The sequence below is a fragment of the Chiloscyllium punctatum genome, chromosome 11, assembly GCF_047496795.1.
Source record: "Chiloscyllium punctatum isolate Juve2018m chromosome 11, sChiPun1.3, whole genome shotgun sequence".
Taxonomy (NCBI): Eukaryota; Metazoa; Chordata; class Chondrichthyes; order Orectolobiformes; family Hemiscylliidae; genus Chiloscyllium; species Chiloscyllium punctatum.
In genome coordinates, this window is record NC_092749.1 from 81,601,730 (window position 1) to 81,890,087 (window position 288,358).

A 288,358-nucleotide genomic window follows, 5' to 3' on the forward strand; every position below is an offset into this window, starting at 1 on the left:
CGAAATCTGCAATGTTGGCAAATTATTTCTAAATAAAGTGATCTTGCGGGATGCAAGTTTTCTGGAAAACTGAATTGTTAAGTCATGATTTGGAGATGCCAGTGTTGGACTGGGATATACAAAGTTAAAAATCAAACAACACCAGGTTATAGTCCAACAGGTTTAATTGGAAGCACTAGCTTTTGGAGCGCTGTTCCTTCATCAGGTGGTTGTCGACACATTCTTGTTAACATGAGCAGTAAATGGAAAAAGTTCCAAAATTTAGAATGGAGGAAATATGTACTATTGACTTTTTAAAATTATAGGTATTATACTGGCACTGAGCTAGATACATTTAATTCGTTTTAGTCAACCTGCAGTAAAATATTCCAGATGTAAACCTTGCTAAGGAGTGATGAATCTCATCCTGTATGGCTTAGATAACATAGCAATTGCAGAATGGGATAAAACTCTGCCTCCTTTCAATTCCTTGAGTTCAATTTTAACCATGCAAAGAAACATCAAATTAAAACATGAATTTGTTGGCATTTCAAGTTTGGACCATTAGATAAATTCAATGCGACAATGGAGGACAATATTAAAAATATTTTTAAACAGATTTATTTTGTGTTTTATATTAATTTAATAAAACAAAAGCATTTTCAAATTGACATCTAATTTTATATTCTAGTCATCTAAATGCCAATTCAAGTTAATACCGTATTGCAGTATTTACAATAATACTGTATTCAAATCTATAAATGAGGACAACTATACAGACTGGTATACAAAAGAAAGGAATGTTTCCTCACAATTACAGGCTGTTTTATAATACAAAAGAAATTGTTTTTCCCGATACCATATTGTATGCTTTCAATAATCCTTTGGCAAGGTGCATTACACAGTCGTACACGTCAAGGTGGTCCTGTGGTTTGATGAAATGGTCTGTATGCTGTAATACTGTGCTGGTTGTCAATGAAAACCAAGGTGACCAACTAAACAATATTAATTCACACTGCCTCAAAAACAAGTTATTGGAAAGAGTCAGCGGATCTGGCAAGCGTAAAGAGAAATCAGAGTTAATGTTTCGGATCAAGTTCTGAGGAAGGGTCACTCGACCCAAAACGCTAACTGATTTCTCTCCACATATGCTGCCAGACCTGTTGAGCTTTTCCAGCAATTTGTTTTTGTTTCTGATTTACAGTATTTGCAGTTCTTTTAGCTTTTATTAAGTCACACTGGCCAGATTAATACTTTGAATTGCTACCAATGATTATTCAGACACTGAATATTGGCGGGTAAGTTCAGAAGCAAAACAATTAACTTCAAATGTACACACTTCATTTAACAAAGCTCTTGAGCAATAAGACTATATATAATTATACACAGATATATACACACACAGTAGCACTCAGATGATCAACTGTTCAGATCCCATTGCTTAAACATCTGAGCTTTATAACTGAATTACTTATCTTTTTCTTATAACAGTTGTCAGTATATAAATAAACGGACATCTATTCTTCAGTGTTGACTTTACACAAAAAACATTATAGCCTAAGCTTTAATGGTCAGGTATTTTTAAGAGTGCCTTTAAACATTTGAAACCGCGTAGTACTAACTGCACAATTGAGAGACACAGTACTAACATGATCTTTCATTCCATTATAGGGAAAGTAACACTTGGGGGAAACATCTCTAAATTGGAATTTATTGAAAAGTGATGCTTTCTTCGACAGATGCTTCTTGAAGGCCAATAACCTGGTTACAATAGACCACTGGTTTTGCTAGAATTTGTTCTCAAAACTCTCACTGCGAGTTACTTGAGAGAGTATCCCACAGATTACACACAATGAATTATTTGCAAACATTACATATTTCTTCCTCCTTGCTCCAAAAACAAATATGACTTCAAATATCATTTATGCAGTTGTACCAAAAATGGTAGCAAACATTTGCATAATTTATTGAAATAAATAAAAACTATTTGGATCTTTGCAAGTTTTTTTTATTATACCTATGCCCAACATTGTGTTTATGGGATTAGAAAGGATTTGTAGCAAACGGGTGACAATCTCAAATATATAGATAATGACAATTCAAGCTTTTGCCAGCGTGCTTCAGCAATGCTGATCTACAAAGTCACTAACAGAATGTACAGACCTCCATAACAGTCAATCAAGATAACACTTCCTCCTCCTTATAAAACTGTCTGACATCAGTTTATGACTTTTGTTTTACATAAACAGAGCAACTGTTCTGTGCTACAATTTTGTCCCATAGGGATTTTGTAGAATATAATGGACATGGCTATTGCCATGTTAGTTTGTGTTTATTTAAAAAAAAACTTAAAAAAGCTGAACACTTATAAACATGCTTTTGTTAAAATTTACAAGGCATCCTTTTGGTTTGATTACTAGCAAGGACCAAATGAAAGCAAATTACAGCTTCTAAATTACCCTTACTTCAATATATAGTGGATGTTACAGAATTATGTACTTTTTACAGCCATTCTTTCTTTTACACTTTTAACCTGGGCCAGCATATTAAAGTCTACTTTTACTCGGCTAAGCACTACTGTAGGTTGCATACGTTGGAGTTGCTTCTCAGCAAGCTCAACACAATCTGAGTTTGAATTGTCCATTATTATTTTTATGTTCTTAAGTATGTGGAGAGACAATGGAGATTCAAAATTGGTAGTTCCCATCCGTAATCTATCTGCATCTGACTGTTTGGTGCGGTCAACAGGAACCCTTGAATTTCTGTCATCCTTTACAGGATAGCTTGCTGATGAATTACTCTCATCACTTAACATTACACTCGATGAGACTAAACCATGATCGGCCATTTTCTCAGTGTTAAGAGTACAAGTGTGAGATAGACTTTTATCAGATACAGCACTTTTCTTTTGTTTCAGAGCAGATTCTTCAAGGAATTTTAGGAATGAAAATTCAAATCCCATGGGTTTGAACGTACTGAAGTCAAAAGGTTTGTGGCGGTGAGCCTTGTGAATACATGGGATGTGCTTTGAAGGTGAAGCATCTTTCTCATCGAAAATTTGGATTGTATCTTCCAACAGATTCTCAGAATTGTCCATTATTGCATTCTTTTTCTTTGTATTCTCAATGTGCTCTTCTGTGTCTGAAAGAGTCAGGTGACTGTTTGATCGTTTTTTACAAGACTGATGTTTATTTACATTAGTCACTTTACTCTCAGCAATCATCTCTACAGTTTCCTCCTGTTCAGTTTTAATGCAAGCAGAGGTATTCGCAATCAGTTTAGCATCAAACAATGGTGAAATTTCATTAGCTGTCTTAAAAGAGTTATCATTCTCTAGTTGCTTATTTAAAATTTCAGTTTCACTTAGCTTGGCTTGTGGTTGAATCATCACTCTACTGACAGCATTTTCTACCAGGCCTCCTTCATGGTTGGTTATATATTTAGATGCTTCTTTGCCTTGGATGCTAGCATGCTTCCTGCAAGTTACCAGATGCTTGTGATATTGACTAACAAATGTATTAGAAATTTTGTGATGAATCTTATAATGTTTTACTAGACTGCGTTCACTGGTGACAACTGACGAACAATTCTTAAACATACACGGATATTGTTCTCTCACAGACTTGTTGTTACATATATCCAAAGCTTGGGCCTTACTTTTAAAAGTATATTTAGCAACTTTTCTAGAGCTGCAAGACTTATTACAATCAACTTCGCCGCTTTTCATACTTCTGCTATCTGTAGCAAAACATTCCCTTGATATGGGTTTAGATTTACCATGATTCGTGATGTCTTCATTTTCTTCAGGGGCAAAATAACTTTTTTCATCAGGGAGCTCATCCTGATTGGCTGTTCTTGGAATGTTTTCTTGATCGGTCATGATTCTTCTTGGTCTCATTAAATGAGACCGATGAAGCTCTCTGTGCTTTGTAAAGATGTGCCTTAAAAGATTAGATCTAGTGGCGTAAGTCCGATCACAGCCTTCACAGTCACATTTAAAACAGGTCATGTCCATATCGCTTTGCTGACTTTCCACATCTATGCCATGAGCTACCATAAGGTGTTTAATAAAACTCCAGAAAACAGTGAAAGAAGAAACACAATCAGCTTGGTCACACCGAAACAATTTTCCTTCACTGACAGAGGATACTATTTTTCCCATTTCATCTAAAGTGAGATTGTGAATGTCTGAATAGTGTTTAATTAGGTTTGTGATTCCTTGGAAAATTCTACAACAATCGTTAAGCTGACAATGAAATTCTTTCATTTGGACAGCAGCGTTTTTGGTGGTTTCTTGTTTGATCTGTAAGTGAAGATGCTGTTGGTCAGACTGGTGCACAGCTTGATAGTGGAGTATTAAGTTTTGCTGAATAGTGAAAGCTGCAGAACAATCTTTGTGGACACATTTGTACGGTTTGTGAAATCGATTACTGTTACATTCTGTTCTTATTTTAGGAATTGATTTCTTGCACTTCTTTTCTCCTGCTGACATCTTCATAAACTTCACTGTACTTCCAGCTTTTTTAGCTTGCTTCAAACGTCCCATACATTTTCTTCTTTGTACTGACCTATCTGGTGGATGCAGCAAGATATCTTTTGGCCTTTCATAGTCTAGGAAGGAATCTTTTGTTCTGACTTCACATACCGAGTCTTCTTGTGATTCACCAGCCGGCAACATACCCTGTAGCCCTGCTGGCACTGGTGAGGCACCCTGTGGCCCAGCTGGCAATAATGAATTATCTGCTGAATCAGATGCTGGTTGAGAGAGACCTTGTGGTTCTAACGGTAGAATTGGGACATCCTGGAGCCCTGCTGATAGTAATGAGATATTTGCTGGTCCTGATACTAGTTGTGTTATACCTTGTACCTCTGGAAGCAAGGCTGTTTGTGGTATTGCTGGAAGTGGTGAAACACATTCCTCCACTGTTGGCAGTAAGGACACATCCTGCAGCCCCTCTGATACTGGTGAGACATTTTGGGGATCCACTGATTGCAGCAAGACATCCTGTGGCCATGCCAGAAGTGGTGCAACAGCCGGTAGCCCTGCTGTTGGTGCAAGGCTACTGTGTGATTCAACTGTCAACACAGAGGCATCTTGAGGATCTGCCAGTAACATTGGGGTATCCTGAGACCCTGCTGCTGGCACTAAGGCATCCTGCTGCACTACTGATTGAGTCAAATCATTTTGAAGTTGTGCTGGTATTGCTGAGCAATCCTGAAGATCTGCTAACAGCATTGAGCTATTCTGTGACATGGTATGGTTATAAAGAACAGTTTTTGCATTCGGAGAATTATGTAAATGGAGATTAATTTCTGAATTAATCTCATTATGTCCAGTTACTGGTTCCAATTTATGCAGTTCACTGGATTCATTTTCCTGCAACCCATCACTTCTGGGTTGAGAAATGATTTCCTGTGATGATGGTACATTATCTACTGCTTTATGAGGGCCATCTGATTTCCTACAGTATGCTCTTTTAATTCTCAGTTTTACTAGCTGCTCCCGTGTTACCTGATGCATCGATTGGTAGTGGGCTCGGAGATTAGAATTTCTTGTAAATGTTTTCTGGCAGTTAGGAACATGGCATCGAAATGGAGCAAATCTGGTCTGATACATCTTCATTTCCATTATCTGTTCCTTGGAGTACTGATGCACTTTAACATAATGGTTGGTCAAAGCATCTTTAGTCATTGCACTATAGATACAGCCACCTTCCTGACAGATAAATGGCTTAATGAGATTCACTTTCAGCTCTTTGCCATTTTCAGCAGCTGGCATTGATGTACTTGTTTGTGTGTCTGTCAAACACTTATTGATTGTGTTTGGAGTATTGACACAACTACTAATTGATGGGTGTGTCATGATGTTCATGGAAGAAATCGGTGTCCCTGAACTTGAGGTAGGGCAAGATGGATCATTCTTGTAAAGTTTGTCATATTCCAAATTTAGATTTTGCAAGGCCAACAGCAGTTCAGCAATGCATATATCTGATGTCTTAGAGTGTTCAGGGAGAGAGGAGTTATGATTGCTATTAATGCTAGGGAGGGTGCCATTAGTGAAAAAGATAGTTGGCTCACAACTGCTTTCCAAATTTTGAGGGGCAATCTCATTGTCAACAAAAGTTGCTCCTGAACAAAAACTGGATTCGAGGGCCTGCTGTAAGGGCTCACAAGGTGAATAGGGCCTTGAGCCTTTAGTTGAATCTATCATTGATGGGACTTCAGTGCTGAGTGATAAGTCTTCACCAGCCACAAATGAACCTGGGCTACAGATAGTTGTTAGTGCTTGTGGCATACTGATATTGACTGGGCTGCCCTCCAAAGTCCTCATTTCAAAATTAGGTTGAAACGTTTGTTGAATTACTGCAGTCTCAAATGTTCCAGGAAGACCAGGGACCTGGGGACTCTTGTTTGGCCCAAATGCAGAACTGTAGCTGTTCTGCTGTGTTGGTTGAAAAAGTTCATGGGTAGCAAATGGAGCTGTATGGTCCGCCATTTCCAATGATTGAAGAAATGTTTCCCCTGACAAGAATGTATCTGTGACACAGGGAGGTTCAGGTTCCTGACAGACAAACGCATCTGGTGAAATAACCTTTTCCGTTTTGTATAAAGCCTGTCCACTCTTCTGTTCCACAACTGAAGAACTTTCTTTTCTGTCATAAGGTTTACAAATAGCTCGGCGTGACAAATGACCACCAAGAGATTTAGGATTTGTAAATTCTCTGTAGCACCTGCTACAGATAAATTTGTCACCTTTGATTATTGCAGGCCATTTTGCACGCTTATTGTGTGTGTGCTTTTTTTTCCTGGATTGGGATACATGATCGCTTTCAACTGTTAAAACATTGGTAATAGGTTGATACATAGCACATACTGTGTTCAAGGTGCTTTCATGTGTTATATCTAAACGTTCCTCAGTTGAAAAACACAATGAGCTTGGAGGGCTTTCCTGATTTTGACATTTTGAGGGATTTCTAATTTGTTGGATTTTTGATAGGTCCTGTTGTTTCTTCAGTGTTTCATAGTACTCCGGGTGCGTAGCCTTAATATGTTTACTGACACTGCGTGATGAAGCATAGCTTCGACTACAGCCATCAACTTTACAGCTGAACATTTGAACCGATTTTGTTACTTCACCAGATTCCGTTTCTTCAGATAATGGAGAAATAAGGGTGCCCTCCCCTTTAAACATTGCTTTTGGCAAAACACGATGCGTTTGATCCATGTTGATCTCTTCATTCTTCACAGTCAGACCAGTGTATGTGGCTTTTGGAAGATGGCACTGTTCTCTGCTGGATGGCAAAGCATTTAGTTTTTCTGACATGGAAGATTTGGATTCAACAATTTCACCTGCAACACAATCAGTAGCAAAACCATTCTGGTAGGTGTCAGGCTGATTGCATGGCTCATCTTTCATCTTCAATAGCTGGTCTATCTGGTCAGCTCTATTTGGAGCAAGCTGTTTTGTTTCAAAAGGTGAACCACTTCCAGCTTCAATTTTCACACAAGCCTGCGTGACATGACCAACTTCATGCTTCTGCAATTCACTCTGGGAGTAGTAAATGTTTCCACAGTTTGAGAATTTGCAAGTATATGAGGAATTATGGTAATGCTGTGCTTCGTGATCATACAACAAATAAGACTCAGTAAAAACTCTTCCACAATTCTGAAACATGCATTTAGCTTTGAACAATGCATGCACTTTCCTGTGTCCTACCAATTCAGAATATGTACCAAAGCTTGCATTACATTCCAGCTGTATACAGACATAAGGTTTAGGGCCACAATGAATTTGCAAATGTTCATTAAGGTGAGAAACACTGACAAAACGTCTCCTACAATACTGACATACAACTTTATTACTCTGCATTTTAAGAAATTGTTTTGCTTCTTCTTCATTACCATGACCTTTCACATGTGCAATTAAATTTTTAAAATATTTAAATGTTTTTGTACAGGTAGTTACAGGGCAGTTATAATCTTCAGTGCAGTCCACTTTTTGTGTAATCATGATTGCAGGTTTGTATGATTTGTCTTTGCCCTCATCATCAGAGCCATCACTATCACTGAAGACGACAAAATCCTCACTATATATGCTGTTCCTTTTTATTGGACGATGGTCCTGCTTGTCTATCTCCAATATCTTTTTACTTGGAACACTAATATCGGTCAAGTTCTTAGGAGGTCTTCCAACTCTTCTTTTTGGTTTAATAGAAGCCAGTCGTTCTTTACAAGATTGCTTAATATGAAATGTAACATGTGGAACAAAAATCTCCTTTTTCTTAAAACTTTTGGCACATATGGGGCAATAATAGTTTCCCTCTTTTATATGCGTTTGAGCATGACGGATAATTCGATGTCCCAGAAACTCTCTGTCACATAATACACAATACTGCATGTAGGCCTGCCAATTTTTAAACCTGGCAGACACCATACCTTTCTCAATTTTATCTTTTTCCTTAATTTCGATTTCTTCAGATGAAGTATTTTGTACTTTTATCACATCGCTGTAAAATTTAGGAAGTCCATTCAGCGAATGCTCTTTTGGAGCAACTTCAAGATGGCTATCATTGTTTTCAAAGAGGTCACTGTCATTAAGTTCATCTATGGAAGACACAATGGATGCTTCCTCGCCCATCAATGCAAGACAATGGCGCTTCAGAGTTTTCCAATCCCAAAATTCAGGATCAAATGGCCAATGTGTTTTTAAAACCAGTAAGAGTTCACATCTCAGTGAGTTAGGAATTGGACCATTTTCGTCGTCATATTTCTGATCTGGCTGGTTGTATAAAGTCTCAACTGCATAATACGCTTCCACCGTAGGTTCTAACAGGAATTCGGTAAGCTGGCATGCACGTCTGACCTCTAAATAATCAGGTAACAAGCATGATACTGTCTTGCAAATTGACGTTTTCACTGTGGGACTTTCATTTGATTCCATGCGTAGTGCTCTCACACAGAGCTCAATACAAGCTGATAGTCCAGCTTCTCCTGCCTGTGAAGAAAAACAGAGTCTTATATAAAAGTTACTGCTCAGATTTGATAAAACGTTATGCTGTATGTACTTGTGGATAAAAATAAATGAAGGTTTTAACTTTTATCTTAACTCATTATAGATTGTAGCTATCAGCTGCTTAGAATAGTCAAAACCTTCAGTCCAAATCACAATACAACTGATATAACAGACATTTACATACTTAAAGCATGTAATAGATAGCACTGGTGTGGCACCCTTGTTGTTAGCAGAATTCATTAATAGAAAACTTGACCTCCTCTATGGCTGTAGTAATAGAGTTGGAGATCAAATGTTGTGTATATTTGCCAGAAAATGAGTTCAGTTAGCTGTGGATGTGCTTTAGCACAGCTTATAGAATATAGCAGAGACATACAGCCTGTTAACTGCAATACACGTATTCTAACAGAATCATACCACAGACAGATCTATCCAGTTGGTTCGTCTATCCCTGTAAATTCTGCAAAATTTTCCTTTTCTTGATTTTTTACCAGAATCATTTATTGCAGCATCTACATATTAATTATCAGTTGATAAACTTCCTACTTGGCCAAAAACACCTGTGTCAGCCATATACATTAAGTACCGGTAATTCCCAGGTTAATAACTTTAACTAATGGGAACAAGGTTTAGGATTCATGGAAACTTTATAACAGCCCATCAGGACATCTGATTAATCAGCAGCTTGTAGAAGGACTGCTGCTACTGTGCATCAGTGGTATAGGGAGTTAACTTCGAAGGTTTTAGATGAGATGTCAATCAAAAGGGGTGACTTTGTTCTGGATTTGTGTGTTGCTGGAGATGCAGTCATGTAGGTCAGGCAGCATCCAAGCAGCAGGTGGGTTGCCATTTTGAGCACAAGCTCTTCATCAGGAATTGGAAGGGGGGCAAAGGGGTTGAGAGATGAATGGGAGGGAGCTGGGGGAAGGTAGCTAGGAACGCAATAGGTAGATGAAGGTGGGGATGAAGATGATAGGTTGGAGAGGAGGGGGAGCAGATAGATGGGAAGGAAGATGAACAGGTCCTCCAGTCCAAACAAACCTTACCATCAAACAAAGGGGGTGGGCGCAGTGGTAGTTTGATGCACCAACCTCCACACCCCTCGTCAGGTGCCAACTCATGGACTCCTCCTCCTACTGCCCCCTTGACCACAAACTCACTTCCCATTACCAAACCATCATCTCCCAGATCATCCACAATCTCATCACCTCAGGTGATCTCCTACCAATAGCCTCCAACCTCAGTCCGGGAACGCCACATCACCTGATTCTACCTCCTACCAAAATTCACAAACCTGACTGCCCTGGTCAACCCACTGGTGGGGCAGCAGCAGGCCGAGACAAACTTATCTCTGCCTACCTTGACACTGTCCTGCTCCCCTTGGTCTAGGAACTCCCCACATAGATTCAGGACACCATCAATGCCCTCCACCTCCTGCATGAAATTGCTTTCTCCAGCCCCCAACACCTCATCTTCACAATGGACATCCAGTCCCTGCACACATCCATCGCCATGACAAAGACATCCAAGCCTCGCATTTCTTCTTTTCCTGCTAACCCAACTAGTACCCTTCCACTGACTTATTCGATTGGCTGAACTGGTCCTCACTCTCAACAATTTCTCCTTCGAATCCTGCCACTTCTCCCAGACTAAAGGGATAGCCACGAGCACCCACATGGGCCCCCAGCCTTGCCTGCCTCTTTACGTGGAACAGTCCATCTTCCATAGCTACATTGGTATCATTCACCACCTTATACTCGGCTACATTGATGACTGTATCGACACCACCTCACGCTCCCACGAGGAGGCTGAACAATTCATCAACTTTACAAACACCTTCCACCCTGATCTCAAGCTCACTTGGAGCATCGCAGCCACCTCCGCCTCCTTCCTGGACCTCTAATCCATTTCTGGCAACTGACTTAACACTGACATCTACTACAAACCCACTGACTGCCACAGCTACCTGGACTACACTGCCTCCCACCCTGCGTCCTGTTAAAATGCTATCCCTCATTCCCAATTTCCCTCTCTGCCACGTCTGCTCCAAATTCCACCATAGAACATCCCAGATAGCCTCCTTCTTCAAAAACCACAAGTTCCCCTCACACGTAGTCGATGATGCCCACCAACGCATTTCCTCCAATTCTTGCACCTCTGTCCTTGAACCCCACCCCTCCAACCGCAAGGACAGAACCCACCCCAGTCCTTGTATCTGGATCATCCTCCTCCATTTCTGCCACCTACAAACAGACCTCACCACCAAGGACATATTTTCCTCCCCACCCGTGTTCTGGACAGACCATTCCCTCGCGACTCCCTTGTGAGGTCCATGCCCCCCACCATCACACCCTCCACTCCCGACACCTCCCCCTGCCACTGCAATAAGTGCGAAACCCTGCACCCACACTTCTCCTCACCTCTGTCCAAGGCCCCCAAAGATCCTTCCACATTTGACAGAGATTCACCTGTACTTCCACACTTGTCATCTACTGAGTCATTGCTGAACACTAACTCCCCCTCCCACTCCATCAAGGAGATGCAAGTCCTGGGCTGCCTCCTCTGCCAAACTCTAGCCACCTGATGCCTTGAGACCCTCCAACTACATGAGATCAATGTGGATTTCAGCAGTTTCCTCATTTCCCCTCCCCCTCACCTTACCCCAGATCCAACCTCCCAACTCGGCACCACCCTCTTGAACTGTCCTTCCCACCTACCCGCTCCACCCTCCTCGCCAACCTATTGCCTTCACCCATTGATCACATTTCCAGTTATTTTCACCCCCAGCCCTATCCCCTTCCATTTATCTGTTAGCCCTTTTGGGCCATCCCTTCATTCCTGAAGAGCTTATGCTCAAAATGTCAACCCTCTTGCTCCTCGGATGCTGCCTGACTCTGGTTTCCAGCATCTGGAGTCATTATTTTTACCTGGCTGTGCTTTTCCAGCACCACGCTCTTCGACTCTGATCTCTAGCATCTGCAGTTCTCACTTTCTCCATGCAGTCATCTAGGCAAATAAGCAACATTCCATCAAAGTCCTGATTTGTGTCTTGTAGATTGTGGATTGGCTTTGCTGGATCAGCAGTTGACTTACATACCAAAGAATTCCTAGCTTCTGACCTGCTCCTGTAATATAGTATTTATATGGCTAACTCAGTTCAGTTTCTGGTCAACTGTAACACCCAAAGAGTTGATAGTCGGTGATTCATCAACGGGCTGCTGATTAGATTCTCTTTTCATGGAGATGGAAATAGCTGACACCTACACGGCACACGTGTTGTCCAGACCTCACTACATTTGGGTATGGCAAAAGTGAGGACGGCAGATGCTGGAAACCAGAGTTTAGTTCAGAGTGGTGCTGGAAAAGCATAGCAGGTCTGGCAGCATCCAAGGAACAGGAAAATTGACGTTTCGGGCAAAGGCCCTTCATCAGGAATAGAGGCAGGAAGCCTCCAGGGTGGAGCTGCTGAAGTATCGGAGGATTGAGCATGTTACTTAACATTGCAATGAACTCAAGTTAGAGGGAAGATTATTGATAAAGCACTGACTATGACTGAGCCTAGCACACTACCCTGAGAAACTAATGGCTCTTCTGACAATAGTAATGTCCCTATGTCTGGACTAGGAGAGCCAGGTTCAAGTCCCACCTGCTCCAGAAGTGTGTAACGACATCTCTGAACAAGCTGATTAGAGAATACCCACCTTCAGGAAATAATTAGGGCACTGTGGCACAATAATAGTGTTTCTATATCTGATCAGAGGGCCTGGGTTCAAACCTCACCTGCTCTCAAGATACGTCACAATATATCTGAACAAGCTGATTAAAAGTACATACCCTGAGAAACTGATTTCTTGAGGCACAATGGTGGTGTCCCTACCTCTGAGCAAGGCAGCCTGTGTTCAATTTACACATGCTCCAGTTATAAGTAATAATGTCTGAACAGGCGGTTTGCAAATATCTACCCCCAAAGAACTCCGACAGATATATCCTATTACTGTGATCATTGATGTCAAACAACCACTGCCATCTTCCTCTGCACTACATTTGACTAACATTTATTCTTTTTCCCCCCCAAAAGTCTCCACATAGCATGATTAAAGATTTAGTACTAACAAGGTATATATGGTACAACTTTCAGGATGCTAGTTCTTTCAAGTATACCATGCATTACTTCAATGTGTGCCTTCCCATACAGTCAGTACCCAGAATTCATTTTCACTCAAGAACAATATTATGCATTTGCTACTTGGATAGCACATTGGTTAGCCATCACTGCCTCAGAGCACCAAGGTTTGATTCCAATTTGATTGGGTGATGGTATGTGGAGCTTACACATTCTCCTCTTGTCTGCATAGGTTTCCTCCCGATGCTCTGGTTTCCTCTCATGGAAAGAGACTGGCCATGCTAAAATTGTCCTGAAGTGTCCACGGATGTGCAGGCAAGGTGGATTAGCATGGTAAATGCAGGCTTACGGGGTTGAGGTGAGAGACGGGTCTGGTTGGGAAGCTTTTCAGAGGGTTGTTGCCCAAAGGGCAAAATGGGGTCTACCTGCATTATCATATTCTATTATTCTACTCAGGAAATTACCTCCTCACAAAATATACATTTTAAAGACCAGTTGAACAGTATGGTTGATTTCACTGAGCACAAGATAAATTTAATATCAGACATACATTAATACAAAAACCCTTCATTCCGCAATTTTCTTTCACATGGAATATGGAAAAAAAAGTTGTGACAACAATCCAATCACTCAGATTACTACTATTACTTTGAATTACATTCTTCTCCTTCATACAGGGGGAAAACATCACACACTGGGTGGCATATTTCCTGAATAACTTTATTACTAATGAAAGAAGTAAAGATAGAAATAACAAAAGTATTGTCTCAATCTTTTAATTTTCATTGATTGAAGGAGTAGTGCCAGAGGACTGGAGTGGTGCCAATGTTATACTAATATTCAGGAAAAGGGAGCAGATTGAACTAGGACACTGTAGTCCAATTAGTCCATTGACAGTACCAATAGATGAGAAACATTTTCGATCAGGAAAAGACACAAATTAGTCAAGTATTACTAAAGTTAATTCATTAAAAGGTAAACCATATCTGGCTGACTTGAATGTATTCCTTAATGAAATAATAGGTGGTTATTCAAGGTAGATTTGAATACATGGACATTTGGAAGTAATTCAGTAAAGGCATAAAGCATGTTAATTAGGAATAAATGCAGCAGTACCCAAAACTGGACGAGTGGTCGAGGAGACAGAGTGGCAGTAGAAGGCTGTGTGACTGGAGGCCGGTGTCCAGTGATGTACCATATGGACGAGTGCTGGGCCTTTTTTTTAAAAACTTACTTACAGTGTGGAAATAGGCCCTTCAGCCCAACAAGTCCACACCGACCCTCTTGTGTTAATGATTAGAGGCACTGAATATTAAAACAATGGTAATGAGCCAAAATATAAATCTGACAATTCTAGACAACATATTTCAGCAACGACGCAGAGAGTTTGGAAATGCTACGAAGGAGATTTACCAGAATGACAGGAATAAGGGACTTCCATTATGGGCAGAATTGGAAAAATTAGGACTCTGCTCCTCTGAACAGATTATACAAAACTATCCCCTTTGTCAAATGAATCAATAATTAGAGGTTATAGATTTAAAATCACTAGCAAAAGATCTAAAGGGAGGATGAGAAAAAATATTCTGAAGGTTGGAAACGATAACTCTGCTTTCACTCCAGATGCTGCCAGACCTATTGAGTTTCATCAGCAATTTTGTTTTTTGTTGCAGATTTCCTGCATCTGCAAACCTTTTTGTTAAAAAAGGAAAACTTTGAGTGTGCTCAGGACCTGGATCAGTTTACCTGAAAAAAATTGGGAAGCTGATTCCATTAATATTTATAGAAAGGCAGTTGAATAGAACTTCACAAATTACTCAGCATTCTATTTAAGACAAAAAGCAGAGATGAGGCCTAAGCAAAGTTTCATTTCAAAGAGGTGCTAAATGTTCTCCTTTTACGCTGCAAGTTTCTCTAAATACACAATTTTGATAAGAATTTGCAGGACAGGACTATAGATGTTATATACCATACAAGACGCCTTCTACTTTACCTACTTCATTTTATCTCATCAACTTTCTCCCTTAAAAGGTCCACTGCATATCACATTAACATGTGACAACCAATGCATTTGACCATTCATTGAATAACCAGCTGCATGGAAGATTTTCCTTCTTTCTGAAATATCAAGTCCAAGAACCAAGACTTAGGTGTCAATGACAATCTGAATATTACCAAATTTCCTTACAGAACCAGATGACTGATCAACAAAAAAAATGACGGGAATGTCACTAAGTTATGAAAAGTATTTGGGTCAGTTGGATTAGGCACTCTAAAATAAGGCTGACTTTATGAAAGCTTCCTCCAAGGACTCAGCAGAATTCTCAGTTTTCACCTTTGTGGTAGAAAGTGATAAAACAAAATTTTCACTTCAGGCTTTTCAGAGTTAATTTAAAGTTTGATATTTTATGGTACAATTATGAAGACTTCATAAATGCAGTGAATTGCTCAAAGATCATAGCATGTCTATACATTAAATGATATCAATACCATCTTATTCTTGGGATTTGACTTAATCCAAACTGTCACACCAAAGTTAAAAATCACAACACCAAGTTCTGGTCCAACAGGTTTATTTGAAAGTACTAGCTTTCAGAGTGCTGCTCCTTCATCAGCTACTTTAAGAAGGAGCAGCGCTTTGAAAGCAAGTACTTCCAAGTAAACCTGTTGGGAATACAACCTGGTGTTGAGATTTTTTTAACTTTATCCACCCCAGTCCAAGACCAGCACCTCCAATTCATGGACACTAATGAAGTTGATGTTAACCCATTAAAAATATTGCAACACAGAAGGATACACGTCTTGGCTAATACCTAACCAACAAACCAAAACCACTGAAAAAAAGTTTTTTGGGTCGGTTGGGGGTGAGGGGCACTCCTGTGAGATAACTGGCTGTTTGTTTTTCAAAAGTCTAACATGATTAATTTGTTGCCATGAACTCCACTATGTCCTAAGAATATGAATGATACTATCCAAAAATCGCATTTAGTTTTGCAATGTATTCAGTGTATAAAATAAAAGTTGGAAAAATTAATATATTTTAAAAATATACTGAACATTTATTACCTTTCTAAGCCTTTCGAATGTAGAAACTGTGACTGAATAGTAATGTCACTAGTCTAATTATTCAGATGTCCAAGATAATATACTATGGTAGCTGATGGAAGTTAAATTCAACTAATAATATTTGGAATTGAAACTTAGTAATAGTGACCATGAAACTATTACTATAAAATTCCATTTGGTTTACTAATGTCCTTTGTGAAAGAAAACCTGCCAACTTTACCTGGTCTGGCCTATACGTGGATCAGTAATGTGGTTCACTCTTAACTGGCCTCTGAAATGGCTTAGCAAGCCATATGGCAATTGGGGGATGGACAATGCTCTTATTGCTCATCAGTGACGCTCACTTCCCAAGTATAAAGAAAATACATTTAGCTGATCTAGTTAGGAACAACATGAGAAAGCAAAATTTGTTTCCAAGGTAATAGGAAATGTAGTTGACAAAGCAGTCAATTTTAAAGCAGTATAACGAAAACAGGAAATTCTAAAAATACATAGCAGATCCAAAAACATCTTGAGAAAAAAAAGATTGTGTGTGTATGCACGTGCACTCTTCAAATGGCTCTGAATAATAAATGGCTCTTCAAATAATCCGAAAAACCAAAAGAACTGTGTATGCTGTGAATCCGAAACACACACAAATTGCTGGAAAAGCTCAGCAGGTCTGGGGCAGCATCTGGGAAGAGAAATTAAAGTTAACGTTTCTGGTCCAGTGACCCTTTCTAATAAATAATCTCTCTCAAATAGTCTACTTGTAACACACACTATTTTCACTTCAGATTTCCAATAATGCATTTTCCTTCTTTTTGTTTAATTCCAAGGTACTTCCTTGGTCAAAGTATCCATACAATAAGTTATCATTTTCTAAACCAAACTGGTAAATTTATAATTTGAACATTCAAATCACAGCATGTGTGGCAATGGCTGTCACATTAGCTAACCATTGCCAAGGATACAAAAATGAACAGAAAATGATTTGAGGAGGGTTATTGACTTCAATAAAGTTAAGTAGAATGTTACAAAACTGTTCCTACTTAATGTTACATCTATTTGACGACTGTCTTGGGGGCAAAATCAATTTCGTTATCCATCTTTTAATATTAGCCTTGGTAGTACTCTAGCCTGAGTCAAAGACTGTGGATTCAAACCAACATAATCAGGATTTTTCCGCACAACCTAAGCTAATACTTCAATGTAGTACTCAGATCTACAATGCCAAACTGCCAAATTTTGGAAAAATACCAAAAATGTCAGTTTATTTACCCTCCAACTGTTTATGAAAGATTCATTTGGGCCTTTTGAAGAGGGGGCAGTTAAATTTTCTAGACCTATAACCTTATTGACTAAATTACCTAAAAGCCAAGCTGGCAGTTATTTAATATGCTGTAGTGGTATCTTGTTCTGCACATATACTTACTTACAAAACAATTATGATTATACTTCAAAAGAAATGGTTTGGAATGTTCTTAGAAATCCTGAGAATGTGAAAGTGCAATTTCTTTACTCTTACTGTAATTATCTTTGTACAATCTGCAGAAGCTAGGTTCTCTAGGTGTTTAATTGCTGATAACATGGGCCAGTTTACAACAGTTTGCTCTTTGCCCTCATAACCAAACGTTTTCCCTAATATATGTTCAAAGCAAAAATGACTGACAAATAGTTCTCAAACATAGCATGCAATGGAACTTTGCACAATAGATTATTCATACCTCTGATTGTATGACCTTAATAAGAAAGAATATATGATAAACTGTTTTGGACAACATAGAGAATTGCTGACAGCATTCCAGAAAGGTCTGTGTGGAAGACTCCACCCGCTGCTGCAGTTTGCTCCAGAAGAGTGTCAGTTCCCTGAAATCAAAAGTATTTAGTTGTTACTGATTTCAAAATACCAGAGCATATGGTGTCAAGGGATAATGAGGAGCATGGATTGCTAGATGGCTACAAAACAGAAAAAACAAGAGTAGCTACTCTGCATAGCAGTTGGTGGATAACGATGCTCCACGTGCACTGACACTGGAATCACAGCTGTTCACAATCTATAAACAATTTGAATTGTTTGAATATAGGAATCAGAAGAACAGTTTCAAAATCTGTGAATGATTCTAAATTGAAGGGTGAACTTTAACACTGAAGAAAATATGATAAAATAAAGAATTATTACTAACAAAAACACTAAATAGGTAAGCATTTGGTGAATACATTTAAAAAGAAAAGGGGGAAGTGAGAGATGGCACATTTGAAGAATAAAAAGGTCACACACTTCTTGGATGAGAGTCTAAATGGGGTAGAGGAACAGACATATGAATCACGACAAGTAGCAACAGCAAGGACAAAGCAGACCAAGCACTGGAATTAATTACCAGGGAAACTTATTTATAAGCTGCTTTTAGACTATGATTGGAAGTATTGTGCACAGCTCAGGTTATTTGGGAGGATCAAATTTAGGTGCAAATTATACTGTAAATGGCAGAACCCTTAGGAACATTAAAATACAGATGGATCTGGGCTTGCAGGTCCACAGTTCCCTAAAAATAGCAACACAGGTGGGTAAGATTATTGAGAAGGCATATGGCATGCTTGCCTTCATTGGCCTGTATATGGAGTACAAAAGTTGGCAAACCATGTTCCAGCTATATAAAACCTTTGTTAGGTTGCATTTGGAATACTGTGGGCAGTTTTGCTTGCCACACTACCAGAAGGACATAAAAGCTTTGGAGTGTATGCAGAGAAGATTCACCAGGATGTTGCCTAGTCTCGAGGGGTTAAAAAGACTGGGAATATTTTCACTGGAAAGATGGTAGCTGAAAGGAGACCTGATTGAAGTCTATAAAATTATGAGAGGCATAGATAGGGTGGATAGTCAGAAGCTTTGTCCTATGGTTAAAGTTTCAATTACAAGGGGACACAGGTGCAGGGTGAGGGAGGTTTTCCAGAATGGCAGGAGCCTGGAAAACACTGCAAGAGGTGGTGGAAACAGGCACGTTGGCAGCCTTTAAGAGGCACCTGGACGGTTACATGACAAGGGAGGGATATGGACAGAATAAAGATGATTGGCACAGGCTTGGAAGGCTAAGGGCCGGTTCCTGTGCTGTATTTCTCTTTTGTTCTTCTATTATACTACATAAGGCATAGATAAATTCTGAATAAAGCCCAAAAGTAGACTCCAGGATATTGGTGAGGCCACTGTTGGAATACTGTGAACAATTCTGGTCTCCTTCCTATCGGAAGGATGTTGTGAAACCGGAAAGGCTTCAGACAAGATTTACAAGGATGTTGCCAGGGTTGGAGAACAGGGAGAGGTTGAATAAGCTGGGTCTGTTTCCCTGGAGTTTTGGAGGCTGAGGGATGACATGGTAGAGGTTGATAAAATTATGAGGGGCATGGATAGGATAAACAGACAAAGTATTTTCCCTGGGGTGGGGGAGTCCAGAACTAGAGGGCATAGATTTAGGGCGAGAGGGAAAAGGTATAAAAGAGGCCTAAAAGGCAACTTTTCATGCAGAGGGTGGTACGTGTATGGAATGAGCTGCCAGAGGAAGAGGTACAATTGCAACATTTAAAAGGCATCTGGATGGGTATATGAACAGGAAGGGTTGGGAGGGATATGGACTGGGTGCTGGCAAGTGGGACTATATTGGTTTGGGATATCTGACCAGCAGAAACGAAGGGTGTGTTTCCATGCTGTACATCTCTATGACTCTTTACTAGCACTAAAATTATATCCTTGACTTGCAAGTTAGAACTCTTTTCCAGAGGGAGTAGTAGTTGTGGTTGATCTACTAGAGATCTTTAAGGTTATGGAAGGATTTGATAGGACGTAATTAGAAAAATGCTTCCATTGCATGCTCATTAGATGTCATCGTAAATAAAATTGTTAGTATGTATTTCAAAAGAAGTTTTGTTAATCAAAGCTGAGATAATATACAATGAGGAAGCATTTCTTCCTATTTGAAATTTTAATTATAAATCTATTCGCTAATCTAATGTAAAGATGTAGAAATAAGTATTGCGTGGACAAACCAAGTTGAGAAGGGTGGACATGAGAATGATGGACATGAGAACGGTGAGACAAAGTATAGTTGAGCTGAATAGTTTTATTAGCTCAAGATTAGCTTTATTAAAATGTGGTCAAGATCACAAATATTGATAATGGAGTAATTACAGAGAAACTGTTTCTAATCGTACTTTTAAGTGGACTGTCAAATAGACTAGACTATATGCAATATAAGGAACTTGTCTTTTTAAGAATGAATTTTGGTGATCAATGATTTGATGAGAGAGTAGCAGAAATTGATTCATTAGAAATGTTCAAAAGAAAATTATTAGAAGGAAAGAAACTACTGAAATGAAGAGGAGCAAGGAATTCATCATCTAGCTCCAAACAGCACAAGCACAATAGGTCAGATGACCTATTTCTGTACTGTATCTATAATTTAAAGATGCATTTAGATATTAAGGGGAAAGGAACAGAAGTACATGTAGATAGGGTTAGATGAAGGGGGAATGGAAGGAAGCTTGTGTGGAGCATAAACAATGGCGTGGACATGTAAGATTAAATAGTCAGGTCTGGGGTGCAGTTGTAAGAAAGAACATAAGAAATGAAGAGCAGAAGATCATTCAGTCCTTTGAACCTTAGCCACAGTTGATAGTAACAGTTGATCTTATTGTGATATTAACTCCACATTTCCACCTGATCTCATAATTTCTTGACATCCTTGTTGAGCAAACATCAACTTCAACCTTGAATGTAATCAATAACCAGTTCTCTGGGAAAGATAATTCTAAACACTACTATCTGAGAAAATAAATTCCTCCTTATCCACATCAATATAGCAAGAGTTAATGCTGCTGTCTAGGGTTAATTGATTATATTTATTCAGTTTTTAATTAAACAGGGAAACAGGGGGTATTGGGTGATTGAACAGTCAAACTCAAGACATAGGGCCCTCTTGTGGTGCACTAGTAGTGTACCTATCCCTGGATCAGGAGACCCAGGTTCAAGTCTCATCTGCTCCAGTGGTGTCTAACATCATCTCTGAACAGGTTGCTTACAAAAATAGGTTAAAACATTTTAAAAAATATAAATTCAAGACACCCCTTTCAGCTCCATTTTGATTTAGCACCCTTCCTCTCTTCCTCACTCCCCCTCATCTTTGATGGTTTGCATTACCCTTAATTGGCTTTGCACATAAATTATACAATTGGAAACATGGGTCACTTATTGGTGGTGATTACTAGATAGAAAAAATGCACAGATGATTTGGTGATAGGAATGGATGCCCACTAGTGAGCAACATTGTCTGGCAGAGCTAGGGAAAGATTTCATCAATTATACAAAAATAAAAATAAACAGGGTTAGTTGGACAGGGTGGGGGGCTTGCATTTTGGTTGATCGGTAACTCTGTCTACGGTTCTTATGATACAGTAATTATGGCCCTACTTCTGGATGAGGCGGCCCATGTTCAAGTCCCACATACACCACAAGACATGCAATAACACGTCTGGACAGGTTGATTAGAAAGCATCTAAACTGTCAATACCTTTTCCTTGTGGATAAAGTTCTATTTTACCAACAGGTTTAGGTCCAAGTTGACAATCAGTGTCTTAAATGGGAAAAAAACTTTAGATTAGGTTATTTAGTGTGGAAACAGTCCCTTCGGCCCAACAAGTCCACATCGATCCGCCGAAGCGCAACCCACCCATACTCCTACATTTACCCCTTTATCTAACTCTACAGACAATTTAGCATGGCCAATTCACCTGACCTGCACATCTTGGGAGGAAACCGGAGCACCCGGAAGAAACCCACGCAGATACGGGGAGAATGTGCAAACTCCACACAGTAAGTCGCCTGAGGGGGAATTGAACCCGGGTCTTTGGCACTGTGAGGCAGCAGTGCTAACCACTGTGCCACCGTCCTGCCCAAAATTTTAAAACTATGTTAACTAGCTCTCAATTTGTCCAGGAGAGAATATATCCTCTCAGCATCTACCTTGTCAAGGCCCCTTAGATTCCTCTGATTAAGATCATCTGATTATTCCACGGGTATAAGCCAAACCTGCTTGACCTGTCCTCATGTGAAAAAACATTCAGCCCAGGAAACAGCCCACTGAACCTTCTCTGAATTTCCAATGCAAGTATGTCAATTTGCCTTCTTAATTATTTGCATACTTCCTCTGCTACTTCAATTCCCAGTCTTGTCTGGTCTACCTGGATCATATAAAGTCACTGTGGTAGAGGGTGACTTTCTCCTACTTGTGCTATTTTGTGTCAGACATTGGGAACACAGGTCTCTATGCGGGAACATAGAGCAGTGAGCAAGTCAAACAACACCATGACTTTATCTGTTAATACAACACAGTGAAACATTACCACATCACTTCCATTATTACAAACATTAGTCCTTTGAAACTAGTAACCCTTTACTGTATGCAGATACACAAAGACCAATAACATTTGCTTTTCTAATATTTAAGATGAAGTTTGGGAACAAAGTAAACACAAACAAAATTATTTCTATAAAAAATTAGCTCTAAAGGAAATTTCTGTGTGTTAGCAGAGAAAACAATTATAATTTCTTTTAAAAAAAGCAATATAGTTGATATAAAGCAAAAAGAAAGTCTCAATTTAACTCATTGTAGGTTAGTGTACTCATTATTCAAGTTGTTTGACTCCTGAAGAACTATGATTCTAATGCCAATTGCACAGATCCTTTTACTCAATTTAATCAGCTAACATACATGGAAATTTGGGGATACAGTAGGTTAGTATGCAATTATTTTCTTCTGGCTCAACACTACTCGGTGGAGCTTGGATATAGTCTCAACTCATTCTGGGTGGGTTTGTGGGAGCTCATTTGGCGGTAACGTTGATCTGCAATGTGGAACTATACACTAAAGACTGCAAGATCACTGAGGTCATAAGATTAAAGCAAATGCAAGAATTTACAGTGACGGATTAGGATTACTTTTATAAGGTTATCTAAAAGCACATTTATATGGTTGACTATAGAGGACTTCATATCTGCGTGTGCAATTCTTGCTTGAAAGTGCTTGATGCTGATTTTGAACACCTAAAATGAAAAAAAAAATTCCTTTGTTTAGCACTCTTAAAGTTCAGAGAAAAAAGTGCCAACACAACACACTTAAATCAGGCTATACAGACATGGCCAAAACACCAATTGAAAGGAGACCGGATCTCTGCATTGTTAAACAGTTTTGAGAAGATCAGCCATCTGGAAATGATGAATCTGCTTTCATAGAGCTGGTGAAACTTGAGAACCATCTATTAAGGTGAGTCTTCACACAATCAGATAAACTAGTAGTTCCTGTAATATCATGTAATTCACCTCCACAGAAGGCAAGTGACTCACCATGCACAGTATACATCGCCCTGCTGAAGCTGCCGTGTGAGGAAAGCTGTGCACAAGATGAGGGCCAGGTTGTCTTCTCCATCAGACTCCAAGTTACATATCATCTCCAATGCATCCTTGCAGTCAACTGCTGAGATCTTAAATAGAAACACAAATGAGTATTTGTGGATTCCAGTTAAAACACTTTTTAGCACAACTAAACAATAACTCAAATCTCTGGAACAGAAGCTGGGAAAAATGGCAACTGAAGATCAAACAAGTCGGTTTAGAGGCGATCTGAGAAGGTACACAGTAAAGTTGGATAAATTTAGGAAATAAGTGCCAAATTTGTTAGACCATGATAGCTGAAGGCATTTTGGTGGATTGGGGGTGAAGACAGTCAAGAGCAGATAATTGTAAGAGGTTATAGAGTTAAGGTAGATTTGAATCTGCCAATAAATCCACTTTTCCTGTGATTCAATGTTTCAAGCCCAGTGAGCCTTCTGTAGAACTGACTGTAGCTAGGAAATAGTTGGTATATGCATTGAAGGTGGTGGTGGGGAGGTGTTATGAAGTCAAAAGCATGTATGCTCCCTTGAAGGGTGCTTTTCAGAGTTGAGATTTTAACAGCATGTGCTTCTGAGAGTTGACAGAGTCACAGAGAGTACTGAGAATTGAAAGTAACAACTGGCAATAGGGTTATTAACATTAGCTTGGGTTGGGTTTTTTAAAAACATTAAGGCAACTGCTTTTGAATATAACCAATTGTTTAAAATATGCCCAGTAAACCAAAAACCAATTGAATTTAAATTAGATTGCATTAACAATAATCGGACCAATGAGATGGCAGGAGTAATGAGTGTTATAAACCTCAAAAGAAATCTCTCAGAATGCACCATCTATTTAAGAGGCATTTGTTAGCTAAAAATACTCAGTAGAAAGTAAGAAGACCATCCAAGAGAAGACAGCAGATTCAGGGAAAAAACAAAAAGAGGAAGGCTGACTGAATTATTTATTAATGACTTGGAAGAGGGAGTTGAAGGGTGGGTCAGTAAATTTGCAGATGATATGAAGATTGGTGGAGTTGTGAATAGTAAGGAGGGCTGTTGTCAGCTGCAAAGAGACTTAGATATGATGCAGAGCTGGGCTGAGGAGTGGCAGATGGAGTTCAACCCTGTCAAGTGTGAGGTTGTCCACTTTGGAAGGACAAATAAGAATGCGGAATACAGGGTTAACAGTAGGGTTCTTAGTAAGGTAGAGGAGCAGAGGGGTCTTGGGGTCTATGTTCATAGATCTTTGAAAGTTGCCACACAGGTGGATAGAGCTTGTAAGAAGGCCTATGGTGTATTAGCGTGCATTAGCAGAGGGATTGAATTCAAGAGTCGTGAAGTGATGTTGCAGCTGTACAGGACTTTGGTTAGGCCACATTTGGAGTACTTTGTGCAGTTCTGGTCGCCCCACTTTAGGAAAGATGTGGAAGCTTTGGAGAGGGTGCAGAGAAGATTTACCAGGATGTTGCCTGGAATGGAGAATAGGTCGTACTAGGATAGGTTGAGTGTGCTAGGCCTTTTCTCATTGGAATGGCGAAGGATGAGGGGTGACTTGATAGAGGTTTATAAGATGATCAGAGGAATAGATAGAGTAGACAGTCAGAAACTTTTTCCCCGGGTACAACAGAGTGTTACAAGGGGACATAAATTTAAGGTGAAGGGTGGAAGGTATAGGGGGGGATGTCAGGGGTAGGTTCTTTACCCAGAGGGGGGTATGGAATGCGCTGCCTGTGGGAGTGGCAGAGTCAGCATCATTGGTGACCTTTAAGCGGCAATTGGATAGGTACATGGATAGGTGCTTAATCTAGGTTAGAAGTTCGGCACAACATCGTGGGCCGAAGGGCCTGTTCTGTGCTGTATTGTTCTATGTTCTATGTTCTAAGAAAGAAGACCATCTGTGTGGACTTTAAGAGACTAAATGCTAATTTACCATTACTGTCTCTTTGGAACATATTAATAAAATTGTGGTCAAGGGATAGTTTTGTTAGTGTTCACTTGTGTTTTATTTATATAGTGGAAATCAGGGATCTTCTTTCAATCATACGTTTTTAACAGATTATGAGGCAAAGCAATCTTCTCTGGATGTTTTTAGTTTAATTAGCAGAGAGGTTCGATCTCAATGTTGTAATAGACTGGGGGCTCATCGTCTTGCATTTGAACAGATTGGGAGTTCAGGTCCCAAATTTAAACAAGTAGGGGCTCGACTGGTTCGTGAACAGCACTTGACTGGATCTGAACAGATTTGGACAGATTCAAACAGATTTGGGGGTTAGTGTCCTAGCTCTTTAAAGAAAACTTAGAAATTTAAACAGATTTTTTCACCTATTATTTGTGGTTGGTTAGATTAAAATTGAGAGAAATGCCACGCTCAGTTACTAAATGCTTTCTGGTGGTGAAAGAAGTGACTTTGGGGGTTTTACAAAAGGTGAGCAAGAAGTTGCTGGAATTGGCAGGCAAGCTGGAGTTGGGGTTGCCAATATGAAGAAAGTAGCAATTACAGAAATAACTTGACATTTAAAGGCACTGGAAAAGTAATCAGAATCTTTGGAAATGGCTAAAATTCAATTGAAAATGAAGCAGCTTGACTTAGAGGCAAAAGAAAAAAGAGCAAACAAAACTGTTTGAATTATGGTTACAAGAACAGGATAAATAAAAGTATTAAGATAGAGAAAATTCTTAGCTCCGCAAAAAGAGCGAGAGTTTGAACTTCAGAAGTTGCAAAATAGATTAGATTAGATTCCCTACAGTATGGAAGAAAGTCAATTTAAAAGGATGGAGATGAAGGGAGAGATAAGGATATATACAAATATGTTAAAACACGATGACATGTTGATAAAAAAGATGTTGAAGCCTTATTTCATTTGAAGAATTGGCTCAGCAGATGGATTGGCCAAAGAAGTTGTGGGTAATGTTAATTCAGACTAAGCTGTTAGGCAGGGTTGGTGAGTTGTTTGCAGCACTGTCAGATGAGGGGGTCAAGAAATTATGCAGATGTCAGAGTCAGAGAGATATATAGCCTGGAAACAGACCCTTCGGTCAAACTTGTCTATGCCAACCAGATATTCTAACCTAACTTGCCAGCACTTGGCCCATATCCCTCTAAACCCTTCCTGACAGGCAGGTTTGCCACTGCAACACAGCTGCATTTAAACTAAATGTGGGGGGGGGGGGGGAAACGACAAACTGGAAGTTTAAGGAGGAAATTGAAGGGAAAATTAGAACAAGTCAAGAAAGACAACAATGGAGCAGAAAACTCAAAAAAGGGATCATGCCATAAGGTTGAGTGAAATAGGGATTGATAGGAAGGGTGAGGGCAGTAACAAATTAAAAATATTATATATGAATGCACGAAGCATTAGAAAGAAGATGGATGAGCTTGAGACTCATTTGGAAATTGGCAGTTATAATGTTGTGGGGATAACGGAAACGTGGCTTCAAGTGGACAGGGCCTGGGAAATGAATATTCAAGGCTATACGTGCTCTCGTAAGGACAGACTGACAGGCAGAGGGGGTGGGGTGGCCCTGTTTGTAAGGAATGATATTCAGTCCATAGCACGGGAGGACCTAGAATCAGGGGATGTAGAATCAGTATGGATAGAGCTGAGAAATTCTAAGAGTAGAAAAGACCCTCCTGGGAGTTATCTACAGGCCCCCAAACAGTAGTCGGGATGTAGGGTGTGAGTTGAATAAGGAGCTGAAATTGGCCTGTCGCAAAGATATTACTACAGTTGTTATGGAGGATTTCAACATGCAGGTAGACTGGGAGAATCAGGATGGTACTGGACCCCAAGAAAGGGAGTTTATGGAGTGCCTCCAAGATGGATTCTTAGAACAGCTGGTGCTGGAGCCTACCAGGGAGAAGAGAATTCTGGATTTGGTGTTGTGCAACGAACCAGATTTGATCAGGGACCTTGAAGTGAAGGAGCCATGAGGAGGTAGTGACCATTATACAATAAGCTTTAATCTGCAATTTGAAAGGGAGAGGGTACAATCAGAAGTGACAATATTTCAGTTGAATAAAGGAAACTATGGAGCTATGAGGGAGGAGCTGGCCAAAGTTCAATAGTGCAATAACCTAGCAGGGATGGCAGTGGAGCAACAATGGCAGGTATTTCTGGGTATAATGCAGAAGGTGCAGGATCAGTTCATTCCAAAAAGGAAGAAAGATCCTAAGAGGAGGCAGGGGTGGCCGTGGCTGACAAGGGAAGTTTAGAAAAATATAAAGCCAAAAGAGAAAAAGTATAGCATAGCAAAGAGGAGTGGGAAAACGGAGGACTGGGAAGCTTTTCAAGAACAAAGGATAACTAAGAAGGAAATATGCAGAGAAAAAAATGAGGTACGAAGGTAAACTGGCCAAAAATATAGAGAAGGATAGTAAAAGCTTTTTTAGGTATGTGAAAGGAAGAAAAATGGTCAAGACTAATATTGGCCCCTTGAAGACAGAAACGGGTCAATATATTACGGGGAACAAAAATGGCAGAAAAGTTGAATTGGTACTTCAGATCTGTGCTCACTGAGGAAGACACAAGCAATCTCCCAGAGGTAACAGTGGCTGAAGGACCTGAACAGTTGTTGCGAGTGATGCATAAATGTGTTCCGAGACAGGCAAGAAGGGGTAAGATAAAAGGAACCTTGGAATGACGAGAGTGGAGGAGCTTCTTGTCAAAAGAAAGAAGGTAGCTTACGTAAGGTGTAGGAAGCAAGGGTCTTGCTCAGCTCTAGAGGATTACAGGCAGTCGAGGAAGGAGCTCAAAAATGGTCTGAGGAAAGCCAGGAGGGGGCACGAAAAAGACTTGGCAGGAAGGATTAGGGAGAATCCAAAGGCATTTTACACGTATGTGAGGAATAAGAGAATGAGCAAAGAGTAGGGCTGATCAGGGATAGCATAGGGAATTGGTGTATAGAGTCTGAGGTGGTAGGGGAAGCCCTAAATCAGTTTTTCGCTTCTGTCTTTACCAAACAAAAGGACCTTGTAGTGAATGAAACCATTGAGGAGCAGGTAAGCATGCTGCAATGGATAGAGATTGAGGAAGCTGATGTGCTGAAAATTTTGACAAACATTAAGATTGACAAGTCGCCAGGGCCAGACCAGATTTGTCCTCTGCTGCTTTGGGAAGCGAGAAATGTGACTGCTTCGCCGCTTGCGAAGATCTTTGCATCCTCGCTCACCACCGGAGTCGTACCTAAGGACTGAAGGGAGGCAAATTCCTCTCTTCAAGAAAGGAAATAGGGGAAACCCCCGGCAATTACAGTCAGTCTCACGTCTGTTGTCTGTAAGGTGTTAGTCATAAATCCTATCCCTCAGAATCCTTTCTATCTGGAAGAGCATGGCTTGATTAAATGCAGTCAGCACAGCTTTGAGAGGGGCAGATCATGCCTCACAAATCTTACTGAATTCTTTTGAGGATGTGACTAGACAAGTTGATGAGGGTCAAGCTGTGGATGTGGTGTATATGGACTTCAGCAAGGTATTTGATAAGGGTCCCCATGGTAGGCTCATTCAGAAGGCCAGGAGGAATGGGATACAGGGAAATTTAGCTGTCTGGATACATAATTGGCTGGTTGACAGAACACCGAGTGGTAGTGGAAGGAAAGTATTCTGCCTGGAAGTCAGTGGTGAGTGGTGTTCCACAGGGCTCTGTTCTTGGGCCTCTACTGTTTGTAATTTTTATTAGTGACTTGGATGAGGAGATTGAAGGATAGGTTAGCAAGTTTGCAGACGACACAAAGGTTGAAGGTGTCGTTGACAGTATAGAGGACTGTTGTAGGCTGCAGCGTGATATTGACAGGATGCAGAGATGGGCTGAGAGGTGGCAGAAGGAGTTCAATCTGGATAAATGTGAAGTGATGCATTTTGGAAGGTCGAACTTGAAAGTTGAGTACAGGATTAAAGACAGGATTCTTGGCAGTGTGGAGGAACAGCAGGATCTTGATGTGCAGGTACATAGATCCCTTAAAATGGCCACCCAAGTGGACAGGGTTGTTTAGAAAGCATATGGTGTTTTGGCTTTCATCAACAGGGGGATTGAGTTTAAGAGTTGCAAGATTTTGTTGCAGCTCTATAAAACTTTGGTTAGAGTGTACTGTGTCCAGTTCTGGTCGCCCTATTATAGGAAAGAGGTGGATGCTTTGGAGAGGGTTCAGAGGTCGTCTACCAGGACGCTGCCTGAAATGGAGGGCTTATCTTACGAAGAGAGGTTGAGTGAGCTCAGACTTTTTTCATTGGGAAAAAAAAAAGAAAGAGAGGGGACCTAATGGTTTACAAGATAATAAGAGGTATAGATAGAGTTGATAGCCAGAGACTTTTTCCCAGAAATTGTTAACATGGGGGGGGTTTTAAGCTGTTTGGTGGAAAGTATAGAGGGGATGTCAGAGGCAGGTTCTTTACGCAGAGTGTTGAGAGAGCATGGAATGTGTTGCCAGCAGCAGTTGTGGAAGTGAGGTCATTGCGGATATTTAAGAGACTGCTGGACATGCATATGGTCACAGAAATGTAAGGTAAATGGTCAGCACAACATTGTGGGCTGAAGGGCATTGTCTGTGCTGTACTGTTCTATGTTCTATAGATACAGACTACCAACAGAAATACAATCAGATCAAGACTCAAATTTTACATGAAACTTGTTCAGGGAAGTTAATTATAGCTTAGGAATAAAACAATTCAAATCCACTGCATACCTCAGGAATCATAGAGTGTTATAAAGTGGCAGCAAACCTTAAAGACAATGTTAAGGGCTTATAATCAAGACTATCCAGATGATTAGGATAAAGGAATACCATTTAAACTTTTTGCCATTAGGGACGCACCAAATGAATCGGCCAAATTCAGTCCATTTGAATTAGTTTTGGGCATGAAATGAGATGACTACTGAAGTTAATTAAGAAAGAAGTAGTGCCTCTGAATTCAGAGACCACATACTTGGACTGTGTGTCAAATTTTAGGGTAAGGTTAAATAGAGCAGGGGAGTTGGTGAGACAGCTTTTAAAAATACCAGTGTTTGATGAAACAGGAAGTAGACAAGAAATTAAAGACTCTCAATTTTGCTCATTGAGATATAACACTGCTGCTGTTATCAGTGAAAGGAGATCCCTTCCAAGTGAGGTGTAGTCATCCTTATCATATTGAGAAAAAGTTGAGTCAGTTGAATTATCTGGTAAAAATGTCATCTAGGAAAAAACAGCTGAGGGTATGTCATGTTAATATGTTTAAACCATACTATGACAGCGACAGGGAACCAGAGAAACAGGCATTAATTACTGAGCCTAACAGTGAGGAATCAGAAACTGAATCATTTGATTTTGATGTACCTCACAATAAGTTAAATAAAGAGGAAGTCCTTAAATGGAATAGAATAGTGAGCTGTCTCAAGGGCAAAGAAACAAGTTACAAGTTTTTTTGCAGCAGAATGAGGACTTATGAAGGAATAGAATGGGGAAGGCTAATACTATTGTGCATGAGGTCAAAGTAGGAAATGCTGCTCTGATAAAACAACACTCTTCTAGGTTTAATCCTCTTAAAGTTGCACAGAGTCAAAGTGAGTGGAGTTTGCAGATTGTATTGGTTCAAAAGCCTGATGGTTGTCAAAAGGTTCTCAACAGTTCTGTGTGGATTATTGGAAGGTCATAACGAAATCAGACTGATACCAAAGTCCAAGGTTGGAGGTCTGTGTAGAAAATGCTGGACAAGCTGCTTATATGACAAAGTTGAACTTACTGCGTGGTCATTGGCGGTACCTTTATCGGAGAAAGCAAAAGAAGTTTCTGTGTTTAAAACCCCACTTGAGCCAAATCAACTCAAATTAATGCCCTTTCAAATGAAGAACCCATCAGCCACATTTCAAAAACTAATGAACAGAGTTGTAACAGGATTGACTAATTGTGCCGTCTGCATGGATGATTTAGTGCTCTCTTTAACCATTTGTGGAAAGATCACAATGCACTTGGCAGAGCTCGGTGAAAGATTACAGATGACAAAAATTATGTTTTTGCTCAATTTAAAACAGTTATGTAGGCAGAGGTGACGTTCCTGGGACATAATATCGGACCTGGAAGAATGACCCTGAGGAATGTGAAGACAAAGGCCATCAAGAAATTTCCATGGCCATCCTCAAAGAAAGATTTGCTTCGATTTTTGGCACTGAGCAGATTCGACTGAAAGTAGCATGGTGGCACCGCTAACGGATTTGTTAAAGAAGAACGTGAAATTTTGGTGGACAGAACACTGGCAGGAGGCATCTGAAAATCTAAAAGCCATTGATCACTGCACCAGTTTTTAAAAAATATATATTTTTATTGAAAAAAAAAGAGATTTTTAAATATTACAACAATTACAAAACAATACAATTCAAAACAGTACAAAAAACATAAAATGAAAAACCCAACCCGCCCTCATGTACAAATGTATAAACATATATTGGAAAATATAGAATAAAAAACCAAACCAGCTATTTAACTTACTAAATAATAACCAACAAACTAATAAACAGTAGTAACTCAGCTCAGCCAAACAAGACACTCTCACTTTCACAGTTCCTCCTGGATAATGGACAGTTAAAACACAAATGTTACGGCTATATAAGAGCCCTCGTTAGCATGGCAGAGAAATCTGTGTCTAAGTATTCCAAGAAGGGCTGCCATATCTTATAAAAATTCTCAGTTTTGTGGTCTACCATACTTGCGAGATAGTCCAAAGGGATATGCTCCATAATCTTCCACCAACCCAACAGGTCTGGGGGATTTTCAGATACCCAACCTAGCAAGATATTCTTTCTTGCACAGAAAGTAAGGATATTAAAAAGTTTTTAAAAAATATGTGCATCTGCAAGGAACACACTGGGCTGGCCCAGAAGAGGAGGAATCGGGTCCTTCTTCACCCTTACTACCAAAATCCTCTCCATTGCACCTGCCACAGCATTCCAAATGTTTGGAGCCTACCAAAAGACAATGGTTAAGAGTGCCTGCACAGACTTTGCACTTAGAACAAGAAGAGAACACATTTAAATTTTGACAAAATGGTCCGGAGCCATAAGAGTCACAGATATGTACAGCATGGAAACAGACCCTTCGGTCCAATCCATCCATGCTGACCAGATATCCCAACCCAATCAACTCTCACCTGTCAGCACCCAACCCATATCCCTCCAAACCCTTCCTATTCATATACCCATCCAAATGCCTCTTAAATGTTGCAATCGTACCAGCCTCTACCACTTCCTCTAGCAGCTCATTCCATACACGTACCACCTTCTGCGTGAAAACGTTGCCCCTTTTGTGTCTTTTATATCTTTCCCCTCTCACCCTAACCTATGCCCTCTAGTTCTAGACTCCCCGACCCCAGGGAAAAGACTTTGTCTATTTATCCTATCCATGCCCCTCAATTTTGTAAACCTCTATAAGGTCACCCCTCAGCCTCCGACGCTTCAGGGTAAACAGCCCCAGCCTGTTCAGCCTCTCCCTACAGCTCGAATCCTCCAACCTGGCAAAATCCTTGTAAATCTTTTCTGAACCCTTTCAAGTTTCACAACATCTTTTCGATAGGAAAGAGACCAGAATTGCACACAATATTCCAACAGTGGCCTAACCAATGTCCTGTACAGCTGCAACATGACCTCCCAACTCCTGTACTCAATACTCTGACCTCAATAAAGGGAAGCATACCAAACACCTTTTTCACTATCCTATCTACCTGCGACTCCGCTTTCAAGGAGCTATGAACCTGCACTCCAAGGTCGCTTTGTTCAGCAAAACTCTCTAGGACCTTAATAGTAAGTGTAAAAGTCCTGCTAAGATTTGTTTTCCCAAAATGCAGCACTTCGCATTTACCCGAAGTAACTCCACCTGCCACTTCTCAGCCCATTGGCCCATCAGATCAAGATCCTGTTGTAATCTGAGGTAACCTTCGTCGCTGTCCACCACATCTCCAATTTTGTTGCCATCTGCAAACTTACTAACCACACCTCTTATGCTTACATCCAAATCATTTATATAAATGACAAAAAGTAGAGAATCCAACACTGATCCTTGTGGCACTCCACTGGCCACAGGCCTCCAGTCTGAAAAACAACCCTCCACCACTATCCTCTGCCTTCTACCTTCAAGCCACATGGTTAGTTCTCCTGTATTCTGAGATCTAACCTTGCTAACCAGTCTCCCATGGGGAACCTTGTCTAACACCTTACTGAAGTCCACATAGATCACATCTACCACTCTGCCCTCATCAATCCTCAGTTTTTCTGAAGAAATAACAATCAAATTTGTGATATATGATTTCCACGCAGAAACCCATGTTGACTCTCCCTATTCAGTATTTGCCTTTCCAAATACATGTACATCCTGTCCCTCAGGATTCCGTCCAACAACTTGCCCAAGTGGACCCTGTGGAGAATCTTCAACTGTAAGGCATGGGTCACAATACAAATTAGTATCTTTCTCAAGTTTTCCCAAATATCTTCCCTTGCCTCTGAGGGAACTTCAACACCTAGCTCTCTTTCCCACATCCTGTAGAGTCAATCAAACTCATCTGAGGGGGCACCCCCCCCAATTGATGATATAAAGTACTGACAAAGTATAATCTTAGCACTGAGCACCCCCTTTTCTATGTTGAATTTGTAGGGGTCAAATGTGGTCTTTTTTGAATAAAATCCCTAACTTGGGGGGAAAAAAAAAAAGAGAAAGAGGTCCCTATTAGATAGCTCTTCCTAACCAATATAGCCACTCCCCTACTTCTGGTGTTCAATTCTGTTGTAACTTCAAATGCTCCATCATCCAAGTGTGTCTCCTCTAACAAAGCAATATCCACCTTCTCATTTCTAAGGCTGAAGAGAACCCTCGTCCTCTTAATTGGGGAGTGACTTTCCTTGATATTCCAGGTGCACCATTTAATCAAGTCATTAGCCATAACCTTCTGTAATAACATTTAAATTCCAGAGAAGAGGAACCTGAACCACAAATTGCTGAGTCTTAGTGTCACATGAACATAAAAAACTAAATAAACTAAGACCACAACACTTAGCAAGCCTATAAAACCATTAAAAACAGCAAAATTCAAAAAACAAACTAGCATATAAAGTGCCAATGGTGCTGAATAAGGGAATGCATTCTTTGGCCAGAGGAAGCAAGTACCCATCCCAAACTGCCCATAAGTAGGCATCTAACCATCTCACCCACCTTCACTTCTCCTAGCTAGAGCCGCACCATGAATACAAGCAGAAAAGAAAGTAAACACTCCATAGTATAGCAATAAGAAGTTTTAAAGAAAAAAAAAGGGTAAATATCCTACTTATCCTTTGGCATATCTTAACTTAGAAATGGAAAATACATATCTCAACCGCTGCCAAACATATAGTTTAAACAAAATCATCAATAGGAAAAAAAAAGAAAGCTCCAACCAGACTTCCTCTGTTTCTTTTACAAAACGATAAGGACAAACCCAAACAACACTATTATTTATATGGACGAAATTGTTCAGATTAGGTTAATTTGTCCACAAAGTGTCTTGCCTTCTCGGATGTGACAAAGAGACATATGGATCCATGTAAGGTCATTCAAAGCAGTGCCGGATACTTCAGAGCACTGAATCCCAAGCTCCCTCAGTCTCCTCTTGACACTGACATAAGATTTTCTTTTCTGGATCACCTCTGCTGAGAAGTCCTGGAAGAACATTATTTTAGAGCCCTCGTAAATTTGGGCCTTTGGATCCTTCCCCTAGATTCTGGAAGCTTCCATGATTCTCTCCTTATCCCTATAGTGATGGAATTGTACCAGGAGAGGACGAAGACATTGACCCAAACCCAACCTCCGTACCGTGAACCCGGTGGGCCCTCTCAATCTTCAATCCTCTCATGCCAGCCTCCAAGTTAAGGAATTTCAGCAGCCAGTCCTCAATAAATTCCACAGGCTGCTCTCCTTCCTTACCCTCAGGTAGACCAATGATCCAAATGTTTTTCTCCTACTCCTGTTATTCAGATCATCCACTTGGTCTCGCAAATTATGGATCAGCGTCTCCAGGGCTTGGATCCTATCCTTGGATAAACTGGCATCAGCTTCCACCATGGTGGCCCTGTGCTCAATCTCATCCATCCTCTTCTCCAAGTTTTCCAGTTGCTGCCCAAGCTCCTGCAGCATGATAGAAGAGAAGCTGGCTCCAATCTCCATCTGTATTCCCAATATCTCGCTAGATTTTGTGAGCTTGTTCACCAGGGCCTGGAAAGTAATTGAGTCAGAGGATCCGGCAGGCTGGGCCTTGGACGCTCCTCCTCCCTTTTTCGGCATCTCTGGACGGCTGGAAATGAAGGCAAGTTAACTTTTAGAAGTTTCTTGGGACTCCATGATCTTTCTGGAGTCCCAGGATGTCACATTGGTCTAGGTTGGGCAGGTTGAAAGTTAGTCACGCTTGCGCTGCAATGCGGAGCTCTGCAATGCCATCTTCCTAGATCACCACGATCTTGGATCCCCCCACTGCACCAGTTTAGCCACAAACTTCTTATAACCTTTTAAAGTTCCTATCGATGCCAGTTATACAAGAGTTGGAGCTCTGTTGATGCAGGAGGATAATGACAGAATTGGAAGGCCAATTGGTTATTATTCAAAGAAACTCAATAGCCCTCAGAGAAGATATTCTAACATTGAAAAAAAGTTATTGAGTTAAGTACTGGTCTTACATCATTCTGCTAGGTGTATAACTAACATTTGGGAGATGGTTGCGTATACTGACCACAAGCCTTTCACTTTTTTGGAAAGATTTAAGGACAAAAATAGGAGAATATTTTGTTGCAGTCTTATGTTCAATTTACAAATTTTACATGTAGCAGGTCAGAAAATTGTTCCTGCAGATGCAATAAAAGAACATGTATAGATAAAACTGGTATATTCCAAATGCTGAATCAGGAAGAAATGTGTAACTTTAGATTACAAACTACATCTGCCAGTAATAATGAAGTTAAGATCTAGAGGGGGGGAAAAATGAAGCCACCTTTTCATTATAATGGTTCATTAAGGGGGGAGGTATAATGAAGTCGAAAGCGTATACCTCCCTTTGAGAGAGAAAGAGCTCTTTTCTGAGTTTAAAGATTTTGACAGCACGTGCGTCTGAGTAGTTGACGGTCCAGAAAGTACTGAGAATTGAAAGTATGTAACAATTGGCAATAGGGTTATTAACATTAAAAAAACCAACCCAAACTGAAGTGGAGACAACCAGATTTGAATATAACCAATCTGAAAATATGCCTAGGAAACCAAAAAACTAACTGAATTTAAATTTGATTGCATTGACATCGGACCAACGAGATGGAGGAAGTAATGAAGGTTATAAACTAGGGCATTTTGAAAATTGCTCAGAGTTAGCTGCCCATTTATCATGAAAAGCTCTCAAAGAAATTTCCAAGAAGCCACTAAAAGTCAAAACAACAGCAGTTTAAAAGGGAGAAGAGCAGACAAAGGAAGCACATGGTGAGGACAGTGCAAGAGAGAGAGAACCTGCACAGTTACTGCCTTTGCTGTTTGAATTAGTGTATCGCTGGACATCGGAATACATCTAGGAAAATTAACAAACAGTGAAATTCACAACTAATCTTGGAGGAACTGTTGTGCGCAGTTCATTGCACAGAATTAGGTAAGTTAATTGTTGCTTTAAGACTGCCCAAGAGAAAGGCTGCAGTAGTGAGTATCGTGGATTCTTTCTTGATTATTTGTTTTTGGAGAAGAGTCTCTTGGTTAAACTTAAAATATAAGCCATAGCTATTAATATAACCTGGGGCAGTGTTTGTAGAAGAATAAGATGGTGTTACTTTCTGGGTCTGAGATTGTGAAGGAGCAAAAATGGCCTTTGCAGTGACATGTACTTCTTGTCAGATGTGGGAGTTTAAAGAGAGTTTAAGGGTTACTGCGGATTATATCTGCCATAAATGCTGCTGGATGCGAATCTCATCAGATCGAGTGGATCAGTTAGAGAGACAGATAGAAAGCGATAAGGAATTTGCAACAGCAACAGTATGTGATGGATCACAGTTATAGGAAGGGGGGAAAGTCTCAGATACAGTCACATAGATGGGTTAACTCCAGGAAGGGTAAAAAAGGTAGGCAGCTAGTGCAGGAGTCTTTTGTGGATATATGCATTTCAAACAGATATGCTGTTCTGGAAAATTTAGGGGGTGGTGGATTCTCAGGGGAATGTAGCACGAACAGCCAAGATTCTGGTATTGAGACTGGCTCTAATGCAACGAGGGGGACGTCAGCTTCCAAGAGATCAGTTGTGTTAGGGGATTCTGTAGTCAGAGATACAGACAGACGTTTCAGTGGCCAGCAGAGAAAAAGCAGAATGGTGTGTTGTTTCCCTGGTGCCAGGATCAAGGATGTCTCAGAGGGTACAGAATGTTCTCATGGGGGAGAGGGGCCAGCAGGAGGTCATTGTCCACATTTTCCCCTCCAATGTCATTGGTACCAAAGATTGAGACTCTGAAGAGAGATTGCAGAGAGTTAGGCAGAAATTTAAAAAGGAAGTCCTCAAGGGTAGTAATATCTGGATTACGAGTGAGTGAGGGCAGAAATAGGAGGATAGAGCAGATGAATGCATGGCTGAGGAGCTGGTATATGGGAGAAGGATTCATATTTTTGAATCATTGGAATCTCTTTTGGGGTAGAAGTGACCTGTACAAGAAGGAACGGATTGCACCTAAATTGGAAGGGGACTAATATACTGGCAGGGAAATTTGCTCGAACTGCTTGGGAAGATTTAAACTAGTAAGGCAGAGGTGGTGTGACCCAGGGAGATAGTGAGGAAAGAGATCAGTCTGAGACGGGTACAGCTGAGAACACAAGTGAGTCAAATAGTCAGGGCAGGCAGGGACAAGGTAGGACTAATAATTTAAACTGCATTTATTTCAATGCAAGGGGCCTAACAGGGAAGGCAGATGAACTCAGGGCATGGTCAGGGACATGGGACTGGGATATCATAGCAATTACGGAAACACGGTTCAGGGATGGGCAGGACTGGCAGCTTAATGTTCCAGGATACAAATGCTACAGGAAGGATAGAAAGGGAGGCAAGAGAGGAGGGGGAGTGGCGTTTTTGATAAGGGATAGCACTACAGCTGTGCTGAGGGAGGATATTCCCAGAAATACATCCAGGGAAGTTATTTGGGTGGAACTGAGAAATAAGAAAGAGACGATCACCTTAATGGGATTGTATTATAGACCCCCTAATAGTCAGAGGGAAATTGAGAAACAAACTTGTAAGGAGATCTCAGCTATCTGTAAGAATAATAGGGTAGTTATGGTAGGGGATTTTAACTTTCCAAACATCGACTGGGAGTGCCATAGTGTTAAAGGTTTAGATGGAGAGGAATTTCTTAAGTACGTACAAGACAATTTTCTGATTCAGTACGTGGATGTACCTACTAGAGAAGGTGCAAAACTTGACCTATTCTTGGGAAATAAGGCAGGGCAGGTGACTGAGGTGTCAGTGGGGGAGCACTTTGGGGCTAGTGACCATAATTCTATTCGTTTTAAAAAAGTAATGGAAAAGGATAGACCAGATCTAAAAGCTGAAGTTCTAAATTGGAGAAAGGCCAATTTTGACAGTATTAGGCAAGAACTTTTGAAAGCCGATTGGAGGCAGATATTTGCAGGTAAGGGGACGGCTGGAAAATGGGAAGCCTTCAGGAATGCGATAACAAGAATCCAGAGAAAGTATATTCCTGTCAGGGTGAAAGGAAATGCTGGTAGGTATAGGGAATGCTGGATGACTAAAGAAATTGAGGGTTTGGTTAAGAAAAAGAAGGAAACATACGTCAGGTATAGACAGGATAGATCGAGTGAATCCTTAGAGTATAAAGAAAGTAGGAGTATACTTAAAAGAGAAATCAGGATGGCAAAACGGGGATATGAGATAGCTTTGGCAAATAGAATTAAGAAGAATCCAAAGAGTTTTTACAAATATATTAAGGACAAAAGGGTAACTAGGGAGAGAGAATAGGGCCCCTCAAAGATCAGCAAGGCGACCTTTGTGTGGAGCCACAGAAAATGGGGGAGATACTAAATGAATATTTTGCATCAGTATTTACTGTAGAAAAAGATATGGAAGATATAGACTGTCAGGAAATAGATGGTGACCTCTTGCAGATTACAGAGGAGGAATTGCTGGATGTCTTGAAACGGTTAAAGATCCCCAGGACCTGATCAGGTGTACCAGAGAACTCTGTGGGAAGCTAGAGAAGTGATTGCTGGGCCTCTTGCTGAGATATTTGTATCATCGATAGTCACAGGTGAGGTGCCGGAAGACTGGAGGTTGGTAAACGTGGTGCCACTGTTTAAAGTAGGGCGGTAAAGCCAAGCCAGGGAACTACAGACCAGTGAGTCTGATCTTGGTGGTGGGCAAGTTGTTGGAGGGAATCATGAGGGATGTATTTGGGAAGGCAAGGACTGATTCGGGATAGTCAACATGGCTTTGTGCATGGGAAATCATGTCTCACAAAGTTGATTGAGTTCTTTGAAGAAGTAACAAAGAAGATTGATGAGGGCAGAGCAGTAGATGTGATCTATATGGACTTCAGTAAGGCGTTCGACAAGGTTCCCCATGGGAGACTGATTAGCAAGGTTAGATCTCATGGAATACAGGGAGAACTAGCCATTTGGATACAGAACTGGCTCAAAGGTAGAAGACAGAGGGTGGTGGTGGAGGGTTGTTTTTCAGACTGGAGGCCTGTGACCAGTGGAGTGCCACAAGGACCTGTGCTGGGCCCTCTACTTTTTGTCAGTTACATAAATGATTTGGATGCGAGCATAAGAGGTACAGTTAGTAAGTTTGCAGATGACACCAAAATTGGAGGTGTGGTGGACAGCGAAGAGGATTACCTCAGATTACAACAGGATCTGGACCAGATGAGCCAATGGGCTGAGAAGTGGCAGATGGAGTTTAATTCAGATAAATGCGAGGTGCTGCATTTTGGGAAAGCAAATCTTAGCAGGACTTGTACACTTAATGGTAAGGTCCTAGGGAGTGTTGCTGAACAAAGAGACCTTGGAGTGCAGGCTCATAGCTCCTTGAAAGTGGAATCGCATGTAGATAGGATAGTGAAGGCGGTGTTTGGTATGCTTTCCTTTATTGGTCAGAGTGTTGAGTACAGGAGTTGGGAGGTCATGTTGGAGCTGTACAGGACATTGGTTAGGCCACTGTTGGAATATTGCGTGCAATGCTGGTCTCCTTCCTATCGGAAAGACTGTGTGAAACTTGAAAGGGTTCAGAAAAGATTCACAAGGATATTGCCAAGGTTGGAGGATCTGAGCTACAGGGAGAGGCTGAACAGGCTGAAGCTGTTTTCCCTGGAGCGGAGGCTGAGGGGAGACTTTAGAGGTTTACAAAATTATGAGGGGCATGGATAGGATAAATAGACAGTGTTTTTCCTGGGGTCGGGGAGTCCAGAACTAGAGGGCATAGGTTTAGGGTGAGAGGGGAAAGATATAAAAGAGTCTTACGGGGCAACTTTTTCACACAGGGGGTGGTACGTGAATGGAATGAGCTGCCAGAGGATGTGGTGGAGGCTGGTATAATTGCAACAGTTAAGACGCATTTGGCTGGGTATATGAATAGGAAGGGTTTGGAGGGATATGGGCCGGGTGCTGGCAGGTGGGACTAGATTGGGTTGGGATATCTGGTAAGCATGGTAGGGTTGGACTGAAGGGTCTGTTTCCATGCTGTACATTTCTAGGACTCTATTTAAAAGGTACCAAGGCATTTGATAACTAAAAATACTCAGTAGAAAGTAAGAGGAGCATCTAGGAGAGGACAGCAGAATCAGGAAAAAAAGAGGAAGGAAGATTGAAGAGAAGACCATCTGTGTGGACTTTAAGAGATGAAGTGCTAATTTAGTATTAATTATGTTATTAAACAGCATATTAATGGAACTATGGTCAGCTCAGGAACAGTAGTTAGTTAGGGGGAAGTGTGTTCGGTTTGTTAGTAGTTTTGTTAGTCTTCACTGTTAGGAAGAAATAAATAGTTACTTTCTATTTTTACAGTAGAAATCAGAGATCTTCTTTCATTCACCAAAAAGCTCCAAAATCCGGAGGTTTTTTTGTGAGGTTTTTAATCTAGTTAAAAAAGGTTGTTTGGCCTGCAAACAGTTAACCCAACTCCACACCCACTTGATGCATGTCACTCAAATACGATGTGGGGGGTGAGTGGCCCAGCACTGAGAGGCCTCAATTCTGTCTCAGGGCCCATTACTCACAAGGAGTCTGCTGTTTGGTAAGATTCTTACAAAATTTCACTGTTTCACTTATTCTGAATTCTGAAAACCTGTCGGTCCCGAGCGTTTTGGATAAAGGATTGTGTATCTGAACTAGACGGTACTGAACATAGAACATTACAGCCCCTTCGATCCTCTATGTTGCGCCAACCTGTGGAACCAATCTGAAGCCTATCTACCCTACACTATTCCACTTTCATCCATATGTTTATCCAATGACCATCTAAAATGTCCTTAAGGTGAGAGTGTTTACCACCATTGCAGGCAGTGCATTCCATACCCCTACTACTTTGTATGAAGAAACTACCTCTTATCACCCCTAAATTTAAAGCTATGTTCCCTTGTGCTAACGATCACCAGAGGAAAGCGGCTCTCACTGTCCACCCTATCTAATCCTCAGATTATATTGTTTTTTAAAAAAATCACAACACCAGGTTATAGTCCAACACATGGAAGCACACATCAGATCTGCAAATCAGATTATCTTATATGTCTCAATTAAGTCATCTCTCAATCTCTTTCTAACAAAAACAGCCTCAAGTCTCTCAGCCTTTCCTCGTAAGATCTTCCCTCCATACCAGGCAACACGCTAGTAAATCTCCTCTGAACCCTTTCCAACACTTCCACACGTTCCAATCATGCGGTGACCAGATTGTACGCAATGCTCCAAGTGCAGCTGCACCAGAGGTTTGTACAACTGCAGCATAGGTTATGATGACAGGGATAAAATTTAAAGAGAGATGTTCAAAGCAGAGGGTAGTAGGCCTGGAACATGCTGCCAGTGGGGTTGATAGAAGCAGATACGTCAGCAATGTGTAAGAGGTACTGGGACAGACATGAACAGGCAGGGAATAGAGGGATACAGACCACATGCAGGCAGATCGGATTAGGTTAGAATGGCATCATGCTAGGCACAGACATAGTGGGCCACCTGTTTTATGTTCTTGTACATGGCCCTCTACAACATTTACTCATCTTGGAACTTGGATAAATTCAAGGCAATCAAGCAGAGTCAATGTGGTCTTGATAAATATAAATCGTGCTTAACTAATTTATTGGAGTTCTCTGAACAAGTAATTTGTGCAGTAAACAAAGGGACTACATCGTATTTGTATTTCCAGAAGGTACCCGATGCGGTGCCTCAGAGGTTATTATAGAAAATAAAAGCTCATGGTGTAGGAGATAATATGCAGCAGACACGAGGAATAAAAAGCCTTTTTCAGGCTGGCAAAATGTTATGTGTGGTGTACCACAGAGGTTAGTGTTGGGCCCTCAAATCTTCACAATTTATATAAATGATTTGGATGAAGGGACCAAAGGAACAGTACCTAAATTTGTTGATGACAGATAGGTAGAAAAGAGAGTTATCAAGATGATACAAGGATCTACAAAAGGATAGATAGGTTGAGAGTGGACAGATAGTTGACAAATGGAGTACAATGTGGGAAAGTATGAAATTATTCATTATGGCAGAAAGAATAAAATAGAAGAAAGTTATCAAAAACGGTGACAAAGCTCAGATAGAGAGATCTGGCTGTCCTGGTGCATTAATTTGCAGGTAGTGGAATGTCATTTCTAAATAAATGAACAGCTCTTTTGGGACATTAAAAGCAACACTGGCCAACTGAATGGCATGCTGGAAATTGGATCAGACAGATCATGCAAACCAGTTATCTTGATCGTTTATAGTGATTATTAATGAGGCAGTAGAACTGAGATATTAAGCCAGGAAACCTGTAGTATTCACTGTCGAACTGGATCAAGTCAGACAAATATGGAAGCCATTCACCTTGATTTACTAGTAAATAGGTGTTTTTTGCAACAATGCTGCAAGGTTTTGGGTGGAACAATAGATCTGAGTTTCAGTAGAACTGTTTGAGACAGCCTGGTTCCGAGGGTTGGTTCAATCAACAAATTACATTATCCAATACAGCGTTTTCTAACACCCTTCCTAGGACAGAAACACAATTTACTGAATAATGCTAATTACATTGTCATATCAAACTGCAGTTAAGCAATGTACTTGGCAATGACACAGATAACTAGTTAAGTGAGGCCACTCAAATCAGGGGGATCTCTCTCTCACTCCACAGACAATATCAGCACCAAAAAGCAGGAACCTTAGGAGCAGAAGAACACCATCAACTTCAGTTCAACCAGTTGTAATCAGGATAGCATAAACATTTTTACCATCTTTTGCTCACAAAAGGAATCTTAAATTAGTGCGAAGGCATAGACATTTAAAACTCTAAGATCATTCAGGAAATTAGAAGAAAGACCAGCTTTGTAGAATTGCATATATTATATTTCAACGATAACAAATTACATCTCACGGTAAACAATGTCTCATTATTAATGTAAAACAAGTCCCACTAAGAAAGCAAATAGATGTCTCACACGATAATGCGCTTAAAAATCTCAGCATACAGGTGCAGCAAGTAAATCAGGTAAGCTGATGGAATGTTGAATTTTGTTGTGGAGGGAATGGAATGCAAGTTCAGGAAATTAAGCTTTGGTTTTATAGAGCATTAGTAGGAATGCACCTGGAGTACTTTGTTAAGTACTGTAAATGTTAATGCATTAGAGGCAGTTGAGAGAAGGCTTACTAGATAAACAGGAATAAGCAGATTGCTTTATGAGGAAAGGCAGGTGAGGCTAGATCTACACCCTCTGGTATTTAGAAAAAGTGTGACGGGTGACATAATTGAAATGCACAACATGGAAAGGACTTGACCAGGTGGATGTCAAAAGGATATTTCCTCCTGTGGAGGACCTTGCACTAGAGATCATAGCTTAAAATAAGTAGTTGCCTATTTTAGACAGATGAGCAAACATTCTTTATTCTCAGAGGGCTGTGGGTCTGTCACTGGAAGCTTTCCTTACCCATGTTTGACCTAATACTGTAAGACTGCATGGGTTCTAGAGACAACGTCGGTGACTCCGGGATAACTCATTCTTGGCTTTATACCGTTTTTCTGCCACCTCGATTGATATTCAGGAGGGTGGGGGCTATCTGGGACACTGTCTGTTGGGTATGATTCTGAGAGTATGACTACATGAGGCTGTTGCTTGACTTGTTTGAGAGACCACTCTTCCAATTCTGGCACTTGGCCCCAAATAATTGCAAGGAGGACTTGTAAGAATCAACAACTTGCTGTCAATGTCAGACAATTCATCTGGTCTAATTCCTTTTTTAAGCTTCGTAGAAATTTGATATAACTGAGTGGCTCGCCAGGCTACTTCAGAGGACAGTCAGGATTAACAACATTGCTGTGGCTCTGAACTCACACGGAGTCTAAATCGAGGAAAAATGCTAAACGTCTTTGCTAAACAGGACACTAACAACCAGATGGACATTTATTTCAATAGCAAATTTTCATGGGTTTTTTTTGGCATTGCTGGAATTTGAACATTCATCCCAGATCATTAGCCATGCTACTGGATTACTAGGTCAATGACAATGCCACGACACCAATGTCTCCCCAGTTTATTGCAGAGGAAGGAAATAGGTTGAGAAGGTGCATGATTTATTGGTCTCTGTTCTCTCAGGGTCTACTTCTCAACAGTTAAATTCTGGCTACAGAAACTTTATTACTAAAAAGAAATGTTAATTCTTGTTTGCAGATGAAATTATTCTTTTGGAAATAATACTGTTGATGGAAAAATCCTTGAAAGTACATATGTTCAATTATTAAAGTGACTTTTCACAAAATTACTAGACTTTAGAAAAACCATAAAAGTTTAATAACTTGGTCAAGCTTACCTCTTCCATCAAAATATCACTGGATGATGCTGTACAGAGACAGGTAAGGTAGATTTGTTTAAAAATACTCTTTTTGCCGATTTCTGAATGTTCTGCACAAACTTTTGCCAACTTTGTAGCCTGATCAATTTGCTTCCCTTTCAAGAGGTGTCGGATTCTCATTTCAAGAAGGGCAGGACCTTCCTGCATTAGAAATTCACTCACTGTAAAGACAAAAATCCATCAATATTCTCAATTTTTGCTTATTTTTACTTCAAAATTTTATTGACTATAAAGTTTCTGAAATTATCACCTCAGTTCTACCCAATCGCAATACACTATGTCTGAGTCAATACAACTAGACAGTTTACATGCAAAATCTGGGATCCAGGACAACTGTCGACTTATCTAAATTCCTGGTTCTATCCATAGCCCTTCAACTTTTCTCCCCCAGTTCCTTTTAGAAACTTACTAGTTAGTTTGCTTTCACTTCAGTTTCAGAAAGTGCATTTCAGATCATAACTCACTGCATGAATAGCTTGTGTCACGTCTGGTTGTTTTACTAATCACCACTGATGTCTGTCCTCTGGTATAGACCTTTGAGTCATTAAATGACAAAATGAAGAATTTAGTCCATTGTGTCTACACTAGCTTTCAGCAGAACAATCCATCAGCTAGATTTCCTCAACCTATCAGTGTTATCCTGCACGTTTATTTCACTCAGCTGCTCATCCAATTTCCTTTTGAAATGGTGAATTGTATGTGCTCCCACCATCCTTGTACCAGGTCATTACCACTCAATGCTTAAAACCTTTCCCTCCCCTACTTTGCATCTTCTGGCCAAACTTTGTATCCATAGTCATTTCACCATGAAGTAATGTGAACATTTTTTCTATGTTAAAAACTTAACAGGTCAAACCTTGTTCACCTACAGCAGTGTTTTCAGTAAAACTGAACAATATTCAGTAGTGGTGCAACCAGAGTTTTCTAAAATTTCAGCAAACTTCCTTGCCTTTGCATGCAATGTCACAAGTTCTGAAACCCAAAGATCCTTTTTCTTTGCAGCGACTTCTGCCACCGTTCAAAAGGTCTTGCACACAGACCCCAAGATCTTCCACGTTCTGCACATCTTCAGACCTACTTGGATGCTGCCTGAACTGCTGTGCTCTTCCAGCACCACTAATCCAGAATCTGGTTTCCAGCATCTGCAATCATTGTTTTTACCTCACATCTTCAGAACTGTTCCACAAAGTCTACACTGCTTCTCCCTACCCCTTCTGACAGCTGTGCACTAAATTCTATATGTATGGCTAATTTGTCAGGCTAGCCATGACCTCTTGCATTTAATTAGTATTATGTCATTTGTTACCTCCCCAAGTTTTATATCAGCAGCATCTTGTTAGTGTTTTATTCAATACCCCAGTATACGAGTCAGAGTCATACAGTATGGAAATAGAAACTACTCATATACTTGTCCAGATGCCTTTTAAATGTTCTAATTGTAACCACCTCCACCACTTCCTCTGGCAGCAATACAAGCACTACATTAGCCCTCAGGTCCTCTTCAAAACCATTGCCCTCACACCCTAAATCTATACCCTGTGGTTTTGGACTTGCCACCAAAGGAAAAAGACATTGGTTATTCACCTTAGCCGTGCCCCTCATGATTATATAAACTTTTATAAAAGGTCATCCCTCAGCCTCCTATGCCCTGCCATATTCAACTTTGCCCCACAACTCAAACCCTCCAGTCCCAGCAGTATCCTTGTCAAACTTCTCTACACCCTCTCACTTTTAACAACATCTTTCCGAAAGAAGGGAGACCAGAATTGTATGCAGTATTCTAAAAGTTGCCTCACCAATATCCTGTAAAGCTGCAACATGACATACCTATATGTAATGTTTTGATCAATGAAGGCAAGGGGGCCAAATGCCTTCTTCACCACCCTGTATACTTGCAATTTCACTTTCAAGGAACTATACACCTGTGCTCTTTTGATGAATACTCCCAGGGTCTTCCCATTAAATGTATAACATCTGCTCTAGTTTGCCTTTCCAAAATGCAACCTCATGATCTGCCCGACCTGTCAATCTTCCTTCCCACCTCTCTGCTCCACCCTCCTCTCTGACCTATCACCTTTACGCCTTCCTCCATCCACCTATTGCACACTCGACTACCTTCTTCCCAGCCCCAACCCCTCCCACTTATCTCTCCACTCCCAGAGGCTTCCAGCCTCATTCCTGATGAAGGGTTCCTGCCCGAAACATCGATTTTCCTGCTCCTCAGATGCTGCCTGACCTGCTGTGCTTTTCCAGCACGACTCTAATCTTGACTCTAATCTCCAGCATCTGCAGTCCTCATTTTCGCCTGACTTTTGGAACACTCCACTGTCCACTATCTTCCATATTTATTATAACTCACTGTTTTCAGTTCTTAACTTGTTTTATTGAAACTGACACTGACTCTCCTGCAGTGCTCAATTTTGTTAACCAGCATTTTATACTGTACTTGAAAAAGGTTTTCTTAAAATTTAAAACAGACAACATCCACTCCATTCCTTTCAAGCTTCATTCACTTACCAAAATCTTCAACTGGAAATGATTTTTGTCTTATTCCCTCTATCAAAAGCTTCATAATAAAACCATGAGAAATGAGAACAGGAATAAGCCATTTGGTCCCTCAAGCCTACTGACATTCAATAGGATCATGGCTAATCTGACACGCCTCACACCCACTTTCCTGCTCTTTGCCTGTAACTCTAAATTCCCCCACGGATCAAAAATCCATCGCAGCCTTAAATCTACACATGGACTCTGCCTCCATAGCACTATGTGGAAAGGAGCTCCAAAGACACTGAACTCTCAGAAGATATTCCTCCTTAAGTTGGCACCTCTTTATTCTGAGAACATGCCTTCTGGGTGCTAGACTCTCTCAATGGGAAACATTTTCTCAGCACTTACCTTATCAAGCCCTTAAGGATCCTATATGTTTCATAAGACCATAAGACATAGGGGTCCACTCCAGAACCACAACAAGGAGTCCACTCTGCCACTTAACCATGGCTGATGGGCATTTCAACTTTTATCCACACTTGCCCCATAGCCCTTAAATTCTTGATCTTGCAAGAACTTATCAATCTCTTCCTTGAAGACATTTAACATCCCGGCTTCCAGTGAACTCCATGGCAACGAATTCCACAGGCCTACCACACTCTGGCTGAAGAAATGTCTCTTCATTTCCATTCTAAGTTGACCCCCTCTATTTCTAAGGCTGTGCCAACGGATCCTAGTCTCCCCAACAGAAACAACTTCTAGTGTCTATCCTTTCTAAGCCATGCATTATTTTGTAAATTTTTATTAGTTCATCCCTCAGCCTTCTAAACTGTAATGAATACAATCCCATGATCCTCAGCCATTCATCGGATGTTAGGCCTACCATTCCAGGGATCATCCATGTGGCTCTCTGCTGGACACACTAGTGCCAGTATGTCCTTCCTGAAGTGTGGGGGCCAAAATTGCACAGTATTCTAAATGGGACCTAATAGACAATAGGTGCAGGAGTAGGCTATTCTGCCCTTCGAGCCTGCACCATCATTCAATATGATCATGGCTGATCATCCTTAATCAGTATCCTGTTCCTGCCTTATCTCCATAACCCTTGATTCCACTATCTTTGAGAGCTCTATCCAACTCTTTCTTAAATGAATCCAGAGACTGGCCTCCACTGCCCTCTGGGGCAGAGCATTCCACACAGCTACCAATCTCTGGGTGAAGAAGTTTCTCCTCATCTCTGTCCCAAATGGTCTACCCCGCATTTTTAAGCTGTGTCCTCTGGTTCGACACTCACCCATCAGCGGAAACATGTTTCCTGCCTCCAGAGTGTCCAATCCTTTAATAATCTTATGTCTCAATAAGATCCCCTCTCAGTCTTCTAAACTCAAGGATATACAAGTCCAGTCGCTCCAGTCTTTCAGCGTAAGGTAGTCCCGCCATTCCAGAAATTGACCTCGTGAACCTACGCTGCACTCCCTCAATAGCCAGAATATCTTTCCTCAAATTTGGAGACCAGAACTGCACACAATACTCCAGGTGTGGTCTCACCAGGGCCCTGTACAGCTGCAGAAGAACCTCTTTCCTTTATAAAGTTACAATAAGATCAAAGTTTTTAAGCCTCTAACAAATGTCATCTTAACCCATCTAAGGAGAATGCTAACTTCTCCAGATAGCCATGTACCATTCTAGTAAATTTTTCTTGCATCCTTTTTAAAACTTTGATATCCTTGTAGTGTTGTGTTTTGAATATCATACTCAAAATGAGACCTAGTGAATGTTTTATAAAGAACTGGATAACGTCTTTTACACTATTGATAAAACTAAGCGACCCTCCTGCTTACCTCGTCTCTCCAAAATAGTGAGTTCTAAAGATTTCTACAAATACACCCCAAAATCTCTTTTGCTGTATTTTCCTCAAAATTGTACATGTAAACTATTTCTTTTCTTTAACATTAGAACAAATGTGTTAGGGTATTTTTCTTTTTAGCAAGTTTCAACTGCCATGCATCTGTTCATTTCACCAGCGTGTCAGTGTGTCAATGTTCTTCTGAAACCTTAGGTATAAAGATGGTGGATGCACCTCTTCACAGGACTTCTGACCTAGTCTTGACAGTTGGCATAAAGTGTTCAACAATACTAAGGACAAAACTATGATAGTATCATGCTTTTTAAGAGAGATATGTTCTGTTCAGTTTCTCTTGCGGTGAAATGTTGCCACAGTATGCCGGAATGTTTTCTTCACACAAACAGTGGTAAACAGCCACTGAATTTGCCCTGGGTGCTTTTTTTTTTAAAAACGAGGCAATAGAATAATGAGTGGGTAGGATCAGGGCTCACACAGACCCAAGGCGGCTTTTAGTCTGGCTTTCAGCTACTTGAAGGTCTACTTGCTGCTGAGCTAAAAGTTTGAGATCAAGTTTGCTAGAGTGAAGTCTTAGACTAGAGGCTTCCTCTTAGAAATAAAAGAGGTAGACTTAATTTTTCAGTATTTGTGTTGGTTGGAATGGAGAAAGACAGCATGCAAGGAATGCTAAATTGCCTTGCCAAGAGCGAGCTGATAAAATACTGCCTATTTACTTCCCACTAACTAGGGAAAGTGACCAAAATCAAAGACCCCTCCCACCCAGAAATACTCTTTCACCAGGTAGAAGACATAAAAGTTTGAATGGACTTATGAATAGATTCAAGAACAGCTTCATCCCCAGTGTTATCAGACTTTTGAACTGACCATTCAAATGTTAATTCTGATCTCTGCACGTTCTCTCCAGCTGTAACATTATGCTGCACTTCGTTCTGCTACCCTGATGCACTTTGTATGATTCGATCTGCCCATATACACGCAAAACACCTTTCACTGAATTGTAGTACAACAATAAATTGAACAATATTAGAAAAGTACATGAGTGGCCTTAAATAGTACATTTTCTTGTTAAGTATTTCAATAGCGTTACAATTATGCGATTTCGTACTTCAGTTTATATTTTCACTGTATTGCAAGAATAAAGTGTGTTTGCTTAAATCCTAGTGGTGGACAATAAAATTGCATGTGGAATATAGTATTTTACACTCGCCTTTAAATAAACACAAGAGGACTGATGAAAGCAAGAGTAGTGGACGTGATCAATAAGAACCTCAAAATGTTCAACAAAGTTCTGCATGACAGACCAGTAAGGTTAGTTCTCACGGAATACAGTGAGAACTAGCCATTTGCATACAGCACTGGCTTGAAGGTAGAAGACCGAACGGATGGTAGAGGATTATTTTCCAGAGTGCAGGCCGGGGACCATAGTATGCCACAAAAATTGGTGCTGGGGGCACTGCGTTTTGTCCTTTATATAAATGACTTGGATATGAACATTGGAGATATGCTTAATAAGTTTGCAGATGACACCAAAATTGATGGTGTAGTGGACAGCAGAGGAGGATTACTTCACAGTACAATGGGACCTTGATCAGATGGGTAAATGGGCTGAGTGGCAGATGGAGTCTAATTTAAGTAAATGCAAGGTGCTGCATTTTAGAAGGGCAAATCAGTGCAGGACATACACACTTCCAGGGGAGTGCTGCTGAACAAGCAGGCTCATAGTTTCTTGAAAGTAGAGTTGTAGGTAGCTAGGATAGTGAAGAAAGCGTTTGGTATGCTTGCTCTTATTGGCCAGAGTATTTGGGAGGTCATGTTTCAGCTGCACAGGACATTGGTTAGGCCACCGTTGGAATATTGCAATCAATTCTGGTCTCCTCGCTATAGGAGAGACTTTGTGAAACTTGAAAGGGTTCAGAAAAGATTTACAAGTCTATTGCCAGGGCTGGAGGGTTTCAGCTATAGGGGGCAGCTGACTAGGCTGGGGCTATTTTCCCTGGAGCTGAGGCTAAGGGGTGACATTACAGAAGTTTATAAAATCATGAGGGGCCTGGATAGAGTGAATAGCCAAGGGTCTTTTCTCCAGAGTAGAGTGTCCAAAACTAGAGGGCATAGGTTTAAGGTGAGATGGGAAAGATTTAAAAGGGATCCAAGGGGCAATTTTTTCATGTGGAGGGTGGTATGTGTATGGAAAGAGCTCCAGGAGACAGTGGTGGAGGCTCATACAATTAAAACATTTCAAAGGTTCCTGGATGGATATATGAAGGGGAAGGGTTTGGAGTGGTATGGGCCAAATGCTGGCAAATGGGACTAGATTAATTGGTTTAATCTAGTCAGCATGGCCAAATTGGACTTAAGCGTCTATGTCCATGCTATACAACTCTATGACGTCCCTGGACATCTCCGTTTTAAATACGAGTCCCCTTATTCTGCAACCATTTCCCAAGTTGGAGATTTCCCCACAGTGATGGCATCTTCTCAACATCCACCCCTTCAAGTCCCCTCAGAAACTTGTACGTTTCAATAAGATCACCAAGTACAATTTAAAACATAGTAATTATTATTTCCAGCTTGCAGTGTACACAACTCCCTATTTAACACCATCCTCTTTAACACTGATATTAAATTAAGCCAGCAGCACCTGTGTATTCTTGTTTCATATTATGAAATTTATTTTGATGTCATTTCTAGCTGTTTGGATGCAGGGCAGTGTGCTAAACGGAATGGCCTTTGTCCCTGAATTTTGCTGTTGACCCTGCACTTCTGGTCTCCCTGTTTCTTAACTTGAAAGCAGCTTCCCTTCTGCAATAGCTTCCTTCTTCTAAACCCTTGCTGTGAGTGAGGAGTTTGGAGGTGCATTGCTGAAGGCAGGAGCAGCAACTTTCCCTGGCAGGTGGCAAGTTGTGTTCAAGCAGGTCTAGGTTATGCTCGATTCCTTTTTAATTAGAAATCTCTTTAATCAAGAATCTGTTACCATGAAACAATTTATTCTGCAACGGATTTATTAAAGTCAGTCAACAGGCCTTTTGTCCCAGCATGTCTATGCTGACCAACAATCACAAAACTACACTAATCCCACTTACCTGCACTTGGGCCATAGCCTACTATGTTCTGGTATTTTAAGTGCTCATTCAGATGTTTCTTCAATGTTGAGTACCTGACTCCACTACCTAAGGCAGTTCTTTCCATATTTCTATCACCATTTGGATGAAAAAAAAATCTCCAGATTTCCACTGAACCACTGACTCTTCATCTTATAAGTTATGCTCTCTGGTTTATCCTAGGGAAAATCTACTGTCAACACCTCCCGTAATTTTGTATATCTTAAATGGTATTCCCCCTCAGCCTCCTCTGTTCCCAGGAAAACCACCCACTCCATCCAGTCTCTCCTCATATCAGAGACTTTTCACCCTGGTGACTCCACTGCAATCACGTTCTTCTGATGTAGTGTGGTGACCACACTGCACACAGCTTAACTCAACTTTTATACAAGTTGTAACAAGATCTACTTGCTCCTTTATTCCATTCCCTGGCTAATGAAAGCAAGCATTCTGTATGCCTTCACCACCAGAGTCTACTTTTGCTGACACCCTCAGGGATCTATGGACCTGTACAGCAAGTACTCCCTAGGTACACACCATTCATTATTTAAATCCTATCTTTAGTAGGCCTCCAATGTTGGAAACACCAGGCCAGGACAGGACAGGAATCTTCTCCTCCAAGTAAAACCAGCAAGGCTGCAGCATTGCTTACACCACCTAAATCCCAACATTAATTTGGAAGCTGCTCCCAGCAGCTTTACAATTGAAGCAAGTGTGAAAAGGAAAAATTCTGCTCAAATAGGTGAAACCAACCATAAGTCCACTTGAAGAGTCAAAGCAGATCCTCTTACCTTTTGCAGAGGGGGTTCAGTAGAAAGAAATGAGATGGTGGTTTGGAGAGAGGGTGACTGGGGACATTGGAAGGGTGGTAGTAAAAGGATAAATTGGGGAGCTCAAATCTGAAGGTTGGTGAGGTGGCAACTTGGAGACTGAGAAAGACTACTGTCCAGAGGCTCAGAAAGGCGAAGACCTACAATGGCCAGGTAGGTCAAAGAACAGAGTTTGAAGTAAAAAAGGATTGGCAGCAAGTGGGAAGTACTTTAAATAGCAAATTACTATATTTTTGTTTAATTACATAACAATATGTAATGAAATAATGATAAGTAAAGTTTGCAGATGATACAAAAATTGGTCGGGTGGTTAAGTAATAGGGGATTATCTTTAGATTACCAGAAGGTGAGAAAGAGGGGGGAGTGGCATTGCTAATCAAGGATGGTATCCCAGCCACAGAAGTGGAGGCTGTTGAGGAGGGTCTACAGAGTCAGTACGAATGGAAGTCAGAAACAAGAAAAGAGCACTCTCTTTATTGGAAGGTTTCTATTGACCCCCCAATCGCAACAAAGACAGAGAAGCAGATTTGGAGGAAGATTTTGGAAAAGTGCAGAAGCAACAAGGTTGTCGTTATGGGTGGTTTTAAGCTTCCCTAATATCGATTGGAACCTCCTTAGTTCAAATAGTTTGGATGGAGTAGTTTTTGTCAAGCGTGTCCTGGAATGATTCTTGACTCTATATGTAGATAGGCAACTGAAGGGGAGGCCATACTAGATTTGATGCTTGGCAATGAACCAGGCCAATCCAGTGTACACCTCAACAACCATATCAATTTGGGTAGTAACTTCTATTCCTCCACATTGCCAAGAATCTTGCCTTTAACTCTGTATTCTGCATTCAAATTTGATTTTCCAAAATGAATCGCTTCATACTTTTTTCCAGGTTGAACTCCATCTGCTACTTATCAGCTCACTTCTGCATCCTGTTAATATCCTGTTGCAACCAACAACCTACAACCTCTCGGTGGGAGAGCATTTCGGTGATAGTTATCACAACTCCCTGACCTTTACTATATTTATGGAGGGGGATAAAAGCAGACTTATGGGAAAGTATTTATTGGTGTGGGGGGTGGAATTACAATGCTATTCAACAGGAACTGGGGTGCGTAAATTGGGAACAGATATTCTCAGGGAAATGCATGTCAGAAATGTGGAGGTAGTTTAGGAATCACTTGCTGATAGTATTGGAGAGGTTTATCCCACTCAGGCAAGGAAGGGATGGTAGGGTGAAGGAATCTTGGGTGTCAAGGGATGTTGAACATCTAGGCAAGAGGAAGAAGGAAGCTTACTTAAGGTTCAGGACGCAAGGATCAGACAAGGCTATACAGGGTTGCAAGATAGCCAGGAAGGAACTGAAGAATTGACTTGGGAGAGCAAGAAGGGGGCATGAAAAAGCTTTAACAGGTAGGATTAAGAGAAATCCTAAGGCATTCTACACTTCTGTGAGGAACAAGAGGATGGCCAGAGGGAGGGTAGGGTCGGGAGTGTAGTGCTGGTAAAGCACAGGTCAGGTAGCATCTGAGGAGCTGGAAGAATCGTCATTTCAGGCATAAGCCCTTCATCAGGGTTGTCATTTCTCCTGCTTCTTGAGTGCTGCCTGACCCACTGTGCTTTTCCAGCACTACACTCTCGACTGAGCTCCAGCATCTGCAGTCCTCATTTTTTCCTAGAGTGCGGGTAGGGCCAATGAGGGACAGTGTAGGGAACCTGTGCCTGCAGTTGGAGGTGGTAGGGGAGGTCCTTAATAAATACTTTGCTTCAGTTTTTACTACTGAGAGAGGGACATTGACATTTGGGAGAACAACATTAAACAGGCTTTTATGCTCGAACAGGTTGATGTTAAAGAAGGTGGATGCGCTGAAAATTTTGGAAAACCGAAGTCCCCGGGCCAGACGGGATATACCCAAGGTTACTACAAGCAGCTAGGGAAGAGATTGCTGCTCCTTTGGCAATGATCTTTGTGTCCTCACTGTCCACTGAGTACTGCCAGATGTCTGGAGGGTGGAAAATGTTATTCCCTGTTCAAGAAAGGGAATAGGGATAATCCTGGGAATAACAGACCAGGCAGTCTTATGTCTGTGGTGGGCAAATTATTGGGAGATGATTCTGAGAGGCAGGATTTATGATTACTTGTCAAACAATAGTTTGATTAGAGATAGTCAGCATGGCTTTGTGAGGGACAGGTTATGCCTTACAAATCTTATCGAATTCTTTGAAAATGTAACAAAACACATTGATAATGAAGTACAGCCATAGGTGTGGTGGACATATGGTGTAGATGGAAAGTATTCAGCCTGGAGCTCAGTGACCAGTGATGCTCTGCACGGATCTGTTCTGGGACCTTTGTTCATTGATTTTTCTGAATGACCTGGGTGAGGACGTGGCTGGGTGGGTTAGTAAGTTTGCTGATGGCACAAACGCTGGTGGAGATGTGGATAGTGTAGAGGGGGGTTGTAGGTTGCAACAGGATATTAACAGGATGCAGAACTGAGCTGATAAGTAGCAGATGGAGTTCAACCTGGAAAAAAGTATGAAGCAATTCATTTTGGAAAATCAAATTTGAATGCAGAATACAGAGTTAAAGGCAAGATTCTTGGCAATGTGGAGGAATAGAAGTTACTACCCAAATTGATATGGTTGTTGAGGTGTACACTGGATTGGCTTTCATGAGCGGGGGACAGAGTTTAAGAGCCAAGAGGTTATGCTGCAGCTCTACTGAGCACTGGTTAGACCAGGAGAAAGTGAGGACTGCAGATGCCGGAGATCAGAAATGTGTTGCTGGAAAAGCGCAGGTCAGGCAGCATCCAAGGAGCAGGAGAATAGACATTTCAGGCATAAGTCCTTCTTTAGGAATGAGGAAGGTGTGTCAAGCAGGCTAAGATAAAAGATAGGCAGGAGGGGCGTTGGGAATGCGATAGGTGGAAGGAGGTTAAGGTGAGGGTGATAGGCCAGAGAGGGGGTGGGGGCGGAGAGGTCGGGAAGAAGATTGCAGGTCAAGAAGGCGGTGCTGTCCAAGGGTTGGGACGGAGATTGGGGGCGGGCGGAGGGAAATAAGGAAGCTGGAGAAATCTGCATTCATCCCTTGTGGTTGGAGGTGGTCTTCCTCCAGGCGTTGTGTTGCCATGGTCTGGCGATGGAGGCGGCCAAGGACTTGCATGTCCTTGGCGGAGTGGGAGGGGGAGTTAAAGTGTTCAACCACGGGGCGGTTGGGTTGGTTGGTGCGGGTGTCCCAGATGTGTTCTCTGAAATGTTCCGCAAGTAGGCGGCCTGTCTCCCCAATGTAGAGGAGGCCACATAGGGTGCAGCGGATGCAGTAAATGGTGTGTGGAGGTGCAGGTGAATTTGTGACGGATATGGAAGGATACCTTGGGGCCTTGGAGGGAAGTGAGGGGGGAGGTGTGGGCACAAGTTTTGCATTTCTTGCGGTTGCAGGGGAAGGTGCCGGGAGTGGAGGTTGGGTTGGTGGAGAGTGGAGAGTGGAGAATGTGGATCTGACGAGGGAGTCACAGAGGGAGTGGTCTTTCCGGAACACTGATAGGGGAGGGGAGGGAAATATATCCTTGGTGGTGGAGTCTGTTTGGAGGTGGCGGAAATGATGAAGGATGATACGATGTATCTGGAGGTTGTGGGGTGGTAGGTGAGGACCAGTGGGGTTCTGTCCCGGTGGCGATTGGAGGGGTGGGATTCGAGGGCGGAGGAGCAAGAAGTGAAGATGCTGTGGAGAGCATCGTCAACCACGTCTGAGGGGAAATTGTGGTATTTGAAGGAGGAGGCCATCTGGGTTGTTCGGTATTGGAATTGGTCCTCCTGGGAGCAGATGCGGCAGAGGCGGAAGAATTGGGAATATGGGATGGTGTTTTTAACAGGGGGCAGGGTGGGAGGAGGTGTAACCTAGGTCCGTGTTGAGTCACTTGCCAGAGATAGAAATGGAGAGGTCTAGGAAGGGGAGGGAGGGGTCTGAGATGGTCTAGGTAAATTGGAGGTCGGGGTGGAAGGTGTTAGCAAAGTGGATGAACTGTTCAACCTCCTTGTGGGAGCACGAGGTAGCGCCAATACAGTCATCGATGTAGCGGAGGAAAAGGTGGGGGGTGGTGCCAGTGTAGTTGCAGAAGATGGACTGTTCCACATATCCGACCAAGAGGCAGACATAACCGGGGCCCATGCGGGTGCCCATGGCTACTCCTTTGGTTTGGAGGAAGTGGGAGGATTGGAAAGAGAAGTTGTTCAGAGTGAGGACCAGTTCAAATCAGTCGAAGGAGGGTGTCAGTGGAAGGGTACTGGTTGGGTCAGCGGGAAAGGAAGAAGCGGAGGGCTTTGAGGCCTTCGTGATGGGGGATGGAGGTGTATAGGGACTGGATGTCTATGGTAAAGATAAGGCGTTGGGGGCTGGGAAAGCAAAAATTATGGAGGTGGTGGAGGGCGTGGGTGGTGTCTCGAAAGTAGGTGGGGAGTTCTTGGACTAAGGGGGACAGGACAGTGTCGAGGTATGCAGAGGGGAGTTCGGTGGGACAGGAGCAGGCTGAGACAATGGGTCGGCCGGGGCAGTCAGGTTTGTGGATTTTGGGCAGGAGATAGAAACGGGCGGTGCGGGGTTGTGGGACTATGAGGTTGGAGGCGGTGGATGGGAGATCCCCTGAGGTGATGAGTTTATGGATGGTCTGGGAGATTATGTTTTGGTGGTGGGAGGTGGGGTCATGGTCAAGGGGGTGTCCGCGAGCTGGCGTTTGGCCTCAGCAATGTCAAGATCGGTGCGCCAAACTACCACCGCGCCTCCCTTGTCTGCCAGTTTGATAGTGAGGTTGGGGTTGGAGCAGAGGGAGTGGAGGGCGGGACGTTGCTAGGGTGAGAGGTTGGAATGGGTAAGAGGGGTGGACAGGTTGAGGTGGTTAATGTCGTGGCGGCAGTTGACTATGAAGACAGAGGGCGGGTAAGAGGCCCGCACGGGGTGTCCAGGTGGATGGGGTGTGTAGGAGGCAGGAGAAGGGGTCGTCAGAGGGTGGGCGAGAATCCTGGTTGACGAAGTAGGCGCTGAGGCGAAGGCAGCAGAAGAATTGTTCGATATCTCGCTGCGTGTTGAACTCGTTAATCCAGGAGCATAGGGGGAAGAAGGCGAGGCCTCTGCTGAGGACTGATCTTTCATCCTCAGAGAAAGGAAGGTCTGGAGGAATGGTGAAAATACAGCAGGGCAGGGAACTAGGACCTGGTGTGGGGGCGGTGGCTGGGCTGGGCTGGGCACGGCGCGGCGTGGTTGTTGTGCAGGTGAGTGACGTCACTGGGGGCGGAAGTAGATGCGGCGACGGCAACTCCGGGGGCGGAAGTGGTTGCGGCAACGGCGGAAACTGTGTTGTTCCCGTGGCTGTGGACCCCGCAGAGGCCGCGAATATGTCAGTGATGGTCTTTATTCAGTTCTGGTCACCTCATTATAGAAAGGATGTTGAAGCTTTAGAGAGGGTCAGAGGAGATTTACCAGGATGCTGCCTGGATTGGAGGGCATGTCTACTGAAGAAAGGTTGAGGCAGTTAGGGATGTTCTCATTGGAATGAAGGAGGATGAGAAGTGACTTGATAGAGATGTACAAGACGATGAGAGGTATAGACTGAGTGAACAGTCAGAGATGTTTTTCCAAGGAGAATAATTTTAAGGTGATTGGAAGAATGTTTAGGGGCGATGTTAGAGGTCAATTCTATACACAGAGTGGTGGGTGTGTGGAATGGTAGTTGAGTCAGATACATTAGGGACATTTAGGGACTCTTGGATAGGCACATGGATGACAGTAAAATGAAGGGTTTGTAGGTTATTTTAATCTTAGACTAGGATAAAACGGACAGCACAACACTGAAGGCGGTACTGTTCTATGTTCTATAGACAGACTGGTCAGATGGACTGATCAATAGAAGACAGAATTCAATCCATATAAGTGACAGGTAATGCATTAAGAACAAACAAGGAGGGGGAAGATATCATGAATACCTCGATATCATGAAGATATCATGGGAAACACTGAGGATCAGAAAGACCACAATATGAATACAGTAGGACTGCCAATGAGCACCTTAGCACTTGTTCAGAGTAAGAGTATGACTTCTATTATTATGCTTCTTAATTTAGGCAATATATTAATTGACTGAAGCAACTGATCTCTGGGCCTACAATACTCAAGCCACTCAGTAGTCTGGGATATTGTCTGTAAGGTATAATTCTATGAATATGACTATGCTTGATTGTTGCATGAGTAATGGCTTTTTATTTTATACATCTCGCTCAACAATCAATTACTTTAACTAATCTTTCCAAAATATCAGAATCTTCCATACTTCAAAAAAAAAAGGCTGTACAGCTCTTTGAAATTGCCTGAGACATGAAGCTGCTAAATGGAACGAACATGCATTCTAGAAAAAGTTTATCAAGATTAGTTATTTGTGAAAAGGTATATATACTTGGCTTATTTGTTCATGCTTTCCTCCTTTATCTCAGTTGCTCACAACATTCCTCTTCATAAAGCTTTGTTAATTTTTTCCCAAGTGATATAGCATTGTCAAGGGAAATATTTTCCATTGTCTAGTCAACAATGGAACAAATGGTTCCTCATCAGGACTCAGACTATTTTGTTGACCCCAATGTTACAGGAAAACATATTACCACCTCGTGATGCATGCAGTGTAAACATCAGTGATTGATAGCAATATAAAAGAAAATTACTTGTTTACTAAAACAATATTAGGGGAGGCAATGGTCTAATGACATCACTAGACTATTAATCCAGAAACTCAGCTAAAATGTTCAGGACTCAGGACTAGTCAAGCAGCAGATGGTGGAATGTGAATTCACTAAGTACCTATAATTAAGAATCTAATGATGGCCATGAAACCACTGATAATTGCCAGAAAACACAACTGTTTACTAATGTCTTTCAGGGAAGAAAATCTACCATCCTAACATGATTTGACCTACATGGCGATTGTAGACACACTAATGTGGTTGATTCTTCGCTGCCCTCTGAAATATCCTAGCAAGCCATTCAGTTGTTATCAATTTGCCAAAAGGTTTCGACATAGAAATGAAATGGGACAGATCACCTGGCATCAACCTAGGCACTGGAAGCAACAATGGCAAAATGGCCTTGTTGACTTCTAAGACTAGTGTCAAAATTGGGACAGCTGCCTCATGCATTACTCAAGCAGCAATCAGACAGAGTCATACTCATAGAATTATACCTTACAGACAATATCCCAGATGCCACTATCATTATTTATGGATATGTTCTGGAGGGACTAACCTATTGAAGCTGCCAAACAGGACTACTTGTGCTGAATATCAAGCTGCAATGGTAAACATAGCAGCTTGAGAGTCCTCAAGCAACAGACCAGATCTGCAGACCTGCAACATCCAGTCATGAATGGTGGTGGGAAATTTACCCATACACTTGAGGAAGAGTCTCCACAAATATCCCCATCTTTGATGATGGAAGTGCTCAACATATCAGTGCAAAAGACAATGCTGAAACATTTGCAACAATCTTCAACCTGAAGTGAGTGAATGATCCATTTTGGCCTCATCCAGAGGTTGACAGCATTACAGATGCCAGTCTTCAGCTAATTTGATTCAGTCTACATGTCAAGAAACAGTTGGAGGCGTTGGATACTGAAAAGGCCCTGACAATTTCCCAGTAATAATACTGAAGATATGCTCCAGAACTCACTGCTCCCCTAGCCAACAGTGACATCTACCAACAACGTGCAAAATAGCCCAGCCATATCCTCCACACAAAAAGGAAGGTCAAATCCAACATAGCCAATTACTTCTGTCTACTCATGTTATCAGTAAAGTGGCAGCAATTGTACTATCAGCAGTAACCTACTAACTGATGCCCAGTTTCGCATTCAGGACTACTTAGCTCTTGACCTCATTACAGCTTTGGCTCAAACACGGACAAAAAAAATGAATTCCAGAGGTGAGGAGAGTGTGACGCAAGGCTGCAGGTGACCATGTCGTCCCGTTCACCCTTCAGTCGAAGCAAAACAAAGTACAGTTTTACCTCCTATATCTTTATTCCGGGCCCTGGAGGGAGAGAGAATGATCACCCATGTGCACAGAGACAAGAGTTCACAGTCTTCTCTAGAACAGCAGTTACTCAAATGAACTATACAGTCATTTTACAGGGAGGAACATCCAGATAAGGCAACATACATATTAATTGGGTGACTGTTACAAACAACAAGTATCAATAGCAGAGACCAAGCCCTTTACTGTTATACAGTGAATGTTCTTAACCTTGTTAACTGGATTAATACAATGGATACTTTTCCTCTTGGTAGCTGACATTACATACTGAACGCTTCCAATATTGTTAAATGGCTCTACATAATGAATACTTTTCCACCTGGTTAACCAATTACCCTTGCCTCCAGCACCCCATCGTTCACTGCAAATTCTTATCTGATCTAAGTATGCCCAGCTGCACCTCTGGTTTCACAAAACTCAACTTAACTCTTTCCATGCCTGCTTATACCCTATACACATTCTCAACCAAGGATCCCAACCAGAACTGAAACTAGCATATAGGAGGACGATTGTGTGTATTAGAGATCAATCTTAGCTCCAGGATCTCTCTGTAGGAATATAGAATAGTATCCTCATCCCAAATCATCTTCAGGTGCTTCATCAATGACCTTCCCTCCATCATGGAAAAAGTAGGGATGGTTGTCAATGATTGCGCAGTGTTCAGTACAATTTTTTGACTCCTCAAATACTGGAACAGTCTGTGTACAAATGTAATAAGACTAGGAAAATATCCAGGTTTGAACTGAAAGAATGGCAAATGACATGAATGTCATACAAATGCTAGGCAATGACCATTTCCAATCTAACTATGGTTTCGCGATATTCATCACTGAATCTCCTACTAACAACGACCTGGGATACACCATTGACCAGAAACTCTACTAGACTTGTCAAATAAACACATTGGCTGCAAGAGCACTTCACAGGCTAGGGATATAGAGAGTAACTCACTGCCAAACTCCCCAAAACTTATCCACGACATACAAGGTAAAAGTCAGGACTTAAAAATTCACAACACCAGGTTACAGTTCAATAGTTCATTTGGAAGTATAAGCTTTCAGAGCACTGCTCCTTCATCAGGTAGGTAATGGGGCAAGATCATAGGACTCAGAATTTATAGTAAAAGATCAAGTGTCATACAACTAATGCAAAGTATTGAACAATCCTAGATTGCTGTTAAGACTTTAATCACTTGAAACCTGCAACCCCGTTCTGATTCATTAAATAAATCCCAGAACTACTTTCAAGTCACAGTCCCGAGATAACTTAAGGTTTTATAAAAAAAAAGGTGTAGTCTCAGCTCAGACAATACTTTAAAGGTGTGAGATTAGAGTCAGCCTGCATCCCAACCTTGAGTCAGACTGGTTCGATTTTCAAAGCAAGAATTTAAAGATGTCATATGGACTGACTGCCTACAGAGATTGTTTTGTTCAAAAAGCACACAATGTATCTGCAAATACAAATCCATCCCATAGACTTATACGCACGAGCGTGGGAGAAAGCAAGTGTATGCACGTGCAAATACATACGCACGCATGTGATTGGGGGGGGGGGGGGGCGCGGGCGGAAGAGAGAAAGAGAGGTTGTGTGGGGTTCATGCTGCATAGTGTGAGTGTGACAGAGTTTAAGCCCGAGAAGACTGCATGTGTATTTTGGGGTGTGTGTGTGTGTGTGTGTGTGTGTGTGTGTGTGTGTGCGCTTCATGTGTAGTGGGGTAACTGTAGTGTCACATGAACACGAGATCCCGGTTGAGGCACCAAACTTGGCTTTCAGCCTTTGCACAGCGATTGCGTTGTTACATATCCCAAAATCTGCCCTGGAGGACAGCCACCCAAAGATCCAAGATCAAATGTCCTTGACCACTTAAGTGCTTCCTAACTGAGAGGGAACATCTCTGCCTAACTATTGTTGCGGGGTGTCCATTCATCCATTGTCATAGCGTCTGCTTGGTCGTTCCGATATACTATGCACTGGGGCATCCTTGATGTACACATTAATCACATGAAATCAGCAACCCCATTCTAAGTGATTGAAGACTTAACAGCAATCTAGGTTTGTTAAATACTTTGCATCAGTTGTGTGACAGCTTGATCTTTTACTATAAATTGCGTTGTGATCCTGTCCCATTAACTACCTGACAAAGGATTAGTGTTCCAAAAGCTTGTACTTCCATATATAACTGTTAGACTATATCCTGGTATTGTATGATTTTAATTTTGCCCACCCCAATCCAACACCTCAACATCAAGTCAGGGGTGTGATAGAATACTCCCCATTTGCCTGGATGAATGCAGCTCCCACAACTCCACAGCCACTCCCTTCAACACTGATTAGCAGCAACACTCATTTAGTGTACGATAAGATACTTTCAGGAACAAACTAAATACAAGTCACATTGAAGAGCAGAGGATTGGACAGGCCTTCCATCTATAACTGTTGCTTTCAAAGACACTGATTTATAGGAGCATTTTCAAACACTAACATTTCAAAAATACTGCACATAATTGACATGAAAACATAGTCACTGTTGTAACGTAGGAAACCTGGCAGCAATCTGAACAAAACTTCCTCACAATCAACAATGTAATAATGATCAGATAATTTGTTTCTGTGATGGTGATTGAAGGTTAAATATTAGCCAAAGAATAGCTGGGATTTTTAATGTGCACCCACTATGCCATATGGGACCCAGGTTCTGAAAGAGGACACCTTCAGCAGCGCAGCAATCCCTTAGTACTGCACTCAAGTTCCGTTCAGAGTTTTGTATCAGAATCTGAAGTAAAACTAGACTTCAGAATCTTCTGACTCAGTTAAAAGTACTATAAACGTGCCATTGCTAACATGTAGGATCTCAAATGGCAAAGAGGTGGATGTGGTTTGACATATTACCCATTATGGTAAAAACAATGACTGTAGATGCTGGAAACCAGATTCTGGATTAGTGGTGCTGGAAGAGCACAGCAGTTCAGGCAGCATTCGAGGAGCAGTAAAATCGACGTTTCGGGCAAAAGCTTTTCATCAGGTATAAAGGCAGAGAGCCTGAAGGGTGGAGAGATAAGCTAGAGGGGGGTAGGGGTGGGGAGAAAGTAGCATAGAGTACAATAGGTGAGTGGGGGAGGGGATGAAGGTGATAGGTCAGGGAGGAGGGTGAAGTGGATAGGTGGAAAAGAAGATAGACAGGTAGGACAAGTCTTGGGATCAGTGCTGAGGTGGGGGAAGGGGAAATGAGGAAACCGTTGAAGTCCACATTGATGCCCTGGGGTTGAAGTGTTCCGAGGCGGAAGATGAGGCGTTCTATTACAGCTATGAACAATTAAAAAAATTCAAACTGTAAACATTAAGGAATCAGAAGCCAAGGTGGATCAGCATTAGAAGTAGTAATCAGTTGATAGAATTTAACACAGAACTGTGCATTGGCAGTAACATTTTTTTTCAGTTTTTTTTAAAAAGCGGGAGTCTGACCGGGACAGGGCGAGATGCTCTTTAGAGGGACGATGTGGACTTGAAGGGTTGAATAGATTGCTTCTATACTGACAGGATTCTATGATTTTAGATGCTACAACACTGAACCAGGTGAGACTTGAACAGAGAACCTCCTGGCTCAGAGGTAGGTACACTATCAGTGTACAAGAGCCCTTACTAGTTGTGCTTGGCATGAGTGCATGTGGTAGGCATTAACTAGGAATTTACTTCTGCACTGTAGGGAACCAAAATAACCAAATTTCCTATCTCCCAAATCAGGAAATTACCGAGTTTTCACTTTTTGTATACTTTGACATATATCAGAACCAAAACAAATTAAATACAAACTAATAGGCAAATAATATTTCAAACAAAAAGTTGAGGTCCAAAAGCTTGTACTTCCAAATGTAACTGCTGGACTATATCCTGGTACTGTGAGATTTTTTAAACTTTGCCCCAATACAACACCTCAACATCAAGTCAGGGGTGTGATAGAATACTCCCCACTTGCCTGGATGAATGCAGCTCCAACAAACTCCACATCCATTCCCTTCACCAACATTCAAAACCTTTTCTCTCTACAGATGCTACCAGATCTGCTGAGTTTCTTCAGCAATTTCTGGTTTAGATTTCCAGCAGCCACAGTTCTTTGTTTAAAATTAGGGACAGTAATCAGATTCAAGGAAGGGCTATATAACTTGGCCAAAAAGAGTAGCAGACCTGAGGACTGGGAGCTGTTTGCAGATCAGCAATGGAGATAGACGAAAAGTTGAGCTGCAGAAGAGAAGGGGAGTTGACCTTTCAGGTTGGAAAGTTTCATCAGGACTGGGGGAGGGGAAAGGGTCTGCAAAATAAACATGGGGGGGTGGGGTTGCAGGAAAGATGGATGGGATAGCGACAGGTGGATGCAGGTAGGATGTTCCTGTGGTTAAGTGGGAAGGGTGCAATGGATAGGTGGGAAGGAAGTTGGACCGGTAGGATCAGGTTAAGGGGGCAGGGTGGAGAAAGAGCGCTGTGTGGAGAAAGAGGGATGGGCATGGGGAGATTTGGAAACTGGTGAATCCTATGTTATTGTTGTAAGCGCCTGAGAATGGAGATGAGTTGCCTTGTATGGACAGTGGAGGCAGCCCAAGATGGACAAAGGGATGGATTAAGAAGAACAAGAGAGTATGGAAGTAAGCTCAGGGAACTTACAAATCTGATTATAAAACCTTTTATAGATATATGAAGAGAAAGAGATAGTGAAGGCAAATGCAGATCGCTTATAACCAGAAACAGATAAAATTATAATGGGAGAACATAAATAACAGCCCAGAAATGTTGGGGAACACATGGACCAGTGAGAGAGGGGAATTGAATGAAATCAGTTTTAGTAGGGAAAGTGAAAGTGACAGGATTAAAGACTTGTCAGTTTTCCAGGGCCTGATGATCTACATCCTGGAGTACTTAAGTTGCCTTAGAAATAGCAGATGCATTGGTGGTTATCCTTCAAGGTTCTACTGACTGTAGAACTGCTCCTAAGCACAGAAAATTGTGAATTGGTTAGCCTGACATTAGTATTCAGGAAAATGATGGTCCATAAAAAGATTAAACAGCAGAGCACTTGGAAAGTAGTGACAGGAATTGACAGTCAGCATAGATTTCAAAAGGTATTCAATAAAGTTTTGGATAAGAGATTAGCATATCAAATTAAAAGCACATTGGATTGGGGGTAGTGTACTAGCATGGATAGAGAATGGGCTGGCAGGCAGGACGCAAAGAATAGCAATAAATTGGTCATTTTCTGAGTGGCAGTCAGTGCTCACTGAGGTATCGCAGGAACCAGTGCTTTGAACCCAGCTATTCACAATACATATTAATGATTTAGATGAAGAATCTAAATTTTAGATCTCCAAGTTTCCAGGTGAGACAATTCTGAGTGGGAGGGTGAGCTATGATGAGGATGCGGAGATGCTTCAGTGTGATTTGCACAAGTTGAACAAGTGTGCAAATGCAAGGGAGATGAAGTATAATCTGAATAAGTGAGAGGTAATTCACTTTGGTAGCAAAATCAGGATGGCAGAGTATCTGAATGACCCAACTTGGGAAAGGGGGAGTGACAATGAGACCTGCGTGCATTTGTACTACAGTTGCTGAAAGCATGCAAGCAGGTGCAAGAGGCAGTGAAGGTGGCACATGATATATGTTGGCTTTCACAGTGACATGATTTGAGCACAGGAGCAGGTCTGTCTTAATGCAACTGTACAGGCTCTTGGGGAGACCACATCTGGAGTATCATATGCAATTGTGGTCTCCTTACCAGAAGATGGATATTTTGATTAAGGAGGAAGAGTGTCAAAGGCTTATCAGACAGATTTCTGGGATGACAAGACTGACATTTTAAAATTTATCCATGTGATGTGGGCACCACTGGTTGGCCAACATCTGTTGCCCAACCCTATTTGCCCTCAAAAGGAGGCAGAATTCCCTTCTTGAACCACTGCAATCCATGTGCTCTGGTAGACCCACAATGCTTCTTGAAGGAATTCCACGATTTTGACCAGTGAAGACACGTGAAGAGTGACTGGATCAGTTAGGACCATATTTCTTGGAGTTTAGAAGAAAGATGGGGATCTCAGAAGCCTATAAAATTCTAACTGGATTAGACAGGGTAAACACAGGAAAGAGTCCAAACCAAGGGTCACATTTAAAGGACACGTGGAGTAAGATTTAGGAGTAAGATGAGGAGAAATTTCTTCACCTAAAATAATAGTGACCCTGTGGAATTCTCTGCAACAGTAAACAGAGAAAGAAAAAACTTTGAATGTTTTCAATAGGAGTTAGACATAGGTTTTAGGGCAAAGGGATCAAAGGGTATGTGGCAAAAGCGGAAACAGGATACTGAGTAGGATGACTAGCCACGATCATATTGAATGGTGGAGCAGACTCGAATGGTTGAATGGTCTACTCCTCTTCCTATTTTTTATGCTTCTATGTTTCCAGGTCAAAAGTGGTTGCCACTTAGATAGCAACAACAGAAGTATAAATAAATATAGAGGACGCTCGACAGTGAGCTGCGTGGAAGTTGCAGATTGAATGTTCGTCCTATGCCTTATCTAATTCTAAGACTTTGACTCTGCAATGTTTAACTCTATAACAAGATGTAAAAATTAATTCTGTTATTTCCTTCAATTAACTTTTTTTTTTGGAGTTAAACGCACAGGGAATATAGTTATCTAAAATGAACAAATGGGGCCAGTCCTTCATAACACAAGAGAATTGCCAAAATATGAAATTATTCAGATAACGAACAGGCCTCAAAACAATGGAAGGTTAAGAACAGGCAGAAATCAAGATGAAAGCATATTTAGCAGATCTGGCCAATATAGCAGTAGACTTTAATTGGGGCATCAATAATAAGGCAAATGAATCCTCGGTGCCACATTCAGTCAAACGTGGCCTTGACATCAAGGGCTATCGCTCTCACCTCTGGAATTCAGTTTTGTTCATGCTTGGCTCAAGGTTGTAATGAGGTCAGATGCTGAGTGACCCCGGTGGAACCCAAACTCTGTGTTACTGAGCAGGTTACTGCAGAGCAGGTGCTGCTTGATAACACTGGATGTTACCTTTCAATTTGCTGATCAGAAGTAGTCGAATGGAGTAGTAAGTGACTATGACATATGGGATAGAGTTATTATAAATGAAGACTAATTTCTAAAGGGGCATCAAGTGACGCACTGTGCAGAGCAGCATAGTGAATACAGAAATGTGCTAATTGTGGCATATGCAGGAAGAGATACCAACAAATTTAAATACTGGCTGAATGATTATGATATTGAGCAAGAGTTTAAGCCAGAAAGGGATGCAAGAATGACAAGTGAGGAAAAGCAGTGGAAATACCAAATAGTCGGTCAGAAGGTAACTCATATCAGAGATTGATAGCGTACCGGAGAAAGAATCTCTGACAGTGCAAAAGGGAGCAAAAGGCTCCTATTTCCCAATCACACTTGAATTAACTGTGGTTAATTAAGTACAGTCCTGACTCTCGTCCACCCAGCTTGCAAGAACCTTGTAACTGTTGGGACAATAGCAGGGACAGAGGTTCCTCTTGAATCCCCTTGCCTGTCTCATCTACAATCACACCTCCAAATTTGATCGTAAATCAAGTCTTAAACTCCCGAGCACACTGGTCATTAACAAAGAAAAAGATAGGAGCATGAGTAGGCCATTTCATCCTTTGAGGCTGTTCCACCACTTATGATCATCACGCTCAAATCCTAATCCTGCTCTCCCTTACATCCCTTTAGCCACGTGGGCTATTTCTACCAACTCATTGAACACACTATTTTGGCGCCAAGCAGTTTGTTATAGTGAAGATAACTTTCCCTCTGCCTGATACAATACAGTATCTGCAGCTTGGACAACAGATCCTCAACGTGAACGTAAAATTACTCAAACTGCAAATATATGTGACAGTTGAGTTTGCTGTGGATTTGCATGGTGCCCAGCAGCTCCCACAATGTTGACCTGCAAATAGCACAACTTGACATCTGTACTATATTTATGAATGGCATAAATTGTATAAACGGTATATTAGTTAAAAATCATTAGTATTCCTGGTCATTTGAACAAGAGTATATTTTCTTTCTTACGCATGAGTGCCAACCTTATAACCAACAAGCTATTTGTAAGAGAAATAGAAAAGCAAATGACCAGAGGCCAAAGCACAACTAAAGACCTTTTGTTTACATTAAAGATGAGAAAGGCTCACCAATTAGTTGCTTTAGTTTAGAGAAAAGCAGCTAAACTTTTTCCATCAGTAGACCTCCTTGGCTTACTCAAGTCTAGCTCTCTAATGCTAAGTTGCATAAAGTTAGCTTACATATGCACCCAAATGAAAAGACTAAACAGAGTTAGTTAATAAGAATAAGGCTGAAGCACTCACAACAATCTTCAGCCAGAAAAACTGCGTGAATGATTTACTTAGCCTCCTTAGCATAAGAACACAAAATATAGGAGCAGAATTTGACCATTCAGCACAGAGTCTGCTCCACCATTCAATCATGGCTAATAACTTTCTCAACCTCATTCTCTTGTCTTTTTCTTGTAACTCTTGATCCCCCTACTAATCAAAAGTCTCTCTATCTTAAAGGCACTTGACTTCCACAGCCTTCTGTAGCAACAAGTTCCAGTGATTAACCATTCCTCACATGACAAGTCTTTCATTCCCAACATTATTCTTGTGAAGCTCCTCTAATGCCAGCACATCCTTCCTTAGATATAGCTCCAAAAACTGCTCACAATAGTGCAATTGCGATCTGACCAGAGCCTTTTACAACTTCAACAGTACATTTCTGCTCTTGTATTCATCTCAAAATGAATGTTAACCTTGTACTTCTTAATTGCTAACTGAACCCGCATGTCAACAGTAAGAGGATCTTCAACTAGGACCCCTTTTGTGCTTCAGATTTCTGAACCCTTTCTACATTTAGAAATAGTCTACGTTTCCATTCTCCTTACCAAGCTTTAAACCTCAAACTTTCGCACATTGTATTCCATCAGTCACTTGTTTGCCCACTCTCCTAGTCTGTCCAAATCCCTGTGCAGCCTCATATATAACATGAATAGTTACATTACAAAGCTATGTAGAATACTCATTAATTAATAAGGTAGTGTACAATCCCTTTAAGAGACTGTTTTGCTGGTGCTTAGAAGTTTGAATGCATCATACAGAGAGCCCCAAAATTGAAACAAGTGTCTCAAAAGGCCTTATAGTTGGTAGGCAAAACAGTCTTGTCAACAAGTTAGACTCAGCCAAATAATTTAAACCAAGCCCTTAGATACTGAAAACCTATTAAATTTAAATCTGACGGTGTTGACAACCTTGAACCAATCTGATTGTAGAGAAAATAATGGGTAATCAAAGATATAAAAAATTGTGGGCATTTTGAAAATTGGGGAGAGCCAATTGGGATCTGAAGAGATAAGAACTTTCCAGCTCTCTGGAGAAAAAGCACCATCTATTCATAAGTGTACACAGCATTCTCAGATAACATTGCTGGCACCAGAATTCAGTGGAGAGGGGCATTCAGAACAGAAGAAATTAGAGGAAAAACCTTGATAGCACAATCAGCAAAAGTCATACTGGAGAAAGAGGAGCATTTCAGAAGATGCATACTATGTGAACTTTGAGAGACTAAGTTTTAATTTATTGTTTTGTTATATAAGCGAGACTTGTATTTATTTGAACAGCATCATATTACAATCCTATTTCAGGATAGGTAGCTAGAGAGGGATGGTTCAGTTAGTTGCATTCAGACCCTTTGTTTTCCATATTGCACTTTTTAAAAAAAGCATAATCTCTATGGAAACTGTTGCCTTATCGTGCTCTGGATGCATAGGCGAAAGTGAGGACTGCAGACGCTGGAGATTAGAGTGGTGCTGGAAATGCACAGTTCAGGCAGCATCCGAGGAGCAGGAAAATCGATGTTTCGGGTAGGAGCCCTTCATCACAAATCTCATTCCTGATGAGGGGCTCCTGCCTGAAAAGTCTATTTTTCCTGCTCCTTGGATGCTGCCTGACCACTGTGGATTTCCAGCGCCACTCTAATTTGTGCTCGTGTTTGAGGTTAGTGTTTAGCATCGATAACAAATTCTATTCTTAAAATAGATTACTGAAAGTTCATTAAAGCAGCATGGTGAAAGTCTCCTTTACGCTGGAGAGATATACAAAATAAAAACAGCATTTGGCTGTTTTAGTGACTGAATCAATTTATACTAAGAGTGGATCAGTACGAACATGATTACCGGTACATTTCTCCCATAACATTTATAACATGAGAAAAGAAGGCTGTTAAAAAGTACACTAGTTGAGGCACAGGTTCTCACCAAGGCTGTGGAGATTAGAGTTTTTTTGTTAAATACTTTTGAGTGAGATTGTCCACAATGGGAGGGCGCGGTGGGGGCGGGACAGAGGGTGCAGCAGGGGCAGGGCAGGGCAGGGCAGAGACCATAAGACATAGGAGCGGAATAAGGCCATTTGGCTCAGAGTCCACTCCGCCATTCAATCATGGCTGATGGGCATTTCAACTCCACTTACCCGCATTCTCCCCGTAGCCCTTAATTCCTTGTGACATCAAGAATTTATCAATTTCTGCCTTGAAGATATTTAGCGTCCCAGCCTCCACTGCACTCTGCAGCAATGAATTCCACAGGCCCACCACACTCTGGCTGAAGAAATGTCTCCACATTTCTGTTCTGAATTTACCCCCTCTAATTCTAAGGCTGTGGCCACGGGTCCTAGTCTACTCTCCTAACGGAAACAATTTCCTAGCGTCTACCCTCTCCAAGCCATGTATTATCTTGTAAGTTTCTATTAGATCTCCCCTTAATCTTCTAAACTCCGATGAATACAATCCCAGGATCCTCAGCCATTCCTCTTATGTTAGACCTACCATTCCAGGGATCACCCTTGTGAATCTCCGCTGGACATGCTCCAATGCCAGTATGTCCTTCCTAAGGTGTACTGGACACAGTACTCCAATACTCCAAATGGGGCCTAAACAGAGCTTTATAAAGTCTCAGTAGCACAATGGTGCTTTTATATTCCAACCCTCTTGAGATAATTGACAACATCGCATTTTCTTTCTTAATCACGGACTCAACCTGCATGTTTACCTTTAGAGAATCCTCACCTAGCACTCCCAGATCCCTCTGTACTTTGGCTTTACGAATTTTCTCACCTTTTAGAAAGTAGTCCATGCTTGTATTCTTTTTTCCAAAGTGTAAGACCTCGCATTTGCTCACATTGAATTCCATCAGCCATTTCCTGGACCACTCTTCCAAACTGTCTAGATCCTTCTGCAGCCTCCCCACTTCCTCAGTACGATCTGCCTGTTCAACTAACTTTGTATCATCGGCAAACTTCACTAGAATGCCCCCAGTCCCTTCATCCAGATCATTAATATTTAATGTGAACAGCTGCGGCCCCAACACTGAACCCTGCGGGACACCGCTCGTCACCAGCTGCCATTCCGAAAAAGAACCTTTTATCCCAACTCTCTGCCTTCTGTTAGACAGCCAATCCTCAATCCATACCAGTAGCTCACCTCGCTCAGCCGCCTCCTGTGTGGCACCTCATCAAAGGCCTTTTGGAAGTCTAGGTAGACCACATCCACTGGGTTTCCCCGGTCTAACCTACTTGTCACCTCTTCAAAGAGCTCCAACAGGTTTGTCAGGCATGACCTCCCCTTACTAAATCCATGTTCACTTGTTCTAATCCGATCCTGCTCTTCCAAGAATTTAGAAACCTTATCCTTAAATGATGGGTTCTAGAATTTTACCAACAACCGAGGTTAGGCTAATTGGCCTATAATTTTCCATCTTTTGTCTTGATCCCTTCTTGAACAAGGGGGTTACAACAGCGATCTTCCAATCATCCGGGACTTTCCCTGACTCCAGTGACTTTTGAAAGATCTAAACCAACGTCTCCACTATTTCCTCAGCCACCTCCCTCAGAACTCTAGGATATATCCCATCGGGGCCAGGACATTTATCAATTTTAAAGACCTTTTAGCTTTTCTAGCACTTCCTCCTTTGTAATAGCAACCATACTCTAACTCAGCCTCCTTGACTCCCTTTAATTGTTGGGATATTACTCATGTCTTCTACTGTGAAGACTGATGCAAAGTACTTATTAAGTTCTCCTGCTATTTCCTGATCTCCCATCACTAGGCTTCCAGCATCAGTTTGAAGTGGCCCAATGTCTACTCTTGCCTGTCATTTGTTTCTCATGTATTGAAAGAAACTTTTACTATCATTTCTAATATTACTGGCTAGCCTACCTTCATTTTTGATCCTCTCCTTCCTTATTTCTCTCTTTGTTATCCTCTGTTTTTGTAGCCTTCCCAATCTTCAGATTTCCCAGTGCTCTTGGCCACTTTATAGGATCTCTCTTTTTCTTTGATACATTTCCTGACTTCCTTTGTCAGCCATGGCTGTCTAATCCCTCTCCGATAATCACTCTCTTCTTGGGGATGAACCTCTGTAGTGTCCTCAATTTTATCCACAAACTCCTGCCATTTTTGCTCTACTGTCTTCCCTGCTAGGCTCTGCTTCTAGTCTATTTTCGTCAGTTCCTCTCTCATGCCCTCATAATTACCTTTATTTAACTGTAACACCATTACATCTGATTTTGCCTTCTCTCTTGCAAACTGAACTCTACCATATTATGAGAGTGTCGCATACGCGCGACCGAGAGAGACGGAGCGCGCACACGCGCGCGAGAGAGAGACACCGAGAGACAGAGCGCGCGAGAGCCAGAGAGCCAGCCAGACACAGATGGCAATTATTTGTACATGAATTGTCTTTAATTCTGTCATCACGGCCCTGGACATCAACTGGAAAAGTTATTTGGGCCCCGAAACATAGGTAGTTTACAATTGTATTGGTGCTATTATGCTTGTAATGTGTACTGGTCTTTTAAAACAAAAAATGCTTACAGAAATTGTTCAAGATTAGACTTGAGTTCTATCTTTTACCAGGCAAAAAACTGAGGACTAGATATGCTGGAGATTAGAGTCATGAGTGTGGTGCTAGAAAAGCACAGCAGGTCTGGGAACGACCAAGGAGCAGGAGAATTGACGTTTCGGGCAAAAGATGAGGGGCTCCTGCTCCTCGAATACTGCTTGACCTGCTGTGCTTTTCCAGCGCCACACTCTGGACTCTAATCTTTTACCAACTGAACTCTTCTGGAATAGAGCATGCACCGAAACACCACAGGGTTTATGACATTTGAATTCTGATTATGTGACATGAGTCAGCATTTTTAATTGTTTCAATGTCTTCAGTTTTACTTCGAAAAGACATCTATGCTGACCAATATTGTTCATTTAATATATGGTAATACTGCAGTTTGAGAAATTCTGCACTGCACTGTTTGAGCCTAGTTTAATACATTGCAGTATAAAACCGATTTCCTGTGCTTGCTTTGCATTTTATTTTGAAGGAAACTTTAAGATTGGTAGCAATAGCAGACTATCATTTAATAACATACTGTTCATACTGTCTTTAAAACTAGAGAAAATATATAGTTGCTGAGACTCTTCAGATAATCCAGGGGTGACATGGCAGTGTAGTTCAGGTGAAAAAAAAAAGAGTACGCTGTCAGATATACTGCCTTTAAGATGCAAAATAGCTGAATATTTTTCTTTCTTCTTTCAAGGGCTATGGGCATCACTGGTGAGATCTGTATCTGTTACCAGCCCCAATTACTGTGGCTTCCTAGGACATTTCAGAGGGAAGTCAAGAGTCAACCATATTAGCGTCAAGTCAAATATAGGTTAAGGACAGTACATTTCTTCCTGAAAGAAGATTACAGGACCACATAAGCTTTTCCAACTGATCGCAGCACCTTTTACTGAAACTACTCATTTATGGTAGTATTTGAACACATACCCCTAAAGCATTGACCTGAGATGTTATGGTCAGGAACAGGACTCCTGGAAGGTATGTTGTCTCCCCGGTGCAAGAATCTGGGATGTCACTGATTGGATTTACAGGATTCTGAAGGGGGAGGGTTAGCAGCCAGAAATCATGGTACATATTGGCACCAATGACTTAGCCAGGAAAGGGATTGCGGATCTGAAAAGTGACTACAGACAGCTAGATTGGAACCTGAAGAGCAGGACGAGTAGAGTAGCGTTCTCAGGTTTGCTAACGGTGCCATGACATAGTGAGGTGAGAAACAGGGAACAAGTGCGACTTAACACGTGGCTGTGCAGCTGGTGCAGGAGGGAGGGCTTCAGATATTTAGACCATTGGGATGCCTTCTGGGGAAGGTGGGACCTATACATGAAGGAAGGGTTGCACCTGAATTGGAGGGGCATAAACATCCTGGGTGGGACATGTGCCCATGTTGTGCGGGAGGGTTTAAACTAGTTTGGCAGAGAGGTGGTAACTAGAGCTACATATCTGGGGGGGGGGGTAGTTAGATATGGGGAAGTGACAGGATGTAGTGAATCTACTGAGAAGGTTATTCATTTGATGAAACAAAGGGATCGGTTAAAGTGTGTCGACTTTAATGCAAAGAGTGTCAGAAATAAGAGTGATTGAACTTAGAGCGTGGATCAGTACTTAGCACTATGATGTTGTGGCCATAATGGACACATGGGCTTCACAGGGGCTGGAATGGTTGCATGATGTTCCAGGGTTTAGAAAATTTAAAAAGAACAGGGAGGGTGGAAAAAGAGGAGGAGGTGTAGCACTGCTAATCTAAGAGTGCATCACAGCTACAGAAACCAAGGTTGTGTACTGGGTCAGTATGGGTGGAAGTTAGGAACAGCAAGGGAGCAGACACGTCATTGGGGGTTTTCTACAGATCCACTAATAGCAGTAGGGAGACTGAAGAACTCATAGGCTGGCAGGTTTTAGAGAAATGCAGATGTAGCAGGGTTGTTGTTATGGGTGACTTCCAACTTTTCCAATATTGACTGGAACCTCTTTAGTGCAGATGGTTTGGATGTAGCCATTTTTGTCAGGTGTGTTCAGGAGGGTTTCCTTATTCAGTATGTAGACAGGCTGACAAAGGGAAGAGGCCATTTTGGATTTGGTGCTCAGCAATAAGCCAGGACAGGTGTCAGATCTCACCGTGGGAGAACGCTTTGATGACAGTGATCACAACTGCCTCACTTTTACCACAGCCTTGGAGACGGAAAGGAGCAGTTACCAAGGGAAGATATTTAATTGGAGAAAAAAGGAAATTATGACGCTATCAGACAAGAGTTAGGAAGTACAGATTGGGAGCATTTGTTCCACAAGAAGGGCACAGCAGATATGTGGAGACTGTTTAAGGAGCAGTTGTTCCAAGTGATGCACAATTTGTTCCTCTGAGACAGGCAAGGAGGGGTAAGGTTAAGGAGCCTTGGATGATGAGAACAGAGGAGCTTCTCATCAAGATGAAGCAGACAGCTTATGAAAGGTGGAGGTAGCAAGGATCTAGCACAGCTTTACAGGATTACAGGTTTACTAGAAAGGAGCTCAGAAATGGGCATGAAGGATTACTGAGAACCCAGAGGGATTTTACTCATATGTGAGGAATAAGACAATGATCAGGAAGATAGGGCTGGTCAGGAATAGCGTAGGGAGCTTGTGCGTGGAGTCTGAGCAGATGGGGGAAGTCCTAAATGAGCTTTTTGCTTTGGTTTTCACGAAGGAAATGGACCTTGTTATGAATGAGAACTTTGAGGAGCTGGGAAACAGGCTTGAACAGATCAAGATTGATGAAGCTGATGTGCTGGAAATTTTGGCAAACATTAAGATTGATAAGTCTTCAGAGCCAGACCAGATTTATCCTAGGTTGCACCAGGAAGCAAGAAAGGAGGTTGCTAAGTCACTGGCGAAGATCTTTGCTTCATCACTCTCCACGGGAGTCGTACCGGAGAATTGGAGGGAAGAAAATGTTGTTCCTCTTTTCAATAAAAGGAAAATCCCTGGCAATTACAGACCAGTCAGTCTTGCATCTGTGGTCAGCAAGGTTTGGAAAGAATTCGGAGGAACAGGATTTATAACTATTCGGAAAAGCATAGCATGATTAAAGGCAGTCAGCATGGCTTTGAGGGGCAGGTCGTGCCTCACAAATCTTATTGAGTTCTTTGAGGTGATGAGACAGGTTGACAAAGATCGAGCAGTGGATGTGGTGTATATGGACTTCAGCAAGGCATCTGATAAGGTTCCCCCTGGTAGACTCATTCATAAAGTCAGGAGGCATGGGATACAGGGGGATTTGGCTATCTGGATTCAGAATTGGTTGGCTGACAGAAAGCAGAAAGTGGTTGTAGATGGAAAGTATTCTGCCTGGAGGTCAGTGGTGAGCAGTGTCCCGTAGGGCTCTGTTCTTGGGCCTCTGCTCTTTGTAGCTTTTATAAATGACTTGGATGAGGGAGGTTGAGGGGAGGGTTAGTAAACTTGCCGATGATAGTATAGAAGGTTATTGCAAGCTGCAACCTGATATAGACAGGATGCAGATCTGGGCTGAGAAATGGCAGATGGAATTCAACCTGGAAAAATGCAAAGTGATGCATTTTGGAAGGTCGAACTTGAATGCTGAATATAGGATTAAAGACAGGATTCTTGGCAGTGTGAAGGAACAGAGGGATCTTGGTGTTCAAATGCACAGATCCCTCAAAGTTGCCATCTAAGGTGGATAGGTTTTTAAGAAAGCATATGGTGTTTTGGCTTTCATTAACAGGAGGATCAAGTTTAAGAGCTGTGAAGTTTTGCTGCAGCGCTACAAGACCCTGGTGAGACCACACTTGGAATATTGTATTCAGTTCTGTTTGCCCTCTTATAGGGGAGATACTGAAGCTCTGGAGAAGGTACAAAAAAGGTTTACCAGGATGCTGCTTGGACTGGAGGGCTTGTTTTATGAAGAGAGGTTGATTAAGTGTGGACTTTTCTCGCTGGAGAGGAGAAACTTGGTAATAAGAAGCATGGATAGAGTCAATAGCCAGACACTTTTCCCCAGGGCAGGATTGACTAGCATGAGGGGGTCATAGTTTGAAGATATGAGGAGGGGGGTATAGAGGAGACATTAGAGGTAGGTTCTTCATGGAGAGTTCATGCATGGACAGCAGTGAATAGGACAGGGGTGCATAGGTTAGGTTATTCTATTTTAGATTAGAAATAATCCGCGGCACAACATCATAGGCCAAAGGGCCTGTTCTGTGCTATACTTTCCTATATTCTATGTTCTATTACTATTTCAATGACAACCACTATGTCACTGCCTCCACTAAACAAGTAATGAAATGTATTCACTGTTGCAGCATATCTGTATTCTACAGATCCCTTAGCAAATAGGAACCAATAAGCAAGTAGATCAATGCAAAGATGACAGAATAATTGACAGGATGTGTTCAATTACCTGAAATAAACTAGCAAGACAAAAAGGGGTAAAAGGAAAATGTAAATTGAGCTTTCACTATTTGTCAGGGCTCTTCTTAGCCAGTAACTAAGTAGGGAATCACTGTTAAAAAATGAACTACAGCAAGAGACAGGCAAGAGAAGGAGATTATTTAGATAATTGTGATCACAACATAATCAGGTTTAAGTCTGATTGAAGGGAAAACAAATAAAAATAAATCAATTGGTTAAAAAAGCAAAGTCGAGTGAATGAAAGAGGCAGAATAACCAGAGGGGAAAAAAGGCAGATTAGACAGCAATGCAAACGACTTAAAGAACACAGTGTGTCCATGACCATTATATTCTCCACAAAAGCAAGGACAAACTAAGTGATAATGAAACACAGTTAAATTAAGGAATAAAAGGGTAAAACCAAAACTAAAGTTCATTATATATAAATAAACAAAAGAAATGGCAAAAGTCAGCACTAAAAAGGTTAAAAATAATAAAGAATTATGAAATTAACTCAATAGTTTAAAAAGTACATTAACAAAAGCAAAATCAAGTTAGATCCATCACAAAGGGGTGTGCAAGATCATCTCTAGAGTCAGAGTTGTACAGCATGGAAACAGACCCTTCGGTCTAACCCATCCACGTCAACCAGATATCCCAACCCAATCTAGTCCCACCTGGCCCATATCCCTCCAAACCCTTCCTATTCATATACCCTTCCAAATACCACTTAAGTGTTGCAATTGTACCAGCCTCCACCACATTCTCTGGCAGCTCATTCCATACACGTACCACCCTCTGCGTGAAAAAGTTGCCCCTTTTGTGTCTTTTATACCTTTTCCCCTCTCACCCCTAAACCTATGCCCTCTAGTTCTGGACTTCCCAACCCCAGGGAAAAGACTTTGCCTATTTATCCTATCCATGCCCCTCAATTTTGTAAACCTCTATAAGGTCACCCCTCAGCCTCAGACGCTCCACGGAAAACAGCCCCAGCCCTCTCCCTGTAGCTCAAATCCTCCAACCCTGGCAACATTCTTGCAAATCTTTTCTGAACCCTTTCAAGTTTCACAACATCTTTCCAATAGGAAGGAGACCAGAATTGCACACAATATTCCAACAGTGGCCTAACCAATGTCCTGTACAGCCACAACATGACCTCCCAACTCCTGTACTCAATACTCTGGCTAATAAAGGAAAGCATACCAAACGCCTTCTTTACTAACCTATCTACCCGCAACTCCACTTTCAAGGTGCTATGAACTTGCAATCCAAGGTCTCTTTGTTCAGCAACATTCCCTAGGACCTTACCATTAAGTCCTGCTAAGATTTGCTTTCCTAAAATGCAGCACCTCACATTTATCTGAATTAAACTCCATCTGCCACTTCTTAGCCCACCGGCCCATCTGGTCCAGATCCCGTTGTAATCTGAGGTAACCCTCTTCACTGTTCACTACACCTCCAATTTTGGCGTCATCTGCAAACTTACTAACTGTACCTCTTATGCTCGCATCCAAATCATTTATGTAAATGACAAAAAGTAGAGGGCCCAGCACCGATCCTTGTGGCACTCTTTGATTAGATTAGATTACATTACTTACAGTGTGGAAACAGGCCCTTCAGCCCTACAAGTCCACACCGACACGCCGAAACACACCCACCCAGACCCATTCCCCTACACTTAACACTACAGGCAATTTAGATTTAGATTACTTACAGTGTGGAAACAGGCCCTTCAGCCCTACAAGTCCACACCGACACGCCGAAGCGTAACCCACTCATACCCCTACATCTATATCTACCCCTTACCTTACACTACGGGCAATTTAGCATGGCCAATTCACCTGACCTGCACATCTTTGGAGTGTGGAAGGAAACCGGAGCACCCGGAGGAAACCCACGCAGACACGGGGAGAACGTGCAAACTCCACACAGTCAGTCACCTGAGGCGGGAATTGAACCCGGGTCTCTGGCGCTGTGAGGCAGCAGTGCTAACCACTGTGCCACCGTGCCGCCCACCAAAGATTAGATTTGATTACTTACTTAGTGTGGAAACAGGCCCTTTGGCCGAACAAGTCCACACCGACCCTCCAAACAGCAACCCACCCAGACCCATTCCCCTACATTTACCCCTTCACCTAACACTACGGGCAATGTTTAGCATGGCCAATTCTCCTAACCTGCACATTTTTGGACTGTGGGAGGAAACTGGAGCACCTGGAGAAAACCCACGCAGACATGGGGAGAATGTGCAAACTCCATACAGTCAGTCGCCTGAGGCGGGAATTGAGGCACTGTGAACCACCGCTGCTAACCACTGTGCCACCGTGCCGTCCACTGGTCATAGGCCACCAGACTGAAAAACAACCCTCCACCACCAGTCTTCTACCTTTGAGCCAGTTCTGTATCCAAATGGCTAGTTCTCCCTGTATTTCATGAGATCTAACCTTGCTAATCAGTCTCCCATGAGGAACCTTGTTGAACGCCTTACTGAAGTCCATATAGGTCACATCTACTGCTCTGCCCTCAATCTTCTTTGTTACTTCTTCAAAAAACTTGAGAGACACGATTTCCCATGCACAAAGCCATGTTGACTATCCCGAATCAGAAGTGACAGGAATATTTCACAAACTTTGCCTCAGTAATTATAATATTCTACATGGCATGAGAAGTGATCAGAATTGATAAAAATCCATTTAGCATAGCAAAAGGTAGGATAGAATCCCCACTGTGGAAACAGGCCATTCGGCCCAATGGGTCCACACCGGCACTCCAAATAGCATCCCACCCAGACCCGTTCCACTCCCTATCCCTGCATTTCTAATGGCTAACCCACCTAGCCTGCACATCCTTGAACACTATGGGCAATCTAGCACAGTCAATCCACCCAATTTGCACACCTTTGGACTGTGGGAGGAAACCAGAGCAGCCAGCAGAAATCCACATAAACGCCCGAGCAGAGAATTGAACCCAGGTCCCGAATGTTGAGGGGCAGTGGCATAATAGTCACATGCTCATGAATATTACAGGTACAAATCTTTGATCCAGAAAGCTTGTGTTTACATATATTAAAATAAACTGTAGAACACAATATTAACTAGAGCCGGTGCAAAGAATTTCAAAAGGCTTGACCAAACTTTTGTGACTTCAAAGGATCCAGTAAAGGATTAGCGAGAGTACTAGAGCAGATACTATATATTTACATGTTTAAAAAGGTCTCCAAGAAAATACAACATAGCAGATTCATCACTTAAGACAGAACATGTGGAATCTGAACAAATAGAATGGACACAAAGTAGAGGTGACAGGCAATTATTTAGACTGGCAAAAGGCGGAAAAAGTGACCCTCAACAAGAATCAGCCCTAGGAACACTGTTCACCATTTGTATCAACACATCGGAGGTTGTACTTCCAATTACAAAGTCTAAATAAATGAATGACAAATTACTGTGTAAATATTGAAAGAGTGTGACAAATAGAAATTTTATTAAACTCATATCACACACTTGCAAGTTACAGAATAATTTTAATATGGTAAGCCTGGTGATACGATTTGGAAAGGTACATCCCACTTGGCAAATGAGAATCTATGGAACATAAAAATTTAGGACAGTGAATCGCTATTCCCAGGAAAATTGGATTGAGTTTAAGGCTGAAATAACCAATAGGGTTTGATTTTAAAAATATGAAAGCTATGTTGAACTAGATAATATCAGAACTGATAGGCAACATTGAGGATAATTTCTACAAATAAAAGAATACTGAGTGACTAGACAGTGATGGGATCACATCTCATTTGAAGGGAAATTCAATAAAAGTACAAGGGAGACAGAGCATTAGAAGCGTGTGCTGATGGTATTATTCCACAAGGATTGGATGAGGGTCATACATATAAATGTCAGCTGGATGAAGTGGTCTATTTCTACACATTCAATGTAATTCCATGCAAGCATCCTTTTGTAAATTCTCTTCAATTTTCAAATTCTGACTAGCATTTTTAATTAGCCAAATGCTTCATTTTTCTTATGAACAGGTAACAGAATGAAATTAAACTAACATTGTAGGCCAGTTTTCATTCATTCCATGTGTTTTAATGAGATTGCCCCTCTCACGTCTAGATTCTAGGAAATACATACTCCATCTACCCTCACAGGTACTCCATGTTTTACCTCACAAAGGCCATGCACAATTGTAGCAAGATTTCTTTACCCTTCATATTTCAATCCAATTGTAACAAAAGTTAATAAATTATTCTGTAATGCCTGCACGTAAACATCTTAAGATACACGTACTTTGTTTGCAAACACTCAATTTCAAATTCTGGATTATTAAAACAAAAAGCATTTTATTTTCTTGACTTGGTAAGTGCAAAACTCTCAAAACAAAAACACACAAGTACTACAAAGTGAGCTGTCAGAAGTAAACTATTTGATGGCAAGCTAACTGCTTTTAACCAAGTAAACTACATCACAATGAACAATTTAGAGAAAGTATGGTGTATACTAAGATTAGCAGTAATCTTATTTGACAGATATCCTACCTTTCTCCTGCTCCATTGGCTGCTGGAAGAAAATGCTTTCAAGTACAGAGCTCTTCCAAATGCTACCCTCCTGGGCAAGTACAGCCAACATTTGAAGTTCTAGGTTCCCATATTCTGACAGTATTTTATGGGCTGCCTGGAAAATAATCCATAATAAATTAATTTTATCCCAAACAAGCAGTCATTACAATATAGAAAGAAACCACTGGAACCATCAGGTCCACGAAGAGTGACAGGACTTTTCAGGGATAAAGATGTATGTATAAACCAAAGGAGAAAATATACATTTTTAAAAGGTGACAGGAAAAATTTATAAGATGGTTGAAAAACTAATGGTTTACTTCGGTTTTCAAATATAAGAGTATAGTACAAAGGCAAAGAGAGAATGTTAAAACTTTAAAATCACAGGTTAGACCTCATTAGGTGCAGAGAAGGTTCACTAGGATGCTATTAATGATGAGGGGCTTTACTAAAGAAATGTTGGAAAAGTTTGGACTGTCTTGGATCAGAAAAGGTCAGAGAGAACCTGATGGGAATTTCAAAATCCAGCTTAATGTTTTGTGATGAAGCCTTAAGACTCAAGACCATAAGACATAGCAGCTGAATTTAGGCCATTCGGCCCATCGAGTTTGCTCCATCATTCAATCATGGTTGATAAGATTTTTCAATTGCATTCGCCTGCTATTTCCCATAACCTTCGACTCCCTTGACAATCAAGAACCTATCTCTGTTTTAAGTATGCTCAATGACCTAGCCTCCACAGCCTTCTGTGGCAATGAATGCCACAGATTCACCACTCTCTGGCTGAAGAAGTTTCTCCTCATCTCCTTTCTAAAGAGTATTCTCTTTACTCTAAAGCTGTGCCCTCTGGTCCTCATCTCTCTTGCCAATAGAAACATCTTCCCAACATCCACTCTGTCCAGCTGTACAGTATTCTGGAAGTTTCAATGAGATTCCACCCCGGCCCCCCCATCCCATCTTTCTCACCTTCATCAAGTATAGTCGCAGATATGTTAAGCCTTTCATTCCTAGGATCATTCTTGTAAAGTTCCTCTGGACTCACTCCAGGACCAGTACATCGTTCCAGAGGTAGGGGGCCCAAACTCACTCACATTGTACTAAATGTAGTCTGACCACAACTTTATAAGTACATACCTGCTTTTACATTCTAGTCCTCTAAAGATGAATGACAACATTGTATTTGCCTCCCTAACTACCAACTCAAGCTGCAAGAGAAACGTGGACTAGGACTCAAGTTTCTTTGCACTTCAGATTTCAGAATTTTCTCCCCATTTAGAATACAGTCCATGCCACTATTCCTCCTACCAAAACGAATGACCTCACGCTTTCCCACGTTGCATTCTATCTGCCACTTCTTCGCCCACTCCTAGATCTTTCTGCAGCCTCCCTGCCTCCTCAATGCTACCTGTCCCTCTACTGGTCTTGGTACTTAGCCATAATGCATTCAGGTCCTTCATCCAGACTATCAGTGTATTAAATGAAAAACTGTGATCCCAAAACTGACCCTTGTGGAATACCATTGGTCACCTGCCATCCTGAGAAGGACCCTTTTATCCACACACTGACTTCCGCCAGACAGTCAATCTTCTATCCATGCTAGTACCTTGCCTCTACATCATGGATCCTTATCTTACTCAGCAGCCTTCTGTGCAACACCTTATCAAAAGGTCTTCTGGAAGTCCAGATAGATAACATCCATTGGCTCTCCTTGATCTAACCTGCTCATTACCTCCTCAAGAATTCTAACAAATTTGTCAGGCAGGACCTCCCCCTGATGAAACCATGCTGACCTTGCACTATTCTACTACGTGCTTCCAAGTATTCAGAAATCTCATCCTTTACAACGTACTCCAGAATCTTACAAAATGACCAAGGTCTGGTTAATCGGCCTATAATTTCCCATCTTTGCCTTATGCCCTTCTTAAACCGGGAGTCACATTAGCGATTTTCCAGGCTTCTGGGACCGTTCCGGACTCCAGTAATTCCTGAAAGATCACCACTAAAGCCTCCACTATCTCTTCAGCTATCTCCTTCAAAACTCTGGGGTGTAGCCCATTTGATCCAGGTGAGATTTACCCAGCTTCAGGCCATTCAGTTTTTCTAGCACCTTCTCCTTGGCAATGGCATACTCATCACTGCCCCTCAACATTCTTGAATTTTTGAGATATTACTAATGTCTTCTGCCGTGAAGACTGTGCAAAGTACTTATTCAGTTCCCCACTACGACTTCTCCAGTGGCCTGATGTCAACTTTTGCCTCTCTCTTGCCCTTCTATATATCTAAAGAAACTTTTGCAATTTGTTATAGTCCTGACTAGCTTACCCTCATATTTAATCTTCTCCCTCCTCCTTTCTTTTATCGCTGTCCTCTGTTGGTCTTTGTAGGTTTCCCACTACCCTTCGCCGCATTATAAGCTTCATTTTTTGCTTTTGTGCGGTCCCCGAATTCCCTTGTCAGCCATGGTTGCTTCATCCTCCTGTCCTGGCTGCAGGGACACAAATCAGTGAAATAAACCAGCAGGGATTTGTAGAAATGCCAAGGCCAGGCCCTTATGATGTCAATAGTGGAAGGAAAACATCTTAAGGTCCATCAGTCTGTAGTGACAAAGTGAAGTCTTAGTTTAGCATTATTTAAAATAAATTCAAAGCCTTTCAATTGTTTTTATGAGTTTACATAACTATATTGTGACAATTAAAAATGAGAAATCATTATGTGAATTGTGAAGGTACTTAGCAAAAATGATAAAGTTCATTTGGTCTCCGAATACATTTTGTTTTTGTGCGAGTTTGCTGAATGGATTAGAAGTGGCCAGTCATTCCCAAATGCATTAAGTTCAGTGTATTGACAATTCTTTCATGCAGAAGGGATTAACAATGGGCAAATGCTAGTTAATAACTGGGGTGATAGCATGCGAGGCAGTGGTAGTTTACATGGGGAGTAGATGAGCTTTCAGCAAGTTTACTGTGAGGCTTTCACAAAATAGCTTCTGCTGCTCATCACTTTCAACTCATGCCTGTAATTGAGAGTGCATCCTAAACTTCATTTCAAGGGTAGAGTATCTAGCCAAAATTGACAAAAGCCAGGGGGTACTCATGGCATTTTATCTGGAAACTCCCCTTGCAAATATCTTTAATCATGGTTTTAGCTCCCTTGATTTCTACACACCAAACGCCGGTGTAAGTCTGAACAGTCATCACTAATTCCATCAGACGATCAGGCCGATCCCTCTAGCGAGTGGGTTCAATACAGGCCATGGATCCAAATATTGTCAAGTTCCAAGGGAAGAGAAGAAACCATTTCAAAAAGTTTCAGCAATGTGGAATTTACCTGCAAAAAAAAATGGAGGAAGCGTGGCCACCAGGTCTGTTTGCTCACTTGGCTGGCCAGCTAGGTTTGTGATGCAAAAGCATCATAAAAAAATTCAGAGACCAAATGAACTTTATCATTTTTTTTCCTAGCTTCTTTTGCAATTCACATTAAGATTTCTCATTTTTACTTGTGTCTAAGTTATATAAGCCAGTTGGGGTTACGATGAAGGCCTGTCTTTTCTCAACCTCTTCCTTTGCCTTAAGTGTGATGACCCTCAGATTAAAGTACCCATGTCATTTCTCTCAAATCCAAACAGCCCTGTGGTCTGATAAGACTATCATGGCTTTACTCTTAGCCACTATAGCTTCAGTCAAAGTTTCTACTTCACATGGCATTTTCAGCCTGTTCCACTGTCCTGGTCCTTGTGAAATACAACCTCTCGGATGTAAATGCATTAGAGGTAGTTTACTGATTTACTCGGTGGTTACCTGGAATGAGCAGGTTGTCTTATAAGATAGATTGCACAGGCTCAGCTTTGTTTCACTGCAAGTTACAAGAATGAGGGATGACCTGATTGAAATATATAATCCTGTAATGCCCTTGACAAAGTGGATGTGGAAATGATGTTTTCTGGGTCAGTCCAGAATCAGGTAGATGGGGCAGGGAACAATTTTTAAGAACTAAGGTTGCCCTTTCAAGGCAGATATGATAATTGTGCAACAAGTATTGTGCAACTTCGGAACTCTGACTCAGGTGGTGAAAGTGGAATAATTAAATATTTTAAAAGGTTAGCAGATTCTTGTTAAGCAACAGAATCAAAGGTTATCAGTAGATGGGAATGTAAAATTTGAAATACATATCAATCATGATCTTATTGAATGTGGAGTTAGCTCCATGGCTCATGGTCTACTTCTGTTTCTATGTTCGTACTGGTTTGTTCTGTATTTGAAGGTACGGGAGAAGAAAGAAAAAAAATTTCCATTTGTAGACATTTAATCCACTTCCTATACGTATATTAAGGAAAATGCTTAATAGTAGATAAAAAAACAATAGCAACTGGGGACACTAGCTCAATTCCTAACTGACAATTTCACTGCAACCCCTCCATCCCAGCCCACTTAAACAAATTTCAGAAAAGTGCAAGAATGTACAGTAGTGGTAGATTTCAGCAACTCCAATATTAACTGTGATAGCTTCGTGTGCAAGGGAGCAAAGTTCTTAAACTACATACCCTCAGAGGGAAATTTTTTTAAGCCAAAATGGAACAAGTCAGAGGGGCAGTTCTGGATCTAATATTTGGAAACAAGGCTAGAAGATGGAAGGCGTGTCAGTAGGATTGCACTTTGGAAATACTGATCCAAACAAGATTTAGGATATTACAGAAATAGGCAAGGATGGCTCACATACAGATGGCAAAAGGCTAATTTTAACTAAGATACAAATTTGGCCGAAATAGACTGGGAGCAGCAACTTGCAAATTAAACTTCGTGGAAGGCATGAGAGGAGGAACTAGAGAGATAGCAGAAAAAAATACATTGCCACAAAAGAATAAAAGTGAAACCTAGAATGGAAAACCTGGATGTAAAGGGATACAAGACTAGGACTAAGAAAAAAAAAGCTAGTAATGGCAGATACCAAGAGTTCAAAATGACAGAGTCCCTTATAGGAATATAAAATTGTAAGGGGCTGGGGAGACAGAGCAAGACAGATGGAAAGCAAACGTTACGTGTGTAAGAATGGATGTGTAGAATAAAGGAACGCCAACATAGGTTTTCAAAAAAAATATTAAAAGTAAAACAAATTAACTTGGGGAAGAGAAGGATTCATCAGCGACCATATAGATAACCTGCATGGGACCCTGAAAAGAGTGGGTACAATTGTCAAAAGAATTAATCATGTCTTCACAATGAAGAGGAATGATGCAGACGTAGATATTAGGGTGAGTCATACAGCATGGATGATTAGATTAGATTACTTACAGTGTGGAAACAGGCCCTTCGGCCCAACAAGTCCACACCGACCCGCCGAAGCGCAACCACCCATACCCATTCCCCTACATTTACCCCTGCATCTAACACTATGGGCAATTTAGCGTGGCCAATTCACCTAACCTGCACATTTTTGGACTGTGGGAGGAAACCGGAGCACCCGGAGGAAACCCACGCAGACACAGGGAGAATGTGCAAACTCCACACAGTCAGTCGCCTGAGGTGGGAATTCAACCCGGGTCGCTGGTGCTGAGGGGCAGAAGTGCTAACCACTGTGCCACCATGCCGCCCACAAACTTTGGCCCAAACTGGTCCATGCCAAACAAAATGTCCATCCATATTGAACCCATTTTCCTGCACTTCCCATATCCTTCTAAATCTTCCCTATCCATGTGTTTGTCCAAATGCCTTTTAAATGTTGTTAATGTACCCACCTCAACCACATCTGCTAGCAGTTCATTCATTATGCATACCACCCTCCAAAACAATTGCGTTCAGGTTACCAATTATTCTTTCCCCTCTGAAGGGGGGTGATAAACCGCCCCGTGTTTACCATGGAGCAAGGCCCACATCGGGAGAGCCAGCAGTATCCATTTTAAAGCAAACCGTATTCATTCTAAAACAGCAGCTGCCAGCCCGACCACATGATCGGGAGAAGGGGGCCCAAAGACAGATCCGAATACAGGACTCCAGACAATGGTCATGGCTCACAGATCGAAACCCACCTTATAATCTCGCCAAGGTTCCAACTGACACACACCCATAACCTGATCATGCAAAACAGTCCTACACAAAAGGCAAACACCAAACGAACAGGATGAATCTAACAGACACTTTGGAAGTAACAAAGGGGGGTGCTAGCCTCCAGCCCTCACAGAGAGACAAGCAGATAGCACCCGGACTCATTTACATAAAGGTAAACAGCACACCTTTTGTGTATGCTGCAGACTCTGAGGACGGCAGGAAGCTTGACATTCACACATACTCCAGCCATGATTACCACCATTCACACTCATTCATACCCAATCTCCTACATCCCAACTCATGAAGTATATAACTTGTAACATTGCGCGGGGAACGGGAGAGCGATAGAGATTCGGACCTCGGTTGGTCTCCGCCGGCGTTAAACACTAATAAATTACCGATTGTCAAACCGCACTCTGGGCTCGGACTGAGATCATTTCATCCGTGCTAACACCTCTTACCTTAAGCTGATGCCCTGGGAAAAAGATGAAGTGCATTCTCCCTATCCATATCTCTAATGATCTTATACATCTCTCTTAAAAAAAAAGGTCCCTCCTCAATCTCCTATGCTCTAAAGAAAAAAAAAGTCCTAGCTTGTCCAACCTCTCCCTATAACTCTCACCATTTCATCCTGGCAACATCCTTGTAAATTTCTTCTGCACTCTTGCCAGTTTAACAACATCTTTTCTATAGCAAGGTGACTAAAACTGAACAGAATATCGCCAGGTAGTGTGGCCTCACCAACGTCCTGTATAACTGCAGCATAACTTCCCAACTTCTATACTCAATATCCTGATAATGAAGGTCAATGTGTCAAAAGTCATCTTCACTACCCTGTCTGTAACTCCACTTTCAGAGAACCATGCACCTGAACTCCAAGATCTCTTTTCCTCTGCACTCCTTGAGGCTCTACGATTCATCATGAAACTCCTACCTTGATTTGACTTTCCAAAATTCTCAGTTATCTATATTAAATTGCATTTGCCATTTGTTGGCCCACTCCCCATGATCAAAATCCTGCTGCAATTTCTCAATGTCTACGATACCACCTATTTTAGTGCCATCAGCAAACTTGCTAATCAGGCGTTGTACAGTCCGATCCAAATCATTGATATAGATAACAAACAGCAGTGGGCCCAGCACCAATCCGAGGCACACCGCTAGTCACAGGCCTCCAGTCCAACAAGCATCCTTTCACTATTGCCCTTTGCTTCCTACTATCAAGCCAATTTTTGTATCCAATTTACCAGCTGATCCTAGATTCCACATGATTTAACCTTCCAGAGCAGCTGACCATGTGGAACTTATCAAAAGACTTTACTGAAATCCATACATAATATGCCTATCACCCTACCCTTGTCCATCTTCCTGGTCACTTCTTCGAAGAACTCGAATGCATTTCTGAAGGATGATCTCATACACACAAAGCCATGCTGACCACTCCTAGTCAAGCCCTGTCTTTCCAAATACATGCATTTTTATCTGAATCTTCTGAACTAACTTACCCACTACATGTTAAGCTTAATGGTCTATAGTTCCAAGCATTTGTTTTGCAACCCTTCTTGAATAATGGCACATTTGCTACTCTCCAGTCTTCCGGGACCTCACCCGTGGCTAATAGTGTAAAAATATTAGGCAGGATCCCCACAATTTCTTCTCTAACCTCTTGCAGTGAAGTTGGATATATCCAGTCAGGACCAGGAGATTTATCTACCTTCACACATTCCAATACATTCAACACCTCCTCTACTCTGATATGGACTGTCCCCACAATATCACCACTAACTTCCCCAAGTTCCTAAGTCTTCGTGCTTTTCTCAATGGTAAACACAGGAGAAATATTTATTGAGAACCTTACCTATATGCTGCAGTTCGACACATACATGTCCACTTAGTGAGGAGCCCTATTCTCTTTCCAGTTTTTTTTTCCCTTTAATATACTTTGAATTCACCCTAATCTTCTCAGCCAAGGCTATCTCGTGCCCCCTTTTCACCCTCCTGATTTCTTCCTTCAATAAACTCTTGTATCCTCTATTTACAGGAGGATTCTCTTGATTCCATCTACCTGTACCATGCCTTTTTTTCCTGCCCAAAGCGTCAATACCACTGGTCATCCAGGGTTCCCTATTCCTACCAACCATGCCCTTCACTCTCACCAGAACATCTATAGACCTTGAACTCTTGCTATCTCACTTTTAAAGGCCTCCCACTTGTTGGAGGTCCCGTTGCCTGCAAACAACTACACTCAATCCCTAATTCCAGCAAAATTTGCCTTGCCCCAATTCACAACTTTAACCTGTGGACCTATTTTGTCCCACTCCGTAATGTTTATAAAAATTAATAGAATTATGGTCACTGGTCCCAAAATACCCAATATCACTTCCATCACCTGTACTGCCCTATTTCCCAAAAGTAGGCCAGGCTTTGCCCCTTCCTGAGTACGACCCTCTATATACTGCTTGACAAAACTTTGCTGAACACACAAATTCCACCCCATTTAAGCCCTTAATGCTCTGGCAGTCCTGGTCTATGTTAGGAAAATTAAACTTCCCTACTTCACAACTCTGTTGCTCCTGCAGGTCTCTCCAGTGTAGTTGTATTTTTGTTCCCCTAATTCCCATTTTGACTATTTGAAAGCTAATATACAACTCTAATTACAGCACCATTCCCTTTTTACGTCTTAGCTCCACCCACAAAGCCTCACTGGATGATCCTTCAGTTATTTCCTCTGACTACTGCAGTGATACTTGCCTTAAATCAAAACTGCAACTCCCCCTCCCCTCCAATCACCTCAATTCCACCTAAAGCACCTGTACCCTGACACATTAAGCTGCTAGTCCTGGCAATTGCTGGTGAGGAACTATGAAAAATGAGAAAAATTCATAGAATCCCTACAGTGTGGAAGCAGGCCATTTAGCCCACCATTCCACACCGACCCTCCGAAGAGGGTCCTACCCAGGCCCATAACATCTACCCTATCCCTATCCCTATAATCCTGCATTTCCCATGACAAACCCACCTAACCTGCATATCCTTGGACTGTGGGAGGAAACCGGAGCACCCGGAAGAAACCCATATAGACACAGGGAGAATATGCAAATTCCACACAGCCAGCATTCCGAGAGTGGATCAAACCTGAGTCCCTGGCGCTGTGAGGCAACAGTGCTAACAACTGATGCACTGTGCTGCCCTGGTGACAGAAAGAAATACCAGTGGGTTTAGTTGCCTTAAGTGGATAAACAAAGGCCAATGAGATGTAGCCCAGGCTGTTGATGGAGACAAGGGAGGAGGTATCAGAAGCACTGGCAGTCATATTTAAATTCTCTGGCAACAAGAGAAATGCCAGAAGCCAAATTACTATTAAATGTTGTTCCATTATTAAATAAAAGAGATAGACCAGGAAAATTCAGGTCTAATCTCAATGGTGGGATATCATTAGAAAGAATTCTGAGGGACAGAGTACACCTGCACTTGGAAAAAAAAACATGGATTGATCAGGATTAGTCAGCATAGCAATGTTAAGGGTCAAGTTGTGTTTGACAAATTTGATTAAATCTTTTTGTAACCAAGTGTGCGCTGAAGGTAGCATTTGATGAGGTCTATGTAGAGGAAATTTCTTCCTTGCATATAATCTGTCTAGACCAGTTATAATTTGAGAATGTAGTGAACAATCATAGATGAACCAAATCTCTATTATGACAGTCCTGGCATCCCTCACATCAGCCTAGCGCATGTTTGCTGTACCTTTGCTAATGGTCCTCTCTTAGGTAGGGAGACCAAGACTGCACACAGTACTCTGGGTATGGTGTCACTGAGGCCCTGAATACGATCTGTGCAAGATTGAGGGTCACAAATAGGATGGATAGAAAGGCACTATTTCCACGAGTAGAGGTCAATAACCTGGTGGTATTGACTTAAGCAATTCCTGTTGCCTTGAGAAAGCAGCCAAAGGCCCCTTCCAGCCCAGTTATACTCTCTTCAAATCGGGCTGAAGATATAAAGTTTTAAAACATGATCAACAAATTTAAAGAACAGCTTCTTCCCTGCCGTTATCAGACTTATGAATGGACCTCATTAGAGGTGATCTTTCTCTGCACTCTCTGTAGCTGTAACTATATTTTATATTCTGTTCTATTACCTGATGTACTTATGTAAGGTATAATTTGTCTGGTTAACATGCCATACAATACTTTTAGAACATAGAAAAATACAGCGCAGTACAGGCCCTTTGGCCCTCGATATTGCACCGATCCAAGCCCACCTCACCTACACTAGCCCACTATCCTCCATATGCCTATCTAATGCCCGTTTAAATGCCCATAAAGAGGGAGGGTCCACCACTGCTACTGGCAGGGCATTCCATGAACTCACGACTCGCTGAGTAAAGAATCTACCCCGAACATCTGTCCTATAACTACCACCCCTTAATTTAAAGCTATGCCCCCTCGTAATAGCTGACTCCATACGTGGAAAAAGATTCTCATGGTCAATCCTATCTAAACCCCTAATCATCTTGTACACCTCTATCAAGTCACCCCTAAACCTTCTTTTCCCCAATGAAAACAGCTCCAAGTGCCTCAACCTTTCCTCATACGATCTTCCTACCATACCAGGCAACATCCTGGTAAACCTCCTCTGTACCCGTTCCAGTGCCTCCACATCCTTCCTATAGTATGGCGACCAAAACTGCACACAATACTCCAGATGCGGCCGCACCAGAGTCTTATACAACTGCAACATGACCCCAGAATTCAATTCCTCTACCAATAAAAGCCAGTATGCCATATGCCTTCTTCACAGCACTATTTACCTGGGTGGCAACTTTCAGAGATGTGTGTACATGGACACCAAGATCCCTCTGCTCATCCACACTACCAAGTATCCGACCATTAGCCCAGTACCCCATCTTTTTGTTACTCATACCAAAGTGAATCACCTCACACTTACCTACATTGAACTCCATTTGCCACCTTTCTGCCCAGCTATGCAGCTTAGCTATATCTCGCTGTAACCTGCCACATCCTTCCTCACTGTCAACAGCTCCACCGACTTTCGTATCATCCGCAAACTTGCTCACCCAACCTTCTAGCCCCTTCTCCAGGTCATTTATAAAAATGACAAACAGCAATGGTCCCAAAATAGATCCTTGCGGAACACCGCTAGTAACTGCACTCAAAGATGAACCTTTACCATCAACTACTACCCTCTGTCTTCTTCCAGCCAGCCAATTCCTATTCCAAACCTCCAACTCCCCCTCAATGCCATACCTCCATATTTTTTGCAGTAGCCTACCATGGGGAACCTTATCAAACACCTTACTAAAATCCATATACACCACATCTACCGCTTTACCCTCATCCACCTCCTTAGTCACCTTCTCAAAAGAATTCAATAAGGTTTGTGAGGCAAGACCTGCCCTTCACAAAACCATGCTGACTATCCTTGATCACATTATTCCTATCCAGATGTTCATAAATCCTATCCCTTGCAATTCTCTCTAAGACTTTGCCCACAACAGAAGTGAGACTCACCGGCCTATATTAACTAGAGTTATCCCTACTCGCCTTCTTGAACAAGGGAATCACATTTGCTAGCCTCCAGTCTTCTGGCACTATTCCTGTAGACGAGGACATAAAAATCAAGGCCAATGGCTCTGCAATCTCCTCCCTTGCTTCCCAGAGAATCCTAGGATAAATGCCGTCAGGCCCAGGGGACTTATCTATGTTCACCCTTTCCAGAATTTCCAACACCTCTTCCCGACATACCTCAAAGCCATCCATTCTAATTAATTGTGACTCAATATTCACATCGGCAACAATGTCCTGTTCCTGAGTGAATACTGACGAAAAAGTATTCATTCAGTGTCTCCCCAATCTCTTCAGCCTCCACACGCAAACTTCCCACTCCTATTCCTGACTGGACCTATTCCTACCCTAGTCATTCTTTTATTCCTGACATACCTATAGAAAGCCTTTGGGTTTTCCCTAATCCTACCAATTAAGGACTTTTCATGTCCCCTCCTTGCTGCTCTTAGCTCTCTCTTCAGATCCTTCCTGGCTACCTTAGAACTCTCAATCGCCCTAATTGAACCTTCACGCCTCATCTTTACATAGGCCGCCCTCTTCCCTTTAAGAAGGGATTCCAATTCCTTATTAAACCACGGCTCCCTCACACGACCCTTTCCTCCCTGCCTGACAGGTACATACTTATCAAGGACACTCAATAGTTGCTCCTTGAACAAGCTCCACATATCGATTGCACCCTTCCCTTGAAGCCTACTTTTCCAAGCCATGCATCCCAAGTCATACTTTCCCACATCATAATTTCCCTGCCCCCAGCTATAACTCTTGCCCTTTTCACTGTGTCTCAGTACATGACAATAATAAAATCAAATTAGAAGGATGCCAGAGAAATGTTTTCACCCAGAAGGTAATGAGAGTCTGGAACTCACTGCCCGAAAGAGTGATCAATTCAGAAACTCTTGAAGCAGTGAGCAATATTTAGATATTTACTGGTGTTGCCCTTGCCTCCAGCATTATGGATTAGAAGTTACAAAATGGAATTAGTGTCAGAGAACTGTAAAGTGGTACAGGTATGAGATGGATTTCATTTTATGCTATAAAAGTCTATGAGAACACAGACTAGGTAATGAGAATAGAAACAGAATAGGGACTCCATACATTTGAGCCCATAAGTGTAAAGGTGATATGGACTTAGTGGAAATTTGTTATTGCTTACTGTCTGTGATAAGGAAAAAAGGCAGCTAGCTCCCAGTTATCCACTGAGAATGAAATAATCAGTGACCACTAACACATGGCAGCCATATTGATTTGACACCAATATTAGTATAGTGTTTCCATCTTCATAATAACTTGCAACATCCTTATCTGTTTTATTGATCCATGTCTTTTATTTCTGACAGTTCACACTTTCAGGAGTCAGTGGAGGAGCTACATCCTTCTAAGGGTGTAACTTCACAGCACTTGTGGCAGACTTGCAAGGCATGCATTCACTTCACAAATGAACAAGAATAGATATTGAAGACAGGCAGTAGTGAAAGTTTGCAGACAGTACAGCCTCTTAAAAACTCAGCTGAATTTGCATGTTGTACCCTGGGGGCTTCTGAATAGCAGATTCTCTGATTAGTAACAATATGCATTCAATGCAATGCGTCCTTCCAAGAACAACGATCTTGACTTCAGGAGAGAATGAAACTCTCCAACTCAGTCAGAATGGCAGTTGACACTGCAGGTCATTGCAACTGCTTTTTTGTTGTGCTGACAGCGCGGCCAACTCTATGGAATGCCAAATCTTCTAATCAAATGAGCCCATTCTGACTTTATCACGAGTGTTAAGCCACTGGATGGCAACTACCTTGAAAATCAAGGATTTGCAAAGCCACAGATTTACATGAAAGTTCTTGCAAATGAAATGCTGTGGGTCATGAAATGGTTATAAACAAAAGGAAATACGGAACTGTCAAAGTACTTCACATTTCATTTGTTAAGAAAAACTACCTATGCAAGAACAAACTACGTTCAATCTATGACAGTTATCTAGCAACATCAAGAGCAGGAAGACCATATAATCTGCAATTTTAAGAAGGCAATTGACGGGCAGGGCCCTCCCACCACAGTGAATGAGAATGTGCACGGAGCGCTCTCCTCTGGGGAGTTGCAGAAGTGACTCCACAAATATCATCATCCTCAGGTGATTGGAGAGTCCAGTGCATCAACACAAGAAATGAGGCTAATGCAGTGCTGAGTGGATGTTCCACCTCTACCTCCTCCACAAGGTCCCATACAGAAGTAGTGCCAAATCAATTCACTTCACTCCATTTGATAACAAGCACTGGAGACAAAGGCTAGGAGCATGGATAATATTCCAATAATAATACTGGAGGGCTTCAGAACATGTCACACCCCTTGCCAAGCTGTTCCAGCACAGTTACAGCACTGGCATTGGGAATGCTGTGCAAAAAAAGCAGGATAAGTCTAACCTGGTCAATTACCATCCCATCAGTTACTTTCAAATCAGTAAAGATATGGAAGGTGTCATTACACAGCAATAATCTTCTCACTATTCCCCCCATTTTGGGTTCCATTAAAATCATTCAGCTTATGACCTTACCATAATCTTGGTTCAAACATGGACAAAAAAAAAAAGAGCTGAAATCCAGAGGTAAGATGAGAGTGACAATCTGACATCAAGGCCACATTTAACCATGTGGCATCATGGAGACCCTAGCAAAATTGCTGTCAATGGGGATCAGGGAAAACTCTTCACTGGAGTGAGTTATTATGGAAATTGGAGATTCTTGTGGTTGTTGGAAGTCAGTCATCTCAACTCCAGGGCATTTCTTCAAGGTAGACTTTTCTAATCAACCTTAGAGGATTTTCTTATAAATCCCAAACAACCTGAACTCAACCTTCTTGGCTTGTACCACAAGAGCCCAGTTCTTCAGGGCACTGTTCTCAGCCCAACTATCATTAGCTCCTTCATCAACAAATTTCCTTACATCACAAGGTCAGAAGTGCTGACATTCACTGGTGTTTGCATAATATTCAACAACATTTGCAATTCTTCAAAACCTGAAGCAGTCCATTTCCAAAGGGAAGACCTGGCAACATCCAATGGCCATTTAAATGGTCATAGGATAGGCATGTGGACGAGAATGGAAGAGTGTAGGTTACATGGGCTTCAGATTGTTCTGCCGACCTGTGGAACCATTTGAGGGGCGAAGGGCCTATACCACTCTGTAAAATGTTCTATGTTCTATGTCCTATCCTGGTTTGACCTGACAAGTAACATTCAGGTCACAAATGCCAGACATGACCAACTCCAATAACATGCAATCTAACCACCACTTAAGCCCTCCATTATCAACATCCTGGGTTATCACTGTACAGAACCTGAAGTGGATGAGCTATATAAACAGTGGCTACAAGACCAAGTCAGTGGCTAGGAATACTGCAGCAAATAATTCAGTTCCTGTCTCCCAAAGCCTGTCCACTGTCTACGAGGCACAAATTAGGAGTGTGATGGAATAATCCCCACTAACATGAAGCAGACATCATTAAGGACACAGCAGCCCACTTGATTGCTGTAGATGTGCCTCCAGTCACTCCAGTAGTGATGCATAGTAGCACCAGCATGTATCATCGGCAAGATGTGCTGCAGAAATTCACCACACAGCACCTAAGTCCACAAACACTACCACCCAGAAACACAAGGGCAGCAACTATACTGGGAACAGCACCAGGGTTCCCATCAACTCACTCACCACCCTGACTTGGAAACATATGTCGCTGAAACAAACCCATAGGTAGAGAATTCTAGGATTTGACCCAAACAACATTGTGTATCTACCTACAGCATATGGACTGCAGTGGTTTTAGATGGCAGCTCACCACTACCTCCTTAATGACAAATAGGGTAATAAATGCTGGCACAGCCAGTGAAGCCCACATCCAGTGATTGAATAAGCAAAATTGGAATGGTATCAAATGCTAACCTAGTCAGTGATAGCCACATTCCATGAAAGAATTGAAAATCAAAACAAGAGCCATAAGCTGTACGATGGTTTCATAAAATATAGAACATAGAACATTTACAGCATTTACAACATTTACAACATTTACATTGGCCTGCAATGTTTTGCTGAACTGTGGAACCAATCTGAAGCCTATATATACTACACTATTCCATTTTCATCCATGTGTTTATCTAATGACTATTTAAATGCTCTTAAAGTTGGCATGTCTGCTACTGTGGCAGGCAGTGCATTCCACGCCCCTACTAATCTCAGAGTAAAGAAACTACCTTTGACATCTGTCCTGTCTTTATCACCCCTCAATTCAAAGCTATGTCTCCTCGTGTTGGACATAATCAGAGGCTCTCACTGTCCACCCTATTTAACACACTGATCATCTTACATGTCTCTATTAAGTCACCTCTCAACTTTCTTCTCCAACAAAAACAGCCTCAAGACCCTCAAGCCTTTCCTTACAAGACCTTCTCTCCATACCAGGCAACATTCTAGTATATTTCCTCTGAACCCTTTCCAAAACTTCCACATCATTCCTATCACACGGTGACCAGAACTGTACACAATACTCAAAGTGTGGCCACACCAGAATTTTGTCCAGATGCAACATGACCTCGTGGCTCTGAAACTCAATCCCTCTACCAATAAAAGCTAACACACTGTATGCCTTAACAACCCTGTCAACCTAGGTGGCAACTATCAGGGATCTATGTACATGGACACTCATGTCTTGGCTCATCTACACTATCATGGGGAACCTGATCAAAAGCCTTACTGAAATCCTTATACACCACTGCAACCACTTCAGCCTCATCCACCTGTTTGGTCACCTTCTCAAAAGAACTCAATACAATTTGTGAGGCTTGACCTACCCTTCATCCCTACTCAACTTGTTCCTTTCTAGATATCATAAATCCTCTCATAACCTTTTCCAACATTACCTGGTAAATCATGGCTCCCTCATTCGACCACTTCCTCCCTGTCTGACAGGTACATACCTCATCAAGGAAATGCAGTGGCGGTTTCTTGAATAAGCACCACATTTCAATTGTGCCCATCCCTGCAGTTTCCTTGCCCATTCTAAATCTTCCCTAATTGCATTATAAATTGCCTTTCCCCCAGTTATAGCTCTTGCCCCGCGTTATATACCTATCCCTTTCCATCACTCGATTAAACAGTGGGCGGCACGGTGGTTAGCACTGCTGCCTCACAGCGCCAGAGACCCGGGTTCAATTCCCACCTCAGGCGACTGACTGTGTGGAGTTTGCACATTCTCCCCGTGTCTGCGTGGGTTTCCTCCGGGTGCTCCGGTTTCCTCCCACAGTCCAAAGATGTGCAGGTCAGATGAATTGGCCAGGCTAAATTGCCCGTAGTGTTGGGTAAGGGGTAGATGTAGATGTACATGTAGGGGTAGGGTGGGTTACGCTTCGGCAGGGCGGTGTGGACTTGTTGGGCCGAAGGGCCTGTTTCCACACTGTAAGTAATCTAATCTAATCTAAACATAACAGAATTGTAGTCACTACCAAAAGTGCTCACTGACCTCCAAATCGATCATGTGGCTGGGTTCATTACCCAGTTGCAAATTCTATGAATTCTATGTGGCCTCGCCCCTTGTTGGCCTATTTACATATTGTATCAGGAAACCATCCTGCACACATTGGATAAAAACTAACTCATCCCTGGTGCCAGGATCAAGGATGTTTCAGAGAGGGTGCAGAATATTGTCCACATTGGAACCAATGACAGAAGAAGGGAAAAGGTTGAGATTCTGAAAGAGGATTACAGAGAATTTAAAAGGTAGGTCATAGAGTGGAGAGTAAGAATATCTACCACCTCCTCTAATAGGAGTATATTTAGAGGAGAATATGGAAGATATAGAAATTAAGGAAATCGATGGTGACACCTTGCAAAATATCCAGATTACAGAGGAGGAAGTGCTGGATGTCTTGAAACGCATAAAGGTGGATAAATCCCCAGGAACTGATCAGGTGCACCCTAGAACTCTGTGGGAAGCTGGAGAAGTGATTGTTGGGCTGCTTGCTGAGATATCTGTATCAATAGTCACAGGTGAGGTGTCAGAAGACTGGAGGTTGGCTAACATGGTGCCACTGCTGGTAAGGACAAGCCAGGGAACTACAGACCACTGAGCCGGACATCGGTGGTGGACAAATTGTTGGAGGGAATCCTGAGGGACAGGATGTACATGTATTTGGCAAGGCAAGGACTGATTAGGGATAGTCAACATGGATTTGAGAGTGGGAAATCATGCCTCACAAATTTGATAGAATTTTTTGAAGTAGTAACAAAGAGGATTGATGAGGGCAGAGCAGGAGATGTGATCTATATGGCGGTCAACAAGGTTCCCCAGGGGAGACTGATTAGCAAGGTTAGCTCTCACGGAATACAGGGAGGACTAGCCATTTGGATACAGAACTGGCTCAAAAGGTAGAAGACAGAGGGTGATGGTGGAGGGCTGTTTTTCAGACCGGAGGCCTGTAACCAGTGCAGTGGCACAAGGATTGGTGCTGGGTCCTCTACTTTTTGTCATTTATATAAATGATTTGGATGCGAGCATAAGAGGCACCATTAATAAGTTTGCAGATGACACCAAAATTGGAGGTGTAGTGGACAGCAAAGAAGGTTACTTCAGATTGCAACAGGATCTGGTCCAGATGGGCCAATGGGCTGAGAAGTGGCAGATGGAGTCTAATTCAGATAAATGCAAGGTGCTGCATTTTGGGAAAGCAAATCTTAGCCAGACTTATACACTTAATGGTAAGGTCCTAGGGAGTGTTGCTGAACAAAGAGACCTTGGAATCCAGGTTCATAACTCCTTGAAAGTGGAGTTGCGGTAGATAGGATAGTGAACAAGCGTTTGGTATGCTCTTTTTTATTGGTCAGAGTATGAGTACAGGATTTTGGATTAGTGGTGCTGGAAGAGCACAGCAGTTCAGGCAGCATCAGAGGAGCAGCAAAATCGACATTTCAGGCAAAAGCCCTTCATCAGGAATAAAGGCAGAGAGCCTGAAGCGTGGAGAGATAAGCTAGAGGAGGGTGGAGGTGGGGAGAAACTAGCATGGAGTATAATAGGTGAGTGGGGGAGGGGATGAAGGTGATAGGTCAGGGAGGAGGGTGGAGTGGATGGTGGAAAAGAGGATAGGCAGGTAGGACAAGTCATGGGGACAGTGCTGAGCTGGAAGTTTGGAACTAGGGCGAGGTGGGGAAGGGGAAAATGAGGAAACTAGGAAACTGTTGAAGTCCACATTGATGCCCTGGGGTTGAAGTGTTCTGAGGTGGAAGATGAGGCGTTCTTCCTCCAGGCGTCTGATGGTGAGGGAGCAGCAGTGGAGACGGACCAGGACTTCCATGTCTTCGGCAGAGTGGGAGGGGGAGTTGAAACGTTGGGCCACAGGGTGGTGTGGTTGATCGGTGCGGGTGTCCAGGAGATGTTCCCTAAAGCGCTCTGCTAGAAGGCGCCCAGTCTCCCCAATGTAGAGGGGACTGCATCGGGAGCAACAATAAATGATATTAGTGGATGTGCAGGTAAAACTTTTGATGGATGTGGAAGACTTCTTTAGGGCCTTGGATGGAGATGAGGGAGGTGGTGTGATCGCAGGTTTTGCAGTTCCTGCGGTGGCAGGGGAAGGTGCCAGGATGAGAGGGTGGGTTGTAGGGGGGAGTGGACCTAACCAGGTAGTCACGGAGGGAACGGTCTTTACGAAAGGCGGAAAGGGGTGGGGAGGGAAATATATCCCTGGTGGTGGGGTCTTTTTTGGAGGTGGCGGAAATGTCGGCAGATGATTTGGTTTATGCGAAGGTTGGTAGGATGGAAGGTGAGCACCAGGGGCTCTCTGTCCTTATTACGGTTAGAGGACTGGGGTCTGAGGGCGGAGGTGCGGGATGTGGACGAGATGCGTTGGAGGGCATCTTTAACCACGTGGGAAGGGAAATTGTGGTCTCTAAAGAAGGAGGCCATCTGGTGTGTTGTGGTGGAACTGGTCCTCCTGGGAGCAGATATGGCAGAGGCAGTGGAATTGGGAATATGGGATGGCATTTTTACAAGAGGTAGGGTGGGAAGAGGTGTAATCCAGATAGCTGTGAGAGTCGGTGGGTTTGTAAAAATGTCAGTGTCAAGTCAGTCGTCATTAATGGAGATGGAGTGGTCCAGGAAGGGGAGGGAGGTGTCAGAGACGGTCCAGGTAAATTTAAAAGGTCAGGGTGGAATGTGTTGATGAAGTTGATGAATTGCTCAACCTCCTCGCGGGAGCACGAGGTGGCGCCAATGCAGTCATCAATGTAGCAGAGAAAAAAGGTGGGGAGTGGTGCCAGTGTAATTATGGGAAGATCGACTGTTCTATGTAGCCAAAGAGACAGGCATAGTTGGGGCCCATACGTGTGCCCATGGCTACTCCTTTGGTCTAGAGGAAGTGGGAGGATTCGAAGGAAAAATTGTTAAGGGCGAGGACCAGTGTGGCTAAATGAATGTGTGTGTTGGTGGAAAGGTACTGTTGGGGACGTCGGGAGAGGAGAAAACGGAGGGCTTGGAGGCCCTGGTCATGGTGAATGGAGGTGTAGAAGGATTGGATATCCATGGTGAGGATGATGCGTTGGGGGCCGGGGAAATGGAAGCCTTGGAGGAGGTGGAGGGCGTGGTGTCTCAAACGTATGTGGGGAGTTCCTGGACTAGGGGGGGGGGATAGGACAGTGTCGAGGTAGGTAGAAAGGAGTTCAGTGGGGCAGGAGCATGCTGAGACAATGGGTCGGCCAGGGTGGTCAGGCTTGTGGATCTTGGGAAGGAGGTAGAACTGGGTTGCGGCTGTATAGGACATTAGTTAGGCCACTATTGGAACACTGTGCAATTCTGGTCTCCTTCCTACTGGAAAGATGTTGTGAAACTTGAAAAAGGTTCAGAAAAGATTTATAACGATGAAGGGTTGGAGGATTTGAGCTATAAAAGGAGAGGTAGAACAGGCTAGGGCTGTTTTCCTTGGAGCAGAGGCGGAGAGGTGACCTTATAGAGGTTTACAAAATTATGAGGGGCATGGATAGAATAAACAGATAAAGTCTTTTCCCTGGGGTCAGGGAGTCCAGAACTAGAGGGTATAGGCTTAGGGTGAGAGGGGAAAAGATATAAAAGAGACCTAAGGGGTAATCTTTGCACACAAAAGGGTAGTACGTGTATAGAATGAGCTGCAAGAGGAAGTGGTGGAGGCTGGTACAATTGCAACATTTAAGAGGCATTTGGATGGGTATATGAATAGGAAGGGTTTGGAGGGATTTAGGCTGGGTGCTGGCAGGTGGGACTAGATTGGGTTGGGATATCTGGTCAGCATAGATGGGTTGGACCAAAGGGTCTGTTTCCATGTACATCTCTATGATTCTATCCAAAGTACTCAAACTACAGTATTTTCAGTCAACATTTGTAAAGTTGAAATCCCCCATAACAACTACCCCGTTACTCTCACTTCTATTCAGGATCATCTTTGCAATCCTTTCCTCTACATTTCTAACTATTCGGAGATCTATAGAAAACTCCCAACAGGAGTTGGATCTATAGGATCTATAGAAAACTCCCAACTCTCCTTTCCAGTTTCTAACCTCAGCAGATGAGTGCTCAAGCATCTTTTCTGCTAACATAACACTGTCCTTAACTAAATGGCACAACTCCCCCTCTTTTACCATGTTCTGTTCTGCAACATTAAATGCTGGAAACTGCAACAACCGTTCCTGTCCCTACTCTATCCACGTCTCTGAAACAGCCACAACAACAAAGTCCCAGGTATCAACCCATACTGCAAGTTCACCCACTTTATTCCGGATGCTCCTGATGTTAGAAGTAGACACACTTCAAACCACCTCCCTGCTGGCTGATGCACTCTTGAAACGTCAAAGCGATATTTCTGACCTTAGGTATCTGAAACCCTCCCTCCTGCACCATCCCTGTAGCCACATGTTCAACTCCTTGCCCTCCCTATTCCTCGCCTGTGACATGGGCAACAAACCAGAGATGACAACTGTTTGTTCTAGCTTTAAGCTTCTACCCTAGCTTCCTGAATCCTCATCCTTTTTCCTACTTATGTTGTTGGTGCTTATGTGGACCACGACTTGGGGCTGCTCCCCATCCCCCTCAAGGATCCTGAAAACACAGACATCATGAACCCTGACAATTGGGAGGCAACACACCAATTGAAAGTCTCTCTCATTCCCAAAGAACCTCCTATCTATCCCCTTAACTACAGAGTCTCCACCACTAATGCTCTGCTGCTCTCTCCCCTTCCCTTCTAAGCAACAGGGACAGACTCAGTGCCAGATACCTCTACCCCATGGCTTACCCTGATAAGTCACCCCCACAACAGTATCCAAAATAATATACTATTTTATGGAGGGGAACGGCCACAGGGGATCCCTGCTCTGTCTGCCGGTTCCCTTTCCACCCCCTGAATGTAACCCAGCTGCCTTTTTCTTGTGCCTGAGGTGTGACTATCTCCCTGTAACTCCTCTCAATAAATCCCTCCACTTCCCAAATAATCTGAAGTTCATTCAGCTCCAGTTCCCTAATGCAGTTTGAGCAGCTGGAGTTGGGTGCACTTCCCGCAAATGAAGTCAGCAGGGACACTAATCATGACCCTAGCATCCTACATTCTGTAAGAGGAACATTCAACTACCCTAACTGCCATTCCCATTATTCTAAATTCCCAAAGAGACTAATCGAGAAACAATAAAAAAAAAGTAGTTACTTACCAATCTAGTGTACAGAACTTTTTTTTGGTAGAGGGAAAGGATGGCTGGGAGACACTAAGTGGTGCTTCCCGTAATGCAAACGCCCAAATATATTACATCACTTACTCAGCTGTCCTGTATCTACTGCTCAGCATGCGCTCTGCCTATTCAGAAGGTACATTTTGAAATCAGCGATTTACCTCCCCCACAGCCTCTCACTCCTCACTGCTCCCCCAAAAAAAAGGAGACTCTACTCTTAAGGTAAATCCCTTTTAAAAGTGGGAAACTTACCTCTTGGCAGCCCCCGCTCCTCTCTCCTTGCTAATCCCCCAAGAAATGGAGCTTTAATGATTTGATATTTTTCATAACTACTTAAAGAAAACACACTATGAATAAATTAAATCAGGAACTACTCTGGTCTTGCTGTTTTATGTAAAGCCTTCAGTCAATTCTCAGACAAACAAAATTAGGATAAAGCAAGAATACTTTACAACATCCTATCTTTAATGCAACATCACTACCAGAATTTGGAACCTATTCAATCTCTTAGTTCAGGGGTAATATAAAAGTGCAGTTCAAGTTGATGACATTTAATAGAACCCATTTTATAATTTTGCCCGTCCTGCATTTTCTTCACATAAGTATATGTTGTACTTATAAATAAAGACTAATGTTTTAAAGGCACATCAGATGAGTGACTTTTAAACCAGTAAATGTACGAGGTGTTAAAGTGCATGCTTGAGTTGGGGCCAGATGAAATCTAAGACTACCAGAATAGAATAAATTAAACAGCTATAAAACTGAGGAATTCATATTAAATGAGTATGAACATACACATTTTATAAAATTGAAGTCATACAAAATTTAATCTAAATGATTTAATCTAGTGATGGAAAAAAGACAGACATGATCTAAAAGTTAAAGTTATAAATTGGAGGAAGGCAAGAACTTTCAGAAGTTGACTGGGAGTGGATGTTAGTTGGTCAAGGGACGGCTGGAAAATGAGAAGCCTTCAAAAATGAGATAACAAGAGTCCAGAGACAGTATGTTCCTGTTAGGGTGAAAGGCATGCCTGGTAGGTGTAGGGAATGCTGGATGACTACAGAAATTGAGGCTTGGTCAAGGAGCAGGAGGAGGAGTAGTAGGAGCAGGAGGAAGTGGGCTAAGTCTGGTATAGACAGCAGGAATCCATTGAATCCCTAGAAGAATATAAAAGGAACTACGAGCATACTTCAGAGGGAAATCAGAAGGGCAAAAAAAGGGGATGAGATAGCTGTGACAAAATAGGATTAAGGAGAATCCAAAGAGATTTTATAAGTACTTTATGGACAAAAAAGGGTAACTTAGGAGAGAACAGGGTCCATCAAAAGGAGGCACTGTAAGAGATACTAGACGAGTATTTTGCATTCGTCTTTACTGCGGAGAAGGACATGGAAGATAAGAACGTGGGGAAATAGATAGGGATATTTTTCAAGTTGTCACTATTAGAGGTGGTGGTGCTGGATGTCTTTAAAAAGTACAAAGATGGATAAATCTCCAGAACCTGTTCAGGAGTACACAAGAACTCTGTGGGAAGCTGGGGAAGAGATTGCTGGGCCCCTTGCTGAGGTATTTGCATATCAATAGCCACAAGTGAGGTGCTGCAAGTCTGGGGGTTGGGTAACGTGGTGTGACTATTTCAGAAAGATGGTAAGGAAAAGCCAGGAAACTATGGACTGGTGAGTCTGCCACTGGTGGTGGGCAAGTTGCTGGAGCGAGTCCTGAGGGACCGGATTTACAAGTACTTGGAAAAGCAAGGACTGATTAGAGATAGTCAACATAGCTTTATGCATGGGAAATAGTGTCTCACTAATTAATTAGTTAGTGTTTTGAAGTACAGGTAGAAGATCCTTTACCTTAACATCCAAAAACCGAAAAGCTTCAAAAAATCAAAGTATTTTTTGTGAAGCTTTTTTCTCATTAACAAGATTGTTTGGCAAGCAAACAGTTAACCCAAGTCAAAACCCACTTGATGTGTCACTCAGATGCGACATGGGGGGGGGGGGGGGGGAGAGAAAGAGGGGAAAGAGAAGAGGCGTGGTCAAGCACCGACAGGCCTGGGATTTCTCTGAACACACAAGTTGACATCCATTTGATGCGAGTCACTCAAATGAGACCAGTGGGGGTGGGGGCCTGACAAACATTCTTAGTTAGAAATCTGCTTCTCCGGTACAATTTAAAAAAACGTCACCATTACATTGTCACATCCTGAAAACCAAAACATTCCGAATTTCACAAAGCAACTGGTCCCGGGCATTTCACATAAAAGATCTAACCCCAGTAGCAATGAAGAGGATTGATGATGTGATGTATATGGACATCAGTACAAATTCGACAAGGTTCCTCATAGAAGACTGGTTAGCAAGGTTAGATTACTTTGAATACAGGAAGAACTAGCCACTAGCCATTTGGATACAAAAGACAAATCAGGGCAGAACACATACACATAATGGAGTGTTGGAGTGTCACTGAACAAAGACCTTGGAGTGCAGGTTCATAGTTCCTTGAAAGTAGAGTCACAGGTAGAGAGGATATGAAGGCGGTGTTTAAAATGCTTTCCTTAATTAGTCAGAGTATTGAACATAGGAGTTGGGAGGTCATGTGTGGCTGTACAGGATAGTTAGGTCACTTTTGGAATATTGCGTGCAATTCTGGTCTCCTTCCTATTGGAAGGATGTTGTGAAACTTGCAAGGATTCAGAAAACATTTACATGGATGCTGCCAGGGTTGGCGGATTTGAGCTACGGGGAGAGGCTCAATAGGGTGCAGCTGTTTTCCCTTGAGGATTGGAGGCTGAGGAGTGACCTCAGGAGGTTTAGAAAGTCATGAGGGTCATGATAGAGTAAATAGACAAGTTCTTTTCCCTGGGGAGGGGGAGTCCAGAACTAGAGGGCATAGCTTTAGGGTGTGTGTGGAAAGATATATATTTATATAAAGGAGACCCAAGAAGCAACTTTTTCACAGAGTGGTGAGTGTACGCAGTGAGCTGCCAGAGGAGTGAAGGAGGCTGGGAAAATTACAGCGTTTAAAAAGATATCTGGATGGGCATTCGAATAGGAAGGGTTCAGAGAGATATGGGCCAAGTGCTGGGAAACAGGATCAGATTAATTTAGGATATTTGGTTGGCATGGAGGAGTTGAACCGAAGGGTTTGTTTCCGTGCTGTACCTCTGACACTAATGGAATACAATAAAATATTTCACACTGAAATTCTTGAAAATCACACATTCATCAGTTGAACTACCAGTGTGGCTCAACTATACATCATATGTACCTTAGTCATTTATGCTGAAATTTCAGCAAAATCAAAGAAATTTGCATTCAATATTTTACATTCTAAAAATTAACTTCTGACAATATTGGAATAAAGTTCATTGTACAAGTTTACAAACTATTCACAATATTGCTGGCAAGAGTGCTTGCATGTTTCTTTGTCCTCCAACAGCCATGTTCTACATTTTTCAGATATCTCAAAAATCACAGTTAAGGATATGTAGCTCAGGCTGTGGTTCAGGTTGTACGTTTGCTCACTGAGCTAAGATTTGTTCTCAGACATTTTGTCACTATGATAGGTAACATTAGTGAGCCTCTGTTGAAGCACTGGTGTTCTGTCCCACTTTCTATGTGCATGTCTTGGTCTGTTGAGGTGGGTGAGATCACTTCCGGTTCTTTTTCGGAGGGGTTGGTAAATGGGGTCCAAATTGGTGTTTGTTGACGGAGTTCCAGTTTGAATGCCAAGCCTCTAGAAATTCCAACGTGTCTGATGTAACATTTGTTGCAGTCCTTGCAGGGTATTTTGTATATGATGTTCATTCTGCTGTTTGCAGGTACAGGGTCCAGCATCAATAGTTGTTTCAGTGCGTAAGTATGTTTATGGGCTACCATGATGCCAAGGGGCCAGCATAGTCTGGTTGTCATCTCTAAGAAGTCACAACACACCCACAGACTCTAGCCACACTACCAGTCTTTTTAAGGCTGAAACTAGTGATCTCGCAAAAACTTGTAAAAATATATCCTTGAGCTCAGCATTCTCTGAAATGATCAATATTAGGATGGTGACACCAAGTGTGGGATGACCAAGCAGAACACTGATGGATGTTCAGAAGCATTAAAGATGCTTCTCTGTATTATATGCTAAGCCTCAGCTGCCTTTGACTTCAAAAGGGTACTGGCATACATCATTTCAAAGTTACTGCATTTTACAAATACTCAGCTCCATTTAGATTTCTCTGGTGCCACTGTAATATCCAATAGTAGATGAATGCAAAAATCACCTATGCTTTAACAATGGCCATCTTTAATCACAAGGTGGTGCCGGTGTTGGGCTGGCGTGGACAATGTTTAAAAGAATCACCACGCCAGGTGTCTTTGGCAGCACTGCTCTTTCATCAGGTAGCTCGTGGGCCAGGATTATAAAACACAGAATTTATAGCACAAGATCATCGTGTCATGCAACTGTTACGATATATTGAAACAACCTAATCTGCTGTTAAGTCTTTCATCTTTTAGAATGGGTTGTGGGGTTTGATTCATGAATATGTAAATCCCAGAATTTCTTTCAAGTCAGATAACTTAAGGTTTTAGTTTTAAAAAGTGATAGCTCAGCTCAGACAATACATTAAAAGGTGAGAGATTAGAGTCTGTCTGTATTCCAGTCTTGCATCAGACTAGTACTACTTCCAAAGTACGACTTTATAAAATGTGCTTGACGCCCCCTCCAAACAGACTGTAGAAAAATAGTGGGAATGGCAGTTAGGGCATTTGAATGTTCCTCCTACAGAAATGTGGGAGGTAAGGTTCACCAGCAGTGTCCCTGCTGACTTCATCTGCAGGAAGTGCACCCAACTCTCGCTCCTCGAAAACTGTATTAGGGAACTGGAGCTGGATGAACTTTAGATCATTTGGGAGTCGGAGGGATTTATTCAGAGGAATTATAGGAAGGTAGTCACATTTCAGCAACAAGAAAGAGGCAGATTGGTTAGTGAGGGCACTGAAAGGGAAATGACAGACAGTACAGGGAACCTCGGTGGCTGCTCCCCTAAATAACAAGTATACCATTCTGGATACTGTTGTGAAGGACAACTTACCTGGGGTAAACTACTAGGTACAAGTATCTGGCACAGATTTGCTCTGTTGCTCAGAAGGGGAGGGGGAGATGAACACAGCATTAATCACTGGGGACCCCATAGTTAGGGGGACAGATAGGGAGGTTCTGTGGGAACAAAAGAGACTCACGGTTGGTGTGTTGCCTCCCAGGTGCCATGGTATGTGATGTCTCGCATTGTGTTTTTGGGTCCTTGAGGGGGGAGGGAGAGCAGCCCCAAGTCATATCCCACTAATGACAAAAGGTAGAAAAAGGGATGGAAGGAGTTAGGGTGGAAGAACTAGTGTGGCAGGGGGGGTGGGAACCTAAGCTATATACCGGAGGGGGGAGTTGATGCAGATGAGGCAATAGCAAGAAGGAGACCAACTAATGGGAAGGAACCAAGGGATCAGTTAAAGTGTGCATGCTTTAACGCAAGGAGTATCAGGAATAAAAAGTGATGAACTTAGAGCATGGATCAGTACCTGGTGCTATGATGTTGTGACCATAACAGAGACATGAGTTTCTCAGGGGCAGGAATGGTTGCTGGATGTTCCAGGGTTTAGAGCATTTAAAAAGAATGGGGGGGAAAGGAGAGAAAAAAGAGGAGGGGGTATAGCACTAATCAGAGAGGATATCACAGCTACAGAAGCTTCCATTGTCGAGGAAGATCTGCCAACCGAGTCAGTACGGGTGGAAATTAGGAACAGCAAGGGAGCAGTCACTTTGTTAGGGGTTTACTACAGGCCCCCCAATAGCAGCAGGGAGATTGAAGAAAGCATAGGCGGCAGATTTTGGAAAAGTGTGGACGTAGTAGGGTTGTTGTAATGGGTGACTTTAACTTTCCCAATATTGATTGGAACCTCCGAGCAGAAGATTGGAATGGAGCTGTTTTTGTAAGGTGTGTTCAGGAGGGTTTCCTAACTCAGTATGTTGACAGGCTGACGAAGGGAGAGGCCATTCTAGACTTGGTGCTCGGAAATGAGCCGGGGCAGGTATCAGATCATGTGGTGGGAGAGCATTTTGGTGATAGTGACCACAACTGCCTCACATTCTACATAGCTATGGAGAAAGAGAGGATTAGGCAAAATGGGAGGATATGATGCGATTAGACATGAGTTAGGGAGCATAGACTGGGAGCAATTGTTCCATGGTAAAGGCACTATAGACATGTGGAGACTGTTTAAGGAACAGTTGTTGCGAGTGATGAATAAATATATCCCTCTGAGACAGGCAAAGAAGGGGTAAGATAAAGGAACCTTGGATGACGAGAGCAGTGGAGCTTCTTGTCCAAAGGAAGAAGGTAACTTACATAAAAAGGTGGAGGATGCTAGGGGTCAAGCTCAGCTCTAGAGGATTACAGGCAGGCGAGGAAGAAGCTCAAAAATGGTCCGAGGAGAGCCAGGAGGGGGCACGAGAAAGGCTTGGCAGAACAGATTAGGGAGAACACAAAGGCATTTTACACGTGAGGAATAAGAGAATGGTCAAAGAAAGAGTAGGGCCAATCAGGGATAGCATAGGGAACTTGTGCGTGGAGTCTGAGGTGGTAGGGGAAAGCCCTAAATGAGTTTTTTGCTTCTGTCTTTACGAAAGAAACAAACTTTGTAGTGAATGAAACCTTTGAAGAGCAGGTGTGCATGCTGAAATGTATAGAGATAGAGGAAGCTGATGTGCTGAAAATTTTGTTAAACATTAAGATTGACAAGTCGCCAGGCCCGGACCAGATTTGTCCTTGGCTTCTTTGGGAAACGAGAAATACAAATAGCTTCGCCACTTGCGAAGATCTTTGCATCCTCGCTCTCCACTGGAGTCGTACCTGCGGACTGAAGAGGGGCAAATGTAATTCCTCTCTTCAAGAAAGGAAATAGGGAAATCCCCAGCAATTACAGACCAGTAAGTCTCACATCTCTCGTCTGCAAGGTGTTAGAAAGGATTCTGAGGAATAGGATTTGTGACCATCTGGAAGAGCATGGCTTGATTAAATGCTGTCAACACAGCTTTGAGAGGGGCAGGTCATGCCTCACAAACCTTATCGAGTTCTTTGAGGATGTGACTAGAAAAGTTGATGAGGGTCGAGCTGTGGATGTGTATATGGACTTCAGCAAGGCATTTGATAAGGTTCCCCATGGTAGGCTCATTCAGAAGGTCAGGAGGAATGGGATACAGGGGAACTTAGCTGTCTGGATACAGAATTGGCTGGCCAACAGAAGACAATGAGTGGTAGTAGAAGGAAAATATTCTGCCTGGAAGTCAGTGGTGAGTGAAGTTCCACAGGGCTGTGTCCTTGGGCTCTACTGTTTGTAATTTTTATTAATGACTTGGATGAGGAAATTGAAGGATGGGTCAGCAAGTTTGCAGACGACAAAGGTTGGAGGTGTCGTTGACAGTATAGAGGGCTGTTGCAGGCTGCAGCAGGACATTGACAGAATGCACAGATGGGCTGAGAGGTGGCAGATGGAGTTCAACCTGGATAAATGTGAGGTGATACACTTTGGAAGGTCAAATTTGAAAGCAGAGTACAGGATTAAGGATAGGATTCTTGGCAGTGTGGAGGATCAGAGGGATCTTGGTGTGCAGGTACATAGATCCCTTAAAATGGCCACCCAAGTGGACAGGGTTGTTAAGAAAGCATATGGTGTTTTGGCTTTCATTAACAGAGGGATTGAGTTTAAGAGTCGTGAGATCTTGTTGCAGCTCTATAAAAAAACTTTGGTTGGACCGCACTTGGAATACTGCGTCCAGTTCTGGTCACCCTATTATAGGAACGATGTGGATGCTTTGGAGGGGGTTCAGAGGAGGTTTACCAGGATGCTGCCTGGACTAGAGGGCTTATCTAATGAGGACAGGTTGACTGAGCTCAGACTTTTTTCCATTGGAGAAAGGGAGGAGGAGAGGGGACCGAATTGAGGTATACAAGATAATGAGAGGCATAGATAGAGTCAATAGCCAGAGACTATTTCCAAGGGCAGAAATGGCTAACACGAGGGGTCATAGTTTTTAAGCTGGTTGGAGGAAAGTATAGAGGGGATGTCAGAGGCGGGTTCTTTACAGAGTAGGTGAGCACTTTGGTGATAGCAACCACAATTAGTTTATGTTTACTTTAGTGATGGAAGGCGATAGGTATATACCACAGGGCAAGAGTTATTGCTGGGGGAAGAGGCAATTATGATGCGATTAGGCAAGATCTAGGATGCATAGAATGGGGATGGGCACAACTGAAATGTGCAGCTTGTCCAAGGAACAGCTACTGTGTACCCTTGAGTGGAAGAGTGGAAGTGGTCGAGTGAGGGAGCTGTGGTTGACTAAAAAAACTTGAATCTCTTGTCAAGAGGAAGGAGGCGGCTTGTGTTAGGATGACACATGAAGGGCGCTTATGTGTTACAAATTAGTCAGGAAAGACCTAAAAGAGAGAGCACTACAAAGAGCCAGGAGGGGATACGAGAAGTCATTGGCAGATAGGATCAAGGAAATCCCTAAAGCTATCTATTGATAGGTATATCAAGAATAAAAAGAATGACTAGCGAAAGATTAGGGCCAATCAAGGATAGGAGTGGGAAGTTGTGCGTGGAGTGTGAGAAGATAGGCGAAGCGCTAAATGAATATTTTCATCCGTATTCACATAGGAAATAGACAATGTTGTTGAGGAGGATACAGAGATACTGGCTACGAGACGAGATGGGATGGCAGTTAACAAGGACGAGGTGCTAGCAATTCTGGAAAGTGTGAAAATAGGTAAATCCCCTGGGCTGGATGGGATTTGTCCTAGGGTTCTTTGAGAAGCCAGAGAGGAGACTGTAGAGCCTTGTTTTTGATCTTTATGTCATCACTGTCTACAGGAATAGTGCCAGAAGAGTGGAGAATAGCAAAATGTTCAAGATGAGGAATAGAGACAACCCTGGTAATTATAGACCAGTCAGCCTTACTTCAGTTGTGGGAAATGTTGGAAAAGGTAATGAGAGATAGGAATAAGTTGATTAGGGATAGTCAACACGGTTGTGTGAAGGGTAGATTGTGTCTCACAAACCTTACTGAGTTCTTTGAGAAGGCAACCAAACAGGTGGGTGAGGGCAAAGGGTGTATACTGGTTTCAGTAAACTGTTTGATACAGTTCCTCACATATTGCCCAACATACTGAGGCATGGGATTGAGGGCGGTTTCGCAGTTTGGATCAGAAATTGGCTAGCTGAAAGATGACAGAAGGTGGTGGTTGATGGGAAATATTCATCCTGGAGTTTAGTTACTAGTGGTGTACTTCAAGGATGTGTTTTGGGGCAAGTGCTGTTTGTCACTTTTACAAATGACGTGGATGACAGCATAGACAGATGGATTAGTAAATTTGTGGATGATACTAAGGTTGGTGGAGTTGTGGACAGTGCTGAAAGATGTTGCAGGTTACAGAGGGACATAGATAAGCTGCAGAGCTGGACTGAGAGGTAGCAAATGGCGTTTAATGCAAAAAAAAAAGAAAGTGTGTGGTGATTCACTTTGGAAGGAGCAACAGGAATTAAAGAGTACTGGGCTAATGGCAAGCTTCTTCGTAAATGAGCAGGGACAGAGTCCATGTACATAGATCCCTGCCACCCAGGTTGATAGGTTGTTAAGGCAGCATATGGTGTGTTAGCTTTTATTGGTAGAGGGATTGAGTTTCAGAGCCACGAGTTCATGTTGCAGTGGTGCGGGCCACTTGGGAGTATGGTGTATAATCGGGTCACCGCATGATGGGAAGGATGTGGAAGCTTTGGAAAGAGTTCAGAGGTGGTTTGCTAGGAGGCTGGTATGGAGAGAGCGTCTTATGAGGAAAGGCTGAGGGACTGGAGGCTTTTTTTGTTAGAGAGAAGGTTGAGGTGACTTAATTGAAACATATAAAGATAATCAGAGGGTTAGATAGGGTGGATAGAGAGAGCCTTTTTCCTTGGATGGTGGTGGCTAGCACGAGGGGACATAGCATTAAATTGAGGGATGATAGATGTAGGACAGATGTCAGAGGTAGTTTGCTTTACTCAGATGTGCAGGGGCATGGAACGTACTGCCTGCAACAGTAGTAGACTCATCAACTTTGAGGGCATTTAAATGGTCATTGGAAAAATAGATGGATGAAAATGGAATAGTTTAGGAGATAGGCTTCAGATTGGTTCCACAGGTCAGCGCAACATGGAGGGCTAACAAGGTCTGTACTGCACTGCAATGTTCTATGTATGACACTGAGTAGCAGCAGCAGTGTGTACTCTCTCCAAGATGCACTGCAGAAATTCATGAAAGATCCTCAGACAGCACCTTCTAAACCCACAACCGCATCCATCTAGAAGAACAAGCTGCAGACACATGGTCAAACTACTACCTGCAAGCTCCCCTCCAAGCCACTTGCTATCCTGACTTGGAAATATATCACTGCTTCTTCACGGTCACTGGGTCAAAATCCTGGAGTTCCCTCCAAGGACATTGTGGGGCAACCTGCAGCATATGGATTGCAGTAGGGCAGGGCAGCAGCACACTACCACCTTCTCAAGGCCAGCTGGAGACAGGCAATAAATGCTGTCCACGTCCAATGAGTGATTAAAAGGAAGTTCCTCCTTGGTAAAATTACTTGACCTCAGTTGCATTAAGAGATTGGAAATGACTCACTGTGAAAGTGATTCTTAATTCTCTTAAGATTCTGCTGTGCACTGATACGTTGCACCATTCCACACCTCTAAAGCCAGTCCATTGACTACTGTTCCACCTGCAGCAGAATGGGTTAATGTAAAATCTAAAGACTCATTGATTGACAGGCTAGATACTGGTCATCAGGAAATTCAAAATGCTGACATTATGCTCCCAGCTTCATTTCCTTAACCAAGTGCTACCCAAACCTCTAGAAGATCTCTATGGCAAAATAAACCAGATAAGCATCAGTAAGTCAGCCATCATTAGTTGTGTTTTGGATACCATTCAGTCACTGTCTTAAAGAACAAACTATGAGAATTAGATGCAGACTTACCCACTGAATGCAGCTAAACACATTTCACTTCAAATCAATGGAATGAGTATGAATGCAATCCTTTGAAAGGGTAAGGCTTACTATAGACTGAAAACAACTGCTCTGAAAATAGTGTAATGGTAGGATCAAAAATGATCTCCACAAACCAGACTATTAAGGGTTAATTGGAAACGACAACGAGCAATTGAAGTGGAAAAGTACGTGGAAACAGCCCTAATACAAAACAGCCTGTTTTGATTGAAAAGTAACCATGTGACACTAAATTGTCCGTGAGAATAGTCCTTTTAGGTCAACACAAAGCCACCTGGAGATGTTTTCCGATATAATGGAAAGCCTGGAAAAGCACTGAAAGTACCATGAAATTATGATACATCATGTAATCTTAGGTTCAGAATATTAGCAATATCAGGGACTTTGCCCCATTCATTGGATTTCACCTCAGGCTGGAATTTGCAACTGTAAGGCGGCAGTCAGTCTTGTTGTCAACTTAGGACATGCACTATTTGCTGCTGGATTTCAAGTCAGACCGGGGTTTGCAAATGGTGCCAGGATCAGAGTTATAGTCAAAAAAGCTGTACATCAAGGAAGTAGACCCTTCAGTCCAAGTCATCCATGCCGACCAGATATCCTAAATTAATCTAGGCCCATTTGCCAGTATTTGGCCCATACATCTCTGAGCATTGTTATAGAGCAGGGTACAACAGGCAGAAGGCAGTGAGACTCGTTATTATACATTTGTTGCTAATATATGTACTAATGTGCTTTAAAACGAAGCATGATTGCCTTCTTGTAATCATTTTGATCAGACTTTGAAGAACCTGTTATTATGCACTTTCAGCCTAACAATACAAGTAGAAGATGTGACATGGCTCTTATATAAAATACTTTGTGCCAGTCTTCAAAGCAAAAGGGCGATATTCACGCGGATATCTTTGGTCAAGGAGGAACAGCATGAAGTACTGGGTAACAAAAACAGATAGGGAAGATATTACAGGGTTTAATCTATAATATTTCATGTCTTTATAAGTAGATAAATAATTAATTCTGAATAAAAAAAATCCCAGCTTAAAAAGAAGCAAGCAAAATACAGGCCAGTCTAACTATCCTACTTGATGGACAATTTGCAAAATAAAATTCAGAGTGATAACAAAGGAGGAGGAGAAATCTTGCGGAAAAAAAACTATACTCTTGCCCATTTTAAAAAATGTGATTCTTACAACAATCAAAAGTTGCTCTTATTCAATACAGAATGGTCAAGAAAATTCTAGGAATTTTCAACAATCGTCAGGGCAAAAGCTAAGCTAACGTATCGCTGGAATTTTATATTTCAGATTGTTATCCACATTACCTCCATCCCACAAACTCCTGTCATGTAATATCTTGCATCTGCTGCCTCAGCACAAACTTTTTTTTTTGTCTTTTGCCATTCTCCTCCATTGTCACCATATAGAGTTATCACATTTCTAATATTTCTGAAGAAAGGTAATGTCCTGAAACATTAACTCTTTCTCTCCAAATAGCTTCTGCCAAACGTGCTCCTTTTATCCAGCATTTTGTGTATTTATTTTGTATGATTGCTTTGCTGTAATTCTAAGTTGTTGCTGAATGAGTAACAGCAGCTTGGCAAAGTGTTTAACATTGGAGCGCAAAGCTATCTGCACAAACTGAAAATAACATTGGTTCAAGCCTTTAGACTAATAAAAAACATTAAGCATTGGGAAACCAAAGAATGCTTAGGAGCAATTAACTGCTCAAAATATTTCTCTTGAAATCAAAAGTAAAGTTGTTTTCACTCATGCTCATCATGCGACGAACTTATATTTTAGTGATAGATGGATGTAAACTAGACTTAATAGTAATAGCTGGGGTAAAGATGTGTCAGATTGTTTGACAATTCACACTTACTTTCACCCTTGATGGAGCTCAACTTACCTGCACACAAGCCTGAAACTGTTCCCACAGTGTCCCTGGTACTTCATCAGGCAAGCAAAGCAAAAGCTCTGTACAACTCCTGAAAAAGGATAAATGTTGTAAATATTATTTCAAATACATTTCATGTAACTATTTATTGTGGCAAACTGACCTTTATACTAAAGTCAGCTCTGTACAGAGTGTGATCAGACCTTCACAGATGTTCCAAAAAAAAAATGACAATGTAATAAAAATCTTAATTATCAAATCTTAGAGTAACAATCCAAAAAAGTACACAAGTTTAAATACATTACTAATTCAAAAGTTGTTTATACAAATAAAGCATTAAATTATTAAATTCATTCTCACTGATACTTAAATGAAAAGCATGAATCGTTCAATAACTTGAAAGGAAAAATGATGTAATCAGAATCAGATTGTACTGTATAACTTGCTACAGATACAAGTTATCATGCTGCACTAACATAATAAAAACACTTGACAGTAAGAACAAATTTTCCATAATGGTGTAGGATGCAAGGACATATCAGCACAAAACCAATGTCATCAATGCCTGATGCACTGGCCAGTGTGGTTCAGCACTATCTTGTATAGACAATTTATTGCTGTTAAAAAGTTCTTAGAGTAATCTTGGAGAGATAACTATTTTTGGTTAATAGTAATCAAAAGGCAGTTATACCATAAAGTCATAGTCCCCTAGTTTTGCAGGAATAGCTTAAGCTCAAATCACTATGTAGCCTTTTGTTTAATTATCAGAGGTGTTAAACATTCAACAAAATTGAACTAAATGAAGTATATTTGCAAGCTAAAGGGCACCATAACTGAACCAATTGGTGTAATGGTGTATCAGAAACAAATACATCATATTTTCACAGTTACATGTGAAAAAGCATTTTTAGTGTGATAAGGGTTAACAAATCTTTAATCAAATTGGCTGTATTTTGGCCATTCAATTTTGTGCTTCTGCTAATGCTGTGACAAACTATCTGCAGTCTCCATGCTCAGATTCTTTTCTGGACAGTTTTCAAAATTTTAGTTTTGAAAACACCTATGAATTTAGTTTTTGCCACTGTTACTTGAAGGGGTTTTTGATTTTACAATATTCTACATAAAAGTTATTAATTTCTTCCTGTAGTTTTTTGATAAGTCATTTTATATCCTCTGGTTAAATGACCAGAGTCGAATTAGATGAAGTTAACAAAAATGCACAATAGCCAGTTGCAGTTTGAATTCAAAAGTGGATAAAAATAAACACTAGGCATTATTCGTAACAGAGGAACACTTAATTCTAGCAGCTAAAATGGTACATGAGCCAAGTATAATGCCTCTCATAGCACTTAAACTTTAATTACTGACTCCAACAAACTGTGATATCATGATTTCCACTTTATAAAGATGAGTATCATGGTGACACCAGCTACATATTGTTCAGAGTCAATTGCTTTGATTCATGACCAGACCTATAGATAAATCAGTTATAGGATCTGAAATTACTTCAGGTCACTATTGTGACTTTTTCAAAAAAAAAATCAAAATATGGATAACACTGACAGTTATATCTATTGCCTAAACCCACCCTCCCTGAAAGTGTGCAGATGGATCTTCATTGATTTCCAAAATTCTTGCAGTGATGAGGAAACTAATGATAATAGACAAAACATTTTGGCTTAAATGGCAACAAGGCATTAATTTTCCATTACTGCATTCCATGCCGGAAATGTTTGGCATGCAAGTCTCTGGAAAACACATTTCAATATGATAATCTTCCATAAACAAAATGTTTTGAGACGAATGTTTGTAGCTCAGGTTGATGTAAGTTTGCTCACTGAGCTGGAAGGCTTGTTTCAGACATTTTGTCACCATACTAGGTAACATCAGCAGTGAGCCTCCAGTGAAGTGCTGGTGTTATGTCCTGCTTTCTATTTGTGTCTTAGTTTCTTTGAATTGGTGATGTAAGTTCCCTATTCCTTTGCTCAGGGGGTGGTAAATGGGGTCCAAATCAATGTGTTTATTGATAGAGTTCGGAAATGACATCAACCAAAGGGAACTTTAACAAATGGAAAGCTGGACTAACACTAGTGCTTCACGGAAGGCTTACTGACTATGTTACGGGAGGCTTACTTAGTATGGTGATGAAACGTGCTTCACGGAAGGCTAACTTAGTATGGTGAAGAAATGTCTGAAAATGAACCTTCCAGCTCAGCAAGCAAACTTTCATCCAGAACAAAATGGATATTATGTTGTGTCAGATACAAGAGTGTGTTACTTGTAATTTATTTTCTAGTAACAACCACTTGTCACCAAAAGTGAACAGTTCAAAAGCACAGTTCTTGAAACACATTCTCAAGCTTCATAGATCTGAAAATACAATATAAAAAATAGGTAAGATTTGAAAAGCATTATAAGAACTAAACAGCTCAACGATTTATCTTCGCTATAGCTGACATACATTCTCCTGATTGCAAAAATATTGGAACACATACTGACTTATTTAAAATTGCACTCCAATTTACAGTAGAGGTTTACGTGATAGGATTACACATGATAGAAGCTTTAAAGACAGCACAATATTTTTGAGTAGTTCAGTATCGTTGCACGTTTCTCTAAATCAACAGATACATGAAGCTAGAGTAAAGTCACAACTCTCCTCAGGCACATTTGGCTATCTGAATGCAGACAGACAAGTATTTAGATACACAGTTTCCTCGCTAAGAATAACTAGATTGTGAACGAGGAACAATCACACTTCAGCATGAACAAAAAGTCTTTTTTTAAAAAAATTAGCAACCAGAGTAGGAATTTTTCATGGTTTACCTTAATATTTTAGAGGCAGCTTTTACTGTTGGGGAGGATAATTTATAACAGTAAGGTAATTACACTGTCCTTTAGGAACTGTCAGATCAACTCGAGTAAGACAGTTCAAAAGGTAATCTTTGTTTAATTAATGCAGGTCAGGGCTGAGTGTGAAACTAGAAACACTGGAGCCATTTTTCAGGAGGTCCTTAGTAGAGAGATGTCCCAGTTGTCTTCATAAAAAGGGTAAAATAAGTTATTGTTTTAAATAAGCTAATAGCAATTTTGTAAACAAAGGAGTTTCTTGGTGGAATCAGTAAATAGAGGAGAAATAGTCTGTTTTCAGTAGAAATTTAAACTATCCAGGTGGGCCTCAAATAAAGACTAAGTTACAAGGCAAGGTATATGAATTTTTACTTGAAATATCCCATGATCACCGTGGTGATGAGTTTTGTCTAGCAATTACCTGCATGCATGTTTATACAGGTAGTTAGTCAGTCGTTTAGTTTGGAACAAAGTCATAATTTATTGACGGTCAAGGGAAATGAAAGAGATAAACGTTAGCAGGGCCTGTACCTTAAACGCAGAAAAAACTAACCTGCTCATTCACTTGGGGGGGGAATTGGTGGTGGGTGTTCTGCTTAGTTTGACAGAGCATGAAAGAGACTAGAAGATTAGAGACTAGAGACTAGAGTCTACAAGGAACAATGGAACAGGCATGAGTCCTGAAGAAGGGTTACACTCAAAAAAATCAACTTCTCCACTTCCCGATGCTGCCAAGTGTTCTTCCAGTCTCCTGCCTGTCTATTTTGGATTCCAGCATCTGCAGTTTTTTTTGTCTAAGTATGGAACAGCTATGCATGAAATTTGGGTTTTTCATTTGTTCACGTGACGTGGCTGTTAATAGTAAGGTTAGTATTTATCGCCCTTCCCTAATTACTCAAGTTATTGCCTTCAGTAATTGAAATCCTGGGATCGTGGGTACATCAGTGCTGTTCAGGAGCGAGTTCCAGGATTCTGAACTTTTGATACAGTGAAGGCAGGGCAGAAGTCAGGATTGTCTGGCTTGGCAAAGGGACTTGCAGGTAGTGGTACTACTACCGTTCCAGCTTTTTCCAATTCTGAGGCTTACAGGTCTCAGGTTTAGAAATTGTTGATGAGGGAGTTTAGGCAAATTGCTTTAATGAGCCTTGCAGATTAGGCAGACTGGTGAGTGAGTGAGTGAGAGTGTGAGTGTGAGTGTGAGTGTGAGTGTGAGTGTGAGTGTGAGTGTGAGTGTGAGTGTGAGTGTGAGTGTGAGTGTGAGTGTGAGTGTGAGTGTGAGTGTGAGTGTGAGTGTGAGTGTGAGTGGAGTCGGTGATAGACTGTTGTAGCAACATCCTTATTGGCTTAACCTTCTGAAATTTGCATAGGTTCAAAAAGACATGAAAAGCATGCTGAGTCTTGACATAATTGAACTGAGTTGCAGCAAATGGAGATCACCCATAGTGATGGCACCCAACAACTGTGTGGACTATCAAAGTTATGAAACGCAGTTATGAAATTTGATTTGCATCTAATTCCATGTGTGGGAGACTGCATCAAGGAGCTGGAACAGTAACTCATTTCTACACTGGATTTACTCAGAAGAGATTGACAGGTACACTTATCCAAAAGATCAAGGAAATTTTAGTATTCATGACACTAAATGGACTTTATCAATTGAAAATATCTGGTGTGAAGAATGCACCAACCACATTTCAAAGACTAACTAATTAGGTCATTTTGGGATTACACAATTGTGTCATGTATGTAGATGGCCTTGTAATTTTTAGTCACACATGGAAGCAACATTTGGAGCATCTATCAGAATGGTTTGATCGATTTCAGGAGGCAGGGTTGTCGATAAACCTGGCTTGGTCAAGTACGTGTGAGAGTGTGATGGGGTATAAGCCTGTGAGAGAGTGCATATGTGGGAGTGCGCAGGGGTGGGGGCTGGGTGCATGTGTGCGCATATGAGAACAAGCTTATGTATGAAAAGGGACAGACAGAATATGTAGGTGTTTGGGTGTGTGTAGGTGTGCATGCTACCATTGGGTGACCACCCTCCAAGGCAGACTTCAGGACAAGCAACAATACAAAGTGGCCAAGCAAAGGATAATAGCCAAGTTCAGTACCCATGGCTCGATCAGGACTTTGGGTCACACTACAGATGACCCCAGTGCACCATTCTCTCGCTCATGGACACTTGCACTCCACCCACACTCATATCCACGCACGCTTATATCCCATGAGACACACACATAGTTGATCATGCTTACACAAACACTTTCACGTGCACTCAACCCACACGCATGCACACTGTCTCTCTTGCATGAGCACAGGGAAGTTTATGGGGCGAATTTGTATTTGCAGAATTACATTTTATTTTGCTCAAAAACTGCACAAATCCATGTAAGATTCTTTAAGTCGCACTTTAGAAATAGAACCAGTTTGACTCAACATTGGGATACATACAGATTTTAACTTCACACCTGTAAGGCTCTGAGTGTAGATGGTACCCATTGCTAGAAAAGCTAAAGCCATCTTGAGAAGGTAACTTAAAAGGAGCTCCTGGATTTACATATTAAAAGAGCTGAAACTAGCATATCCTATTCTAAAAGATGAAAAACAATCTAAATTTGTTTAATATATCTTTACAGCTCCATGACACTATAACCCTTTTGCTTTAAATTTGATTTTATACTCCATAACCACTTGAAAGAGCAGCACTTCAAAAGCTAGTGCTTCCAAATAAATCTGTTGGACTATAACCTAGTGTTGTGATTTTTAACTTTGCATATTCCAGTCCAACATCAGTGCCTCCATATCATTTCTCAAGATTGCCATATGTAAGAGTAGATATACCATGCCATAAGATTACAGACAGTGGTTGAATATAGTTCTGAAGGACCACAGGGCTTCATGGATACCCAGACTAGAGTTGGTAGATCTATTCAAAATCTGTCCCATTTAGCACGTGATCATGCTATACAACATGAAGGATATCCTCACGGTAAAGGCAGTAGTTTATCTTCATAAGGACTGTATGGTGGTTACTCCTGTTATTGAATTGAAGGTTCAGTAGGTTTTTGCCTCTGCTGTCAATCCAATCTAGCAGCTTTAGTTCCTTTACAACTGCGCTAGCTAGATCAGAAGGGCTGCTCGCAAACAAGTTGGGTGATGGACATTGTGTTCTGATTGAGTGAACTCATTGTGCTCTTGCTACGCACCATGCTTCTTCCAATGTGTTCAACATGGAGCAATATGATTCATCAGCCAAGGGAGGAAAGATTAGGGTTGGGTCAGCAGGAAAGGAGGAGATTGCAAGGAGTACATGTCCTCAATCAGAAGTTTGACCCAATGTCATGAAATGTTCAGAGTTAATGACTCTGATGGCAATTCTCTCTTGCTTGCATACCACTAAGGGATTCCATCCTGCCAACGTAACAAGACACACCCAGCGACAGTGATGGCCCGACATGGGACCCAAAGAATCATGCATCACACAGAGGGTGAGACAGAGCAGTGGGGAAGGGATGTTGATAGAGACAGCCTATTGCTTGACTAGTCTGCAGAGAAGATACAAATGGAAAAAAAAAGGACTTTGCAAGGTCAACAGGGCTGGTCTTGACATTGTTTTGAGTGCTTAGGTTTAATTAGTCTTAGACTTCATAATGGTTTGCTACAGAATGGCTTGCCAGGTAATTTCAGTGACTAGGAGAAAATGAGGACTCCAGATTCTGGAGATCAGAGTCAAACATGTGGTGCTGGAAAAGCACAGCAGGATAGGCAGCAGCCAAGGAACAGCAGAACCGACATTCCGGGCATTAGCCCTTCATCAGGGATTGTGGGCAGGGTGTTGGAGAAAGGGACTGAAAGATAAGTGGGAGGGGTGAAAGAGGTAGCTGATAAAGTGATAGGTAGATGCAGGTGGGGGTGATGATGATCTGTCTGAGCAGAGGGTGGAGTGGATAGTCAGGAAGGACGATTGGCAGGTAGGACAGTTCAAAAAGGATGCTGCTGAGTTGGAGGGCTGGATCTGGTTAAATCGATGTTGATGCCATGTTGGAGGGTCCAAAGTCAGAAAATGAGGCATTTTTCCTCCAGACGTCAGATGACTAGGATTTGGGGATGGAGGCAGCCCAAAAGTTGTATGTCCTTGATGGAGTAGAAGGCAGTGGTGAAGAGATGTGCCACAAGTGGGGAGGTTGTTTGGTGAGTTTTCGTCAGAGAGGTTCTTTAAAATGTTCCTCGAGTTGACGTCCAATTTCCCTAGTGTACAGAAGACTAGATCAAGAGCAATTGACACAGTAGAGGAGGTAGGAGAAAGTGAGGACTGCAGATGCTGGAGACCAGAGTTGAAAAGTGCGTTGCTGAAAAACACAGCAGGCCAGGCAGCATCCGAGGAGGAGAATGAGGCTGGTGTGCCAAGCGGGCGGAGATTAAAAAGGTGGGGTGGGGTGAGGTGAGGAGGGGCGCTGGGAATACGATAGGTGGAAGGATGTGAGGGTGAGGGTGAGGGTGAGGGTGAGGGTGAGAGGCCAAAGAGGGGGTGGGCACGGAGAGGTCAGGAAGAGGATTGCAGGTCAAGAGAGTGATGCTGAATCCAGGGGTTGGGACGGAGATAAGGTGGGGAGAGGGGAAATGATGAAGCTGCAGAAATCCACATTCATCCAGTGTGGTTGGAGGGTTCCTAGGTGGAAGATGAGGCGCTCTTCCTCCAGGCATCGTGTGGCCAGGGTCTGGCGATGGAGGCGGCCAAGGACCTGCATGTCCTTGGCGGAGTGGGAGGGGGAGTTAAAGTATTCAGCAAAGGGGCAGTTGGGTTGGTTGGTGCGGGTGTTCCCTGAAACATTCAACAAGTAGGGCGGCCTGTCTCCCCAGTGTAGAGGAGACCACATCGGGTGCAGCTGATACAGTAAACGTTGTGTGTGGAGGTGCAGGTGAATTTGCGACAGATATGGAAGGATCCATTGGGGCCTTGGAGGGAGGTGAGGGGGGGGGGGGGGGCGTGGGCGCAAGTTTTGCACTTCATGCGGTTGCAGGGGAAGGTGCCGGGAGTGGAGGTTTAGTTGGTGGGGAGTGTGGACCTGAGGGAGTCATGGAGGGAGTGGTCTCTCCGCAACGCTGATAGGGGTGGGGAGGGAAATATAGCCCTGGTGGTGGGGTCTTTTGGGAGGTGGCAGAAATGACAGAGGATGTATCCGGAGGTTGGTGGGGTGGAAGGGGAGGACCAGTGGGGTTCTGTCCTGGTGGCGATTGGAGGGGTGGGGTTCAAGGGCAGAGGTGCGAGAAGTGGTGAACATAGTCGACCACGTCGGAGGGGAAATTGCGGTCTTTGAAGGAGGTCATTTGGATTGTGTGGTAGTGGAATTGGTCCTCCTGGGTAGATGAGGTGTTTGGATATGTAAGGATCCTTTGGGGCTTGGATGGAGGGGAGTGGGAATCAAGTATGGGCACAGGCTTTACACCTTTTGTGGTGGCAAGGGAAGGTATTGGAAGTAGAGGGTGGGTTAGTGGAGGGCGGGTTGGTGGAGGGCATGGACCTAACGAGGGAGTTGCAGAGGGAATGGTCTCTGCAGAATGCTGATGGGGTGGGAAGGGAAATATCTCTCTGGTAATGGGGTCTGACAGTAGGTGACAGAAATAGCGGAAGATGATGCGTTGTATCCGGAGATGGGTGGGATGGACCGGTGGGAGATTCCATCCTTGTCGCAGGTAGATGGATGGGCTTCAAGGACATAGGGGAGGTAGAGATGTACTGGATGGCATTATTGATCACGCGGGGAGGGGAAGAGGAGGAGGTGCAATCCAGATAGCTGTCAAAGAGTTGGTGGGTTAGAAGTAGATATCCATGTTGAGTTGGTCACCAGAAATGGAGATGGAGGGGTCCAAGAAGGGGAGGGATATGTCACAGACGGTCTCAGTGAACTGGAGGTCAAGTGGAAGGTGTTTGTGAAGTTGATGAACTGTTCAACTTAGTCACAGGAGCACAAAGTGGCTCCGATACACAGTCATCAACATAGTGGAGGAAAAGGTGAGGAATAGTGCCAGTGTAACTACAGAAGATGGACTGTTACAGATGTTATGTGGATATGGGTGAACTGCACCTCAGTGTTAAAAGCTAGCAGAAGTACCTGACAACACCAAGCGTTCTGGATAAAGGTAACAATGTAGCACTTGGTCAAAAGCTAGATTAGCTGATTGCCTGGAAACAACAAAACAAATCTGAATTATACCAATCAGTTTAAATTATACCCTGAAAGATACCAAATTCCAATCAAGTTTGAGTTTAGTATTTTGACGATCTTAAACGTCAATAACACAATCAAATTCTTTGGGGGTAAAAGCGCAGGGGAAATTGAATAGTTGGAAGGAGAACACCTCCATCCAAAGCCCCAAAAGGATCCTTCCACATCCAGAGATCTTCCTGCATATCTAATCACTTCATATACTATGTCAATTGCTCTCTATGCGATCTGCTCTACACTGGAGAGCCTGGATGACAAAGACTTCTGCAGATCGGAGTTATCGGAGAAATACGAGAGGGGTTATGGTAGGGGATATTAACGTTCCAAACGTAGACTGGGACTGCCATAGTGTTAAGGGGGTTGGAGGAATTTGTTAAATGTGTACAAGAACATTTTCTGACTCTCAAATGTGGATGCACTAGTACAGGTGGTGTAAAACAGGATGTACTCTAGGGAAATAAGGCAGGCGACTGAGGTTTCAGTAGGGGAAGCACTTTTTGGCCAATGACCATAATACTTGGTGTTAAAATAGCGATGGGAAAAAAGGATAGATCAGATCTAAAAGTAAAAGTTTAAATTTGAGGCAGGCCAATTATGACAGCATTAACCAAGAACTTTGGTAAGTTGAATGGGGGCATTTGTTTGCAGGTAAAAGGGACAGCTAGAAAGTGAGAAGCCTTCAAAAGTGAGATAACAAGAATATCTTCCTATTACGATGAAGGGCAAGGTTGGCAGATGGAGGGAATGCTGGAAGACAAGAGAAATTGTGGTTTTGGTCAAGCAAAAGGAAGCATATGTCAGGTTTAGACAGCCCACGGACTGAGTAAATCCCTAGAAGTGCATAAAGGCAGGAGGAGTATACTTCAGAGGGCAAAAAAGGGGACACAAGATAGCTTATAAGCAAACAGGGTTACGGAGAATCCAAAGGGATTCTACAAATACATTAAGGACAAATGGGTAACTAGGGAGAGAATAAGACCCCTTAAAAGATCAATAATGTCACGTGTGTGGAACTGCAGGAGATGGGGGAAAAGATATTAAATGAGTATTTTGCATCAGTGTTTGCTGAGGAGGATATAGAAGACAGACAACATGGGGAAACAAATTGCAACACCTTGAAAAATGTCCAGATTACAGAGATGGCTGTATTGGATAACTTAAAACATAAAAAGGTGGATAAATCCCCAGGACCAGTCCAGATGTATCCTACAACTCTGTGGAAGCTGGGCCCCTTGCTGAGACATCTGTATCAACAGCCACAGGTGAGGTGTTGGAGAGACTAGAGGTTGGCTAACATGGTGGCACTATCTAAGAAAGGTTGTAAGGAAAAGGCAGGGAACAATAGACTTGTGAGCCTGATATCAGTGGTGGGCACGTTGTTGGAGGGAATTCCAAGGAACAGTATTTGCATGTTTTTGCAAAGGCAAGGACTGATTAGGAATAGTCAACATGGCTTTGTGCATGGGAAATCATGTCTCACTATTTCTTCAAAAAACTCAATCAAGTTAATGAGCAGGACTGAAGAGGACACAGCAGTGGGCGTGATCTAGAAGGACTTCAGGAAGGCATTCAACAAGATTCCACACGGTAGACTGGTTAGCAAGATTAGATCACATGGAATACGGAACTCAAAAAAGGTAGAAAACAGTGGTGGTGGAGGGCTGCTTTTCAAACTGGAGGCCAATGACCAATGGAGTGCCACAAGTAGCAGTGCTGGGGTCACTGCTTTTTGTCATTTATATAAATGATTTGGATGAGAACAGAGGTATAGTAACTAAGTTTGCAGATGACACCAAAATTGGAAGTGTATGGACAGCAAAGAAAGTTACCTCAGAGTACAACAGAATCTTGATCAGATGGGAAAATGCTGGTCAGGCAGCATCCAAGGTGCAAGAGAATCGACGTTTTGTGCATAAGCCCTTCTTCAGGAATGAGGAAGGTGTGCCAAGCAGGCGAAGATAAAAGGTAGTGAGGAGGGACTTGGGAATACGATAGGTTGAAGGAGGTTAAGGTGAGGGCGGAGAGGTCGGGAAGATGACTGCAGGTCAAGAAGGCGGTGCTGAGCCTGAGGATTGGGACTGAGAATCCATACACTAAAACTTCAGTCCCAATCCTCGGACTCACCACCGCCTTCTTGACCTGCAATCTTCTTCCTGACGTCTCCGCCCCCACCCCCTCTCCGGCCTATCACCCTCACCTTAATCTCCTTCCACCTATTGCATTCCCAACGCCCTTCCCCAAGTCCCTGCTCCCTCCCTTTTATCTTAGCCTGCTTGGCACACCTTCCTCATTCCTGAAGAAGGGCTTATGCCCAAAACGTCGATTCTCCTGCTACTTGGATGCTGCCTGACCTGCTGCGCTTTTCTAGCAAACACATTTTTCAGCTGATTTCCAGCATTTGCAGTCCTCCCTTTCTCCCAGATGGGTAAAATGGGCTGAGGAGTGGCAGATGGAGTTAAATTTAGGTAAATGTGGGGTATTTTGGTACAGCAAATTAAAGCAGGACATAAACACTTAATGAAAAGATCCTGGGGAGTGTTGCTCAGAGAGGCCTTGGAGTCCAGGCTCATAGTGGAATTCTAGGTCGAGAGGACTGTTTTTTAAAAAAAAAGGTGTTTGGTATGCGTGCCTTTATTGGGGTCACAGTATTGAGTACTGGAATTGGGAGGTCATGTTTGCAGCTGTATAGAACATTGGTTAGGCCACCTTTGAAATACTGTGTGCAATTCTCGTTTCCCTGCTATAGGAAGGATATTGTGAAACTTGAGGGTTCAGAAAGTGTTGAAGGATGGTGGAGGGTTTGAGCGATAGGGAGAGGTTAAATACTCCAGGGCTATTCTCCCTGGAGCATTAGCAGCTGAGGAGTGACCTTACAGAGGTTTATAAAAATAATGAGGGGCATAGATAGGGGAAAACAGACAGACAAAGTTGTTTCTTTAGGGTGGGGGTTTCCAAAATTAGAGCACTTAGATTTAAGATGGAGGAGAAAGATATAAAAAGGGACCCAAGGGGCAACATTTTCATGCTAGAGGAAGTGATAGAGGCTGATACAATTACAGCATTTAAAATGCACTGGGATGGGTATTACAAATATGAAGGGTTGAGAGATAACTCAGCCAAATGGGACTAAATTAATGGAGGATTTCTGTTCGGCATGGACAAGTTGGACTGAAGGGTCTGTTTCTGTGCTGCATAGCTCCATGACCAACTCTATGAACAGAGACTCTTATGGGTGTAATGACCCCCCCCCCCCTCCTTCCATACAATGCTATTTTGTGATTCAAAGAATTTACACCCAAAACACTGAACTGCATTTTTAAGAGGCTGATGGATCTGGTATTTAATTTAAAATTTAATTAAGTACATTCACTCTTCTCATGCTTTCTAACACTGAAAATAGATATCTTACTGCCTTCATATGTCAGTGGGCTTTTGAGCTCATTTCAAGAATCAAAACACTGTAGACTAAACAGGGAATCTGAACATGTAATGCTAACAGTCCAGACACAGGAATTAAGGAAATTGAATTACTATGAGAGTCTAAATGGGAGTAAGCCTTGCTCCACCATTCCACAATATGATGGCAGATCCCTCCAAGCCTCAACTCATCTTTCCTGTTCGCTCCTCAATAGCACAAATAAATCTACTCATGCAGGGCTAAGCCAAGCCTTGGTCAGGTCTGCCCACTCAATGCTTGCACTGAAATCTTTGTGCTATATTAATCCTTTCAACTGTGATCGTCGTCACTCAGCTCGAGAAGGAGACTGTACATACATGGTTCCTGACCACACAAGATAAGAAATAGGAGCAGAAGTCTATCCTGTCATTCTACAAGATCATGGCTCATCTGCCCCAGGCCCCTCAACACCTTGGTATTTCAGAAATCTTTTTACCTCCTGAGTATTTTGCGATCAAACCTCCACAAATCTCTGGGGTAGAGAATTGCAGACATCTGGTACTGTCAGAAGAAAGTCCTCCATATTATAATTTCAAAACTCTTCCCTTATTCTGCAACTGTCCCCCAAGTTCAAAGATTCCTCCATTAGCAGAAACATTTCTCAAATTTACCCTGATAAGATCCCTTAATTACAAGCCCCCTTTAATCCTCTAAACTCTAATAAATGAAGGCCAACACATTTAGCTGCTTCTTGATAAGTCAACTTCTTTATCCCAGGAATCAACTAAGTGAACGGCCTTCAATGCCCTGTCTTAAATAGAGGGACTAAAACTATGCACAGTACTTACTAACACCCTCTCATAACATGACTTAGTTTTACAGTCAGAAGTCTACAGAATGGAAACATGCTCTTCAGCCCAACTTGCCCAGGATGCCCAGTTTTCACTATTTAATCTAGTCTCATTTGCCAGCATTTGGTCCATATCCCAAAACACCTTTCCCCTTCATATGATTCCCTACAGTATGGAAACAGGCCATTTGGCCCAACAAGTCCACATCGACCTTCCAAAGTGTAATCCATCTAGACACATTCCCTTACCTACATTTACACTTGACTAATGTAGCTAACACTATGGGCAATTTAAAACTTAGCCAATTCACCTGTCCAGCACATTTTGGATTGTGGGAGGAAACCGGAGCACCCGGAGGATACCAAAGCAGACACAGGGTGAATGTGCAAACTCCACAGTCGCCCAAGGTGGTAATCGAGCCCGGTGCTCTGGCACTGTGAGGCAGCAGTGTTAACCACTGAGCCACTATGCTGCCCAATGTAACCTGTCTAAATGTTTTTAAATGACAGAATTGAATTCTCCTCCACCACTACCTCTCGCAGCCTGTTCCAGACTCTCAGCATCCTCTTGAAAAAAATAATTACCCCTCTGGACTCTTAGATCTCTTCCCCCTCCCCTTAAACCTATGCTCTCTTACCATGGGGACAAACTTTCAGCTATCTACCTTATTTACGCTTCTCATGATGTTACAGACCTCTATAAAGGTCACACTCAGTCTCCTATAGTTATAAGGAGGGGTTGGATAGGCTGGGACTTTTCTCCCCCTAGAGTAAAGTCTTTCAGCCCAGGTTGCATCCTAGTAAGTCTTTTCTGCACTCGTTCTAGTTTACTAATTTCCTTTCTATAGTAGAGTGACCAGAACTGCATGCAGTACTCCAAATGTAGCCTCACCAACATCTTGTACAGCCTGCAACAAGAGTTCTGTAATTCAATGCTCAGACAGATTTTCTAGTTTTAAATGCCAAACTCCAAATTCCTTGCAATAAGACCAGGGACTAGGATCCCAGCAGAAAGGCTGAATAGGATGGTCACAAGGACTTTAATACTTGGAAAGCAAGTAATCCTGTTGGTAGCTTCACTAGGTTGACACACCATTTTCAGGAATGCCTGGTGTCGTTCTCTATATGCCCTCCTGCAGTCTCTACTGCCCCCTGATGTAGCCATGCTGTATCAGCCTTATTTTACTATGCACTTCCAAGTATCTGCAATCTCAAACTTAACAATGAACTCTTAAACCTTAGCAGCTCTCAAGGTCAGGCGAATTGGTCTTGAATTTCCGGTCATCTGCCTCCCTTGAAGGAAGTGTTACATTAGCCTTTGTTCCTTTTTCCAGTCGTCTGGGATCCCTCGCTCACTCCAGTGATCCCTGAAGGATAACCAATTCTTCCACAAGCTATTTCCTTTGGAACCCTGAGTGATTTATCCATTTTCAGACCTTTCAACTGCCCCAGCACCTTAGTGATGGCCACTGCATTCATGTCTGCCCCAACTCTTGAGGTTCTGGTGTGTTACTAGTATGTCAATCTTCATGGTGGAATTTAAAGTACCTTTTGAATTCTTGAACCATTTAATAAAAGGCAAAAAAAAAAAAAGAGGTTTAGCAGCATCTCAGGAGAGAAAGACAACATTTCAAGTCTGATATGACTCTTTACCAAAGTTTTTTTTAAAACTTTGTTTCTTTATCAGACCAGAAACTCAAAATAAGAGCAAAGTAAACTTTAAATAAAAAAGTCTGTTCAGGGGGAATATATAGGAATTCAAGGAGCATACAACTTAAAAGCAGAAGTTAGTCCAGGGAGAGGAGGAGAAACTGCTCAAGGAATCAGATTTATTAAAAGTACAGTTAGTCAATATTGGACTCTTACACGGAAATGTTAAAGGAAAAAAAAGGTTCTCCACATTTTTACTAACACTATGCCCAACACAGACATCCTTTAAGTAAAATACTACTATAAGTGCAGGAATTTCCTTTGAGTCTTTGAATAAAAATCTGTAAGAAACTGTTTGCTGATTAAAAGTATACATTTTACATCTCTTTGCTTAAAAAGGCACACATACCAACATTCAACTCATATAATCAGTATTTAACCAGCCATCAATTCTGAACTTCATTTTGTTAGGGTGCACTAACATCTGTGCTTAATAAAGCAATATTTCACATATTCTCTTATTGCTTTGAAAAAGATCCAGACCATGTTGAAACAATCAAGACATCGATATTGTTGAGTAATTGTTTTTTTTAAAACAAACAAACATTCCATGCTGCAAAAGGACTAAATTAAAGATTACGATGCTCGGCAACAATTTTCTACTAACAAAAGTTAACAAGAAGTAAAATCACTGAAAAACATCATGGTTCAAACCAAAATTTAAGATATAAAGAGAGGTAACAAAAAAAAAGTTACTATTAACATCAACTAGCTTCCAAATGTATTATCAGACTGAACAGCAACATAAACAACTCAAATCATATCTCAAAAAGCCAAACTGTTCCAGAATAACATGCAATTTAAATACCTAACTTTGGCCATAAATTGAGGGGTAGACCACAGTTTCTAACTCACAATGTCATTTTTACTTCAATCATGCGACAAAGAAAACAGTAACTCAAAATGGACTTTATACGTGAATTTCTTACGGAATAGAGCAGTTCTCAACCGCTACAAAACATACCCAAGCTGAAAAGACTGCACTGCACATGCCGATTCATCTGTTATATACCAGTTTAGGAAAGCATTGGAGATAAACTGACAATTGTGATCTTCAAATAGAAAATGCTGGAATTGCAGGTCAGGTCAGTAAAAAGCCACATTAATCTTTATGGCATAATCTTTGTGCAGTGGTACCAAAAATGATTACGCCTGAAATATCAAATATTTATTTCTCAGTATTAACTGGTATATAGAACATTTCCACAAACTTTTGTTTTTAATTTCAGAATCTCTAGTTTCCCCAACCAATCCCCAAACCACTTGTGATCCTGGAAGGATCTGTTGCTCCAGTCTGAAATCAGATGTAGTCAATGCATTAAATGATTAATTCATTAATTTATTATTATGATAACACTAGAACCATTGGTCATGGTGAGACAAAATATGCTGTTTAAAAAGTTAAGACTTGCGTGACAAGTGGGATAATCAAAATTCTCCAATTTGACCATGTCGAATTTAATTTAGAAAGATGCTTAACAGTTTGTTCTGTGCTGTGGACATATTAAATCTTCAATGAGTTGCTTATCTCACAAGTTAGAACCATTTTCTTTACAGAAAAAGAAGACAGAGGATTCACATCTTTTGGATTTCCACTGACCAGAAGCTGAACTGGACTAGCCTCATTGACATTGTGGCTACAAGAACAAGTTAGAGGCCGGAAATGTTACATCAAGAACTCACCTCTCAACTTCAAGTACAAGTCAAGGGTATGATGGAATACTCTCCACTGAGCTTGAAAATGCACCTCCAATACAAGTATCTAGACAGTTTTCAAGGGAAGCCACCTTACATGATTGGCAACTAATCATCTCTTTCAATATTCACTCCCTTCTTCACTAAAGTACAGTAGCAGCAGAGTGCACCACATGCAAGAGACACTACAATAAACTTACCAAAGCTCCTGAGACAGCAGCTTCCAAACCTGCAATTTTTGACATTTAGAAGGACAAGATAAATGGAGTACACCACCACCTGCAAGTTCCCCAAGCTATAATCATCTTGACTTAGAACCATATCACCATTTCTTCTGTGAAGATTTTTCTGAAAATCCTAGGATTCACTCATTCTAGCAGCAGAGCAAGTATACCTACACAACACAGACTGCAGCAGTTCAAGGAGACTGCTCACCACTATGCTGAAGGTCATATGGGGATGGATAATACCTGCTAGTCTAGTCAGCCATGCCCAGATCCCATAATGGATTAAAAATAAGTCAACTAACCAATCAAACTTGGAAATTAAGCCTCCAGAGGCCGGGATCTATTGAGGAATCTATTTTTGAAGTACAGGAACATTGAATGATTACACAGGAGCTTGAAGGGCCGAATAGCCAACTCCACCTACTTTCTATGACCATGGCTAATCATGCAATCGCAGCATCTCATTCCCGCTTTCTCTCCGTAACCCTTGATCCTTTAGCTGCAGGGGCCATGTCCAGCTCCCTCTTCAATAAATCTAATGAAACGGGTCCCAACAGCTTCCCGTGGGAGAGACTTCCACAGGTTCACAACTGAGTGATGAAATTTTCCTTATCAGTCCTGAATGGCTTACCTTTTATTCTTAGATTGTCACCCCTCGTTCTGGATTTCCCCAATGTCAGGAACATCCTTCCAGCATCTAGTCTGTCCAGTCCCATCAGGATTTTATATGTTCCTTTGCGATTCCCTCATTCTTCTAAATTCTAGTGAACACAAGCCCAGTCGATCCAAACTTTAATTACATGTCCTGCCATCCTGGGAATCAATCTGATGAACCTTTGCTGGACTCTCATTAGCAAGAATCTACTTCCTCAGACTAGGAGACCAAAACAACACGCAATACTCAAGGTGTGGCCCCACTAAGGCCCTGTAACTGCAGCACGACATGCTGATTCTGACACTCCATTCCTCTTGCTACGAAAGCCAGCATATCAAAATCCCCAGTGTGGAACAGGTCATTTGGCCCAACAATTCCACACAGACCCATTCCTCTATTGCTCTACATTCACCCCTCACTAATGCATTTATCTTACATATCCCTGAACACTGTGGGCAATTTAGCAAGGCCAATTCACCTAAACTACATATCTTTGGATTGTGGGAGGAAACAAGCAGACACTGGGAGAACGTGCAAACTCCCTACAGAGATACAGTCGCCTGAGGCTAGAATCTAACCTGGGTCCCTGGTGCTGAGAGACAGCATACTGGATTAGTGGTGCTGGAAGAGCACAGCAGTTCAGGCAGCATCCAACGAGCAGCGAAATCAACGTTTCGGGCAAAAGCCCTTCATCAGGAATAAGCAGTGCTAACCACTGAACCATTATATGTCATTAGTTTTCTTCACCGCCTGCTACACCTGCATGACAACCTTCAGTGACTGTTCGACCATGACACCCAGGTCTTGTTGCACCTCATTTTTCCTAAAATGCCACCATTCAGATAATCTGCCTTCCTGTTTTTGCAACCAAAAAGTGGATAAACTCACATTATAATGCATTTGTCAAGTATTTGCTCACTCGACCAGTCTAAGTCACCTGCAGCCTCTTAATAGTCTCCTCAGGATGCTCACTGCCACTAGCTGAGTGTCATCTGCAAAGATGACATATGGCGTTCAATTCCTTTGTCCAAATAGTTAATGCATATTGTGAGCAGCTGGGGTCCCAGCACTGAACCGCACAGCACCCCACTCATCACTGCCTGCCACTCTGAAAAGGAGTTTATTCCAACTCTAATTCCTATTTGCCAACTAGTCCTCACCCATATCAATACATTGCCTCCCATACCATGAACTTTAAATTTTCCTTACTAAGCTCACCTTTTGTCAAAAACCTTTTGAAAGTCCAGGTTCACAACATCCACTGATTCACCCTTGCCCACTCTACTGGTCACATCCTCAAAAAAAAAATGCCAGAAGATTTGTCAAGTATGACTTCCCTTTAGTGATTCCACCTGACTTGAACCAATTCTGTCAGCGCTTTCCGAATGCTCAGTTATTACATCCTTAATAATTAAGGCCAGCTTTTTCTCCATCACCAAAGCTAGGCTAACTGGCCTAGAATTCCCTATTTTCTCTCACTCTCTCTCCCCTTTTTTTGTAAAAAAAAGTGGGGTTGCATTAGCTACCTCCCTTATATTGAAGCACTTCCAGAATTAACAGGATGTTGGAAAATGATCACCAATATATGTCCGCTCTTTGTAGGGCAACTTTCTTAAGTACTCTGGGATGCAGAACATCAGGCACTGGACTTGTTGGATTTTAATCCCATCAATATCCCCAAAACCATTGCCTGACTAATAAGGATTTCTTTCATGGTTAACCCGCTGTCCCCTAGCATTTCGTGACGTTGTGTCCTTCCTCCTCAGTGAAGACCGATCAGAGTATTTGTTCAACTGGTCTGACATCCTCTTTGTTGTCCATTACGAAGTCACTTGATTGTAATTGTAAGAGACCTATATTTGTCCTCACCAGTCTCTTCACAAATCAATAGAAGCTTTTGCAGTCAGTTATATTTTCCACAAGCTTATATAATATTTTCCCCTTTCTGATTAAACTATTTGTTCTCCTTTGCTGAATTTTAAACTTCTCCCAGTCCTCCCCTATACTGATTTTTCTGGCAATTTATACACTTCCTCTTTGGCTTATATGCTATCCCCGATTTCCCTTGCTAGCAGTGGTTGAACCACCTTCCCTGTTTTACTCTTACACTAGGTAGAGATGTACAATTATTAGAAGCTCATCCATGTGTTCTTTAAACGTCTGCCATTGCCTATCCACTGTCAAACCCTTATATACCCGTGGCCAGCTTATCCTAACCAGCCCATGCTTCAGACAAACATTAGCTTTCTTTAAGCTCAGGACCATGATTTCAGATTTAATTGGATTACTCTCTATCTTAAATGGAGAATTCTACCATATCGTGGTCATTCTTCCCTAAAAGATTTTGAACCACAATATTGTTAATCTTTTCTCATTGGGTATTGTCTAATCAAGGATGGCTTGCTCTCTAGTCAGTTCCTAGACTGGCAAATCTCGTTGCAGGTTGAAGTTACCCATAATATAACTGCTGTACCCTTACAGCATGCATTTCTAAATCTCCTGTTTGATACAATCTCTAAACTCACAATTACTGTTGTTTGGCAGCCTGTACACAACTCCACTAAATGTCTTATTCCCTTCGGTATTTCACAGCTCCACTCGTACAGATTCCAAATCCCTCCAGGCTAACTCCTCCTTAACCAGCAACGCTACCCCACCTCCCTGTCTAGCTTTCCTAAAATTTTAATAATCCCGATCATAGAGTGCTCATCCTTGGTCACCCTAGAGCCAGATCTCCATGATCCCAATTACATCATTTCCATTAATAACTGTGCAGTTAATTCATCCATGTTATTACAAATGCTCCTCGCATTGAGACAACCTTCAAGCTCAATTTTCTTAACATTTATTGCCCTTTTTCAATCATGGTGCAAGGGGGCCTTGGATTTGTGTCTTTGGTTTCTCTCCCTTCTACTTTCACTCTTCCCCTTGCTGTCTTTAGTTTCTGTCGCCACTTTACTTCCTGCAAAGGTCCCCATTCCCCTGCTATATTAATTTAAACCCTCCCAACAGTATGAGCAAATGCTCCCTCAGGACATTGGTTCCAGTCCTACCCAGGTACAGACTGTCTGGTTCCAACGTCCCAGCAATTTGAATCCCTCCCATTTGCACTATTTTTCAAGCCACATATTCATCTTTGCTATCCTGCTATTCTTACTCTAACGCACGATAAATGGTAGCAATCCAGAATTACTACCTTTGAAGTCCTAATTTTAGTTTTACTCCAAACTCCCTAAATTCAGCTAGTAGAACCTCATCCTTTTTAAAAAAAATATCATCGGTGCCCATATGCATTATGACAACTGGCTGTTCACACTCCCCCTCCAGAATGTCCTTCAGTGACTCAGACATCCTTGATCCTTACACAATGGATGCAACATACCATCCTGGACCACCGCTTGATACCAGAGACACACCTGTCTATTCCCCCTACAAATGAATTCACTATCACTTAGTTTGCCACTTTTTTTCCTGCCCTCCTGTGAGCAGAGCCAATCATAAACCTGGTTGCTGCTGCTTGCCTGCAACAGGTGAGCCATCTCTCCCAACAGTATCCTCTGAAAATTGCCCAATCTTAAAACCAGTGAACAATCCACTCTGCTACTTGTACTCTTCAGTCTTTGACCTACCTTTTGACTAATAAAGATGCACCTTAATAAAAAGAGGATCCCTGTACTACTTTTCTACCTTCCTACTTTTCTTCTGTCTGCTGCTCACCCATTCCCTATCTTCCTCAGTAATTTTTATCTGCGCTGCAACCGACTTACTGAAGGTGCTATCCACAATTCCCTCAGCTTCACGGACGTACCAATGCAAATCCAGCCACAGCTCCAGGGCTGTCAAGTAGTTAAAGAGGGAAGTACTACCAGAGGCATTAGCTCCTACAAGTCATTAGAAAAATGTGTAGTGACAACAGGCCAGTGGGCATCCAATAATGCCCAAATTTAAAAAAGGAGGACAGAATATAGAGGGAATTGCAGATCAAGAGAGATTAACAGAAATGAAAAAAAGAGAAATCTTACTCTAAGAGACAACAGACCATCTACAAATTAGAAATATAATCATGAATAGTCAACATGGATTGCAACCAACATTAGAGCTTTTTTGAGATAGTAAAAAGTAGACAATGGGAGTGTAATACAAGACGGTTTATCAGGATATTCACAAAGCTTTTTATTAAGGTGCACCTTATTAGTCAAAGGGTAGGTCAAAGACTGCAGAATGGATTGTTCACTGGTTTAAGACAGAAAGGGCAATTTTCAGAATGGAAAAAGAGATAGGAAATGACACCCCACAGGATCTATGCTGGAACCACTGCTGATCAAAATTTACATGGACTTCAGATGCATTTTGACAACTGCAGTAATGTGACAAGATCAAAATTCAACCTATCAAATTGCAATAGACAGGCAAGAGTTGTGGTTCTTCAGTTTCACAATCTCCATGTGTGGATGACATTCAATTAACATCAAGGGAGCTTACACCAAGAGCAGCATCGAGGCACATGGTTAGCACCGCTGTCTCAGGGCCAGAGACCCAGGTTTGATTTTAGCCTTCTGTGACTATCTATGTGGAGTTTGCAAGTTCTCCCAGTGTCTGTGTGGGGATACTCTGGTTCTTTCCCCACGCTCCAAAGATGTGCACATTATGTGGGCAGAGAAATAAACTGCTTTGTCCCTAAATACAAGTCAAGATACAAATCCAGCCAAACCTTGTATAGGTCATTCAAGTGCTGTCCTGACACTTCGTGACCATTATTATTATGGTTTAGAAGTGAAAACAAATTCCTGGTTGTTCTTATTTCCCTTTTGTAATAGTATCTGGTCAGCTTTTGACAGCATTTCCATTCAAATAATGACAATTTTAAAATAAGTTTGTTCTTTTTATACTTTTTTGTAAGATGAACAAAATATTTTGGACTTTAATGTTATATGTGTAGTTGATGTGTAAGCTAGCATTTAAGATATAATGATGCAGATTCTTTGTAAAATGGAAGATAAAACTATTTGTAAGATGAAGTGCAATGATTCCCAACTAATAACACATGTCGGTCTGTCACTGGAGCGAAGCACATATCTTCATATGGCAAAGAAAAGGTAAGTTTGACCATATAATTCATATTATGGTTCCAAACAGTATTTTATGACCGCATATTTTTCCCCCAAATGATTGTGCATGCATTTGTAAGATCACTGGAGGGCACAATATGAAGAAAATTGGGATTGAAGAGATATTTTTTGTGAAACTGAAGAATCAAAACTCTTGCCTGTCTATTGCAACTTGATGGGTTGAATTTTGATCTTGTCACATTACTGCTGTATCCAGTACCAAAGTGCTCAAATATTCCATTACCACCCATTGCACTACACATTAGTGATCTTACAACATAGCGGTGAACTCTTCTGCTAATTAAACCAAACACACAAAAGATCACCTCGCCTCCTAATCTGTTCAAGTAGGAGAGACAGAGAACTCCCAACTTCCACTATTTAGAGAAACAAAATATCAAATTTATTCCTTAACTCTAAAAAAGTGAACATTAAACAACTATTTACACTGCTAAACCTCCTTTCTCCTGACTGCTTGTTATCTGCTTCCAACTCTAGAACCATCTTCTGTTCCAATAACAGACCATATTACAATTACATCAACTTAGTTTTCAAAACCAGACAGCAGTGGTAGTCTCCGGTGTTCTCCTTCTCTGGGTGTAGATCTCAGAGTCATCTTCGTAATTTTGTGCAAAGGTGTTTCATATGAAAAAAAGGTACCTTTGATAGAGTGTTTTGAATGGCACTCTCTCTAGACGGCAGTTTACTCTCTCTGGCTAACTCTCAAAATGCTTCTTTTTACCCCAAATATCTGATCATCTCATTGGTCTGATGCTGTCAAAATATTACATTCAAATTAGATTAGGTTTTAGCATCTTGGGGCATAATTTAAACTGATTAATTAAATTCGAACTGTTGTGAAAACAGCAAACCAAATTCAGGTATGGCCTCCATTGGCCTTTGTCTCTGCGTTCAATGCAGAATGAGGAATCAAACCCGGATGACGTCAACTTTCATGTGCCTCAAAATGTTTAAATAATTAATTCCTTGAGGAGTGGGGTAGGTTAGTGAGCTGAAAAAAAAAGTTTGTTGAAAGGTTTGTGTTTGGAAGGAGGTTGACCTTCCCATGTCCCAAGAATGTCACCTCTGCTTTTGCAAATTCTGTTATGTTTATTAAATGTTTTCCTTCTTGTAATCAAAAAGCTCTGCCAACTGTACAATGGGATCTTTCCATGACTCACTAAAGACCGCTACATCATCCAGATAGACTGCACACAGCTTGTTAACCCAGCCACAACTCTGTTGATGTATCTTCAGAATGTGGTGAGTGCATTCTTCATTCCAAGGGCAAAGAGCATCACTTTAAACCGATATAGCCCATTTGGGGTTATAAATGCAGAAAGCTCTTCCACTTTCTCTGATAAAAGATACCTATCAATAACCACGGAGTAAGTCAAATGTTGCAACGTTACTGGTTTGTCCAACTTTCTCTGTACAGTCTTCCAATCGTGGTAGTGGGTAGGACTCCGAATTTGTTAGAGCGTTGACCTTCCAACAGTCCACACAAAATTGTTGAGTCCTGTCAGGTTTGGATACTAACATAAGGTGCATGGGAGAAGGATTCACATTTTTGGATTATTGGAAGCTGTTTTGGGGTAGAAGTGACCTGTACTAGGACAGATTGCACTTGAATTGGAAGGAGACTAATATACTGGCAGGGAGATCTGCTCGAGAGGATTTAGACTAGTGGGGGCACCCAGGGAGAGAGTGAGTGAGGAAAGAGATTAGAGACTAGTACTTTTGAGAAAAGAAACTCAAACAGGCAGGGACAAAAGCACAGAACAAGGTAGGACTGATAAATCAAACTGCATTTATTTCAATGCAGGAGGCCTAACAGGGAAGACAGATGAACTCAGGGCATGGGTAGGAATATGGGACTGGGATATCATAGCAATTACAGAAACATGGTGCAGGGATGGACAGGACTAGCAGCTTAAATGTTCCAGGATTCAAATGCTATAGTGAGGATACAAAGGGAGGCAAGAGGGTGGGAGAGAGACTGGCGTTTTTGATAAGCGATAGCATTACAGCTGTAATGAGAGGGGATAATCCCTGAAATACATCCGGGAAGTTACTGGAAAATATGAAAAGGGATGCTCACCTTATTGGGATTGTATTATAGACCCCCTAATCGTCAGAGGGAAATTCAGAAACAAAATTTGGAAGGAGATCAGATCAGTGGTCTCTAAGAATAATAGGGTAGTTATAGTAGGGGATTTCAACTTTCCAAACATAGACTGGAACGACCAGTGTTAAGGGCTTAGATGGAGAGGAATACATTAAGCATGTACAAGAAAACTTTCTGATTCAGTACGTGGATGTATCAATGAGTAAAGGTGCAAAACTTGACCTACTCTTGGGAAATAAGACAGGGCAGGTGACTGAGGTGTCATTGGGGGAGCACTTTGGGGTCAGCGACCATAATTCTATTAGATTTAAAATAGTGATGGAAAAGGATAGACTAGATCTAAAAGTTGAAGTTCTAAATTGGAGAAAGGGCAATTTGGAGGAATTAGGCAAGAACTTCAAGGAACTGACTGGGGGCACATACTTGCAGGTAAAAAGGGACGGCTGGAAAATGGGAAGCCTTCATAAGTGAGATAAGAATCCAGAGACGGTATATTCCTGTTAGGGTGAAAGCAAAGACTGGTAGGTATAGGAAATGCTAGATGACTAAAGAAATTGAGAGAGTTTGGTTAAGAAAAAGAAGGAAGCATATGTCACATATAGATATGAGAAATTGAAAAAATCCTTCGAAGAGTATAAAAGGCAGTAGGAGTATACTTGAGGGAGAAATCAGGGAGGCAAAAAGGGGAGAGGAGATACCTTTGACAAACAAGGTTAAGGAGAATCCAAATAAAGCTTTTAAGAAACACATTGAGGAGAAAAAAAAACAAGGATAACTAGGGAGAGAATAGGGTCCATTAAAGATCAGCAAAGCAGCCTTTGCATGGAGCTACAGGAAATGGAGGAAGATGCTAAACAAGTATTTTGCATCAGTGGTTACTGTGGAAAAGAACATGGACAATACAGAATGTAGGGAAACAGATGGTAACATCTTGAAAATTGCCCATATGACAGAAGGAAGTGCTGAATGCCTTGAAACACAAAAGTGGATAAATACCCAGGATCTGATCAAGTGTACCCTAGAACTCTGTGGGAATCTAGGGAAGTGATTGCTGCGCCTCTGGCTGAGATATTTTTCCATCAATAGTCACAGGTGAGGTGATGGAAGACTGGAGGTTGGCTAACATGGTGCCACTAATTAAGAAAGGTGGTAAGGACAAGTCAGGGGACTATGGACCAGTGAGCTTGACGTCAGTAGAGGGCAAGTTGTTGGACAGAATCCCAAGGGACAGGATGTACATGTATTTGGAAAGGCAAGGACTGATTACGGATAGTCAACATGGCTTTGTGCGTGGGAAATCACATCTCACAAACTTGATTGAGTTTTCTGAAGTAGTAACAGAGGATGGATGAGGCAGAGCAGTAGACTTTATCTATGTGGACTTCAGTAAGGCATTCAACAGGGTTCCTCATTGGAGACTGGTTAGCAAGGTTAGATTGCATGGAATACAGGGAGAACTAGCCATTTGGATACAGAACTGGCTCAAAAAGGTAGAAGTGGTGGTGAAGGGTTGTTTTTCAGACTGGAAGCTTGCGACCAGTGGAATGCCACAGGGATTGGTAGTGGGTCCACTACTTTTCGCCATTTATGTAAATGATTTGGACGTGAACATAGATGGCATGGTTCGTAAGTTTGGAGATGACACCAAAATTGGAGGTGCAGAAAACAGAGAAGGTTACCTCAGATACAATGGGTTTTTGATCAGATGGGCCAGTGGGCTGAGATGTGGCAGATGGAATTTAGTTTAGATAAATGCAAGGTGCTGCATTTTGGGAAAGCAGTAAAGTCGTAGGGAGCGTGACTGAACAAAGAGACCTTGGAGTGCAGGTTCAGTAGAGTCGCAGGTAGATAGAAGAGTGAAGAATGAGTTTGGTATGCTTTTCTTTATTGGTCAGAGTATTGAGTATCGGGGTTGGCAGGTCATATTGCGGCTGCACAGAATATTGGTTAGGCCACTGTTGGGATATTGTGTGCAATTCTGGTCTCCTTCCTATTGGAAGAATGTTGTGAAACTTGAAACAGTTCAGAAAAGATTTACATGAAATGTTGCCAGGGTTGGAGGATTTGAGCGAGGGGGAGAGGCTGAATAGGTTAGGGCAGCTTTCCTCACAGCGCCAGAGGCATGATGTTATAGAGGTTCATAACATCACGAGGGGTATGGATAGGGTCAATAGGCAAGGTTTTTCCCTGGGGGTATCCAGAATTAAAGGCAAAAGTTTAGGGGGAGTGAGGAAGAAGGGAAAGATATAAAATAGACCTAAGGGGCATATTTTTCATGCAGAGGGTGGTGCACGTGTGGAATGGGTTGCCAGAGGAAGTGGTGGAGCCTAGTACAATTACAATATTTAAAAGGCATCAGAACGGGTAACCGAATAGGAAGGGTTGAAAGGGATAGGAGCTGGGTTCTGGCAGGTAGGACTAGATGGAGATGGGATATCAAGTCAGCATGGATGAGTTGGACCGAAGGGTCTGTTTCCATGCTGTACATCTCTATGACTCGATGTTGCCAAATCCTGCATTTAGAGTCAAAGGTGCTGGTTGTATTACTGCCTGCAGCGTACTTACCATTTGGCATGTACGGCAAACATTAACCACATCCTTGTGCATTCCAGGCCAACTTTTGTACCTTAGCCTGGAGTTTTCCTTACACCTTGGTGACCTCCTACTGGTAGTTCATGTGCTACCCGTAACACTTCCAGTCTGTATGCTACCTGCAACACAATCGGTTGCACTTCTGCCTATTTCTCCTCTGCATGAACCTGCCATGGTCTCCATTTTCATCTGGGATTCTATCTTTAAAAGATAATAACCTTCAGGAATGTTCTAACTCCTTTTCTGAGTATGCAACACACATCTTTTATTGTCTAGTCTTTCTATTGCAAGCCTTAAGCCTTTCAGGACTAAACACTTCTGCCTGACCCTCTGCCTGTTCAGGCTTTCCATGCACCATTACATCAGACAGGGTGTCTGCTAACTGAACCTCAACTCTTTTGTTTTTACTTCATGCCGAGACTTATGATAGTGGGATCTTGTTACTACACAGTCTGGGACAATTCTAGGGTATTTTTCTTTTAACTCCTCAGCTCCCTAGTCTTCCTTTGGCTTCTCCACAAGAAGCATCACTCCCACCTTCGATCCTGCTAAATTGTTCCCACCACCAAATTGTATTCCTGGAACTGACACTCAAATCACTCCCACTGTTACTTCCCCAGTCTCAAGTTGGCCCTCCAACCTGATCTTACATAGGCAAACACTGAACTTCTCTCCTCTATCCCCCAAATTACCACTCTCTGGTAATAGGTTAGAAAGAGTGCAATTATGTTCATCTCTTACTATTAGACACTGGTTAGATCCTGTATCTCTCAAAATTATAGCTTCTTTCCATTTTCTTCCTGTTCTGTCTCAGGGAACTTTACCCAGAGGTGAATTCTTTTATAGAGATCAGGCAGTAACTCCATACCCAGCCTGTGCACTCTCATACAGCTTGACTTTTCTTGGGGTTTCCTTTGTTACCTTGACTAATGCCACTGGTTTAGCTTCTTTTCCCACAGTGCCTTTCTTTAAAGAAAAACCAGCACTGTGATTTTACATGCCCCACTTTCTGGCAGTGAAAACACTTTTTCCCAGTGCCTTTCTTAAGCCACTGGCACTAATTTTCTGCATCCCATTCCATTAGTGAAAACAGATGCCTTTCATCTCCTTTCCAACCGCTTGGGCTTCTTTTAAAGCGGTGGTGAAAAATTACCAGTGTGCTCGGTTTTCTAGGGTAGGACCTCCCCTTCTCCCAATTTCTATCCCTCATAGGATGAAATTTTTGCCGGAAGCCAAAAACTTGATCTGATGCACCAATGGATATTTATCTGCCATCTCTGCCGCCTTTCTCACTTTTTGAACTTTGCGCTCATCCACATGAATTTTGATCATCTCTGGAAGTGAGTTTTTAAAACTCCTCCAGCAGAATATTCTCTTGGAGTCTCATTGGTCTTATCTATTTTTTTGGAAAGGACCACAACCATCTATCAAAATTACTGTTTAATTCTTTCAAACTCAACAAGTCTGACCTGGCTCCTTCTTTATGTTTATGAACAGTTGTCTATATGCTTCTGGTACCAATTCATAAGCATTCAAAATAGCCTGTTTGATGACTTCATAATCTCTCGAGCCCTCATCTGACAGTGCTGCAAACACCTCTCTAGCTGTGCCTAGCAGCTTAGTCCAAACTAGCATTTCTCAAGTCCTCTGATCACTCCATCTGCCTGGCCAATTTTTCAAATGAGACGAAAGACTTTGACATCTTTCTCAAAAGCGTAGCAGTGTTTAAACATATATCACTACCTTCTCTCCATTTCCATCCTGTTAACTTGACTGTCCTGACTAAGTTGCAACTTCTGAAGTTCAAATTCTCTTTCCAACTCCATTTTGCTCAATTGTATCTTATGTTTTCTTTAACAACTCGACTACATTGGTCTATTTGTCTGACAGCCTTATAGTGCTTGACTAACTCCCTTACAATTTCAGCTTTCCTTTTGTCCCTGGTTAAGCCCAAATCTAACCTCTTTACGAATTCTAAAAGTATAGTCTTTTTCTGTCCTTCTAAACTTTCTTGGTAAACTTGGTAATCATCTTCAAATCCTCTTTAGTAATTTTAAGAGCTATTTCCCTTACTTTTAATTTAACCAACCACAAATAACTACACAATTAAACAAATTGCCTCACCTACATTTATTTAAATATCTATGACTGTAACCAGCAAGTGCTTAAATCTGCTGGGATCCTTGTACCCCAGATCCGTCCAAATCTCAGGTTGGATATGTCTAAACTTGTCCAAATCAAAAATCCGAGCCCTCAAACTGTTACAACACGGCAGTGAACTCTTCTGCTAATTAAACCAAACACACAGAAAAGTTCACCTCACCTCAATCTGTTCAAATATGAGTGACAGAATTCCCAACTTCCACTATTTAAAGAAAAAATAAACAAATTTATTCCTTAACTCAAAGTGAACATTAAACAACAACCATTTACAACACTATGCCTTATTTCTCCTAACTGCTTATTATCTGCCTGCAACTCTAACTAACTAACTAACTATCTCCTGTTCCAATAACCAAATCATATTACAATTATATCAACTTAATTTTCAAAATCAAGCAGCAGCGGTAGTCTCCAGTATCCTTGTCCTCTTGGCTATAGAACGCCCTGGGTCGTCTTTTGTCTTTTGCTGCAAAAATAGGTTTCATAGGAAAAAGGTACCTTTGATAGAGAGTGTTTTGAATGGCAGCCCAGATTAGATTAGATTAGTTACAGTCTGGAAACAGGTCCTTCGGCACAACAAATCCACACCGACCCGTCGAAGCACAACCCACCCAGACCCCATTCTCCTACATTTCCCCCTTCACCTAACACTATGGGCAAGTTAGCTCGGCCAATTCACCTAACCTGCACATTTTTGGACTGTGGGAGGAAACTGGGGTACCTGGAGGAAACCCACACAGACACAGGGAGAATGTGCAAACTCCACACAGTCAGTCAGTCGCCTGAGGCAGGAATTGAACCCGGGTCTCTGCTAACTACTGTGCTCACTCTCTCTGGCTAACTGTTTTCTTTATGCCCCAAATATCGGATCATGTCGTTGAGCCAATGTTGTCAAAACATTACATTCAAATTAGATTGGGCTTTAGCATCTTGGGGCATAGTTTAAACTGATTAATTAACTTCGAACTGTTGTGAAAACATAGCAAACAAAACTCAAATATTCGTGTCAAAACCAAGTGTTACATATTTTCAATTTTTCAGTACACTGATGGCTAATCAATCAGTCACATGACAGATGCCTTTACTTACTCTTAAAAAAGGTACAATACACACCAACTTCATAACAGTAAAAAAAAAGCAGGAGGCTTTATTGCTATGCAGATAAATTAATCTACTTTTTAAATTTTCACTAAACCTGAACTGAACTTCAGTAAGACCACTTACTGTGGAAGGCAGTTATGGAAGATTTTGATAGACGAGAGATATATATGTTTCCATTAATGGGGAATAGCATAACTAGAAGCCATCAAAACAAGATAGCCACAGGGGAAAAAAGAAATTCAGGAGAAACTTCTTTACCCAATCGATGGTACATGAAATGCACTGTCACAGTGACAGAAGGTAACAGATAGCAATGATGATAGGTTTAGATGCAAAAAGATGGAAGTAGGCTTATGTCTAGGCAAGTCTTTCTGCACTACAAGTTGGGCTGAATGTTTCTATACAGCAATTCCTTTGTAATTGAGTATATGGATGAATGCCTGGGTGCACTTGTATACACACCCAATTTGACGATTTTGTATATTCTCAATTCCGAATAACTTATTTAATAGAAATGACAATTCTCAGATCTAACGGCTTCAAATCAGAAACTATTCCAATTAATACATAAAATTTCAGATGTAAAGCTTTCTACCGAAATATCATGGCTCAAAATGTAAGAGATACCACAAATTACATCACCTCTCACACTGAATGAAGTTATTTATAGTACTTACAAGGCTAGTCGGTCAAGTACAAAACATACATTCTCACACTCCGCTGTGAGGCAAGGCCGTGCCTTGGAATAATTCTGTATAGCCACAGTATATACTTCCAACAAAGGCAGAGGATTATCAGAGATTTTCCACTTCCCAGCATACTGTACAAGAGTCTGTAATGAAAAATTAAAATTTCAGTGTTTCTAGTGCATAATGATACAAAAAGCTTTCTCAGCCTGAAGCTCAGTTCTTAACGTTCAGGGTAATTTCTTAACATGTCAAATTTACCATAGATTGCATTCATCCATGATATTTTGTCTGGTGCAATTTTTACTTTTGCTCCAAGGTTGATCGTCAGACTCTGCATGCATTAGAATCCTATTGTATCTTGGACCTTGATTCTGGAAATCCAATTAAGCCAAGTTTGCATGATTGACTATTAATTTTATTCATACAACTGACAAAAACTGGTATACATTATAACAAATCTGTAAAGCTGTCTTAATCTTGTCACTTAGTAGAAATTTGGGTACCCTTGTTACCAACCTCTGTATAAAACAGAAAGTCTGCCTTCCTATTCACCTTATGTCCATCAATCTTATATATCAGAGGTACCCTTTCGACCGTGGCTGCTCAAAGAAACAAACTTCCCCATCCAGTTGCACCTCATAGCTTAGATATTCCAGCATCCTCCTAAAAGTTCTTTTGTACCCTTTCATGTGCAATCACATTTTTTGTATTATGGCAACAAGAACTGTACACAGTACTCCAACAGTGGTTTAACCAACATCGTACAGAGTTCCATCTTGCCCTTTTATTCAAAGCCTTGGCTAATAAAGGCAAGTACCCATATACCTTCTTAGACACTATCTACTTGCTCTGCTACCATCAGGAATCTGTGACTATGTGCACCAAGATCCCTCTGGTCTTCAGTAGTTTCCAGGATGCTACCTGTAAGATACTGTGTTATAGGTTAACTTTCACTAGCTTACTACATTCATTAACACCAGGTTCCTGTTCATTCATTCATAACCCCTTACTAACCCGTTATTTACTAATAACGGTTTCATTATTCATAAAACCGCAGTTTTGGAGTATATTTTGACTATCATACGCCAGTGTTGGACTGGGGTGGACAATTTTTTTAAAAAAATCAAAACACCAGGTTATAGTCCAACAGGTTTATTTGGTAGTACTAACTTTTGGAGCACTGCCCCTTCGTCAGACAGCTAGTGAGGCAAGATCATAAAACATAATGTATAGCATAAGATCACCGTGCCATGCAAACTAAACTAACACCTCTTAATTATGCAAGCAGACCACAGACACACTTAATCCCAGAAGCAGCAGCTGGCACCTAGTACATGTTTTAATCCACATCAACTTCCAGGACAGAAGCCTCTCAAACCTTTGTGTCCTATAGATAAAGGAATGGAATACCATGGTAATGGTATTTTAAATGGTCACACAAAAAGGGTATTATAGTCAGTTCTATTCACAATAGCTGGCAGGGTATGAAGCACCTTGAAAGTGCGCAGAGGTGGTTTTCCAGAATGGTCCCACAAATTGAAGTTTAGTTACAAGACTAAGATATGAAAACTGGATATTTGTCCTTGGAGGTGGAAGAGAAATCAGGAGGTGCGAAAACATTTTGATCAGGTTGATAAAAAGCTGTTCCCATTAACTGATGGCACAAGGAATAGGCAACACAATTGGGAAAGACATACAGGATGGTATGGGGTAAAAATGCTATGAGTAGCAATTTGAAACCTGCTACCCAGATGGGCAGAGGATGCAGGGATTCTTTATTTCAGAAAACTAGATGAACAACTGAGGGAAGCAAATTTGCAGAGCTACAGCAACAGCAGGGAACTGGACTAACTAGATTCTCAAGCCCAAAATGTAAAGTAACAAATAGTACTCCCCAAAATGCACAGATGTTCATATACATAGGAATAGGTGATTACTAAAGATGTAACATGCTTTTAAATTACTAACACACAATAATGTGAATAAAGTTACTTATTTAGTCAAACTTTAGAAGGACAGCAAAAATTATGTTGCTCCTCAAAGGCAAATTGAGATTGGAAGCTTCTAGTTATTTCAGGTGAAATCCTGGCCATGTTCTTGCAGTTAACAAATATAATCCTGCAGGGAAAGTCTGCTTTCCCTGCCAAAAATGACTGCTATTTGGATTCTGTTCTTCTCCTCAGTGAAATCACTTTATAGTGCTTGCCCTGGACTGTGTTACCTGCCTCCCTTGTGCCAAGGTATTAGCTCCCATTCCAGCAAGCTTTATTCACGTGATAAGTGTATTAAGACATTCCATTATCTGCACAATGGACTGGAGTTTATACAAATTATACACAATAGTTGGAGGAAGTAACATATTTCCACATTCCAGTTCATAATCAGGTCACTGAAATACTATTTGAAACCCCCACCTGGGAACAGATCTAGCTGCCATAGTTTCAATCTATTGCTGAAGTAGTGGTGATGGTCTGTCAGTTATCATCTGAGAATGCCATTAATTACCGAGTTTGTCTGACTGAACCACAATTCAATTGTTGCTTTTTTCAATTGTTGCCTACATGTCCCAAATAACGTTGTGCATGACATCACCACATTCTACCCATGAACTCAAATGTGCCAAACAGCCTCCTTACAGGGTCAAAGAGATGTACAGCTGGAAACAGACCCTTAGAGTCGAAAAGCGTGGCGCAAGAAAAGCCCTGCAGGTCAGGCAGCATCTGAACAGCATGAGAATTGATGCTTCAGACATAAGCCCTTCATTAGGGGGGTAGGAAAAGGAGGAGTAGGAAGGGGGCTGAGAGATAAATAGGAGGTTGGGGTAAGGTAGCTGGGAAAGCAACAGGTAGATGCAGGTGATGGTGATGTCAGAGGGGAGGAATAGAGTCATAGAGATGTACAGCATGGAAACGGATCCTTCGGTCTAACCTGTCCATGCTGACCAAATATCCCAACCCAATCTCGTCCCACCTGCCAGAACCCAGCCCATATCCCTCCAAACCCTTCCTATTCATATACCCATCCAAATGCCTCTTAGATGTTGCAATTGTACCAGCCTCCACCATATCCTCTGGCAGCTCATTCCATACATGTACCACCCTCTGCCCCTTAGGTCTCTTTTATATCTTTCCCCTCTCACCCTAAACCTATGCCTTCTAGTTCTTGACTCCCTGACCCCAGGGAAAAGACTTTGCCTATTTACACTATCCATGCCCCTCAAATTTTGTATACCTCTATAACATCACCCCTGAGCCTCCGATGCTCCAGGGGAAACAGCCCCAGCCTGTTCAGCCTCTCCCTATAGCTCAAAGCCTCCAACCCTGGCAACATCCATGTAAATCTTTTCTGAACTCTTTCAAGTTTCACAACATCTTTCCAATAGGAAGACCAGAATTGCATGCAATATTCCAACAGTGGCCTAACCAATGTCCTGTACAGCCGCAACATGACCTCCCAACTCCTGTACTCAATACTGTCACAAATAAAAGAAAGCATACCAAACACAGTCTTCACTATCCAATCTACCTGTGACTCCACTTTCAAGGAGCTATGAACCTGCACTCCAAGGTCTCTTTGTTCAGCAACACACTCATTACCTTACCATTAAGTGTACAAGTCCTGCTAAGATTTGCTTTCCCAAATGCAGCACCTCGCATTTATCTGAATTAAACTCCATCTGCCACTTCTCAGCCCATTGGCCCATCTGGTCAAGATCCTGTTACAATCTAAGGTAAACCTCTTCGCTGTCCACTACACCTCCAACTTTGGTGTCATCTGCAAACTTACTAATTGTACCTCTTACATAAGTGATTTGGGTGCGAGCATAAATGACAAAAAGTAGAGGACGCAGCACCGATCCTTGTGGCACTCCACTGGTCACAGGCCTCCAGTCTGAAAAACAACCCTCCACCACAACCATCTGTCTTCTACTTTTGAGCCAGTTCTGTATCCAAACAGCTAGTTCTCCCTGTATTCCATGGAGATATAACCTTGCTAATCAGTCTCCCATGGGGAACCTTGTTGAAAGCCTTACTGAAGTCTATACAGATCACATCTACCATTCTGCCCTCATCAATCCTCTTTGTTCCTCCCTCAAAAAACTCAAAAGATTGTGAGACATGATTTCCCACGTACAAAGCTATGCTGACTATCCCTAATCAGAGTTGAAAAATGTGGTGCTGGAAAAACACATGAGGCCAGGCAGCATCTGAGGAGCAGGAGAATCGATGTTTCGGCCATAAGCCCTTCTTCAGGAAAGAGGCTGGTGTGCCAAGCGGGCTGAGATAAAAAGGTAGGGAGGGAGGGAATTTGGAGGAGGGGCGCTGGGAATACGATAGGTGGAAGGAGGGGAGGGTGAGGGTGATAGGCCGGAGAGGGGGTGAGGGCGGAGAGGTCGGGAAGAAGATTGCAGGTCAAGAGGGTGGTGCTGAATCCGGAGGGTTGGGACTGAGATAAGGTGGCGGGAGGGGAAAGGAGGAAGCTGAAGAAATCTACATTCATCCAGTGTGGTTGGAGGGTTCCTAGGTGGAAGATGAGGTGCGCTTCCTCCAGGCGTTGTGGGGCCAGGGTCTGGCGATGGAGGAGGACAAGGACCTGTAGGTCATTGGTGGAGTGGGAGGGGGAGTTAAAGTGTTCAGCCCTGGGGCGGTTGGGTTGGTTGGTGCTGGTGTCCCAGAGGTTCCCTGAAACGTTCCGCAAGTAGGCAGCCTGTATCCCCAATGTAGAGGAGACCACATCGGGTGCAGCGGATTCAGTAAATGTGTGTGGAGGTGCAGGTGAATTTGCGACGGATATAGAAGGATCCATTGGGGTTGGAGGGAGGTTGTGTGGGTGCAAGTTTTGCACTTCATGCAGTTGCAGGGGAAGGTGCCAGGAGTGGAGGCTGGGTTGGTGGAGGTGTGTGGACTTGACGAGGGAGTCGTGGAGGGAGTGGTCTCTCCTGAATGCTGATAGGGACAGAGAGAAATATATCCCTGGTGGTGGGGTCTGTCTGGAGGAGGCAGAAGAAATGACGGAGGATGATATGATGTATCCAGAGGTTGGTGGGGTGGAAGGTGAGGACCAGTGGGGTTCGGTCCTGGTGGAGATTGGAGGGGCGGGGTTCAAGGGCAGAGGTGGGGGAAGTGGAAGAGATGCAGTGGAGAGCGTCGTCTACCTCGGGAGGGGAAATTATGGTCTTTGAAGGAGGAGGCAATTTGAGTTGTTCGGTAGTAGAATTGGTCCTCCTGGGAGCAGATGCAGCGGAGGCAGAGGCATTGGGAATATGGGATGGCATTTTTACAGGGGGCAGGGTGGGAGGAGGTGTAATCTAAGTAGCTGTGGGAGTTGGCAGGTTTGTATTAAATCTGTGTTGAGTCGGTCGCCCAAGATAGAAATGGAGGTGTCTAGGAAGGGGAGGGAGGAGTCTGAGACGGTCCAGGTAAATTTGAGGTTGGGGTGGAAGGTGTTAGTAAAGTGGATGAACTGTTCAACCTCCTCGTGGGAGCACGAGGTAGCGCCAATACAGTCATTGATGTAGTGGAGGAAAAGGTGGGGGGTGGTACCAGTGTAGTTGCGGAAGATGGACTGTTCCACATATCCGACAAAGAGGCAGGCATAACCGGGGGGCCCATGTGGGTGCCCATGGCTACTCCTTTGGTTTGGAGGAAGTGGGAGGTTTGGAAGGAGAAGTTAAAAGAGTGAGGACCAGTTCGGTCAATCAAAGGAGGGTGTCAGTGGAAGAGTACTGGTTGGGTTGGCAGGAGAGGAAGAAGCGGAGGGCTTGGAGGCCTTTGTGATAGGGGATGGAAGTGTATAGGGACTGGTTGTCCGTTGTGACGATAAGGCGTTGGGGGCTGGGGAAGCGAAAATCATGGAGGGAGGTGGAGGGCATGGGTGGCGCCCCGAAAGTAGGTGAGGGGTTCTTGGATTAAGGGGGACAGGACAGTGTCAAGGTATGCAGAGATGAGTTCGGTGGGGCAGGAGCAGGCTGAGACAATGGGTCGGCCAGGGCTGTGGGGTTTGTGGATTTTGGGTAGGAGATAGAAACGGGCGGTGCGGAGTTGTGGGACTATGAGGTTGGAGGCAGTGGATGGGAGATCTCCTAAGGTGATTAGGTTATGGATGGTTTGGTGGTGCGAGGTGGGGTCATGGTCAAGGGGGCAGTAGGAGGTGGTGTCCGTGAGTTGGCTTCTAGCTTCAGCAGTGTAAAGATTGGTGCGCCAAACTAGCACTGCACCTCCCTTGTCTGCTGGTTTGATGGAGAAGTGGGGGTTGGAGCGGAGGGACTGGAGGGCTGTGTGTTGTGAGGATGAGGGGTTGGAGTGGGTGAGAGGGGTGGACAGGTTGAGGCAGTCAATGTCACGGCAGCAGTTGGATATGAAGAGATCGAGGGCGCGAAAGAGGCCAGCATAGGATGTCCAGGTGGATGGGGGTGTGTTGGAGGCAGGAGAAGGGGTTGTCAGAGGGTGGGCGAGAGTCCTTTTTGAAGAAGTAGGCGCAGAGGCGAAGGCGGTGGAAGAAATGCTTGATATCTAGCTGCGTGTCAAACTCATTGATTCAGGAGGGTAGGGGGATGAAGGTATCCATAATCAGTCCTTGCCTTTCCAAATGCACGTACATCCAATCCCTCAGGATTCCCTCCATCAACTTGCCCACCACCGACGTCAGACTCACTGGTCTATAGTGCCCTGGCTTGTCCTTACCACCCTTCTTAAACAGTGGCACCTCATTAACCAACCTCCAGTCTTCCGGAACCACACCTGTGACTATCGATGATACAAATATCTCAGCAAGAGGCCCAGCAATCACTTCTCTAGCTTCACAGAGTTCTAGGGCACACCTGATCAGGTCCTGGGGATTTAGCCACCATTACCCGTTTCAAGACATCCAGCACCTCTGTATACAAAGAAGTGTTGCTTCCCAATTGCATTACGGATTGGCTGGACTCTAAGATGGCCCTGCGTTCTAGCCTCCCCAATAAAGAAGAAGAGTTTTTCATTACCAGATCAAATCAGTTCTCATTTTAAAACCTTAATTATACAACTATACCAGGAAATCTCAAGTCATTCAGCAAAACAGGCTTGGTTTTTTTTTAAACTGAATTCATAAGCTTCCTGCCATGGGGTCAGGATTGGGGCCGTTCACACAGAAATCATTCACTCTACTACATTTAACTCCTGTACATTGCTCCACCAATTAAGTAATACTTTGCAAGATGTGAAAATATCCATGTTCAGACAAACAGGTAGTAGATAACAGTCTTCCATTATCTTGGGCAATATCCATCTCCAATAAGGAAAGAGACAACTTTCAGTAACATCACTTATCAGTTTTAAAAATGGAAGAAATAACCATGAAATCAGTAATTTTCTCAGTAGCTGGATAACTGAGAAAAATACATAAACAGGGATTGAATAAATTATCACTTGGAAGATTATAAATTATACAGTCCGCCAGGAATCACTGTTAGGTATAAACTGTGCATAATTTCTTTACAATAATTCCACATGCTACAAAGTCAACAGGAATGGAAAGTTGTGAAGATTGTAAAAGAATTCCAATTGTATACACATAACAGGATGAGCAGGACAATGCAGAAAAGATCTTAAAAAAAATGTCACTTTCTTCCCCACCCCCTCCCCCTTCAAGTATGAAGAATTGCAAACTTTAAATGACTCATGTGTACCGATGCTACTTAGGATCCTCTTCCCCTTGCATTTACCTCAGACTAAGACACCCAACCAACACATCCCTGAATAGTATGGGCAATTTTAACAGGGCCAACTCACCTAATCTGCACATCTTTGGATTGTGGGAGGAAACCAGAGTACGCAGCGGAAACCCACTCAAACAGGGGGAAGAATGTGCAAACTCCACACAGAGTTGCCCAAGGTAGGAATCGAACCCAGGTTCCTGACACTGAGGGAACAGAGCTAACCACTGAACCACCGTGCCGCCCGGCACTTTCCTTTTCCCAACTGCACATTTATGATATCATTTGACCTTTCCTCTCTGGAACTGTTGGATTTCTCTTTCACTAAGATCTCACCAACATCTTCTGTTGCCTCCACCCTCTTCAGCCAGAAAATCTATGTCTAAGATTGCACACAAGGAACCCTCGAATACATTTGCAGAATTCACCCTAATCTGGATTCCTTACTCACCCCACATTTTTTCATTGATAACTGCTGACATAAGATTGGCCATCTCAACTTCTCTGCTCCCTTTACATGCTCTAATCGGTTTCTCTCTGAAATGATATTAATTACTCTGATTTCAGAAATTCAACCTTAGCCTGTTGTTATTTGGCATTAGTAGAGGCAAAACATCAACTCTGACAATACCCAACATTTCCTATTCATATACTCATCCAGATGCCTTTTAACATGTTATAATTGTCCCAGCTTCCACCACATCCTCTGGCAGCTCCATACACACACACCACCCGCTGCATGGAAAAGTTGATCCTTAGGTCCCTTTTAAAAAAATTTTCCCCTCTCACCTTAAACCTATACCCTCGAGTTTTGGACTCATTTCTTTGTTTCGCTGATATCTTTGAATATCCTGTAATTAGAAAATTTGTAATAATATAAAGGTTTAGGACTCAAAACATCTGACAGAAACTATGAGAAATATGAAAAAAAGCAGGAAAGAACTCCAGCAGGGAATTGAGAGACCAAGAAGGGCCACTAAATAACCTTGGTAAGTAGGGCTAGTGAGAACCCAAAAAGGTATTCTAAATAAATACATTTTTAAAAAAAAAAGGGACAACCAGGGACAAGGTAGGACCACTCAAGGATAAAAGAGGGAACTGGTACGGAGGCAGAGGATGTGAGTGAGATCTTAAACGAGCACTTTATTTGGTACTTATACATGAGAAGTATAGAGGGTAGCAAGATATTTGTGGAATGTGCTAATGCATTATGGCATTTTGAGATAAAGAAAAAAAAAGTGGTTAGGTCTCTTCAAGAGCACGGAATTGGATAAGCCCCCAGGGCCTAAAATGTTATCTACCCTACATTGAGAGATGCAAGAGAGGAGATTGTTATTGCCTTAAGATTTCAGCAGTTTCCTCATTTCCCATCCCACCACTTTATTCCAGTTAGAGCTCAGCACCACCCTCAGGACTTGTCCCACCGGTCCTCCTTCCTTCCCACCTATCCGCTCCACCTATCACCTTTACCCCCACCTCTATCCACCTATTACACTCTCAGTTACCTTCCCCCTCCCATTTATCTCAAGACCCCCAAGGCTCCCAGTCTCATTCCTGATGAAGGGCTTTTGCCTGAAACATTGATTTTCCTGCTCCTTTGATGCTGCCTGACCTGCTGTGCTTTTCCAGCACCATCTTCTCAACTCAAGACCTTTGTATCCTCATTAGCCATGGGAGAGGTCCTGGAAAACTGGCGAGTAGCTAATTTGTTCTTCTATTCAAGGAGGGAAATGGAGAAAATCCAAGAAACTATAGACTGGTGAGTCTCACATCGGTGGTTGGGAAGCTATTTGAGAGAATTCTTCAGGATAAGATTTACATGCATTTGGAAAAGCAAGGCCTAAATTAGGGAGTCAGCATGGCTTTGTGCAGGATAGGCCATGTCATCCTAACCTGACTGAATTTTTCCAAAAGAGGTGAAAAAGGTGATTGATGAGAGTAGGGCAGTGGATGTTGCCCATGTGGATTTTAATATGGCTTTCAACGAAGTCACTCCTAGGAGGTTCATCCAGAAGATTAAGATGCATATGATTCATGGTGACTTGACCTCATGGATCAAGAATTGGCTTGCCTATAGAAGACAGGGTGGCAGAGGAAGGGTGTATTTCTGCCAGGAGGTCTATGATTAATGGTGTTCTGCAGGGATCCACACTGTGACCCCTACTTATTGTAATATATATAAATGACTTTGATGAAAATGTAGATGGGTGGGTTAGTTTGCAGATGTCAAAGTTCAGTGGAGTTATTGGTAGTGTGGAAGATTATCAAACAATACAGCAAGATATAGGTCAGTTGTAGATATGGGCAGACAAACGGCAGATGGAGTTTTACCTGGGTAAGTGTGATGAATTGCATTGTGGGAATCAAAGGTATACAGTTAATGGTATTGATGTACAGAGGGATCTTGGGGTTCAAGTCCATAGCTCCCTGAAAAGTAGCCACACAAGTAGACAGAGTGGTGAAGAAGGCATAGGACATGCTTATTTTTATTGGTCAAGGAATGGAGTACAAGAATCAGGATGTCATGTTGCAGCTTTCTAAGACTCTTGTTAGGCCACACTTAAAAATGGTTCTTCATTCAATTCTGCTCACCACATTACAGGAAGGATGTGGAGGCTTTGGAGAGAGTGCAGAAGGGGTTTATCAGGATGCTGCCTTGATTAGAGGATACAAACTATCAGGAGAGGCTAAAAAAAAACCTGAGGTTGTTTTCTCTAGAGCAGTGGAGGCTAAAGGAGAGACTTGATAGAAGTCTATAAAATTACGAGATGCATAAATAGGTTTGCCAGTCAGTAACTTTCCCCTCCCAAATGATAAATTTAAAAGTGGGGTTGGGTCAATTTTAAAAAAAAAAAGATATGAGGGGCAAGTTTTTTTAAAATTACAGAGTGGTAGGAATCTGGAATGCACTGCCAGGAAGTGGTGAGGCAGATGTCTAAAATGTCCATATCATAAGCAAATAAATATACAAGGAAAGAAAAAAGGATATGGACCAAGGGCAGGCAGAAGGGATTAGTTTAATTCAGCGTCACATTTTGCTCAACATCATGAGCCAAAGAGCCCATTCCCACGCTGTACAGTTCTACAAAATTCTGAAAAGTCAAGCAAACACAGCAATGGTTTCATACACATGCTCTCTTTCAAATACCACCACAGATTTCGCATGAAATTGCTAATTTACTATCCTATAGACAGTTTAAAGTACAAAACTTTATAAATACTCACATTCCCAACATTGGAGACTTAGCAACTGGTTGTATATCCACTTTCAGGACAGCTGCTCTGGCCATAGTTTACAGGCATGAACATTATAACAGAACACCCTGTACCACACGTGTTTTGTCAACACAAATTCAGTGTAGCACAATTGATGAATCGGTAATGCTGTTTCTACAGCACAAACTTTTAAAACATGTTGGCTATAATCAATTAGAGCACCAATACTTTAATTGCGGTTTCTAAAGTGTGATTTTTCTACAACGTGGGGCTGCAAAAAAAACAAAAACCACCGCAACCATTGCGCTATTAGAAGGTGTACAATCAGTTCTGCCTGGTAAATTAATCCAAGCTTTACTGTCCTTTTACCAACTAAACCATCCAAGTTGGCTTCCAAATAGAATTTGGAGCAAAATCACAAAACACCTTTTATACCTACATTTTAACCCAAAGTAAAAGTTCTATTTGTAATAACTAAGGACAAGTTATGCTGAATGATTTGCTTCTATAAAACGTACATCCTACATATCTTACTTTTGTTGCACTGCTTTAGATTAGAGTGTTGCAGGATGAACAAAGGCTAGGTCTGGTTAAGTACCAATTTCAATGAACTGGAGGTTCAACAATGCCATCTTTAAAAATTATGTTAGTCTGTTCAGAATGGTTAGATATCTTCCATCCAAAACAAGGGGAAACTTCATTATAAAGAAATGCGATCAATTTAGAGATCAAACTATCATTACTGTTACTAAAGGCCTAATCATTCACAGAAATCAAGTGAAAAACTTACTACATAAACTATAAAAATTTAAATTCTTCAAGTGTATGACCCCAATACATAGATTGCATTTTTAGTTTTAAGGCTTGAATCCAAAATCTAATATTCAAATATTAGATTCAGTTCTGTTTAAAAGCTAAAAGATTGGTAAACGTGTAACTTCATTCAAGTGCTGGCTTTAATTTAATATTTAGTCTCTGGCCTAATATCACAGTACATTTGGCATATACTTAAAATAGAAAAGAGACATCGAAGTAGCAGATGTTAACTTAGCTTAATATTTAATACAACAATTAAGAGGTGCAATTTGTATTTATAGTTTTTGCAGGAAGTTTTGTTGTTTGGGAATCAAAAATATTTTAGCTAAGAGTATTTCACTAGCAATTCAATTAACCATTGTCCGGTTATACAGCAGCAGATTATTCTGCATGTAATAAAAGTATAAAGAAGTGAGAAATTCTATCCCAATCTATTTAGAGCATATGAAATGGGAACAGACCATTCTGTCCCTCAAGCCATTCAACAGTATCATGGCTGATCTGACATTCCTCATGGCTACTTTCCTGCATTTTCCAATATACCCAATTCCCTGACTGATCAAGAGTCTATCAGTGTTAAATATACACAAGGACTCTGCCGTTTAGCTCACTGTGACAAGGGTTTTTAAAGACACTCAAACCTCAAGAAATTCTCCCTCATCTCAGTTTTAAATTGGTATCTCTTTACTGAGACTGTGTCCTCTGGTCCTAATGACAATGTGCATTGGGTATAAGCAGACAGGGTAAGGGTTAAGATCGGAGTTTTGTGGAACAAGAGATTCAGCTGAGCATGACTCAGATCAGATAAGAACTTGCCGTTAACATTGGTGTGCTGGAGGCAAGGTGGAAAAGCATTCATTAAGTATAGCAATTTAACAATATTGAAAGCATTCATTATGTAAAGTCAGTTTAACAAGGGGAGAAGTATTTATTGTGAAACCAGGTAAGGTTAAGAACATTCATTGTGTAACAGCACAACTGCCATCACTTAAATCTTTATTATTGACACTCACCAAGTCAATGTGTTATCGGATGCTCCTCCCTGTAAAATGACGATATAAATTAAGAAACTGCTATTCAAGTCAGAAGACCGGGAACTCATGCCCCCATGCACATGGGCGATTGTTCTGTCTCCCTCCAGGGGCCAGAATAAAAAATGGAAGTAAAGCTATATTGTGTTTGAGCATTTTGCTTCAACTGCAATATTGGCGTAGTTGGCAGGATCCAAAACTAAGAGTTAGGATTGGACAGTGTCAGTGGCTGCCAGAACGTTTGTGTCTTGAGACAGACTGGCCACAAGGTAAGATTTTAAACCTTGGTTCATTTTTATATTCCTGCCTGCTGGAGACAGTCCCCTTGTTCAATCACTCTATTCCATGGATTCCTCAAAATGGTAATTAGTTCAGTTGAGAGACCGTTTCACAAGCGCGCTAACAAAGAGGTTTGAGTCCTCTGCGCTGCATTGGGAGAGGGGATGTAATGGAGGTTTGAGTCCTCTGCGCAGTACTGGGGTTTCAGTTCCCTCGGTGGGTAATTGAGGGTTGAGTCCTCTGCACTGTGCTGGGGTTCAAGCTCTAGGAATTTAACTGAGGTTTGTTTTTTGTGTTTAATTGGGATTCGGGTTGTATGTGTTCAAGTGGGATTCGAGCCTCTGTGAGGAGTAAAATGAGAAAGGGGTTAAGAGTCCCCGAGTGGTGAAATTGGAGGCTGTGTCCTGGGAGAAAGAAAGAGCAGCTTGCAGTGCAGCACCAGGGGGGTTCGCTGCGAGGGCTCTCTTTTTAAGTGTAATTTCAATGAGAGGATGCAGAAAAAAAAGTGAAGGGGAGAAACGCTGAAACTAAGGTGGTATTAGTACTTGGGTTGAAGGCACGTAGATTGTGCCATTCTCAGAGTGTTTGATGTTTAAAAAGTTTGGTTTGCAAAAATCCTTTTAAGTAACTGTTCTGCCTTGTTTGAACAATGATCTCAATCCAATATGTTTATGGGCTGTATAGTGGGCAGATTTTGCTTTTACATTCAAATTGTACAACATTATGTCCTTTTTAAAAATGATCAAACTTGTAACCTTAAAGCAAATTGAGTACATTGAGCCCCCGATTTGTTTGAAACTCTATGATACCTGTTTATAAAACATCACGTCAGTGGTCATGCTTTAGCCAAATGGGTGTACTGATTTAAAACATCTTTGCTAGTGTTTTTTTTACTCCGTATTAAAAACAAAGTACATTTTGAGTTTGATGTGTTGATAGATTTTCTAGAAAATATCAGACCTTGCGGTTGAGCTCTTTAAGTCCTGTTAATTATTGTTAAGACTTCATTGGCCCCTTTCATATTGAAAATTCAAAGAATGTTGATCTCTACCAAAGTTGCCACTAATTCAAACTTTTATTTGGGAAATTTCATTTGGAAAATGTATTTTAAATTAGTCAGCATTTTTGTTTCCCACAAGTATGAGATTTAAATTGGAACTGAATCTGTCTCTTCAATTGCTAAAGCACAGGAAATTTTTTTGCTGTTCCAGATTTTTGAAATACTTTTCTTGACAGCTTTCCCATTAGCCAAATATCAATTTGTTGAAGGAAAATAATTTTTGAATAACCCAAGGGTTTGATTTTAGGACCATTGATTGTTGTTTATAATTGACAATTGTTTAGGCAGTGCAATTTAGAAGTTTGTGGATTGTATAAAACTTTATGTCATAAACAAATGATCAGAGTAACAGAATTCAAGATAACAAACAAACAAAGTTCAAATAGGCAGACAATTTAATATAGTTAATTGCGTGACTATCTTCATACTGATAACCACACTGGCAAGGAAGGCACAAGAGAAGAAATGCAAAAGGTACTTTCAGCAGCTAACATCTTCGCTACAGTTTCTCCATTCACAGGTAAAGCATGCCTTCGGACCACCACCCACCCCTCCAATGGATTTAATCAGCTCCCCAGTCACGAGAACGTAAAGTGAAGAAATTAACAACAGCGAAGAGATGGTCGGTAGGCTTTTTGTCAGTAGCCTTCCTATGGACATTAAACCACATGAACTTTATCTAGTCTATTCATCATTTAAGGAATAAAGGTTTTTGATCAAGTGAGCAAAATAGCCAGTTGGCTTTGTTGCATTTAACAGCAGAGTGGGAGCAGGTGCAGTAAAGAATGCTGCATTCACCTAGCCTGCAGCTGCTGCACTACATGCTCAGATGTGCTGGTATCTTCTATCTGAAGCATATCCAGTTTTGTGAAGCATTTAACTGCCCTTATCCAAGAATACAGATTTTTCCATGCAGTGGTATGCAAAAACATACTGGATTTTGTTTTCAGGTTGGACTTTAGTGAAGGTGGTTTTCGAAGAACTGGCTCATTTCCACTCAATTTGGAGGGGATAGAGTAGTCACTAGGACTTTGGATTTAAGAACATCACTGGTGAATTCTTTCCCCACATTGAAGGATCCTAACTATTTACTGTAATGGACTGGCAATTTTTGTTATAGTCATTGACAATAACTTGCTTAAATACTGGCTGTCAGATTCTTATAGTACCATTTAGGTGGTTATCATGAAATGACAGAGGGAATGAGAATGTGTCAGGGAAAGAGTGAAGTTCTGAATTTTGTGAAACAAGAGGCTCAGATGAGCATGACTCCGATCAGATACAAACTTGCAGCTAACAATGGGGTGCTGGAGACAAGGGTAATGGGTTAACAAGGTGGAAAAGCAGTCATGTACAGCCATTTAACAATATATTGGAAGCATTCAGATGCAACATCAATTTAACAAGGTGAAAAGTATTCATCATGTCAAGCCAGTTAAGGTTGAGAACATTCATTGTGTGACAGCAGACCATGTCCCTGTGCACATGGGCAATCGTTCGCTCTCCCTCCAGGGCCCAGAATAAAAGATGAGGAAGATAAAACTATACTGTGTCTGAGTGTTTTGATTCGGGGGGGGGGGGGGGGGGGGCGGAAAAGCAGGACGATACTAGAGTCTCCAGTGAAGGGAAGGGAAACATCCTCTCTACACTTAGGCTCATGTTGCAATGGGATCATTTCTCATTGCTCTAAACTCCATCGAGTAGAGTTTCAACCTGTCTTCACTTGTAAGACAATCCTTTCAAATAAAAGGATCATCCTTTTGATCCTTATCTTTCCTTCCAGGCAATTCAGAGATGTCCTTAAGCAAAAAAAAGGGACCAAATTGCTCTTAGTACTCCAGATTTGATTTCATTAGCACCTTGTAGAATTGTAATAAGACTTCCAATTTGTGTACTCCAACTCCATTGAAATAAGGGCCAACACTACATTAGCCTTCCAGCATGCTAGCTTTCTGTTTTATCCTCAAGTATCCTTAAATACTTTTTGTTGCTGCTTTAGAACATGGAACTGTACAGCATAGGAATGGGCCCTTCAGCTTATGTGTTTTGCCGAACACAATACCAAATGAAGCTAATCCTTTCTCCCTGCCCTTGATCCATATCCCTACATTCCTTGCATAGTTATATGTTTCTTTAAAAGTCTCTTAAAGCACATCATATCAGCCTTCACTACCACCTCTGGCAGCACATTCCACACTCTTATTACTGTGTGGGAATCTTGCCCCTCAACTTCATCCAAATCATTTCTTATATAATCAAAACAGCAAAACATCCTAGTACAGATCCCTACAGAACACCACGAGACATTGACCTCCAGCCTAAAAACAACCTTTTATTAATGACTTAGATGAGGGAGTCGAAGGGTGGGTCAGTAAATTTGCAGATGATACAAAGATAGGTGGAGTTGTGGACAGTGAGGAGGGCTGTTGTCGGCTGCAGAGGGACTTAGATATGATGCAGAGCTGGGCTGAGGAGTGGCAGATGGAGTTCAACCCTGTCAAGTGTGAGGTTGTCCATTTTGGAAGGACAAATAAGAATGCGGAATACAGGGTTAATGGTAGGGTTCTTGGTCAGGTGGAGGAACAGAGGGATCTTGGGGTCTATGTACATAGATCTTTGAAGGTTGCCACTCAGGTGGATAGAGTTTGTAAGAAGGCCTGTGGAGTATTATCGTTCATTAGCAGAGGGATTGAATTCAAGAGTCATGAAGTGATGTTGCTGCTGTACAGGACTTTGGTTAGGCCACAGTTGGAGTACTGTGTGCAGTTCTGGTCGCCTCACTTTAGGAAAGATGTGGAAGCTTTGGAGAGGGTGCAGAGAAGATTTACCAGGATGTTGCCTGGAATGGAGAGTAGGTCGTACGAGGATAGGTTGAGAGTTCTTGGCCTTTTCTCGTTGGAACGGCGAAGGATGAGGGGTGACTTGATAGAGGTTTATAAGATGATCAGAGGAATAGATAGAGTAGACAGTCAGAAACTTTTCCCCCGGGTACAACAGAGTGTTACAAGGGGACATAAATTTAAGGTGAAGGGTGGAAGGTATAGGGGAGATGTCAGGGGTGGGTTCTTTACCCAGAGAGTGGTGGGGGCATGGAATGCGCTGCCCGTGGGAGTGGTAGAGTCAGAATCATTGGCGACCTTTAAGCGGCATTTGGATAGGTACATGGATGGGTGCTTAATCTAGGATAGAAGTTCGGCACAACATCGTGGGCCGAAGGGCCTGTTCTGTGCTGTATTGTTCTATGTTCTATGTTCTATGTTCTAACCTTCCAACACCATGGGATCTTATTCTATGAAGTCCCTTGTCCAGCGCCTTCTGGAAGCTTACATACAAAACATCATCTTGTTCCCCTCCATCCACTCTGGTTGAGACTCCCTTGAAAAACTAATAAATTTGTCAGACATTATTAGTCTTTCAATGAAGCCATGCTGATTTTGCTTGACTAGATAATGATTGGAGTGTCATTTATTTATTTAATTGGTAGTGTGTGTTAAAAAAAATTGCTATCAATTGCATGCAGCTGTGTTACTAGACTAATAATACAGCCATTGAAAAAATACCACCAGATTTATAACTTAAGTAGCTGTGTAACCACATAAGACAACTATCAGATGTTCATAAAATCCAACACTTTGAAATGAAACCTGGCATTCTTATCTGATTTGACCTGCAAAGTTACTTAAGCTCTGCACTCATAACTGATCTTGAAAAGAGAGGCTTGTAATCATAAAGGGTGTGTTATGATTATGGTGATGTTTCAAAGAATTTTTCAGCAAGTTAAATGCTTTCTGAATTACTTGTCATTCCTGAAGACTTTCATTTCAAAGTGCTACACGGTGGCACAGTGGTTAGCACTGCTGCCTCACAGCAGAGACCTGGGTTCAATTCCCACCTCAGGCGACTGTGTGGAGTTTGCACATTCTCCCCATGTCTGCGTGGGTTTCCTCCGGGCGCTCCGGTTTCCTCCCACAGTCCCAAAAAAGTGTGCAGGTCAGGTGAAGTGGCTATGCTAAATTGCCCACAGTGTTAGGTAAGGGGTAAATGTAGGGGTATGGGTGGGTTGCACTTCAGCGGGTCGGTGCGGACTTGTTGGGCCGAAGGGCCTGTTTCCACACTGAAAGTAATCTAATCTAATCATTGTAAGGGGACCCCATTTGGGTTGAGGTGGACTCACAGCCTGTCCCTTGCACTAGTCATAGGGAAAAATCATGACACTTTGCCATGGTTGGTAAATAATCATGGATCTATTTTCAGGCAGAAGAGAAGCTGAATAAGGAGAAATTTGGTGGTGAAACAGAAGAAAAACAATTACTGCTACATGTAGAAAATGTTCCAGTCAAAAAGTGGAAAGTGAAAAACTGACCAGAGGAAATACATTGAGAAGCGAAACTGGAAACAATGGGACTGAGGTTCAAACAATATAAGGGTCCAATTTAAAGACAAGGCCTTGAGAATTTTAACACAGATTGTTATCAAATTCTTGTCCAAGCCAGCATAGGAATAATCAGACGAGGAAGGAATGAAATGGCTCAGGAAAGAGGAGTCAGTTTCATGGAACAGTGGCACAATACAGGGACCGGAAGGAACAATTCTAATCAGGACAGGCTTCATCTGAACCAAGTTGAGAGAAGGGTCCTAATGGAAAGATAAATAATGTCAGTCATGAGGACTAGGTAGTAAATAGGGCAAATGAATTGGTGGAAAATGCTACCCAAATCTGCTGTCAAACTATAAAGACAGTGCACCAAGCTCTGCAACTTCTCCTTATTTAAATAATATACTGCTCTTCTAGTCCTGCTGCCAAAAATGAATGAGTTTACATTTTCCAATATCATACTCTGTCAAATGTTTGATCACTTACTGACGTACTTTGTAAACTTATGAACCAGACCCCATCAAAATATTTCAAAAGGTAGCCAAGACCCGAATGTTTTTAGTTGCTTTAGGCAAATGTCAAGGTGGATATTCCAGGAATGATGCAGCAGGTCAAACCACTCTGCTTTAAACAAACTAGAATTTACTTACACTACTGAATGAAATGGGAGCTGAAAGTAAACGTGTTGCTAGAAAAGCGCAGGTCAGGCAGCATTGACGATTCGGGCACGAGCCCTTCTTCAGGAATGAGGAAAGTGTGCCAAGCAGGCCAAGATAAAAAAGGAAGGGAGGAGGGACTTGGGGGAGGGACGTTGGAAACATGATAGGTGGAAGGAGGTTAAGGTGAGGGTGATAGGCCGGAGAGGGGGTGGGGGGGTGGAGAGGTCAGGAAGAAGATTGCAGGTTAGGAAGGTGGTGCTGAGTTCGAGGGTTGGGACTGAGACAAGGTGGGGGGGAGGGGAAAATGAAGAAATCGGAGTTCATCCCGTGTGGTTGGAGGATTCCTAGGCGGAAGATGAGGCACTCTTCCTCCAGCTGTCGTGTTGCTATGGTCTGGCAATGGAGGAGTCCAAGGAGCTGCATGTCCTTGGTGGAGTGGGAGGGAGAGTTAAAGTGTTGAGCCACGGGGTGGTTGGGTTGGTTGTTGTGGGTGTCCCAGAGGTGTTCTCTGAAAACATTCCGCAAGTAGGCAGCCTGTCTCCCCAATATAGAGGGGACCAAATCAGGTGCAGTAAATGGATGTGTGTGGAGGTGCAGGAGAATGTGGCGGATATGGAAGGATCTACTGGGGCCTTGGAGGGAAGTAAGGGGAGGTGGGGGGAAAAGAAAAAGAAGGTGTGGCGCAAGTTTTGCATTTCTTACAGTTGCAGGGGAAGGTGCCGGGAGTGGAGGTTGGGTTGGTGGGGGGTGTGGACCTGACAAGGGAGTCATGGAGGGAGTGGTCTTTTCGGAACGCTGATAGGGGAGAGAAATATATCCTTGGTGGTGGGGTCCATTTGGAGGTGGCGGAAATGATGACGGATGATATGATGTATATGGAGGTTGGTGGGGTGGTAGGTGAGGACCAGTGGGGTTCTGTCCTGGTGGCGACTGGAGGGGTGGGGCTGAAGGGCGGAGCAGCGGGAAGTGAAGGGGATGCTGTGGAGAGCATCGTCGACCACGTCTGGGGGGGAAATTGCGGTCTGAGGAAGGAGGCCATCTGGGTTGTTTGGTATTGGAACTGGTCCTCCTGGGAGCAGATGCGGCGGAGACGAAGGAATCCCATATTCCCAAATCCTTCGTCTCCGCCGCATCTGCTCCCAGGAGGACCAGTTCCAATACCGAACAACCCAGATGGCCTCCTTCTTCAAAGACCGCAATTTCCCCCCCAGAGGTGGTCGACGATGCTCTCCACCGCATCTCTTCCACGCTTGAGCCCTGCCCCTCCAATCACCACCAGGACCCCACTGGTCCTCCCCTACCACCCCACCAACCTCCATATACATCGTATCATCCGTCGTCATTTCCGCCACCTCCAAACGGACCACACCACCAGGGATATATTTCCTTCCCCTCCCCTATCAGTGTTCCGAAAAGATCACTCCCTCCGTGACTCCCTCATCAGGGCCACACTCCCACCAACCCAACCTCCACACCCGGCACCTTCCCCTGCAACCGCAAGAAATGCAAAACTTGCACCCACACCTCTCCCCTTACTGCCCTCCAAGGCCCCAAGGGATCCTTCCATATCTGCCACAAATTCACCTGCACCTCCACACACATTTACCGTATCCGCTGCACTCGATGTGGCCCCCTCTATATTGGGGAGGCAGGCCGCCTACTTGCAGAACGTTTCAGAGAACACTCCTGGGACACCCGGACTAACCAACCCAACCACCCCGTAGCTCAACACTTCAACTCCCCCTCCCATTCCACCAAGGACATGCAGCTCCTTGGACTCCTCCATCGCCAGACCATAGCAACACGACGGCTGGAGGGAGAGCGCCTCATCTTCCACCTAGGAATCCTCCAACCACAAGAAATGAACTCCGATTTCTCCAGTTTCCTCATTTCCCCACCCCCACCTTGTCTCAGTCCCAACTCTCGAACTCAGCACCACCTTCCTAATCTGCAATCTTCTGACCTCTCCGCCCTATCACCCTCACCTTAACCTCCTTCCACCTATTGCATTTCCAATGCCCCTCCCCCAAGTCCCTCCTCCCTACCTTTTATCTTGGCCTGCTTGGCACACTTTCCTCATTCCTGAAGAAGGCTCATGCCCGAAACGTCGATTCTCCTGCTCCTTGGATGCTGCCTGACCTGCTGCACTTTTCCAGCAACACACTTTCAGCTGATCTCCAGCATCTGCAGCCCTCACTTTCTCCTGAATGAAATATGAACAAAGAATAGAATATTGAACTTATCTGAAAACCCAATAGAGTATCACAACTTAATGAAGCTGTTCCAATTTCTTGCAAAATTCCCATAAACAGAGTTTGACAAAAAAGATAAATTCAAACCCATGTTCTTACAGGATGATGTTAAAGAGAAAGTCAGCCATAAAATCTGTTGAACCTTTGTTCCTCCCAGCAGCTTGTAACAGACTGCTCGCTAAAACCCAAAACCAGAAAAAACCCTGAACTGGCCACTCCTTTTCATTGTACAAGGGTTTTAAGAAATCAAAAGCCCTTTACTTGGATTGTTGCCTTAGACAGTATCTGTTAGTCATAATCAAAGTGACCTAATCCCAGACAAATCAACCTCTGCCCTTACAACCCTTTTAGAAAATAAAAAAAGTACAGCAAGGTGCAGCACAGTCACACCTCCCCACTTAAAAATATATAATCAATATGCAAAGATGGCTTCATTTTAAAACCCACTTAATCTTACACAACACACGCTCATTACATTGACAATAACCATGCAAACATGCTAGTGCATTCTACATTAGTCAGTTTACTCCCATTACTGAAGGCCTCTATTTCGGAGTCTCGACAATGCATGGCAATCACATTTTCCTCTCCTGTCACATGCATAACATTCAAACTGAACGGCTGTAATAAAAAGCTTCATCTAAACAGCCTGGAATTTTTGTTCTTAAAATTTCTCCACAAACTTCAAGGGTTATGATCAGTGTATACGATTGTCTCGGATACATAATTGGTAGCATTAAAAGGTTGCTATGTTGTGACACCAACAAGCTCAAAGCCTCCTCTCGACTGTCAAATATTTCTGATGGATGTTCAATTTCCTGGAGAAATGCCAGATAGATCTTTCCATTTTCTCATCATCGTCCTCCTGTAAGACCACAGCACCAACACCCACATCACAGCGGTAGTCACCCTGAATGGCTTTGCGTATAATTAGGTGTGGCTAACACTGGGGTAGCAACTAACAGCTTTCACGCTGTTAAATGTCTTGACAGTCCGCTGTCCACTGAAACATTCTGCCTTTCTTCAGTAATTGAGTCGAGCAATCACACTGCTAAAATTTGGTACGAATTTCCAATACAACCCCACCTCAATCCCAGGAATCTCAGTACTGCTCTTTTGTCAAACTGTATGGGAAACTCCAATAACCTTTGTTATTGCATTCTGTGGGGCCCTTTGTCCATGTCTAAGAACGTGGCCCAGGAAGGAGACCTGGGCTTTGGCAAATTCACTTTCAGCCAGGTTTAATCATCAAGGCTGCCTCCCTAAGTCAAACAAAGAATTTCAATAAATGTTTCAAAGTGCTCCTGCCCATCAGAGACAAATAAAATCATTAGGTCATCAATATAAACCACACAATTGAGTAATCTGGAAATAACCTTATCGGTTAGTCTCAAATGTGACGGACTCATTTTACATACCAAATGACATTTTAATTTGATACAGTCCATTTAGTGTTATGAAAGCATAAATGGACTTTGGTTGGTTGGTTGGATAAAACAAAAAAGATACCTGCCAGCATCCTGAGCAAGTCCACACTGAAATAAGTTGCTCATCCTACCTTTTTCAACAGTCTTCCAAATGTGGAATTGGATAGGAATCAGACTTTGTAAATGCATTAATTTTGCGATAGTCTGCAATAATTGTTGGGTACCATCTGGGTTTTGGCACCATTACTATTGGTGAGCTCCCTTCACTGCAAATCATTGAACACTTGCTTCATAATCAATCTCCTCTTGAACCTGTCCCAACTTTAGAGAGAGAGTTAAGCCCAGTAAGATGTTGCTTAATTGGAACATTTCCTATATCTATGTCATGCATAATTAGGTTTGCACTTCCCAGCTGATTTTCACATATGTCCCCATGCAATAGCAATAACTCTTTTAGGTCATTCCAATTTCCTCTGGAAGGTAAAACACTTCTTGCACCCAGAGAGAAAAAAGTGTGACTGAAAAGAGCTATTACTAAACCAGTACTGTTTAAGCTAACCAAATTCAACACCCGAAACAAAAGACACTAACACCTACCACTCACTGCCTTCGAGTCCAACAACTGATCTCAAACAGGAATTATTAAATAAATCCCAGACAAGCCCCCAGTCTGTTGTTATGGACTGGGCAGCACCCCCTCAAAAACGTTTTAAGCTAACCTGTACTCCTAACATCTACCTAAAACAATTTAAAAAAAGGTTAAAAGGTAGATGCTCCAAGAATAATGCAGCTGGTCAATCCACTCAGTTTTAAACAAAACAGAATTTACAAACTACTAAATGAAACATGAACCAAAGAATATAGAATAAGTTAACCTATCTGAAAACCTAACTGACTATCACAACATAATGATGTTAGTCCAATTTTCTGCAACATGTCCACAAACACACGCCTGGCAAACAAAAAGTAAATTCAAATGCAGGTGCTAATAGGAGATTTACTAGAAAAAGTCAGCCAGAAACAGCTGTTGAGTCATATTGTCACAGATAACAGACCCTTCGTCCAGCTCATCCATGTTGACCAGATATCCCCAACCCAATCTAATCCCATCTGCCAGCACCCAGCCCATATCCCTCCAAACCCTTCCTATTCATATGCCCACCCAGATGCCTTTTAAATGTTGTAATCGTATCAGCCATCACTTCCTCTGGCAGCTCATTCCCAACACACAGAACCCTCTACATGAAACATTTGCCCCCAGGTCTCTTTTATATCTTTCCCCTCTCACCCTAAACTTATACCCTCTAGTGCTAGACTCCCCAACCCGGGAGAAAAGAACCTTGTCTGCTTATCCTATCCATGCCCCTCAATTTTATAAACCTCTTTTAAAAAAAAAGTCACCTCTCAGCCTCCAAAACTCAAGAGAAAGCAGCCCCAGCCTATTTAACCTATCCTAATAGTTCAAATTGTCCAATTCTGATAACATCCTTATAAGTCTTTTCTGAACCCTTTCAAGTTTCACAACATCTTTCCGATAGGAAGGAAACCAGAATTGCATGCAAAAGTGACCTAACCAATGTCCTTTACAGCCGCAACGTCACCTCCCAACTCCTGTACTCAATACTTTGACCAATAATAGGGAAGTATACTAAACATCTACCACTTTCAAGGAGCTATGAACCTACACTCCAAGGTCTCTTTTCAGCAACACTCCCTAGGACCTTACCATTAAGTGTATAAGTCCTGCTAAGATTTGCTTTCCCAAAATGCAGCACCTCACATTTATCTAAATTAAACTCCATCTGCCACACCCCTCAGCCCACTGGCCCGTCTGATCAAGATCCCATTGTAATCAGAGGTAACCTTCTTCACTGCCCACTACACTTCCAATTTTGGTGTCATGTGCAAACTTACTAACTGTACCTCTTATTCTCACATCCAAATCATTTATATTAAAAAAAGGACAAAAAGTAGTGGACCCAGAACCAATCTAGTCAGGGAACCTTTCTTCCTCAGCAGTTTCGAATAGATTGCTTGCTAAAACCTAAAACCAAACCAGAAAAAAACCTAGTAATCCTGAAATGGGAGAACTGGCTACTCCCCTTTCATTACACAAATATTTTAAAGAAAACCTAAAAGCTCCTTTTTCCTTGTTTGATGTCTTAGGCATCAGCTAGCCATAAATCAAAGTGGCCTAATCCCAGGCAAAAATCAGAAGCTCTGCCTTTTACAACCTTCTTAGAGAGAAAGAGCATAGACACACAATGTGGTAACAAGCAAATCTGTTTTTATGATGTTAAAGGAAAAACACCTGCCAGAACTCCACTACATAGTGTGATCTTTATACATCTAAGAGGAGAGGTGGACTAATTCAAAAGACAGAACCTCAGACAGTGCAACACTCATGGTGTGCAAGCTTTGATGAAATCCTAGCATGCAACCTGAACTCAAACTTGTGGCTCAGAGGAGAGATGCTACCTACTGTGTCACAGCTTTAAGAGCGCGAGCAAGAGTAGATTAGAGAAGAAATTGTGTTTGAATTCTCTTTTCTGCAGTAAGAAAAAAAATAACCTTGTTAAAGGAGAAGCATCACAGATTAGATATCTTCCAGCTAGTGTTCAGTCATCATTAAATGCAGCCCACTGCACATTCAGTCCCCTCAAAAAAGTTATTGATATACGTTGCAAAATGTTCAGGCCCCTACCAGATTTATGGTGGGGCTTTGGTAACATCTTGATAATCCAACTGATGATTAATTTATTCTGTGTCCAGGATTTGAGAAGATCTGCAGCTCACATTACAAATTTGCTCGCTGAGGTGCTGGATTTATTCTCAGATGCTAGTCAATAGATTCTCTCCGGTGAAGCATTGGTGCTCCATCCCGCTTGCTCTTTATCTTTCCGTTTGTTGTGGTAGGGGAGATCATTTCTGGTCCTGTTTTTGAAAAGTTGTTAAGTGGGGTCCAAATCAGTTTGTTAATATCCTTACCAGTATAAAAATTCGGAAGAGGAAGAGGAAGAGGAAGAGGAAGAGGAAGAGGAAGAGGAAGAGGAAGAGGAAGAGGAAGAGGAAGAGGAAGAGGACAGTATGACATCCCTTCCTAGTTGCCACAGTAGAATGGAAAGCCAATAGACAGCTGCAGACTAGTGTTTGTTTACAGGAAAGACACACACACACACACACACACACACACACACACACACACGGGAACAGCCATCCCAACACCGACAAACGGACATTTAAAACGAGCCACAACACACTGCAGCACCGAGGAACTAAGAAGCAGAGGGAAAAACACCTATACACCGTGTTCATAAACAGTTATCCGATTAAGTACAGTCTGCTGATTCCTGCACAGACCTAAAAACAGGAAGACAACATGCCCAGAGACTCTGGTCACCTTATCAGACAATGACATCTCAGATCATGATTAGACTGCTCTAGCCCCTCTGCATCATGGTAGTCCAGAAACTTATCACCACACTGCAACAGCTACTGATTAAATTTAAAGAACCTTTTACCAACCAGCAGAAATGAACATCATATACAAAATATCCTGCAAGGACTGCAATAAATATTACATTGGATTAACAGGGAAGCTAGCCATTAGAATGCATGAGCACCAACTAGCCACCAAAAGACATGACCAACTTTCACTGGTATCCATACACTTAGACAAAGAGAGACAAAACATCCATTCTGGGACAGGCTAAACAAAGACACGCACAGGAATTCCTAGAGGCCCTAGCATTCAAACCCGAAGCATTAACAAACATTTGGACCCCATTTACTAAACTTGCAGAAACAGAACCAGAAAATGGTATCACCTACTACAACAAACTAAGACAGAAACAGCAAGCAGGACAGAACACCAATAAAATCAAAAACAAGACTCTGGATGTTACTTAGCATGGCTAACAAATCCACCAGCTCAGCAAGCAACTTACAACCTGATATTGTCTCCTTTGTCAGCTAACAAATCATCTTTTCTGGCCAATGTTATCCCATATATCAGGGAGCTCTGATTTTGTGTTATAACTATTGGTATGATATCTCAGTGGCTTTTTGAAATCCAATTACACACCTTTGCTTGAAAAAACTCAGATGCATAAGTTAGTCAAACATATGCAAGGTGAGTATTTTTTTTGCACAAAAAGGTGACTGGAAAGCACTGCCAAGACGGTGGATGCAGATACAATAGCAAACGTTTAAGAGCCATTTGACAGACACATGAACAGATAGGAAAGAGGGATATAGACCACGTGCAGGCAAATGGCATTAGCTTAGAATGGCATCATGGTTGGTACAGACTTGGTGGGTTGAAGGGTCTGTTCCTGTGGTGTTCTATACTTTTCTTCTGCAACAACATACCGACGAGAGGAACCTCTTATCTGAAAATCGGATTATCTGGTAAGATTGAAAAGGTCCCGATGCTTAGCTAAATTATGTTATCCTGCATTTGATTAACCAAACAAAACAATCCCCGCCCATGTTCTTTTTCTAAAATCATAGAGGAACCTCAATCGATTTGACATTTCCTTCATAACACTGATTAGGTTATTGGATCTATGTCCTGCGTTTTGTTTCTTTTTCCTTAACCAAGGTGCTACATTTTTGGTTTTCTGATCCTCTGATACTTTACAATATTTTGAAAGATGACTGAAATAACCACAGAGGCAGTTATCTCATCACCAAATTATCCTTTATTTGTGCACGGCCCATTAGCTGCAGCCGGCCAGAGTCAGTTCCACAAATTGTGGGGATTCTGAATCCCTGTTTATATTTCTTAGCTGATGCTTGCTAATTGGGGTTGCTAATCTGGACCAAATCAAGAATCTCGCTGTCAATGAGATCCATCTGGTTCCAATCACTAAATCACTCCTCTCCTCTTTTCCCTTCACCCCCCCCCCTCAACATCCAGGGGTTTAGGCCTTTTCTTTCATGTAGCTTTTCCTGTCATGTGTACCCATGTCCAGCTCCTCTGATTCTAACCCAGGCTATGGTCCTGTACATGTTGCCAGTGAATCTCTTGCATCCAGAGCATCCTGGCAGAGATTCCGCCTCTTCTGCCGGTCGTGGTACTGAGGTTGCATACATCTGACCTGGAGGTTTCCTTCACACTAGACAGGTTGGAGCGGAGGGCCTATAGTTTGAAAGGCCTTCTGACTTTTCCAAGGGGCAATTACATAGTTCCAGTACCAAACTATATCTTAAATTGAATCGCCTCTTGCTGAGAGGCGGCATTGGCGTTCCTGCTGCCATTTCACCCTCCCATTCAGGTCTGGGAATTTCAAGTTTAATGTGACGTGGAGTCTTCTTCAAGAGCTCTCTACTGCGTGCAGGGTGGTCCTATAATTGGAAAGGAACCAGGACAGTTTGGTATTGAGTGCCGCTTTAGTCTGTTTCTTTAAGCCTGCCTTAAAATGTTTGGACCACTCTTTTGGCCAGACCATGGGAGCTGTCCTTATGTGCCATTTGACTTTAGGAAATACTCAAAATCCCTGGTGGTAAATGACACACCACTGTCCGTGACCAATATTTCCATGTAACCATAAAGATGCTCACAGCTTTTCAATTGTCATCCTGGAGGAGTTTGCCAAATGAACTTTGTGGATGCCCATTCAAAGCAGTTGACCACACAATGACCAAGAACATTGAGCCCATGAAGGAACAGGCATAGTCAATGTGACTAAGTCCTGGGTTTACCAGGCCATTGCCACTTGAGTGGGGGTGCTGCTGGTGGAAATTTGCATCCTTATTGGCAATCTGGGCACTGCCCCCACCAAGGCAGCTATGTCAGCATCCGACCCTGGCCACCCTGTTTTTCGCTTCTTCATCTTAGGAAGTCCTGAATAACATGGAGTTCAGCATCTGGTAGTGATCTTTACTCAATACAATCATTCTGGCTCCTAGTACCTTCATGCACTAAGAACATTACTACCGAATTCTACCAAAGCTACATGCTTTTGGGTTATCTTCCTTCAGTAGCCTTAGCAGGTGTTTGTTATCTGTTACTACGACAAACTTCCATCCATAAAAAGGCACTGGGAGGAACTTCCTCACACCAAAAGATGATCACAAAATTCTTTTCTATCTAGGCATATTCAGCATCAGCCAAAGTCCAGGAAACATATGCCATTGGGCATTCTCAGTTAGGCCACAGGTGAGCCAACATTACCCAGGATACCATTTGGGAAGGCATCGCAGGTCAGCACTACCACTTGCTTTGGATTGTCGTAGGACAACACCTCAGATCGCAATAGCTGTTTTTTCACTTCCCTCAAGATAATTTCTTGTCTACGCAATCACTTCCAAGACTGACCCTTTTTCCAAAAGGTATAAGGGTGCCAAGATAACAAATGAATTTTCCTTACTAATTCACTAACCCAAGGAAACACCAAAGCTCTGACGTACAGACGTAGGAGCCAAGGCTCCTTTGATCACCCTCACTTTCTCTTCCAATGGGTGTAACCAGTTTTGTTGACTAACCCAAAGTAGTCACTTGGGGCACCCGGAACACATTTTTCCCTTCTAAAGCACCTGCCCACCTGGGAGAAATATTTAAGCATTACCCCAATTCTCCAAGTGCTCTTTATTGGACTCCCAATTATTAGCACTTCATCCCAGGTAAATAGCAACCTGGGGAAACCCTTGTAAAATATTCTCCATGGCCTGCTGGGAAAGGCTGCAGGTCGATGATATAAAACCTTGAGTATTAATTGTAGAGTATTTCTGGGACTCCTCATCCAGTTATGATTGCAGGTAAGCATGGCTCATACTGCTCTGCAAAGGATAGCCACCGCCCCCACCAACTTTGCATATAAGTCAACATATAAAGTGGTTTTGGCCCCTTTGATAGTCCAAAGCCATTCTTGAGAATGTCACATGTACTTCACTGAGGCAGCCATTTTCTAATTGAAAAAAACGTTGAACCAATCTAGGTACATCATTTACAATTAATTCTGTCAGAATAGGCTTGGGTCTTAACTTTTTACTACCAGTGCTAACAGCATCAATTGCTTCTCATAGGAGACCAGAGTTGAAGTGATACCTTAATCTACGTTCTCAGGCTGGCTGAGGTCTTGCATAAACCTAGGGGTTGGAGTCCAGAGTGAATCTTGTTAAAGCCAGGTTCTATAACCACAAATGTTGCTGCACCAGTATTGATCTCCAAGGGAACTGGGTGACCATTTAACCCCAACATTGATTGGTTCGGATTTGGATGTTGCTAAGAAATTTAAATTGTTCCAACCCACATGTAGGGATCTTTCCCTAATGTGCATTCTCTCGTGACCAGCCTACAAGTTCTCTTACTAAAGTCAGGCCTTAAAGGACTCCTTTGCTGTCTCAAGTCTGCATACCAGCAGCAACTTAAACAAAAAAAAAAGGCTTGCTGGCACAAATCTCGAAGAGCATTTTAACCACTTGGCAGAGGCTCTGCTTTATTGTAGGGTCCTACAGCAGATCCCTCTATGCAGGATATGTGCTGCTTGAGGCTTGCCAAATGGCTACACTGGAGTGGTGTTCCCAAGCTTGGTTGGATAGCTAAGGGTGTCCGATTCCACCAGACTGGAGCTCCCATGCTCCACTTACCACATTTTCTAGTGATGTCAGTTGTACTACATATTTGAAGTTCAGTTGGGCTTTAGCTAGTAGGCGCTTCTGCATGGTTACATCATTAATCCCACATACCAAGCAGTATCTAAGCATCTGATTCTGGGTTAACTCTGAATGAGAAGCCTCTACCAGTCGTCTTAATTTTGCCAAAAATCCTGACACCGATTTCTCCTGGTTCTATAACAGCCAAATAAAAAAAACTGATAGCATTTCAGAATTAGAGGTTTTGGCCATAATATTCCTTAAACAACTTAGTCAACTCTTGCAAGGTTTTAGTGTCGGTTGCCTCTGGGAAGGTTAAGTGCCTAATAACCGAAAATGCAGCAGGCCTGCAAGCAACCAGAAGGATTACTCGTTGCTTTTCATCCACCCTGATCAGAGCAAAGCTTATACACTTGGTTCTGGGAAGTGTGACTGAACAAAAAGAGACCTTGGAGTACAGGTTCTAGTTCCTTAAAGAGTAGAGACTCAGCTAGATAAGATAGTGAAGGTGGTGTTTGGTATTCTTGCCTTTATTGGTAAGAGCATAGAGCATAAGAGTTGGGAGGTCATCTGTGGCTGTACAGGAATTGGTTAGGCCACTTTTGGAATATTGTGTGCAGTTTTGGTCTCCTTTCTGTGGGAAAGATGCCGTGAAACTTGAAAAGGCTCAGAAAAGATTTAAAGATGCTGCTGGGAATGGAGAATTTGAGCTATAGGGGGAGGCTGAATAGGCTGGGGCTGTTTTCCCTAGAGGGTTGGAGGCTTAGTGGTGACCTTTACAGATGTCTACAAAATCATGAGGGGCATGGATAGGTTAAATAGACAAGGTATTTTCCCTGGGGTGGAGGAGAGTCCAGAACTAGAGGGCATAGGTTTAGGGTGAAAGGGGAAAAGATGTAAAAGGGACAACTTTTCCAGAGGATGGTACATGTATGGAATGAGTTGCCAGAGGAAGTGGTGGAGACTAGTGCAATTGCTACAATGAAAAAGGCATCTGGATGGGTATATAAATGGGAAGGGTTTGGAGGAATATAGGTCAAGTGCTGGCAAAAGGGACTAGATTAGGTTAGGATATCTGGTCAGCACAGACAAGTTGGACCAAAGGCTCTATTTCTGTGCATCTCTAGTGACTGTTTCCACATACCAGGCTCAGTCTTCAGTAGCAGGATTGAGTGACTCAAGCTTCCTATTCAGAGGCATAATGGCAGAAATGCTTACCCCAACTCCAAGGTGACTGCTGCCAGTGACTGTTCTTCAAGCATATAACTGTTTTCTTGTCACCAAAACTGCATAGAAGCCAGTATCACCCTTCACTTACTTGTGCAGAGTACACTGGCTGTATCCAGCCAGCCAGCTCAGTCAGTCTCCTGAACTGATGGAATTCTAAACCCCCATTTCTATTTGTCATCCAGGGCTTCCCGATTACAGTTGTTCACCTGGGCCAATATAAAAAAAAAGATCTCACAACCTAGTTCCAATCATTGGAACGACAATGCATTTTTCATATCCGTAGACACTTTTAAACTATATGGTTTGGAGGAACTGGTGGTGGACAAAGTTAAAAAAAAAATCACAAGACAGGGTTATTGTTCCCTGTTGAAACGTAACCTGGTGTTGTGATTTTTAACTTTTAAACTTCACAGATAGCGGACAGACTTTGGGGATTCAGTAAGCAAGCAAATCATCATACAATTCAAGCCTTGAATCTCCTCCTCTAGGCAGTACTCGCACAATTGCTCCACTTAAGTTTCAGCCAACACTAAACCCTTAAAATATTAACAGTGGGGGTACTCAAATGTAATGGGAAATGGTTAGATTTTTATTATTGGAAATGTTCATTGCCTGGCACAAATGTTATGTGCAATGCCTGATTTGTATTCTAGTCTTCCTCTAAGAGAACACAGACTTCTAGAATTTGAAGAAGTGGAACCGAACACTGGGAATGAATGAGATTGAAAATCTGCTGCTATGACCTAATTAATGAGGGGAAACGCTTACAACGTTACACACATGGCTACAGGCCAAGTACTGGAAAATGCAATTATAATAGATGGATGTTTGATGACTACTGTGGATGCGTGGAGAGCCTCCTTCCAATCTGTAAAAACTGACTCTGCAATGTCATTGATGAAGATGACAGAGCTGTGGATCCCCCACAGCAAAGTTTCGGAGTTGAAGTGATAGGCCTCCAACAATCATCTATTTTCTACACCAAAATGAAAAACAAAATGCTAAAATGACCCAATTAAACTAAAAGCTTCTGCTTAAAATTCATTATCTCCAGAACGAAGACCAATAGAATCTAATTACATAAGCAGTTAAAAGCACTCCAAATTAGGAAAACCTGTAAACGCGACTACATTTGTGGAAGACAAATTTAAATTTAAAATAGATGAATTGAACCACATTAAAGAATGAGAGCAAAAATTATTCCAAGTAATGGCATACATACAGTGTTTAAAAGGATTAGATCCTCAAATCTAATTTGAAGATCTGCCTAGAAAATGAATTTGAAAGAGAGCATCTCTCTGATGACAGATTTAAATAGTAACTGTTTTGAGAAGGAATAGATTTCATAGGTTTCCTGGTGCGAACAAAATTCTATTGTAATTCATAATGAGTCATAAAGAGGACCATATTTCAAAAAGAGAAGTGCTGCTTTGAATTATTTGAGTTAAGACTAATCTTATCTTGCAAAGGATGTGAAAAAGAACAACTGGAACAGGTCGGTCAAAAAAAAAAGATCAAACTTAAATTCAGCATTTCTAATTTTGAAAAAAAAAAAGAAAATCAAGCAACTCATTTCGGATTGTATTTCACTAGGTGAGGAAGAACAGGTAACTTCATTTCCAAATCCATGAAAATACTATAAGACCATTATTTCAGTGTTCACGACTTGTGCCTTGTCAGTTTGCATTTATTACAATCAAGTCTTACTCTTATAATAAAAAATTGGTGAAGAAAAAAACAAAGGGCAAAAGGGTGAGAAAGTCTAATAGCTGTAAGCACAGGAGAATAACAGCCTATGATTGAAGGAGCAACTGCCTAAGCATCAGAGTGACAGTAAAGGAACACTGGGGGCAGGAGCAGATTGTATGGGACGGCAGGTTGGGCAGGATAACATCGCTAAGAGAGACATACTGCGATGGAAGACATTGGTCGCTAAGATGGGTCAGCCTCTAAAAGCTCATGTAATGTTATAGTATATTCAGTGAGCAGACATCCTCTTAACTTTTCAAAAGGATTGTTAAAGAAATAATTGTCACATCATTGTGCAGTATGTTGTAACTAACATTAGTCTTATTGTTAAAGATTTTGCATGATAGTTGACTGAATTTTTCAGAAAATATACAACTTATGTCTGAGCAACCTTCATTTCCATATTCTACATTAAATTGAAGAGTACAGTAACAGCCTAGTTGAAATCAACTTTTGTGCACATGCAATGAAAACACATTAGCTTCATCCCACCAGTACAGAGGATGGTGTGCGGAGGTCTTATGGTGCTGTAGTATCTTTACATGCAAACAGAGGAGCTCCAAAGTAAAAACCACCTTGATCAGAATTGCTTATCAGAAAACACTTGTGTGTGTCAACCACTTTGAAGCGGCTTTTACTGCTCATTTATGCCTGCGACTCTCCTGTGCTGATTAAAAAAATATCAATCCATACCCCAGGGACTTTAACTTCAAGGTTTTGGTAAACTTAATTTTATTTCATGTCTGTGACACATATCACCAGGCTAGCACTACTGCCCTTCCCCAATTGCCTTTGAGATAATACGAGCTGTATTATCACTTGAACACTTGCAGTCCATGCAGATGATTACAACACAGAAATAGACCCTTCAGCCCACAAGGTCTATGCCAAACAAAACTATAATACTGTGTACTTGGTCCAGACCCTACCATGCTCTATCATTTTAAGTGACTTGCAGAACGTTTCAGAGAACACCTCAGCCCAAGACTTCAACTCCCCCTCCCACTCCACCAAAGAAATGCAGGTCCTTTGACTCCATCGCCAGACCATGGCAACACGACGGTTGGAGGAAGAGCGCCTCATCTTTCGCCTAGGAACCCTCCAACCACAAGGGATGAACTCTGATTTCTCCAGTTTCCTCATTTCCCCTCCCCCCACCTTGTCTCAGTCAAATCCCTCGAACTCAGCACCACCTTCCTAACCTGCAATCTTCTTCCTGACCTCTCCGCCCCCACCCCACTCCGGCCTATGATCCTCACCTTGACCTCCCTCCACCTATCACATTCCCAACACCCCTCCCAGGTCCCTCCTCCCTATCTATTATCTTCGCCTGCTGGACACACTTTCCTCATTCCTGAAGAAGGGCTTATGCCCGAAACGTCGATTCTCCTGTTCCTTGGATGCTGCCTGACCTGCTGCGCTTTTCCAGCAACACATTTTCAGCTATCACTAGGTGCTCATCCAGATATTTCTTAAAATGTTGCATGTACCTGCCTTCACCACCCTCATGCTGAATATTTGTACTACCCTGTGGATGAAAAACATTTCTTCGGATCACCTCTAAATCACCTATTCTTAAATTTTAGAAAAATGTGTGCCTACCTATGGTGCAGGAAATGGCAGGAGTGCCAGGATTTTAATCAAACAGAAGTGTTCCATATACTTCCAAGTTAGGATGGTTTGTCTTGGAGACGAATTTTCAAGTGCTATTACTGCCATCTATTGCCCTTATCCTTCTTCTAGCTGTTAGAATTGGGGAAGATCAGATCAAACATTTTTATCATCTTGTTTGTTTTTTTCCCCCACTACCTCGTGCAGACCCTGTCACTTCAAAAATCTATTACCACAAGTGGTTGAGTTCTGTAGTCGCCAAAAGTATATCTTGCATCCTTGCCATCCTCAATACATCCTCTAAAGGATATTCAACATTAGGTCTCTTGTCCATGTTTGGTATCATGTTATCTACCTCTTTTCGTATTCCACTAACATTCTGCCCCGTTTCCACAATTTACAATTCTTCCAGGTTTCTTGTCATAGCCCTTAGCCTTGCGTGCCTTAATATCACAAAATGCCCATCCAAACATTTCTTAAATAACATGGGACAGCACAATAGCTCAGTGGTTAGCACTTCTGCCTCACAGCACTAGGGACCTGGGTTCGATTCCCGCCTCGGGCAACTGTCTGTGGAATTTGCATGTTCTCCCTGTGTCTGTGTGGGTTTCATCCCACAATCAAAGATGTGCAGGTCAGGTGAATTGACCATACTAAATTGCCCATAGTGTTAGGTGCATTAGTCAGAGGTCTGTATAGGGTAGGGGAATGGGTCTGGGTGGGTTACTCTTAGGAGGGGCAGCGTGGACTTGTTGGGCTGAAGGGCCTGTTTCCATACTGTAGAGAATCTAATCTAAAACTTCCAGGGTCTGCAGTCAATGCTGACAATGCCCAGGACAACTCCTTGACTGTATAGCACTGCACTATCCATCTGTTGCTACTTGAGTGGACCAGGGGCAAGAGTGAGTGGCTTTTAGGACAGACAATATTTACAGAATTCTAGCTTATAAACCAAAAAAAAAGATTGCTTGAATATTCTGAGCTATCTAATTCTGGCATTAACCCCCATTTATTAATCCAGAACTTCAGCATACTCAGCACTATTGACCCTGCAGTCATTTCCAGTGGCTAGGTTGATGTCGGATGGTCCATTTAAATTTGAGACTTCTTCAGCAGTTTGGTGCAACCGAGTGGCTTGCTAGGTCATTTCAGAAATCAGTTGATATGGTTAACCATGTTGCTGGAGAAAGTGAGGACTGCAGATGCTGGAGATCAGAGCCGAAAATGTGTTGCTGGAAAAGCGCAGGTCAGGCAGCATCCAAGGAGCAGGAGAATAGACGTTTCGGGCATGAGCCCTTCTTCAGGAATGAAGAAGGGCTCATTCCCGAAATGTCGATTCTCCTGCTCCTTGGATACTGCCTGACCTGCTGCGCTTTTCCAGCAACACATTTTTGACTTTAACCATGGTCGCTGCCAGTCTAGAGTCAAACAAAGGCCAAACCAGTTATGGCTGGCATGTCCCTGAAGGGCATAAATGAACTATGAATTTTACAAAAATAATGTTAAAAATAATCAGCCATCATTAGAATTTTAATTCAAATTTCACCCACTGCTGTGGTGGGATTTGAATTTGTGGCCCCAAAGCTTTATATAGGTCTCTAGATTTCTGGTTCAATTATATTAATACCACCCCATCGACTCACATGCAGTAAAATAGGATGTCTTTAACAGGGGTTCTTTTGAACTAAGGGGCTCCAAGTTATTCTATTTTAATGAGACAAAATTCAAAGAAAATGCACTAATTGAAGACATTTGCTGTTGGATGTTCAGCTTGGTATTGCAGAATTTGTGTGTATTCTGTTGGAACTTAAATGTGACTGCCAGCACTCCCTGTAACAGAAGTATAACAGATTTCGCAGAAGACATCCAAGAATACGAGTGCTAATTGTTTTAAAAATTAATTTTGAAAAGGGATCGGTAGATGTGAAACTCACGCCTAATAAGTTACAGTTTGAATTTTTGATCTGGGAATGACAGTATAGAATAGCATAGAATAGCAATTTGTCACATGTATTTTTACAAAGAGGTGAAAAATTGTCAGTTGGCAAAAGTGTCTAAATTAGTGGTAATAAGAAAATAAGCTAAAAATTTAGTTCCGTTAAATCAAGTTAAATTTCTTCAAGATTTCTTTCAAGTAAACAAAAGTTCTAGATTCAATTTTTTAAAATTACAAACAAAATTAAAACTAAAACAAAAATGGTATTACTATGCCACTGCATCATCTGATAAAAATTTAAATTTAGCTACTAAATAACCCAAAAAAAGTAGTAGTGTCTGAAAAGCAAATCAGTAGCTGTAAGAAAATTCAACTTATAGCAATAAAAGTGTCCCCACCACTGGACCACGAGGCGCAGGTTCAAGCCCCATCTGTCTCAAAAAAAAGGTGTGTAATAACATCTCTGAACAGGCAGATTAGAAAAATAGATTAATAAAAACATTTAAATTTAAAGATGACCTCAGTTGCAAACAGATCCTCAAGATATTTCAATGCCAGACTTGGGGGAAAAAAGTGAAACTCTGGAAGGGGATGATAAAATAGTAAGGAGAAAACTCCTGGCTGTATCCTGCTATGTCTGATTAAATTTAAATAACTTGAAGCTTTCATATTTAGCATCCTGTTCCACTAGCAAGAAAAACCAAAAATCTCACAGTAACACTTGCTTGATTACATCAAATTACTTTTAAAGTATATTAGGATAGGCTATTTAAGGTTAAGAGAAATTCACTTAGAGCAATTAATCATCAGCCACAGAAAGCAGTTGAACTCAAAATGCTTAAAAGTTTAAGAAAATTAGACACAACTCTTAGGACTAAAAAGGGATAAAAAAAAAGGGTAAGTGGCAATATGTGCATGAAGCCAGAGGACATTTGTAGAGTGTATTCCTGATGAAGGGCTTTTGCCGGAAACGGCGATTTTACTGCTCCGCGGATGCTGTCTGAACTGCTGTGCTTTTCCAGCACCACTAATCCAGAATGTGGTTTCCAGTATTTGCAGTCACTGTTTTTACCTAGTTGATTTTAACCCTACTGCGAATCCTCTTGCAAGGATGCCTGCCTTGAGGAAGTTTTCCTCCTCTCTCTACAAGAATCTCGGAGTTCCTCTCCCACTACAACTCCCAGATCATTTCCTCTGCCCTGAAGCTCTTCAACCATGTCCTGAAACAAATTCACAACTACAGCCACATTTGCTTCCTCAGTGACTGCCTCCGTAACCAACTCATCCCACACGGACTTCAGACCACCTTTAAACCAGCAGATTTTGGAACCGAACAAGACAAACAGTACAGACTACAGATTCAAAAATACCAATGGTTCTCCTTCAAGATCCTCCGTTCCACGCTCGCAGCAATGCACCGGCACCTAACCTCTCTACAGTCAGCCCTGCCTCAGCTGACGGCCACATTCTCCCAGAACTGCAAAGGACCCCTTCTGCACTACATCCTCAGGAGAATTCATACTCTCAACAAACAGTACTTCAACTCCATCCTGTATTCCTGATGAGGGGCTTTTGCCCGAAATGTTGCTTTTACTGCTCCTCGGATGCAGTCTGAACTGCTGTGCTTTTCCAGCACCACTAATCCAAAGTGTTAAATGAGTACTTTACAGAATGCAAGTACTTCACATGAGGATGTAATTACAGAATTTGAAAATATGGACTGAAGTTCTTGAGCAGACTAATGCAAGGAGTAAGGAAGAGTTGGAGATTTAGGCAGATTTAACAAGTTTTAGAATCCTCACTGATTTTTCATTAATTTTATTCTTTTATCAATGTTATATTAAGCTGGAAATGACCTGCAGACCTTAGGACAGCTTGCGGTAAAAGGATCAGAACAAGGACCTGTATAGGACCTTGGTAAGGCCACATTTGGAGTACTGTGTGCAGTTCTGGTCGCCTCATTTTAGGAAAGATGTGGAAGCTTTGGAGAGGGTGCAGAGGAGATTTTCCAGGATATTGCCTGGAATGGAGAATAGGCTGCACGAGGATAGGTTGAGTGCTAGGCCTTTTCTCATTGGAACGGCGAAGGATGAGGGGTGACTTGATAGAGGTTTATAAGATGATCAGGGGAATAGATAGAGTTGACAGTCAGAGACTTTTTCCCTGGGTGCAACAGAGTGTTACAAGGGGACATAAATTTAAGGTGAAGGATGGAAGGTACAGGAGGGATGTCGGGGTAGATTCTTTACCCAGAGAGTGGTGGGGACATGGAGTGCACTGCCTGTGGGAGTGGCAGAGTCAGAATCATAATCATTGGTGACCTTTAAGAGGCAATTGGATAGATGCTTAAGCTAGGACAAATGTTTGGCACAACATCGTGGGCCGAAGGGCCATCATCTGTGCTATACTGTTCTACGTTTTACATTCTAAGCTTTGTTTGAGGGGCTGGGTCTGGAGATAATTACAGGCTGAACCTTGATTACAAAAGATTAAAACAGTACATGAGATGGCACACATTGAAAAAGTAACAAGACAAGGGGTTACTCAATTAATGGCAATGACACCAAGAAGCTAATAGAAACAGAGGGATCTTGGGTACTTGCCCACAGTTCCCTGAAGGTTAGTAGGGTTAGAAAATTTACAGCCCAGGAACACTCCCTTCAGCCCTCCAAGACGGAGCCGATCCAAATCGGTCTAAAAGCGGTCAGTCAATTCCTAAGCATCTGTATCCCTCTGCTCCCCACTTACTCATGCATCTGTCCAGATATATCTTAAATGAGTCTACTGTGCCTGCCTCTATCACCTCTGCTGGCAACACGTTCCAGACGCCCACCCCTGTGTAAAGTACTTTCCACCTCTCACCTTGAAAGCGTGACCTCTCGTTATTGAATCCTTCAACCTGGAAAAGAGCTGGGAAATATCCACCCTGTCTATACCCTTCATGATTTCGTAAGCCTCAATCAGGTCCCCTTCAATCTCTTTTTTTTTTCTAAAAAAAAAACAAACCTAACCTACTCAACCTCTCTTCATAGCTAGCACCTTCCATACCAGGCAATATCCTCGTAAACCTTCTCTGCACCCTCTCCAAAGCATCCACATCCTTTTGGTAATGTGGTGACCAGAACTGTACACAGTATTCTAAATGCAGCTGAACCAATGTCTTGTACAATGTTAAGATGACTTGCCAGCTCTTATACTCAATACCCCATCCAATGAAGGCAAGCTTACTATATGCCTTCTTGACCACTATCCATTTGTGTAGCAACCTTCAGGGTACAGTGGACCTGCACTCTCTGCCCATCAACGTTTCCCAAGGCTCTTCTGTTCATTGTATAATTCGCTCTCGAATTAGACGTGTCTAAATGCATCACCTCACATTTGTCTGGATTGAAAGCCATCTGCCACTTTTCTGCCCAACTCTCCAGCCTATCTATATCCTTCTGTATTCTCTGACAGTCCCTTATGCTTTCTGCTACTCCACCAATCTTCGGGTCACCTGCAAACTTGCTGATCATACCAACAGTGCCCTCTTCCAGATCATTTATGTATATTACAAAACAGTGGGCCAACACTGACCCCTGTGGAACATCACTGGTCATCTTTCTCCATTTCGAGCAACTCCCTTCAACTACTATCTCCTGTTGCTCAACCAGTTCTTTATCCACCTAGCTAGAACACCCTGCACACCATATGACTTCACCTTCTCCATTAGTTTACCATGGGGAACCTTACTAAAGTCCATGTATATGACATCAACAGCACTTCCTTCACTGATGCAAAGTCCCACCTCAGGCGACTGGCTGTGTGGAATTTGCACATTCTCCCAATGTCTGCGTGGGTTTCCTCTCAATCCAAAATATGAGCAGGTTAGGTGAATTGGCCGTGCTAAATTGCCCATAGCGTATTGGGTGAAGGGGTAAATGTACAGGAATGGGTCTGGGTGGGTTGCTCTTTGGAGGGTTGGTGTGGTCTTGTTGGGCCTAAGGGCCCATTTCCACACTAAGTAATCCAATCTAAGTAAAATCATTCAGAATCTCACCCATTCTCAGGTCTTCCTTCATTATCCTTTAGTGAACCAATCCTTTCTCTAGTTACCCACTTGCTTCTTATACAAGAATAAAATGCTTTTGGATTCTGCTTGCTAAAGCTATGTCATGACCCCTTTTAGCCTGCTTGATTCCTTGTTTAAGACTAGTCCTACTCATCCGATATTCCTCCAGGGCCCATTCTGTTCTTAGCTGCCTAGACCTTATGTACACTTCCCTTTTCCTCTTGGCTAGTCGTACAACTTCCCCTGTCATCCACGGTTCACGAATCTTTCCCTTCAGCAGGACATGCCGATCCTGCACTATCTTGGAAAGCCTCCCACATATCAAATGAGGATTTCCCTTCAAATAGCTGTGTCCAATCGACATTTCCCAGCTCCTGCCTAATTTTGATATAATTGGCCTTGGCCCAGTTTAATACCTTAGGACCACGCTCTTTATCCAAGAGTATTCTAAAACTTACAGAATTGTGGTCACTGTTCCCAAAGAAATCCCCACCACAACTTCTACCACCTGTCCTGACTCATTCCCAGTACCAGATCCAATATGGCCCTTCCCTCGGACTATTGACATACTGCTCTAGAAAACTCTCCTGAACGCTTCTTACAGATTCTACCACATCCAAATCTCTGACACTAAGTGTATCCCATCACCACTACCCTATTGCCTCTATATCTTTGCATAACCCATTTACCCATATGTTCTTTGCCTCACGCTCACTGTTGGGAGGCCTGTAATACAGCCCCAACAACGGAACCACACCCTTATTTCTCAGCTCCACCCATAACACCTCACTACCCACGACCGCCATATAGTGTCCTCCTTTAGCATAGCCGTGATAACGTCCCTGACCAGCAATGCAATCCAACTCTCTCCTCCCTCCCCCCCCCCCCCCCTTTACTTCCCACCCTGTCTTGCCTGAAGCATCTATATCCTGGAACATTTAGTTGCCAATCATCATGCCTTTCCTTCAACCAAGTCTCTGTGATTGCAATAACGTCATACTCCCAGGCACCAATCCAAGCCCTAAGTTCATCTGCCTTACACACTATATTCCTTCCATTAAAGTAGATGCATTTCAGGCCACCAGTTCTTTTGCGCTCATCTGCTCTCTGCCTACTCTTCCTTTTATTAAGGCTATCTTCATGATTGTTACACAGTCACCACCTCACTGCCTACTTGTTTCCTCTTCTGGTTCCAAGTCCCTTGACATTAGTTTAAAAACCTCCACAAACTGCAGTAGCAAAAACTCCCTAGGACATTGGGACTGATTCTGGGGAAGGTGGCACAATTACAAAATGGACGGTCTACATCTGAACCAGACCGGAACCAATGTCCAACAAATCTGAACCCCTCCTTCCAATACCATCTCTCAAGCTATGTGTTCATCTTGCCTATTTTTTCATGTCTACGCTGGCTAGATCACAGCACAGGTAGTAACCCCGAGATCACTACCTTGGAGGTCCTCCTCTAAACATCTCTCCTGGCTCCCTGAATTCTTTCAGGACCTTATCACGTTTTCTATTTATATCGTTGGTGCCTATATGCACCGAGACAACTGGTTATTCACCCTCCCCTTTTAGGATGCTCGGCAGCCGATCAGTGACATCCCTGACCAGAGCACCTGGGAGGTAACATGCCATCTGGGAGTCCCATTTACAGCCACAGAACCACACATCTCCTCCCCTCTCAATAAAATCCCCTATGAATTTGGCCCTACGAGTCTTTTTCCGCCACTGAACAGTGCCTGCCATGGTGCCATGACCTTGACAACTGCTGCCCTCTACTGGTGAACCATCGCCCCCAACAGTATCCAAAATGGTATACTTCTTTTGGAGAAAGATGACTGCAGAGGACACCTGGACTACCTTCCTACTCTTTTTCAGTCTTTTGGTCACCCATTCACTGTCTCCCTCAGCAATTCTAACCTGCGGTGTGACCAGTTCACTACACGTGCTATCCACGACCTCCTCAGCATTGCAGATGCTCCACAGTGAGTCTATTTGCGGCTCCAGAGCATTTTTATAGGAAGAATGTGAGGGGGTGCAAAAGTTATAAAGACATGTTGGATAAGTTGATTGTTTTCTTGGAGCAAGGCTGAAGGACGATCTGATGGGGGGGGGGGGGGGGGGCGCGTGGACTGGACGGATAGAAAGCAGCTGTTCTCAGAGTCATAGCGATACAGTCACAGCACAGCACAAGACCCCTCGGTCAAACCTGGCAATGCCGACCAGATATCCCAACCCAATCTAGTCCCACCTGCCAGCACCCAGCCCATATCCTTCCAAACCCTTCCTATTCATATATCCAACCAAATGCCCCTGTTACCAAGAGGGCATCATTTAAAATGAAAGCCAGGAGGTTGAGAGGGAATTTGAGGGAAAACATGATAAAGGGGCCTGGAAATTCATTTCCTGGGATGGTAGTTGAGGCAGGAAACCGCACACCCTTTAAACTGTAAGCACTTGCAGTGTCATAACATTGAAGCCTCTGGGCCTAGGTGTGGAAAAATGGAAAATGCAATAGTAGGATTTTGGCAGTACAGACTTGATGGGCCAAAGGTTCTCTTTTATTCTGTTCCACGAAACTGCAGGAACAGTGACGATCAGCCATGATCATACTGAATGGCAGAGCAGGCTTAAAGGACCAAAATGGCCTATTTTCTTTATGATATGAGCAAGGGATATTCAATGACATGCTGACAACCAATTGTCACCTGATCAAATCCACCACCTCAATAGCAAAAGGTAACAAGAGCAGTGCTTCAAAGGGAATACCTAAAGGCTGAAATATCTCACCAATCCTACCCTTATGGGTTTCACCCCTCTCTAGGGGAATGCTTGAAAAAAAGAGAAAAGATAGATTTAAATTTCTGTCTATTGAGACAGAAAGCATGCTGGACTAAGATCAGCATTTCAGCACCTTGACCTGTAAAATTGGATGCTACAGCTTATGTTTAATGTTACACTAAGTAAGAATTCACATTTTAGACATGCGCAGGAGAGAGTGTGCTTCAAAATGTTTAAAGCATCAACAACACACTTTACAAGCTAAAAAGGATTAGCAAGTGTATGATGCACTTGATGTGCTCTAATATCAAACTGAGATGTAACAGTTCTTTTTATAATATTGCTACCATTGCAATCAATTACTCAATGTTTAGATATGGTAGGTTCTAAACCACTACACAATACTACAGACTCCACTCTTCAAGATATTTACTTGCTATAAAAGACAATATACAAATTATGGTCTGCAAACAAAATAAAAAAAAAGGACTATCAAAAAAATCTCAGTATGCACAAAAATGCTCATAACGGATTTGCCTTCAGGAGGTTTATTCCTTTTCCCTCACATTTTTGTTTCCAAAAGAATGTGCCACAAGAGCTCAAAAGAATGTGTTTCATACCACCAAAGCAAAGAGCTTGCCTACATTGTTGAGGGATTTAAAAATTAAATTTAATAAGTGCACATTTCACCTTATAACTTCAACACAGTTTCCCACACATTTTAATTTCCACTTGTTGCTTTTCTCTGCAGTTTACTTTCAGGAGAAAGACAGCATATTTAACTTACTATTCAAGTTGGTTTACTTTGAAAAAGCAGATACAGCATGCTGGTTCCAAATAATTTTTGTTCACATTGAACATTTAACAGATAAGTTCGAATTTCGAAAAAGATACAAGTTCAAAGCTTGAGAAGATTTGTAGCTCGGGTGCTCGTTGTTGTGGTTCTGTTCGCCGAGCTGGGAATTTGTGTTGCAGACGTTTCGTCCCTTGTCTAGGTGACATCCTCAGTGCTTGGGAGCCTCCTGTGAAGTGCTTCTGTGATCTTTCCTGTGGCATTTATAGTGGTTTGAATCTGCCGCTTCCGGTTGTCAGTTCCAGCTGTCCATTGCAGTGGTCGGTATATTGGGTCCAGGTCGATGTGCTTATTGATTGAATCTGTGGAGGAGTGCCATGCCTCTAGGAATTCCCTGAACTAAGAAAGCAACCACCCCAACACACACAGAAGTTGCATCAAGACACTTTTCAAAAACAAAAAAGAGCCACAACACACTGCAGTACACCAGAACTGCAAAAAGGAGGAAGAACACCTATACAATGTATTCGCCAAAAACGGATACCTGTGGAATTTCACCAACAGATACCCAAGGGAAAGACAACGGAACGAGGACATGCCGCAACCCAAAGGACTAGCCACACTACCATACATCAAGAGCATTCCGAACTGACAGCTAGACTACTGCGACCACTAGAACTCATAACAGCACACAAACCAACAGCCACTCTCAGACAACAACTCACCAGAACGAAGGACCCGATACCCAACATGAGCAAAACCAATGTAGTGTACAAAATCCCATGCAAGGACTGCACAAAACACTACATAGGACAAACAGGAAGACAGCTAACGATCTGCATCCATGAACACCAACTAGCTATCATTATTAGCTACACACGCAGATGACAAGCAACATGAATTCAACTGGGACAACACTACTATTATAGGACAAGCCAAACAGAGAACAGCCAGGGAATTCCTAGAGGCATGGCACTCATCCACAGATTCAATCAATAAGCACATCGACCTGAACCCAATATACCAACCACTGCAACGGACAGCTGGAACTGACAACCGGAAGCGGCAGATTCAAACCACTACAAATGCTGGAGGAAACAGCACAGAAGCGCTTCACAGGAGGCTCCCAAGCACTGAGGATCTCACCTAGGCAGACGTTTCATCCCCTGCAACACAAATTCCCAGCTCGGCGAACAGAACCACAACAAAGATACAAGTGCCATATATGGCATAGAAAATTCAAGATAAAAATTCATATTTTACTTATAAATTTTCAAGCAATGCTAATGAGGCCCACAGAGCCTAATGAGCAATACACCATAAAATCAGCAGGAAAGACAATAGCAACCAGCAAATCTGGGTGAGTGCGCAATCTGTAGAGATACCAATTTTCTATCATGACTGTAATTTCATTACTTCAATGAGACACTCCATTTAGAATACCCCCACTCTGGCCAAAGGAAAGCTATCAGAAATTATGTTCATAAATTTCATTTTGTGGGAACATAATACTTCTTTCCCACCCCCCTCCCCCCACCCTTAAAAAAGGGGCTTTAAAACAAAAGCACATGTCCCAGCACAATAGGACAGATATTTGGATTCCTTTTTCCACCTTTAACTGTTAAATTCATAACCAAGTCCCTTCTAAAATACTTTGTCCAATCATGCAGTCCACTACAATCATTTGCTTTTTTCAAATAAAAAAAATACTAAATAATTCATCAACTTCTTGGAAGCATACATTAAAAAGGTGTATTCAGATACCGTAACAATACAGGTAAACCTGTCTGCTAATTTAAACCAGACAAAAGCTCACGTCGCACCATAATCTGTTAAATTTCAAGGCAAAGAACTAATCCAGATGTCACTATTTAAAAGAATAAAATTTTAAATTTTTTCTCAAGTGCAAAAGAGAATATTAAACAACTAACTATTTACAACTCCTTTCTCAAACTATTTTTAACCACCTACAATACTGGTCCGATAAAATCCCTCTTCCATTTAAAGGCAAATCCCTTTCAAACCCAGTTGTTGACTTTGGATATCGAACTTTCTCTGTAGATTTCTCTAGGTTGGCTTTAGCCTTCTGCTGCACAAATTTCTTTTTGACAGGTGCCTTTCAGAGAGAGTTATCTGGCTGGCCTTCTTGTTGGTGCTTGCTTGGCTGTTCTCCCCTCACTGTTCAAAGTGACCTGTTTTATATTCCAAAACATCGGATCTTTTTACTAGTTTGATTCATCCCAAACATTAAAACCCAAATTAGACTGGATTTGGATATTTGGGGCATAATTTAAACTGATTAGCCAAAATTTAATTTTTGTTCCATGGCAACAACTCCATTGTTACATTTTTAACTCATTCAGCACACTGCACTTTATCAGTCCTGACTAACTTCCTCTCAAAAAAGGTACACAGTGCACACTTAGACTTTCATAACAGCATATAGTACCAGTTACATTTTATACCTGCAGAATAATTTTGCTTTACAAACAAGCATAAATGTGCAATTTTAATGACTAGTGTTTTAATTGCTCAACAGTCCTCTCCATATGGGGTTGGATCCAGGGAAGAATGTGCTTTGTGAATCAAATGCTAAGGAAAGATGACGACACAGTGAAGTCATTTATCAACACCAGCATCCTGTAAACTAGTTAATAAAGTAAATAACTAGAAACATTAGAATTGTCAGCAGAGAAGACAGCCATTTGACTCGGTGGTTGCTGGAAGAACTTTCCAGATTAATCCAAGTTTTGAACAGTCCTAGCCCTACAGGTATTTCATATGCATATTCCAGCTTTTCTTTAAACTAACACAAACATTTCATTGAGTCTACCACCATAAAAGATGGTATAGTTAATGTCTCAACTACCTTATAATACTTATAAAGAAAATGCTTAATTACTTTAAGTTTACTGCCTTCCCTGATAAGGAAAATAGACCCTTCTATTCTACATCTCAGCTCCTCAATTTTACAAACAAACAAACAAATCTCCTCTTAGTCTCTTGTGCTCAAGCACTGTACCTACTGTTCCATCAGTTCTAATAAAACATTCCTACTCTTATTCCATACCTCAGTAATTAAAGGAATTGTCTCATTGTCCTACTTAGGGAATCTGAACATGTATTTCAAGACTCCTGTTTCTCTTTACTTTAGTACTAAATCAAACTGCAATTACTTCAATGCAAGAGGCCTGATAGGCAAGGCAGATGACCTTAGCTATGATATCCCAATCATGCCCTAATATAGAAATGTGAGTCAGGGATAGACAAGACTGGCAGCTTAATATTCCAGATTGTACATGCTTGAGGGAGGATAGAAAGGGAGGCAGGGACTTATGATTAGAGAAATATGATAGTTGTACCTAGGGAAGATAATCCTGGGAGACCATCCAATGATGGAACTGAGAAATAAGAAAGATGATCATCTTGTTGGAATTGTATTATAGCCCCACCTAATAGTAAGCAGGAAATGGAGAAACAAATATGGAAGATGATCTCAGAGGTCTGAAAGAATAATAGAGTTGTAATGGTAGGGGATTTTGATGTTCCGAACATTGACTGGTACTGCCAGTGTTGGAGCTTGGATGGGGAGGAATGCAATTACTGTTAGAAAACTTTAATAGTCAATATGTGGATGCACTTGGAGAAGGACCAATACTGTTTCCCCAATACAAGCTTGAGTGACTGAAGTGTCCGTGGAAACACTTTGGAGGCAAGTGATCATAAACTTGAAAATAATTATGGAAACAGATGAACCAAATCTGAAAGTTTACATTGGAGCAAGGCCAATTTTGAAAATATTAGACCTTTTTGAAAGTTGATTTGGGGAGGCGGTTCAAAGATAAAAGGAACAGTTGGGAATTAAGCAGTCTTCAAAAAAAAAAAGAGACGACAGTTCAGAGACTGAGTTCCTATAAGTGTGAAGGGCAAAGCTGGTAGGTGTACAAAACTAGAGACGAGAGAAATTGAGGCTCTGGTCTAGAAAAAGGGGGCATACATCCCGTATAGACACCTGGGATCCAGCTAATTCCTAAAGGACAATAGGAGTAAATTTGCAGGAAATCAGAAAGGCAAAAAAAGGGGACATGTGATAGCTTTGGCAAATAGAGTTAAGGAGAATCCAAAACAATTCCATAATACATGAAGGGCAAAGACGTAATTAGGGAGAGAATAGGCCCATTTAAAAAAAAAAAGAGATTTGTGGTAGGAATATCAGTTCTTGGCAAATACTCCGTAGAGTGACTGGAACAAAGACTGGGACAAACAGCTCTTCCATAAATCCGACCCAAACTCTGGATCAGATGATACGTGGACAACATTTTGGCTATCATTAAAGAGATCAGAAATCAAGAACACACACTGGATAATCAACACTGTGCTCACAAGGATCAGATTTACTAGAGGAGGAGGAGGAAACCAATCAACCATTTGCAGATGCAATGATAGAAAGAACACCACTGAATGCACCACAAAAGTATACAGGAAAGCCACACACCAACTAGGTCCTGCACTCCAACAGCAGCCACTGGAACACAAGCGAAGCTGCATTAGGACCCTATTCAAAAAGGGCTACAACACACAGCAGCACTCCCTACCTATGAAGGGAAGGACACCACCTCTAAACAGTATTCACCAAGGATGGATATCTCTGCAACTTCATCCGCACATGCCTGGCAGAAACAATATAACTCACTATCCACGCTACCTTACATAAAACAAAATGAACTGACAGCTAGATTTCTCCGACTATTCGAATTCATGACAGCCCATAAACTGACAACCACACTCAGACAACTCATCAGGATAAAACGACCCTATACCCATCACGTGCAAGACAAATTTAGAAGAATGTAGAACAGTACAGACCCTCAGTGTTGTGCTGACTTTATACCATACTAAAATCAAACTAACCTACATACCCGTCGTTGTACTATCTTCCACGTGCCTATCCAAGAATCGTTTAAATGTCCCTAAAGTATCTAACATGTATCAGATGAGGGGTTTATCACAAGACAAGGGGTTTAGGCCTATACTCTAGAATTAAGAAGAATGAGGGGAGATCAAATTGAGATAATAAATAAGGTACGGATAAAACAGATATGGAGCAGATATTTCCTCTTGTGGGGCACTCTAGGATGAGAGTTCACAATCTTGGGATAAGGGGTAGCAAATTTAAAATCAGTTGAGGCGAAACTACTCCTTCCAAAGGAGGTTGTGATTTTGTGGAATTCCCTACCCCAAAGTGCAGTGGATGCTGGGACAGTGAGCAAATTTAAGGAGGGGTTAGACTGATTTAATTGGCAATGGGTTGCAGAGCTGTCAGGAGACACCAGGAAAACGGGGTCAATATCAGCCACGATCGAATGGAGAGCAGACCCGATGGGCCAAATGGCCTAATTTTTCTCCTATACCTTATGAACTCTTGTTCCTGCATGGGTGTAAGGCAAGGTCAATGCAAGGTTAGATCCTGTGACAAAGTTCAGGAAACTGAGACAGTCCTGAACAAACATGTGGATCTCTTACAATTTACAAGACGCCGTGCAAAGACTACACAACACTACGACAGACAGGCAATCTACATTCACAAAACACCAACTAGCCACTGAATGCCATGACCAGCTGTCCTTAGTACCACACAGACGACAAGGACCACAAATTCAACTGTGACAACACAATGATTACAGGACAAGCCAAACAGAGGACAGCCAGAGAATTTCTAGAAACATGGCACTCATGCACAGACTTCAACAAGCACATTGACCTGGACCCAATATGCTGGCCACTCCAACAAATGACCGGAACCAGCAAACAAAAATAGCAAGAACAGAATCAAATTCCAGAACAGACAGTACAACAGCACTTCACAGGAGGCTCCAAGGCACTGATGTCACTAGACAGGGGATGAAACATCTGCAAATTAACTTATGAGCTCGGCGAAAACACCCACAGCTACCACAAGGTCAATACTGGACAGAGGTGTTAAGAATTAGGCTATGACAGAACATAAATGTACAACACAGGAGCAGGGCCTTTGGTGCATAATGTTGTACCAATCATGATGTCAAATTAAACTAATGCCTTCTACCTGCCCTTGGCCCACAACCCAACATTCCTTACATGAGCACACAAATATGTGAAAGTTCCTTAAATGCCATCACATCTGCCTCCACCAGGACAACAGAGGAGATTATAAAGAAAAAGGGAAGAGATGAGTTCACAACCTAAAAGAAAAGTATTAAACTCAATATGAATTCTAGAAAATGATTTTTAAAAGTGTCTAGTCTGAAGATATTCCTCCAGTTTACACTGTGATTCACTACAGTATTGCAACATAGAGGACAGACAGGTAAGCAGGATGCGGTTTTAAAATGACTGGTTATAGAAGGTCAGGGTCATGTTGGTGTACAAACTGGAGGTGTTCTGCAAAGCAGTCACTCAGTCTACATTTGACTTCTCCAAAGTCCAGGCGACCATAAAAGTAAATTACCGCAGATGCCAGAATCTGAAACCAAAAGAGAAAATGCTGGAAAACCTCAGCAGGTCTGGCAGCATCCGTAAGGAAAGAAAAGAGCTGAAGTTTCGAGTCAAAGCTTTGACAAAGGGTCAGTTAGACTTGAAACGTCAGCTCTTTTCTCTCCTTACAGATGCTGCCAGACCTGCTGAGATTTCCCAGCATTCTCTCTTTCGGTTCCAGTAGGTCATGCTGGGTACAGCAAATGCAATAGACCAGATTGGTGGTGGTAAAAGGCAAAATGCTGCTTCATTTGGATAGCCTTTCTAGGGCCTTTCCTCTATGATTCTCAACAGCATGATTAGGTCCCCTTGTCCTCACTTTTCATCCCATCAGCTCCTCGTTCAAAGGTTCATGCTCTGCCATTTCAAACAACGCCTGTAGAATGCCACCACCGAACACCTTCCCCTCACTCCCCATCGACATTTGAGGGGCCGTACCTCTGGGACACTAGTCCATTCCTTAATGACTACCAACACCACTCTGCCTTCCCATGTAATGCAAAAGTTGCAACACTTGCGTCTTCACCTCCTCCCTGCTCACCATCCAAGTCTATAGTACTTACGGCATTTCATCAAGCAAGCAACTCACTTATCAGTCAGTCATTCGCCCTAGAATCCTGCACTTTTATCTGAAGAGGAACGATCTGAAATTTCCTGAATGCTTTGTTTGAACTGGCCCCTAACATATTTAGACTGTAACCACAAAGCATGAATGATGTTAAATCACTTCTGGTAAAGTCTTGTCTACTCTCAGTCTTGCTCCTTATGATAGTGGGAACAGTTTCTCTCTGTCTAATCATGCCATACCCCTCAATTTTGAATAACTCTTTCAAACTTTATCTCAACTTCTACCTTCTCTAAATTTGTCTTTAGAACTAAAGTTCCTTAACCCATTCACCAAAACCTTCACATCCTTCCTGGAGAGTACCACGCAGAAATGGGCACAATATTCCAGGCGAGGCCAAAATAGTGTCATATTCTATTTGAATTATATGTTCCTTGTCTTAGACTAAGATTCTATATTTCATTTTGCATATGTGCCTCAAGTACCCCAGCTGCTGTAGCCCTTTTAGAATTGTGCCATTTATTTTATGATCTCTTCATATTCTTCCTACCAAATGAATCACAAACATTCCACCTGCATGTTTATGTTCCTTTGTGGGACTGTCCTCCTCACACTTCTTCCAGGTTTTGTATCAATCACAAATTTTGAAAATGTGCCCTATACAGCTTTACAACTGTAGAGAAACTTATAGACTCTTACTGAAACATTGCACTGCATTCACATACAAGTAGTAATGATATCAGTCCACTATGGTTAACGGAGTCCAGTGCTACTACCAACAATTCATGGTATGGGTAATTGGGAAACTTTGAGATTTTTTCATTTCAAGATCAAGACAATTTACATTTCAAAAGTATGACTTCTTGTTAACAGATAACAGAATACTAGCCACACACTCTAGTTGCATTGCTCTATGATCAAGAAATTGATGAAATCTTCCATATGCTGTATCTATTACTGTTGCAATACAATAGGGTAAAAAAAAGTGAAAAAAGAACTAGGCCTGAAAAGCTCAGCAAACACTTCTATACAAAAGTTAAAAACTATTCCTTCTTAGAGCATGAGCACAGATAATGCCACAGAATTCGGAATGATCTTGAAAATTTTTCAGTTTTCCATAAATTTGAATGAAAAAGTATTCATGTACATCATCTTACATAGAATTTAGTCAAAGGTAAATTTAAAGAATTTCTCTGTGCAGATTGTTGGAAAAGTTTAGGGACGGAATTTCAGAACTTTGGGCCAAATCACATGAAAGTCCAGCGGTCAATGGTAGGATCCTGGCAAAGTGTGTGCTTGAGCATTATTTTGGGGGGGGGGGGGGGGGAAGAAGAAAGGAGGAGGAGGAATTATTATGGTAGTGACTTAGGCATAACAGCCATATTAAATCTGTATTCCTCATGGAAAAAAAAAAGAGCATTTTAAGATGACCACTGTGTATATAGTGTTGCTATCACTGTTGAATACACACAGTCAATTCCTCAAGATTTTTACTTCCACTAAAATCATTGATTAAGATTCTCATTTACGTACTCAAAAGTACGATGTTACTGAAATTACATCACATTACACTGTATATTTGTTTTTAAAAAGCATTTAGTGAAACACAAAGCATTCCTTTTTAAAACCAAAGATATGGCTAAAAGACTGGAGCTCTGCAGCCATTTTCTAATAGCTCTCATTTTCTGACTTCGGAGCTTGAGGCGTTGACCACACCTGTTCTGTGACTGCATAATTTATTAAAGCTGTGTGTGGATTTAGTGCATGGATCAGCAATGTCATTACAAGAGAGAGAAAAAAAATTAGACCTGGCCCATTAACTATAAAATGTTCTATCACTGAAAGGATTACTAATAAAGTTATGCTGACAAGTGCCCCTGTGCATTTACATAACAGACAAGGATTGAGAGAAATGAGCAGGAGATCGACTGTATGAGTATGCTTTTGACTGATCTGTGGACTGACCAAATCAGTATATATAGTTATATCATATAGATAAACAAATATAGTTATTTGATATCCAACAGTAAAACTCCATGACAGCACTGGAATAACATTCTATTGTTAATATCTTTAGCCACAAAAAAAAAGCACAGCTAAGGAAAGCAATAAAATTAAGTACAAACAACTCTTGCCAGCTATTTCTTTACAATAAAACCAGTGAAATGTTAACTTTTTACATTCACTCTAAAACCATAGCAGTAGATTGATGAACAAAAGATGTGTGCAAAAGAATAAGTGATTGACATGCATGATTTTGGGTAACATCATTAACCATATCATCTAAGCCTGTGATCAGCAGAATCATACACCTGGATTTGAATTTCTGCTTTCATTTCTTGCAAGTACCACTTTCCCAAATATATGTTGCAGCTTCTCTTTTGCAATGAAGCTGAAATTAAGAGGTAAGCATTTAATATCATAAGAGCAGCTAAAGGTTGGGCTCAAGGATAACACCATGCAGACAAAATTATACCAAACCTCAGGAGTTATAACATATTGGGGATCAAAATTCCATCTATTTGAAAGTAGGTCTCATTTGTAATTGCTAAAAATCAGTCAAACTTTGTTTTTGGCCAACTTTTCCTGACATCTTGGAGTATGTATCCTGCATTTTACATGTATGCAAAACTACAAAGGAAGCAAAACATGGGATTGATGATAAAAGGAAAATTGCAATGTAGAATGAATGAATTATAGTTATTTGAAAATCAACCTGTTTACAGATGTTATGACATACCTATGGAACAGGTGGGATTTCAATCCAAGCCTCCTGTGCCACAAGAACCTTCATAAGTTGATATGGAACAAAATAATACTTCCTCCACCTACACTTAATACATTTGTGAAGTACCTACAACTTCACATTAAATAGCTGGGTATGTCCACCAGAGACAAGACATAGCTGAGATGTGCTTTTCAAATAACTTGAATAGAGTCAGAGTCGTAGAGATGTACAGCATGGAAACAGATCCTTTGGTCGAACCTGTCCACACCGACCAGATATCCCAACTCAATCTAGTCCCACCTACCAGCACCCAGCCCATATCCCTCCAAACCCTTCTTATTCATATATCCACCCAAATGCCTCAAATGTTGCAATTGTACCAGCCTCCACCACATCCTCTGGCAGCTCATTCCATACACGTACCACCCTCTGCGTGAAAAAGTTGCCCCTCAGATCTCTTTTATATCTTTCCCCTCTCACCCGAAACCAATGCCCTCTCGTTCTGGACTCCCTGACCCCAGGGAAAAGATTTTGTCTATTTATCCTATCCATGCCCATCAATTTTGTAAACCTCTATAATGTCACCCTTCAGCATCTGACGCTCCAGGGAAAACTGCCCCAGCCTGTTCAGCCTCTCCCTGTAGCTCAGATCCTCCAACCCTGGCAAAATCCTTGTAAATCTTTTCTGAACCCTTTCAAGCTTCACAACATCTTTCCGATAGGAAGGAGACCAGAATTGCATGCAATAGTCCAAGTGGCCTAACCAATATCTTGTACAGCCGCAACATGATCTCCCAACTCCTGTACTCAATACTCTGACCAATAAAGGAAAGCATGCCAAACGCCTTCTTCACTATCCGATCTACCAGTGACTCCACTTTCAAGGAGCTATGAACCTGCAGTCCAAGATCTCTTAGTTCAGCAACATTCCCTAGGACCTTACCATTAAGTGTACAAGTCTTGCTAAGGTTTGCTTTCCCAAAACGCAGCACCTCGCATTTATCCGAATTAAACTTCATTTGCCACTTCTCAGCCCATTGGCCCATCTGGTCCAGATCCTGTTGTAATCTGAGGTAACCCTCTTTGCTGTCTGCTACACCTCCAATTTTGGTGTCATCTGCAAACTTGCTAACTGTACCTCTTATGCTCGCATCCAAATTATCTATGTAAATGACAAAAAGCCAGCACCAATCCTTGTGGCACTCCACTGGTCACAGGCCTCCAGTCTGAAAAACAACCCTCCACCAGGTCTTCTACCTTTGAGCCAGTTCTGTATCCAAATGGCTAGTTCTCCCTGTATTCCATGAGATCTAATCTTGTTAATCAGTATCCCATAGGGAACCCTGTCGAACGCCTAACTGAAGTCCATATCGATCACATCTACTGCTCTGCCCTCAATCTTCTTTGTTACTTCTTCAAAGAACTCAATCAAGTTTGAGACACATGATTTCCCATGCACAAAGCCATGTTGACTATCCCAAATCAGTCCTTGCCTTTCCAAATATGTGCTGAAAATGTGTTGCTGGTAAGGCGCAGCAGGTCAGGCAGCAACAAAGGAACAGGAGAATCGACATTTCGGGCATAAGCCCTTCTTCAGGATTCCTGAAGAAGGGCTTATGCCCGAAATGTCGATTCTCCTGTTCCTTGGATGCTGCCTGACCTGCTGCGCCTTTCCAGCAACACATTTTCAGCTCTGATCTCCAGCATCTGCAGTCCTCACTTTTTCCTTTCCAAATATATTTACATCCTGTCCCTCAGGATTCCCTCCAACAACTTGCCCACCACTGAGGTCAGGCTCACTGGTCCCTGGCTTGTCTTTACCACCCTTAAACAGTGGCATCACTTTGCCAACCTCCAGTGTTCCGGCACCTCACCTGTGACTATCGATGATACAAATATCTCAGCAAGAGGCCCAGAGTTCTCGGGAATACCTGATCAGGTCCTGGGGATTTAGCCACCTTTAACCGTTTCAAGACATCCAGCACTGCCTCATCTGTAATCTGGACATTTTGCAAGATCTATTTCCCCGACAGTCTATACCTTCCATATCCTTTTCCACAGTAAATACTGATGCAAAATATTCATTTAGTATCTCCCCCATTTTCTGTGGCTCCACACAAAGGCCACCTTGCTGATCTTTGAGGGGCCCTATTCTCTCTCTAGTTACCCTTTTGTCCTTAATAGATTTGTAAAAACCCTTAGAATTAAGGGGAATCCAATTGCCAAAGCTATCTCATGTCCCGGTTTTGCCCTCCTGATTTCCCTCACGTATACTCCTACTTTCTTTTGTACTCTAAGGATTCACTCGATCGATCCTGTCTATACCTGACATATGCTTCTTTCTTTTTCTTAATCAAACCCTCAATTTCTTTAGTCATCCAGCATTCCCTATACCTACCAGCCTTTCCTTTCACCCTGACAAGAATATACTTTCTCTGGATTATCATCATCTCATTTCTGAAGGCCTCCCATTTTCCAGCCATCCCTTTACCTTCTCTAGTAGGTACAATCAGAAAATTGTCTTGTACACACTTAACAAATTCCTCTCCATCTAAACCTTTAACACTATGGCAGTCCCAGTCGATGTTTGGAAAGTTAAAATCCCCTACCATAACTACCCTAATCATTCTTACAGATAGCTGAGATCTCCTTACAAGTTTGTTTCTCAATTTCCCTCTTACTCTTGGGGGGACCTATAATACTGTAGATAATCTTCCACTAACCAATAGATTCTTTACAACTCAATTAAGCTGATCTCCACCTTTTTAGAAATTTGTGGATTGCATGCACATCTGTTAACAGGATTTTAAATTAATTCACTATCACAAATTGACAAACACAAGCAATGCCAAGTGCAATCTCTTCAATTAAAAGTTCCAATATATAATTTAAATTTCCACTATTCCATATGAAAACTTTCCATAAAGTAGTTTTGCAATGCGGGCGAAATCAACTTTTGAATATTATCTGAAAGAAAGATGGAATACACAATAATACAAATTGCTTTTCAAGACTGTTGTAGATTGCATAATATGAAAGCAAAAATGTTCGGATCCATCAACTAACTAAATAAAGTTCAGCTCTCTACATTTAAAAATTAGATCAATATATTTAATTTTTTAAAAAGCACTCAAGAAAGAAACGGGCTAAGTCACAAGAGGGATGGCGAGCAAGGTTCTGGGACCCACTGGAGTTACAATCAGCTGTATCGTCTGTGCGTTCCAGCCGAGCCCATCCCCCGCCTTTCCTCCCATCCCCTCCCCCTTCTTGTATTTACACACTGCCGCTTTCAACCTCTTTTTAGTTAAAGACATTGCGCAGCGAACATATGCCACCACCGCAACGAAAACAAAGAAGGATCAAGGGCGGATTTGGAAGTGGAAGTATTCGCAGTGGCGCATAGAAGGCCGTGAATATTCGACACAAAAAAAAATCGCCGTAATTAACAAAGAACGACAATGCAAAGAGCCGTTACCCGCCCCCCCTCCACAACACATATTTATACATCTGCATTAAGAGGGAGGCTCCACTAATTAAAGGCGCAAAGACCCTCCCACCAAATTCACTACTAACCTGACAGAAGCGCTGGCAGTAATCCCCGGAAGACTGCACAGACACGCCGAGCTCCAACAACTCGTTGGCCAGCTCTCGTAGGTTGTCCGTCAGGCTTTTAACGTCCGCATCTACCTCCCTGTCCGCCATCTTTCTGCTGCGCTCTTGCCCGTTACGCGCCACGCTGTGACGTCCGCGACGCTACGCTGCTGATTGGTCGATTTCCACGGACCTCAGGAGTGGGGAAACCGCGAAAATGGCGGTACCACGTGAGTGGGTGTAGGCGTTGTCATCAGGTTTAAACTCTTTCGAAGGTAGGAAAGGAAAAATGACCGTAGGTAAGTATATTGCTGGGTACTTGCGTAACGAAATGGTTATTGGTTTCACTTACATTTCGGAGGCGAGATGTATGACCAAAAAGGTGCCAAACACGTTGAAATATTCGGTGTTTCAGCCTTTTAAATGTAGAAGTGAATTTGAGGTGACCATACCTGTTAAACTTAAATTTCACTCCGAAACAGTGATATCTCTCTAGTCTGTAAACTTCTCAATGCGTAGAAAGATATGCAAGTACCAATAGTGAAGCAAGTTGTAAAAACAATAGTTGAATAGCGCATTTTAATATCTACAACAAATTCATATACTAGAGCTGTTTGTACTGTTCTGAACACTTGGAATCGTTAAGCAATAGAAGTATTTGCGAATTCCCCTGATTGGCCTGAAAATTATACTATCTTAGGAAATAGGTCTTCACTGACGAGACGATTCACGTATTTGTGAACATCTTCCCACAAAGTCCTCTGGTTGCCAGAGAATGGTATTTCACCATTGTCAGAAAGTGAAAATGGTACTAGCTATTCATCCCAATGTTTTGGGAAAACATCTGAGAATTTGAGTCTATCAGCGTTATATCTCTACAGGTCATTCTTCATCTATCGGATAGCCAAAGGCCATGGGACCTCCATGGCTTTTGTTGATCTGTGAAAGGCTTTTGACTCCAACTGAAAAAAACCTTTTGAAAAATCCATCACACTTGAATGCTCAGCAAAATCTGTTACTATGCTGCCACTCCAACATTATGGTATTTGAGCAATCAGTTGGAACTGATTAGATACTAACCCCCTTTTCTATGTTGAGAGTCCAAGGTTGCATGGCTGCATCATCTCGCTTCACTGTCCACTGGCTGATAATAGCTGTGACAACTTCCAGAATGGTTTATGGCTGAGCTTCAACTCTGAGTCTTTATCTTAACAGGCTGAGGGGCAAGAGTCACATGACTATCTAACTATCTACTACTTGTAATATGCTGAGTACTAGGAGAAAGTGAGGACTACAGATATGCTGATTACTGTGCTGTTTTGGCCCCGGTTTCAAGTAACTTTCACACTATCCTTAACTTCTTCAGCTCTGCATATAAAACATTCCTCAACATTAGCTAGACCAAAAATCAGCCTACAGCCCACCCTAGCAAACCACTTACATTTCCATTATTATATTATTATTGGTAGACACTGTAGAAGTTACTGAACTCTTCCCATATCAAAAATAAGATTCAGCACAATTAGCTGTGCCAGCATATGGCTTTAAAATTTTGCAAATGGGTGTTTGACGACTGGGATCTCCAAAAGAGGACAAAAGGATTAAATTTACAATGATTCTTTATGTATTGTAAAAGGGGTCGGGTCACTTACTATAACCATTTCCTGGTGCTGGAGAATTTGAGCAGTCCCTCCACGGGATGCTCAGTCATGCAGGGCAGGGCATCATTGTGAGGGTTGGTGTGGATTTGTTGGGCCGAAAGGCCTGTTTTCTTGCTGTAGGCTATCTAATTTTTAAAAAATGAAGAGATGGTATCAAGCTCAAAAAGATGCAATGCATGGAAATTGAAATACAGCAGCCTAGGAGAGATAAGAGTATGCAATGAATGAAAAAATATTGGAATATAGCAAATATACTTGCAAAGGAGAATAGCATTTAAAATTAAAAATTTAACTTTAGAAACTGCTATGAATTTATGTCTATTGAAAGCAATGGGGGGAAATCTCCTAACCCTTTAATGATGTGGGCAACGGTGAGTTTGTTGGGAAAATACAGTGAGAATGGCAGTGATGAGACGTTTGACATATAGAAAGAGTCAAATTCTGCAGCTGAGCTTTGATGGTGAAGCGTGATTCTCGCTAGTGAGCAGCAAGAGGCATATTTGCATGTACTTTGTGCCTCATCTCACCTCATTAATAAACATTTTCCTTTTCCCTCAACTGACAGAGAACTAGACAGAGACAAGTTGTGACCTGTATAAAATGTTGGTCAGGCCACAGCGAGATAATTGTTCTACCAGTTCTAGAATCCATATTATAGGAGGGATGCAATAACACTGGAGGAGATTTACCAGGATGTTGCCTGGCTGGAACTTTCAGTTATGAAGAAAGATTGGAGAGACTGGGGTTGGTTTCCTTTGAGCAGAAAAGATTGAGAGATTCACCATTGAGATGTACAAAATCGAGAGGTATCGACATAGAACAATACAGCGCAGAACAGGCCCTTTGGTCCTCGATGTTGCGCTGACCTGTGAAGTATTCTCAGCTCGTCCCTCTACACTATCCCAAAATCATCCATGTGCTTATCTAAGGATTGTTTAAATCTCCCTAATGTGGCTGAGTTGACTACATTAGCAGGTAGGGCATTCCACATCCTTTCAACGCTCTGCATAAAGAACTTGCCTCTGATATCTGTCTTAAATCTATCACCCCTCAATTTGTAGTTATATCCTATCGTACAAGCTGATGTCATCATCCCAGAAAAAAGTCTTTTGCTGTCTACCCTATCTAATCCTCTTATCATCTTGTATGTCTCTATCAAACCCCCCCCTTAGCTGCCTTCTTTCCAATGAGAACAGACTCCAGTCTCTCCGCCTTTCCTCATAAGACCTTCCCTCCAGACCAGGCAACATCCTGATAAATCTCCTCTGCATCTTGTCCAATGCTTCCACATCCTTCCTGTTATGGGGTAACCAGAACTGTACACAATATTCCAAGTGTGGCCGCACCAGCGTTTTGTATAGTTTCAACAAGATATTGCGGTTCCGGAACTCAGTCCCTCTATCAAAGAAACTTAACACACCGTTTGCCTTCTTAACAGCATTTACCACCTGGGTGGCAACTTTCAGGGATCTATGCACATGGATTCCAAGATCCCTCTGCACATCCACACTACCAAGAAGCTTTCCATTGACCCAGTACTCTACCTTCCTGTTATTCTTCCCAAAGTGCATTACCTCATATTTAGCTGCATTGAACTCCATTTGCCACCTCTCAGCCTAATTCTGCAGTTTATCCAAGTCCCCTTGCAACCTGTAACATTTTTCCAAACTGTCCACTACTCCACCGACTTTAGTGTCGTCTGCAAATTTACTAATCCATCCACCTATGCCTGTGTCTGTCATTTATAAAAATGACAAACCGCAGTGGTCCCAAAACAGATCCTTGTGGCACACCACTAGTAACTGGACTCCAGGCTGAATATTTTCCATCAACCACCACTCGCTGCCTCCTTCCAGAAAGCCAGTTTCTAATCCAAACTGCTAAATCACCCTCCATTCCATGCCTCTGCATTTTCTCCATCAGCCTACCATGTGGAACCTTATCAAAAGCTTACTGAAGTCCAGATATATCGCGTCAACTGCCCTACCCTCATCTATATTTTTGGTCACCTTCTCAAAAAACTCAATGAGGTTTGTGAGACATGACCTGCCCTTGACGAAACCATGTTGACTATCTGAAATCAAATTGTTGCTTGCTAGATGATTACAAATCTTATCTCTTAGAATCCTTTCCAAAACCTTTCCTACAACAGAAGTAAGGCTCACTGGCCTATAATTACCTGGGTCATCTCTGCTGCCCTTCTTGAACAAGGGCACAACATTTGCAATCCTCCAGTCCTCAGGAACTAAACCTGTAGACTATGACAACTCAAATATCAAAGCCAAAGGCTCTGTTATCTCCTCCCCTAGCTTTCCAGAGAATCCTCGGATAACTCCCATCCAATCCAGGGGACTTGTCTACTTTCAGTTCTTCTAGAACTGATAACATCTGTGCGTAACTAACCTCAATCCTTTCTAGTCTAATATCTCGTACCTCATTCTTCTCCTCTAGAATAATCTCCTTTTCCTGAGTGAACACCGATGAGAAATATTCATTTAGCATCTCTACAGGGTCCACTTCTCAACTTCCCACTTCTGTCTTTGACTGGCCCTATTCCTACTCTAATCATCCTTTTATTCCTCACATAGCTCTAGAAAGCTTTCGGGTTCTCCTTTGCTCTGTTTGCTAAAGACTGCTCGTCCTCTCTTTGCTCTTCTTAACTCTCTCTTTAAATCCTTCCTAGCTGATCTGTAAGTCTCCATCGCCTCATCGGAACCATCTCACCTCATCAACACATAAGCTTCCTTCTTCTTAACAAGAGACGCAGTTTCTGTAGTAAACCGCGGTTCCATTACTTTATCACTTCCTCCCTGCCTGACAGGGACACACCTATCAAGGACATGCAATATCTGTTCCTTAAATCAGCTCCACATTTCCATTGCCAGCATTCCATGCATTTTGCTACCCCATTCAATGCATCCTAATTCTAGCCTAAGTGCCCTTGCCCCATCGATAACTCTTGACCTGTGGCACGTACCTATCCCTTTCCATTGCTAAACTAAATGTAACTGAATTATGGTCGTTCTCTCCGAAGTGCTCACCTACAACTAAATCAAACCCCTGGCCTGGCTCATTACCAAGCACCAGATCCAGTGTGGCCTCCCCTCTTGTCGGCCCTTCGACATACTGTTAGGAAACCCACCTGTACACATTGGACAAAAACTGGTCTATCCGACGTACTAGAACTATAACATTTCCAGTCAATGTTGGGGAAGTTAAAGTCCCCCATAATGACCACCCTGTTCCTTTCACTCCTACTCAGAATAATTTTGCTAATCCTCTCTTCCACCTCCCTGGAACCCTGTGGAGGCCTATTTTAAAAAAAACAACCTCTTCTCCTGTTTCTAACCTCAGCCCCTATTACCTAAGTGGACGAGTCCTCATCAAAAATTCTGTCAGCCACCATTATGCTATCTTTGATTAACAAGGCCATGCTTCCCCCTCTTTTACTGCCTTGCCTGTTTTTAATGAAAGATTTAAACCCTGGAACTAGCAACATCCATTCCTCACTCTACTCTCTCCATGTCTCCGAAATGGCCACAACATCGAAATCCCAGGTACCTATCCATGCTGCATGCTCACCTACCTTAGTCCTTAGTTTGGATACTTCTGGTGTTGAAGTAGACACACTTCAAACCAGTTTGCCAGCACATTCCTGTGACCCTGAAATCCCGTCCCTATCCTTCCTACTCTCATCCTCCTGTGCACTGCAACAACACCTCCGGTTCCCATCCCCCTGCTGAGCTAGTTTAAACCCACCCGAATAGCACCAACGAATTTCCTACCTAGGATATTAGTACCCGTCTGGTTCAAGTGAAGACCATCCTGTTTGTACAAGTCCCACCTTTCCAAGAATGAGCCCCAATTATACAAAAACCTGAAACCCTCCCTCCTGCACCATCCTTGCAGCCACGTGTTCAGCTGTATGTCCTTCGCCTCTCTATCATGTGGCACGGGTAACAGTTCAGAGATGATAACTCTGTTTGTTCTAGCTCTCAGCTTTCAACTTAGCTCACTGAAATCCTGCCTTCCATCCCTCTCCCTCTTTCTACCTATGTCATTGGTACCTACATGGACAACGACTTGAGGCTTGTCACCCTCTCCCTTCAGGACCCCAAAGATATGATCTGAGACATCACAGACCCTGGCACCTGAGAGGCCATGCACCAACCGCGAGTCTCACTCGTTCCCTACAAACATTCAATCTGAGCCTCTAACTATTGAGTCCACAATGACTAACACTCTCCTCCTTTCCCTCCTTCCCTTCTGAGCAACAGGGACAGGCTCTGTGCCAGAGGCCTGGGCCCCACTGCTTGCCCTGGTAAGTCGTCCCCCTCAACAGTATCCAAAACAGTATACATGTTTTTCAGGGGAACGACCACAGGGGATCCCTCCACTGACTTTTTTTGTTTCACCTTTCAAACAGTCACCCAGCTTTCTTCTTGCTTAGGAGTAACTACTTCTCTAACTCTTATCTATCACAGCCTCTGCCTCCCGAATGATCCGAAGTTCATCCCACTCCAGTTCCCTAACATGGTCTTGGAGGAGCGAGAGTTGGGTGCACTTGCTGCAGATGTACCTGGATGTCCCTGACCTCAAACCTCATGGAGGAGGAACATTGCTCTCCCTGCACTGCCATCCCTGCTAGTCACAAAGTAAAAAAGAGACGCTTACCTAATATGTCCCTGTTCTTTAAGGTTAGAGGAGGTGGTTGGGTGGGAGGCCCTAGGGTCTCGGGTTGAGAAGACACTGACTTATTTTTATTTCCATCCTGCTATATAAGAAGTCCCTCCTTTCCCAGAAACCTCTGCTCTCTGACTTCAAATTTAAAAGCACAAATCCGGCAGGTCCCTGGTGCAAGCTCCCGCCCCTCGAGTTGCTGCTGCCACTGAAAAACAGAAAAGGAGGACTCTCGCCCTCGTGGTAAGTTTTTAAAGGCTCAAATCAATGACTCCACTCCCGGCAGGCCACTGGTGCAAACTCCCGCCCTTTGAGTTGCTGCTGCCGCTGAAAAACAGAAATTCAGGGTGGACAGGAAGAAACTTTGATAGAGAGATCAATGACCGGGGACTTAGCTTTGAGGTAAGCGTCAGGATGTTTAGAGGAGATGTGAGGAATCACTTTTCCATGCAAAGGATAGTGAGATTCTGGAACTCCCTACCTGTAAGAGTGATGGAGGTAGAAACCCTCAAAAGTTTGTATTTAGATATGCACTTGCGATGCCAAGGCATACAAGACTAAGGGCCAAATGCTGGAACTTGGGTTTAGAATAGTTAGGTGGTTGTTTTCGACAGGCCTGGATATGATGAGCCAAAGGGCCTCAACCCGAGACCCTAGGGCCTCCCACCCAACCACCTCCTCTAACCTTAAAGAACAGGGACATATTAGGTAAGCGTCTCTTTTTTACTTTGTGACTAGCAGGGATGGCAGTGCAGGGAGAGCAATGTTCCTCCTCCATGAGGTTTGAGGTCAGGGACATCCAGGGACATATATCACAATAACCTGAAAATCAAATTTCAACTCACTGCTTGCTCCTCTGGGCCTCTACCTTAGGCAGCAGTCATCAACTGCATGCTGCAGTCTACTGAGTGTGAACACCTACCTGCTGCAGTCCACTGAGTGTGAACACATACCAACCTCATTGCATCATCATACAGTCTCTGATCCACTTATTATACAATTTTGCAACTTAATTCTCCACTTTGGTATGGATCGGGTGTCTTTCAGAGTCATAGTGTCATAGAAATGTACAGCATGGAAACAGACCCTTCGGTCCAACCCGTCCATGCTGACCAGATATCCCATCCCAATCTAGTCCCACCTGCCAGCACCTGGCCCATATCCCTCCAAACCCTTTCTATTCATATACCCATCCAAAAGCCTCTTAAATGTTGCAATTGTACCACCCTCCACCACATCCTCTGGCAGCTCATTCCACACATGTACCACCCTCTGCATGAAAAGGTTGCCCCTTTGGTGTCTTTTATACCTTTCCCCTCGCACCCTAAACCTGTGCCCTCTAGTTCTGGACTCCCCGACCCCAGGGAAAAGACTTTGTCTATTTATCCTATCCATGCCCCTCATAATTTTGTAAGCCTCTATAAGGTCTCCCCTCAGCCTCCGACACTCCAGGGAAAACAACCCCAGCATGTTCAGCCTCTCCCTGTAGCTCAGATCCTCCAACCCTGGCAACATCCTTATAAATCTTTTCTGAACCCTTTCAAGCTTCACAACATCTTTCCGATAGGAAGGAGACCACAATTGCATGCAATATTCCAACAGTGGCCTAACCACTGTCCTGTACAGCCGCAACATGACCTCCCAACTCCTGTACTAATACTCTGACCAATAAAGGAAAGCATACCAAACGCCACCTTCACAAGCTATCTACCTGCAACTCCACTTTCAAGGAGCTATGAATCTGCACTCCAAGGTCTCTTTGTTCAGCAACATTCCCTAGGACCTTACCATTAAGTGTACAAGTCCTGCTAAGGTTTGCTTTCCCAAAATGCCGCACCTCTCATTTATCTGAATTAAACTCCATCTGCCACTTCTCAGCTTATTGGCCCATCTGGTCCAGATCCTGTTGTAATCTGAGGTAACCCTCTTCGCTGTCCACTACACCTCCAATTTTGGTGTCATCTGCAAACTTACTAACTATTCCTCTTATGCTCGCATCCAAATCATTTATATAAATGATAAAAATTGGAGGGCCCAGCACCAATCCTTGTGGCATTCCACTGGTCACAGGCCTCCAGTCTGAAAAACAACCCTCCACCACCCTCTGACTTCTACCTTTGAACCAGTTCTGTATCCAAATGGCTAGTTCTCCCTGTATTCCATGAGATCTAATCTTGCTAATCAGTCTCCCATGGGGAACCTTGTCGAACGCCTTACTGAAGCCCATATAGATCACATCTACTGCTCTTCCCTCATCAATCATCTTTGTTATGTCTTCAAAAAACTTAATCGACTTTGTGAGACATGATTTCCCATGTTGACTATCCCTAATCAGTCCTTGCCTTTCCAAATATATGGACATCCAGTCCCTCTGGATTCCCTCCAACAACTTGCCCACCACTGAGGTTAGGCTCACCGGTCTATAGTTCCCTGGCTTGTTTTTACCGCCCTTCTTAAACAGTGGCACCACGTTTGCTAACCTCCAGTCTTCCGGCACCTCACCTGTGACTATCGATGATACAAATATCTCAGCAAGAGGCCCAGCAATCACTTCTCTAGCTTCCCACAGAGATCTCGGGCACACCTGATCAGGTCCTGGAGAATTATCCACCTTTAACCATTTCAAGACTTCCTCCTCTGTAATGTGGACATTTTGCAAGATGTCACCATCTATTTCCCGACTGTCTATATCTTCCATATCCTTTTCCACAGTAAATACAGATGCAAAATATTCATTTGGTATCTCTCTCATTTTCTGTGGCTCCACATAAAGGCCGCCTTACTGATCTTTCAGGGGCCCTATTCTCTCCCTAGTTACCGTTTTGTCCTTAACATATTTGCAAAACCCCTTTGGATTCTCCTTAATTCTATTTGCCAAAGCTAGCTCATGTCCCTGTTTTGCCCTCCTGATTTCCCTCTTAAGTATATTCCTACTTTCTTTTATACTCTAAGGATTCACTCGATCTATCCTGTCTATACCTGATATATGCTTCCTTCTTTTTCTTAACCAAACCCTCAATTTCTTTAGTCATCCAGCATTCCCTATACCTACCAGCGTTCCCTTTCAGCCTGATAGGAATATAGTTTCTCTGGATTCTTGTTATCTCATTTCTGAAGGCTTCCCATTTTCCAGCCGTCCCTTTACCTGTGAACATCTGCCTCCAATCAGCTTTCAAAAGTTCTTGCCTAATAATGTCTCCAATTTAGAACTTCAACGTTTAGATCTGGTCTACCCTTTTCCATTACTATTTCAAACAAATAGAATTATGGTCGCTGGCCCCAAAGTGTTCCCCCACTGACACCTCAGTCACCTGCCCTGCCTTATTTCCCAAGAGTAGGTCAAGTTTTGCACTTTCTCTAGTAGGTACATCCACATACTAAATCAGAAAATTGTCTTATACATGCTTAAGAAATTTCTCTCCATCAAAACCTTTAACACTATGGCAGTCCCAGTCGATGTTTGGAAAGTTAAAATCCCCTACCATAAACACCCTATTATTCTTAGAGATAGCTGAGATCTCCCTTACAATTTTGTTTCTCAATTTCCCTCTGACTATTGGGGGGGGGGTCTATAATACAATCCAAATAAGGTGATCATCCCTTTCTTATTTCTCAGTTCCACCCAAATAACTTCCCTGGGTGTATTTCTGGGAATATCCTCCCTCAGCACAATTGTAATGCTATCCCTTTTCAAAAATGCCACTCCCCCTCCTCTCTTGCCTCCCTTTCTATCCTTCCTGTAGCATTTGTATCCTGCCAGTCCTGCCCATCCCTGAGCCATGTTTCCGTAATTGCTATGATATTCCAGTCCATGTTCCTGACTATGCCCTGAGTTCATCTGCCTTCCTTGTTAGGTCCCTTGCATTGAAATAAATGCAGTTTAATTTATTAGTCCAACCTTTTCCCTGCCTGCCCTGACTGTTTGACTCACTTCTGTTCTCAGCTGTACCCATGCTCACTTCTCTTCGTACTCACTCACTTTGCAACTTCTTGGGTGCTCACAGGTTTTCTGCCTTGTCTTTTTGCTGGTTTTCCCACTCAGTCACACCTTAAACTTAATACTTCTGTCTTACCTTTCTCTATGGTGTAGACACAAAGCAAGGCAGACTTTCAAGGTTGTCAGCAATGATTAGTCAAGGGAGTGGACATGCAGCTTTACACACCTACTGGGTCAGTGTCTGACCTGCAGCATGTGTGAGCAGCTTATGAAGCAAACACACTGCAGTGCTCCAACAAAATGGCCATGTCTCAAAGTCTAAGGGGAGTATTCTTTGGTCAAGTCAAGCAAGACAGTCTTCATTCAAGGAGTCCTGGCACAATGTCAAGAGTGGTGTCTGTTAGGAAGATAGGGGTTTGGGCATAGTCAGTTGGCCCCTTGGTGCAGTCAAAACATTTGTATCACTGTATTCCAAAGGAAGGGCCACAGTCAGTCTTTTGGTCCTGTGCAACAATTCTGGGGACTTGCAGTAGATCAGTCAGGAGTTGCATAGAAACCAGTCAGGGCCTCCTCATCCAGCAGTTGGTGCTGTCCATCCAAGTCATTTAGAACATAGAACATAGAACAATACAGCACAGAACAGGCCCTTCAGCCCGCGATGTTGTGCCACAGTCAATCCTTAACTCAATTAAAGTCAAGGAAGATGTTTTGTTCTTAAGTGTTGGAACTTGTGGGAGAGGTGCATTGAGCAGTGACCATAAAAGTTTGCAGTTCAGGATTTGGGCCTGCTTCTGTAGGACCCAGTCTCGCAGGAAGTGCTCCCAACTGCATAAACTCTGGGTTGTGGAGCTCAAGTGGCTGAGTTACATGAACAACACATTTAAAGAGGTGGTCACACTGTTTTTAAGGGCTGGAAGAAAGAAGGGAATAGATAAGCACCATGCAATCAAGGAGAAACAGGCAGATAGTACAGAAGTCCCATTTGGTTCTGTGCATAAGAGTTTTCCGTTCTTAAAGCTGATACCTTTGTCAGAGGGCTTGTGTAGGAGGATTTGCTGATGCTATTGTGATGACTTCAAACTAGTTCAGCAGAGATGGGACACTGTACTGGTTTGAAACAGCATAACTTAGAAAATGAATCAAGGCAGAGAATTAAGTGTTGAGAGAGTGAGGCAAGGCTGGATGGCCTCTAATGACAGTAGTTTTAGAGGTAAGACAGTTGAGTTAGGGGTATGACACATGGAACTGCACTGTTGTTGCCATCAGAGATGTGCTTGCAGGACAACTTAACATTCTGGGATGCAGGATATTCAGGCAGGACAGGGGAGGGTGCAAAAGTGGAAGTGGTTTCACATTATCATTTAGGGTGTGAGTTATTACAGTAAGGAGATGTGATATGTTGGAAGGGTCATCAAGTGAGGCATTGTGGGCTGACCTTAGCAATAAGAAGGGGCAGTGACTCTGTTAGGAGTGTATTATAAGCCCTGAAATAGTCAGTCAGCAATTGAGGAGCAGATATGTAGTCATTCCCTAAGGTATGTAAAAATAATCAAGGCCAATTATAATGGGGGATTTAAGTAATCGGAATAGTTATATTGTAGAGCGTTTAAAGGGGACAGATTTCTTGAAGGGTGTTCAGGAAAACTAAATATGTCAACACTTAGATGGCCTTACAAGGGATGGTGCAGTGCTGAACCTTCTGTTGGAGAATGAAGTTGGCCAAGTGTTCGAGGTAACAGTGGGGAAGCATTTCAGTGTAAGTAACCATAACATGGAAAAGATGGTCTCCAAGACGGGTTTTGAATTGGGGGAAGAAAAATTTTATTAAAATAAGATAGGATTTGGCCAAAGCATACTGAGAACAGCTACCTAAAAGTAAATCTACAGTAGAATAGTGGAAGGCATTCAAAAAGGGGTGTATTGGAGTACAGGCCCAACATGTTCCCTTTCAGATGAAATGTAGGAGTAACAAGCCCAGAAAACCTTGGATGTCTAGGACTATTCAGGACTGGATTGCTTTGCACTTAAACCATGTGCCAGGTTTTCTCTAATAGCATCATTTAAGTTGTCTCCGAAATTACAGAATGCTGTTAACGTGTTTAAAATTGCTGTGAATTGTAGGATAGATTCACCATTATGCTGGTTGCATTTGTGAACTCCGAACCTTTTTAGCAATCACAGATGTTTCAGTGAAAAATGGTTCTGTAGGTTTCTCACTATTTCTTCGTAACTTTTAGAACCCAGCTTCTCTGGCTATACTAAGCTCCTCAGGTTAAAATTTTTCCCCGCCCATAATACTCAGGCATATAGGGACAATTATACATGCTTCAATTTTGTTAACTTGAACAAAATCGTAGAATCTGTTTGGAGTTTCAGTTCCTTGCATTTTCATCATACTGGCCTATGGCACCAAAATTTTCCACCATTTTATATTTTCTTCAAAAATGGAAAGGACACACATGTATCATAAAAATTTTAACGTATTTTGCTTCTTCCCACTTATAACAAGGTATTCCTGAAGCTGCCTTTTCTTACCAAATCTGCACACCTAGCTCGACATTATTCTGTGTAGGGTATTCATTACTTAGTGTTCCTTCAGGGTGGAGCATGTGGCAAATGTCTTTGCACTGTCATCTCTTCTGTGGAGGTTTTTATTTTGTTGAATGTATCTATTTTGGTTCAGCTATGGCATATTTTGAGTTTTTTCTTCTCTTCATTGAAATGACTGAGAGCTGCAGTGAGATCTATGATTTATTTTTCAGGAATGATGAAGTGGACCTTTAAGCAGTTTTTATCCTTACAGCCAATATTCTTCTATTGTCAAATTCCAAGAAGGACCAGAATGCAGAAGAGTTAAACAGCAGGACCTTTATTGAAGATGCGTTCACTATGCAGCTATTTCCTGCTCAAAATGGCTAACATCGTTATAATGTCACAGGATTAGTGTCTTAAAGTGACAACTCATCATACACAAATACACAAGAGTTTTCAGAGTCACTGCTGTGGTAGGGATGTTCAGTTTGGTTACTGTAGGGTGGTAGGGGCATCATCAACATAGAAAATAGGAGTGTGAGTAGATCATTTGGTTCTTTGAACCTGGCATACAATTCAAAATGATCCTGGCTAATCAACCAACTCAGTGTTCTGTTCCCACTATCTTCCTAATCCCTTTAATCCCTTGAGTATATACTGTGTAAAAGTCAATTTCTTTTAGACTATTTTTAAAGGTTTAGTTTTACAGGGTCGACTAATGCATGGATACTCGTTTTCAGGGCTGAAATTCATGCTGCCGTTCAAAATACCGTTTTATTAGCAGAAGTCAAATTGATCTCGCAGCTAATTCTGAGTAAAGAAGAAAAATACAATGGATTATGGTAAAAGTAATTACCAGGTAAAAGCAAGAATGAATTACTGGTAGTAAATTTTATTTATACATACCAGTATGAAAATTTAGCATGTCAAAGATTCATTGAAATCCTGCAAAATCACACTACTCAACATCGTCATGGCCTTGTATAATGGCAACAGTTAAAATTAAACATTTTTAAAATTCTGAATGTGTGCACATCATGAACTTTCCCGCAAATTCTTCAATTCCCCTCCCATTTACTCTCCTATGTTATCAACCTCAGCAACATTAACAAATTTGTCAAAGAATTAAAGATAAATGTAGCTAATATATCTCTTTTTTTAAATTCAGATATAATGACACAATTAAAATGATTAACTTTTTAACGATATTAACTTTTGGATGTATAGTGAAAAAATGCGATAAGTACTGATGGACTTAGTACCGATCTGAATGAATGAATGAATGAATCAAAGTAAACCAAGTAGGCTAAGTAGTGTAATGAATAGAGACACAATATAATAAACAAAGTGTGATGAGTAGATTTACTGGTACGAATGGGGGCAGCACGGTGGCACAGTGGTTAGCACTGCTGCCTCACAGCGACAGAGACCCAGGTTCAATTCCAGCTTCAGGCAACTGACTGTGTGGAGTTTGCACATTCTCCCCATGTCTGCGTGGGTTTGTTCCGGTTTCCTCCCACAGTCCAAAAAAAAGTGCAGGTTAGGTGAAGAGGTAAATGTAGAGGAATGGGTCTGTGTGAGTTGTGCTTCGGCGGGTCGGTGTGAACTTGTTGTGCCGAAGGGCCTGTTTCCACACTGTAAGTAATCTAATCTAAATGCGATTTCATTTAAGTGGGTTAATGGGAACATGCAGTTTCCTTTGTAAGAGGTTTATTATGCAATGTAGTAGGTTTCACTTTTACACAAGATATATGTAAAATACAGGATTTTATTTTTGGCCAAGAGTAAAGGGTTGACTTTTATAAGACCAACTCTTGCATAAGTATACATGGTAACTCATTGAAAGCATTCAATGTTTGGTGTGTAGCAGAGAATTCCACAGGTTTGGGTGAAGACATTTCTCCTTGTCTCAGTCCTAAATGACTTAGTTCATATCCTTAATGTGTAACCCTCATTCTGGACTCTCCAGTCATCTGGAATGTCCTTCCTGCATTTATCCTGTCCGGTCCTGTTAGAATTTTGTAGGTTTTTGAGATTCTCCCTCATCATTCTAAACTCCAGTGAATTTAGCCCTAATCAATCCAGTTTCTTTTTGTCAGTCCTGCTATCTCAGAAATCCATCCATTACACTTGCTCCATGACCACCTCCGATAAGGAGAGTAAAAACCCCCACAATACTCCAGGTGTGGGCTCAGCAAGGTCCTGAACTATTACAGCAAGACATCCCTACTTGAATTCTCTTGCTGTGAGGGTCAACATACCATGTGCTTGATATAAAAGAGCTGCAGATGCTGGAAAGCTTAAAAAAACACAGAAATTACTGACAAAACTTGGGTCTGGCAGAGTCTGTAAAGAGAAAAGAGTTAATGCTTTGAGCCCAATAACTGACTATTCATCAAAAATGGTGCTTGTCCTGAAGATGAGGTTGGGGGTTTGAGGAGATAGGTGAAAATGGATCCCAGAGAGAGAGATGCATTGGGTAGGGTGACGAGGAGTTTATTGATAGTAGGTCAGGACAGAAGAGAAGCTGAATAAGTGATCATGAGAGCGGAACGTAAGAGAGAATGGATAGGCTGGGCTGAAAGTAATCCATGTTATGGCAGGATCAGGGTGTGGGAATAGGTAAAAATTGTGGAAAGACAGAATCAGGCTGTAAACTTATTGAACTCAATGTCCAGAAGCGGAAAATGAGATGCAATTCTTTAAACTTGCACTGAGGCTTGCTGGGACATTGCACGAAGCCTGTGACACAAATATTGGTAGGAGAATATGATGTGTTGAAGTGGCAGGCAACTAGAAGTTTGGAGTTGTTTTTACAGACAAAATGTTGTGTTCTGCAAAGCAGTCACCTGGTCTGCATTTCCTCTCCCCAGTGTAGAAAAGGCCACTTCATGAACAGTAAATACATTAGACCAGATCGAGTGAAGTGAAGATAAATCACTTCACCTGGAAGATTTGTCTGGGACCTTGGAAGAGGGAGGAAGTAACTGGACATGTGTTACACCTGCAATTGCATGTAAAGTTGCCATGGGGGTGTGGGGGAGTGTAGGGAATGGATGAGGAGTGGTCCAGAATATCCCGTCAGAATGATCCTTTGCAGAATACTGACAAAGGAGGGAGGAAAACACGTGACTGATCATAGCTTCCCACTGGAGGTAACTGAAATGGTAGTTGATGATACTTTGGATGCAGAGGCTGTTGGGATGGTAAGTGAGGACCGAGGCGGCTGTATTGTTATTGTGCAAAGGAAGAGAAAGGCTGAAGGCAGAAGTACAGGAGATGGGTCAGACATGGCTAATGGTCAACCACACAATAAAAGCGGACATTTCTGAGGATGCCCAGCAAAGGTGACATCATCAGAATAGATGTGACAGAGATGGAAACATGGAAATGAATCCTTATGGGAAGGAGAAAGTGAGGACTGCAGATGCTGGAGAGTCAGTGTCAAAACGTATGGTGCTGGAAAAGCACAGGAGCAGGTCTGGCAGGATCGAGGAGCAGGAGTGTTGACATTTCAGGTATATGCCCTTGATGAAGGACTTATGCCCGGAACATTGGCTGTCTGTCTCCTCATGCTGCCTGACCTGCTGTGTTTTTCCAGGGTCCCATACATTTTGACTCCTTACAGGAATGATATGAGGGTTTATAGTCCAGGAAACTCCAGCGAGTCAGTGGGTTTGTAACTGATTGATGCCCAGCCTATCCCCAGAAATTTAAACCAAGGTGTTGAGGAAGGGCTGAGTCAAAGATGGAACAGGTGAAATTGGAAGCAAAATTGATACATTTTTGTGTCATATATAGTCCTCTAAACTGCAGTGGTGATATTGGGAATGGCGTTAAACAGGAAATTAGAGATGTATATGATGAGGGAATGTCAGTGATCATGGATGATTTTAATCTCCACATAGATTGGGCAAATCAAATTAATCACAATGCTGTAGAGGAGGAATTCCTGGAGAGTATATGCGATTGTTTTCTTGACTAATATGTGGAGGAACCAACTAGAGAGCAGATCACCTTAGGTTGGGTACTACTTAATGAGAAGGGAATCATTGCCAGTTTCACTGTAGAAGACCCCTTGGTGACAGGTGACCATAACATAACAGAATTTTTTATCAAGATAGAGAGTGAGGTTGTTGGCTCAGAGACAAAGGGGCTGAATCTTGAAAGGGATTGATTCAGACGGGCAAAATTCAGTACGAAAGTAAGTTTGCAAGGAACATAAAGACTGACATTAAGAGTTTCTATTGGCATATGAAGAGAAAGAAATTGGTGAAGACAAATGTAGGTCCTGTACAGACAGAAACAGGGAATGTATAATAGAGGGCAAAGAAATGGCTGAGCAACTGAATACGTACTTTGGTTCTGTCTTCACAAAAGAGGACACAAACCAGATAACAGAAATGTTGGAAAATGCACCAACTAGTGAGAGGGAAGAACAGGGGGAGATCAATATTAGTAGAGAAATGGTGTTGGGAAAAGTGTGATTGAAGATAGATAAATCTTCAGGACCTGATAATCTACATGCCAGAGTACTTAAGGAAGTAGCTCTAGAAATAGTGGATGCATTGGTGTTTATTTTCCAAAGTTCTATAGACTCTGGAACAGTCCTTGCAGATTGGAGGATAGCTAATGTCACTCCAGTATTCAAAAAGAAAGGTGGAGAGAAAACAGGGGACTATAGACCAGTAAGCCTAACATAGGAAGTGGGAAAAATTCTCAAATCGAGGTGCAGCAGGCAGTAAAGAAGTCAAATGGTAGTTTGGCCTTCATTGTGAAGGGTTGAGTACAAGAGCAGGGATGTGTTGTTGCAGTTATACAGGGCCTTGGTGAGGCCACAATTATAATATAGTGTGTGGTTTAGGTCTCCTTTGCTCTTGCTTTTGAGAGAGTGCAGCAAAAGTTTACCAAGCTTATTTCGGGATGGCGGGACTGACATGTGAGGAGAGATTGACTAGGTTAGGATAGTTTTCGCTGAAGTTTAGATGAATGAGGGAGAATCTCATAGAGACTTATAAAATTCTAAATAGACTAGGTAGAGTAGATGCAGGGAGGATCTTCCTGATGGTGGGTGTACCCAGAACTAGGGGTCACAGTCAGAGGATTTGGGGTAGACCAAAGAGATGAGATATTTCTTCATCTGAGGAGTGGTGAGCCTGTGGAATTCATTACCAAAAGAAGTAGTTGATGCCAAAACATTGAATGTATTCAAGAGGCAGCACTTGGGGTGAATCGGATCAAAGATTATGGGGAGAAAGCACAATCGGGCTGTTGAGTTGGATGATCAGCCATGATCATGTAAAATGGCAGAGCAGGCTCAAAGGGCTGATTGGCCTCCTCCTGCTCTAACTTCTATGTGTCCAATCTGTGTGAAAGAGGGAAGCAGCACTGATGATATCAATGTACAGGAGAAAGAGTTCTGGATATGTGCCCAAGCAGGAGTAGAACAAGGAATGTAGCAGGTACCCCACATAGGGACAATACGTACCTGGGCCCATGTGGATACCCACGGACACCCTTTTTTGATCTGATGGAAGTCCGGGCAGTTAAGAAGTTGTTCAAAGTGAGGACAAGCTCAGCCAAATAAAAGAAGGTGTTGGTGGATTGGGATTGAAATAGCTGCTCCAAAGCTGGTACCCTTTAACCAAATGACCCTTTATTTACCTGTGCGCAGTACATGGGCTCTGACCAGCTAGCTCAGAGCCAGTTCCTAAAATGAAAAGATTATAGAGTCATAGAGATGTACAGCATAGAGACAGACCCTTCGGTCCAACCTGTCCATGCCGATCAGATATCCCAACCCAATCTAGTCCCACCTGCCAGCACCCAGCCCATATCCCTCCAAACCCTTCCTATTCATATACCCATCCAAATGCCTCTTAGATGTTGCAATTGTACCAGCCTCCACCACATCCTCTGGCAGCTCATTCCATACACATACCACCCTCTGCGTGAAAAAGTTGCCCCTTCGGTCTCTTTTAATATCTTTCCCCTCTCACCCTAAACCTATGCCCTCTAGTTCTGGACTCCCCGACCCCAGGGAAAAGACTTTGTCTATTTATCCTATCCATGCCCCTCATAATTTTGTAAACCTCTATAAGGTCACCCCTCAGTCTCCGCGATTCTCTGAATCTCCTGTTTATAGCTGTTAGCTGGGGCTCCCTGATTGGGGTTGTTAACCTGGACCATCAAAGATCTCATCGATGACCCGCCTGGCCTCACTCCAATCACGACAGAAATGTTTCAGGCCTTCTTTCCAGGAAGAGGCAGAGAGTCCTAAGACCTAAATATATTTACAGTGCACTTAGCTTGGAGCAGCAGTCATGAAACCCCGCAGAAGCAGTCAGAAGACTGGGTCACAGTAACTGGTGAACCTATAAATCTAGTGCGTTATAGATAAAGTAGGAACACTGTGAGAATCTTCAGTCTAGCTCCTGTTGACGTCATAACTTCAAAAGATGAGAGGGACTCCAGATTGGTAAGTACAGGGCACGTGACAATTACTGGTTAACCTGTTTTTATCCTATGAATTTAGAGCCTTGGGGAGTTAGTTATAGTTAACCTATGTGACAAAGTAAGAAGTCAAACAAAATAAGACTAATGCAGAATAAACTCGATTATCTGAACAAGACGGACAGGGAATATTTTGTTCAGATAACTGATCTGATTATAAACAAAGGAAGCTGCACGGTGGCACAGTGGTTAGCACTGTTGCCTCAAAGCGCCAGAGACTCTGATTCATTTCCCGGCTCAGGTGACTCTGTGTGGAGTTTGCACATTCTCCTCATGTCTGTGTGGGTTTCCTCCGGGTGCTCTGGTTTCCTCCCACAATCCAAAAATGTACAGGTTAGGTGAATTGGCCATGCTAAATTGTCCGTAGTGTTAGGTGAAAGAGTAAATGTAGGAGAATGGGTCAGTGTGGACTTGTTGGGCCGAAGGGCCTGTTTCCACGCTGTAAGTAATCTTAAAAAAAAGCCATACTGGGACCTTGAGATCTTGTTCCGATAATCCAAAATTTGGATAGTTGACGTTTGGATCACGAAGGTTATTCTGTAATTCTAGTCTAAGGTGTTATTTGTAAATTTGCGATGTCTGGAGAGACCAGCTGAGAAGAATATGCATCTTGGAGGAATGTACCTTGCACGAATGCAGTGAGAGCCAAGCCTCTGACACCACTGTGTGGTGGTTGGGTGGGGGGGGGGGTAGAAGAAGGAGAAGAAGAAGAAGAAGAAAGGAAGAACAATAGTGCTACAGGATTTTTCTTTTTAGTTGTGGAGCAGACAGGTGTTTCTGTGACCAAAATATGCCTCCAGGATGATGTGTAGCCTCTCTAGTGCCAGGCTCAGAGATGTTGCAGGGCACCCTGAAAGGGGAGAGTGAAGGTGATGAGTTAGAGGTTGTGGTACATGTTGGTACCAATAACATGGGCAAAGAATGAGCTCTTGCATCAAGAATTCAGGGGGCTATTCAATAGATTAAAAAGCAGGACCTCAATGATCGGAATCTCTGGATTATTCCCGGTAACGTACCAACAAGTTTAGAAATAGGAAAATAGGATAGACGAATGCATGGCTCAAGAACTGGTGAAAGTGGGAGGGTTTTAGATTCCTGTATCATGCCTGGTTTGTGGACTAGTGACCAGTTATTGATAATAAAGGCCTGCTGCCTGCCAACAACTATGTGATTGTTTGGAGATGTGAACAAAGTACGAAGATAGGTGGAGTTGTGGACAGTGAGGAGGGCATTTGTCGTTTGCAAAGGGACTTAGATATGATGCAGAGCTGGGCTGAGGAGTGGCAGATGGAGTTCAACCCTGCCAAGTGTGAGGTTGTCCATTTTGGAAGAGCAAATAAAAATGCGGAATACAGGGTTAATGGTAGGGTTCTTAGTCAGGTGGAGGAACAGAGGGATCTTGGGGTCTATGTACATAGATCTTTGAAAGTTGCCACTCAGGTGGATAGAGTTTGTAAGAAGGCCTATGGTGTATTATCGTTCATTAGCAGAGGGATTGAATTCAAGAGTCGTGAAGTGATGTTGCAGCTGTACAGGACTTTGATTAGGCCAAATTTGGAGTACTGTGTGCAGTTCTGGTCGCCCCACTTTAGGAAAGATGTGGAAGTTATGGAGAGGGTGCAGAGAAGATTTACCAGGATGTTGCCTGGAATGGAGAATAGGTCATACGAGGATAGGTTGAGAGTTCTCGGCCTTTTCTCTTTGGAACGGCGAAGGATGAGGGGTGACTTGATAGAGGTTTATAAGATGATCAGAGGAATAGATAGAGTAGACAGTCAGAAACTTTTCCCCCGGGTACAACAGAGTGTTACAAGGGGACATAAATTTAAGGTGAAGGGTGGAAGGTATAGGGGAGATGTCAGGGGTGGGTTCTTTACCCAAAAAGTGGTGGGGGGCATGGAATGCGCTGCCCGTGGGAGTGGTAGAGTCAGAATCATTGGCGACCTTTAAGCGGCATTTGGATAGGTACATGGATGGGTGCTTAATCTAGGATAGAAGTTCGGCACAACATCGTGGGCCGAAGGGCCTGTTCTGTGCTGTATTGTTCTATGTTCTATATGTTCTAAAGTAGTGAGAAGCTTTCAGACCTTCACCAATTCAGGAACTGTCCCTGTTCTACATTTCGAAGGCCACTTTAAGCCTGAAGAATATCAGTTAATCTTTCCTTCAGTTTCTTTAAGCTGTTATAAAGACCTCTGACTTACTGATTAAAAGTGTGAACTTGCTATCCGAACTTCTTGCAAACCACTGGAAGCGACCATAGAAGGGATACCAAGAAATAGCATACTGTTCAGCACATGAATGATCTCAGCAGATTCTCTGAACAGCGACCACTGAAACTACTTTCCCAGTTTCTGGAGAAGTGTAGCATTGTGAGATTGTCTGTGGATTTACAATAGAGTGTGGTGCTGAGGTGTCCATCCTTAATGAAGATGCATATGTCTAAGAATGAGACAGATAGTCAAGAGTAGTCTATGGTGAGTTTGATGGTGGGATGAAACTTATTGATATCACTGTGGAGTTTTATTAGTGACTCTTCACCATGTATCCAGAGGAAGAAAATGTCGTCAGTGAACCAGGTGTATAATGTTGGTTGGAGGGTCTGTGTAGAGAAGAAGTCATGTTTGAACCTGTGCATGAAGATGTTGGTGTACGGGGTGCAAATTTGGGATTTGTACTTGCAGAGTTACATTGTACTTTGCTCAAAAACTGCATGACTTCATGTAAAACTCTGTTATCTCACTTTTTAAGATTAGAATCAATCTAAACATCATGGCAAAGACAGAGAACACGGGGCTAACGCCTTCAACATATTGTCTAGCTAACACCAAATGTTACAGTTAACCTGAGAATGCAACTTTTTTACACATGAAAGAATACACATGGTATTCGAACAGATAAAAGACTCAACAGACTATCAAGGTATTTTTGAATGTATAATTTCGGTTACATCACACTATACTTTTGCTATAATTTCTGTGCCTTACAATTGTGTCCTCCACAACTACCTGATGAAGGACCGACGCTCCAAAAGCTAGTGTGCTTCCAATTAAACCTATTGGACTATGACCTGGTGTTGTGCGATTTTTAACTTTGTACTCTCCAAATCATGTCTTTTAAAATAAGTATGCAAAGATTCCCCAGTTTGTTTTGATTTTCAGATCCAGTTGAAAGAAACCTGGTCTGTGCTTTCTGTATTAAATGAGAATTACTATGACTAACTAGAGGCTAAATACTTGTTATACAATCAAAAATCAGCATATAGCACTACAGGTAGTTCTCCTATATCATCATAGTTGCATTCCAGCAAAATCTGTTAGTAGAAAATCCCTTAATAGAATTAATGGGGCACACTAGCAAAACGTAACACTTATGTTTGCTCAAAAATCACCCAAACTACAACACAGCCTGAATGAATATTTTAAATCATATTAATGAAACGAAAGTAAATTTTACATTCATTAAATATGGTTAATGCAGGGACAGAGGGTCATCATCATCATCATCATCACTTTCCAGTGCAATTGTGGTTGCAGAAGTGGATGGCTTTGGTTGATTTAGATTGTGGGATATGCAGGAAAAAGAACAAATTTGAAAGGCAATTGGTATGTATAAGAGTAATGCCATCCTGCAAGAATTATACAAGCGCGTTCTTGTCTCAGACCGAGAGCAATAAACTAACGGTTTTATTTTTGAGATAAAGTTGCTCAATGTAAGTGCTGTACCTCTCACGTGATCTGACGACAGCAGACATTGGGGTATGCACAGAACACCGCAGAGACTTTAGCACTGACATTGTTGCATGCACAGAACGAAGCACGTGTAACGATCGTTGCTGGAATCACAGTATTGTGAACCGAGGTCAGCGTCCTTGAAAATAACATTTCAGAATTTAAGGAAATAGCTTAGGCAAACCTGTGATTAATTTAAAAGGATTAAACAATTTGGTAAGTGGATACAAGCAATATAAGATGAAGCCATGTAAGAAGCTTTTAGAAAGATTGTTCTTATAGATAAATTTTAAAACTTGCTATCTTCTTCCAAAGATTTGAAACTGATAGGCAGCAATGATCATAGAACTGCTATATCATGGAAACAGACCATCAAAATCACACTGACCCTCCAAAGAACTTCCCACCTCCTTACCCTGTCCCTGTAACCCTGCCTTTCTCATGATTAATCCACGTAGCCAACACATCACTGGGCACTTTGGGCCATCCACCTAACCTGCACAACTTTTGACTGTTGGAGAAAACCAGAGCACTTGGAGGAAACTCCTGCAGACACTGGGGGAATGTGCAGAGTACACACAGACAGTAACCCAAGGATAGAATCGATCCTGCTCCCTGGTGCTGTGAAGCAGCAGTGCTAACCACTGTGCCATCATAATAGCTGATGATTTTGAGCTAAACTATAAAACTGAAATGTTTCTCAGTCAACCCCATAAATTCAAAAGGGAATGAAAATAGGAGAGTGAAAGGAAGGTGACAAATGGTTAACTGAAAATTTCAAAGTCTCCTCCTCAGATCAAAAGGGAAAGTACTGACAGTGGAGGCTAAAACTTGGAATCTGAGGTCTTTCTTTGCAACAAGGTAGGACATATTCATTCAGCATGCTGGAAGTTGAGAGAAAAGCCCATGGAATTATTTAGAATGCAAAATAATGAGTCTGAAAGGGAACTTCAAAGGAAAAGGCTGTGGATCAAATTGTAGCTTTTTCTAGAACTAAGAGATCAAGTGAGACACTACTGTGAGTGCAGATGATAGCCATTGTAGATAAGAAATATGAAGGTTTTTGTGTGAGAAAAGATCACTCCTTTTAAAAAAAAAATGCAGTCCATAGCTGTACTAAGAGTTACAAGGGGCTGCTCAAACTCTTGCTGGAGAAGCTTTTAGTTTTCCCTCCAGAGTTCAAAAAAGCCACATTGTTGATAAATGACATAGTTGGAGAGTATTTTCTGGTTAAGATTATAGAGGTTTACAGCACACAAGACCCTTTGGCCCATCAAATCTGTGCCAGTCAAAAACAGCCACCTAACTATTCTAATCCAATTTTTCTGCACTTGGCCCAAAGTGTTATGCCTTGCCATCACAGGAGTACATCTAAATACTACTAAAATGTTAAGAACAGCCTTTACGTTAGCTATATAATTTTAAAGATTTTCTAATCAATATTTAGACATGTGTTACACACCTCCTGGAGCATCCCAGGAGTTGTGTACCACATCCCACCTCCCAGACATCTGGTTGCATTCAGGATATTTTCCTAATCAACCTGTTCAGAGATGTTATTACACACATCTGGAGCAGGTGAAACTTGAACCCCGATCTCAGAGGTAGGGACACTGTCATTATGCCACAAGAACTACTCAAGTAACTTTCTGATTCACTTCTGTCAGTTGGATTCAACTATTGCTGCTAGTGGTGCAATAGACTATTAATGCCAGCCAATACTCGTAGCTAGGCAGTATGCCTCCCTTCTGGTAATTGCATGATGCAAATATCTTTATAATGTGAATTGTTTTCCCACTGTTTTTCAACTTTATGCTTTATTGTTAATATAAGATCAATAAAGTGGGGCCTAAGCATGAGGCCTAACATGATTGGAACAAAGCAGAGACAGTGTCATGCATTTCTTTTTATTTAAACTTTTATCAAGAAACACAAAAATAAAAACTGAAAACATGGAAATAATTATACATGAAATTGTCAAAAGCAAACCATAATTAACTGTTGTCAAGGCATCTAAAAACAAGAACGCATTGAAAATGTGACATAAGTTATGCACTGTGATTGTATGAAGACAATAATTTTAACTAAAGGAGCCCCAGAAAAAGAAACCAAAAATGGCTTATTATTTAGGTACTGCATTTTCTCCATTGTGTACAAGACGATCTTCCAAATCTTCTTTTGTTGCTTTCTCTTCACTTATCCCCTGGCTGTTCAGATAATGTATGAAGAATGTGTGTGCTTGCAAAAGAAAGAATTAGCTACAAATATGATAAGCAATGGATGCTCAGAAATAAAGTCAGCATCAAGTCAACAACTTGGATACCTCTTACCTCTTCCACCATCTTTGCTGGTGGAAAGCCCGGCTTTCAGTTCATGATGCCAGTGCTTGCAAATCGTACGCACGCCCTGCTCCACACAGACCCTGGAGTATCTCCAATCCAGGTATGAGAACTGCAATGGAGAAACAGAAGTTGGAATTCTTCCAGTCAGACAATCTCTGATATTTCAACATCAATTTCTAAAAGAAAAATATTACAATTGGTTTAATATGTCTATACGTTTGACTACAGATCTTGAATGTTGAGTATAGACAGAAATCTATATGGTACATAGACATCAAATGCCAACGGTTATGATATAAAATATGTTACAATCTATTTTCATTTTTCTTTCCTAAGAACCTTTCTCAGTCCTTTCACATCATATGATTCCTCTGTTTCTAATTATTTGCTGATGCCTTGGTGCCAATTCAGCCAGGGCGACCTCTGCACTGAGTGCCAGGTGCCCAACATTTGGCAAAAAAAAGTGATACTTCACCAGAAGAATAGGGGTGAATGGTGATAAAACAATAAGTAACAAGGGAAATGCAGGAATTTTGGGTGAAATAAAACTAAAGTAAAACTCAAGCCAGGCTCTTTTGACGGCTTCCAAACCTTCTAAACAGTACAGCACAGGAACAGGCTGTTCTGCCCACTGTTGAACCAACCATGATGCCATTCTGAACTAATCTGATCTGCCTGTACATGTTCCATATCCCTCCATTCCTTGCCTGTTCAGATGTCTGTCTACCATCTCTTGTGGCAGCACATTCCAGGCAAAGACCACATTTTGTTTAAAAAGCTTGCCTTGCACATCTACATTTTACTTTCCCCTCTCGCCTTAAATCTATGCCGTCTAGTATTTGACCCTTCCACCTTGGGTGGGGGTGGGGGGATGTAGGTGGAGAAAGAATGACTGACTATCCACATGATTCATGCCTTTCATGGTTTTATATACTTCTGTCAGTTTGACTCTCAGTCTCTGACGCTCAAGTAAAAATAATCAGAGTTTGCCTAATCTCTCCTTATAGTTAAGGCACTTCAATCCAGGCAACATCCTGGTAAACCTCTTTTCCACCATCTCCAAAGCCCTCATATCCTTTCTGTAGTGTGATGACCAGAGCTGCAAGTAATACTCCAAATGTGGCCTAACTGAAGTATTATACAACTGCAACATGACTTGACAACCAATGAAGGCAAGCATACCATACAGCTTCTTTACCACCTTATCCACTTTCAGGGAACTATGGTCTTACACCCCAAGATCCCTGTTTATCAACGCTCCAAAGGGTCCTATCAACTACTGCATATTTTCATCTTGCATTGACCTCCCAAACTGCATCATCTGTCCAAGTTTAACTCCCTCTGCCATTCCTCCGTCCAAATTTCCAAATGGTCTATATCCTGCTGAATCATTTGCTAACCTTCCTCACTTCCTCAATTCCACTAATTTTTGCATCATCTGTAAACTTACTAATCAGACCACCTGCATTTTCATCCAAATCATTTATATTACAAACAGAAGAGGTCCCATCACTATCACTTGTGAAATACCACTAATCGTACACAGAAAAACAGCCTCCATTTGTCTTCTGCCTTGTCTTCTGCAACCAAGCCAATTTTATATCCAATTTATTAACTCACCATGGATCTCATGTGACTTAATGTGACAGAATGTATAGCAAAAGATCACATTGTCATGCAATTAAAACGATGTATTGAACAAACCAAGATTGCTGTTAAGTCTTTCATCTATTAGAATGGGTTGCAGGTTTCGGTTTATACATATGTTAATCCCAGAACTACTTTTACGTCACATTCTTGAGATAACTTAAGGTTTTATAAATAAGTGACATCTCAGTTCAAACAATGTATTAAAGGTGTGAGGTTAGAATCTGTCTGTATCCCAATCTTGGGTCAGACTTGTTCTATTTCCAAAGTAGGAATTTATAAAATGTTATATGGATTAACTGCTGGCAGTTGTGTGCTTTTTGAGCAAAACTAGAATATATTTGCAAATACAATTCTGCAAATTCACCTCCAACCAACACAGCATACTGACTTGGAATTAAAACACCCATCCTCCTCTGTCACTAGGTCAAAATCCTAGAACTCCAATCTTAGCAGGCCTCATCTACTCTGTTCTCAAGTACCTAGTACTGAGGGTCAATCCTCCAACTGGGGTTGGGGATGGGTGGGGGAAATACATTGAGAAAAAGACCTGCATCACTTCTGCCATCTGCAATGATGAGCACTTCAACAAGAGCTAGCCCAGGATGTGTTGCCCAACATCCAGGCTGTTCTCCTGTGCAAGGAAGCCGGACGTTCCAATACAATTAGGAGAAAGTGACAACTGCAAATGCTGGGGAGTCCGAGCCAAAAAGTGTGGCACTGGAAAAGACACAACAGCATCTGAGGAGAGTCAATGTGTCAGGCATAAGTCCTTCATCAAAATTGTGGAGGGGCAGGGTGGCTGAGAAATAAATAGGGTTTGGATGAGGTTTGGGGGAAGGTAGTTGGGATGGCAATGGGCCGATGCAGCTGGGAGGTGATTGCGATAAGTTGTTGGGGAGGGTGGAGAGGATAAGTGGGCAAGAAGATGGACAGGCAGGTCAGATCAAGAGGTCAGTGCCAAGTTGGAGGGTTAGATCTGGGATGAGTTTGGGGATTTGGCAAGATTCGGAAACTGGTGAAGTCGATGCTAATGCAGTGTGGTTGTAGGTGGAACCAAGATGGAAGATGAGGCATTCTTCCTCCAGTTGGTGCATGGCTCTGATTTGGCGGTGGAGAGGAGCCAGCATTTGCATGTGAGGGGGAGTTGAAATGTTTGGCCACAGGATGGTGGGGTTGTTTGGTGAGTACTGGATTAGTGGTGCTGGAAGAGCACAGCAGTTCAGGCAGCATCCAACGAGCAGCGAAATCGACGTTTCGGGCAAAAGCCCTTCATCAGGAATAAAGGCAGTGAGCCTGAAGCGTGGAGAGATAAGCTAGAGGAGGGTGGGGGTGGGGAGAGACCTGGGAGTTGCAGTGGAAGAGGGACTCCCTGAGATTCTTGTAGAAAGAGGAGGAAAACTTCTCCACCCCCACCCTCCTCTAGCTTATCTCTCCATGCTTCAGGCTCACTGCCTTTATTCCTGATGAAGGGCTTTTGCCTGAAACGTCGATTTCACTGCTCGTTGGATGCTGCCTGAACTGCTGTGCTCTTCCAGCACCACTAATCCAGTATTTGATTTTCAGCATCTGCAGTCATTGTTTTTAACCTTGTTTGGTGAGTGCAGACCAGAGAATTTCACTGAACAGCTTCATGATTTGGCTCTTGGTCTTCGCAGTGTAGAAGAGAGCACATCAAGGGTGGATCCAGTAAATGAGGTGGGAGGATGTGCAGGAAAGTGTTTACAGGATTTGAAATGCTCTTTTAGGGACTTGGATGGAAGTGAGAGGGGAGCTGTGGACGTAGATTTTGAATCTCGTGTGGTGGCAGGGAAAGATGCCAAGTGTAGAGGGTGGGTTGGTAGGGAGCGTGATGGCAAGGGTCATAGTTCCCCAATCCCGCACCACCTGGTTCCACCACTTACTCAAAATCCACACACTTGATTTCAGTTGAGCAATTGTCTCCGCCTGCTCCTCCCCCACCGAACTCATCTCCTCATATCTTGACTCTGACCTGTACTCCTTGGTCCATGGACTCCCCACATATGTTCGGGACACTACCCACGCCCTCCATCTCCATGACTTTTGATCTCCTGGTCCCCAACACCTCATCTTCACCATGGGCATCCAGTCCCTATACACCTCCATCCCCCATGATTAGATTAGATTAGATTAGATTACTTACAGTGTGGAAACAGGCCCTTCGGCCCAACAAGTCCACACTGCCCCGCCGAAGCGCAACCCACCCATACCCCTACATCTACCCCTTACTACAGGCAATTTAGCATGGCCAATTCACCTGACCTGCATATCTTTGGAGTGTGGGAGGAAACCGGAGCACCCGGAGGAAACCCACGCAGACACGGGGAGAATGTGCAAACTCCACACAGAGAGTCGCCTGAGGCGGGAATTGAATCCAGGTCTCTGGCGCTGAGGCAGCAGTGCTAACCACTGTGCCACCGTGCCGCCCAAACGAAGGCCTTAAAGCCCTCTGTTTCTTCCTCTCCTGTTGACACAACCTGTTCCCCTCCACCAACATTCTAATTTGATTGGCAGAACTGGTCCTTACCCTCAACAACTTCTCCTATGAATCCTCCCACTTCCTACAGACAGGAGCAGTAACCACGGGCAACACTTGAGCCCCAGCTATACCTGCCTCTTTGTAGGATATGTGGAACAGTCCCTTATCCATAGCTACCTTTCCTCCACTACATTGATGACTGCATTGGCACCACCTTGTGCTCCCACGTGAAGGTTGAAGAGTTTACCAACTTCACCAATATCTTCCACCCTGATATCAAGTTCACATGGATTGTCTCTGACACCTTCCAGGACTTCTCCGGCGACCAACTGATATTTTAAACCCACAGATTCCCACAGTTAACTTGACTACACCACCTTCCACCCCCACCACCCCTGTAAAAATGTGATCATTTACTCAGTGTCTGCTGTATCTGCTCCCGGGAGGAGCAATTCCGCTCCAGGACATCCTGATGTACTCTAATTTCAAGCATTGCAATTTCCCCTCCCATGTGATCAATAATAACCCCCATCACATCTCCTCCACTTCCCACACATCTGCCCTTGAACCCCACCTCCCCACCCACAACAAGGATTGAACCCATCGGTTCTTACATTCCACTCCAAGAATCTCCAGATACAGTGCATTATCGTCCGCCATTTTCACTACCTTCAGTCAGGCCCCACCACCAAAAATATATTTCCCTTCCTATTTGTTCCGCAGAGACCATTTCCTCCATGACTCCCTTGTTAGGTCCACACTCCCCACCAAACCACTCTCTACACCTGACACCTTCCCCTGCCATCACATGAGGTGCAAAACCTGCACCCACACCTTCTCACTGCACCTCTGTCCAAGGCCCTATAAAGGATCATTTCAAACCTTGCAGAGATTTTCCTACACATGCTCCCATCTCATTTACTGCATCTGCTGCTCTCAGTGTGCACTCCCCTACATTGGACAGACAGAGCGCCAACTCATGAAGCGATTCGCTCCAAGCAACCCCACCACCCTGTGGCTAACCACTTCAATTCTCCCTCTCACTCCCCCAGGGTCATACAAATCCTGAAGAAGGGCTGATGCCTGAAACATCGATTCTCCTGTTCCTTGGATGCTGCCTGACCTGCTGCGCTTTTCCAGCAACACATTTTCAGCTCATACAAATCCTGGCCCTCCTCCACTGCCAAAACAAAGCCACCTACCAATTTGAGAAAGAATGCCTTGGCTCCTACAACCCCACAGCATTAACTGGGCTGCACGGTGGCCCAGTGGTTAGCACTGCTGCCTCACAGCGCCAGAGACCCGGGTTCAATTCCCGACTCGGGTGACTGACTGTGTGGAGTTTGCACATTCTCCCCGTGTCTGATGTAGGGGTATGGGTGGGTTGCGCTTCGGCGGGGCGGTGTGGACTTGTTGGGCCGAAGGGCCTGTTTCCACACTGTAAGTAATCTAATCTAAATCTAAACATTAACAATTCAATCTTCCAACTTTGTACTGTCCTCCTAATCTGACCTGCCTATCCATCTTCCTTCCCACCTATCCGCTCCACCGTCCTCATTGACCTGTCAATTTTTCCATACTTCCTGGTGGTGACAAATGTTTCCTTCCAGGTGGCTCCACAATTAGGAGGTCCATTATAGGAGGTATTTTGTTAAAATAAGTTTATAACAATACCTGTATGTTACTAAGTTAAAAATCACACCCACCTGTATCCACTTATTGCCATTCCACCTATTTCCCCAGTCTCACCCCCAGACACCTTTTTATCTCTCAGCCCGCTTTCCCATCCATATTCTTGATGAAGGGCTTATGCCTGAAACATTGATTCTCCTGCACCTCAGATGTGGACTGACTTGCTATGCTTTTTCTAGTACCACACTTTTTGATTCCAATACAACTACAAAGTCAGGATGACTAAAATGTCTAAACATATTGTCATAAAAATTATAGTTCAAATGCTGCTATGCAACCATTTATATAGCCAAAAGCTTCAAATGTAAACTGCCACTTCCAGTTCTCCATCAAAACCCCTTCCTTTACATAATAGTGCACAACCCAACTCTCAAGCTATTGCTTCAGGCCTACAGTAATATACCTGCATGGTCACATGTCCTTGAGCTGCTATCTTCTCTGCCAACAATGCCTGAGTTTCAAAACTACGCTCGTCAGTAAACAAATCCCCATTCTTCACAGGGCATTGGGCTGTTTCCCTCACTCTTCCAAATACCCAGGCCCTGAGACTACAATTCCATCGAACTCCCAGGTCTAGGAAACCGCTCCCTCCAAACCCATGCCCCCAACCCCAAATAAGGCCCTAGTAACCTCTTCTACGCGGTAGCCATATTTCCCGGTGTTGACAAATGTTTCCTTCCAGGTGGCTCCACAATTGGGAGGTCCATTATAGGAGGTATTTTGTTAAAATAAGTTCATAACAATACCTGTATGTTACTAAGTTAAAAATCACACCACACCAGATTATAGTTCAACAGGTTTAATTGGAAGCACTAGTTTTCGGAGCACTGCTCCTTCATAGAACATAGAACATAGAACAATACAGCACAGAACAGGCCCTTCGGCCCACGATGTAGTGCCGAACTTCTATCCTACATTAAGCACCCATCCATGTACCTATCCAAATGCCGCTTAAAGGTCGCCAATGAATCTGACTCTACCACTCCCATGGGCAGCGCATTCCATGCCCCCAGCACTCTCTGGGTAAAGAACCCACCCCTGACATCTCCCCTATACCTTCCACCCTTCACCTTAAATTTATGTCCCCTTGTAACACTCTGTTGTACCCGGGGGAAAAGTTTCTGACTGTCTACTCTATCTATTCCTCTGATCATCTTATAAACCTCTATCAAGTCACCCCTCATCCTTCGCCGTTCCAACGAGAAAAGGCCGAGAACTCTCAACCTATCCTCGTACGACCTACTCTCCATTCCAGGCAACATCCTGGTAAATCTTCTCTGCACCCTCTCCAAAGCTTCCACATCTTTCCTAAAGTGAGGCGACCAGAACTGCACACAGTACTCCAAATGTGGCCTAACCAAAGTCCTGTACAGCTGCAACATCACTTCACGACTCTTGAATTCAATCCCTCTGCTAATGAACTATAATACTCCATAGGCCTTCTTACAAACTCTATCCACCTGAGTGGCAACCTTCAAAGATCTATGTACATAGACCCCAAGATCCCTCTGTTCCTCCACCTGACCAAGAACCCTACCATTAACCCTGTATTCCGCATTCTTATTTGTTCTTCCAAAATGGACAACCTCACACTTGGCAGGGTTGAACTCCATCTGCCACTCCTCAGCCCAGCTCTGCATCATATCTAAGTCCCTCTGCAGCCGACAACAGCCCTCCTCACTGTCCACAACTCCACCTATCTTTGTATCATCTGCAAATTTACTGACCCACCCTTCGATTCCCTCATCTAAGTCATTAATAAAAATTACAAACAGCAGAGGACCCAGAACTGATCCCTGCGGAACTCCACTTGTAACTGGACTCCATGCTGAATATTTACCATCTACCACCACTCTCTGACTTCGACCGGTTAGCCAGTTTTCTATCCAATTGGCCAAATTTCCCTCTATTCCATGCCTCCTGACTTTCCGCATAAGCCTACCATGGGGAACCTTATCAAATGCCTTACTAAATTCCATGTACACTACATCCACTGCTCTACCCTCATCCACATGCTTGGTCACCTCCTCGAAGAATTCAATAAGACTTGTAAGGCAAGACCTACCCTTCACAAATCCGTGCTGGCTGTCCCTAATCAAGCAGTGTCTTTCCAGATACTCGTAAATCCTATCCCTCAGTACCCTTTCCATTACTTTGCCTACCACAGAAGTAAGACTAACTGGCCTGTAATTCCCGGGGTTATCCCTATTCCCTTTTTTGAACAGGGGCACAACATTCGCTACTCTCCAGTCTCCTGGTACCACCCCAGTTGCCAGTGAAGACGAGAAGATCATTGCCAACGGTACTGCAATTTCCTCTCTTGCTTCCCACATAATCCTAGGATATATCCCGTCAGGCCCGGGGGACTTGTCTATCCTCAAGTTGTTCAAAATGTCCAACACATCTTCCTTCCTAACAGGTATCTCTTCTAGCTTATCAGTCCGTTTCACACTCTCCTCTTCAACAATACGGTCCCTCTCGTTCGTAAATACTGAAGAGAAGTACTTGTTCAAGACCTCTCCTATCTCTTCCGACTCAATACACAGTCTCCCACCACTGTCCTTGATCGGACCTACCCTCGTTCTCGTCATTCTCAGGTTTCTCACATACGCATAGAATGCCTTGGGGTTATCCTTGATCCTATCCGCCAGGGATTTTTCATGCCCTCTCTTAGCTCTCCTAATCCCTTTCTTCAGGTCCCTTCTGGCTATCCTGTATCCCTCCACTGCTCTGTCTGAACCTTGTTTCCTCAACCTTATGTAAGCCTCCTTCTTCCTCTTTACTAGACATTCAACCTCCCTCATCAACCAAGGCTCCCTCACACGACCATTTCTTTCCTGCCTGATTGGTACATACATATCAAGGACACGTCGTATCTGCTCCTTGAAAAAGTTCCACATTTCCACCACATCCTTCCCTGACAGCCTATGCTCCCAACGTATGCTCCTCAAATCCTGTCTTACAGCATCGTAATTTCCCTTCCCCCAATTGTAAAAACTTCCTTGTTGTGCGCACCTATCTCTCTCCATAACCAAGGTGAAAGTCACAGAATTGTGGTCACCATCACCAAAATGTTCAGCCACTAACAAGCCCACCACTTGTCCCGGTTCATTACCGAGTACCAAATCCAATATGGCCTCCCCTCTGGTTGGACAATCTACATACTGCGTTAGAAAAGCTTCCTGGACACACTGCACAAACACCGCCCCATCCAATCTACTTGATCTAAAGAGCTTCCAATCAATATTTGGGAAGTTGAAGTCGCCCATGAGTACGACCTTGTGGCTTCTGCACCTTTCCAAAATCTGTTTCCCAATCTGTTTCTCCACATCTCTGCTGCTATTGGGGGGCCTATAATAAACACCCAACAAGGTGACTGCACCTTTCCTATTTCTGACTTCAGCCCATACTACCTCCAGAGGCAGATCCCCCTCAAACTTCCTTTCTGCAGCCGTTATACCATTTCTAATTAGCAATGCCACCCCCCCCCTCCTTTTTTACCACCCTCCCTAATCTTACTGAAACATCTGTAACCAGGAACTGCCAACAGCCATTCCTGTCCCTCATCTATCCATGTTTCCGTGATGGCCACAACATCGTAGTCCCAGGTACCGATCCACGCCTTAAGTTCACCCACCTTATTTCTGATACTCCTTGCATTGAAGTATACGCACTTGAGCCCATCTCTGTGTCCGCAAGTAGTCCCTGTCAGTGCTACCTTCTCCACAGCCTCCCTACAGTCTTGGACATCCTGACACACAGCTAGCTTACTTGCTGGACTACAAGTCCGGATCCCATCCCACTGCCAAATTAGTTTAAACCCCTCCGAAGAGTGCTAACAAACCTACCCCCCAGGATATTGGTGCCCTTCTGGTTCAGGTGCAACCCGTCCTGTTTATACAGGTCCCACCTTCCCCAGAATGCAGTCCAATTGTCCAAATATCTGAAGCCCTCCCTCCTACACCATCCTTGCAGCCACGTGTTCAACTGCACTCTCTCCCTATTCTTTGCCTCTCTGTCACGTGGCACCGGCAACAACCCAGAGATGACGACTCTGTCTGTCCTAGCTTTTAGCTTCCAGCCTAACTCCTTGAGCTCTTGAATGACCTCCCCACCCCTCTTCCTACCTATGTCGTTGGTGCCAATGTGTACCATGACTTCTGGCTGCACACCCTCCCCCTTAAGGATTCTGAAGACACGGTCCGAGACGTCTCGGACCCTAGCACCCGGGAGGCAACAAACCATCCGAGAGTCTCGCCCATGTCCACAGAACCGCCTGTCCGTCCCTCTAACTAGAGAGTCCCCTATAACTAGCGCTCTCCTCTTCTCCCCCTTTCCCTTCTGAATCTCAGAGCCACAGACCCCTTCACTGCAGCTTACACCTGCAAGGCTGTCACCCCCAACAGTTTCCAAAGCTGCATACTTATTTTTTAGGGGAACGACCACAGGGGAACCCTGCACTGCCTGCTTCTTCCCCTTCCCACCTCTAACTGTTACCCAGCTACCTCTGTTCTCCGGCGTAACTATGTCCCTGTAGCTTCTATCGATCACCCTCTCAGCCTCTCGAATAATCCTCAGCTCATCCAGCTCCAGTTCCAGTTCCCTAACTCGTTCGGTGAGGATCAGGATCTGACTGCATTTCCTGCACACGAAGTTGGCAGGAGTATCGGTGGTCACCCCTACCTCAAACATCCTGCAGGAGGAACATTCCACCGCCTGCGCTGCCATGACTGTACACTGTCTCCAAAAACAAGAACACTGAGTCAATAACCTGTGGACTTTAAAGTTAGGTTAGAGGAGGAGGGTGGGAGGGAGGCCCTACGGAAGTAGGACCTGTGGTCTAGAACACACCCACTCACATACTAATCACTTGCCTTCCCGCCCAGCTATGCGCTCCAACCTTACTTCCGCTGCCCGCTACAGGTAAGTAATTTTGAAACAAACTGTCTTACTTTAGCTGTAGTCTCCCGGGTTCGTTTTCCCTCGGCCGCTGCTCCCACTCAAATGACCGTTGGTGATTAAAGGGTGATTAGATTAGATTAGATTAGATTAGATTACTTACAGTGTGGAAACAGGCCCTTCGGCCCAACAAGTCCACACCGCCCCGCCGAAGCGTAACCCACCCATACCCCTACATCTACATTTACATTTACCCCTTACCTAACACTATGGGCAATTTAGCATGGCCAATTCACCTGGCCTGCACATCTTTGGACTGTGGGAGGAAACCGGAGCACCCGGAGGAAACCCACGCAGACACGGGGAGAACGTGCAAACTCCACACAGTCAGTCGCCTGAGGCGGGAATTGAACCCGGGTCTCAGGCGCTGTGAGGCAGCAGTGCTAACCACTGTGCCACCGTGCCGCCCACTTTTTCTTTTTAAAAGTTCTCACTATCTCATGCAGCAGCTTCCCTCTCTCCCTTTCCCTCGCTCTCTCGCCTTTTCAATACTCCCACATGGCGATAGAATATTCTGGAGAATGCTGTTTATGGGTTGTTCGGGATAATGTTCCAAATAATTCAACTTTTCAGGAGAATGTCAGAGCCCCAAGTATTTATACTCACCGTTCTCCTTCCCGGCTGCCCCTCTGTTTGCCGTCACTTCCTCTGCTGCTCCCGCTCTTTTTGTGAAGAGAACAAAAAACACCGCTGCCCGCTACAGGTAAGTAATTTTGAAACAAACTGTCTTACCTTAGCTGTAGTCTCCCGGGTTCGTTTTTCCTCGGCCGCTGCTCCCACTCAAATGACCGTTGGTGATTAAAGGGTGAGTATTTATACTCACCGTTCTCCTTCCCGGCTGCCCCTCTGTTTGCCGTCACTTCCTCTGCTGCTCCCGCTCTTTTTGTGAAGAGAGTAAAAAACACCGCTGCCCGCTACAGGTAAGTAATTTTGAAACAAACTGTCTTACCTTAGCTGTAGTCTCCCGGGTTCGTTTTTCCTCGGCCGCTGCTCCCACTCAAAATCATCAGGTGGTTGTGGAGCATACATACACATACGTTTGTGGGATGAATTTGTACTTGCAGAGTTACATTGTACTTTGCTCAAAAACTGCATGAATCCGTATAAGACTCTGTTAACTAATTTTTAAAATTAGAATCAGTCTAAACATTGTGGCACAGATAACAGAACACAGGGGGCTAACACCTTCAACATCTTATCTGGCCTGACACCAATTGTTACAGTTAACCTGAGAATATAACTTTTTAAAAAAGTTTTGTGATTTACAAATGAAAGAAGTGAAACTATCATGGTCATTCTAATAGATGAGAGACTTAACAAACAATTAAGGTATTTTTCAATGTATAATTTTAGTTACATCACACTGTAAAGTTTTGCTATAAATTCTGTGCCTTACAATTGTGTTCTCCACAACCACCTGATGAAGGAGCGGTGCTCCAAAAGCTTGTGCTTCCAATTAAACCTGTTGGACTATAACCTGGTGTTGTGTGATTTTTACCTTTGTACACCCAACACTGGCATCTCCAAGTCATGTATTTTACTAATGATTTTATTTATCCATGTAGAAGTTTAGTCTTTTAAAATACTATATTTCAATTTCCAGGGATTAGACATGATGAAATTTAATTCTTCTGCTAAGGAGGCCTCTCTGTGTTTTGTGACTCTTGTGAAAATTATGACTTTTAGGGATTCAATCCCAAATGTATGTAGGACAATCATATTTTATAATTTTATCATTTAGGAACTTTGATTCTAAAGAAGACATTAATGAGTTATACATTTTCATTGCGGTAAATTCTGACTTGTTTTCAGGAAAGGACTAGAAAACCACTTGGAATTGTCTTTACAAAAAGTGGTGTCTTAAGTTAACATAATTTTCGTGACCTACAGTAAAAGAGTTGACCAGACAGCACAAAAAGCTCAGACATAGAGTCGTAGAGGTCTACAAGCACAGAAAAAGTCTCTACAGATCATCAAATTTGCTGGTGAAAACAAGCACCTACCTATTCAAATCCCATTTTGCAGCACTTGGCCCTGTATGCCTTGGCATCATTAGTGCACATCTACGTTCCTGAATATGAGTACAATAAACTACGGCGATAAGCTGACTATGATAAATAGAGAATTATTACTTAAAGAGATGGTAGTGGATAGGCAATGACAAACATTTAAAAAGTGCATGGATGAACTGCAAAATTGTTCATTGTTGGCTGCCACAAAAATAAAATTATATCCTGACCATGGCTAACAAGGGAAATTAGGGATGGTACTAGATACAAGGAATGGCCATGTAAATTAGCCAAAAAGATTGGTGGACCTGAGAAATGGAAGACGTTTAGATTTCATTAAAGGAGAAAGGGATTGATAGAAGACAGGAAATATAGAGAAAACAATAAGCTTGTTGGAAAGATATAAACTGATATAAAGAGAAAAAAATTAGTGAAGATAAATATTGATCCCTTACAGTAGGAAATGGGATGTTATAATGGGCAACAAAGAAATGATAGACCAATTAAGTACGTATTTTGGTTCTATCTTCATAAAGAAGGACACAAATAACATCCCAAAATGTTGGGAAGCACATGGTCCAGTGAGAGTGAGGGACTGAATGACATTAGTATGAGAAGGGAAATATGTTTGGGAAACTGATGGAATTAAAGGCTGACAGATGCCCTGGTCCAAACAGACTGTATCCTAGAGTGCTTAAGGAAGTAGCCTTAGAAATATAGATGTGTTGGTAGTCATCTTTTAAGATTCTATGGACTCTGAAATAGTTCCAATGTAACCCGAGGAGAAAGTGAGGACAGCAAATGCTGGAGATCAGAGTCAAAAAGTGTGATGCTGGAAAAGCACAGCAGGAGAGGTAGCATCCAAGGGCTCTCCTGCTCCTTAGATGCTACCTGACCTGCTGTGTGCCACACTTTTGACAGCTAATGTAACCCCACTATTCAAAACAGGCCGTAGAGAGAAAATTTTACACTGGTTGGCCCAACATCAGTAATTGGGAAATTGCTACAGTCCATATAAAAGATTTAATAACAGAGCACTGGAAAACAAACAGGTCAACATGACACCAATTGTTAAAGTTCACTTGAGAATGAAACTTTTAAAAAGGTTTTGTGATTGACATATGAAAAAATTGAAACCAACATGGTCATTCTAACAGATGAGAGACTGAAACAATCCAGGTCTTTTTCAATGTATAATTTCAGTTACATCATGCTGTAAACGTTTGCTATAAATTCTGTGTCTTACAAACTTATACTCCACAACCACCTGATGAAGGAACAGCGCTCCAAAAGCCAATGCTTCCAGTTAAACCTGTTGGACTATAACCTGGTGTTGTGTGATTTTTAACTTTAGGATTGGAGAGATCACAGAGGCAGGATATGTGAAAGGTTTGCTTATAAATCTATTGGAATTTATTGAGAATATAGTCAGTAGCATTGATCAATGGGAACCAGGAGAGGTAGTTCATTTGGGTTTTTCAGAAGGCTTTCAATAAAGTCTTACAGTAGATATTAGCATGGAAAATTAAAGCGTGTGTGGGATTTGGTATAATGTACCGACATGGATAGAGAACTGGCTGGCAGGCAGGAAACAAAGAATAGGGTCTGAATGGTAGCCAGTGACGGTTGGGATATCACAGGGATCAGTTCTTGGATCAGGAAGAAGGGCTTATGCCTGAAACATCAATTCTCCTGCTCCTTTGATGCTGTGCTTTTCCAGCAACACAGTTTTCAGCTCTGATCTCCAGCATCTGCAGTCCTCACTTTCTCCTTTATCAGTTCTTGGATCCCAGCTATTTGCTAATATATAGAAATTTTTTGTCTTGTGAAGTTTCTGTTGTGACATTAACGGATCTAAAGGATTATTAATAAACAACAATATTCATTACACTTCTGGAATCATGTCTGTAGCTCGCCACCTTATCCAGAGTAACTTCTTTGTTTCTTGTGCAGACAACCTTAATTGCCCACATGTCACAAGGTAACAAGTTATCAAACAATTGTTCTGTCCTCTCTCCCAGAAAACAAGTTATATTTCTTCAACTCCTTTCTCCCTAGGAATGCTAATTGGCACGTTGCTTTTAATTCTTTATAACAGTTTCTCCTTGTCCCTTTCATCTTGGGAAACAGTTTATTCCAGGAAGAGTTATTGGTAATTCTTTCAGTCCCTGAAATGATTAAAGTTCTGAAATTTACAATATGACAGTTCCTCCTCTTTGTTCATTATTTTTAATATGATGAACAAACACCAGTATAATTAAGCACTTTCCATCACACTGGTTAATATTCAAGTTGAGTTGCTATACAGTGTACAATTTAAACAAAATATCCCATTTCATTATGTAGTACAGATATATACAAACCAATAATCAATAAATGAATTACAAAATAATGATCAGTAAATAAATCATGAAACATAGTAGGCTATTAATCATGTCATTAAAGACAATAAGTTATTACTGTGAATATAGTTGCAATATTGATTATCATGTCATAACTGAGCTAATTTCATTTTCAGCAGCTGCATTTGGTGCTGACACCAATGGCAAAACAAGTAAAATATACGGAAAATAATAACAAGATATGAAATAGAACAAACCCTGACCGCCATGAGTATATCAATACCCCAGTTCCAGATATTGCCCACAACTATGTTCCTTAATGTTTTTAATATCTGTCTCTATTTTCTGACTCTTCTGCTGTACCTTAACATGTTACATGTGTGCCTTTTTCAAAGTTCCTTCTATTTCTTCCAGATGTTCCCTTTGCAGGGCACTATGGACCTCATATATTTGTCAATATAACGCCATAATTGAAACAGAATATCTGAGAAATTCAGAATTATTGGTCCCAATTCATGATGGACATTTTCATCTAACACTACACCTGTGCTTCACGTAACTATCCCTCCCGAGTCCTTCTTTTCCTACAGGACATTCTACAGGGTTTTCAGTCACTTCCGTTGAAAATACAAGCACGGTCTGTCGGAGCAATGTAATGGAAGTTCTGCGCAAATTATGAGCACAAAGTGGACTTCTGTGTTACCACTGCACCAAAAACATAATGTATGAGGTTGTAGGTGGAGGTGGCTCCGAACAGTTAGTCCACATATACTACAATACTACAAATGATTGTTTGTAGAATAACACAGTCATATATAGAACAATACAGCACGCTACAGGCCCTTCGGCCTTTGATGTTGTGCCGACCTTTTTTTTCCTACTCTAAGATCAAACTAATTTACATACCATTCATTGCACCATTTTCCATGTGCCTATCCAAGAGTCGTGTAAATGTCCCTAATTTATCTGACTCTACAGCCACTGCTGGAAATGCATTCCACGCACCCACCGCTCTGTGTAAAGAACCTACCTCTGACATCTCCCCTGAACCTTCGTCCAATCACCTTAAAATTATGCCCCCTCGTGATAGCCATTTCTGCCCTGGGGAAAAGTACCTGGCTATCCACTTTATCTATGCCTCTCATCATCTTGTACACCTCTATCAAGTCACCTCTCACTCTTCTTTGCTCCAGTGAGAAAACCCTAGCTCACTCAACCTTTCTTCATGCAGCATGCCCTCCAGTCCAGGCAGCATCCTGGTAAATCTCCTCTGCACCCTCTTTAAAGCTTCAACATCCTTCCAATAATGGGGCGACCAGAACTGAATGCAATATTCCAAGTGTGGTCTAACCAGGGCTTTATAGAGCTGCAGCACAATCTCTCAGCTCTTAAACTCAATTCCCCCTGCTAATGAAAGCCAACACACCATATGTCTTCTTCATAAGCCTATCAACTTGGATGGCGACTTGAAAGATATATCGACGTGGACCCCAAGAACACTCTGTTCTTCCACACTGCCAAGCATCTTGCCTTTAACCCTGTATTCTGAATTCAAATTCCACCATCCAAAGTGAATCACTTCACACACTTCCAGGGTGAACTCCATCTGCAGTTCTCAGTCCAGTTCTGCACTCTGTCAATGTCCTGTTCCATCCTACAACAGCCCTCCATACTATCTACCACTTCACCAATCTTTGTGTCATCGGCAAGCTTATGAACTAACCCTTTCACTTTGTCATCCAAGTCATTTATAAAAATCACGAAGAGCAGAGGTCCCAGAACTGATCCCTGCAGAACACCACTGGTCAGCAAGCTCCAGGCTGAATACTTTCCATCTACTATCACCCTCTGTCTTCTATGAGCCAGACAATTCAGTATCCAGACAGCCAGGATTCCCAGTTTCGGATACCTCCTTACTTTCTGATTGAGCCTACCGTAGGGAACCTTCTCAAATGCCTTGCTAAAATCCATGTACAGTATATCCACTGCTCTACCTTCATCAATGCGTTTTGTTATATCCTCAAAGAATTCATTTAGGTTAATGAAGGAATGCCTTGTTCCTCACAAAGCCATGCTATCTCTAATCAAACTATGGTATTCCACGTAATCATAAACCCCGTCTGTCAGAATCCTCTCCCAATACTTTACCTACCACAGAGGTGAGACTGACTGATCTGTAATTCTCAGGATTATTCCTATTCCCTTTCTTGAATTTGCTACCCTCCAACATCTAGCACACTGCAGTCGACAGTGAGGACACAAAGATCATCAGAAAAGGCGCAGCAATTTCTTCCCTTGCTTCCTGTAATAACCTAGGGTATGTCCCGTCTGGCCCATATCTATCCTTATGGTTTTCAAAATTTTCAGCATATCCTCCTCCTTAACATTAACGTGTTCAAGCATATTAGTGGTTTCGCACTGTCCTCAGAAACATCAAGGTCCCTCTCAGTTGTGAGCACCGAAGCAATGCATTCATTAAGAACCTCCCTTACCTCCTCCAACACCCCGCCGAAGTTCCCTCCATTATCCCTGATTGGCTCTATTCTCATTCTAGCTATACTCTTGTTACTCACAAGTGTAGGATGCCTTAGCATTTTCCTTAATCCTACCTGCTAAAGCTTCGTCATGCCCCCTTCTAGCTCTCCGAAGTCAATTCTTCAGTTCCTTCCTGGCTGCCTTACAACCCTCTAGAACCCTGTCTGATTCTTGCCTCCTGAACCTTAAGTAAGCTTCCTCTTGGCTAGATGTTCCACATCCCTTGTCACCCAAGGTTCTTTCATCCTACCATCCCTTCTTTGCCTCAGTGGGACAAACCTGTCCAATGCTATCAGCAAGTGATTCCTAAACAACCTCCACATTTAGATTAGATTAGGTTACTTACAGGCCCTTTGGCCCAACAAGCCCACACTGATCCTCCAAAGAGCAACCCACCTAGACCCATTCCCCTACATTTACCCCTTCACCTAACACTACGGGAAATTTAGCATGGCATCTAACCTGCACATTTTTGGACTGTGGGAGGAAACCGGAGCATCTGGAGGAAATCCATGCAGACACAGGGAGAATGTGCAAACTCCAAACAGACAGTTGCCTGAGGTGAGAATTGAACCCGGGTCTCTGGTGCTGTGAGGCAGCAGTGTTGTGCATTTCCCTGAGACCATCTGTTCCCAATTTAGGTGCCCCAGTTCCTGCTGAATAGCATTGTAATTCCCCTCCCCCTATTAAATACTTTCTGATACTGTCTGATCCTATCCCTCTCTGAGTGTAGGTCAAGGTGTTGTGATCACTATTACCAATATGCTCTCTCACTGAGAGATCTGGCACCTGGCCTAGTTCATTGCCAAGTACCAAATCCAATATGGCCTCCCCTCTCGTCAGAAGTGGGTACTGCAGATGCTGGAGATTAGAGTCTGATTCAGCCTCTGAGAGCGGCACCATGTACCTGACTGTAACACACCTGTATGGCCTAGAGCATCTTGAAAGAAATTCATCCTTTTCAGGTGTAAAAGGTATCATGGCTGCAAAATCTGCCATGTCCATCGCAGACCCCAAGGTTTCTTTGTTAGACAAGGGGGGAGAACCCATGGGGGCTTATGTCTTGCTTCTGCCCTGTTCGCGAACTTGCAGCTTTTGTGGTCCACATGCTTGTTCAGGATCACCTAGCATACCCAAAGTTTATACATCACAGGGCATTGCCCCACGTCGACTGTGCCTGTTACCCATGCAGGGCCATTTCCATGGTTTTGGCACCAAACTTTGTCCCCTGAAGTAAACTCTCTTGCATAGCAGAGTCTTGAATCCAGCTTTGGAGTTTTTGATGCTGTTTCACACTCCTCCCCACCCACCCCAGACCCCCGCCCCCCACCCAGGTCTGGGAAGATCAGGTTTAGCATGGGGTGGAGTCTTCTCCCCATTCGCAACTGTGCTGGAGCTGTCCATCTAGTTGATTGAGGGGTGATCCTATAATCACATAGGAACCAGGATAGTTTGCTATCAAATAAAGCTATAGGCTGTTGCTTTAAGCCTGCCAAAGTTTGGATTGTTCTTTCCACCAGACTGTTAGATGGAGTGGAACTGTGTTTATATGCCGAATAGCACTCAACATTGGGAAATACTCAAATTCCCTGCTGACAAATGATGGCCCATTATCTATGACCAACACTTGGAGCTCATGTATTGCAAAAGATGCTTGCAGTTTTTGTATCACGATCCCTATGTTTGACAAATGAACTCCCTGCACATCCAACCACTTGGTCATTCACAATGGAAAAGCCAGCATATCTGACATATAACCGAGTCCAGGGTCTACCCGACCATTCTCATGAGGGAGGGGGAGCTGCTGATAATTTTTGTTCTTGTTGGCATTGTGGGCACTGCCTCACCAATGCAGCTATGTCTGCATCCAATCCTGTCCACCAGATGTCTCGCCAGAATCTTCATTTTGGAAACCCCGGATGATGCTGGTGGAGTTTAACCAGTATCCGGCAGTGACTTCTTTTCAGGACAATCACTTTTGCTGCCCATAATAAAGTACCATCTTCTACGGTGATGTGGTCTTGCCAGGCCCAGAAAGATGTCAATTCATGTCTGATGGCCCTTTTGTTGTTCCCCCATCACCGCCAGCTGTTTTAGTTTTGCCAGGACAAGATCTTTTTGTATCTACAATCTGAAATGTTCAGCAGAAGGGTGTCTAGAATACGTAAAATCAGTGCCAGTGACGGCACTACTGGCAGTGTGTCTGCCAGCAGGAAGCAGCTAGTGTCATCTGCATCTGCTATTTGGTCTCCTGAATGGCTTTCAAAGTTATAATTGTAAGGACTTAGAATGAGAGCCCACCACTGAATTCGACCTGAAAATATGGGTGGCATAGCTTTGTCCTCTTTGAGTAACCCGAGCAGGGGTTTGTGGATAGTGACTTTTCTAAATTGATGTCTTTAAAGGTATTAGTGGAATTTTCTCAAATCAAAGATAACCTTGAAAACTTCCTTCCCTGTCTTGGCATATTTGCACTCTGCATTAGACAAAGTCTGGGAAGCATAGTCTATTGGGCATTCCTGTCCATTGGGCCATCTGTGAGCCAACACTACACCAATATTGTATGTGGAGGGATTGCATTTCAGTACCAGATCTCGCTTAGGATCATAGTGTGCCAACACCTTAGACAATGACCGCTGCTTCTTCACTTCCCTAAAGGCTACATTTTAGCTACGTGACCATTTCCTAGGCTGGCCCTTTTTCAATAGCAGATGGAGGGGTGCCATGATGGAGGCCAGATTATGTATGAACTTTCAATAATGACTCACTAATCCAAGGAAAGAGAAAAGCTCCGGTACAGAAGTGGGAGCCAGAGCTCTTTGATCATCCTTCCTTTATCTTGCAATAGTTGTAACCCATTCTTGTCAACTCTGTAGCCCAAGTAGGAACATATGAGGTTTGTGGAACATACATTTTTTTCCCTTCTAAGGCATACACCCACCTTGACAAAATGTCTAAGGACTATGTTTACATAGAACATAGTACAGCACATTACAGGCCCTTTGGCCCTTGATCTTGTGCCAACCTTTTATTCCTACTATAAAATCAAACTAATCTACCTACCCCTCTTTTTAATATCATCTATATGCCTATCCAAGAGTTATTTAAATGTCCCTAATGTATCTGACTCTACTACCACTACTGGCAGTGCATTTCACACACCCACTACTCTCCCTGTAAAGAACAACCTCTGACATCTCCCTGAACCTTCCTCCAATCGTCCAATCGCCTTAAAATGATGCCCCATTGTGATAGCCATTTCTGTCTAGAAAAAGTCTCAGACTATTCACTCTTTGTCTCTCATCTTGTACACTTCTATCCAGTCACCTCTCACCCTTCTTCATTCCAATGAGAAGTGACATGCCCTCCAGTCCAGGAGCATCCTGGTAAATCTGTTCTGTATGCTCTCTAACACTTCTGCATTCTTTCTATATTGAGGCGATTAGAGTTGAACACAACATTCCAAGTGTGGTCTAACCAGGGCTTGATAGAGCTGCAGAATAATTTCACAGCTCAATCCCCCTGCTAATGAAAACCAACATACCACACACCTTCCTAAGAACCCTCTCAACTTGAATGGCAACTTTGAGGGATCTATAGAAATGGAACCCAAGATCCCTCTATTCCTCCACACTGCCAAGAATCCTGCCTTTAACCATGTATTCTGCATTCAAATTCAACCTTCCAAAATGAATCACTTCACACTTTTTCCAAGTTGAACTCTATCTGCCAGTTCTTAGTCCAGTTCTGCATCCTGTCAATGTCCCATGGCAACCTACGACAGCCATCCATACTATCCACCACTCCACCAACCTTCATGTCATCGGCAAACTTACTAACCCACCTTTCCACTTCCTCATCCAAGTCACTTATAAAAATCACTAAGAGCAGAGGATCCAGAACAGATCCCTCAGAACACCACTGGTTAGCAATATTACCACCCTCTGTCTTCTAGACCAGCCAAATTTCCCTGCATCCCATGCCACCTTAGTCTCTGAATGAGCCTACCATAGGAACCTTAGCAAACACCTTGTTAAAATCCATGTACATCATATTCACTGCTCTACCTTCATTAAGGTGTTTTGTCACATCCTCAAAGAATTCAATAAGATTTGTGAGGCATGACCTGCCCCTCACAAAGCCATGCTGACTGTCTCTAATCAAACTATTGTTTTCCAGGTAATCATAAATCCTGTCTCTCAGAATCCTCTCTAATTGTCCACCACAGACTTAAGACTGATTGGTCTGTAATTCCCAGGATTATCCCTGTTCCCTTTCTTGAACAAGGGAATAACACTTGCCACCTTCCAATCATCTGGCACTACTCTAGAAGACAGTGAGAACGCAAAGATCATTGCCAAAGGCGCAGCAATCCCTTCCTGTAGGAAACTTGGATATATCTATCTGGCCCAGGGGACTTATCTATCCTTATGTTTTTCAAACTTTTCAGCACACCTTCATCCTTAACATCAACTCATTCGAACATATCAGCCTGTTTCATGCTGCCCTCACAAATGACAAGGTCCCTCTCAGTAGTGAATACTGAAGCAAAGTATTCATTAAGGATCTCCTCCAATACCAAGCACAAGTTCCTTGCGTATCCCTGATCAGACCTACCCGGCCACCCTCTTGCTCCTCACATAACTGTAGAATGCCTGAGGGTTTTCCTTAATCACACACGCCAAAGCTTTCTCATGCTCTCTTCTAACTCTCCTAAGTCCATTCTTCAATTCTTTCCTAGCCACCTTGTAACCCTCTAGAGCCCTGTCTGATCCTTGCCTCTCAGTCTTAAGTAAGCTTTCTTCTTCCTCTTGACTAGAAATGTCAATTCTCCTGCTCCTCAGATACTGCCTGACCTGCTGTGCTTTTCTAGCAACACACTCTTGACTCTGATCTCCAGCATCTGCAGTCCTCATTTTCTCCTAGAGGTTCTACATGCCTTGTCACCCAAGGTTCCTTCACCATCCCATCCCTTCATTGCCACAGTGGGACAAACCTGTCCAGCACTATCAGCAAGTGCTCCCTAAACAACCTTCACATTTCTGTTGTGCATTTTCCTTAGAATATTTGTTCCCAATTTAGGCATCCCAGTTCCTGCCTAATAGTATTTTAATTCCCCCACCCCCAATTAAGTACTTTCCCACACTGTTTACTCCTATCCCTTTCCATGAGTATTGTAAAGGTCAAGGAGTAATGATCAGTGTCACCAAAATTCTCTCCCACCAAGAGATCTGACACTCGGCCTGGTTTGTTGCCAAGTACCAAATCCAGTATGGCCTCCCCTCTAGTTGGTCTATCTACATATTGAGTCAAGAATCCTTGACAAAAGCTGCTCCATCCAAACTATTTGAACTAGGAGGTTCCAATCAATATTAGGGAAGTTAAAATCACCCATGACAACAACCCTGTAACTTCTGCAATTTTCCAAAATCTGCCTCCCAATCTGCTCCTCCGTGTCTGTGTCACTACTAGGGGTTTTGTAGAAAACACCCAATAAAGTGACTGCTCCTTTTCTATTTCTGATTTTCACCTATACTGACTGTAGACAAACCGTCCTCGATGACCTCCCTTTCTGCAGCCTATCCCTTTCTATCCCTGATTAGCAATGCCACTCCCCCACCTCTTTTACCTCCCTCCCCTCCATTTCTTTTGAACCATCTAAACCCTGGAATATTCAACAATTGTTCCTGCTCCTGTGATATTCAAGTTTCCTTAATGTCCATAACTTTATAATTCCAAAGACTGATCCATGCTGTAAGTTCATCACCCTTATTCCTGATACTTCTATCCAGATAAATGATGACTTGGGTTAGATCTTGTAAAATGTTCTCCATCGTCTGCTGAAAAATGACACAGGCTGATGAAATCCTAAATGGCAGTTTTGTATCTTGGTGCAAACCTATGAGTGCTAATTACAACATACTTCTGGGAATCCTCATCTAACTGCAATTGTACGTATGCATGGCTAATGCTCAACTTCATGAAAGATTGCACCCTACCCTGCCAGCATTGCGCAAAGGCCCTCTATGCAAGGGATTGGGTATTTACCCAGCTGTGAAAAGCGATTGACTTCTGTTTAAAATCCCCACAAAAGCAAACCAACTGTTCGGGCTTCATAATTGGTGCCACTCAATTTGCAAATTGTACAGATTTGATCATTTCTTTGTTTTCCAGGCTCCTGATTTCTGCCTCAACTTTGCAGATAAGGCAAATGGTACTGCGCAGACCTTGCAGAATCATTGAATTGTTTCCTGGTGAACATAAGGCCTTGGCTCCTTTTAATTATCTTTAGATCTTCCTGAAACACATACAGGTATTTAATTAGGAAGTCACTCAGACAGCCATTTTTATATTGAAGGATATTGAGCCAATCAAGGTGAAACTTTCTCAACCAATTTTGCCCCATTAGCCTTTTACTACAATCAGTGGTATTAGCTGCTTCTCACATGAGACCAGAACCAAAGTTGTACCCTTAATTTGTAAATGTCTCCCAGTTTTGATGTTCAGAGGCAACATAAGGGTTGGAATCCACAGTGAATTTTGATAAAGACTGGTTCTGCAATCACTGATGCAGCCACACGGTACTGACCTCCATTAGAACCGGGTGACTTTTTAACCAGATGTTTATATTGGTTCTGATTTAGATGTTGTTGAGCAATTCATCTATTCCAAGCCAAATGTAGGTGGACTTTCTGGGGCGTGGTCACTCCTGGATACCAGCTTAAGTGTTCTCTTACTCAATTCAGGCCTAGTGAGACTCTTGCTGTCTGAAGTCTACATACTAGCATCAACTACAATGGCCTGCCAGCCCAGATCCTGAAGAAAATGTTAACCATTTGGCTGAGACTTGGCTTTCTTTTGGGGTTTTGTAATGGGTTGACCTAGAGTCCCTCTGTTTAGCTTATGTCCTGAGTGAGGCTACACAATTGCTATACAAATGCTGCATTTTCCACTGATAAAACGAGTTGTAGTGTCTGTTTGAAGTCCAGTGGGCTTCAGCTATTCAGCACTTTTGCATGGTTACATAATTAATCCCACATACCAAATGGTGACTCAGCATCTCATTAAGGGTTAAACATAGTCACATGCCTCTGTCAGTCAACTTAACCTTGTCAATAATCCCCTGGACATGATCCATTTCGTTCTTGAACTGCTGAGCTAAACTGATTGTATCTCAGAATTAGAGGAGGTTTGAGGTCATGATATTCCTTACCAAAATCAGTCAACTCTTGAAAGGTTTTAATACCTTATGCCTCAGGAAATGTTAGGCTCCTAAAAACTTAAAAAAAGCTGTGGTCAGGGGAATTACTTGTGCTGGATGTACGTTTGCTCGCAGAGCTGGAAGGTTCATTTGTCAGACGTTGCGTCACCATACTAGTAACATCATCAGTGAGCCACCAGAGGCTCACTGATGATATTACCTAGTATGGTGACGAAACATCTGAAAAAAGAACCTTCCAGCTCAGTGAGCAAATTTACATCCAGAGCTTCAACTTGAGCTACAAATCTTCTCAAAACTCGCTAATTACTTGTACTTTTCATCTGCCCCAATGTCATTCGCCTGGAAGACCCTCTCGCCTTAAATGCATGCTCCTTAGTTTTAGACATTTCTGGGAAAAAAGATTCTGACCGTCAATCCTCTCTATGCATCACATAACCTTAGAAACTTCTATCAAGTCTCCCCTCAGCCTCCGGCATTCCAGAGAAAACAACATTTTTTTCTAGCCTCTCCTCATAGTTAATACCCTCTAATTCAGGCAGCATCCTTGGAAACCTGTTGCCCTTCACATCCCCCTCTCACCTTAAGTGCATGCACATATTATTACTTAATCTGCCTTGCATTTGTCCACTCACTCAACTATCCAAATCACACTGAAGCACCTCTACATCCTCCACAGTTCAGTCAAGAGTCAGGTACAATGCATTCATTCATATTAAAACTGTGAATAGGCAGTGATTTGGCCATGAGGTAAATGGAGATACTTGAGGGAACAGTGGAGCAGGACAGTGATTTGCTGCCAAAGTCCCCAGGACTAATGCTAGGTACTGTGTGTGTGTGTGTGTGTGTGTGTGTGTGCCTGTGTATGTGTGTGTGTGTGTGTGTGTGTGTGTGTGTGTGTGTGTGTGTGACAGAATGAAAGTTGGCAAGATTGGACCCCTTTGAGCTCACTCAGCTGGGAATCTAATCAGAGTGAGGATAGGGAAGATGGGTTTGCTGCTGATGAGGAGCAAGAAAAAAGCATCTCAATTGGGCTTTGGAGGATGCCAATAGAAGCACTGAGGGAATATGAGTTTATTCAAGGGAAATGAAGCTGAAGAGTAGACATGCACAGTGGTAATGAGCTCTAATTTTAAGATGGTTCTGCCTAATTGTTTCAGGAATGCAACTTATCCCAGAATTATCAAAAGCATCTATGCAATGTTAACTTTAACACTTCATGTTATGCAGCAATTTAATGTTAACGTTATTGGAGAACCTTGGGATGGAATTGAATTTACAGCTGATGTTAGAGTGAAATCATAATATATACAGTAAATTAAGAGGAAGTCAATGGTTATTATCATGGAAGCCTGAAACTCTCCACACTAATAAATTTTACTGAATTACAAATGATTGGATTCCATTGTAGTCTGTTTTAAAAAGTGTTGATATTCAAATATAGTATAATTTTGAATTGATGAGCATAATAAATAATCTACTGAATATGCTAATATTTATTATAAAGGGGACAGTTCTAGTAAGCAGCAAAAATCACTGGAAGATGGAAAAATGGTAACAATAAAATAAAATATTTTTAAGAGGGTATGACTGTTTTATATCCAAACAACCCTATATAAGGTTATTATTAATTTTAGTTCAATGTTAATGTCTCATGAATATAAATTCTTGTTGAATTGAATGAGAATGTGTTGATATTCTGATATTGGCAGCACTTCCTATGAGGGTGTTAAGTATGAAGGAGATTATAGGCTAAACAAAAGTATTGTCTATTTTGGCTTTGTGACCTGATTTCTTGGAAATTCTTGTTCATCTTTGAGAATTCCTTAAATTGCTAATTATTTTGTGTTCTTGCTTGTTCCCTTTTTAAAAATAGTACATTCGTAATATGCATTGCGATCTTATTGAAAATGAATGAAACCAGTTAATCAGTCTGCTACAAGAGCAGGCTTAAAATGCTGTGATATGTAATTCAACTCCTGACTCCCCAAATCTGTCTATCGTCTACAATGCTCAAGTCAGGAGTGCTGATGAATACTTTCCACTTGCTTCGATGAGGGCAGCTCCAAAAACACATAAGAAGCTTGACATCATCCAGAACAAAGCGGCCTGCTTGATTCCACAAACATTAAATGCTGCCACCACCTACACTCAGTCGAACCAGTGTGTACGAGCTATATGATGCACTGCAGGGTCCTTAGCACATTCCTGGTGACTGTCATCTGGGATGATAAGAACAGTGGATGCATGGAAACACCACCACCTTCAAGCTCTCCTCTGGGCCACTCACCATTCTAATTTCAAAAAATATTGCTTGTTCTGCAGTGTTGCTAGCTCAAAATCCTGGTACCCCATCCCTCTAATAGCTTTGTGGGTGTACCTGTACCAAATAGACTGTAGTTTGGGTGTCAGTTGATTACCACTTTCTCAAGGACAACTACAGTGGGCAATAAATATCTCAATAGAAAGGTGGGGAATCCCATAGCTGCCACCCAGAAGTAAGATCTGTTCTCTATGCGCTTGCCCATAAAGTGACATTTTGAATTTTGTTTTTGTTGGGTGCATAATAAGCATATTTTGAGTGTTTTGTCATGCTATTGTGAAAATCAAGGTCAATTTTGTCTTACAAAATTTAGAATGTTTTGCAATTTGCTATTGCAATATTTATAACAATCTCAAAAGCAGTATTTATGCAGCATTTTTAGCACAATAAAATATCCTAAGGCATTTCATGAAGGTCTTATCAAACAAATCATGATACCAAGTCTGCATAGGGAAGATGACCAAATGTTTTGTGAGAAAAATAATTTAAGGAGTATCTCAGTGGAAGAAAGCAAGTGGAAAGGTTTTTGGGGTAAGTGGGGGTGGGGGTGGTGATATCTGCAGATAAAGGCGCAACTGTCCATGATGTAAAGCGTTACTGCATAACTTTTACGAAGAGGAAGACTACCATCACATTAAAAATATTCTCCATCACATCGTATCATCTTTCAAAATGGGATAGCATTGAACAGATCTAACGACTCAAGACTTGGCATCCATGAGATGCTGTGGACCATCAGCAGCAGTATAATTAAACTCGAACATAATCTGTAACCTCGTTGCCTGGCACATTCTCACTCTATTTGGATAAAGCCAGTGGAATAACTCTGATTAATTGAGGAGTGCAGAAAGGGATGCCAGCAACAGCCTTATATAAAAATAAGGTGTCAAAACAAGACCACTTAATGCCACGGAGCATAAGATCATAAACAATAGGAGCACAAATTAGGCCATTCAGCCCATTGGGTCTGCTCCACCAATCAATCATGGCTGATAAGTTTCTTAATCCCACTCTCCCTGTAACCCTTGATTCGCTTGAGATCAAGAACTTATCTATCTCAGTCCTACATATGCTCAATGACTTGGCTTCCAAGGCCTTCTGTGGCTATGTGTTTCACAGATTCACCACTCTGGCTGAAGAAGATTCTCCTTATCTGCATTCTAAAAGGTCTTCCCTTTAATGCTGTGCCCTCACATCCTAGTCTCTCTTACCAATGAAAACATCTTCCCAACACCTATTCTGTCCAGACCATTCAGTATTCTTAATGTTTCAATTAGATTCTCACTCATCCTTCTAAATTCCAACGAGTATAGACTCAGAGTGGTCAAATGTTCCTCATATGTTAAGCGATTAATTCCTGAGACTATTCTCGTGAGCCTCCTCTGAATACACACCATGGCCAGTATATCTTTCCTGAAATATGGAACCCAAGACTGCACACCATACTCTAAATGTTGTCTGACCAGAGCCTTATACAGCATTAGAAGTACATCCCTGCTTTTATATTTCAACGTCTGTCAAAATAAACAAAATCATTGCATTTGCCTTCCTACCTATTGACTTTGACAAAATCCTGGACTAGAACTCCCAAGTCTCTTTGTACTTTAGGCTTATGAATTTTCTCCCCATTTAGAAAATAAACCATGCATCTATTCTTCCTACCAGATTGCATGACCTCACACTTTCCCACCTTGTACTCCATCTGACACTTCTTTGCCTACGCTCCTAATCTGTCCAAATCCTTCTGCAGTCTCCCTGCCTCTTCAGTGCTATCTGTCCCTTTACCTAACTTTGTATAGTCTGCAAACTTAGCCAGAATACCCTCAGTTCTTTATCTAGATCATTAATGTATCAAGTGAAAAGTTGTGGTTCTAACGCAGAACACCACTTGTCATCAGCTGCCATCCTGAGAAGGACCCTTTGAAAGTCAGAGAGATGTACAGCACGGGAACAGACCCTTCAATCCGACTCATCCATGCCAACCAGATATCCCAACCTAATCTAAAACCATTTGCCAGTACTTGGCCCATATCTCTCTCAACCCTTCTTATTCATATACCCATCCAGATGCCTTTTAAATGTTGCAATTGTATCAGCCTCCACCACTATCTCTGACAGCTCATTCCATACACACACCACCTTCTTCATGTCAAAGTTTCCCCTTAGGTCTCTTTTATATCTTTCCCCACTCACCCTAAACCTATGCCTTCTAGTTCTGGACTCCTCCCACCCCAGGGAAAATACCTTGTCTATTTATCCTATCCATGCCCCTCATGATTTTATAAACCTCTGTAGGGTCAGCACTAAGCCTCTAACACTCTAGGTAAAACAGACCCAGCCTATTCATCCTCTCCCTATGGCTCAAATCCTCCAACCCTGTCATCATTCTTGTAAATACTTTAAGAACTCTTTCAAGTTTCACAACATCTTCCAATAGGAAGGAGACCAGAATTGCATGCAATATTCCAAAAGTGGCCTAACCAATGTCCTGTACAGCCGCAATATGACCTCCCAACTCCTATATCCAATGCCGTGACCAATAAAGGAAAGCATACCAAATGCGTTCTTCATTATTCTATCTACCTGTGACTCTACTTTCAAGGAGCTTCGAACCTGCACTCCAAGGTCTCTTTGTTGAGCAACACTCCCTAGGACCTTATCATTAAGTGTATAAGTCCTGCTAAGATTTGCTTTCCCAAAATGCAGCACCTAGCATTTATCGAAATTAAATTCCATCTGCCACTCTTCAGCCATTGGCTCATCTGATCAAAGTCTCATTGTAATCTGAGGTAGCCTTCTTCACTGTCCACAACACCTCCAATTTTGGTGTGGTCTACAAACTTACTAACAATACCTCCTATGTTCACATCCAAATCATTTATATAAATGACGAAAAGCAGTGAAGCCAGCACCGATACTTATGGCACTCCACTGGTTACAGGCCTCCAATCTGAAAAACAAGCCTCCACTACCATCCTCTGTCTTGTCAGCTCACATGTCAGATACAATTGTTTTACAAAATGGCTTCTTAGCAAGGAGGACAAACTTTTGACTATAAAATGACTTCCAGACACATTGTGCCAGAATCTCTTCAATGTTAGGTTGAGAATAATTTTTAAGCTAGGAGCAGACGCCTGCTCATTCTGTACCTGAGGCTGAGATGTTACTGTAAAGTTGCATTTAAACTGATTCATCTGTCTTCGAATTAAACATGCTTTCTTTTCAGGGTTATGATAAGACATAAGATCTGATTAGTTACAATTGACAGTGAGGCAGTCTGTAAGGTCTGTAGAATGGACTGCAAGTACAGCAAGTAAGTTAAGGCTTCATCAATATTACCTTTTACAGAGTTTGTATTTCATAACCGGTGATGGCTCATAAAGTCTCAAAATTGCAATTAAGTTCAATCCATAGCAGATGAGCACAAAGAGTAAATTTTCTACTGGCTTTGGCAGCCCCAGCACTAAAATGCTCTCTGTCTCTCTCTCTCTCTCTCTCTCTCGAGTGTCCTTTCTAACTCTCAATCAGGGACTTGTAACGGAAAAGCTGTTTTTCCACCTGTGTCTGCCTAGCTTGCAAGGAGTAATAAGAATCCATTATAATTGATAGGAGCTGACTGTCAGTTACAAGGCTTTTGACAGTACCGAGTTTTGTTTCAAGGTCAGAATCAAACACTGTCATTAATTTCACAAGGGAACAGCCATGCATGTTATCATTTGGTGTCTTGTTTACACAGATTCACTGATATTAAGGCAAATGTTCTTAATTGCCATAGAACATCCTGTTATCACTTGGTGAGAACAGATGTTTTTATATTCTGCATAACTTGGGTTCCCCCCTTTTTCTGAGCCTGCCTGCCTGTCTGTTTTCTAGTGTGCAGCAAATGTGTTTTATAATTCAACATTATATTTTATTCAATGTTTAAGGACAGGTTTTAAGGCTATAGGCTTTCTCAAAGAGTTCCCTGGCTTGTCTTTACCATCTTTGTTAAATGGTGGTACCACGTTAGCCAACCCCCAGTCTTCCGGCACCTCACCTGTGACTATCAATGATACAAATATCTCAGCAAGGGGCCCAGCAATCACTTCACTAGCTCCCACAGAGTTCTATGGTATACCTGATTAGGTACTGGGGATTTATCCACCTTTATGCATTTCAAGACATCCAGCACTTCCTCCTCTGTAATATGGACATTTTTCAAGGTGTCACCATCTATTTCCCTCCATTCTATATTTCCCAAGTCCTTCTCCACAGTAAATACTGACACAAGATACTCATTTACTATCTCCCCCATCACCTGCGGCTCCACACAAAGATCGTCTTACTGATCTTTGAGGGGCCCTATTCTCTCCCTAGTTACCCTTTTGTCCTTAATGTATTTATAAAAACTTGTTGGATTCTCCTTAACCCTATTTGCCAAAGCTATCTCATTTCCCTCTTTTGCTGTCCTGATTTCCTTCTTGAGTATATTCCTACTGCCTTTATACTCCAAGGACTTACTCAATTTTTCCTGTTTATACTTCATAAATGCTTCCTTCTTTTCCTTAACCAAACCCTCAATTTCTCTCGTCATCCAGTATTCCCCACACCTACCAGCCTTTCCTTTCACTCTAACAGGAATATACTGTCTCTGGACTCACTTTATCTCATTTCAGAAGATTTCCCATTTTCTAGCCGTCCCTTTACCTGCAAGCATTTGCCCCCAATCAGCTTTTGAAAGTTCTTGCCAAATACCGTCAAAATTAGCCTTCCTCCAATTTAGAACTTCAACTGTTAGATCTGGTTAATCCTTTCCCATCACTATTTTACAACTAATAGATTTATGGTTGCTGTCCCCAAAGTGCTGCCCCACTGTCACTTCAGTCACCTGCCCTGCCTTATTTCCCAAGAGTAGGTCAAGTTTTGCACCTTCTCAAGTAGGTACTGTTAACAAGGTGTAGAAAATTGAAAATCTAGTAAATCTATCTGACACAGCACCAAGTGTTCTGAACAAAGTAACAATGTAACATTTGGTCAAACAACTAGCTACGTTGCCAGGATACAAAAATAAATTCAAATTCAACCAGTCAGTTTAAATTATGCCCTAAGATACCAAACTCCAATCAAGTTTGAATTTAGTATTTTGACAATATTAAAACCAATAAAACAATACAATGTTTTGGGGTATAAATGTCAGACATTTTGAACAGTTACCCAGAGCGGTAAAGAGCACCAACAAAATCAGAACATTACAGAAGCCTGCTCTTTCAAGGTACCTTTATCTATAAAAGACCTGTGAAGCAAAATCCCTGAGAAGAAAAAAGAAGACAGAGAAAAATCTACAGAGGACACTCAGCTAAACTAACTGGTTTTGAAATGTGATTTTTTTATTTTGTAAATCATGATCAGAATGTTTTTATCAGACCAGTATTATAGAGGGGAAGATAAAAGATAGGTTTAGAGAAAGGAGTTGTAAATATTCATTAGTTAATTATTCTCTGTTAGACAAAAGAAATGTTCTTAATTTTTTCTTGAAATAGTAACTTTTGGGATAGTTCTTCTTGAATTTTAACAGATTACATAATGGGGCGAATCTTTTCTGTGTTGCTGGTTTAAATTATCAGAGGGGTTTACTCTACGTCATAACAGTACATCCACGTACTGAATCAGAAACCTTTCTTGTACATTCCTCTCCATCTAAACCCTTAACATTATGGCAGTTCCAGTCTATGTTTGAAAAGTTAAAATCCCCTACCATAACCACCCTATTATTCTTACCGATTCCTGAAATCTCCTTACAACTTTGTTTATCAATTTCCCACTCTTCGGGGGTCTATAATGCAATCCCAATAAGGTGATCATTCCTTTCTTATTTCTCAGTTCCACTGAAAAAATTTCCCTGGATGTATTCCCGGGAATATCCTCCCTAAGTACAGCTATAATGCCATCCTTATCAAAAATGCCACTCCCCCATTGTTCTTGCCTCCCTTCCTATTCTTCTTGTAGCACTTGTATCCTGGAACATTAAGCTACCAATTCTGTCCAACCTTGAGCCATGTTTCTGTAATTGCTATAACCCCATTCTCTATTTTCTGTCAAACAGCCAACCTTCTATCCATGCCCCTCATCTTGCCTCTAACACCATGGACCCTTATCTTACTCAGTACCCTCTTGTGTGGCATCTTGTCAAAGGCCTTCTTGAAGTCAAGGTCGATAACATCCATTGGCTATCCTTGGTCTAACCTGCTCATTACTTCCTCAAAGAATTCTAGCAGATTTGTCAGGCATGACCTCCCTTTGATGAAACCATTCTGATTTTGCCCTATTTTACCATGTACTTGTAAGTATTCAGAAATCTCATCCTTCACAATGGGGTTCCAGGATCTTACCCATGACTGAGGTTAGGCTAATCAGTCTGTTATTTTCCATCTTTTGCATTACTCCCTTTTAAACAGGGGTGTCACATTCGTGATTTTCCAGTCTTCTGGGACCCTCCCTGATTCAAGTAATTCCTATAAGACCACCACTAACACCGCTGCCATCGCTTCAGCTATCTCCCTTTGAAATCTGGGATGTGGTCCATCTGGTCTGGGTGATTCATCCATGTTCAGGCCATTCTGTTTTCTAGCACCTTCTCCTTGTAATGGTCCCCATACTCAGCTCTGCTCCTTCACTCACTCTCTTGAATTTTTGGGATATTACTTGTGTCTTCCATCATGAAGACTGACATGAAGTAATTGTCCAGTTCCTCAGTTATTTCCTTGTTATCCACTACTGTCTATCCAGTGCCATTTTCAAGTGGCTCAATGTCCATTTTTGCCTCTCATCTATCCTTTATATATCAAATGAAACTCTCACAGTCTTCCTTTGTATTACTGGCTAGCTTACCCTCATATTTAATCTTCTCCCTCCTTATTTCTTTATTTGTTGCCCTCCTTTGGTTTTTGTAAGCTTTCCGATCCTTTGGTTTCCCACTGCCCTTCATCATATTATATGCTTTCTTTTTTGCTTTTATGCTATCCCTGACTTCCCTAGTCAGCCATGGTTGCCTTGTCCTCCCTATATCATACTTCTTTTTCCTTGGGATGAAATTCTGCTGTGTCTCCTGAATTACCCCCAGAAACCTCTTCCATTGCTGTTCCACTGTCTTTCCTATTAGGCTCCTCTCCCAGTCAGTTCCACCCAGCTCCTCCCTCATGCCTCTGTGGTTGCCTTTATTCAGCAGTTACTACTGATTCTATCTTCTGCCTTTCAAATTGCAGAGTAAATTCAATCACATTATGATCACCACCTTTTAAAGGTCCCTTCACTTAAGCTCCCTTATCCAGTCTACTTCATTGCACAACACTAAATCCAGTATTGTCTGTTCCCTAGTGGGCTCCACCACAAGCTGCTCCAAAAAACCATCTTGTAGACATTCCACAAATTCCTTTTCCTACAATCCACTATCAACCTGATTTTCCCAGTCTGCCTGCATATTGAAATACCCTAAGATCACTGTAACTTTGTGTTTTTCCTACACATCTTTCCTAACTCCAGGAGTATCTTAAACCCCAGCTCCAGACTACTGTTTGGAAGCCTGAACATAACTTCAACTATGACTTTTTCACCTTTGCATTTCCTCAATTCTACACACACAGATTCTACACCATTGAACCTTACTTCGTTTCTTACTATTGATTAATTTCATTTCTTACTAATAAGGCCAATTAGCTCATGGCTCAGGTAGTAATCCAGAGATCAATACATTTCTGGTTCTTTTTAGTTTAACTGCTCGCTGTTCAGCAGAACCCTTAGCAGAACCTTTTCCCTAGTTTTATTTATGTCATTGGTACCAATGTGAACCATGACCACTGGATCCTTTCCTTCCCACTTCAAGTTCCTCTGCTGCCCAGATGTGATATCCTGAACACGAGTGCCAGGTAGGCAACACAACCTTCCGGACTCTCTATCCTGGTCACAGAGTACAGTGTTTATGCCTCTATCTGTATTATACCTAATTGTAATAACATTTCTCTTCTCTTCCCTACCACTTAAATAGCTCCTTGCACCACAGTGCTGCGGTCAGCCGGCTCATCCTCTCTGCAGACCCCATTATCATCCACACAAGGAGCAGAACTCTTGAAGCTGTTGGACAAGGATGGGGGCTGAGGTTTCTGCAACTCTAACTCCTGGATCCCTCTCCCTGCCTCACTCATAGTCACATCCTCCTGTCCCTGACCACTGCCTGAATTCAAGTTTGTCTAAGGGGGTGTGACTGTCTCCTGAAATGTAGCATCCAGGTAACTCTCCCCCTCCCTGATGTGTTGCATCAACTCATCAAATCTGAGTTGGAATTCTTTTAGCAATCAACATTTTGTACGGACATATAACTGGGAAACCATAATGGGGGTCCACTGGCTCCCTTATCATGCAGAAACAACACAACACCTGACCCTCCAATCTTATTTAATTTAATGAGTTTTACTTTTTTTAAATGTCTTTGTATCTCTGCTTATGCAGAATGTAACCAATAGATTAGATTAGATTACTTACAGTGTGGAAACAGGCCCTTCGGCCCAACAAGTCCACACCGCCCCGCCGAAGCTCAACCCACCCATACCCCTACATCTACCCCTTACCTAACACTACGGACAATTTAGCATGGCCAATTCACCTGACCTGCACATCTTTGGACTGTGGGAGGAAACCGGAGCACCCAGAGGAAACCCACGCAGACACGGGGAGAATGTGCAAACTCCACACAGTCAGTCGCCTGAGGCGGGAACTGAACCCGGGTCTCTGGCGCTGTGAGGCAGCAGTGCTAACCACTGTGCCACCGTGCCGCCCACAATAAATAAGTTGTAACCAATAAATTAACCAGACACCTTCTCAGCCAATTAAAACACAGCCCTCCTGTGACATCACTTTTCAGTTTACCCCTCAGAATCAAAAACTCTTACATTGCCAAACTGCTCTCCATTCAGTCCCACTCAGCTCCAGTCCCTAAGTACTGGCCCCAAATCCACGAGGTAAGTTTTTCTAATCTCTTACCTTCTCAGACTGCTCTCCCTCACTCCTATTCAGCTCTGGTCCTGAAGTGGAGGCTCCAAATTCACAAGGTAAGTTTTTATAATCTCTTACTTTCCCAGACTACTGTCTGCTCGCTCCCACTGAGCTCCGGTCCCAAAGGAGCAAGTATTCAGCAGAGCTAACTTATTCCACAACCAATGGATCAAACCTGGTGAACTAATAGGTTAACTAATAGTAAACTAATAGAGAAAGTGAAGTCACATGGTGTGCAGGGTATTCTAGCTCAGTGGATAAAGAACTGGTTCAGCAACAGGAGACAGAGAGTAGTAGTTGAAGGGAGTTTCTCGAAATGGAGAAAGGTGACCAGTGGTGTTCCACAGGGATCAGTGCTAGGGCCATTGTTGTTTGTGATATACATAAATGATCTGGAAGAGGGCACTGTTGATATAATCAGCAAGTTTGCAGATGACGTGAAGATTGGTGGAGTAGCAGAAAGCATAGGGGACTGTCAAAGAATGCAGGAGAATATAGATAGACTGGAGAGTTGGGCAGAGAAGTGGCAGATGGAGCTCGATCCAGGAAAATGTGAGGCGATGCATTTTAGGAAGTCTAATTCTAGAGTGAATTGTACAGTAAACAGAAGAGCCTTGGGGAAAAGTTGATGAGCAGAGAGATCTGGGAATTCATGTCCATTGTACCCTGAAGGTTGCTGCACAGGTGGATAGAGTGGTCAAGAAGGCATATGGTATGCTTGCCTTCATCAGACGGGATATTGTGCATAAGAGCTGGCAGGTCATGTTAAAATTATACACGACATTGGTTCAGCCGCATTTAGAATACTGTGTACAGTTCTGGTCACCACATTACCAAAAGGATGTGGACACTGTGGAGAGGGTGCAGAGAAGGTTTACGAGGATGTTGCCTGGTATGGAAGGTGCTAGCTATGAAGAGAGGTTGAGTAGGTTAGGATGGTTTTCATTAAATAAAAGAAGATTGAGGGGGGATCTGATTGAGATTCACAAAATCATGAGAGGTATAGACAGGGTGGATAAAAATAAACTTTTTCCCAGGGTGAAGGATTCAATAATGAGAGGTCACGCTTTCAAAGTGAGAGGTGAAAAGTTTAAAGGGGATACACGCGGCAAGTACTTTACACAGAGGGTGGTAGGTGCTTGGAATGCGTGGCCAGCAGAGGTAGTAGAGGTAGGCACAGTAGATTCATTTAAGATGCGTCTGGATAGATGCATGAGTAGGTGGGGAGCAGAGGGATACAGGTGCTTAGGAATTGGGCGATGGGTTCAGACAGTACATTTGGATTGACTCAGGCTTGGAGGGTCGAAGGGCCTGTTCCTAGGCTGTAAATTTTCTTTGTTCTTTGTTCTATTTAAGCTCTGCAATCCTACCATATCTGGTTTCCAATGGTGGACAATTAAACAACTCACTGGAGGAGGGGGCTCCACAAATATCACTATCGTCAACTCTGGTAGAGCCCAATACACCAAGACAAAAGGATGAAGCATAGACAATAATCTCCAGCCAGAAGTATTGAGTGAATCATTCACCTCAGGCTCCTCTATGGTTCTCTTGTGTCTTTGATGTCTTAGCCAATTCAATTCACTCCACGCAATGTTAACAAGTGCCTGGAGGTACTGGATACTGCAAAAGCTATGGACCTTGACAACATTGCAGCAATAGTACTGAAGATGTGCTCCAGAATATTCTGTATCCCTTGCTAAGTTCTTCTGTTACAGTTACAATACTGACATCTACCCAGCAATATCGAAAATTGCAGAGGAGTGTCACGTACATGAAAAACAGGATAAATCCAACCTTGTCAATCACAGTGCTATCAACCCATTTTTATTCATCACATAAAGTAATGTAAGTTTCATCAATAATACTATCAAGCAACACCTACTTAGTAATAACATGCTGACTGATGTTCAGTCTGGGTTCCACCAGAGCTACACAGCCTTTGACTTCATCAGTTAAAGCATTGACAAAAATGTTGAATTTCAGAGGTAAAGTGAAAGTGACTGCCCTGCAATTACATGGGAACACCATGTAATTACATTAGGCTGAAATTACCTCATGGGTTCTTTTAGGTCTGATCAAAATGATCACAGATAAGATAACATTGCAGTTGTTATCAAGATGCATCAGTAGTCTTGGCAGTTGAATAGATGATTTTCAAGAATCTTGGTTTTGTCAGTTGATCAAAGTTCCTTTGGCCTATTCACTTTTTTTACTTGTATGGAACACTCAGAATGTAGACTGCAAATCCAGGCTAAATGGGGAATAGGTCTTCGACTTCGACTATCACAGCACACTCATGCTTGAACCCAGGCTGGTACACATGTTAATGTTCAGTCCTACTGGTCCACTCCAATAGGGAGATTTTTGACCCTGTCCTTGTGTATTTGTGAGGAGTAAAACAGGAGGAGAAAGTGAGGACTGCAGATGCTGGAGATCAGAGCTGAAAATGTGTTGCTGGAAAAGTGCAGCAGGTCAGGCAGCATCCAACGAACAGGAGAATCGACGATTCGGGCATAAGCCCTTCTTCAAGAATGAGGAAAGTGTGTCCAGCAGGCTAAGATAAAAGGTAGGGAGGAGGGACTTGGGGGAGGGGTGTTGGAAATGTGATAGGTGGAAGGAGGTCAAGGTGAGGGTGATAGGCCGGAGTGGGGTGGGGGCGGAGAGGTCAGGAAGAAGATTGCAGGTTAGGAAGGCGGTGCTGAGTTCGAGGGATTTGACTGAGACAAGGTGGGGGGAGGGGAAATGAGGAAACTGGCGAAATCTGAGTTCATCCCTTGTGGTTGGAGGGTTCCTAGGTGGAAGATGAGGCGCTCTTCCTCCAACTGTCGTGTTGCTATGGTCTGGTGATGGAGGAGTCCAAGGACCTGCATGTCCTTGGTGGAGTGGGAGGGTGAGTTGAAGTGTTGAGCTACGGGGTGGTTGGGTTGGTTGGTCCGGGTGTCTCAGAGGTGTTCTCTGAAATGTTCCGCAAGTAGGCAGCCTGTCTCCCCAATATAGAGGAGGCCACATCAGGTGCAGCGGATGCAATAGGTGATGTGTGTGGAGGTGCAGGTGAATTTGTGGCGGATATGGAAGTATCCATTGGGGCCTTGGAGGGAAGTAAGGGGGGAGGTGTGGGCGCAAGTTTTGCATTTCTTGCAGTTGCAGGGGAAGGTGCCGGGAGTGGAGGTTGGGTTGGTGGGGGGTGTGGACCTGACGAGGGAGTCACGGAGGGAGTGGTCTTTTCGGACCGCTGATAGGGGAGGGAAGGGAAATATATCCCTGGTGGTGGGGTCCGTTTGGAGGTGGCGGAAATGACGGTGGATGATACGCTGTACATGGAGGTTGGTGGGGTGGTAGGTGAGGACCAGTGGGGTTCTGTCTTGGTGGCGGTTGGAGGGGCGGGGCTCAAGGGCGGAAGAGCGAGAAGTGGAGGAGATGCAGTGGAGAGCATCGTCGACCACGTCTGGGGGGACATTGCGGTCCTTGAAGAAGGAGGCCATCTGGGTTGTATGGTATTGGAACTGGTCCACCTGGGAACAGATGTGGCGGAGATGAAGGAATTGGGAATATGGGATGGTGTTTTTTCTGGGGGCAGGATGGGAGGAAGTGTAGTCTAGGTAGCTGTGGGAGTCGGTCGGTTTATAGTAAATGTCTGTGTCGATTCGGTCGCCTGAGATAGAAATGGAGAGGTCTAGGAAGGGGAGGGAGGAGTCTGAGACGGTCCAGGTGAATTTGAGGTTGGGGTGGAAGGTGTTGGTAAAGTGGATGAACTGTTCAACCTCCTTGTGGGAGCACGAGGCAGCGCCGATACAGTCATCAATGTAGCGGAGGAAAAGGTACCAGTGTAGCTGCGGAAGATGGACTGTTCCACATATCCTACGAAGAGGCAGGCATAGCTGGGGCCCATGCGGGTGCCCATGACTACTCGTTTGGTTTGGAGGAAGTGGGAGGATTGGAAAGAAAGTTGTTCAGGGTGAGGACCAGTTCAGTCAGTCGAAGGAGGGTGTCAGTGGAAGGGTACTGGTTGGTACGGCGGGAAAGGAAGAAGCAGAGGGCTTTGAGACCTTCGTGATGGGGGATGGAGGTGTACAGGGACTGGAAGCGAAAATCATGGAGGACGTGGAGGGCGTGGGTGGTGTCCCGAACGTAGGTGGGGAGTTCTTGGACTAAGGGGGACAGGACCATGTCGAGGTATGCAGAGATGAGTTCGGTGGGACAGGAGCAGGCTGAGACAATGGGTCGGCCAGGGCAGTCAGGTTTGTGGATTTTGGGCAGGAGGTAGAAACGGGCGGTGCGGGGTTGTGGGACTATGAGGTTGGAGGCGGTGGATGGGAGATCCCCTGAGGTGATGAGGTTATGGATGGTCTGGGAGATGATGGTTTAGTGGTGGGAGGTGGGGTCATGGTCAAGGGGACAGTAGGAGGAGGTGTCCGCGAGCTGGCGTTTAGCTTCAGCAGTGTAAAGGTCGGTGCGCCAAACTACTACCGCACCTCCCTTGTCTGCTGGTTTGATAGTGAGGTTGGGGTTGGAACGGAGGGAGTGGAGGTCTGCACGTTCCGAGGGTGAGAGGTTGGAGTGGGTGAGAGGGGTGGAGAAGTTGAGGCGGTTAATGTTGCGGCGGCAGTTGGCTATGAAGAGATTGAGGGTGGGTAAGAGGCCAGCACGGGGTGTCCAGGTGGATGGGGTGTGTTGGAGGCGGGAGAAGGGGTCGTCAGAGGGTGGGCAAGAGTCTTGGTTGAAGAAGTAGGCACGGAGGCGAAGGCGGCGGAAGAATTGTTCGATGTCACGCCGCATTTTAAACTCGTTAATCCTGCCAAAAGAGGAATGAAAGCCATCCCCCTTGTTCTCTCTTCTTGTTTAGGCTATCCCTGTTTGAAGCTTCCTTGACAATTTGCATTCTCTGAGCTTCACCCAAGATCTTTCCATTAGTCAGTGAATTTAAATCCACATTTCATTTGTAGCACACATTTTGGAATTAAAAGTAAAAAATAAATACTTTGCAGTTGTGCTCCACCAACAAACTGGATTAGTCAGATCACTCACAATTCTGTGCTGGCTTTTTGACAAACTGATTTGTGTCTCAGCATTCAGATTTTTTTTAGAATTTATTGTTGTGAACTTTTACAATAAAAATACAATAAAAGTGTTATAAGTCTTCCTACCATCGCATTTATATTAATGAGAGAAGTCATAAGTAAATTCATAACTAACAATAAAAGTAAATTTAAGACAAAAGTTTATCAAAGTCCATTTTAAAGACTCCTGGTCTCAGAAGAAGCCAATCAAGAGATGATACACACAGCCGGAATGAGAGTATGAATCCATGATGAGAACACCACGCCAGGATGAAAACAAAATACAGGGACACTGGAAAAATGGGCCAAAAGCCTCTGAAGAAAACCGCCCAAGACCACCACTTAAAACGCCAGGCAGTCGGATCACCAGGCTGGAAGCATCTGCCGAAGAAAATGCCACTGGGACAAGACCACCATTCCTGGAAGAAAATGGTACATTGGGCCGTTGGAACACCAGGCTGGAGGGGTTCGCCGAGATTAAGCAGGACTGCCAATGAGACCTCAACACTGGGACAAACTACAACATTAGGAAACAGAGCTGAGACGTCTACACTGGGAAAGACCACTATTCCAGACTGCTGGAAGCAACCCGTCACTGGAACAGGAGAAGTTCTCAGCTGAAGCTGTTAAATGAAGGTATATTAATTGGAAACATTAAGAACAGAGAAAGAAAAGGAGAAATAATAAAAGCAAGAGACATATAAGACAATCAGAGGGTTAGATAGGGTGGACAGGGAGAGCCTTTTTCTAAGAATGGTGACGGCGAACATGAGGGGCATAGCTTTAAATTGAGGGGTAATAGATATAGGACAGATGTCAGAGATATTTTCTTTACTCAGAGAGTAGTAAGAGTATGGAATGCTTTGCCTGTAACGGTAGTAGATTCGCCAACATTAAGTACATTTAAGTCATCATTGGACAAGCATATGGATGTACATGGAATAGTATAGGTTAGATGGGCTCAGATTGTTATGACAGGTCAGTGCAACATCGAGGGCTGAAGGGCCTGTACTGCGCTGTAATATTCTATGTTCTATGAGTAGATGAGCTACGGGCTCCTGGGTTGAGAAGCCCACATGCTACTCCATCACCACCATCTTACATCAGGCTTGTTCCTGACGACTCAGGTTCATAAAGATTGATTAATAAACAGCAAGCATGGAGTAAAAGTAAACAGTTTTAGACTGCTAATTTGAAATTAATAGAAGACAAATGCTTGAGGTCAGCTTTATACAGCCTGTGTCATAAAAAGGATTAGACTGTGCACAATTTATTCAGTTTACTGGTGGTAGGATAATAAGACGTAAGGAAAGTGTGAAGAGGTTACACAGGGATATCATGGACAGGATAATCGAGTAGACAAGGAAAGTTTCAGCAAGAGAGAATCTAACCATCTCATCTTGGCATTCAATAACATGACCATCGCTGAAACCCTACTGTCAATATTGTGGGAGTTACCATTAATTAAAAACTTAATTGAGTCAGCTGCATAAAATTGCAACTGCTAAGAGTCAAACACTAGGAATTTTGCAGCAAATAACTCACCTACCAATTCCTTAAATCCTATTCACCATTACAATTCATAGGTTTGGAGTGTGATGGGATGGATCATTGTGCATTTCTCACAGTTATACATGGTGTGAACAACTCCAATTGGTCATTGGAGCTCTCTGGAAACAGCTAGCTTCATTTGTTGCTCAGAACAATTTTCACTTCCTTAACACCAAAATAAAGCAAAAAGCTGAGGATGCTAGAAATCTGAAACAAAAAAACCCAGAAATTCCTGGAGAAACTCAGCAGGTCTGGCACACCTGTGGAAAGTGAAACAAAGTTAACATTTTCAGAACATGGGTGGTCACCATCCTCTCCATGAAGGATGCTATGTGCTTATGTGCCAGATGACTGACAAAAATAAAGGTGTGAATGGTCCCCTTCACTGAATGCTCATGGTTCCGCATTGTCTCTGGCACATCATAGAACATAGAATGGTACAGCATGTGAACAAGCCCTTTGTGCCAACTATGGTGGCATTCAAAACTAATCCCATCTGCCCATACATGGTCTGTCTCCCTCTATTCCCTGCCTGCTCATGTGTCTGTCTAAATACTTCTTAAACATTGCTATGTATCTGCTTCTAACACCTTCACTGGCAGCACGTTCCAAGTACCTACTACTCTGATTGTATGGGAAAATCTTACTATCCCTATAGTGTGGAAACAGACTCTTTCACCCAAAAGGTCCACTACGACCCTCCAAAGTGTATCCCACCTAAACCCATTCTCCATTATTCTATATTTACCTCTGACTAATGCACCTAACCTACACATCCCTGGACACTATGGGCAATTTAACGTTGCCAATTCACCTGACCTGCACATCTTTGGACTATGGGAGGAAACTGGAGCACCCGGAGGAAACCCACACAGACACGGGGAGAATGTGCAAACCACACCTGAGGCAGAAATTGAACATGGGTCCCTGGTACTGCAAGGCAGCAGTGCTAACCGCTGTGCTGCCCCCATTACAAAAAAAGTTTTCTTTCATATCTCCTTTAAACATTTCTCTTCTCCCATTAAAGGGTGGCACAGTGGCTCAGTGGCTAGCACTGCTGCCTCACAGTGCCAGGAACCTGGGTTTGATTCCCACCTCAGGTGACTGTCTGTGTGTAGGCGTCCTCTGGGTGCTCTAAGTTAAAATCACATAACACCAGGTTATAGTCCAACAGGTTTAATTGGAAGCACATTAGCTTTCGGAGTGACGCTCCTTCATCAGGTGGAAGTGGAGGGCTCAATCCTAACACACAGAATTTATAGCAAAAATTTACAGTGTGATGTAACTGAAATTATACATTGAAAAATTGATTGTCTGTTAAGCCTTTCATCTGTTGGAATACAGTGATAGTTTCAATTTTTTCATGTGTAAATCACAAAACCTATTTTTTTTAAAAAGTTGCATTCTCGGGTTAGCTGTTAACAATGGTGATAGCTAGACAATATGTCGAAGGTGTTGGCCCCCTGTGTTCTCTGTCTATGCCATGATGTTTAGATTGATTCTAATCTAAAAAGTGAGATAACGGAGTTTTACATAAATTCATGCAGTTTTTGAGCATAGTACAATTTAACTCTGCAAGTACAAATTCACCCCACAAAATATATATGTGTATGTGGGTCTTTGTCTGTTTGTGTGTGTGTGTCTGTCTGGATTGGGGGTTGTGAGTATAAGAAAGTGTGTATGTGTGTGTGTTTGTGTGCAGTGAGTGCAGAGTGTCTTAAGTCTGTGAGGGGGTGCATGTGTGAGTATGGGAGTGTGTGTGTCTGTAAATGTGTGTATGTGTGTCTATGTGTATGTGTGTATGGGAGTGCCTCTGTGTGTGTGAGTGTGTGTGTGTAGTGTCTGTGTGTGTATAGTACAATGGTGGTCACCTGTAATGTGACATGAACCCAAGGTCTCGGTTGAGGCCCTCCCTATGGGTATCGAACTTAGCTATCAGCCTCTGCTCGGCCGCTTTTCTCTGCTGCCTGTGCCGAAGTCCACCTTGGAGGATGGTCACCTGAAGATCTGAGGCTGAATGTCCTGGACCACTGAAGTGTTCCCCAACTGGGAGGAAACCCTCCTGTCTGTTGATTGTTGTGTGGTGCCCATTCATCCGTTGTTGTAGCCTTTGCTCAATTTCTCCAATGTACCATGCCTCCGGGCATCCTTGCCTGCAACGTATAAGATAGACAATGTTGGCTGAGTCACATGAGTACCTGCCATGTACAAGGTGGGAGGTGTCCCCACGCGTAATGGTGGTCTCTATGTCCACTCTGACTTGCAGCGCCTACCATGTCAGGGATGTAAGGAGTTGTCCTGAGAGCCGGGCAGCTTGCTATGAACAACGATCTGTTTGAGGTTTGGTGGTTGTTTAAAGGCAAGTAGTGGAGGTGTGGGGAAGATCTTGGTGAGGTGCTTATCCTCATTGATAAAGTGTTGCAGGTCACAAAGAACATGGCGTAATATTTCAGCTCCTGGGAAGTACTGAACAATGAAGGGTATCCTGTCGGTTGCACCACGTGTCTGTCTCCTGAGGAGGTCATTACGGTTCCTTGCTGTGGCACTTCGGAACTGGCAGTGGATGAGTTGGGCATCGTACCCAGTTCTTGTGAGGGCATTCCTGAGTAGTTCCAGGTGTCCGTCATGTTCCTCCTCATCTGAGCAGATCCAGTGTATGTGTAGGGCTTGTCCATAGGGGATGGCTGTTTTAATATGTTTTGGGTGGAAGCTGGAGAAGTGTAGCATTGTGAGGTTATCTGTTGGGTTGCGGTAGAGTGTGGTGCTGAGGTGTCCATCCTTGATGGAGACGCATGTGTCCAAGAATGAGACAGATAGTCGAGTGTAGAGTGCGGAAATATCCATTGTGACGAGGAATGTTCCCAGTTCGACTGGTCCGTGGGTGCTGGGTTTCTGTAAGAAATCCGTAGTGTCATGACAGAAGTTGGAAATCCCCTGTACAATAGGTTTCAAGGTGCCTTCCACATAGCCGGCGAGTTTCCACACTCTACACCAGCATCCCCCACAATGATGGCATCACGGCAACAGCCTCAGTACTCAACACCAACAACTGCCAATCTCCAAACACCATCCTATACTCATCTGCTTTATCCTTGATCACAACATCTTCACTTTTGACAACTAGTTCTTCATCCAGACACATGGAACAGCCATAGGGACCACATTTGCACCCCAATATGCCAACATTTTTATTTACAAGTTCGAACAAGACTTCTTCTTTATGCAGGATCTCCAACCAACATTATACACCAGGTACATTGACGCATTGACGACATTTTCTTCCTCTGGACCCATGGTGAGGAGTCACTGATAAAACTACACAGTGACATCAATAAGTTTCATCCCACCATCAAACTCACCATGGACTACTCTCGACTATCTGTCTCATACTTGGACACATGCGTCTCCATCAAGGATGGACACCTCAGCACCACACTCTACCGCAACCCCACAGACAACCTCACAATGCTACACTTCTCCAGCGTCCACCCAAAACATATTAAAACAGCCATCCCCTATGGACAAGCCCTACACATACACCGGATCTGCTCAGATGAGGAGGAACGTGACGGACAACTGGAACTACTCAGGAATGCCCTCACAAGAACTGGGTACGATGCCCAACTCATCCACTGCCAGTTCCGAAGTGCCACAGCAAGGAACCGTAATGACCTCCTCAGGAGACAGACACGTGGTGCAACCGACAGGATACCCTTCATTGTTCAGTACTTCCCAGGAGCTGAAATATTACGCCATGTTCTTTGTGACCTGCAACACTTTATCAATGAGGATAAGCACCTCACCAAGATCTTCCCCACACCTCCACTACTTGCCTTTAAACAACCACCAAACCTCAAACAGATCGTTGTTCATAGCAAGCTGCCCGGCTCTCAGGACAACTCCTTACAACCCTGACATGGTAGGCGCTGCAAGTCAGAGTGGACATAGAGACCACCATTACGCGTGGGGACACCTCCCACCTTGTACATGGCAGGTACTCATGTGACTCAGCCAACATTGTCTATCTTATACGTTGCAGGCAAGGATGCCCGGAGGCATGGTACATTGGAGAAATTGAGCAAAGGCTACAACAACGGATGAATGGGCACCACACAACAATCAACAGACAGGAGGGTTTCCTCCCAGTTGGGGAACACTTCAGTGGTCCAGGACATTCAGCCTCAGATCTTCAGGTGACCATCCTCCAAGGTGGACTACGGCACAGGCAGCAGAGAAAAGCGGCCGAGCAGAGGCTGATAGCTAAGTTCGGTACCCATAGAGAGGGCCTCAACCGAGACCTTGGGTTCATGTCACATTACAGGTGACCACTATTCACACACACAGATACTCCTACACACACAAACTTTCACATGCACACAGGCACTCCTGGACACACGGACACACGGACACACGGACCACACACAGACACCCATACACACCCTACAGACACACACACTCCCACACTCACACATGCACCCCCTCACAGACTTAAGACACTCTGCACTCACTACACACACACATACACTTTCTCACACTCACAACCTCAAACCCAGACAGACAGACACACACAGAAACAGACAAAGACCCACATGCACACATATATTTTGTGGGGTGAATTTGTACTTGCAGGGTTACATTGTACTTTACTCAAAAACTGCATGAATTTTTGTAAAACTCCGTTATCTCACTTTTTAGATTAGAATCAATCTAAACATCATGGCATAGACAGAGAACACAGGGGGCCAACACCTTCAACATATTGTCTAGCTATCACCATTGTTAACAGCTAACCTGAGTATGCAAATTTTTTAAAAAAGAAGGTTTTGTGATTTACACATGAAAGAAGTGAAACTATCACTGTATTCTAACAGATGAAAGGCTTAACAGACAATCAATTTTTCAATGTATAATTTCAGTTACATTACACTATAAATGTTTGCTATAAATTCTGTGTGTTAGGATTGAGCCCTCCACTACCACCTGATGAAGGAGCGTCGCTCCGAAAGCTAATGTGCTTCCAATTAAACCTGTTGGACTATAACCTGGTGTGTGATTTTTAACTTTGTACACCCCAGTCCAACACCGGCATCTCCAAATCTGGGTGCTCTGGTTTTCTCCCACAATCCAATAATGTGCAGATCAGGTGAATTGGCCATACTAAATTGCTTGTAGTGTTAGGTGCATTAGTCAGGGATAAATATGGGGTAGGGGAATGGGTCTGGGTGGGTTACTCTTCGAAGAGTTGTTATGAACTTGCTGGGCAAAAAGGGCCTGTTTCCACATTGTAGAGAATCTAACCTATGCCCCTTAGTGTTTGACATTTATACTCTGGGGAAAAAAAGTCTATGACCATCTGCCCTATCCATGCCCATTATCATTTTATATACTTTTATTAAATCACCTGTCAGCCTCCACTGCTCCAGTGAAAACAATCTAAGTTTGTATAACCTCATCTTATAGCTGATGCACCCCAGTCCTGGCAGCATCTTGCTAAACCTCTTTTCCACCTTTTCCAAAGCCTCCACATTCTTCCTCCAGTTTTGTGACCAGAACTTCACACACTACTCAAATGTAGCCTGATTGAAGTCTTGTACAGCTGCAAAATAACTTGAGAACTTTTATACTCAGTGCCCTGACTGCTGAAGGCAAGCATTCTCTTTATCACCTTATGTTGCCACTTTCAGGAAGCTATGGACTTGCAACCCAACATTCCTCTGTATATCAATGCTCCAAAGTGTTCTGTCATTTACTGTATATGTTTCTCTTGCATTTGACCTCCCAAAATGCATCAACTCGCACTTGTCTGGATTAAACCCCACCTGCCATTTCTCTGCCCAACTTTCCATCTGTCTATATACTGCTGTATCTTTCATAATTTTTCTCACTATTCACAACTCCACCAATTTTCGTTTCATCTGCAAACTTAATCAGACCACATACACTTTCAACCAAATTGTTCATAACTATCACCAGCAACAGAGGTCCCAGTACTGATCCTTGAGGACACCACTGGTCACAGGCTTCCAGTCAGAAAAACACACCTCTGCAACTTGGTCTTCTATGATCAAGTCAATTTTGTATCCAACTTGCAATTCACTGTGGATCCCAAATAGCTTAACCTTCTGGTCTAGCCTACCTTGTCAAATGTTTTTAATAAAGTTCATGTAAGCAACATCCACTGCCCTACCCTCATCAATCATCTTTGTTGTTTCCTCAATAACTCAAGCAAGGTTTAGAGACAAGACCACCCTGCTTACTTCCTATTAAGTCCATTCTCTTCCAACTGTAAGTAAATCCTGTCTTTGAGAATACTCTTAAATTATTCCCTCCCATTGATGTAAGGATCACTGCTCCATAATTTCCTGGATTATCCTTGTTACCCTCCTTAAACAAAGGAAGAACACAAGCTATTTACCAGTCTTCTGGCACCTTGCCTGTATCTAAAGAGGATACAAAGATATCTTTCAAATCCCCAACAGTTTCTTTCCTTGCCTTCTTAGTATCTTGGGATAGATCCCATCAAGGCCCTGGGGATTATGTCTCTTAACATTTTTCAAGACCTCTTTCTTAATATCGACATGCCTCAGGATAACAACATACCTCTTCCTAATATTCCCATCATCTATGTCCCTCCATCTTGAATCCTGATGCAAAGTACTCATTAAAGACCTCACCAACCTCCTCTGGCTCCAGGCCTAAACTCCCTCCTTTGTTCTTGAAATGACCTACTGTTTCCCCAGCTAACCTCTTGCTCTGAATATATGTATATAATGTCATGGGTTCTTACTTGCTAAGGACTTTCCATGGGTCCTTCTAGCCCTCCTAGTTTCTTGTTTAAATTCTTTTCTGCTTTCTTTATATTCCTCAAAGGCATTGTTTTATTTCAGTTTTGTAGACCTTACATATGTTTCCTTTTTTTTGACCATCCTTTCAGTATTGTGACACAGTGGTGAACCCTTCTCTTAATTAAACCAAACACTCAGAAAAAGTTCACCTCGCCTTGTGGTATGTTAAAATATGAGTGACAGAGAACTCCCAAATTCCACAATTTAAAGAAAAAATATCAATTTATTCTTTAAGTCTAAAAGTTAACATTAAACAACTATTTACAACTCTAAGCCTTTCTCTTAACTGTTTATTATATACCTCCAACTCTATAAGAATATACTGTTCGAATCAAAGCAGTTATTAAAATTGCATCAACTTAATTTCAAAACCATATGGCAGCTGTCATCTACAGTGTCTGTCTTCTACTGGCTGAAGATCTCCCTGGGACATCTTCTATCTTTTTACTGTGATGATGTTTCATATGAAAAAGTACCTTTGATAGAGAGTATTTCAATCTTTTGGGCCTCTCTCTCTCTTGATGGCAGTTATTATGACTTTCAAAATACCTGCTTTTTTTTATACCTCCAACATCAGATCATTTCATTGATTCGATGTTAGCAAAGCAATAAGTTCAAACTTAATTGGCTTTTAGTATCCTGGGGCATAATTTAAAATGATTTATTAAATTCAAATTGTTGTCAAAACAGCAACCAACTCAGGTATCCATTTCACAGCCAAATGTTACATATTTTCAACTAACCAGTATACTCAGACTGCTCACTCATCATCACAGGTGTTTGTCAGCTCTCAGTTCATAGAACGTAGAACATAGAACATTACAGCACAGTACAAGCCCTGCGGTCCTTGATATTGCTCTGACCTGTGGAACCAATCTGAAACCTATCTTCCTCCAATATTCCATTTTCATCCATATATTTATCCATTGACCATTTACATGCCCTTAAAGTTGGCAAGTCTACTAATGTTGCAGGCAGTGCACCCTACGCCCCACTACTCTCTGAGTAAAGAAGCTACCTCTGACATTTGTCCTATATCCATCACCCCTCAATTTAAAGCTATGTCCCCTCTTCCTAGCCATCACCTTCCGAGGAGAAAGGCTCTCGCTGTCCATCCTATCTAACCTTCTGATTATCTTATATGTTGCAACTAAGTCTTTTCTCGAATGAAAACAGCCTCATGTCACTCAACCTTTCCTCGTAAGACCTTCCCTCCATACCAGGCAACATCCTAGTAAATCTCCTCTGCACCTTTCCAAAGCTTCCACATCCTTTCTATAATGTGGCGACCAGAACGGTACGCAATACTCAAGTGTGGCTGCACCAGTGTTTTGTACAGCTGCAACATGACTCCAAAACTCAGTCCCTCGACCAATAAAGGCTAACATACCAGATGCCTTCTTAACAACCCTATCAACCTGGTGCCAACTTTCAAGGATCTTTGTACATGGACACCAAGATCTCTCTGCTCATCTACATTATCAAGAATCTTTTCATTAGTCCAGTACTCTCTTCCTGTTGCTCCTTCCAAAGTGAATCACCTCACACTTTGCTGTATTAAATTCCATATGTCACCTCTCAGCCCAGCTCTGCAGCTTATCTATGTCTCTCTGTAACCTGCAACATCCTTCCACATTATACACAACTCCACCTTACTAACCCATCCTTCTGCATCCTCATCTGAGTCATTTATAAAAATGACAAGCAGCAATTGCTCCAAAACAGTATACCACTAGTGACTGAACTCCAGGATGAAAATTTCCCAGCAACCACCACCCTCTATCTTCTTTCAGCTAGTGAATTTCTGATCCAAACCACTAAATCACCTTCAATCCCATGCCTCCATATTTTGTACAATAATCAACCGTGGGGATCCTTATCAAATGCGCAGCAGGTCAGGCAGTATCCAAGGAGCAGGAGAATCAACGTTTCGGGCATTCCTGAAGAAGGGCTCATGCCCGAAACGTCGATTCTCCAGCTACTTGGATGCTGCCTGACCTGCTGCGTATTTCCAGCAACACATTTTCAGCTCTGATCTCCAGCATCTGCAGTCCTCACTTTCTCCCATCCTTATCAAATGCCTTACTGAAATCCATATACACCACATCAACAGCTTTACCCTCATCCATCTGTTTGGTCACTATCTCAAAGAACTCAATAAGGTTTGTGAGGCATGATCTACCCTTAACAAAACCATGTTGACTATTGTAATCAATGTATTCCTCTCTAGATGATGATAAATCCTATCTCTTATAAGCTTTTCTAACATTTGACCCATAGTGGAAGTAAGGCTCACTGATCTATAATTACCAGCATTGTCCCTATTCCCCTTCTTGAACAAGGGGACAGCATTTACTATTCTCCAGTTTTCTGGAACTATTCCTGTAGATAATGATGGTATAAAGATCGAAACCAAAAGTTCTGCAATCTCCTCCATAGCTTCTCAGAGAATCCTAGGATAAATCCCATTTGGCCCAGGAGACATATCTATTTTCACATTTTCCAGAATTGCTAACACTACATCTTTGTGAACCTCAACCCTATCTAGTCTAATGACCTATATCTCAGTATTCTCCTCGACAACACTATCTTTTTCCAGTGTGAATACTGTTATGGAGATATGGGTGTACTATAACTTTAAGAGAGTTAAAAGCTAGCAGTGACAACACCAAGTGTTCTTAATAAGATACAATGTAATATGTGGTCCAGCTAATGGGGTAGCTTGGGTAGCTGGTTGCCTGGACACAAAAATAAATATGAATGAGGCCGGTCAGTTTAAATTATACCCCAAAAAGAAAACCAAACTCCAATCAACTTTGAATTTAGTATATTGACAATCTTAAAAGCCAGTGATACAATCTGATGCTTTAGGGGTATAAGATCAGGGAAGATTGAACAGTTGGGATCAGAACTGCCAAGCCAGCATGTAGAGACTTCTCAAAAAATAGCTCTCTTAAAGATACCTTTATTGATTAGTAACCTGTGAAGCAGAATCCCCAAGAAGAAGAAAAAAGACAGGAATATAGAGAAGAACCAAAAGCTGTCTGGTTTTGAGATAAGTAGTTTTGTTTTGTAAATCTTAATCGAGAGTTTTGTTGGGCTAGTATTATGGAAAGTACAGTAAAAGATAGGTTAGAGGAAGGAGTTGTAAACAGTCATTCGTTAATTATTCTCTGTTATACTTTAAGAAATAAAGTTGTTAAGTTTTCCTTTAAATAGTTCTTGCCTCTTAAATTTTCACAGATTACTGCATGGGATAAATCTTTTCTGTGTCGTTGATTTTAAATTAGCAGAGGGGGTTAACCCATGTTGTAACAATTTGGGGGCTTGTCATCAGGATTTGAGCTAGTTTAGACATATTTGAATAGAATTGGGGGTAAAAACAATCCCAGCAGATTTAAACACTTATAGGTTAGTCTCCTAGATCTTTAAACAAAACATAGGTGAGACAATTTTTTAATTTTGGTGTTTTGTGGTTGATGAAATTAAAAGTGAGAGAAATGGCTCTTAAAATTGTTAAAGACATTCTGGGATTTGAAAATGATTCTCAAACTTGCCAAGAAAGTTTAGAAAGAAAAAAAAAGGCCATGCTTTTAGAATTAGCAAATAAGTTAGATTTGGGTTGAAACAAGGACAAAAGTAACGATGAAATTGTCAGGGAATTACTCAAACACTTAGGTGTGTCAGAGAAACAGACAAGTGCAGTAGAGGTTGAAAACTTAAATTACAGTCGAGGAAATTGGAGTTAGAAGATAACAAAGAGAGAGAGGAAAAAGAGAGAGAAAAGGAAAAGAAAGGGAAATTTCTTCACTGAGCAATAAGTGAGAGAATTTGAACTTGAGAAGTTGTGTCAGCAAATTCAAGTGAACAGGACAGAGATTAAAAGAAAATGTAGTGATATGTATAAATATGTCAAAACTCTGCCACATTTTGATGAGAAGGATGTTGAAGCCTTCTTTATTTCATTTGAAAAATTGGCTCAGCAGATGGAGTGGTCTGAGGATTTATGGATAGTGCTAGTTCAGACTAAACTGGTAGGCAAAGCTAGTGAGGTATTTGCACTGGCAAATGAGATATCAGAGATTATGAAGAGGTTCAACAGGCTATTTTAAGTGCTTATGAATTGGTACCAGAAGCATATAGACAGCAGTTCAGAAACACAAAGAAGGAACCAGGTCAGACTTATGTTGAGTTCAAAAGAATTAAACATAGCCATTTTGATCGAGGGGTGCGAGCTTTGAAAATAGGTAAGACCTTTGAGGCTCTAAGAGACATTATTCTGCTGGAGGAGTTTAAAAACTCACTTCCAGAGATGATAAGAATTCACGTGGAGGAACAAAAAGTTCAGGAAGTGAGAAGGGCAGCAGAATGAGTACATGTTGGTGCATAAGACAAGCTTCTGGTCGGAATTTTGTCCTGTGAGAGATAGAAGTTGGGAGGATGAAACCAAGAGTAGAGACCACTGGTAAGAATGTAGCGCAGGATAAAAAAGAAGCCCAAGATGGTGGAAAGGAGATAAAAGGCCTCAGGTGTTTCCACTGTGGTAAAGTGGGACACATGAAGTCACAGTGCTGGTTCTTAAAGAAAGGCATTGTGGGAAAAGATGTGGTAAAAGAAGCTAAGCCAGTGGCATTAGTGAAGGGAGCAAAGGACACCCCAAGAAGAGCCAAGGAGCTGCAGGAGAGCGCACAGCCTAGG

At 42.3% G+C, this 288,358-nt stretch overlaps 1 protein-coding gene across 2 annotated transcripts; it reads right to left on the minus strand.

Moving 5' to 3' along the window:
• Positions 1 to 638: 638 nt before the first annotated feature.
• On the minus strand, positions 639 to 208,692 carry LOC140483138 (zinc finger protein 292-like). 2 transcript variants are annotated; one of them, XM_072581126.1, is made up of 8 exons: positions 208,541 to 208,692; positions 150,589 to 150,743; positions 119,221 to 119,299; positions 83,862 to 83,997; positions 45,588 to 45,790; positions 23,554 to 23,690; positions 17,888 to 18,029; positions 639 to 8,974 (listed from the first exon to the last, which is right to left on the minus strand). In XM_072581126.1, exons 1-8 carry the CDS (start codon positions 208,667 to 208,669, stop codon positions 2,471 to 2,473), a joined length of 7,485 nt encoding a protein of 2,494 aa, XP_072437227.1. In that variant the 5' UTR covers positions 208,670 to 208,692; the 3' UTR covers positions 639 to 2,470. The 2 variants fall into 2 exon arrangements, with proteins under 2 accessions (XP_072437227.1, XP_072437228.1); XM_072581127.1 differs by lacking the exons at positions 17,888 to 18,029; positions 23,554 to 23,690; positions 45,588 to 45,790; ... (2 more) ...; positions 150,589 to 150,743; positions 208,541 to 208,692 and adding an exon at positions 11,920 to 17,870.
• Between the last annotated feature and the right edge of the window lie 79,666 nt (positions 208,693 to 288,358).

Bases quoted from the DNA above. Each gene is read 5' to 3' on its own strand.
- LOC140483138 (XM_072581126.1), bottom strand. From the start codon at position 208,669: ATGGCGGACAGGGAGGTAGATGCGGACGTTAAAAGCCTGACGGACAAC. The intron at 45,791-83,861 runs GTAGGATATCTG...TTGTCTTTACAG, and splicing joins GCCAATGGAGCAGGAGAAAG to TGAGTGAATTTCTAATGCAG. The intron at 8,975-17,887 runs GTATGAATAATC...TTTTCTTCACAG, and splicing joins TTAAGGTCATACAATCAGAG to GCAGGAGAAGCTGGACTATC.